We start from the raw sequence: 237,890 nt of genomic DNA, 5'->3' as shown, positions 1-237,890 counted from the left end.
CTGGTCGCAAGAGTATCTTCGAATTTATCCAGTGGAAATTTGTCACCTGCTACGAAGTCCATCTTAAGAGGCAGAGTGCCAAGCCCTAAACAAGGCTCACCGTCCAGTCTGAGAAATGTTAGATTTTCAGACAAAGATAGTGATGATGAGATTATGTATGCAAAAATCCATGTAAATGAAAACATTCAAACGGATCATTTACATAAAAATAAAACAAGTCAAGAAGCCAGAGGACGTGGCGGTTTTAAACTGGATTTCGAAGAAAACCATACAGAAGGCAAACAACTGGAGGTTCATGAAATAAAAACCTCTACACCACGATATAATAAATCAGCAGAAACTCCTTCACTCGACTTTCACACACCAAGAGGGCGCCAGGAAAACCGAAAGAGCTCACAAATGCCCCATCCTAGAGGAGGTCAGACTCCGTCTTTTGAAGAGAAAAGTCATTTCCAAACCACACAAAGTAAGAATCAGTCTGGGCATAAGCGTGAACGAATTATCATAGACATTAATATAGACCGTAAAACGCCAACAGAACAGAAATACGAACCTCGTGCACGGTCTGAACCAAAACAGACAAAAAGTACGGGAGCCAAAGTTAGAAAAAACACTACTTTTTCACCAGACGGAAGTAAGATTATTCAAAACATGGACTTAAATCTTAGTGCTAGATCAAATTCTCCTGAAAGAAAGCAGCCAGTAGTTCCAGATGGTAATAGAATAATACAAAACCTGGATTTGAGTAGTGGCGATATCGCGACAAAATTTAGATCCACGGCTTCTCAGACATCTAGTTCTGGGGCTTCCAGTCCAAGATCACCGTCTCCTGAGTCTCCATATCAAACCCCAGATATTCCAGATGGAAGAAAAATTATTAAGAATATGGAATTGAATTCCCTTGATTCCAGTTTGACATCGAAAAGTAAATCAGTCCAGACGAACGAGCGCCCAGACGGAAAGAAAATAGTACAAAACCTGGGTTTGAAATCGGAATCTGTGCAAACTATGGATATTCCAGATGGAGGAAAAATAACCCAGAATATGAATTTAACATTTACTCAAAAGAATTGTAAAAATACTTCAGTCGAAGTTCAAACATTGAATCCTCAAGCGTTACAGGAGGAACGTTTCCGATCTGTTCCTGTTCAGACAGTTTTAGATATATCTGAAGAAAATTCTCCTAATGATAGTTTTGATAATTCAAAATCTAGATCAACTGCAGTGCAAACTCAAGATCCTATTAAACCAAAAATTCCTGACGGTTCGCAGATTATAAGAAATATGGAAATCAATCAATCGGAAAAGCCGAAACATTTCACAGACAGTGCTGACGATAGAAAGAGCTTGAATAGCGGAAACTGGAGTGAATTTGTTCGTCATTTAGAATCTTATAATCCAAGTTCAAGCTCATGTTCATCTGTTTCTGTTTCGGAAGACGAACCGCCGCAAACTAAAAAAGCAGAACCAGTTATAGTTTATGACAGAAACGCGCCGTCGCCCGAAACATCGAATTTTAAAGCCGCTGTAAATCAACGCGAGAAACCCGCGGAAATACAACGGTCAAGTGACAGAAGTGCACGAAAATTTCTTGAAAGTGATGCTTTTACTAGGCATCAATTTGAATCTGTTCTCCGTGAAGAAGGATTGCTTTCAAAATATGGAACTGGTCAAAAATCCTCTACAGATTCGTCAGTGAGTGCAAAGCTGTTAGTGGACAAAGCGTTTGCAAAGACTGACAGAGCTTTCGATATAAAGGAACCAACTGTAAATACGGTAAAGCCAAGAAGTGGTAGTACTGCATTTATAAGGCAGAAAAATGAACAGTTAGGAAACAATAACCAGTATTTGAATCGATCCGGACAAAAGACAGTTTTCGCACGTCCGAATGAATATGTAGCTGGCACTGGTTTGAAATCCGCAAGCGATATGAACATGTGGCAGGAAAGTAAACAACATAGATCAGACAAAGAAAACTTGGGGTTTACTCCAATAGAAACATACAGTTTTAATCCGGAGACTTTAATGAAAACTGCTGGGAAAAGAGCATGTTCTACAAAAAAGTCAGTTGTTGAACCATTTAAAGCACATGTGAATTCCATATCTACCGCGAAAACGAACATGTCTTCTGCATATGGTACCAAGGAAAGCATATCCAAGAACTCTTTTATTCAAGGACTTGACCTAGGACCTATACCAAGATCAATATCTTCCCAAAGATATTCCTCTCTTTTGCCGAGTGCTTTTGAGACAAGTAAACCAGGACAGTATAAAACCAGTTTAAGTCGTGATTATGGGCACAGTTCCGGGTTTTCTGAAAAATCCAAACTGCAAGATGATTTTACAACATCCTCACTAGGAAGTTTCGGATTTGCATCCGTAGCAAGTTCTTCTGAACGGCCAATGTCGATGTCCGGATATCGAAGATCTTCTTATTCTCATGTCACTGGTCACAGCTCAGTGCAACCTTCTTCGGATTACCAAGACACACACAGTCATTATAGACCATATTCTGCTCCTACCACCGGAAGTAAGATATATCCAACCACCTCGACACTCTCATCCTCGTTAAAAGAAATGCGTACTAACGCACTAAGAAAAAGTGCTATGCATCAGTTCGCAGACCATAAGCGGCGTCCACCTGCAGTGAGACAATCATTGTCAAGCTCGTTTTCACCTTCGTATCAGTCCCGTTTTGATCACAAGAAAACAGTGCACCAGACATCGAAATACTCACCAAACAATTCTGCCAGCCTTTGCGAGACATACATGCAAAGGGGTCTGAATTCGAGTTACAATAATGTGACTGGCGCGTCGGTTTCAGGAAATGCATACCGGAGTGAAGGAGTCGCTGCAAGGAGTTTTTCACCTCGTAAAGTTTCTCCGAAAAGATCTAATTATTTGAACGCATTGAATGATGAATCAAACGCACGTCCTCCTTCAAGGGAAAGGTCAAGATCCAGGTCAAGATCAAGGTCACCAATACCAAGTTCTAGACATGCTTACGATACAAGATATTCTACTAGCCATCTTGTAAACAGAAATACAGTAAACGGATTATTTGCAAACCTCGACGATGATGCTATAAAGTATGATGAAACGTATGAAGATCGTGGCAATTTTGATTCAGTGGTATCTACAGGGCATCTAAACCCAAATGTAATTACCTCGAAGGGTGGTAAAGCGGTAGCAACTGACCGAGAGCCACGGGCGTTGACACGGAAACCTCCAATACCTTCAAGAATGAAAACATCAAGGTCATCCAGTAATGGAAGGTCAAGATCTAGGTCGGCAGATCGCAAAGTCAGAGAAATTACGAAACCATCAAATGAAGTTAAAAGGGAGAACGGACATGAAGCCACTGCCAAAACTTCAAAGACTAGTCCTGAATATAGAGAGAAACTGCACACGTCTGAAAAACTAGGAACAGCGCATGATAAACTTCGAGGTGATAACCCTTTTCATGGTCTAGGAACTGTAACAGTTGGTGATGTACCACCGGGTTTAGCTAACCCAGAATGTTTGTATCTTGGGCATGATACAATTCAGAAAATAATTGACGAAGCTAAACTTTAAAATGGTCTAAAATAACGCAGTTGGTCCACACTAAGAATTGATTGTATACATGTACTCCGATGGTGAAACATACATGTAAACATGAAAAAAAAATGTCTTAAAGTTAGCAGCCTATAGTTCGTTGCCAGTCGTTGCCATGTTCTTTGCAGTGCTCAGTTTCAGAAGTGTGTAAAGTTATTATTTTGATCCTTTAAGGAAAGAAATGTGGATTATTATTTTTGAAATTCAATTGAAAAATGTACTTCTTTTCCGTAACAAATTTGTATGCGAGTCTGGTTAACTATTTTTTTTTTTAAAGTTTCTGCTAAAATGATATGATTTGATATAATAAGCGTATTAATAAACTTACATTGTACTGACATTTTGACTGCCATAGCATTCCGAATTTTGTCCTTACGTCTAGATGACAAATGCAGAAATGCTAACAGGATATCAACGTTGTACTGTTGTAAAACGTACTAGGCTGTTTCAAGACAGTTTATGAATGAAATTACTAAAATGTATGACACAGCAATTCATATTTCATATGAAATAAGACGCATAATACTAATATATCAACATGATAAGTGTGTAAAAGTATATACTTGTATATAATACAATGTCACCTTGTTAAAAATAACTACCAGGATTTATAAGATGAATTATGTCATAGACAACCTTCAATGGTAGTAGAAGGAATTCATAATATGAATTGCTAGATACCAAATAAAAGGGAAAAAACACGTATTCAAGTGGATATAATATAGAAAGTGTAAAATGACAGTAATGAATGTGTGAAGCTTTGTAATAACAGTATAGTATGACGCTAAATGTAACAATTTATCAACATGTATTGGTCTGGAAATATACTTCCGCGCTTAACGATATTACATAGAGAGGTCCAGTTAATGATTATTGACTGTTAAGTGTTATAAATGTATACATTTACAGTATCACTTTTAATTAGAAAAATAACTGACGCTGTTAATGTGTGATTATTATGTATTTGTTATTTGCACGCTTATTCTTGAAACAAGTACACGCACTGGTTTTTAGCTTACCTTGGAACTTTTAGGATCGTCGGATGTCTGTCGTCAATCCATGCTCAATTCTTCTAATATTAAACCACCAAGTCAGTAGCAATCAAACTTCACAGGACTGTTTCTTCGGTGGTCTTCAATAGGATTCCTTAAAATTTGGGTCATCAATGAAGAATTCATTTGCCATGACAACAAGAAGGAAAACCTTTCAGTTTTCGAAACAAATTTATTGCAATATTCTTTTTGTGACATTTAATCATATTTCTTGAAATGATTTAAATTGTTTTAAAAGATCGTGAAGCGGGGTTATTTTATCCAGATGGCTATATGAAAAACTTTAAAAATCTCGTCCTTCAAAACCCCTAGTCCGATTTTAAAATAATTTTATACAAATGTGCTTTGGGTTTTCTCATACAAAATTCTTTCAGATCAGTTAGATTTTTTATATATATGACTATATAACAAAATTTCAGCATCACTTCCTCTGAAAACGCTTGTCTGATTTGTTTTACCTAAGCGTTCCGTCGAAGTCCTTAAAGCCATGTTGATTTGCTACATGCCTCTGAATGACTATATGAAAAACTAAAACAAAATGCTCCTCACAAACAGCTAGACCGATTTCAAACTTATGATAATATCACACCATTGGGTGAGCTTCCATAAAATCCCTTCAGATCATTAAGTTTCTTAAACAATGCACGGCAGCTAGAGCTATAAGAAGGAAACTCTTCAAATTTCATCGTCTCGTAAACTGTTTGTTGATTCTTAAATAATTTCGCATGTCCTTTTATAACTGTATATAAAGTTTTTTTCATCTTTTTTTCTGTTATGTCAAAAAGCATGGCCAGCATTTTCCTATACTGTTTATGTATAGTGGTTCTTATACGTAGATAATAAAGCAGAAACCAGTTTCAAAGTAATTCACGGATATTTTCCTTGTGTGACCCTCTGCTAAAGTTTTTCAAGTCAGTTTTTAAACTCGGGTGAACGGTCTTAGGCCATTATGCCCAAGTTGTTTAATTTGCTTTTATGGTGTGCACTAAATTGCCTGTGTGTTAATAAACTCTATGTACGTAAAATGAGATTTTGTAAGCTTTTTGCTGCATGTTTACTGATACAATAATTGGCATGTTACTTCATAATAAATGTCCTGTTAAGTATCATTGACTTACTTTTTTCCTTCGCATCAGTAACACCAGAGGTGGCGACGACTTACGAATGCATTTATGTGTTAATTGATGCGCGGATAAATGAAATAAATCAATCAGATTTCGTAACAAAATACAATTTACCAAAAGAGGCGTTTATATAAGAACAAGTTGGTAGGTTAGGTTTAAGACATTTCCCTTCCGTAGCAATGACTTTAAGAGAAATTGAAATATTATCTTACCTCAGTGTTGACTCTTTATTCACATTAGAAGAGCCTAAGACCTTTCATTACAGTGGCAATTGATAAGAAAGCATTGGCTGTATAAGAGTTTGTTAAAACTATGGTAACCACTGTAAAGAAGATATACCAACCTACGGTGAATATCGGCATATTGAGAACATACTTGAAAAGCACTGCACTTTGGCTCACTAGTATAGTAAGCCTTGCTAGACTGATGTAGAATTCTTTTTATGTAAAAAAGACGTTTCTTTCAAAAATAACTATTTTACAAAGCAATAAAAGTGTCTTGTATGACTAATAAAAGATTCGATGTGCGAGATTTTAGATACTGGTATATATTTGATAGTCTGCACCTGGGTGAGGTAATAGTCAAAACTGACAGAAAATCTCATTAGAGAGACAAATACGAAAATAAAGGTGTTGATATCTTTGTAGGTCGTGCGTCTAGACTATACCTCTCACTTGTAGGTCCGCAACCTTTTCACCTCCGAAGTGCCAATTAATGAAGACGGATGTTTTTCCTTTCCGTTTTTTAACTTTCCCTTAACTATTGATCTTTCCGGATAAAGGGTTTTAATGAATGGGCATATTGAAACTGCATATTGACATTGTGACATGGACAAATTATGCAACCAAAAGGCTTTGAGCCCATGGCCTCGTAACCTTATAATATGACACTAACGGTTTTTGGTAGCGTTCAAGTGGAAGAGCATTTTGATGCGATGCATATTCGGACATATTGTTGCGTGAGTGCTGGTAATTAATGCAAATTCCAGACTTGTTAAAATCCTATCTGTAACGGAGAAGGTGGGTAATTGATTGTAATTGCAAAATTGTGATAAATTTGTTTGGTGCATAATACTACTGTTGAAGTTTTTGGTGGTTCACAGAAATTCTTGGAGCCCGTATTCGCCAGAGGTCTTAGTCATAGGCATTCGAATTCATTTTTGTTGAATTTTATGTCTATTCGACAAAATCTAGATCATACGATGTCATTCCAGCTAAAATAACCTTATGTGACCCTGTCGGCATTACTAGCTAGTGCAGAAAACAAATATTGTTCTACAATGTGCAATTTCATTAAAGCGTTTTTTTGTCAATAAAATCTGTAAAACGACCCTTTGGAAGCATAGAATGCAACCAAGCAGAATGATAGCAGACTCGGTCTAATTGGGTCTGTTCATGAGAGATAATGAAATGTGCAACACCTGTCACGCCTGCTAGCACCCGCTTAAGCGGAACTCTATTACACATCTTATTAAATGTGCTCCATGATAGGACACTGAATCCAAAGGAAATCAGCTAATAGAATGGGTAGGACCAAGTGCTTGACTTAAATTAAATGATTTCACAGTTTTTTAGACACGTGTTGATACTTGGAGAAAAATCCTTAAGATTACTAGGTATTCTTTTGGCACTGGAGGACATGCGAGTAGAACCTTCGATATTCCGCAGCCAGGGCTGGATAGCTTCCTCGAATAAATGAAGCCTACATTTCAAGGTTGATGGGTAAGTGATTAAGTAGGCGACTTTGACCACCAGGCCAAGGAAGTCAAAGCTTTGACGTGCATCTCTCAAAAATATTTATAGAATATTTAGTGGAAATTTAACTAAATAAACTGGGTTTGTAGACCAGTCCAAGAATGTAAGCTTGCCATGGGATATTTTTAAGATTGCGCTGCAAATCAATCAGAAACTGGAATCTTGAGACTGGTTTTCAACTCTACCTGACATATCTGTATCAGACTAATAAACTCGGTAAACCATAATAAAAACTGAAAGAACATTTTAACTTGTTAATGTGTGCATTACGTTAGAAAAAAATCCTTATCCATCTATTTATTTAACATTTTGGAAATTGATATCTAATACGGTTCATTTAAAAAGGGGTTGGTGTAAGCAAATAAATAAGGAGTGTATGGCTAACCTTATGATGTCCAAATGGTGAACAAAATTACATTTCTGCTGTTTAATTTTGCAAAAAAAATATGCTTTTCTTCAAAAGAACTTTATGAGATAGTGCATGCAAGAGCTGTTATATATGGTTCTTCGTTTTGTAATTAAAGAGGATAACCTTTCTATCCGTAAAGAGGTGATTTTGCGTGCATGGTGCAACTCGTAACATTTTTGTAATGTATTTACCTTGTTTGGTCATAAACGTTTTGTACCCGGCGTTTAACTAATTCAAGACTGCTTTTTTATCGCAATCCAGAACGCCAACGAAATGAAACCTGAAACTTTATAGTCTGTAATTAAAGCGTTTTTCCTACATAGAATACACTTTTAAATGAACTCGGTAGGCGTGTTTTAATTGTGAGGTGAAATAAAATAAATACGTTTATGGTTAACCACCAATTATGCAGGGTATGTTAAAACTTTCGCCCGCCGACCATCATCAAATTTCAGCATTTTTCTTCAAGATTTTGTTTATTCATAAAGAGATGACTTTTGTAAATTTTAACCTTTGAAAATCAACACCATATGCAAAAAACAAATCCTTGTGAAAATGGGATCCGTTGCTTGCTTGTTGGGAAAATGCTACAGCAGCTTTCGGGCGCTGCTTTTGAACAGTTCTTCAATTGTTTACAATCATTAAAAATCCCGTGATTAAGCGTTTGGTTTAGAATCAAACGTTTTGTGATTTGAAACACTGATATACCATTTTATCAACTTCACTGATCAAGTTTTAACAGTAATTGTTCTTCTGTATTTTTCACGACTAGCTTTTGATGAATTAAAATTAAGTCTGTGTTTTAATGTTCGTTCCCACCCGTTACAACAAAAACAAAATAATGTGCATCAAATGTTAAAAGTATGTAAAATGTTCAGATGTGTTTTAGTTGTGTGTTTATTGTAAGTTTCAACGTATTTATAAAAGCCTATATTGCGAACACAAATGAAATTTACAAAACTTTACCATTTGTATTAGGCAATTGGACCGTGCTTTCGCCCGTTTATTCGCCATATGCAATTTCGGCATTTTTCTGTTGAACCGCGCCTTGAGAAAACCAACATAGTGGCTTTGCGACCAGCATGGATCCAGACCAGCCTGCGCATCCGCGCAGTCTGGTCAGGATCCATGTTGTTCGCTTTCAAAGTCTTTTGCAATGAGAGAAACCATTAGCGAACAGCATGTATCCTGACCAGACTGCGCGGATGCGCAGGCTGGTCTGGATCCATGCTGGTCGCAAAGCCACTCTGTTGGTTTTCTCATGGCGCGGCTCAGTTTCTGTTATGACCGAAGGATGCCGACAAGTATACGAGTTATATGCAAACGAACAGAAATTTCCGATTGCTATTACAGATCCAATACCTTAGTAAACTACTGGCATCATAATTTCTGTTATATTTGGTGTAAAGTTAAATTTTGTATTTTTTTTAATTGCTTGAAAACTATTTTTGATACCTTTCTATTAATTAAGAAATATTTTATAGCAAAAGAGTACTTTAACGCTATTAATGCACGATGGGCGGTTATACGTCGGGCGTAATAATTACACGAGGGCGCAGCCCGAGTGAAATTATTTGTACGACGTGTTACCGCCCGAGTATAAATAGTGTGTTTTATTTTGCTATAAATTATTTCTATTCTAATATGCCCTTAATCTAAAATAGTAGATAAAATATATTAGCGCTCTTTCTTGGTCGCAACAAAAAACTTTGACGTCACCGCACGTTAACGTGACGTCATTCTAGCGTAAGTGTGTTTTAACAGAGACAAGCATTTTAGAATTCATATTTAAACAGACGTATGTTGAACCGTCAATTTCACAGAAACTTGCGTAGAAAGCTTGTGCATTTTGTCATGTAATTACGTCTGCATTTATAACAAAAGCTAGATTAAAGACACGTCCGGCAATGATATATGTCGCGCCATGAGAAAACCAACATAGTGCGTTTGCGACCAGCATGGGTCCAGACCAAGCCTGCGCATCAGGATCCATGCTGTTCGCTTTCAAAGCCTATTGCAATTAGAGAAACTGTTAGCGAACAGCATGGATCCTGACCAGACTGCGCGGATTTGCAGGCTGGTCTCGATCCATTCTGGTCGCAAACGCACTATGTTGGTTTTCTCATGGCGCGGCTAATATATGCTTAGTGCTTAGACATGTTTATGATATGATATTAAAACTATAAAGAGAAGCGTTATGTAATAAGTGATATATTAATTTTGTATAAAATTTAAAATTAATGTCACGAAACTTTATACAGATGTGGTCGCTTTGAAAATCATTTAACATAATTGTAATGAAAACTAATTAAAAGATAATAGTCTTAAGTATATGCGTTATATATATTACAAAGTTGAATGAACTGCATTGCGGGGAATATCTATAAATAGTTTTAAATCGCGTATGTCGTTTCAGGTAAACATGCGTGGTCAAAGTTTTTATAACTTAGAAATGACGTAATTGTTTTAGTAGATAAAGGTAAGTTCTTAGCATTATCCATCAAGGATCCCTGAGGCCTTTCTTGACATATTATGCGACACGTTAAATGCCTCGTTTTCGTGTTGTTGTTGTTGTTGTTTTTTTTGTTTTTTTTTTCTTTTTTTTTTTTTGGCGGGGGGGGGGGGGGGAAGGGGGCTCGAAACAAGGAGTATTATAGTCTGTAAAATATGTAGAAAAGCTATATACATTGTACTGCTAGTTACTGTTAGTCACGTGGTAAAAATCTGTTACTAGTATAACAGAACGAAGATAGCTGTATTTTATAACACCTTATGGGTGTTGCACTCTCTATTACTGCTCATGAACTGACTCAGTCAAACCGAGTCTGCTATTATTTTGCTTGACTGTGTTCTATGCTTCAAACAGGACTTTCTTATTGATACATTTAGCTACCAACAGTTTAAAGGCTGTCTCCAGAAATAGTCAGCCCGTACTTTGACTCGGCGGTGATATTATTTCTGATCATTTGTGATCATGGTGTGCATTCAGCGTTATAATAAGGGGCGTTGTATTTCAAATTACCTTCCATGAACAGACTCGAACAAATCTAGTCTGCTAGTATTTGCTTGGTTGCGTTTTTTTTTGTGCTTCTAACAGATTTATTTAAATATTACTGCATTATGATTTTTAAATAATTAAGTATAACCTGCCATAGTAAAAAAAAGTGGCATTGTACAGTATATCACCTGATGTATTTTAACCCATTACCTTGCTAAATTTCTTAATTCCAATGAACTTGTCAATCTTTCAATTTGGGCAGTACCACTTATAATTCAAAGGGGTGTTCACTGAAAATTTACTGACTGAATAGCGAGCAATGCAGACCATGAGTCACGTGCAGGCTGATCTTGGTCTGCACTGGTCGCAAAGGCAGAATTAATTGCCGCCAGCAGACTAAGGGTTAAGCATTTGGCTGCAGAAAAAAAAAACGTCGAAATTTATGCATACGGAGACAATTCATAATATGACATACGGAGACAATTCATAATATGACATACCATTTATCATTAAATAGTTTTATATCTATATATGATTTATTTTTTACATTATTTACATTTACTTTTTATGCAATGGTCAAAGGCTTTATTAGATATTGGTTAATTTTATTTCCTATCGCCGTTACGTATTGAGTCAAATGTCACCAGAAAAAAAGACTGACTCAAGAATCTGCTATCTAAAGGGAAGGCGAAGATATTCACCGGGTGATGTGGTTTTTTTTATATTTATTTATTTTTCAGCCTATTTCCATTTAAAGTACTGTAAGCGTGGATCCTTTCTTTGGAGGTGCCTCTTACTGCTGGAATCATTACAGATATGCGATGTAGTGGGTAACTGTTAGTCATGTAATTTGAACAGAAACTTTCAATTAAGTACAAATATATACATGTAGCTTAATACTGCACAATATTATTTACCAACGTTTGCATTATAAAACTAAGGATCAGCGCAAAAATGCGGGAAGATTTTCACTTTATCGTATCTTCTGTGTTTTTGTAACATCAGATAAATGTTTCAACATTTTTATCTATCGGCTATCAGTATTTCTTTGTTATTCTAACATCAGCTTTTATTTCTTTAACCTCATTTCTAATTGTTTTCTTTATCCTAATCCTAATTTATCCGGGCTCGCGTGACTCGCAGATCCTTACGTGTCAATATTTCAATCCAACTGCATTAACTTTATCACTTATTTAAACATATGCATCATCGATTGCATTATGGGGGTCACTTACTTTATTTCCAATATCAGCGGATTACTTATATGGGATTTTAATCTCGTTTAGCACTGCTACTTGTGCTGTTTTTGCGATAGGTTCTACATTGTCTGGACATTGCCAAATATTTGATTATTTACACTGGCATTAGAGCCATGGATAAAATCTGTATAATTATTGAATGTTTGTTTGTGTCTAATGGGTTTAGTGCTTAATCAAGTTCTCTCCACGATTTTCTTTTTCAGAAAACCTTTGTTCATTACAACTAAATAAAATCTTTCTAAAAGGTCTAAGCATACGTTTTTATCCAAAGATAAACACTACTGAAGTAGACCAATAAGTACTAAGTCTTTTTTCTCATTACATAAACTCTAGAAATATTTGGCCAAATATTTATTACTCTAATGTATTCAAAATGTTCTCATTTTTGTACAATTTTAAAGTACAAAATACAGACATAGTAGTATTTTATGTTGCTTTTTTATGATGTTTTTAAATTATTTTTCTTTCCTTTTCTTTTTAATTTTATTCATGACATATAGTCAACTTTTCCCTAATTTACTCGTGCATATATAACATTTTCTGCTTTGTCATTTAACTACACCTACACAAGGGCACAAGGGACTTCAGTGCTGGAGATTGTGGGTTCGACCCCTGGTCGCGTCATACCAAAGCCTTGGCGTTCAGTTGTATTAAAGGGGACATTTGGCCTCTTCTCTCATACCCTAACGGCGATGGATTCCATCAGGAAGGAGGAGTCGTGAGTGATTAATGCACATGAAAGTGCAAGAACTTCAAGTACACCAAGCTTACTGTTTCTTTTGTACGAATGGAGACTCGCATGGTTCGCATGTAAACACAATTTCTGCGAAATCATTAATATTCAGTGCGGAGTAATTTTTTGCGGATTACTCGGTTGCGTAAATCCACGAAATATAAGTCCCTACGAACATACAAAGCCCCATTTCTTTCATCTTGATAAGTGGAAGTCCATCAGTTTAGATTCCAGCGAAATACATGTTCTGCGCAAAAAAAAAACGAAATTAAATGATTTCACAACTTATATGATGGTTTCGTTTCATATATATGTAGTAGCAATGTACTTTTTATGCTTGTAATTTCATTGATATTTTTGTAGATGTTCGTTGCTTAGAAATAATAAATTAAGTGCCGCTTTGAAGTATGTTCCATGTTTTTATTTCATCTTTCTTTGTCTGGTTTTCACACTTTATACGAGGGTTTTTCTTTAAATACGTAGAATGGTGCCATAACTTCAAAACTAGCCAATAGTGACTTTTTAAGTTTGTATCATTTTGAAACATAGTGTCTCTGCTAGCAATACCAGTAATACTAAACTGTCCATTAAGAAGACAAAGCTGTAGCGCCGATCTACGCATTTACTGAACAACCCTTGTATGCATGTTTCACGCTACAATATAGGTACATCTACATGTCGTATGTAAAGTCAACTAAATCTATGTTAAGAACCACTTACGTTTTTTTTAAAATAAACAATTTGCGGTTGACTTCTTTGTCTCCATTTTAAATATTTTTCATAACTTAAAGACTTTTGGTAAACGTTGCAATATCGCGGCGACAATTCAGCCAAAGCCGTGCCGCCATATATCTGGCGACTAAGGAATAATATTTTCGCTATACGATCAAATCTTATTAACTTCTTTCAAATATCATTATTTGAATATATGGTAAAATCAATCTCACACCGATAGATATATTATGTTACTGTAATAATAGAATGGTATCAAATGGCAATCTTAATAAGACATTTCTTCCTTCTTTGTGAAGATCCAGTTTTGAAATATCTATATGTTAATTTAATCAATAAAGCCGATGTAGCTTAAAAACCTTCATTAAGTGTATTAAATATTAAATTGTTGTATATATTAGTAATATACTGATGAGCAGTGGTGATATTGCAGCAATGCGCGGCTTGTTTTTAAGCAGTGACTTTCAGATTTCAGTCCATTTTTGCAAGGTAGGGCTTGACCTATTTCAAAAAACTATTACATAGTATTTTTGAGTTACCTTAACCCTTATCATGTTGGACTCGACTGATTCTGACTTTGCGACTAGTGTAGATTATGACCAGCCTGCACATCCATGTAATCTGATCATGATCTGCACTGTTCGCCATTCAGTCAGTATCTTTTTGGTAAGCACCCCTTTTAACAGTTAATAGTTTTGTCCAAACTGAAAAATGTACAAGTTCATTATAGAAGTTTAGCAGGATAAGGGTAAAAAGTAATTTCCGTAAGTTTGATCAGCTCAGAAACGCAAATGGCAAAAATAGTCACTTATACTCAAGAAGACACAGCATTACGCATGTGCAAGCATCAGTCGAAGGCATGTTGTAAGGGATGGGATGATGGGGAAATGGAAATAGTGTCCATGTTAAAACAATCCCTGTAGTTAAAACCCCGTGCGTAGAATTAGTTAATGTATTGTGCGGAGGCTATCAAAATAATCTGCCAAAGATAGACGGTTCTGAACCATCCACCATTAAACTTGAAAAGTGTCATATGGCATAAACTGTGCCGTCGTAACTCAAAACAACAAACTAGGAAACAAATGGGTTGGATGTAGAGCACGAATTTAACCTATTTAAAAAATCAGATTTGTTTCATTTCTACACGTCCCATCACAACGTGAAAATGCCTGTTTCACGACGACAAAATCACAAAGACTGTCACATATGATTGAAAATCGATCCGAAGTCAATATATCATAAAACTTAATGAGAAAAAGGATCAATTTCGTTTAAACAATTTTATTTCTTTCATCACTATAGATGGCTAGCGTATTTTGACTAAAATTTATTGAATAGGCGATTCGAGTTTCAACATTGTTTTTGTCCGACGTTATTTTTTGATCGTGTCAAACGAATACATGATAAATAAATAAATTGAATCTATCATTTTCTTTAAAACATCCTTGTCGGGTTTACATTTTTGATAAAGGAGGGTTTATTTTATACAAACAATGTTAGATATACAATCCGGACGATGGCGGCAGCGCGTGTTATAAATCATTGAATATATTTATATAATACAATATATTGTTTGGTTCATACCGCATACATAATTAGATAAACCATAAGATATATCACATCCTAATTGTCTAACAGGGAGAAAAATCTTTGTGCATGGTTATGTCCGGAATAAATGGTTATACCCGGTTTGTATGCGCGCCGGTCTCGCAAAATATACTTTTGTACACAACTTACTTATTTAAAATTATAACGTTTTATGTTTTTCTGACACAGTTTCTTTAAATGTATCAACCATGAAATTTGCATGGTTTTGATTTGTTTAGTGTTTGTTCTGCGAGGAACTACTTTTTCTGATGGTTCTGTAGGGTATTATTCAAATAAAAAGCCTATAGATTTTAAACTATTTTGGAACATTGAAGCGTTTCTTGATAACAATCTATCTTTAAGCCTGCTTATTCTTGTGCAATCATATTGATTTTTCCATAAAAACATTGACATGTCGGAAGCTATATATACTTTTTTTTTTAATGTACTAATATCATAGTTTAGTAAGATAACATATTTTCATCACGATTGAGGAAGTGAAATATCATTAAAAATTATATTGTTTTTGTAAACACATAACTTTTGAATGAAACGTCATGTCTCAAAGTCATTTAATTGTTCGGGGAGAAATATCTAGTCTGATATACCACTACCGTTCATCTATTGAGTATCCAGCGGCTGTCTGATCGCTATCTCAAACGGCGTTTAGCAAGGATAATTGTGGGTGCTAAAGGGCATGGTAAAATTTGTTGTTTATTGTTTTCTCATTAAATTTACAAAATCGTTATCATCGCAAATCGGTGTTAAGTATATGCATTATCGTATGCCATCCGGAAAAATGTGCACAATTCACATCATGATGGCTATCTTAACGCAATTTACAACAAAGGAACGATACAGAAACACTGTTTAGCCTATTACCACATTTGTTTACTTCATTAAAGCGTAAAGGCGATTTCTTTTAACAAAACAACGATTGTTTTAAACACCTTATAACAAATTTTTCCATCATGAAACACTGGCTTAAATACAGACCAAACTATGTTTTTCATTCAAAAATTCAGGATGGATGTCGCCGTCATTAAATGAGTGTTTGAATCCCGTTGAGTGCATCAGCGTTTAATCTAAACTACAGCAATTTGATTTCTGTCTGCACCTATTCTGTCGTCTGCATTTCTTCTTTCGTCTCGTCTGCATTTTTCTGTCGTCTGCAGATTGCTTAGTAAGACAGTAAAACTTCGTCATGTTTTGTAGTTTAGAACTTTTAATAATGTTCTAAATAAATTAAAAATTATCTTCGACAGGTTCTTACGGCATCGTAGGGTACCAGTTATTATTATTATTCCAACAGGTTTAGCCTTTATGTATGCATATCATATAATTGTTTTCAGATTCTTCATGGCTGTACGACCAAAAGTTTAGTTCAACCGTCGGGCCATGAATCGGCAATTCATAGCATGATGCTTTCAAAGTAATTTACAAGACATGATATCCGTAAACAAGCAAATAAAGACATGGCTTAGAGAAAAAACAAACGCATAGCATTGGACACAGAAACCACATAATTCATAAAAACAACAGATCAACAAAATGTTAATCAGAACTTGGTCTGATTAGAACAAAATATTAGTATGTCGGTTATGAAGCAGCCGAACCGGACGACATTCTTATTGAAAAACTCGTAGCTAAAACAAAGCTGAATCAAACATCGTCCGCTTTGAAAGGTGGCAGCAAAAAACAAGCAGCTGAATGTGACATCATTCCCAGTGAAAATTTGCATTTAAAACTAGCTGAATGTGACATCGTCCCCAATGAAAATTTGCATTTAAAACAAGTAGCTGAATATGACATCATCCCCAATGAAAATTTGCATTTAAAACAAGTAATTAATCAATGAAAAATTGCATTTGAAACAAGTAGCTGAATGTGATATCGTCCCTATGAAAATTTGCATTTAAAACAAGTAGCTGAATGTGACATCGTCCCCAATGAAAATTTGCCTTTAAAACAAAATAGCTGAATGTGACATCGTCCCCAATAAAAAATTGCATTTAAAACAAGTACCTGAATCTGACATCGTCCCCAATGAAAATTTGCTTTGAAAACAAGTAGCTGAACGTGATATCGTCCCTAATGAAAATTTGCATTTAAAACAAGTAGCTGAACGTGACATCGTCCCTAATGAAAATTTGCATTTGAAACAAGTAGCTGAACGTGACATCATTCCCAATGAAAATTTGCTTTGAAAACAGGTAGCTGAACGTGATATCTTCCCCAATGAAAATTTGCATTTAAAACAAGTACCTGAATGTGACACCATCCCCAATGAAAATTTGCATTTAAAACAAGTAGCTGAATGTGACATCGTCCCCAATGAAATTTTGCATTGAAAACAAGTACCTGAAGTTGTGGCTGTAACAAAAACTTGAGCCTTTCCATTAAAAAATTGCAAGTTGAACATGACATTGTCTCTGATTAAAAGTTGTAGCAAAAGCAAATTGTTTTTTCCCCAAAGAAAAGTTGCAACTGTAAACACGTAGATGAACCTGACATTGACCCTAATGAAAAGTTGCAGCTAAAATAAGAAGTTGAATCTGACAATGAAAATTTGCAGTCCCCAATAAAACTTGCAATCAAAACAACTAGCTGAATCTGACACTGTCCCTAAAGAAACACTGCAGCTAACGCATGTATAGTATGCAGTGACCATTAGAGAGATGAATGACATGGTACGGCGTCACCAAATATCTAAAGTGTAAGGTATGTAGCATAAACAATATATTAAACAGTTAGAATATATATAAAAAGCGTAGATGTTCAGATGATTTGCGCATGCGTTAGTACACTCTTGCCCTTACTCAATAATTTGAGGTTGCACTAGCCTGATCAATTAGCATATTGAGTTACCTTTCCCAGCGTCTGAACAAAGCCGAATGATATAAGTTTACTTTCTTTTATCAGGGCGAAACATCTCGGGTCGCTAACTGTTTAACACTAATTAAAATGTAATATGACTGTTACTTGAGAGGTCAGTCGTTTTAAGCTACCACCCGTAAAATAACGAAATCCTGCGGTTAAAATTGTAAACTTTAATCAAACATCAGAGACGTGGGTGTCTGAAAAGATACCATACTTTTATAATGTGTTAAATAAATTATTTTTTAAATATTTTGTTGTTTAATTTTACTTGATAAAGACTTTGTTCTAGACATCTCAAAACAATTATTATATCAAGAAAGGAGTTTTCTGATAATGTTATTTGCATTTCTTTCCATCCGCTTCATGCTCTTCTCGTGACTTCCAACGTATGCATACAGATCTTTTCCAAAAATAATATACCCCCGAAGTAGTGAGAAATAAGATGTGCACACATGTAATGCACGCCTGTAATCATTTGACAAATTTTGTTAATATGAATTTATGTTAAATGTTTAATATGTATTTATGTTAAATGTACGTATATATTCCAAGGGCATGTTATTTGTTGGAACGAACTTGTATAATGAGGGAAATGTGCCCGTAAATCTAATGCCTTAAGATGTTTCAAATAATATGTTTTGACGACAATCTGATGACAACCTTTCGGTGTCCCAAGACTTAGTATTTTTCACATTACTATCACTGGTGACATGACGGTTATTTGGATCTGACAAACACTGCTCCAGAATGTGTGAACTGTGGGCTTAGTTTATGACATTTTTTATAACGGTTAAGAGACATTTACACTGGTTAAAATGGATTTCATTTTAATGTTAGACAAGATCATTCGGGCAATTAGATAGATGGGTCAGTGGGTGAACGTACGTTGCAATATGTCGGTGAATGGTTTAATTAAACGTGTGCAACACCTTCCTCACATTGCAGTTGGACACAACATCATTTGATTCGCTTTATTTGAGCTCACACTAAAGTTGAATAAATGGTTTGAATATATTTTACTGTTGCAAATAGACAAAGTGAGTTATGGACATTTGTTTATCTTTATACAGGTACATTGTATAACCTCATGGTCCCATAGGACCAGAAAATACAAAAATAAACACCTGAGATTTTCAGTCTGCCTTATTTTTTTGTACAATTTGCATTTTTGGACAAGAAGAGAACAGTTTGCATTTTGTGTTTTTCACCATTAAAATTAAGCTCTGTTGACGGGCATAACTGGAGACCTAAATGCTCTTTCATAATTTAAAGTAATTTGAGCCGTGCCATGAGAAAACCAACATAGTGGCTTTGCGACCAGCATGGATCCAGACCAGCCTGCGCATCCACGCAGTCTGGTCAGGGCCCATGCTGTTCGCTAATGATTTCTCTAATTTTGATAGGCTTTGAAAGCGAAAGCATGGATCCTGACCAGACTGCGCGGATGCGCAGGCAGGTCTGGATCCGTGCTGGTCGCAAACCCACTATGTTGGTTTTCTCATGGCGCGGCTCATATATGTTTTCTTTATTTATATTACAATGTATTGTTGAAACTTTTATCTATAAAGACATTATTGTTTCATCTGCTAAATGAGCTGATAAAATAACTCGAGAAGCCCCATTGACTACGCTATGTGCATGTTTCCCTTTTTATTCATTGTTGTAAATGGAAAAGGGGCCATTGAAGTCTTCGAAAAAGAAACGATACCATTGTTGGTTGAGAATTTTCCTAACGCCCTTTTCGCATGTTGGAAAACAATAAAAATGTTTACTTTTGAAAACTCTGATAACCGATTGTTCATTTGGACAAAGGCACTGATATTCGTCAAACTTTAACCTTGAAAATAGCTTATTGTCTTTAATTTGACAGATTTAACACAACAAATGTTAAAGGTGGTACTCTTTAAAGACTTGGGACGAAAAGTAAAACAGCGAAACTGAAAACCGACCGTAAAATGATATTGTCAAAATATTTATGACGGGTCTTTCAAGCGTGACGTAACATTTCACGCCTTATTTGGAGATAATTCGTTTACAACGTACTGATTGATTAATTTTAATTGTTTGACTTAATCATATATATGCATTGAAAATAACAGTATATAGATCGTGCTGATATTTCTCTCAATGAATATTTGAAAACCTATCAAGATTTTTTTGCTTACACTGCATATGATAATTTGAAAACAAAAAGGTTTGGTTTACATTACAATATTTGGAAGTGTTATTAAATTTCACTCAAGTAGTTGACGTTTTGTTTTGAATTATGGGTCAAAGAAATGTCATAAAATTCAGTAGCTAAAGAATCTCACCAGTTCATTTGTAAGAGAATACAACTGTTTAAAGTTCATTTGCAGTTCTTTGATTACAAACTGTAATTTGCACAGATAGGGTTCTATATTACAGCAAATGTAGACTATTAAAAATAATCAGTTTAAGCTTTTTTTTTCGGCCCAAGATTAAGAAAAAATGATTTTTTAATTTAGCGCACATGACTAGAGTAATGTTAGAGTCCTTCTACCAAAAAAAAAATATCGTGACCAAATTATTTTGGCTTTATTCGCAAATAATGAAATATTTCTGTGAAAATTATAAATTCTTTCATGACTGCCCATTTCATACAGACAGCAATGACAGTATGAAGAGGATGAATGTGTTTCTAATTTGCTTCACTCATATAAAAGGTGGTTAGTTCATCATATTTTACGCTGTAACGCGAAACACTTGTCAGAGATTTTTTCATGGTCTGAGAGGTAGAGAGGAAAGGCATGTTTGGCGACACAACGTTATACAGTTCAAGAAAAAATTCTCGAATTTAGAGAAATTACATATTACATAATTATTACAAATGGAAAAGGGTGCTAAGAATTATAAGATAAACTGAATTACCAAATGCAGTAAAACCTGCGCCAAAGACACCCTTGTGGAAAGGTACCACGTAAAGTGTGAAGCAGGTCCCTTATATCTATTCCCATTAAGATTTGTTACATCATAAAGTAAAAAATATCCCTTTAATAAAAAAATACTTTAAATAAGCGTCTAATGATTTATACAGGTATTGAGTAGGAAAGGTCTCCTATCTTAAAATGTATAGAGTATAAATACAAACCATAGTCCAAGGTTAAAAACTACTTGTTTACTAGTTTGTAGACCAGTCTCAAAACTCAAGCGTCTGATTGGTTGTTTCCAAATTCAAATTTGAAATCGACCAATAGCAAGGCTGCATTCGAAGACTGGTCTCAAAAACCTTTAACTAAAAAAAATGTAAAAATCACTATCAACACACCTGATCGTCAGCACCATCTTGACCTTGGAATAAAGAATCAGAAACTCGTTATTCTTTAATCTACTTTCTTCATCTTTCGAGCGTTATCCGTTCCTGTCTAAATATTTATATTTTACAAATAAAAAACGCATTACTTAACCCTAGAAATAACATATTTTCAGATAACAGCTTCTGTAAATCTGCACAGGTATCTCGTGTATTTTCAATAGATACATATCAAAAATACTTCAATAATATGTTCTGTAAATGTTGAAATAGGTTGTGATATCTTCAATATACAATCATCAATTTACAGTTATGGACTTTTCAGCTGTGCAATATAATGTGATCTGCGCCAGAAAAATGTTGACCTGGGCGTTTAAGTTCACATCAGAAGTTCATAACTGTTTTATCGTAATCATGAATTTATAGCTGGCTTTTAATTGCATGCAATATCATAATTTAGTGCACACTTTCAATACCAAAATAATTATCTTGCACAATAAGGGGTTCTTCTGGCAAATCAGGATTTATTCATCTATAATTCGTATAATGCATTTGTCCGCTTTGTAAGGTTTTTGTCGGCACCGGATCTGGTTTCACTGTGTAGTATTCTCAGGTTACACTCTACCTATTGAGTTCCTTCTTTATTTCATATAAACAATGGAATCTTGAGACCTCATTTTCAGTACTTTAGAGCATTTCAATATGAAAACCATGACATGTCTTCTTATCAAAAATATTGACATGTTATGTTACATAATAACATTATGTATGTATATAGTAACTCACAAAACGTAGTATGATACAAATGACATATAGGCCAATCGGGACGGGTGCGTCTTTACAAGTTGTAAATAACGTTCTTAAAATATATCATGTTTATTTGCACATGTCACTATAATAAATAATTTACTTATAAGATGTCCCATTTTCCACATAAAAATGTCAAAACTCCTCTTTCTTCAACTGCTGTATTATTTTACTATATTGTGTACCATCTAAGCTATTTTATACAGTTGCATGTGTTAAATCACATTCCTTCTGTTGGAAATAGCTCATTTTAATAGGAAGGAAATGTGCATATAGTTCAATGAAGGATATTAAACAAGGATAATGGCTCGCTTAGCACTTGTTATGAGAGGATAGGGATGGAGCTCAAAGTGATATGGTATTGAAAAAGGGTATATGAACGTTTTATAGTTCCGCCTCGATAGCTCAATGGTAGGCTTCCCCTCTCTCATACACTCACGGCGATAGATATCATCAGGAATGAGGTGTCATATAAACCCAACGACGAGGAATAACCGAGAAGAACCGAAAAGGAACGAAGAGTATATTCTGTGTCCATAGCGCAATAAGAAATTGCCTTAAGACTATCTTAGATTCTTTGTAGTGTATTCAGTATAAAGTCATTGGTCGTATTGGTGTATTGCTCTAGCTGTAGTCGGAAAACATTTGTTGGATTTTTTTCACCCTGTTGTACACTAAAATTATGTATACAGTCAACATACCGTACAACCTCAATATTAAAGAAGTGTCCACATAGTCCCGATGCAAACTTTGTCACCATTCATTATTACCACAAAAGAAACAATCTTAATCATTCTGCCTAAAATGAATATATATACTCAGCAAAATTCCTAATCGGTCAGTTTATATTGTATTACTATTTTGTAAATAATGCATGTATTCAAACGAAATTTCACATACCGACATTTGAATAGGTACTGCAGCTAATTATTAATTTATTTTTGGCCGATTCACGGCCAAAGTAACCTCATTAGGCGTTTTGGCTAATAAAGCATATTTTGCATATGTAGGGCATGTGCACCAACATGCACGTGTTCGTTTACACTTTTGGCATTTACTGACGAAAGTCCTACTAGAAAAACACATATCATGGTGAAATTGGCACAAAAGCAACGCGATCGAGCTATCGGAATGTTGCTGGCCTGGACACATTTACGACACGTGGGTAATTTATTTTTGCAATTTCAAAAGAATTTTGATATAATTTGTTTGTAGCTGTTACTTTGGTGGTTATTTCCATTTTTAATCTTATTTCCGTTAAGGAGAACCTTCAATCGGTGGCTATCTACCATCCGAGCTCTTTTGGCGAAATTTAACCCAAGTCATTCATTGAAGTAACCGATTTGGAATTTTGTTGTAAAATTCCGTCAGCTCGGGCGCGTTGCCCTTGTGTCAATATCACCATGATATGTGTTTTTCTAGCAGGACATTCGTCAGTAATGCCGAAAGTGTTCATGAACACGTGCATTTTGGTGCACATGCCCTGCACATGCAAAATATGCTATATTGGTCAAAACACCTAATGCGGTTACGTTGGCCGCGGTTACGTTGGCCGTGGATCGGCCAAAAATAAATCAATAATTAGCTGCAGTACCTATTCAAATGCCGGTATGTGAAATGTCTTGTAAATACATGCATTATTAACAAAATAGTAATACAATATAAACTAACCGATTTGGAATTTTGTTGAGTGTACATGTAGCCAGTCCCTGAAATATTTCCAATGTTGAGATCCAAATGGCATTTGTTTCAAATACGCAAGCTTCTACGTGCTAAACTGGCTCATTTACCCAAAGTTTTACTAACTGTTAAGCTTATTTCTGGGAGAAGCGATTTGGTGCAATATTCTACTTGCGACAGATTGGTCCTTTGCGTGACATTGAGCTCTTTTTGTTCATTAAAGATGGTCGCGGCCTTATGGGGCAATATGGCTTTTGTAAGCCGGCTTTCGATTGGTCACTTTTCATACACGACCCGGCATTTTGTTTTAAATTGTTGGCATACTCTTTGCAATTGGAGGAAAAGGCTGGAAGCAAAGAATTGGAGATGTTCTGCGTTTTAGGTAGTTTTCATAGTAAAATCCTAACGCTGAGACGAGCCAGCAAAATCACGGTCACATGACTAAATAATGCAATATGATTGGCTGAAGAGGCGAAAGATCAATTTAATAGAAGCAACTTTGGAGACAGAGCCAGGAAAAAGTCATATGGGGCTTACAGCCGGAACATCAAATACATCAGAAAATAGGGTTTTCAGACGATTCCAATCGCATATATATTTCTCAGTATTTTCCAAATGGCGGGTAGAACAAAATAAGAATAAGGCGACGAAATATTACCTTTAATTTTGCGTGTTTTCCCTTCTTATGCAACGCCGAGAAGCCGTAATTTAGGAAACACTTCCGTCCATCACCGTATCTGTCAAGACCATATCTTATCATCAATATCGTCTTTGTGTAAAAGACATTCAATTTCCTAAATTGATGCGCGTTTAGGTATTTTTGCTAACGAGCTGCTTTTTATACAAATGCAATATTCTGTTGTTGAGGTATCTTATAAACAAATTGCTGCATTTGAAGCCACCAGTGTTCCGCGAATAAATTGATAACGGAAGTGTTTAGATACAAATCGAACTATTTTGTTGCATAATAGTTGGCCTCGGCGAAATGTAATTATCAAATTGTCAGTGACAGTGTTTTAAGGAAATAATTTATCATCATATGTCCTGTTTTTGAAAAGCAAAGGAAAATTAAGAAATTTTTAAGAACACTTGCACACTTTTAGTGTCATCAAGTGTAAATTTGATGTTTTATTTAATCGAAAAATCTTTTAATTGTTAATTTCCAAATATGGCTATTTCAGATTTCCCCTACTTAACGCCGTTTTCCGTTTCTAAGTTTTGTCAGAAACAGATTTTGTCTCGTCTAAATATATTCATATTTTTCAGCGGTCAGTCAGATAACTACCTGTCATATACATACAAGACTTGTCATCCGAATCCGCTAACCACCCGCGTTCTATCTCACTATTTATGACTCGTTATTATCTGCGCAGGGTACCTCATTTTTCTTCTATTAGACACCCATTGTCCGGCGCTAAATTTATGGATATGTCAATAACTGATATATTACATGTTTAAAGTATGCAATTATCGCATGTTGTCTCGATGGCATTGCTATGACCTGAGCTGGGGCGATATGACCGCGCAATTATTGGATAATATAATAAGAGGAAATCGATAGAGTTTATCTATCCCCATACGCTCTAAATAGAACCAAAGACACCATGTGGTGGCTATTTTCGCATCTTGTTGCGAATTAAATTTTCTCTCTTAATAACATACGATCCGCAAAGACGTTCATCAAAAGGCTTTCTGCCTTGAGATGTAATGAGTTTGTAGTTAAACGTTATACTTTGTACTGGACAAGCCCGGCAAAAGCAAATGTAACTTATATTATCCTTGCAACACTTGCATTTGATATGTGGTCTGATTATTTTTGTTTTTGCTTCAAAATATATCTTTCGTTTCTTATCTGTCTTTATGCCGTATTTTAACGTGTCCGAAACATTGCGGAGTGATACTAGTAATAGAAAGAGCATTGAAACTCGAGGGTAAACGATTTGTACGAGGGGGCGTAGCCCCCGAGTATAAATTGTTTACCCGAGAGTTTTAATGTTCTTTCTGTTTTGTATCATAGCCATCCATATATGGTAGTTGTAGGCGTTCCACATTGCCATATACAGCAGTTCAGTGAGTACTTAAAATCCTTGCTTTACAAATGTGTAAAGCCCAGGTAAAATAAACCAATGCTAGAGCAGAAAATCAATAAAATACACTTCTCTGTCTACTGTTCCAGACAGCTGGCATAGTTTAATTCCTATACAACAGTGCGGTAACTAGCGTGCGGGTATTAAATACCTGCACACTTTTAGTTAATGCACCCTGTACTCAGTGTATACGAATTACCTGCACCAAATTTGTTAAGAAAAAACACCGAGCTATGATACAAATTTCACTTGGGTAATGATTACATTTTACTCGGACTTTATCATAGACTGCCTGTGTAAAATCTCAAACTTTAAACTAAAATCAAAGTATTAAATCCGTATAATATTTCAATGAAACTTCAAAAAATAAATTGTTCGTAGCATCGTCTGGGACATGTGCAGTCAAAAAATTTAATTTGATTCCGAAAATAGTGCGTTATTTATTTCTAAATTCACTGTATGTTCATTGTAAACATACCTCGTTTTACCCAAGTGGAAACTGGCAGGTACTTGAAAATGCAGCTCCCTGATTGGTCAGTTAGAACCCCTGATGTCATGATACAGGTATGAATTAGAAATTTGTCCTGAACTTTACTTATTGTGATTTCCCTTTGTTATTTCTAAAATACTTTTTGTACATGAAGTGCATTTCATTTATAACCATAAAATTAGCTTGTGTACATCTTTACTCTCCAACTTTTCATTTCGTTGAAATATTTAGTCTGCGAGGAAAGTTTACTTTACGTCTTGTGCCATGTGCACTTTAGATAATTTCTTTGGAGATAAATGCACCTACGCCAATACCTGTAGATTTATTTGCACTCCCGATATTACGCGGTATCAAAGTGTACGTGAAACTCGTTCAAAGTACAAAGCGGGTCGAACTAGAAAGTGCATTTAACAAATCAATTAAGTTTTTTAGGAGACTTACTGTAGCACTGCAAGGAGCATCGAAAATGCTGTTTGAATGGACAGAACGGAACATTTTTCCAGTAAAAAAGTTAATGTTGCATCTCGTCAGAAACGTTTTATATATAAACTAAATTTACAGTCCAAAATGCTAGTACGTTTCCTTCGGTGAAGCTATACACAGCTATTGTGTTTTTCTGAAATACATTGACTCTGACGACCGGGAATATTTTAGAGGCAGCAACATTCGGTTTGCAACGTCCATTTACATACGTCGCGTCGTCATGTGGAATTCATGTATTTTACCCGACGTTTCGCATGGAAATAACGCGATGGAATGAACGGCTAGCATCAACATATGTTCAAAATGTGATTGTTAAAAATGTCTTGAAGCAAGACCGCAACATGAAAGAGAAAAATGTAAACAACACATTGTCTGATAATTAAAGCCATTAGCGTTCCAAAAAAGAGGTATGTTCACCTTGGTAATCAGTTACTTGCTCCGTTGGAATTAAAATACGGGAGATCGACAAAATCTCGCTGCTTAAGGCAGGTATCTGCTAAAGACAAATTTACTCTGATAAAAAGGCAATTTGGGAAGTTAGCAGACTGGCTGTTTAGGCAAGTGGCGGAATAATACAGGTGGCCGCTAAGGCACATTTTAACTGTAATGTCATAATTATATTATCTAAATCAAAGCCTTGAAATGTTTGATGGTTGCGGGTTTTTTGATAGATTTATTTTCTGTTTAAATGCCAGTCTATGAATATACATGAATGAGAAACAAATACAAATTTAATGTGCCTCATATCTAAGATGAACTCTGCCTGACCCAGCCTGTGATGTAACCATGAACTGGAATACATTATCATTGATAGATCTTATGTAATCTAAATGGTCAGTGTGAGTGGATACAGGTTGAATAAGAACTGCTTGTTCATTGATAATTCATACGCATTGTTCATGAATGGGACTATTTTGTGTAGCACATGAACATCCTTTGGATGTGATTCGGAATAAAATAAAGATGCTATGATTGTCAGAAATACACTTTAACCTTAGTAGCGGGATAAACCCGCAACCAAAAATAACAATTTAATTCGGTGCCAAGGATGTTGACCGTTGCCAATGAAGACATTATTCATTATCTCTTTGAAATTTCTCCAACTTTAAATTTTTTTATTATGAGCGGTATCATTTAATTCAACTTATTCCATTTCATTTAGTTATTTATGGACTTTTATTATCGTGCGAAAGGTAAATATATATCTACATTTGAATATTTGTGGTCAGTGAGCACCAATTACGATTTCTTCGTACCAAAGGGTATCGAGGTTTTCCTTAGTTCTATTCTAAAATTATTTACTTGTCACAAAACTGTGAAATTCACCATGTAATATATACTATGATGGGCACGTTATTTCGTCTTTTTTAAATTATAATATAATAATTAAGATTATCTACTGTTTTGAAGAAGAATTTCGTAAAACTCTTCTTTTAATTTTCTTCCATTTCGTAGTTTTATTTTCACATATTTGGAATATAAAAATCATTTGAAACATTCGTCATGAATGAAAGTCATGTGTAACTTCATTTTAAGTATATATATTTATATGTATTTAGGACCGAGTCAAAACTATTTTCCAAAGGTAACAGGGGCAAGTTGTCAGTGCAAAGTGTCGTCCCCGCTATATCGTGGAAATAAATACGACTGTATCTCCAAAATACCATAGAAATAACATCAATTTCTGGAAAGGCACAATAATGAAGATTTAGTTATAAAAGAAACTAGATAGTAACTGTAAAACCGTCGGTACACTGAAAACCAAACAGTGCTTCGAAACACGCTGAGACATCAGTGCTACGCATGAACTGATGCCTGTGAAAACAGTTGTTAAAACTACTTAATCCCTTATGCTAGATTGATGAAATTAGCGAAAAACAGACACAAAAAAAAGATTTTATACAATATGCATCGTAAAGTTATAATTATTGTATATTGGAGCTAGTTTGCTTTTCGAAAATAAGCTAAAAATAGAATGTAGATGAAGAGTTACAGTGGACATCAGGTCAAATCCTTAACGCTTGCGCTGAAAGAACTTGAGACATGTGGCCCTTAGAGGTGTGTCATGTACCCGTCACCTGAGAATGAATTTACATGAATATTGAATGTATCAATTCTTTCATATTAAATAATTAAAAATTATGGTTATAACACATAATGAACAACCCAAATCCTTCATAAATATTTTGCAATTATTGTGTTCATGGTGTTACAGCCTTATAATCTACGCACTTTCAGCCTGATTTATATCTCAAAACGACGTAATTGCATCAAAAACAGACCATGCCTAATTCTAATTCATTGTTTACAGTTATTTGAAAGTGCTATAAAATCTGTTGCATGCAGACAGTCTGGTGTTAGTCCGCCATTTTTAAAACCAGAAGAACAATGGCGTTTCGAGTTACGCAAGTTCATTCGACGAACTGCGGTTTCACACTACTAAATTAATCAAGAAAGTCGTCTCCGCCGTACAACAGATCGTCAGTTTTTATTTCCAGTTTCGTTATAAATTTACGTAACTAAAATTAATAGCCAATATATAATCGTTTTTAACTTTTGTCCGAAATAGCATCAATTTGAATATAATTGCAGTTCTGTAAAGCATTAATGCTTGCAGTTATTTTGAAGGTACTGTCATAATGACATTTGTTTGCAAATGACACCTGTTCTAAAAATTTATCAAAGAAAATGTTTAGTCACCAAAAATTTAAGTGTAGATGTATAAGAAGATATCTATTTTATCGTAGCGGATACGTATGCATTATGCAGGCGGTATAGATCTATATCTGTTCTGCTAAATGCAGATATCTTTTTTTACAAGTTTTGAAAGAGATCTTCAAAAATTACGAGAACTTTTGACAGCATTTTGGCTCCGTAAGATCTTGCAGGTAGTTGTGCTAATTTTCTTGAAGAAATGAAGTGCAAATTGGAGCGAACCACGAAATAGTTTGAAAATTGCCAAGCTGTGAACTGATTATCTAATCAGCGAAAAGTACGCCTAGTGTTAGGCAGGTGCCACGCGCTGTGCATTCGATTACGTTTGTGCTCTTAAAGTCGTCTGCGATACACCGTTGAATTTCAAACTGAATTTTAAGAAGAAACTTTGTTCGTTTGCGTGGGTGTTGAAGAGGGTTGTTTTCCAATCGTGCAATATACGCGTACTTCGCGACTTTGTTTTTTCAGCATACAAGAAGATTTTCGTCATAAATAAATAAATAAATAAATAAATAAATAAATTTTTTCTTCAATACATTCGACATTCAGCTTCTGTTTGCAAGCACAAAACCACCAAAAATGAAACACTGAAATTAATTTACATAATTTTGTTTGGGAGTAGAGCAACAAATCGAATGTACACTTGAGTTAATGTTCATGCGTAAAACTGAACCCATCTGCTGCATCTGTAGACATAGTTTTCACCCAATGACCTTGACACCAGAGCTCATCAGACAGTACGTATCTTTGAACTGCGAAAGTTACATTTGGCAAAATTACAAGTTTATTATACATTTTAGTGTTTCAATCAAGATTCAAATTAATGACATGTTCTTTTAATTAAATGGATTATGACTCCAGCGTAATATCACTTTAATGTTCCGACATGCTTGCTAACATGAATCTGTCGGTTGCGAAAATAAACATTTAACTGCATCCAAGTCTTTAATATTTCAATAATTTTGATTAGTTACATACATGCATCAAATTATTTCAATCCATGAGTTTGGAATATTAGACTGTAATTTGCATTGCTTAAAATGTCTAATTTTTCGTTGCTTTATAAAATTTTCTATTGCTTGATTAACGTTTTTTGTATCACGTTTTTCTTTGTCTGTACATATCTAATTGATGAAAAATATAACGTATAATTCTACTAATAGGAAGGTGGTAATTTGGACTGTCTTCAACGTTTATTTTTGTAAAAATCAAAAGATTTTGTAAAAATTTTCATCTAGAATATATTTTCCTGTATATGAGATGGGCGATTTTCCCCCAATAATATAATTTCTTCAAACTTTGGATATTGAAGGACAATCATCTAAGAAACAAAAAATATGCAATAAAAGTCATAATAAATGTCACCGGTATTGAAAAAGAGTTATCTGCCCTTGAAAACGGCATTTTCTCCAGAAGTCTTTAGAATTATTTCTTGCTACATAAAAGGGAAAGACTTGTAACGATATCCCGGTAGAAGATCGCCCAGGGGAAAAGAGAAGCTACATGAACGCCTTTTGACGTCGTAATTTTACGTCATGACGTCATAGTAAATGAGCGATTTTTAAAGTAATGTTTGCCATCGTATTCCGTTTGGCAAGAAAATCATTTAATAAGGAATATGTTTTCCAACCTTCGGACTAGGAGGATAAGAACCTCGCTTGCGCTCGGCTTTCTATTTCACACTGTCCATTGTGTTTGGAAAAAAACACTATCTTTCTCTATTAGGTATGTAAAATCTTCAGGCCTAAAAGGACAACATACCGACTTTTACCAGGACATCAAGTGCTAACGTTCAAAGATTGGCTGGCCCACTTTCGCGTAACCCCGATGCCTTTTCAGCATCGTGCACGCATATGCTGCTGGCAGAAGCTGAATTTTGATAAAAGTGCACCCACTTCACGGATGTACAAGACATGGAATGTTGCAATATGGTTCAGTAGGTTCATTTCATTTAACTATTCCGTTTCTATCCTACGATCACGGCTATTTGAATGTTGCCAGTAAACAGCCATTCGAAAGCTTCTCCAAACAAATATAGGTACCAGCACATATCTATATATTTTACCTTGCACGTAGTAACATTATTTTACTTCGTTTCAAAGCTTGATCATTTGCTTAATTTGTAATAATCGGAACGTTCTGTTCTTTACGTTCAAAAACAGGTCACCCTACTGCAACGCAGCCCAAAATGAACAAAACTTACACTCCTTAGAGACGCTTACGTTAATGCTAGCCTGCATAGATTATTGCTTTTCTTAGGCAAGTTTATACAGTGTAATTATCTACGAAGGCTAGCATTAACTTTAAATATTGTCAACTGATTAAAGATTAATATGTGTACGTGGCTGACTTTCATTTTGGGCCATGCTTGTTTCCGAAACACGAAATTGTTAACTTTTGTCAATGTTTAAAAACTTATTTCTCACAAATCAACATTGCCATTGAAATGATCTACCCGCGAATTGAAAGAAATTTTTCATATTCAGTACGCGTTGTTGACATGTAAATATCTTTTTTGTTGAAAAATAACGGCCGGATGTGCAGACCGTCATAAAATACCGCAATGTTAAATGAAAAAAATCCTTCTTCAGTGAATGTATAATAAATGGGTTCTGGGTATATTTTTTCCTGAAATGACTAGTGGTGCTTTTCACTACATCTAGCTTCATTATTGACGAAACAAATGTGCGAATGCCTGTTGTATGCAATATAAATACTTTGGGAATACATAAAACAAAAACGTAACTGCTATATATATAGTGAAAAAAACATAATATATTTCTAAATACTATAGTATATGCATTTGAAAATATATTGCAGTCTCACAGTAGAATTCGACCCGAATGTGATCCTAGTACTAAATTATTCACACTTTATGGCTCTAGAACAACTTGGAAGACGTCTTCGTTACCCTTCAAATATCAAAATAGCTGTACTAGGTTAGCAAATGCATCCACAGCAGTACATCAAGACCAAAGACAACAGTTGAGCTAAACCAAGTGTAGCAGTCCACATAAACAAATGATAACAGTAGATATAAACCAAAGGCTACAATAGAAGACATAAACCAAGGGCAACAGTAGATCTAAACCAAGGGTAACAGTACGCTTAAACAAATGGTAACCGTAGATTTAAACCAACGGCAGAAAAAGGGCAACAGTAAACATAAGCCAGCAGCTAACAACAATTCCACTGCAGTTGTATGCACCATCCGGACTAATTCTGAATAAGGAGACAGTGAAATTGATATAGATAATAAAAAACACTACATAAATAAAGTCAAATCATTTTACAACTTTGCAGCACAATTAACACATAAATCAAACTGGCAATGTCTGTTCTAATAGTCACGCAAAAACTGGTAATGTTCTTCGCAGATAAGCTCAATTTGTCATAATACTAGTGCAATAATAGGACGTGCATTTACAAGACAGACCTAGACCTATAAAGCATTGCAATTAAGTCATGCATAATTTGTTGCAAAGAATTAACTTGAATGATATTTTTTTTCTTAAATCGATCTTTAAACAAGTTTGAATTTATTTCCGTATGTGGAATATACGTACTGAATGTTCAGTTCAGTTTTACGTATGACCTTGAAAAATTAACAGAGCGATATGGCGAGACACTTGTAACGTTAGAAAATGGAACGCGTATACATTACTTCTTTGCGGTGCAACCTCAGTTGAGGAAAGGGTCCGAGGGAGTGTGGTGGCTGAGGTCGGGAAAAGCTATTACTCACTAAAATTACAACTACTGAATGAATAAACTGCGGTTTTTGGGATGCCTTTAAAGGTAAAAAGCGTCCAGTTAACAATTAAAGGGCAAAGAAGGCCTGACAATAAGTTAATTTTATATGAAAGCCATCATCAAGCCTTTCATAACGCTGAAAGAATTTTTAAAATCGGACAACTACTGCAAAAGATATGGCAGTTTGAAATTTAAGAAAATGGCTGATAATAGAGGCAGCCATTTTAGTGTGTTTATGACGTCATTTACACACTGCTGAATACTTTATTTAGCAAATACATTTGTAAACTTTTAAAAGACTACTTTTCATATTATGTTTCTTGAGTATTTACAGGAATAAGTAAATGCAGTTCAGATGTGTATCTAAAAATTTAATAAATCCGCCATTTTGTTTTTGTTGCCATGGAAACAAAATGGCCGCCCATTTGACCAAATATTGAAATGCTCATAACTTTCTCATTTTTACTCCGATTTTGAAAATTCTTTCACTTCTTTAAATGATTTAAGAAATCACAGCTGACAAAATTAACATTAGAACAAGGTTGCCTTTTTCTTTAATACTCGGTCGGAAATTACGGAACGGCGTTCCATTGATAAAACTATAAAACTAGTAAAAGGTTAACGGCCACCAATTATTTTTACATAGGCTTCCATTATAACCTTCCTACATACACCAATTTCCCGAAATCAAAACAATGTATCTACTCACAATTTGCAGTTCGTCTGGCTAAACTTGGCATTTTTCGCATAAATAGTATGACCTCCTAAAGGTAAAGGTAAAGGTATGTTTTATTTACCGTCGTTTGGTGAAACAATTAACAGAAGCTCTATACAGCTTTTCTGCGACCCTATATTAAGAACAGTTAAAACCAATTTAACTTTAATTATAATTAAGTATTTCTTTTTGGATAAAATGAAATACCACAGTACCATACTAGTTTTATAGTTTTAGCAATGGAAAAACTGACGATATGCTTGAAGAATAATTGTAGTCAACCGCCTTTTTCAGTACTAAGTATTCATAAAGCAAGATAAATATTGTCAAAATGTACCATTCCGTACTTCATGAGAATGAGTCAAGTCAGACTATTGAGTACTTTCTGAAGAAAGCCGACCAGTCAGAATGGATATAATCATTTTGAGTAGAACTAAACATGCAAATGGAATATAGGTGGTCTCTAGCCTACATTTGCATTGTTTTCCACTGTAAAGTCAGTTTTTATACAACTGTGGTATTTCATTTTATCCAAAAAAAAAAGACTTAATTATGATTAAAACCGTTAAAAAAATTAGGACCTCAAAAAATGATTTCTTAAGATTTTTTTTCCATATCGTGAAGATTGCTTAACTAGAGCTAATAATTACAACCTGTCTGCAGGTAGGTTTATAGCGGAACAAGTGTACACTTCATGAATCATCGTTTTACTATCATTAATGTTGTGGTTTTAAACCCTGCTCATCGTTATCCCTGTTTACTTCATTAATTTTATTTATATATCCCCACCGTTCTAATTTCGAGTATTTTCCCCCAGACAACATGTGACCTTGGAAATGATCTAAATCAAGTCCTTTGATCATCTTATATAAAAAGCCTCGTACCTTGAATCAACTCGCAATAAAACTTCTATAATTTTACGATGATTAAAACATGCGCGTATGCTTTTGTTTCCGCATTTTAAATTGAACGTGAACAACGGGACAGTCTGAGGTAGTGTAAGGCTGTTGCAAGTGAGCGTGTGAAAGAATGCGTCGACCGGGTGGATGCGCTTGTCGCGAAACTATGTGTGTAAAAGTACATGTTAAATTTTATATATGGGCTGAATGAGTGTGTACAAGAAACTTCATGAGTGTAACAGTACATTTTGTGTAGCGGCTGAATGAGTGTGCCATAAAAATTCATTTCATGTGTGTAACAGCACAACTTAAATTTTGTGTTAGATTGAGCAAGAGACTGTAACTATGCAACTTACAGTTTGTGTATGACTTCGAGCAAGCTGGCGAGCTGATGAATGTGTCACAAAATACTCATGAGTGTAAGAGTATAACTTACATCCAGCCAGTGAAAGAATAGATGTTGGAAGGCTTGAAAATGTACTTCCTCTTTTCATTGCAACAAATACCAGCGTTTCATATCTAAATTCAATTGAGGAATTGTTGCCCCTTTATACATTCACGCGGGTTTTTTTTTTCTCTTTTGCATTTTTATGTATAAAGGGATTTTTTATTCTGTATAATATAATGCCACTTTACCTCAGCTGTGAGTTTCCTTTGAAACACTCATTTCTCAGTTGGTAGTGCCATATAATACCTCGTTTCTTTCGCCGAAACTCTGTGTTTCGTAAATTTCATAGCAACCACCTAGTGTTTATTTGTCGGAGTAATTTTCTTTTTCATAGGTTTCTTTCATATGTGATTATGTCTTTAATCTGTTGGATAAATTTTTTGTTACTTCTTACTGAGGTTGTTTTAACAAATGAGCCGTGCCATGGGAAAACCAACATAGTGGCTTTGCGACCAGCATGGATCCAGACCAGCCTGCGCATCCGCGCAGTCTGGTCAGGATCCATGCTGTTCGCTAACAGTTTCTCCAATCCCAATAGGCTTTAAAAGCGAACAGCATGGATCCTGGCCAGACTGCGCGGATGCGCAGGCTGGTCTGGATCCATGCTGGTCGCAAAGCCACTATGTTGGTTTTCTCATGGCACGGCTCAAATTTGCTTCAATTCCTTGATTTCACCAGATGAAAATCCAGTTGTAGTGTTGCTTTTTCAAGAGTGAGTAAAATATACGGCTGTCTATTTCCAGAAATGTTTATCAAAACATATATAGCATGTTAGTTTTAAACATTTGGAGAGAGGCCTAAAATAACCAAAAAAAAATCCTTTTTATTCCCCAATAATATCGAGTTCCTCCATCTTAATGTAAGTATTACTTTTCAGCAAAGAAACTAATGACCTTTGTGTGAATCTGTGTCAAAGCTTGTCAAGCCAAAATGTATCCAGTTGAAAAGATTAAGTCAGAATACTTTCTGCTTAAAGTAAGGTGAAATTCGTCACTGATTCAGCCGACCTTCGTTTTCTGGACGAAATTTGTTTTTATGCAACTATTTTGGGTAAACTGGTCGGCCTTTTTCCTTATATAAAGTTGTTGTTACGAGAAACGTGTATACTCTTACTGGAATAAGGACATGTGCTACTGTGTACAAAGTTATGATTACAAATAAAAAATCAAATGAGCACTTCCATTTCCATAACATAAAGTAAAAAAACATATCAAAATAATCATCAAAATACCAATTTTCCCTAATACGACATCGCCTCATTATCAAATACATTTTTGTGTTTTTAGGGGTGGGAGGTAGGGGGAGGGTGTTGTTGTTGTTGTTTTTGTTGTTTTTTTTTTTTTTTTTTTGTTATAGTAAAACTGATACGATTTACTTTGACTCTTGCGCCCTACATGCATATAGTTTACGTCAACAAATATTTTACAATAAAATCTTACTTTTACTTCAAAACTAATATGATATAGCTTCAGAGACAGTATTATTGTAGCAAACAGGTGTTATTATTCATATCGAATTTTGTTTATAAATATTTTGAAATTAATATTATGTATTAAGGTTATACCCGTCGTTTTCGTCCACACTTTACACGATATAACATAAAAGCAAATAAAACAAGTATCCATAAGCGAACTGAACGCACAGTACAACTTCTCCAGAGCGGCCCTCTCTTAAGCAAAAGCCTCTCCATAACAACATCATCAAAATTTCCCTAAGCTGAAATATATTATCAAAATTACCTTTCCATAAGAAGAAGCTCTACATAACAGTCAATATTTGTATCTCCATAACAGTCAATATTTGTATCTCCATAACAGTCAATATTTGTATCTCCCAAAGGGTGTTGCTACAGAGGATGCGCTGTAGTTTTAGTGTTGCCTATTAAGTGAAAAATGTGGAATCGCGGTCCTTTTTCGGATCTAACACAAAAGCACGTGATTCACCCTATGGCAATGCTATGACGGAGAGATGAAACAGTACGAATTGAATATAATTATTACTTATTTCAACAAAACTTTCTAAATGAAATCTCAATTTATTTTTTATGACTGTTTTCGAACCTTTTTATAAATGTGTCTATCTAAGGATTTGCATTTTGGAAGCTCACATGATAAATGAAAACAATCTATTTAAATTTCCCAATTAATATTGCATTCTGTGTACGTTGCTTTTTACTTGAGAACCTGAAGGAAATATCGTTCTTGAAATGTATGAGAATGAGTTTTGCTAATCTTTTCTGCCATACTAAAAAGTCTTCCTTTCAAATCAACATTTCAAAATGAATCATATTGGAAACAATTGCAAACCATTTTTGTTTCTCATTTATTATCTCTGTCATGTTATTTTATAACATTTATTAGGTATCAACCTTACTATAAATTGCATATTTGTAGATTTTCCTGCCATACTCTTTTAACGGAAACACACACAAAAAATTAACTCTCTAAAATTGAAAACAACAAAAATACGTCTTCATTTCCTACAGCATCTAACAGTGAAGAAAAAACAACAAAAACGTCTGGATTTATGAAAGTATTGTTGAGACGAAACTATCAGTAGACGATCTATACCCAATATATTGGAACGATAGAAAGGCAGATAGGTAGCTAGCACGTGTAATCGTCTAGCCGAAACAGGTGTTCGGAATCAGCCTGTCCGGGAAATATTTTTCTGTTTAATTCTATAATATACACAGTGTACATAATTACAGAATTACATTTTCCAAAATGTTTGATGTATATTCGTTCATGACCTTGTTAGCTTGATTTGATCTAGTTTCGGGGGAAGAAAAAGTCTGCAGGCAAGCTGCCATATTCACCTTTAGAGTAGTTCCTATACTATATCATTTACGTAGACACATTGCATATAAAGTGTTTAATTTGCTCGATATTCTCGTGTGTAAATTAAAAGAACAGATCGAACAGTGGCAAATGAATCAAAAAAGCAAACAAATACTCTTGAGATAAAGTAAGTAATTATAGATCAGCAAGTGGCATGTTGTTTTTTGGGGGGAAATAAAAAAGAACATGAGATAAAACAAATGTTCTCGCCGTTTTCTTAGCTACTGAGGCTTGCGAACACATAAAATAATGTACTGTATACTTTAAAATAGCGAAACACGACCGAGCGTATTCGTAGATAATTAAAGATGTGCTATTCTCATCTTGACCACAATATTTTATTATTAGATATTGGTTTAAATGTAGAAAGCCCTCTTCGAATATATTTAACTTGGCTGAATACCACAGCTGCCTGTGTATGCATGAGCTGCAATGTCAGTAAAATGTGACATTGCATACGTCATTTGTTAAAACAAAACACTTCCTGTTTTAGTGGCAATAGATATTAATACTGTGTTCACTTAAATATTTTATTATTACATTTATTAGCATGTAGTATTTTAAAACTAGCACACAGTACTGTCTTTACATACAAGCATGTTTATATCATGTTTACACAGCAGCCGTATGGACGACGGGCCAATCTCCCCATACGACACAGAAAATGACGTCAGACGGCCTTCAACTTTTTCCGGAAGTAAATAAAATGGAAGTAAACAGGCTAAACTTGAAAACGATTGGTCTATAGTCTGGGGTCAACTCATCTAAATGTATGCGTGTGGACATTTTTTTTAAATCGGGAATCAATTTTCAGCACTTTCTAACGATTAAAAATACCTGGGCTTTAGCACGACATGTCAGCTTTTCATCTACGAAACAATATTTGAACTCTGAATAAACACAAGGGTATATGGAGATTTTCGTCAAATCGTTAAAACGGTCCTTTTTGAAGTTGTCTAAAAGTGTCAGTATATGCCTCGGATGTTAGATATTTCCGTATTTGAGAGCTTCAGAAATAGTTTCTTAATAAATGTTGATTCTACGGAAGCGTGAAAGGTCCATCAGACGCTAATATACAATTATTACCTTTTGTAGGGGTCTGTAGATGCGCCCTCGGTTGATATCGCTTTTATCAGGTCGATAAATCCACATATCGACCGAACTTAAAAGGCAACAATTGTTTTATTATTAAATCCAGCCTACTCATAAATATTAAATACAAGTATCTGCAGCCTTTGGTCATTTTTCTTGGTAAATTGTGTACGACGTCGCATTGTTTTACGTCAAGCTGTGACGTCACAGCTGTGTTTTTGGCTCCGCCTTCGTGTCAGTACGACTTTTTATCATTGATCATGTGACAACATTTAGACCAATGGAAAGAACTATAAATATAGATTTAATAATAATACGTTTAATTACGTTACAGGCGCGGAAAAGATGATTGTAGAATTTTAATCATGATTTATCTAACTAATGTAGAGTTTTCAAATGTAAGAATAAAACTTGTGTATATATGTATTCTGACAAAATATTCAGTGTTCCAATTGCCATTCTTTGTAATAGAGAAGGAAATATTTGCAAAGAAAATTTTTTAAAAAATGATGTTTTTTAATTCTATAGTACCTCCATTTCTTCTATTTTGGATGCGCAGCCGAAACAGATTTTGAAAATAGTCCCGAAAAGAGTGGCAGATGTATATATACATTCCTGTCATTCAGTCTGTATTTTCTATGCACATATTTGATCTAGATACATAATCAAATGCATTAGAGACGTGTATAGCGTACTAGTAAGTCGATTAACGCATTTTTCGCCTGTGACGACAGTTTTTTTAAGCTGCTTGGAAATATATCTCGAGTTCGTTGTTTTAGCTACTAGAACTATGAACTGTAAGTAGAAGGTGCTTTATATTGCAGAGAAAATGCGTGCAGTCACAGTGAAATGTTAGAAGAACATTTCATTTCAGGTTCGATCATATACAAATATATACAGATATAGAGCTTCGTAACCAATTACGAGATAACTACTAGCATAGTTTCCTTCAGACATGATCAAAATCCTGTTTTCCAGGATAGAAAAATTCAGTTTAAAATATCGATATGAAAATAACGATCAGATGCGAAGTTCCTATCATCCCATAACACTGAAAAATATTGTCTGGGTATATGACTGCAAAAAATCTCACTGTTCTTTTATATTGTCCATTATACCCTTATATATGTATTGAAACCCAATTTCTATTTTTTATGAACTACCAGAACACAGTCACTATTTTTATGCTTTTAATACGATTAACCTTGTGTTCCATATTTTACTACTCAGTCTGCGAATTGTTGCAATCAATTACGGAATGAAGACTCTAGTTTTTGATTCATGTTTTTATATCAATGGAAAAACAGTTGAGGAAAATCTCTCAAAAACCGATTATATTCAGTAAATCCTAATCACATAGATTTAATCGAATAAATCGCTTCCCCATCGCGTGTGTACTGAGGTAAAATGTATCTTTAAGTGATAATTCAATGAGATTAAGCTGTGATAATTCCAGATTAACGTCTTTTCAAGTTCACCGCTATTCAAATAAAGCCAACCCTGTTCCAAGAAAACTGCATTAGGAACAACGGGTAGCTACGGGCATTTTACAAGTGCGTTGATAGCAAGAAATCTCTCGTAATATCGGCGGGAGTCAATATTATAATTGGGCGTAATTTCCTACTGCTATGATAGTTTTAATCCAGTATTGTGATTTTGTTGATATATGAATGAATGAATTTTTATACTTTGTAGAGGTAAAAGTATTTTGATAACCATTCGAAGATAAATCATTTCTTAGAAGATACAAAAGAAGAATGTTTTGGGTGCATTCTTTGTCCTTTTTTTTTTCATTTTTTTTTTCATTCAACGATGTTGTTGCAAACGCTTTAAGGGGACGCATATTGCTACATTCACAGTTCATACAGCAATGCGGAAGGGGTGCATATTCAAGAAATCGATGGTGGGAAAATAAAAAACATATTCCTAAACTGATATAATACTGATGGACACCTGTAATATTCAGTATTTTGTGGATAAGGATGTGGTACTATGAATGTAATAGGAAAACAGAGGTCTTTGTGAAAGTACATTCAACACAAAATATTAAGCTTTTGTATAAGGAAAAAACAGGTTTTTTACAATAACAGTGTTCCAAATAATGTTGAAGGGATGAGATTTTCTTTCTAACACACCAGGTTTGCTTAAACATGTAAAAATTTAACGCCACGTCAGTTCAGCTCGGGATGGACGCCATATTTCTCATTGATAAAAAATGTAAACAAAAAAATCAGAGTGGGATTAGCATTGCAAGGGCATAACATGACATTCTACACAATGAATACCTTAGAACAGATATCTAAGATGCTACACAGGTCAGGCGGGTTAAATGCATAATGGCGATCACTTGAAATTCATCTTGAAAAGGTGGTTAATTTTAGTTTGTTTACATGGTTTTTAATTTTCCCACGACTTCTCGGCGATTCACTGCAAATGTATTACTGCGCCGGACGAAAGGTTACTCTAATAAACAACGGGAGACAACTTAGGTGTCAGCACGTGTACGATTTTTAAAAAAAAAACATGTCGATGATTATAATTTCTTATCAAATAATGAATCCTATTCAGATATTCGTCTTTAATATTAGAAAATTATTAATTTCTGTGGACATTTGTCAAAAAATATTACTTACATTGGACTACTTTGCGCATCAAACTGGTTTCCGCTTCAGTTGTGAGGCACTTCCGTTATACTTTTTGACAACAATAACAAAACATAAAATGAATCAATAGTCACTTATAAACCGACTGCTACTTAAATCAGTGTAAGTAAAGTTGTTGTTACAACATTATACATGTTCGTTACGTTATGAGATAAAGTTTATCTTGAACTGCATAATCCATTAATTACGTTTAGATGATATTGCATTTACAACTTATTTGACCCATTTTTTTATGTGAATGACAGCATTCTCGTGCAACTCGTGCAAACAGAATTATGAAAAGTATGGTGGAGAATTCAAGGACAAATTATAAATGACATTAAAGTGAGGATAACTGTATATTCGTCCAGTTTTGATCATTGACATGTCTGCTGTGTATTAGTAACTTTTGTGAACAAGATTAGAATGTTACTTTTGCACATATACACATTGATTGGACCTCTCAACCAAATTTCATACCTTATTTTAGGGATTTTTAAGACAATACATTTTCAAAAGTTTGTTAAATGTGTTTTGATATTTAAGTGCATTGTAGTTCATGAATACCAAGTTAAAAATTAATAATGGCAACATTTCTAGGCCCTTATTGTAAGCCACTAGACTTCTGTAACGATAAATGTTTAATGTATTAAGGGGAATATACTCTTTTAGTTTTGGAATGTGGCATTCCTTGACCACCGTATCTTTTCTTATGCACTACTTTGTAAACAAACTAAATAATGTGTATTAGCTTACATATGCGAAATGAAAAGCAATACAGTGACCATATTTCACATTCTTTCTTTAAATTAGAATCTGTAGGACATTGATAAATGTTTGGACAAGGTGAAGCACTATTAATTGTTGACTTTGAATGTACACAAGAAGTCTTATGTAATTCAACAATAACTTTCTTGTTTCAGTTTTCTCATTTTTATTTTAGTGAGCAATCCTTTGTGTACTTATAACAGTTGAAACAGTATCCATTTCATGTACCAAAACCTTGTACTTTTTTGCAGGTAAATTTTATCATACCCCACCCACCTTTTTCTAATTTCAAAGTATGCGTCCCCTTAATATAGAACGGGTAGAGCTATCTAGGGGCGCACGGAGTTTTCGTGCTCTTAGTGTCCGCAACATAAATGACCAGGATAGCTGCATGACAGAGAAAGCCAGTTGAAAAAAAATTAACTTGCTTGTTAACGTTTTGTTGTTGTTGTTGTTGTTGTTGTTGCTGCTGCTGCTGCTGCTGTTATTATTATCATTATTATTATTATTATTATTATTATTAGTATTATTATTATTATTTAGAATAGCATTTCTCTAAAGTCCCACAGATGGCGTTTCTTTGGGATAGGGATACTTGGACAACATGCAGGATGGGAGATGCGATGCGGTTAGCGGTGGGAATTCTCTTCTGTTCCCATTATTTTTGTCGTTTTCTATCATTAAAATATAATTATGCTCTGCACATTTATGCATTGTCTACAGTGTAATAGCCATGTAATGAGTTCTTGTATATGTGCGTGCATCAATAAAGTTACAAACTAAAAGGTTGTTGTTAATGTTCTTCTTCTTCTTTTTCTGTTTCTTCCTTCCTTCTTTTCCTCATCACTATTATCATCAGCATCGACATCATCACCATCTTCTTCTTCTGTTTCTTCCTCTTCTTCTTCCTTCTCTTCATCATCACCACTAACATCATCTTCTTCTTTTTCTTCTCTTCTGCTTCTCCTCCTTATTCTTCTATTTCTTCTTCCTCTTGATCTTGCTGAGGAAGATGACAGTGATGTAGTTCTGATTGATGTTGATGTTACGAATGTTTATACCAATGAGGTGGAGGACGGGGTAGGTAGGGGGAACAGTGAGAGTAGGAGAGCGGGTTGGGTCCAGGGTGGTGGGAAGGAGGGGGAGTGGGGAGGGGGAAAGTGTTCATTGGAGTAACAAACCATTGACACAAGGTTTCGCATTATTTAATTCAGTCATGTAGCCTTAAATTTTGACTCATTCTGTTGAACCACTTAAAACAGAGGTCGAAGTTGAGTGGCTTTAAGTCTGGGGTCTTTGATCAAATAATTATAAAGAAAACTTGCCTTGGTGAAGATTCTTCTATTTCACCACCCTTTTGCAGTCTGGGCTCTCAAACAAATAGAAAGGTGAATGACCGCGGTATGAGTCACAGCCCATAGTACACGTGCAATATCATACAATGTGGGCGGTAAATATGTTTGTTCTCCTAAAATGTGATAGAATTATTCATTGTAATGCTTTGGTGCCACTACCATTTGATCAGTAAGAGTTTTTAAAGCAATTATTACGATTAAATGTGTCGATAATTCATGAAATCTACGTCCCACTCATTTTGCTATTATATCCCCGCACCTTATTTGTCAAAGATAAAACCCCGTATCTCGTCTGCTGTGTCAAAATAGTCATAAATATTTCAGGAAAATTGGTCTGCCGAACTTTCCGACGAGTCATATTGGCTTTTCCTAAGGGACTACTTTTTTCAATGAACTCAGTGTAGGATTATGTCTTTTAGGAATATAAGTGAATTAATTTGAATGTTTTTGGGTGAGGGATCTCGCCATTTGTTTGACATTAAGATATTGCGTCGCAGACTCATTGATTTGGACATATGAGTAATACAGGATAGGTTTTTGAGTGGGTCGGAACTAGATTGTACTTTTAGAACAAATTAAGTGAATAAATTGTACTTTAAGAATAAATTCGAATCCGATAGCGTGGACAATGTCAATTTGTCTGGAAAATTCGCCTCGGCAATAAGAAGGTAGTCAGAAAATCTGTCTAAATGCTATACAGTGTCTCTTTTTGTTTTTGTTGAGGAGGCTTAAGTCTTGGACATTTTCTTTTATTGAGACTCCAAAAGAAGCACAGGTTATGGCATTCTGGTCACGGGTCTCTTCTTTTTCGTGAACTAAGTTTATACATGTACATAATTTATTTTAGGTCGATTGTGAAGGAAGTTCTACAACTTATATTTAGTTCTCGACACCTCATTCCAGATGGAATCCATCGCCAAGAGGGTATGAAAGAAGAGGCCAGTTTCCCTATTAATGCTGAGCGCCAAGCAAGGGAGCTACTGGTACCATTTTTCACGTCTCTGGGGATCGAACCCACGACCTCCCGCACTCGAAGCGGACGCTCTACCACTCGAGATGTGTGTGTGTTTTTTTTTAAGTTGATGCAGAACAGAACGATTGTAGGACATTTGCCCCCCAGGACATTTGCCCCCCCCCCTGAAAAAATGTACTACAGGACATTTGCCCCCCCCCCCCCCCCCCAGTTGAAATGGCAGATAGGACATTTGCCCCTCACTTCTTATTTTTAGAATGGACATTTGCCCCCCAATATTTTTGTCCTATGTGCCAGTAGATATACTGTGTTTTATGTTGTTTTATTATCAAAATTGCTCTAAAAGGCAATATTCAGTCAAAAAAAACTATTTTATTGATAAAAATTTTATGAATATGTTAATTACATTCAGGTGTTAAGGTAAATAATAGCCTATTATTGAGTTATAAAAGTGTTCATAACAATGTTATAATATTTTAATTTGTGCAATGTTTTTAACATTCAAACTTGTTAATTTGGCAATTATCTACTAGAAAGATGTAAGAAACAAAGACATTGTTATCTACAATATGATAATTATCTTCTACCAAGTTCCTAAAAAATCACTAGGGGGCAAAAATATTGGGGGGCAAATGTCCGTTTCAGAAATAAGCACTGCCGGGGGCAAATGTCCTATCTACCATTTCAACTGGGGGGGGGGGGGGGGGGGGGGGGGGCAAATGTCCAGCAGTCCACTTTTTTATTGGGGGGCAAATGTCCTGGGGGCAAATGTCCGGATCCCGAACAGAACAGGGAATCCAGTTTTTCACTTAGGACAAAGCCCTTCCGTAAAGGTCAATAGGGATCTACCTAGATGGTTCAAAGATCAATATCTGTGCGGAACATTGTTTCTTTCTCTCTTTTTTTCAGGACGCTTTGGCCGCAAAAATATCTTTGTTGTCAAGGCTGAAACAACTATAAACTTTGGCAATTACATAACTGAAATAGTTGGGCAATAAGTGCTTAATTTGAATGATAATAGATAATGCAAGAACCATTAGCGGGTTTCTCTATTCTTTTTTTTTTCTCTTGTGAAAAATGTGCGATTTTTTTTCTTACTAATTTACACTTAAAGAATTGGAAGTTAATCAAATGTGCTATTTAACACACGGCTACTGTCAATTTAATGCTGTTGAATATGCACTATTTTATCACAGGATTATATTATAATGTGTTGTTAATTTGTTAGCAATCAAATTACCCTCCCCCGGAGCTTTCGGAGCCTTTTGTTATATCGCACATACCTTATACCTTTATAACATTAAAAATTCGCACATTATTCGATGTATTGTCGCACTATGTAAAGTGACGCGCTAAATTTTGAAAATATTTTGGCGATTTTGGTACTTCTCAATTCCATTATTTTCATAATGGTTTACTAGTGTTTTCATTTTAATTTTGAACTATTAAACTTCAAAGTGTCAATAAGTAACGCAGATTTTACTATTTTTGGGAGTTAAATCTTTTTAAGGTCGCCGCGTAAAAGATTTGTATAGTGCAAGTAACAATTATGATCTTAAGAGTGATTCGGGTAGATTCATGGTATAAATTAATACGAAAAAGATTTTGGTTCACACTTTTTATGCGTAGCTAAGACAAAAAAAGTCATGTCATAGCATAATAATTTTTATGCGCAGTTTTCATAATTTTACTAGAAATAGGCATTAATGCGCGTTTAAAATGTTTTTACAAGATCAAGATTATTATTTACCAGACAGACTATTGATGAACTGATTAGCATCAGGTTCTTGGGATGCAGAGTAAGGGTGCCGCCTGAAAATTTCTCTTAGTATGTTTAAGAAAATTAAATTTTGATATGACAGTTTGTCATGTTTTGCGATCACATTTTCAGCGATTTTTATTGCAAAATTGTGTTTACCATCAATGAATTATGATAACAGCTAAATTGAACACAGAATCACGTTATTATTCTTGATAAATGGCTGAATATTTGAAAGAATGTCACCTCTATTTTTTGCTTATAATATAATAATATTGGTTTTTTTATAATATTGGCTTAAACCTTGACCTGTGCTATATGTTTATTTTTTATACATGGCCATAGAAAAGAACGACATTAGCATTCATCCTGATGACTGACCATATAATGGTTAAATAAGGTTGAATAAATTATCAATTTAATCATTAAAGTTGAATTCATGTGATGTATGCTTTGAATGTCCAGCAAGAAGCTTTAAAAATTTAATATCAGACGATATTGTGCAAAGTGCATTCCCCAGAAATCAATCTTCAGATTTTTTTTTTAAATCTTATATGTCAAATATTTCTATAAGTACTGACTCTAAAGAAATCCTTAGGTCTAAAGCATAATCCAAAAACAAAAAAAAACAAAAAAAAAACTCAAACATCTTGCTCATGTGTTTGAAGATCGGTGATATGTCTGTGGATGAAGACAGAAATTTACACAACTGTGGAGAACATACCCACGGGTACTAAACAGTGCCTGCGGTACTGACTGTGCCGACGAGGATTGAAGGCACCTCGCTTCCTGTACCGCAGGTACTTCGTCAATGTTTACAAAACGAGCGAGATCGGCGAGTGGTTTTTGTCATTTTTGTCATTTTGTTACTGCATGGAGTATTTTTTCAAAAATCGGGGAATGTAGCGGGGTGTAGATGTATCTTATCTACATATCCATGCTAAAATTTGTGGCAAATGATCAATTTCCTAGAAACGTAAGGACAAATAAGTTGAGAATGAAACGTGATTTTTTCACATCAGTGACTGTTTAGACTCGATTTCTTTTCGCTGACCCAAACGATGTCGTCTCTGCCGTCGTAAATTGTATTCATAAATGACATGTGATCTGCTAAAACATAAAATGTGTTCAGAAAATTCCGAATTTGAACGTTATGCCACTTTTGGAAAAGTGCCGCAGGCATTTTGACGATGCCGCAGTCCCTTCGAGGTGCCGCAGGCACTTTCAAAAAGTACCGGGACATAAATTTGGCCGAAACTAGACAAACAGACAAATGGAAGAACAGAGAAACAACATTTTCTTCAAGAAAACGAAAAGAAAAACGGGTGTGGAATAGTATGCAGTGGAATATAAGTCAACTGGAGTCAGGTACCCTCATATTGTCGCATTTCAGAAAGCGGTCCGCAGAATAAAAACCCTACTTTCGTTTTCACGTAAAACAACTCGAAAACAAGCGAATATTAGCATGAAAAGTGTCCTATTTTATGTAAAATTAATTCCACGAGTGGAATGATGCCCATTTGGCTCCCGATTTATGCGAAAATGCGCGAAAAATAGAAAACTTAAGATCTATTTATTAGGGACTTCTTTCGACTACACCTACACCACGGAAGCACATTTTTGACCAGATTACTGCATTATAACCTCTGCCACGAGATAGGTAGGTAGCTGTCAGGATACTTCAAGAAATTATCATGATAAAGCGAAGTTTTCTAATAAGAGTCTCAATAGTCAGAAGTTTCCTGTAAATATTATTGCGATGATTCACATTATAATCTCGATACCATTTGTGTAAGAACCCATTGTGGACAGCTGACATTTACTAGCTAGACAGTTATTACGGTATAAAATCAGAAACTATATCGATGTTTGAAATTTTCTGTAGTTATTTTAATAGCCTAACGTTTCCTGGAAATATTAAGTATATCTACAAAAAAAAAAATATTTTAAAAATGTTTTCAGAAAAAATGAGAACTTAATAAGTATAGCTCATAAACGATCAAACGGGAGAATTTTAATAGTTTTTACATGTACGTAAAAAACCTATTTTATTCCCTGCAAACAAAACTTTGAAAAAAAAAAAAAAACAAACATATCGAGCAGCATAGGGTTTTTATTCTGCGGACCGCTTTCTGAAATGCGGCAATATGAAGGTACCTGACTTCAGTTGACTTGCATTCCACTGCATACTATTCAACACCCCTTTTTCTTTTCGTTTTCTTGAAGGAAATGTTGTTTCTCTGTTCTTCCATCTGTCTAGTTTCGGCCAAATTTCTGTCCCGATACTTTCTGAAAGTGCCTGCGGCACCTCGAAGGGACTGCGGCATCGTCAAAATGCCTGCGGCACTTTTCCAAAAGTGGCATAACGTTCAAATTCGGAATTTTCTGGACACATTTTATGTTTTAGCAGATCACATGTCATTTATGAATACAATTTACGACGGCAGAGACGACATCGTTTGGGTCAGCGAAAAGAAATCGAGTTTAAACAGTCACTGATGTGAAAAAATCACGTTTCATTCTCAACTTATTTGTCCTTACGTTTCTAGGAAATTGATCATTTGCCACAAATTTTAGCATGGATATGTAGATAAGATACATCTACACCCCGCTACATTCCCCGATTTTTGAAAAAATACTCCATGCAGTAACAAAATGACAAAAATGACAAAAATCACTCGCCGATCTCGCTCGTTTTGTAAACATTGACGAAGTACCTGCGGTACAGGAAGCGAGGTGCCTTCAATCCTCGTCGGCACAGTCAGTACCGCAGGCACTGTTTAGTACCCGTGATACCGAAAGTTGCAAGCAAAAATGCTTTATATATTTATGGAAATATGACAAATTTTATCATATGTATACTTCGATCATTCTTTTGGTGTCGTTGTGACACAGCAACAGTTCAGCCCGCGATGTACAAGTTCGTGCAATCCCATTCTGTTTTGTCGTCATTTTTGGGGGGTACGAAAACGATTGGATCGAAACGACTTGATGACGAAACAGTAAGTTAAAGATACATTTCAAATACGATCAAAACTATTTTTTGTTCATTCATTGACCAATTTGATATTATTTATTATTGCCTCTTCAGTAATACTGTACATTAACTATGGACTATGATGATTTTTGACACGCGAGGTTAGAGGCTAATGGTTTAATTAACGGTCATCCGAATGTCTATACACAAAAGACCAGATAGATCAAAATTCGGAAATAATCAATTAAATTTTGATTAATAGCATTATTACTGCCTAACCTGTGTCAGAGATCTCAACGCATGACTTGTACATTTTGCTTATATATAGCATTTAACGAGCTGTTTTTAAAACAATCTTACGGCAAATTAAATTTGGACTTAGAATAAGTTAGACGAACATTGTAAGGTCAAGACATCTGCGATATTTTGATCTCTTTTAAAACTATCCGTTCTACCCGATTCGGTTACTTCAAAAGAAAATTTGACTTTAAGGTAGACTTAATTGGTTTAAAAAGATTAAAAAATCAAAAAGTCATTTGCCTGTAAATAAAATGTATGTAAGTCAGTCATTCGGCGTCCATTGGGTTTTTATGTCTGTATTGGACGAAAAGAAATAGACAACTATAGTAGGAGTGGCGATTGTTTTGCTGGGTAAACCATTTAAGTGTCTAAGTTTGTCGTTAAATACCTGGATTTGAATCAGGTCTCGATGCTGTTTTTCTTTGTCTTTCAGTCAGCATGTAGAGTATACTTTAAAAAATCTATCTATGAAAATGAACGAACTTGAATGAAAATACGTTTATGACTTTTTTTGCCAGAAACATTACGCTTGCGGTTCATTACTATATTTTTTGATAAAATGATGCGCACGAACTGTGTTTGTGTTTAATTTTTTTATTCAGTTGAGCATACTAGTTTGTACTGACCATAATGGATGGAACGACTGGGCAAAAGCATGGCATAGCCATGCAATTAGCAAAAACATTACCAATATTTTATAGCAATATAATTCGTCATCATGTCTAAAGTTCCTACTGGTGTAACGAGACGTAAAGATGCCCTCGCCAAAAGGATGAGAACACATGCTGGACTTTGAACCCGGGGCTGAATACCGTTCCGATATATTTTCTCTTTAAATTGCGAAATATGTTCGAATCCTTGACATTAACATTTTTACCTTGTCCAATTTCACTTTTGCATTATATAAGGTAAGGTGTGACCGTTTTCCGCAGTCGACCTTCGTGGGCGATTTTAATCCGGCCTGCGCCAAGACAATTGTCTGGACACCCTGTAAGATTATTTCGACATTTTCTCACTTTCTTAATCAGTTCAAGGTAAGTCTTGGTAGACATCAAATAAAAATGCCGAAATCTTAATCTACCTACAAATACTATTTCAAGGCTAGAATGCCGTTGCCGTCTTAAGTCAAATTTGACAGAAGAAACAGTTCAAGTTGACCTAACTCAGCAAATTCCATACACTAATGGTTATGTGCCAGTTTTCCGAATACGGTTGTCGCCTATTGGCATTATTCACGCAATATTTGGCAACACAAAGTATTTTTTCTATTTTTCAGGATTTTTTGTTTAAGTTTTTTTTTTCATTTCTTTACTTTTGTTTTAAAAAATGTTTTTGAAGGTCAATGATCCATGGTGTTAAGAAAAATTACATTGTTGTCTTTCAGTCAGCAGTTATTCCCTTTTTAAAGAAAAGAAATACTTATTTACACTTGCAGATTAAATCAAAATGGTAAATCTTTATTTAACCAAATTTAAAGAGAAGTGCAACAAATGAAAATGAGCCGCACCATGAGAAAACCAACATTGTGCATTTGCGACCAGCATGGATCCAGACCAGCCTGCGCATCCGAGCAGTTTGGTCAGGATCCATGCTGTTCGCTAATGGTTTCTCTAACTGCAATAAGCTTTGAAAGCGAATAGCGCGGATGAGCAGGCTGGTCTGGATCCATGCTTGTCGCAAATGCACTATGTTGGTTTTCCCATGGTGCGGCTCAAATACATTGTGTTTTAGCTTTAAGTTTGATTTTTTTTTTGCCAACCAGGACCAAATAGCTGAAAACTAAACTGTTGACAACTTTGTTTTTTTATTTGGCACTCATTTTGTTAAACTGTTTACAACTTTTATTATTATCATATTCTTTGTGTGCCTCATGTATTGGTGAAGATGCGGGATAAGTAGATTCTATATTTCTATTGATTTAGTGCCGTATTTATCAGATTCAATGATGTGCTTTTTTAGAAGCTATTTCAAAGTCGAGTCAATGGACAGCTTAAGCAGCGGATAAAGATTTTAGCAACACTTAATCCTGCTGTTTACTTGAACTTGGCAAATTTCAATACAAGATTCTATGTTTTTAGTTGATTTAGTGATTCAAAAATCTGTTTTTGTAGAATTACCCTTCGGACAGCATGACAAGCGGTTTAAAGTCTGAGCAATTCGGTCCTGACGTACGTCATCATATAATGCAAGTTGGTTAACCTTTACCCTGCTAAATTTCTAAAATGGGCTTGTCATTCAATTTGGGCATTATCACATGTTATTCAAAGGGGTGTTCACTGAAAATGTACTGACTGAATAGCGAACAATGCAGACCACGATCAGCCTGCACGGATCTTGTTCTGCACTGGTCGCAAAGGCATCACCTGCCGCCAGCAGGCTGAAGGTTAACAGAGATATTTTAAGGTTTTTAGTACAGTTTGGTCCGTGATCAACCAGTTTTATACGCTCCAAATAATGGACGACCCTCTACTAAATGCCGGCATTTTGTGGCCGGAAACTGAATAACAACCAGAAATGCCCTTAAAAGAAGTGGGGTTGCATAGCGGTCACAAAAATGAAAAGTCGCTTATATGAAGTACAGACAGATCCTGTATGAGGTCCAGATACAAACTATTTTTGGTTCAGTGGCTTCTATTTTATAACTGGAGACTGTTGAAAAACAGCCGTTACGTAAATTACAAAGAAAGGCTGGATTTGTTCAAATTTTCATATTTTATTTTTGTCATAAAGACTGGACATTAATGCCCACTCTTAAACAAAAGGAAATTGTCCATGACATCTTACATTGACTGTACATGTAACTTATTTTACAACAATAACTGCATTTACATTAATAGATAGAACAGAGTGCAGACAACAAGACACGTGTATGTATTTTCTGTTTCTATAATATAAAAGTTATATGCCTAAATCTCATATTTGAGAAAAAAATCAACAATTACTTCATAGCATCTATGAAAACGCGAATAAATCAATCTTATTACATGACATTTGATTGTGGATAAACAGGCAGTTTTATATCTAGCCATGTTTAATACATTTGATGGGAAATGTCCAAAAGAAAAGTACGTTTGGATGTACATTTAAAGATAAAGATTATATCTGTTAGTGAAATATTGCTTTGTACCGCTTCAAGATAAAAAAAAATACAAATTTGTCAACTAAGTTTTGATATGATAAAACACGAGGTTACTAAAATGTAATGACTATTACATATTCTACATCTTCAATCTGCACTCTTTTCTATCTATACGTAAGTTATAACAAAATATACAAAACATTTTTAACAACTTATCATAAATAAACCTTTGGTATAAGCTTGGCTTCACGAGTATGAAAATATTGGGCCACTGCTCTCTTTAGAGAAAGTAATAAAATGTAACGTATGTGATATAGTTCCTTTACGTAATACCAGTAACGTATAACGTGTAGCATTTCTAACATTATTCTTTCAGTAAGAAGCAAAATTGTGATATTGTACAAATGTGACATACATAATAGATTTTATTTCAGATTTCTGATAATATCTGTGTAAAAACTGGTAAAATAAAGCTCATGTACTTGTAAAATTATTACACATTACAGGATTATTTTTGACAACAAACGAAAGTAAAACCAAAATTAAATATCGAAATTATGCTTAACATTCTCATTTGCATGGCACTCGATGGAAATCAAATTACATAATAAACTAAACTAAACATATTTATAATAAAGAAAATGTATGACTTTGAAAAATACTGATTTACGGTGAAAAAAAAAAACAGTGTAATATACTGTTGGTGGACACCAAGGGGATTTCTCTGTTAAAGGAAGGCGGGAAGTAAAGAGGAAAATAATAGTAAAAAAATTTCAGGCTATTGAGTATAATTAGTAAACTGTTCTTAAAAAAGAAATATAGTGACAATCAAAATGATAAATTAGATAATATCCGTTTAGATTACTAGTAATTAAAAATTTACACTGAAACGAAAGTCTGAAGAAAAAGTTCTTCATTTGAGTTGGTCCCTATTTGTGTCCATAAACAGTATAAAAATGTCCTGTTGCTGGACCTCATACCTTGCTTACAGATATAGCTTCTAGAATGCCACCACTTAGTGCGAAAGGGTGAAACGAAAAGCGAAAGTTAGAAGCAGAAATCATTAGCAAAATAAACAGGTCATTGCACATGACTGAATGTAAATATTCTTCCTAAAAATTGTCTTTGAAAAAAAAAATGGTTTCAAAAGAAATTAAGAGGAGGTATCAAACTAAAAAAAAAATGAACATGTTAAAAAAATGTACACTCATTTTCTTACTATTGTCAAATGTGTTGAAAAACAAGTTATACTGGATATAAAACAGAAAATGTGACGATCTAGAAGAATTCAAACCCTTTTTAAATGACAGTAAATAAAAAAAAGTATTGCACAATAAGTCAAGATCCAAGGTGGATTTAAACATTCACGCATGCGCTTTATTCAAATCTTAACACACTGACAACATGTTCCCGTCATTTACCTAACATACTGTTACATCTAATAGAATGATGACGTCATAATTTAGAAGATGGCATCACGTGAGTATATACACTGAGGTATTTAATGCTGATGATTCGATTAAGTTTCAGAAAATTGAAATGCAGTTCTATTCATTTGTCATGTAATGAGAAACAAAATATCAGAATTCCAAATCATGTCTGAGTTTTAGAAAGTTAAAGTAGATTATAGAATTTTGTGTGGACAAGCTATTAAAAAAGATACCACAGCTTGTCAACCTATTCATTTTGGGGGAGAATCTGAATAAATTATATCTACAACAAGAGCAGATCTCCCCCGACAATCACAGATACCTTTACCCTATCACTGGTCCGTGTCATAAATGAGTTTGTATTTTAGTCCGATAATTTAAGTTGCCCTAGAACGATAATCATAAATTTGTAACAATCTATGTTGCTTAAAAGGTCACAAGAAAAATCTGATACAAAATAACCTATTTCGGCCTCACGGACCATCGGGTAATATTGTCAAGCGAAAAGTGATTTGAGCCGCGCCATGTGAAAACCAACATAGTGGCTTTGCGCATCCGTGCAGTCTGGTCAGGATCCATGCTGTTCGCTTTCAAAGCCTATTGCAATTAGAGAAACTGTTAGCGAACAGCATGGATCCTGACCAGACTACGCGGATGCGCAGGCTGGTCTGGATCCATGCTGGTCGCAAACCCACTATGTTGGTTTTCTCATGTCGCGGCTCATTTAAAAATGCAATAAATATCGTCATCACAGTTAACTGACGAAAACAAATACATCATTGATCGAGTTGTTGTCAATGTGTAGCTATCACTTATGCTTCTGAATTTTATTCGAAATTGGTTAAATCCATTTTCGCAACGTCCAAATGAGTATACGCCCAAAAAGAGAAAAAATTTAGTACGTAGTAAGTGGGAAAAATGTATCCCATTTTTTTTATAAACAATATGCTGACGTGTTCCGTATACTTTTCCAAAGACCATTTAACGGCTTGCACACTCGTGTGATAATAATGTTGAAATGCTTAAAAAAATAAATGCAGCAAAAAAGTGTTAAGACATGCAAAATTATTGACTGAAGATCTTTAAAGACATAACATTCGACAGCAACAAGGAATGCATGCGTAGAAAACACAGATGTGTTTTATAGCTTTAAATAACACAGGACAATTTATGACCGTGTTCCACTTTAAAGTATCTGGATAATATACTCTGTCACTTGCAGCACCAGTGGTTCTCCTGCCAAAACTCTTGGCAATCTAGTCTTTTTTCTAGACACGAAACTACACCGAGACATTCTTCATTTTGTAAATACTAAGAAAAAGAAATTACAGCTGAAATGTTCACGAACTGTCCGTCAAATGTTTCACTTCCAACTGGCACCTTTTGAGATTTGCACACCCCACATTTCTGAACATCAATTGAATTTTGTTCAGAAAATACGCCGGATCCTGTCTTTAGACCACAATAAATACACATCCTCTGAAATCACAATTCCGCTTTCAGTACTATAAATAGCACTTCTATATGCAATCTCAAATGTTCAATATGAAATTCCGCACATGCGCACTAAGCACTATCATCTGTCAACGCTTTTACGTTTTTTAGGACAATGCCTAATCACTTTTTTCACACATCTGTTATAATAACGTCTTAATTCCTTAAGTTTTAATGTAAAGAATCGTCTCCTATGCTTTCTACACCACTTTTTATAACATCGTTTTTTCCTTCTTTTTCCCTTTTCCTCGCCTTTCCTATCTTTCCGTCGTGTTTTGCAAGCCTTATTTGTACAACATTCTTTTTTCGGTTCTTCAAACGGTGGAGATGTTTTTTCACTAATTCCCGCAATAAAAAATTTAGTAAAGTTAGCACCCTTTTGTTTCTTTCTAGTCACATTACCACATCTCATGGAGCCGTCTTTATTCATTCCTAAATACCATTTTGGCATAGTGTTATTTACACGACGGTAATATCTTTCTTTATAGCCTTCATATTCATATTCATGATCGAACACACAATGGTTGGTATTGAAATTTGGCTGAAATAAAACAAAAAGATCATCTTTAACACAAATACTGGCATATATTAAATCGAAAATAAAACTACCAATAATACATTTATGCAATCACCTACACACAACACAGTGGTCTCCTCGTGCAACAAGGGTCCAAAGCCAGGGGAGGTAAACGCTGTTTCGTATTTGCAATTTCTTAGGAAAAATGAGATTAAGTTAATTTCCTCAACAAGGCGAAAAGCTTAACCGTCCAATATATTCGTAATAATTTACTCGGAAGATTATTATTATAATTGAAATGCACGGAAATTCCATGCGTACATACCGATTGATACACTACACTATGGTCGTCCATACATAGAAAAAGACCCGTAGAGCTTCCTAATATAACGTGACGTGTATTTGAAGACCGGGGATCATTCCACACCATACCACTAGGCCCACGTCCAGTATCACTCCATTTCCCCAGTGCCTGGCTACTGTCATTATTCAGTCTCACACCTGTGATATTCATTATGAGTATAGTTAGCACACCTGAAAAACAGAACAAACAAACATTAGTTAATCGGAAAAGTATTAAAATGTGTGTTAATGATGATGATGATGATGTTTGTTATTGTTGTTGTAGTTGTAAATGATGATGAAAATGGTGGTAGTCGCGATATTGTTTATTTACTATTGTAATTTTGAATTTGTTATAATGGCAGGGGCAGTGACGATGTGATTGTGGAGATGATGATAATGATGACGGTGATGATGAAATTAATTGAACAATAAAGACTCGATCTAACAATGACAATGTCGTTATATATGACCGCGATGGAAAGTGGATTTTCGTGTGGATTTTAACCTCTTACAGTATTTTATAGTGCTTGTAAATGACTAGTATAGAAAATGGAAATATTTAATCAAAATAAAAAAGTGTAGATATTCATTTAAATACCAATTTTAACCAGCATGACCGTTTTATTTAACCATTTAAAATGAATAGTGATTTGTCCCAGTGGATTTCTTTTAGCTCTTTATCTTTTTACTGCGACTGCACAGCTTAAAAAAAAATCTTCCTCAATTGAACTTGGTATGGTAAATATTAAAGTAACGACAAGTGCCAGACGACACTTATAGAAGTGAAAGACGATCAAAATATACATTGCAAAATGTAAAAATCAGCAAGGGATATATTTCAAAACCTTTGATATCAAATTTATGCTTATTTAAATCTATTTTCTCTGTGTCTTTTTATACAAGTGTTAGTGATTTTTAAGTACAAGTTTGTGTACTAGTTCTCGGACATACAATGTCTAGGTATAATATTTCAGGAAACTAAATGAGTTCAGAATAAACTGACAACGCATGCGCAAAAAAAAAAGAGGGAGAAAATGTTCGTGTGTACATAGTTAATTATGACAGGTATAAAGTTATGGTTTTTGATCAGTTTCGAGCTTTTAAAATATTTGTTGAAATGTAGAAATTCCCTCAGGCTTGCCATATCGTTACAAAGTGGTATATACTGTAACATAAATCATTTTAAAAAATCACATTTGGATGTAAAACAAAACCTGATGTAGTTGTAACGAAACGTTTATAAAAAGTTCAGATTACATTTGTGATAAAAACTTCAAATATGCATGTTTCTATTTGCTGCAATGGTGATGAAAAGAAATATCAAATCTCTTGATTTTGGGAACGCGTTCGAACAGGTGTGAACAACGTTAATCTTTCAATGCGGTATCGGTTGTCACGCGGTTGGAATAGACACACGAATCTAGGGTTCATTTCATAACTGTATAGGTCTCGAGAGCGTATGTGTTATAAATCAAATCTGCACCCCATACGCAAGCAAGACCACATTATCATGGCTATAGCTTTAACATGTTTAGATATGTTGTAAATGCACCTTTTTTTTTTATTGAAAACAAGACAGATCATTGCACACTAAATGCCGACCATAGCAATTAATTATTTCTCTTACATGCACCTACATATATAGTAGCGTTACACTTTTGCACATGTGCACTATGTACATTGTTCAAATGGTCGGGACTGAATAAAAATGCGTTTTTTTAGAGTCCCTCTACAATTCTAATGAGGGCATAAACGTAGGGAGGTAATCGCAAGGTATCCACGGCGAAATGATACGAGCGTGCGAACAAAATCGTTATATTTCTTTAAAAAAAGCAAGTCTGACTTGAACTGAATGTGAACAACAAACGCCTTTTTAAAAAAAAAGAAAATGTACACAACCTTTAAATTTCGGGTGACTATTTGGAAGACTCATTTGTTACTTTCGGTGTGACATCATTTATAATGGTTTTCCTGGATATTCATTTCACTCCGTGCATTTTTTGTAACTATATATTAAATAACAAAACCCGTCTATCATACTGGTCTTTCCGCTTTACGTAAACGTTTGGCAGATTTACGTATATTATATAACGTAAGACTGTTGAGTTAACGTAGTCTTTTCAGTGAAATGGTTTTAGTCAAAATATAAAAGCATAAAAAATCTGACAAAAAAAAAACTTGTTTGTTCGTTCCCAGTCCTTTAATTTATAGAGCTTCACCCCAGCCGTTTCGCCACAGTAGCATGTTCATTCAAAATGTAGCAAACCAATGATTGAAGCTTTTGTTAAAATGTAACAAAATATGAGAGATCAGTCAAAAATCTTTTAACCGTTTGTTACCCACAGTCCGGGCGAATAATGGGGAAAGTGTTTACCATTGAGACCCACCAACAAAATATCATTCTGTTTCACTCACCCTATTAAAATTACAAGTAAGGTAATTAAATAGGGGTCGATCAGAAGATGGTAAAATAGCGGTCTGAAGCGAACAATTAGAATGAAACTTGCTTTAATCACGTTTAAACAGGTTGAAAGAAAATACAATTTTATGTAGAGTACGCATTCACATGACAGGGGGGAAAAAAAGAAATATGAAATAGGATTACTCAAATAACTGTTTAATTTTTTTTTGTAATGTAGATGTAATACTTTTGTTTCATTGTGATTCATGTGCATAACTTGTTTGTATACGTGAAAAAATCTGAAAGCTTTCATCTTCCGCAAAGAGCGCAAAAAATGAACACTGCATTAGTGGCTGAATCATGTACAGGCATTTAACGTAAAAAAAAAAGACCGTCCCGTGTGGCACAGTAGCGCTATCGGAGACGACTCGCATTGTTATTCTCGTATTACCAACAACCAGTTCAGGTCTACCTACGCCATAAAAATATATATCGCGATCGTCTTTGGCCTTACGCTGACTCAGCCTAATTGCTTCGTGCGAATACCTAGCTACTATACAGCTCTAGCTGTTACCTACTAGAAAAAATACATACTCATAAAATCTTGATATATAGACAGAAATCATAATTTTCCAGGTCTCCTATAGGCTTTTCTAATTTACGAGAGATGTTTCGTAGCGTAGCTTTTTTCCCGTCGCTGGTACTAATGTGCGGTCATTTGGCACCGGTACAAAACGTCTATACAACTAATTCTGAATGTTAATAACTAATCGTGATTGGAAGAAGAAATATAATTCCGATTCAATTATCTGTAAATTGCAATGCTAATATTTTTGTTATGAGACCAATGTTTCATTTACTATCAAAGGTGTTTTACACGGTCTAGGACGTGTGAACAGTTGAAATGATTGCCAACTGAGTGTACTTTTTTGTGTTTTGGTAGTTAAAATGCAGGTCTTAATGCAAGCATTAAAGGGGGAAAAAAAGCTACCATACTTTTGTTGAAGTGTTAGGTTACCAGCACTGAACTGCATGCCCTCTTTATTCTTAAAGAATATATTTCTTAATTCAAAGTCTAGGTAAATTGCGCCTAAAATGATTTACAGATCAATGCAAGAAAACTACCAAAAAAAAAAAAAATGTCAATATTTATGCGTTGCCTAAATAAAACGTTGTGCTAATTTTTGCACACAATTATTCATCGTTTCTCCAAGTCCAGGAAGTACTGTGATGGTATCTGTCTACAATTTTAAACATTGCAAAGGCCTTTCTGGTCCTGTTCCAAAGATTCGTACTATTTGTTACGGGCAATATGCTTACAATTCGCTTCAACGGATAACCATCTAAGTTATTATCATGGGGCATCAATGATTACGGGACATCGTAAAACAACGAAATGAACGGCACCTCTCATTAACGAATTGTCGGTCGAATAACGGAAATATCGAAGCATGGACATGGAAAGAATAGCTAAACTTCAGATTAAGTTAACGATAATCTTTCACGTTGTCAGTAAGAATGTTAACACTAACTAGGATCTTAATTGTCTAGCTTTAATCATCTTATTGTTTATTAAGGAACAAGAAAAATATTTATGAATCAATCGAGTTAACTACGTTCCCAGCATTCTCGTGAGTAACGGGATTGTTACTCGCGTGACCTCTTTCTTTTTCCACGGCTTCGTTTGTGAAACTGTGTAAATTAATGCTGAAATAACTTCGAATTAAAAGAATGTTTACTGTTGAAATAGTTTGTAATCTAACCCTAGTTCACAAGATGTCTATCTCTTTATTTGTTAAAACAAAAATCTGCATAGATAGGTCGCTATTTAGTTTTTTTTTATTGTGGGAACTCTAAAACGGTGTAAAAAAATGAAACGTCCAAAATGTATTAAATCAAAATTCGTTGCATGCTGATTTCCAAGCGAGGTATGTTCAACCTGTTAAAGGTATTTTGTTATCTCTGAAAGCATGTAAACACTAAACAAATCTATGTCATTATAAATCACATTCTCGTCTTATGTGAACATCGGCAAAAAAAAAATACAAAAAAAAAATGCAAGTCTAATAGACTATAAAGTTTTCCCAAAGTTCTTTTTCTCAGATATACAAACTGAATTAACTTTATAATGCAAAGAGCACAACAAAAGAATTTGAAGTAGGAAAAATTTGAAAAATGTAAAGACATAGAAATATAAGGGCCATCGTAAACGTGCATGTTTTATCTTTAGATATAGACAAATACAGCTCATCTAACACGGCTGGAAGATAAATTAGAATGTTCTCTCTTCATTAAAATGCATTTTACTATCCAAATGACAATTATTCATCTCGCTTACCTAATCAAAGTGAAATATGCGCAGAATTTAAACCGGATTTGCTTCCGCGTTCTTTGGACAATTTATCCATCTCAGTATATTAAGTGCATGCATGGCCATCAAAAATGGCTCTTACTGGTGTGGGCCCGAGGAAGGAGAGCATTTACCATATGACGACATCGATTACCATTTACTGATAAAACGACGATGCGACTACTTTTTATATTTCCAAAACGTACTCGTACTAGATCCAGTCCCCTTCCACGACTACAAACTATTAAATGAAGCCTGACAAAAAAAAGGACCCAGTAGGGAACTCTGATAATCTAAGACATATATTGATAACGTGTACCGGAAATATACGACAATGATTGTGTTTTTTTTTTTTTTTTTTTTTTTGGGGGGGGGGGGGGGGGGTTTACTTTCGGGAACTTCAGGGAATATAATTAAGTTATCGTGAAATCCTGAAACTGAAGGGAGTCACAAAACAAAGCGTTTTTTAAAAAACAGTAAATAGTTCCGCCCAGTACCAACCAGGGCGATGTTTACAAAGGAATATTTAAATCTTTGTCTTAATACCTTATGTATTAATCATTTGTCAGAAAACGTTGTCAAAAAGTACGGACTTTAACAGCTATAGGGCTATCTTTTGCACTTTTGTTTCATATACATAGATCGTTAAATTCCTCTTGCATCTAAATACCATACCCTACATTTTGAAAATACCGAGATAAACGAGTTGGGTCTTCAACAGTTCACTGTCAGAAATAAGCTAATATTCGGCCCATTAATCATAATAGCATACATACTAAAGAGTGTTCAAATGAAAAACTATTGAATATTAATAAACACTATTGAAATAACATGATGTGTATTTACAGATTTTTTCCAAGGTTGTATGGTTTCAAAAGAAAATTATCAGCATAAATCAAACAAGGCGGCTGAACAATGCTAGATAACAGCACAAGTATTCAAATATATTGTCTGTCGAATCTGTCCCGGTGCCAACAAATGCGGAAGTAATTCTGACATTTTTTTTTTGCATGTCTGTTCTCTGCAGATCAACTTGTGAAATTGATTTATTTATTGATATGCATTTTATCATATCGTCATCTGTCACTCATTCATTATTACGCCATTACCACAGACGTTTCAATAATTTTACACCCCTGTACTGTACATTCACCATTTTTATACCCGCACCCTCTGTTAGAAAAATAAAATGCATTTGATTGATAAATGTTTGAAATTCCAAACACAAGTGTGTCAATATTGGGTGAAAACAACGATAAGTAAGAATGGTTTATTTTCATCAGTTTTTGCTTAAGCCGCGATAATTTATGCAAATTATACGGGCATGGTAAATGCTCCATAGCCAGCATGTTTGCTTTCCCGTTTGTAGACAAAAAACTTTAATGGTTGAAGAATGGAAAATGTTGTCTCTAAAAATTTAAGAGTTTTTTTCTACTTTATGCAAATACCTTCATCAGTTGGGTTAATGCATGGCAAGTCAGCATCCATTTTTATGTCATCGCTGTTAATTGGCAAATAACTGTGGAAACGACCCCACAAAGATACATATATTTCGGTCCTTTTAAATCATCTAGTTTTATTTATGTAACAATTGATACATTAGCTCGATTAGATGAGAAAAAAAAATGTAATAAAATATGAACCATGGTTTATTTAAGGCTATGTAATGATGACAATACGAAATTGACGTTTAATGAGCGCTGACCATGGTGTTTTATAAAAAATGGTCAATGCTGATACAAATCAGTTTTGAAGATAAAAAAGTACATTAGAAACGCGACTGCATGCTTGGTACCTGGAGCGCAATGCATTGAGATGGTGAGTGATTATAAATGATGCATGGCGTTGAACATTTTAGTACGTGATTATAATAACACGGTTATCTATTCAGACTTGCACGAAACAATTAGTACTTATTTCTAATGGTAAAACCAATTTGTAAAACCTATTTCATTCCTTTCATATTTCGTAAGTTAAAACAAGTCGTATCCTTAGAACTAAAAGCAAATTTAGATCTTGATGTTACTTGCGTAGTTGCATGAAAGGAGCATAAAACAGGTATTCTTCCTAGAAAACTCAGTAGCACTCTTTTCCAAAGAGTAGAACAGTGACAACTACAGAAACCCGAGAGAAACCATCCGAGAAAGGTTCGAACCAATGACTGCCTCATACTCGTAAAGATCTCAGAGAATAAATTCCCGGTCGGGAGAATCGAACCCTGTGCGCATATCGGCGTCATTTCTCTAGGCACTATAAGTAAGCCTGTACCAACATGCTAAGAGACATAGATATTTTATAACCAATAATTAAGGAATTGAAATATATACTTACAGAATTTCGTGGTTTCATTTACACCTCTGGTACCATTACGGTGCATCTCGAGAAACATGTTATGATCCGCCTGGAAACAGAACTTTCTCTTGCCGTCTAGCTCCCTCCAGCCGTCGGGGATAGGGTTATTCCACTGCGGGATCACGGGAGCCGGCTGGGAACCAGATAAAGTCGTGGCTGGTAAACTAGCACTTGCGGTCAAAGCGGGGCTCATTGCTTATTTAGACCACATGGATGCGACCAGTAGCCGCTTAACGAAGTTACACACGAGTCACTCATTCAACTTAGTGATTATTTCCCCACTGTATAATCCAGAATTTAATAATATTATCACACTTGTCTAGAATGACGAATAGTAACTGTATCCCGGTTCAAAATTCGAAATCAAACTTATCACTTGGATACATGTATCACTTATATGTCGTTAATTTTTCGTCGCTCTGACATTTTGTTTGATCTGTTTCACATTTCGATGTGCAAATCCAACATATCACATCATTTCACCACTATGAATGCAAAATCTACAAAATCCGGATCTATCTTAAAGATTAACAACCATGCAGCCACTCGTGGAAAAGCATCAATTGCTGTATCCTGCATCAACGAAAAACAAATATCCTTTTAACTTAATCCCCCTTTTTACTCTTTCTCTCTCTGTTCTTTTTACGTCAGAACTTCTTCAAAAAGTGTCAGAACTTCGTCAAATATTCAGATGCGCAAGGAACTTCTCCTGTAACGACAAAGGCTGTACAAGTTATAGCACAATTTTTTTTCTTCTAAAGATTTAAAAACCTATCATGTCTTAAGTACAAATTTCTATTTGAATGTTTGTATCTTAACAATGAGCTGATTGGTTTGAGCAGAGAGTTTAATTAGATACTTCTCCAGCGCAGACACCGCGTCTGCCATATGTCCAAACTGTTTGACCACGGTCCAGTGGGTTTTAATCATCTATCGGAATGTTTACAATAATCGCCTTTTGGTACCTTTAATTGATAAACAATTACTAATTTTATCACACATTTTAAAACTATGTGTGGACAGTTGGTGTTTATTTGTTTCTATCATTTTCTCATCTGTCTTAAGGATGAAATAAGTTTTTTGAGAAGACTTGTCATCTTGTAAAAAATATGTGTATCCGCGTCTTTTTCTTTAACCGCATTATTCACGACTAAGGTTGGAGGCAATACATTAATAGAATTTAATGTAATTTATTAGTATTATCTTTACGTATTATACAGCAAAGCAATATAAAATTAAGTTCCGTTTAGGAGTGATGTGGGCATGATAATGCATTTAACTAACTTTTTAATTATTTATTATATTATCTATTTTTAAATTTGCAGTCCTTCATGCAGGGATGTAGATATAAAATTCATACTGCAATAAGAACATAGCAAGTGTAGCTTCTGAGTTAAGAGCAACCAATGTTAATCTTACATAATATAAAAAGGTCAGACTTAAATGATAATAACAGTTGGCAAACTAGCAGGTACCAGATATACTTCACTGGCGTACTGGTAAAAAGGAATAAAATATACACAACTCAGATCCACAACTTTCTAAATGTAAAACAGCTGAGTTAATGTGATTTTCTGAGTGTATCGAAGAAAAATGTATCTTAGGAATGATGAACACCAGTCGTGAAAGGAAATGATATAGATCGTAATTATAATGTGTGTCTAGTGGTTGTTTGTCTGTTATTGCTCATCTACATAACTCTAAATTCACAAGAAATATGCAAATACTTACGAAATTTATTATTAAAATGTGTCTGTATTTGAGAATAGGTATGACATGCTCCATACACATTGCAAAGAAACATATTATTTATTATATATGTGTGTAAATTTAACTTGAACTGTACGAGTATATATGTACTAAATATCATACACAAAATTATACATGTTAAAATTTTGAATGTAGGCTGATATTTTCTTCTCGTGCAATCTTGCGGTGTAGCTAGATAGCCTATCTATGATAAAAGTTTAATATACTATATGTGTTTATTGTTTAAACATTTTCTAAACGTAGATAAAAATCAAGATGTTTAATGCATACGTCCGTTGTTCAGATCTGAAATGTTCGTGTAAGTTGTATTTTCCGAAGAACGTATTCACTTGTGACATATTTTACCTAAAAACATGTATAAATATAACGTGTAAAATGCATGATATACAATGACAGTACAAAAGTCACAATTGAATTTTTCTAGCGCGGACTTTTATTTTAATTTTATTTTTTTTTAATTTTATTTTGCTATATCATAAAAATAGTATTTCACTCATCGTATTATACTTAAATCAGTTATAAAAAAAACAGCCCTTAAACATAGCTCCTTCTACTTTCAAATTAAAATAATTATTTTTAAATGCACTTTCTCTTACCTTTTAAAGTTGAATCCCATACAATTTTTAAACTACATTAAATTTTCTGCTAAGTCCAGGTTTTAAATAAATGCAATTGCAAGTATTCGATTTCTTTAAAAAATGTAATTAATTTCTATTGTTATATCCAATTAATGGTAAGTAAAATTGTTACACGCTTTTCATTCTATTATCAAACTCTTAAATCCAATGCTATATAGTGTGTGTTTGCTGGTTATATTGAAGTATACGTTTAGATTTTCCCAGTCTGTTACTAGTTTAGACATGACCTCTTGCGCATGCGTACGCATTTTCTTGCTGGCTCCCAGCTTCAGCGTGAAATTAATGGAGCTTAGCCAGAAACAAATATACTAAATACACAAAAATGGCTGCTCCTGTGATCAGAAAAAACTTTTTAACTTTTAAAGGTTTTAGAACTAACTTACGACATATTCATACTGTTAAAAAGCCTCAGACAGGTTTAAATACAACTCTTCTCATTGGGACTTCATGTACTTGTTTCGTTGCATGGCAGGCGTGGCGGAAATATCGCCAAAATGACGACTTTCTGCCAAAAGTTTATGCTGCTCAAGAACCTGGAGAGGTAATTATCGACATTTCATCATATTCTTAATTTAGACATTATGCACATTTCGTTAAGATGTGAAATAAGAAAAAATTGGAATCTAGAATTTTTTCCAAATTAACAGATTAGTAAGAATTGTTGCCAATATTGTTTATTTTTTAAGATATTTATCTAAAGTAAAAACTAAAGCCAAATCAGAAATAGATCTTTATGCAGTTGGAAATGATTAGATGAATGAAATGTTCAGATACATTAAAAAATTGTACAACATTTTTTAAACAGAATTTTAACCTTGAATATCTAAATTATTGATGGTACAGGGGAGACAACTTGGATATCTTATCAAGATAATAAGAGTCAATTGTCACACCTACTGTTTACAAGCCCACTTGATTAATCTGATAATTAGATCAAAGAAACATGTAAACTGGTCATCAGTACTTTAACACATACACAATACAGTCACAAATGTGCAGATTTTTAAGCCATAATACAATCATTTACCTGCAAATGGACAAATCATTGAAGTACTATATTTTCACAGATGTTTTTGAAGGATGCTGTAAATAATTTGTTATAGGTAATAGGTAATTGAAAAACACCAGAAAGAAGGTGTAGATTTTAACATGATTATTTATGCAGCATTTTAACAGATGAATGTGGGAAAGGACAATTTTCCAAACCATGATAGTTTTGCACATGGGTGTAGGCTCTTTGCAGTGGTCTTTAGATGTGAAATAATACATATTTTTTTCTGCTTTAATTAATTGACAAACAAGTAACTTTTTTCAAGTAAATAATGTATATAGAGAATAATGTAAAGAGACAGTTTTGTTTTAAAAATAACTGACTTGTTATTTGACCAATTGAAAGCATGGAGTTATTTAAAATGAAAAGAAACATTCATTTAAAAAAAAAAAATAACTTGAATTTATTAAACAACATAATAACAGGCCTGCAAACCCTTTTCATTCATTCAAAATGTTAGCCATATGAAGCATTAAGAAGGTTTCAATTTTCAATGCTCTTAATTTTTCAAGAATTTCAAGTAACAAACTCTGAATTGAATAAAATGTAAACATTGTTAAAGCTTCTTCATTGCGCCAGCTTTCAAGAGAATATTAATGAATTACAAAATAGCTATACCACCATACAATTGTATCTGATTTGACTGTCAGTTAAACTATTTATGGGTTCCTTGAAATCATTCATAAAATTTCTAACTTGTCTGCTATATTTTGGGGTGCAATCAGAAAGGAATTTTAAAACCATTTTGATTCAGAATTTTCAAAACCTATTTACTTTTTATGATGTTTGAAGGTCATCTAATAAGGGATATATTGTTATATCAAAAACGTTTTCATATAAGTAAACAGTGTAAGAAGGTCAGGGGTTGCTTAAGTTTCAAATCTTGAAGTCTGTCTTTCAATCCCATTATATTTAAAGGAATGCATAGGATTTGTTATTAAATCTTCATCACAATGAAAGTGCTTTCCATGATTTGTGTATCAATCATTATGTATATTAGGATATAGAATTACTGGTTGAAGATAGATAAATCGATCAGTGCAGGAGGTATATATTAAAAAATCAGATTTCCGCAGATTTTCGTGTAATATGATAATCTATTATGCTTATGATTATGTACTCTACCCACCCTGTTTAAATACTGCTAACATTGAAGAAAAGTATTGACAATATCATGTGGGCTTGCAAAAAAGTTAAAGCTTCTTTTTCACAGTTGAAACAAAAAAAAAAGAGATTCTTCATTTACACCAAAGAGCTATAAAAATAAATAGATCGGCAACTTAAAAGGCGTATAGAGCAAATCTCGCCAACATCCCGTGACAACTAATGAGATCTCGTTTACCAGAAGTGGCACGTTCTCCGTGCGCCATTTTGTATGCGAAAGCAATTATTCATCGGTAAATTAATTATCACCGTATGACAACGCTTCCTTTGATGGTAAGAAACTATTTCACATTAAACTGATGTTGTTTCAGAAGCTAACATGTATTTTAAATGTAGTTTTAAAGGTACAAATTGTAACTCCATGCTCGCCGATGTTTGTTTTTACTAAGATAACGCCGATTCACACTCTGACACGAGATCACGCGAGATTGCAGCCAGTTGCCATTCTGTGTATTTTATACTTCTATGTTTACACACAGTATGACATTCACAGAATATTCTGAAATCAGTATTTTATGTGTGGGACTGCATTTTTTTATGAATTTCATAGTTATATTCTAACAAAACACTATGTAAAGAAATTGAGATCTGTATGGTTTCATTTTTACCCAAAATCCATGAACCACATGCTTTGCAGTGTTAGATAACGGCCCTTCAAGTACACCATAACAGATTGAGATTTGAATGAATATAAATGAACTTGGGTTCATCTATATTTTGTGGTTTTATGTGTATTTAGTATGCAAATAATCTATATAATATCGATATTTTCAAATTTAAATGTACATTCCATTAAAGTTAAAAGTAGTTTAATATACTAAAGGTAGTCTTTACTGCGTAAAATCTAATTTTGCAACCTTTTTTGCTGTTTTAAGTCCTATTTTTTTGGCTAATATAATTGAGCCGTGTCATGGGAAAACCAACGTAGTGGGTTTGCGACCAGCATGGATCCAGACCAGCCTGCGCATCCGCGCAGTCTGGCCAGGATCCATGCTGTTCGCTTTCAAAGCCAATTGGAATTGGAGAAACTGTTAGCGAACAGCATGGATCCTGACCAGACTGCATGGATGCGCAGGCTGGTCTTGATCCATGCCGGTCGCAAACCCACTATGTTGGTTTTCTCATGGCACGGCTCATATGTTAAGGTCTTACTTGAAGTGCCTTAATTACTATATGTGAACATTTATCAGAATGTTTTAGTAAGTTTTGTTTGAAAGAGAAATCTTACAAACTACAGAAAAATATATACATTACAATCATAACTCATTACAGAAGTCCAATTTCCATCTTGCTTAGTTATTGTTTAGAACTTAGTCTATGATGGAAAAAATGAGAGTTCATAGAGTTTCATAGTCAATATACAGAGTCTGATTAAAATTTTTAATTACTGTGGAATCATTAATATTCGTGGGTGAATAATTTTCGTTGATTTCGTGGTTGAGTCAATACACGAAATTTAATCCCAACGAACAAGTAAAATTCCCATTCATTTTATGTTTAAAAGTTGAAATCCACGAATTCATATCCCCATGAAATTGCCATTTTGACCAAAACCACGAAAATTCATGTCCACGAAATTAAATGATTCTACAGTATATGAAATGTTCAGTAACAGTTTTCATTTTAAAGTTCTACGTATATCTGCAGAAAAAGTCTCATCCAATGACCCATAGAGAGGAGCGGTTTCAACAATTTGCGTCTGTACAATGTGATGGTGTTATTTACATGACCCCTCAAGATTTTCTTGAGTCAGTCACGGAAGAAGTTCCAAGACGTAAGTATAAAATGCAACATAATGTGGTTTATGAAGAAAACTAAATGGATTAGTGATAACATCTCCAATTCTTCGAGTAAATAATTTAAAATAATTTTCATTATGTTTGTAATATAACTGCGAGTAACGCTTGATGGGAAAGCTACTCTACTGCTGACAATAACATTCCATGTTTACAACTCTTCTTGTTTCTTGCTTTTGATTTCATTGAAATAAATTTAAATTATTTTTTCAATTACATGAAAGAACAGACCCATAAATAGATATATATAGACATGCCAGCCGTTTTCATTTCTTGCAGAGAGCATGTCAGTTTTAAATACTGGTAAACATTTTGGACAAAGTTTTTTCTTGAAATATGCAGTCTGTCTCAAATAGTCTGCCTAACTTAGCTTTATAAGACATTTTTAATATATGTTATTTCGCGAACTTTGTTCCGCATTGTTTTGTTTGAACTTGACGACCTATCAGACGAGACTATTTCAGTTGTACTGAATCACAGATGGTCTGACATTTTGATGTTTTATGCGTATCAGTATCAGCCACTTGGCCTGCTTTAAATATACAGTCACAGTCTTCTCTAACATGTAGAAATTACAGTCAGCTGATGAAGGTCTGCGCCAAGAAGAACTTTCAGCTGCATGTTTTGTAACAAAATTTAACATTTCAATAAAAAAATTCCAGTATTGGTAGAGTGATTTCTTTTAGATTTTTGTGGATGATAGCAGTTTGGGTAAAATGGAGAAAAAGAGTTGTAAATTAAAGATTAGTGCAAAATATTAATCACAAATTTAACTGTAAAAATTGTTTAAAGCAAAAAAATAAGGCAAGAAGTTGCGGGCAGGTTGATGTTTAAACATGCAAGTCAACTATGGGTAACTAGTTTGGACAAAAGTTGAAGTTAGCGAACACGAGATACTTTTACAAGGATGCATCTTGTACATTGTAATATGTAGGCTGGCTGAAGATAAAACAGCATCCTGTTAAACTCATTACAATTTGTGGGGGGTCAATTTTCATGAATTTTGTGGTTTCTTCAATTCACAAAATGAAATTCCAACAAATGCATTATATTTTCATATAGTTTCTGTCTTCTTAGATTAGAAATTACAAATTTATAACCTTAAGAATTTATAACCTTTATCCTTAAAAAAAACTCCTTTTTTTGTACAGAAGCAAGAAATTTCTTGCCCACAAAATTAAATGATTTCACAGGTTAAATGATTTCACTGTTTAAATGATTTCACCGTTTTAAATAATTTCACAATTTAAATGATTTCACTGTTTGAATGATTTCCCTGTTCGTAACCATACTGTGGGTAAAAATGACCTTCAGTTTATATGATCGAAAGTTTTACGGTTCAATTTTGTTCTATCATTTGTTTTTCTTTATTGTTTTTCAATGGTGAGTAGTTTTCAGCCATGCATGTAACAGTCATGTTTAACTTTCAACAGCTATGATACAGTTCTTTTTGGAGAAAATGATAAAATGAATGATTGTGCCAAGTTTTGTTAAAAGTTGCTGATGTTGGCAAGATCAGTTTTTGATCAAAATCATAGAAGGCAGTTGTAATTTTGGTTGTTTACTATAAGTATATTAATTATTTTGCATTATCAGCTAAAAAAGTGAAGTTTAATCTTTGTTATAAATCAGTCTGAGTTTTTTTGAACAAGTGTTGTTTTTTTTTTTTTTACATTGTTTTATCTATCTAGCTCCAAGCAAACTGGATATAATTTGTGTATTTAGAAAATATCACCGCAAAATTAGATTTTACATGAGATTTTACATTTTTTTTGAAATTATACAAATAGTGACATGTACATTTGTTAATAGGGTGCATAAATGAATGGAGAAGAGTCAGTTTTTCATGGAAATTACTTAATTGACATCTGGACAGTATTAACTTACTGTAAGAAATGAAATAAAAAGATATGATTAACTGATTATTCTTCTGGATTATTGTATGATTTTGTTATTATTTCATTTAAAATATAGCAAATGTAGCCATAGTATATTATTATATTCTTAGAGAAAATTTCTGAAATAACTGGCATTTGTGTCTGTGGAAAAACAGAAAAATTTGATGCCCTCAGTCTCCCCCTCCCCGTACCCTGTCCCCACCCTCTTTCTCCACTCTTGCAGAAAAAAAGAAAAAAATGGAATCATTCCCTAATTTCAGTTTAGTTGTTAAATAAACATTGATTATTATAATTCAAAATTTTACAGAAATATCTTTATTTTAACCCAAGCTGAATAGAAAGGTTGCCGTTATCGCTTATCAGAATTATTGGTGTACTGTAATAGTCCAGATTTTGGCTGGAGTGGCACATCTTTTCTTTATTGTTTTGATATCACTTGACAGTGTTTATAAATAGATAAATGTCATGCTCAGCAAAAATGCATTCTTCTGAGTGAACATGTCATTCATTTACATAATATCTGGGTGCAACCCTGTGGGGGAAGATATGTAAATGTATAAAGATAATCTGTAATCAGCTTTCATCAGCGTTTTTGCTTAGTCCAGTAATTAGTATGTTCTACGTCTGGAAAATGCAGCTGTTTGTTACTTATTGTATATTATACACTTTCGCTTGATTATTCGACATTATTGTCTGTCGTTGTTGGAAATCACTTTTTCTCAGTTTAATTGGACTTAATTAATGAACTGACTGCAGTCTGAGTATTTAAATTAAAATTGGATGGAAGATTGTCAGTAGCATGTGTGTTCTGTAAAACATGACACAATTAATTTATCAGATTCAATCAATTAAATTGACGTGAATTATTGCAGAGCTGAAGTATTTCATATTTGATAAATTTACAAAATTTACTGGTAGTACAGAAAGACTTTGCTATAATTATCTGCCTCATTCCTTGGGGAGTGGGGGAAGTGGGGGGGGAATGTTGTAATGGCTGTCTATATAGATGACTGTGGACACAAAAAGGTAAATGTCTCAGTTGTAACTTTTGAGCAATTCAGGGAATTCCAATGAAACTTAACATGTATGTTAAAAATGATTAGAAAGTGTCACCAACAAAATTGAGGTCTTCAGGCAAGGTCTCTGATTCCTTTAAACCCTAAGCTAACCTTGTGTCAGGTGTGCAATTCTGGGGGCATGTCTCTTTTGCAAAACTGTTAAATGGTTTGTTTTTGTTTTTGCAGAAATAGTTCACACAGATAACTGCTGTTATGATTGATTTTATTATAGTGTTTTTTTATTATAAATTTTTAAATGCTGAAAGCGTCCTTTGGTCTGGAATTTGCAATTTTTTTTATATTTTTTTTTGCGAGCGTCAGTTAATTTACGTGATTCATGTTTTCTTTTCTAAGTCTTATCACTTTGTACCAAATTAATTTATTTGAAAACTGAATGATCGTCAATTTTTCATCTTTAAAACCCAAAGCTCTTACACGATACGTAAAGACGTAGGGGATTTCGAGGTCAGCATTTTACATACAAAAATGATTGACAAATTTAACTCCTTATTTGCGAAAATGTAAAGGCAAAATTCATCGACATTCCAACTTGAAATTAGGATTAACCAGTGTTATTATAAACCTAAACAAGCATTAGACTTGGACTAATCTTGATCATATAGAATGCGGAGTGTCTTTGATGTGAAGAATATTTGAATATATTTCATAGCAGTGTAGCCACATAAACTTGCGATTTTTCAAAGGACATTGGCATACGGCCAGTCGTAATCATTTCACCTGTCTGGCTGAGTAACACAGTCTCTGCATCTTTTCTCATTGACACTTTTTATTTTGCAAATTAACCCTTACCCTGCTAAATTTCTATAATGAACTTGTCCATCTTTTAATTTGGACAGTACCATTAAGTGTTAAAAGGGGTGCATACCAAAAAGATACTGACTGAATAGCAAACAGTGCAGAACATGATCAGACTGCATGGATGTGCAGGCTGATCTTGATCTGCACTGGTTGCAAAGGCAGCATAAATTGTGTCCAGCATGGTAAGGGTTAAAGTTGCATTATTATATAACTAATTGCATTTTTATGCTACGTTTTTATCCACTTGTCGCTCATGCTTGAGGTATTTTCAGAGAGCAGTCATAGTTTCAACATTTTTATTTTATTTGGGCAAAAATGTTAAGATGTTTTTGAAAAAAATAGTTGGTCGTTTTTGCAGCGTCACCATTTTACTGAGGAAGGTTGTTTTCGTTGGAAAGAAAAGAATATTAATATATAAAGCCAATAAAGGTTTTGAATCTGCTTCTTATGAAGCTCTTAGAATTTTTGCATAGGCTGCGCTAGGTAAGTGCATAGGCTGTGCTCCATAGAAAAATCCTAGCAGGGTTTGAACCTGTGATCTCAGGGTTGATATTTCATTGTAACAATTGTAACTTGATTGTTTTTGTTTTTTAGTTGAAATCTTCTTTATTCTATAAAAGCAATGATGATAAAACATTTTCAAAGAAAATTAAATTTAGGTTATCTTTCATAAGTTTTTTTGTTGTTTTATTTATAATGCATAATGGCTTTACATTACATATTTAAACTTATCTGCATATGTTTTACTTGTCATAAGTATTTTGAAAAAGAAAAAAAAGAAAAAAAAAGAAAGAAAAACATAAATATTACACGTTAATATTCACCCCCACCACCCCACCACTGCAGCCTCGCTGAAAGTATTGATTCAGCAAAGTCCACTTTTAATTTAATGTTTAATTACTTTGTCACAATATTTCTTTCTTAAGTAAGTTGTCTTCTGCCGGCCATTTTTAAAACAGAAATTACGAACAGTTATATATTTGAATATTAAATTTCTAAAGATGAGGCAATAAAAGGCTTAAATTGTATTTAAAAAAAAAATTTGTAAAGAAACAAAATACTTACTTTTAATAAATAGACACGTAATGTACTTGGTATGCGAAGTATTTAGGTAATTTTTTCAATGCCTTCTTTTAATATAAATGAAAAAAAATCATAAAAATTATCATTATAGAACAAGACCTTGAACGCTTTTCCATGTTTAACAGAATTTTATCACGATATAAGAAATGGTAATGAATTCCAGTCTGCCAATCCTCTTCCTGATAAGTATTAAATATACATCACTGGAATCCCAAATATGGAAGAGAAATAAAGTACAAATATTTAGGTTAGATGTTCTCTTTTCAGAGATTTTGGAAAATGACTGGGCGATATATACTTTGAATTTTGAAACACACTTCTGAATATAGAAGTTATGAGTGGTCAGTAAAGTTTGAAATAGAATTTATATGGGTTTTTTCTACATGTATTTGTTTTCCTTGAAAAAAGATTGGTCATCACGTAAATAGAAAGGTGAATCCCCCTGGCATGCAAGCAAAATGTACTTGATAAGGATAATTCAGTATCCGTTCTCCACCACTCTTCTTACATGCACGCTCCACCACCTCTTACTAAATTCTTTTTTCTTACAATTTCTTGTGGTATATGTAATTTTCTTAAGCCCAAGTCGTACTGAGGGATAAGACTGCTTACAATAGGTTACAACCAATTTTGACTGGGCATTGCAAGAAATCATAGAGAAATCCTGCCACAAGTCTTGGCTCTTCTTGGGTAGCTGTATACGACAGAAATTAGCTGTGCAAAGGTCATTATCAGAAACCTGCCTGCGACCAGTCAGGTCGTACCTGGATGGTATAACCTAGGCTTAACATTCATTTGAGTCTTGAGTGATCCTGCATTGTTGTGTTTGATTCTCTAAAGTTGTTCAACAGTTACACAGCCTGTCCAGCTACTGGTCCTTGACAATTGTAGGTAATCTTGGGTGATCGCGCAACAACTCCCTCAAGGTCGTGTGACCTGTCATGTTTCTATTGGTTACAAGTATCAGACTAGCTGGGAACAGGTCTTATTGTGTGACTTTGCAGAAACAACCCACAACAGAACCAGCACCACCATAGATAGCATGACTGGTATTGTCAAGGGTAATCATATCTTAAATGTGACTGTGGCATTACATGAGATATTTTGGTCATACAATACATGTATGAAATTGTGTTAAATATATTAATACAGTTTGTTTCAATAAAACTCACAAAACAATAGAAAAAGAAAATACAGTAAGTTGTGAATTGTCATCCCTTTAAGTCTTAAAACAAGCTTCAGAAATTGTTATTCAAAATACATACCTGAAAAATACTTCAATGGTTTTTAAAGTCGTTAAATTTTCCAAAAGTTCAATATCTATGATTGTATAATGTAGACATTTAAATATTGTATTAAGATAAATCCAGGGGATTCTTTTTTGATTAATGGTAACACTGATATGATAGACAGTAGTGAAAGTTAAAATACAGTGCAAGGCTACAGAAAAGAAATTAGGTTCTTAGACCCCTCCCTTTTTAAATCTATTTTATTTTGTCAAAATAGTTTTGCAGAGTAACAACAGATTTTTCAGGAATGGTAGAAATCTCAGGAAAGTTAAAATATGCTAAAATCGGTTTGGCTAGCATTCTTTTCTCATGTAGTTATTCAGCATAATATGTCTCTACATGCAATATATTGAAACATGTCATGTAGCGTATTAAAATAAATTGTAACCCGCCTGCTTTGCTCAATAAGGTTAGCGCAGATCAAGCTGGATCGGGGGGGTTGCGAGTTCGATCACCAGGTGGGCCGTATGTTCTCTGTGACGATTTGATAAAAGACGTGTCTGAAATCATTCGTCCTCCACCTCTGAATGATTCATGTGTGGAAATTGGCAGTTGCTTATGGAGAACAGGTTTGTACTGGTACAGAATCCAGGAACACTGGTTAGGTTAACTGCCTGCGGTTACATAATTGAAATACTGTTGAAAACAGCATTTAACCCAAAACAAAGTGTAGAATTAAAAAAAAAAACGTATAAAATAAAAGCACAAAGACACCTGTCACTTTTACTGAAAAATTTACAATGAAGAGGCAAGAAACAAATACTATATATTTAGCCTGGTAATGCTATCTAAGGTCTCAAATTGATTAAGGACTATTGATGTAGTTGTCAACAAGTTGGTCTTAAAGATAGTGCAGTACTCATGTTACGATGACCTCTGTCCATGTGGACTGATATGGACTACGCTGACCTGCAAATATAATTTATGAGTCAGCATGATTGTACTTACATATACAAATAATTGTGTTAATAGAACTTTCAGTTTGCAAAAAAATTGGGAAAAACGATTTTTTAGAACTTTAACAATAGAGAGAAATTTATGATGTTCATAAAAGAAATGCTTGCTGAAAGTTACTATTAAAGTGCCATTATACTTGGGACAGTTAGAGTCTTGTCCAATTTTTTTTTGAAAATAGACCTTTTTATTGCATTTTTCTAAAGCTTTAACTTAATTTAAGCAATTTCTGTTCTTTCTGTCTTCATTGGTTATTATAAATGTTGCACCCAAGGGCAATTACTCGGAAAATGTAAGGGTAAGTTGCTGTCCCTGGGATTGGACCTGTAACCTCTGTGCTGGAAGCTACTGATGGTGAGTTCCCAACATCATTAAGGTCACCACTCATTATATGAGCCGTGCCATGGGAAAACCAACATAGTGGGTGTGCGACCAGCATGGATCCAGACCAGCCTGCGCATCCGCGCAGTCTGGTCAGGCTCCATGCTGTTCGCTTTTAAAGCCTATTGGAATTGGAGAAACTGTTAGCGAACAGCATGGATCCTGACCAGACTGCGCGGATGCGCAGGCTGGTCTGGATCCATGCTGGTCGCACACCCACTATGTTGGTTTTCCCATGGCACGGCTCATATTTCCTTAGATGGATATTTTCCAAGTAAGTGAGGACTTATCTCTAAGATGACTTTAAGCTTCCAAAATAAATGGCCAATATTCAGCCTTAGCTTGTGCTTGGTTCATACTAAAGAATGTACACCTCTTGATTCAAACTTATGTACTGATTAATTATGCCCCCACATTTATGTTAGGGACTATAGCATTGGTGCTGTCTGTATGTCCATCCATCTGTTTGCACGTCCGTATGTACATCCTGAAATCTCGTGTGTCCTACTTCACCCACACTATTAGCCTGGTTTGCTTCAAACTTTCCCAGATAAATAAGCTTGATGTGCAGATGACCATGAAGGACAGAACTTTTGCTGTGACTATTTTTACCACAGTTATGGCCCTTTGATAGTTGTGCTATATAGAATATAGAGAAAAATGCAGTTTCATTATTCAGGGTATAGTGAAGAAAGTTTTTGTGTTCAACTCCTGTCTCAACTCTTTGACGGAATGGGCTCACAGTTGCTTTTTGTTTGTTTTGGGTTTAACACCGTTTTTCAACAGTTGCATAGGTGAAGAACCTTGATACGAAATTGCGCAGTACGTGGGGGCATCTGTGTCCTATGGACACAGTTCTAGTTAGAGATATATATTGTTGATTTTTAGATAAAAAAATTCCATCTGTGACAGACCTGTTCAGCAAATAAAAATTCAGTAAATCTGGGATTAGGTCCTTAAAATTCAGAAAATCTGTAATTTAGATAATAAGAATTCAGTTAATCTGTAAAATAACTTCCTTATAGAAATGTTTGTAGAAGTAATTCAAAAATGACTCAAACCAGTAAGACAGTGTGGTAAAAGTCAAGTAGTAAGGTTCAAGTCCATCCTATTCTGCGATGTTTACATTGATTGATGGAAAATTGTGGTTTTATGGCTACCAGGTAAGTTTTCTTTAGGAATAGGAACTAGACCATGGAAAATTGGTAGTACAGTCTTTTGATTTACAGTTGCTACAATGTACAGTTTCCAACTGTCGCAATGTTCAGTTTGCAACTGCTGCAATGTTCAGTTTGCAACTGCTGCAATGTACAGTTTTCAACTGTTGCAATTTTCAGTTTGCAACTGTTGCAATGTACAGTTTTCAACTGTCGCAATTTTCAGTTTGCAACTGCTGCAATGTTCACTGTGCAACATCTACAATGTACAGTATGCAACTCCTGCAAATTCCTAATACATTGTTCACTTTGCAATTGCTGCAGTGTTCAATTTACAACCTCTGCAATGTTCAGTTTACAACTGCTATAATGTTCAGTTTGAAACTACTACAATGTTAAGTTTGAAACTGCTACGATGCTCCGTTTGCAACTAATGCAATGTTCAGTTTGCAATTGCTGCAATATTCAGTTTGCAACTCTTACAATGTTCAGTTTGCAATTGCTGCAATATTCAGTTTGCAACTCTTACAATTTTCAGTTTGCAACTCCTACAATATTCAGTTTGCAACTCCTACAGTGTTCAGTTTGCAACTCTATAATGTTCAGTTTGAAACTGCTACAATGTTCAGTTTGCAACTGCTACAATGTTTAGTTTGAAACTGCTACAATGTTCAGTTTGCAACTCTACAATGTTCAGTTTGCAATTCCTACAATATTCAGTTTGCAACTCCTATAATGTTCAGTTTGAAACTGCTTCAATGTTCAGTTTGAAACTGCTACAATGTTCAGTTTGAAACTGCTACAATGTTCAGTTTGCAACTAATAACAACGTTCAGTTTGCAACTTTTACAATGTTCAGTTTGCAACTGCTGTAATGTTCAGTTTGCAACTGCTGCAGTGTTCAATTTGCAACTGATGCAATGTTCAGTTTGCAACTGCTGTAATGTTCAGTTTGAAACTCCTACAATGTTCAGTTTGAATCTGCTGTAATGTTCAGTTTGCAACTCCTACAATGTTCAATTTGCAACTGCTGTAATGTTCAGTTTGCAACTCCTACAATGTTCAGTTTGCAACTGCTGTAATGTTCAGTTTGCAACTCCTACAATGTTCAGTTTGCAACTGCTGTAATGTTCAGTTTGAAACTCTACAATGTTCAGTTTGCAACTGCTATAATGTTCAGTTTGAAACTGCTATAATGTTCAGTTTGAAACTCCTACAATGTTCAGTTTGAAACTGCTGCAGTGTTCAATTTGCAACTGCTGTAATGTTCAGTTTGCAACTCTGCAATGTTCAGTTTGCAACTCTACAATGTTCAGTTTGCAACTGCTATAATGTTCAGTTTGCAACTGCTGCAATGATCAGTTTGAAACTGCTACAATGTTCATTTTGAAACTGCTACAATGTTCAGTTTGAAACTCCTACAATTTTCAGTTTGCAACTCTGCAATGTTCAGTTTGCAACTCTACAATGTTCAGTTTGCAACTGCTATAATGTTCAGTTTGAAACTACTACAATGATCAGATTGAAACTGCTACAATGTTCAGTTTGAAACTGCTACAATGTTCAGTTTGAAACTGCTATAATGTTCAGTTTGAAACTGCTATAATGTTCAGTTTGAAACTGCTGCAGTGTTCAGTTTGCAACTGATGCAATGTTCAGTTTGCAACTCCTACAATGTTCAGTTTGCAACTCTGCAATGGTCAGTTTGCAACTCTACAATGTTCAGTTTGCAACTGCTATAATGTTCAGTTTGAAACTCCTACAATGATCAGTTTGAAACTGCTACAATGTTCAGTTTGAAACTGCTACAATGTTCAGTTTGCAAATTCTGCAATGTTCAGTTTGCAACTCTGCAATGTTCAGTTTGCAACTCTACAATGTTCAGTTTGCAACTGCTATAATATTCAGTTTGAAACTCCTACAATGATCAGTTTGAAACTGCTACAATGTTCAGTTTGGAACTCCTACAATGTTCAGTTTGCAACTGCTATAATGTTCAGTTTAAAACTGCTGCAGTGTTCAATTTGCAACTGATGCAATGTTCAGTTTGCAACTCCTACAATGTTCAGTTTGCAAATTCTGCAATGTTCAGTTTGCAACTGCTACAATGTTCAGTTTGAAACTGCTACATTGTTCAGTTCGCAACTGCTATAATGTTTAGTTTGAAACTACTACAATGTTCAGTGCAACTGCTATACAGCATTCAGTTTGCAACTGCTGCAGTGTTCAATTTGCAAATGCTTAAAATAGCTGTTATGGCTGAAATTGGGAAATTTCATGTCAACAAATGTAAATGATTCCGCAGTATTTAGAATAAATTAATTTCAAGACTAACTCCTAAATCAGGCTTTCTAGTGACATTTATGCCTTTATATAATCTTTAATGTTACAAAAAGATTTACTGTTTTATTTTGCAGTTTGTGTTAAATATAATAAGAGGATTGTCCCATTGATATTTGCTTTTCTTTGAAAATGATATAAAAAGTAGGTTTCGAGATGGCACAGAGATAAGTAAAACATATTTTGATATATGAACTGTTGTATTCTTACATTTAAGCACCCTTGAAAAACGGAAAATGTAGAATACTCCAAAACAGGTATTAAGCAAACACGGGAAAAGATCTAGAAGAGGGATAGGTAAAATATAACAGCTCATTTCACATTGGTCAAATGCTTTGAGGGAACATGGACTTAACCTTTAGCATGCTGGTGGTGAGTTATTCTGCCTTTGCGACCAGTGCAGACCAAAATTAGCCTGCACATGCACATCCGTGCAGGCTAACCAGTGCGGACCAAGATTAGCCTGCACATGCACATTCGTGCAGGCTAATCATGGTCTGCACTGTTCGCTATTTAGTCGTTAAATTTTCAGTGAAAAACCCTTTGAATAATAAATGGTATTGCCCAGATTGAATGATGGACCAGTCCATTTTAGAAATTTAGCAGGGTAAAGGTTAAAGACAAACTGAAGGGAGCTCGAGGTATACAGTAATTTCATAATAGTTTGGTACTTTGCCTATATGTCTAAATCACTTCTTGTTTTGACTATAGCTTTATTAACAACTCAAAGGATTCCATTGTAACTTTACAAAATCGTTGAGCAAGATGAGGTGTAATCTTCCCAAGAGTTAGTGTACCTCTCAGATCAATGTCACATGCTTGGACCCTTAACTCCAACCCAAAACATAACACATGTTAAGCACAAACAAGGATACTCTTGATTTGGTGGCATTCATATCTCTTACTATTGACAACCCAGTTTTTGTTCTTGTTTCTTGCGGGGGCGGGGGGTAATGGCCTTTTGAGGGGCTGAAATTGAGCCTAATTTCCCACTGCGGAAAGTATATTAATTTTCCCCATTTTTGAGGGAAAAAATACCCCCCCTCCCCCATACACGCATTTTTAGGTATTTCAACAAAAGTTAAAACTCTTACTAGATATACATAATTATGTTATCAGTACCATTTAAAACACAAGACAGGGTGCTTTCAAGTAACTTTCTTTCCAGTGTAACATATTTTTTGAAAGGTGGACATGATTTTTTGTCCTGTTTGAAACATTATAGGGTACAGTCTTCCCCTCTGAATGGGCCATGCCTCTGTTCGCCTAAAACAACAACAACAACAACACTGCATACCTTGTTTAAAATGCTTTTATTGCTAAATTAAAGTCATTTTTTAACTTTTAATAAAATGAATTATAATTTTCTCCAGAAATTCAATATTATTTTTGGATCAAAATTTAAATTTTTAAAAATTTTCGCAGCTGTAATAATAGAGGCATGGTGTCATGATTAAAACATAGAAGGTAATAAATTTTTCTGAAATTTGATGGGAGGGTAAAGTAACCTTGTAGTACACATATTTTGGACACAAATCAAGAATTTAAGCTACAAACAAACTGTTACATTGTTAGAATGTAAGAATGACCCCAAGTTTCAATTATTTTCTAATCAAATATTCAAAATGACTTACGAAAATATGGCATAAAAAGTTTCGTTAGTCTGGATAACTGTTTAAAGTGACTGTCTCAGAGTTCAGAAAAAAATATGAACATATCCGCATCAAAGGTATAATTGAAAAACAACAATGCTATTTGGTAAATAATTAGCATGGTCATCTGATAAAAAATAATTTTCTTGGAGTCAAGCAAAATAATGCTGTTGGAAATTATGCTTTTACGTTTTTAGCTCGACTATTCGAAGAATAGTCTAGCTATTCTACTCACCCTGGCGTCGGCGTCGGCGTCGGCGTCACACCTTGGTTAAGTTTTTGCATGCAAGTACATACAGTCATCAATGAAAGGCATATAGCTTTGAAACTTATTTCTTCTTTTTCTAGGTCAATTACCAACCTCTCTGGATCAAGTCCCATAACTCTGACATGTATTTTGAGCAAATTATGCCCCCTTTTGGACTTAGAAAATTTTGGTTAAAGTTTTACATGCAAGTTACTATCTCCAAAACTAATGCAGATATTGATTTGAAACTTCACATGTGTCTTCGGGGTTATAAAACTAGTTGATAGCAGCAAGTCCCATAACTCTGACTTTCATTTTTGCCAAATTATGCCCCCTTTTGGACTTAGAAAATTCTGGTTAAAGTTTTGCGTGCAAGTACATACAACTATTTCTAAAAGGCATATAGATTTGAAACTTATTTTTTCTTTTTCTACATCAATTACCAACCTCACTGGGTCAAGTCCCATAACTCTGACATGTTTTTTGAGCAAATTATGCCCTCTTTTAGACTTAGAAAATTTTGGTTAAAGTTTTACATGCAAGTTATTATCTCCAAAACTAATACAGATATTGATTTGAAACTTCACATGTGTCTTCGGGGTTATAAAACTAGTTGATAGGATCAAGTCCCATAACTCTGACCTTCATTTTGGCCAAATTATGCCCCCTTTTGGACTTAGCAAATTCTGGTTAAAGTTTTGCGTGCAAGTACATACAGCTATTACTAAAATGCATATAGATTTGAAACTTATTTTTTCTTTTTCTAGATCAATTACTAACCTCACTGGATCAAGTCCCATAACTCTGGCATGTATTTTGGGCAAATTATGCCCCCTTTTGGACTTTGAAAATTCTGGTTAAAGTTTTACATGCAAGTTTCTATCTCCAAAACTAATGCAGATATTGAATTGAAACTTCTCATGTGCCTTCGGGGTTATAAAACTAGTTGATAGCAGCAAGTCCCATAACTGATATGCATTTTGGTCAAATTATTCCCACTTTTGAACTTAAAACTCTTTTGATATTTAACTTTTTTGGGTAATATTTTCCTGCTTCTGGGTCAATATTTCGAATAGTCGAGCTTGGCTGTCTTACGGACAGCTCTTGTTAAAATTTTGTTATGTAATTGAAAAAAAATTAAACTTGTAATGAATGGGTATTTTATCTGCTGATGCAAAAATGACCATGGGCTGTTAGGGATTTTTAGCATACATGTATACTTTCTATTGAGACTGTATCTAAGCCCTCATTTTATCAAAATAGAACTGACGTAATAAATTGAAAATTTTGACCTAGTTCTTGACTATGGAACCTGATTACATGGTATATCCATGGCCTAGAAAAAAATGAGACATAGAAACCTTTTATGGTCAAGCCAATTTAAAGATTATCTAAGTTAACAATAATGTTTGGAAGAGTAATCTTGTTGCTTTATCAGTGTACAATGCCTGCTTGAGCAGTTCTATTACCGGTATCTTAAAGAATATCATCTTTATCTTGCATATCTGTAATAAGCTTAAGCCTTAACTCCTACATAATCAAGCAGGGAAAGTCATTGTCTTCTGGCGTATTATCTAACTGGTCAGCTGTTTGTCAGCTTGGTCAGGATAAACTGACCTCTGGTCACCCCCTGTTTTATGTCATCGCAGTAATACATTGACTGACCATTTTCGGAGAGTTGAAGTAGGCGAATATGTACGAATGTATACAACTGCTCTCGATACCTACACTGGAAAGTTGCTAACAGGAGAAAGATTGTCTCAAGTTTAAACTGGACGGTAATGAAAGACACGTCTCATTTATTTAGGTTTGGGTTTATTTAGGTCTCGGGCAACAATTTAAAGGTCATTGAAAATGAATAATGACCAGAGATAGTGGAGAGTGGGCATAATCAAGGGCCCTTTTCACATACTTATTAAGCACTTATAAAACGCTTTGATGTTGAAAATTTTATACTGCTTTGATTTATCTATTGTCCGTTTCACACCAAAGTTAAACTCCTATGTAATTACGGAACAATAAATTTTGACATGCAAAAGTTCAATCGCAGAAATAAATTGAACATAGAAAACCCACTAAAATTAGACATTTGCAATAAGAATTTAATTCATGATATACCCACACACTTCAATTTAAATTTAGTAGGGATAGTTAACCAAACTATTAAAAAAGAAGAAAAAATACAGAAAAAAATCTGAAATCTGCAAATTCATACTCTAATGAGATAGCTTTCTCAAAATTTCACGCCCACATACATAATCAATCAATTTTGTAGTAATTAAAAAAGTAAAGTGATTTATGAAGCATTCTGCTATGCAAAAATAATTTCTCTTACCTGAAATATTCAATGATACTGTTAAATACGATAAAATTATAAATAGTGTCCCATATAACACGTGATGAGAAATTAAGTTACACGTTAACTGACGCTTATTTTCTGAAATTGTTTGTATTTTGTGTTTGGGCACTCTTATATACTATTTCAGAATAATTTCTTTTTTTCTCATGCAAATTTGTCATCTATGCAATAATGGAATCAAAGGGATTGGCCGAGGATCTTGTGGCGCTGTTAAAAAGTACTGATTTAATGAAACTTCCAAACAGACACAATTTTGGTATTGTGGAATATTTCATGTTTTTGTAGATTCATGAACAGATTTTCAATCCCATGAGGGCAGTGAGTCTGGTATCACGCCTACTAAATGACAGAAGTACGACAAATTGATGTGATTCAGTCGTGCAGTAAGAGATTGTGATAACTGAATACTTTAATGGCTCGGATTTTCCCATCCTACCAACTCTCTAGTTTTTAGTCTCCAAGATTGTCAGGGTAATGTGGGTGCGCTGTGAATTAAGAATTTGTTCTATGCCATTTTTTGTTCCCAGACAAATAAATACAATAAAAATTTACAGTATTTTATTATGTACTATTGACGATGTATTTTAAATGCAGTTCTAGATTAAATAGACATTTTTTTTGGTCTCACAACAAGAATGCCATGTAGATCTATTTACCACATATGAAAAAAAAACAAAAAAAAAACAAAAAACAAATATTGGTAAGAAACAAAACAAAATGAAAAAAAAAGGAAGCATGGAGAACAACAAACATGGGTGTAGGGGTGAAAGTGGGCGGAGAGGTTAATACCACAAACAAGCTAGACAAGAAACAAAACAAATGAAAGAGGGTATGGACAAAAAAAGTTGAAACTTGGGACACAGCCTCAGAACGATCAGTAAAACATTTGCAGATGTTGCAGAAATATCAGAGGAAAAGGTCAGAATTTAACAAGTTTTCTTCTGCTTTTAGCAGAAACATATTGAAATTCTCAACCTTAATACAACTAAACACAGAAAATTTGAATTAAATCAATGGATCAGTTTGGAGTCTGTCTCTTGCCAACTGTTTCTTTCATTTTTAAATGAAAGTGAAATCTTGAGGAGAAATTATTCTAGGATCATAGATTATCTGCCTGACAGTTTTCTTCAATGAATTTCTTACTTTGGTAGAACATTGATCGGTTGAAGATTAGCCTTGGCAGAAAACCCACACACACACTTTGATATCTATCTCATAAATTAATATATAATTCTGTTTGTCCTTTTAAAGGTGCGCTAAGGATTTAGGAAATGCAAATATAGCACTGTTTATCATTTACATAGCAGAAATTGTTTGGTCATCAGTTTAGGAATAGGTGATAATTGAAGAGTGGACACACAATGGATTTCTGAGACATTGATTTGCATTCAAAAGAATGATTGTTAAACTTTTGTTTGTTTTATTTTGGTTATAATAAAGGTTGAAATATATGCTCAAGAGGGCTGGTAATAAAAAATGACAGATAGTTGTTCTGGCCAGAATAGCTTAGCAATACTCAGAAAAGGTCAAGGTCATATATTGAATTATTTCAATTTGGATTGTTTAATAATTTGCGGTTTAACACTGTTTTCCAGCAACTTTTCAGATTTTTTAAATCGTAATCCGCTATTCTGAATACTGATATTTAGTTGTAACTTCTTGTTCTCAGCAAGTCGCAGACCACTTCTGTATATGAATATGGTTTATTACTTAAAACGGGTTAATTGCTTAAGATGCTTTTTTCCCCTTAAATCATAAAGCAGAATGCAGGTCTGTTGTCCCCTAATCAACTAAGCTGACTGGACAAGTATGAATATCAAAGATAATTTCTTGTACTGCCTCTGTTAAACTAAATTCCTGTTTACGTTTGTATAAGAATTTATTTTGAGATTGACTCATTTTTAAGTCTATTAATTATTACAATAGCTGCGGAAGCTTGGAGAGTGAGGTGTAGCCGTTTACTGCAGTGATGAAACATTTTGTTTGGAGAGAGCAGAATTTAAGGTGCAAATTTTTTTTTTTTAAGTTTTTTTCTTTTTTCCAAAGATATGTCTTAGCATTGAAAATGCCGCATTTGTCAAATTCCTGGACCTTTGAAATTGTTACGACCTAGATACAGGTATAGTTCTAGCTATCCATATACATCTTGAAAACTTTTATTGAGCTTCTTTTAGGTGATTCAAGCATGCGCTACTTTTTGATGTGGTCACTTTTGGTAAATATAACAAAACTCTTGACGTATTGGCCATCTAATTGATTTACTTATATCAACACAGTGTTTATACAAATGATTAAATTATAGTGACCGAAACTCGTAATTCTCGCCAGTGCAGTTTTATCTACTCAAAACCGACTGATGCACCCAATCAATATAAAATCAAAAGCTCTTGAAAATCATTTGCCAAACATTCATATCGGGAAAGTAAATTTCAAATATGTAAAGAAAACTGATAATAAAAGATTTGACCACCCAAATTTAATACTGTATCAACACTTTGACCTAGGATTGTTATGTATCGTGTATTTGTGAGTCATACCCATATTATAATAGAATAGCACACTTCTGGCCAAAAAAAATGTGTTCATCGAATCTAGGCATTTTTTCTCTCGTTTTTTGAGAACATACTTGGCTGTAAAGTGTCTTTTTGGAACTGAAAGTCTCACTAACTTCAATGTTATTATGTGTGTGCAATTTCTGAAACTGAAACTACTTTATTTGCTCAAACACCTAATTTTACACATAGTATATTCACTGGCAATTTGTACATGAAATTAAAATTTTTACGATAAAATATATATGTAATGGTATCACACAATGAAAACTACATATTTGACAAAATTATTATACAGTGCAGATTACAACATTGCGTATGAAACATACGTTGATCCCACTACATAATAGTCTAAGAGAGTATACGCCGTGTTTGTTCTATATTCAGCCCATCAGTAGAGAAATAAAACCATGATTCAAAGCTTCTAAAAACCTTGTTCTTAAAACTTCTACTGAACCAGAATTTCTCACGTCTACTGGTTATGTTTGTTCCATAGTTCCAGCCCTACAGTTTAAAAACTTTCTGTGAATTTGAATCGCAAAAGTTTCAGTGGGTACGTCAGTTACAAACTGTAGTAATAGTGCAGAAATATGCAAATGAAAGTTATGCTTAATTGTAGAATGTTTTAATGGATTGTAAATTTAAAACTTTATCTGTTTTCCCATTTTTTACTTTATAGATAACTTTTTAAGTACAAGTATTAAATTATAATTTTTATGGCTAAAGTTGCAAAGTCACTTATTTCTTTGAGATAAAGGTGTGGAAAGGCAAAGAAATGTTGAACAAACATTTTAATTTACCTATATTGTTAGATAAATTAATGGGCCTACACTTGACAAATACCATGCTAACTGGACGGCTACCCGGGTGTCGAGGGTTATCAAATGATCGCATGTTTATGAGAATTATGGTATCCGCGGCTCTTCAGTGATATTTGGATGGCTGAAGTGTCCACTCATTCAGCGAGAATGGTAAGATATAGACATCAAAGAATTGTTATCGTGCCGACTTAATGTTATATTTACAGTGTTATAACGGTAATCTAACGTGACTGTGAATTCTCGAGACAAAGGGTGATACCGTATCGGGAAGTAATTCGGTTTTAGATGCTGTACTGACTGGCTGTGTCAAAAAAAAATAACGCTGGGCCCTTAAAGAATTAAAGTTAAAACAAAATAATCAAAAGGTTGATAACCCTGGCCATGTTTGCAGAAGATTTTGAATGTCAAGTATAGCTTTTAAAAGGAGGGTGTTTGCAATAATGAACTTTAGAATAAGCTGTCCGTGCTTGGTTTTTAAATGTTTGTGTTGGGTTTAATACATCATTTTAATATAATTTCAATGGTAAGTCAATGGTCAAAGTTTAACGTTTGGGCTTTGACAGTTTTAGTAACTTATGCATGGCAGGTAAGCCGTATGAAATGGACCTTATAGTCAACCATGGTTTATCCATGTAGACCATGGTTTGGCACAGGTCTTACCATCCTTTGACAGTTTTGTTGATTTAAATGTAACCATAGTCTGACCATGGTTGAATGAAGGGAAGCCGTGGTCGACCATGTTTCTTGATGTTTGAAAAGTATTAAAAGCATTGATGATCATGGTGTAACTATGGTTGGCAGAGCTTGACCATGGGTGACTTTGGTTAACCATATTCACATTTCGCCTAGGTAAGTGACAACTTTTTGCATGTAGAACATTTGTAGGTTTGTTCGCACCTTTGGTGCATTTTGTCCATGGAAAAGGTTTATAAGTGCGTTGAAGGGTATCAAACTTTGCCCGTGAGTTTGTTTATCAAAATTTTGTCGCTTCAGCTCGAAACACATGTATACTGTTTTGCACTGTATAACATACACGAGGATGCCATTATACTTCGTTTCCAAATTGTTTTTTCCTTATGTTGATAATTATTGTGTATCAGACATATACATCAGGTAGTCCTGGTTGATGAAAATATTACAAAACATGAGCAGTTCAAACAATAGCATTATTTTCAGACTGAAAGTGAAAGTAGAACTGTCAGTGTTACCAGATTCTGCTGTATTTCAAGTAAGATGCTAGCTTATCATGTTTCATTGATAAGTATATATTAGGTTGACAATTGCTGATTATGGAAAACACAAAAAAAATAGTTACCTATTCAGTGGTACCAATTTCAAAGTTTGCCAATCCCTTTAGACATTAGAATTAGTATTATAATATTACCTAAAATTATGAAATATTTTCTTATTTTGATTCAAAGTCATGTAATTACATTTTTATTAGCCTGTTAAATGGACTGAAGAAAATATGATAGAAATTTAGGTCATTTAAATGGCTTGAAATATGCTGAAGGACATGTTTATATATCATGAATAAATATTTGAATAAAATCCAATGTAAATTATGCATGTATAAGTGTAGGTTAATGTAATGGTATTACAACATGTTAGATGTTCTTATTGAGGCCAAATGAAAAATAATCTTGATTTTTTGTACCATTTACCATTCCCCATCCTCCCATCCACTCCCAATTCCAAATACTTTCCCCCCTCCACCACCACCGCTGCATAAATGCTCATTGGGGTTTTGTATTAATTGCAAAAGGCGGAAATTTATTTAAGACCCTTACTTGGAAAAAATATGTTGAAACTGAATATGAACTAGCCCAAGTTCTAGGGAATGAATTTTAACAATATACACATGACTTTAATAGTGCTGAAATATTTAAAGAAAAAATAAGGTGGTGTGTGTGAGTTGGTGAATAATATTGAAGGTTTCTTTATACGAGGGTTTACGGTAACAAAAAAATATTCTTTAAAAGAGCAGCAACAATGAGGAACATCACATAAATTCCTTGATATTTAAAGAACTGTCAGAAAAACATTCTGACTTGTTAAAGGGAGGTAATAATTTTCAGAATTTTCTTACTTTTTGCTCTTAAATGTTTTAGCAAAATTTCAGGCTAATTCATTATGCTCAGCTGTACTTGAATTACATTATGTGTGTATAAAGACTTAGTGATTTAATAAATGGATGTAATATAAATCCATTGTGCTCAAGTTGATAAGAATTGTATGTAACTTGATTTGATATTTTCATAGCAGTAATGTTCATATAGTTAGAATATTTAAATCATCAGATTGTTATTAAATATTTACCTCTGTCTTATTTTCCTGATAGACCTTTGTTAAAGGGAGGTAATATATCCTTGAATATTTACCTCTGTCTTATTTTCCTGATAGATTTTCATTAAAAGGGTGGTAATATATCCATCAGATTTGTTACAAAATATTAACCAAGTGCTGTCTTATTTTCCTGACAGATATTTATTAAAGGGAGGTAATGTAAGATATTTATTAAAGGGAGGTAATATATCAATCAGGTTTGTTATTGAATATTAACCGCTCTCTTATTTTCCTGACAGATATGAAAAATGGATCTTCTGGTATGATTTTCTCTTCTTTACTTGGTAGTTTTATTGGATTCAAGATTTACATACACTAAACGAGCTTAATTATCAGTAAAAGGCAAACTTTGGAACACATAAAAAAATGTAAGTTAAAGATAGACTTACAAGATAAAGCAGTTAACAAGTTAAAGATTAACACACAAAACTTAAAGGTAAATTTTATGACCTGATCGTACTGCAGTTTTAATTTTGATTATTCAAGAGTTTGATAAAATTATTTTAAAAGGTCTACTTCTTTTCATACTACTAATGACCTGTAGCTTAAAATAGCAGAAATTCTTGAATTCAGTCTCTATTATTTTTATACTTTCTGGTCTTATAGTTTTCTTACTTTTACTTACATTATTTGTGTTAGAAATATTGTTTTTGTACATTTGTACATATACACTTCTCTAAAAATTGATGGTGATTCAAGTTTGCACACAATTTTAAGACAAGTAAGCAAAAAAAAAAAAAAAATGCAGAAAAAACGATAGGCTTTGTTTTTCATTTTTTCATTTAAGAAGATGTTGTAACAAAAAATGAAAACAAAAAAAATTTCATTGATTTCCTGATTTTTTTTTTTAGTGTAAGTTTTTTTTTTTCTCAGCTATAAACATGTCAAGATATTTTAGGCAGAAGGCACACTAGTAGAGCAATGCGATGAAACACTTAAAAGTAGAGGCAATGATACACAGGGCTGCTTAGCTGCATCATGACCTAGGTGTTGTGGTTTTTAGTTGGTGGTTACAAAGCTCATATAGCTTAGGTTGTTAGTTTTTGTGATCGCTCGATGTCTGGCGTCTGTCTGTCTGTCGTCTGTCTGTCCGTCAACATTTAGCTTGTGTATGCGATAGAGGCTGTATTTTTCAATTGATCTACATGAAATTTTGTCAGAATGATTGCCTTAATGAAATCTAGACCAAGTTTGAAAATGGGTAATCTGGGGTCAAAAACTAGGTCACTAGATCAAATCAAAGAAAAACCTTGTGTATGCGATAGAGGCTGTATTTTTCAACTGATGTTCATGAAATTTTGTCAGAATGATAACCTTGATGAAATCTAGGCTAAGTTCAAAAATGGGTCATCTCGGGTCAAAAACTAGGCCACTAGGTCAAATCAAAGAAAAACCTTGTTTATGCAATAGAAGCTGTATTTTTCAATTGATCTTCATGAAAATTGGTCAGAATAATTGCCTTGAGGAAATTTAGGTTGAGATTGAATATGGGTCATCTGCGGTCAAAAACTAGGTCACTAGGTCAAATCAAAGAAAAACCTTGTGTATGCGATAGAGGCTGTATTTTTCAATTGGTCTTCGTGAAATTTGGTCAGAATGATTGCCTTGATGAAATCTAGGCAGAGTTCGAATGTGGGTCATCTTGGATCAAAAACAAGGTCACTAGATCAAATCAAAGAAAAACCTTGTGTATGCTATAGAGGCTGTATTATTCAATTGATTTTCATGAAATTTAGTCAGAATGATTGCCTTGAACAAATCTAGGTCGATTTTGAATATGGGTCATTAAGGAACAAAAACTAGGTCATTAGGTCAAATCAAAGAAAAACCTTGTGTATGCAATTGAAGCTGTATTTTTCAATTGATCTTCATAAAATTAAGTCAGAATGATTGCCTTGATGAAATCTAGATTGAATTCGAATATCGGTCATCTGGGGTCAAAAACTAGGTGACAAGGTCAAATCAAAGAAAAACTTTGTGTATGCAATAGAGGCTGTATTTTTCAATTGATCTTTATGAAATTAAGTCAGAATGATTGCCTTGATGTAATCTAGGTTGCAGCTGAATATGATTCATCTTGGGTCAAAAACTAGGTCACTAGGTCAAATCAAAGAAAAACTTTGTGTATGCAATAGAGGCTGTATTTTTCAATTGATCTTTATGAAATTAAGTCAGAATGATTGCCTTGATGTAATCTAGGTTGCAGCTGAATATGATTCATCTTGGGTCAAAAACTAGGTAACTAGGTCAAATCAAAGAAAAACCTTGTGTATGCGATAGAAGCTGTATTTTTCAATTGATCTTCATGAAGTTGGGTCAGAATAATTGCGTTGATGAAATCTAGGTTGAGTTCGAATATGGGTCGTCTGGGTTAAAAAGTTGGTCACTAGGTCAAATCAAAGAAAATACTTGTGTATGCTATAGAGGCTGTATTTGTTAATTGATCTTCATGAAATTTGGTCAGAATGATTGCCTTGCTGAAATCCAGGCCATGTTTGAATATGGGTCATCTGCGGTCAAAAACTGGTCACTAGGTCATGTCAAAGAAAATACTTGTTTAAACTCAAGAGACCACGTTTTGGGTCCAATCCTAATGGAAATTTGCCAGAATAGTTGTTTCCATGAAATCACTACAGGTCAAACATGTTTACACTGTTATGTTGTGTGTCTCAGGTGAGCGACCTAGGGCCATCTTGGCCCTCTTGTTTGTACTAGGTATATATTATTAGATGCATTGTGTGTTAAAATGTTTTTTTTTGTACCATCTGTTTATCATCAACTTACATGAAAGTACATGATATAATTATGTACATTGTAGTCTGTCTTCAATGGGATATATTACTCTCATGCAGCCTTCTGGAACCTTTTATGGTATAATTAAATTGCTTTTTTCTGCTGGACATTTTTAATTTCATTTCTAATTTTATTGGGATAGGTAATCTTTAATTGAAAAATGACGCTGTCAATTACATAGGTAATCTTTAAGTGATATGCAGCTCTCAAAAGTGTTTATATAATTATGATTTTTAAAAAAATCCTTAAATATATATTCATCTCGACTGTAAATGCTTTGATGTTAACAGTAAATTATATTAGATTTTTAGAATAAAATGTATCTTTAAAGCAGCTTAAATGTCATATACCGTTCTTACATGCTTTTGAAGCAATTTTACTCACAGCTGCTATACTTTATGCTTTACATAATTCTGATAATGCTTAATGTTCACAGTGTTCTACAACCCTGAAAGCAAATTAATTAATTAACATTATAATTATGTCATATTATACAACTAAACAATTCTTTTCTGTTTTGTCTTTAATGTCATATACACCAGATTAACAATCTAATTAAATGTATACTGTTTGTTCATTATTGATACAGGTTGACTTTCAATGTCATTTACACCTCTTCATTGTATCATTGGCCATCAACTTTTTGAAACTATTATACCTCGTCTAATGCCATTTCGTTGAACAACACATGCCAGGCTGTTATTTTGTATTATATAAATTTAAGGTCTTTGCACAATTGGTCCATTTCTTTCTATTACTATAACTGTTTAAAATAAAAAGATTTTGTTTAATGTCATTATGTACAAGATGTTGTGCTGATGTTCAATGTCATATAGTTACGTAATTGTACGTCTCCTTGTTGTTTTAGGTAGCAGTTTTGTAACTGTTATGTTGTTTAATGTCATTTGATGAAAGAATTCAGTATGTTTATTATACATATTTCTGTTTAAAAGTCAAAAGATATCACTACATTATATAAATAAGCAGTTTTAAAAGCATAATTCTATTTTAAAATTCATTTTGCAAAAAACATGATGCAGTGTCGATTATGTTGTACAAAGCCATACACACCATTTCTGTTTACATGAAAGTAAACTACGTAGTTCTTTATCCTTAACCATGAAATAAATCTGCATTCACTATAATTATTTTTAACTAATGTCGTGTCCATTATTTAAGTATTATTAAAATCAATTGTTTGTGTTGTTTAGTGAATATTATTCTATATGGTCATTGTAATATGCATGTCAAGACTTACATTTTTGATTTAGATGTAATGTCATATATATCTCTATAGTATTATAAGTAAGCAGATGTTCATGACATAATCTGTGTGTTCAATGTCATGTAATATAGCCATAATGCAGTCAAATTTAATGTCACATACACTACCCACTAACTGACTTTTCTCTGTGTAATACTTTGTTCTGTGTTATTTCATAAAATCAGATATATTTCAGTTTAATGTCATATACAGCAGTTCTGTATATGAGCCGTGCCATGGGAAAACCAACATAGTGGCTTTGCGACCAGCATGGATCCAGACCAGCCTGCGCATCCGCGCAGTCTGGTCAGGATCCATGCTGTTCGCTAACGGTTTCTCTAATTGCAGTCGGCTTTAAAAGCGAACAGCATGGATCCTGACCAGACTGCGCGGATGCGCAGGCTGGTCTGGATCCATGCTGGTCGCGAACCCACTATGTTGGTTTTCTCATGGCACGGCTCATATGATTATTAATTAATGTGATGTCCATGACATGTATTTATGATTAATGTCACCTCAAGAAGTTACACAACGTGGTCAGTATGCCCATTTCAAATTAATGTCATAAACACTATTCATGTTCATAACCAGCTGAAACATAAATTTGTCCAAAAGTGTCTTTTTGTTTAATAGTTATTTAATATGCAAATTTTATGCTTTAATATTGACTTTGAAGTAACCCATGCAGTACTGTATCATGAAATTAATGTCATTTTTGTACAGTCATGGATTTAATCATGTTACAAAATTGGCATTGTACTTTTTATCTTTAAAAAAAAACAACATAAAACTTACTCTGCTTGACAGCCCTGTTTTTCCTCTGAGTACCAATTATATGATGTAACTTGCCAAATATTAAAGGGGACAAAAACATGAATTTTCTAAAACATGAACAAAAGTGAAAAAAAAAATTGAAAAAGATGTTCAATAAATGTTGAGCGTAAAATTGCATACCAGTAGTCAAAAACCAGTGACAACTTATTCAGGCACAGTTATGTCTTTGTTTTTACATAAATGGGCATTACCATATATGGTAAATCAATACTTTTTAGAATAAATATCAAAATCTGATTTGAATCTTGGAACATTTTTTAAAAAATGTATATAATTCTACATTTTTATTAAAATATTTCACCATTTTATGCAAGTCATGATACTCACAGGCCATAAAATGAAAGAACAGAGATGTATGTCATAGCGGTCAAAATGGCCACACAATCATTAAAATTATAATTGATGCTTTTCAGATGGCTTTAACTTCCTTTTTTGGAGTCTGATATTGGTCTTTTTTTCATGCAAAAAGACGACTATCTTAAAAGAAGTATCTTTACTATTAATGAAATTATTGTTCTTGGAATTTCTTTTATGTGTTCTTGTGAATGGTTATAGTGTATAAAGCAAAATAGTTTGCGAAACCTCACTTTTAAATCTATTAAAATGCAGTGACTAAATTTTACATTTCAACTTGGATATTAGAATTTTTTAATTCTGTAAAAGTTATGTGAAAAAAAAAAAGTCCTTCGAGATTTTTTCTGTTTTCATGAGAGGGTGTGCTATTAATGCAATTTATATTTGAGCTTCGCCATCAGAAAACCAACATAGTGGCTTTGCGACCAGCATGGATGCGCAGTCTGGTCAGGATCCATGCTGTTCGCTTTCAAAGCCGATTGCAATCAGAGAAACTGTTAGCGAACAGCATGGATCCTGACCAGACTGCGCGGATGCGCAGGCTGGTCTGAATCCATGCTGGTCGCAAAGCCACTATGTTGGTTTTCTCATGGCACGGCTCATTTATCTTGTTTGTTTTTCATAAAACAATATGTGACAAAATAAAGAAAATTTGTAGGAAATTAAACCATAAATGTCTGTCTTACACTGTCGTTTTATTGCCAGTAATAATGCGTTTTGTCAAAACAATCAAGATACTTGTCACTGCGGGAAGACGGGCGAAAGTTGTCTGTTATATACTGATGCATTTTGAATCGGTAATTTGGTAACCTTTTTAAGTAAAAAAAGGTGAAATAAGTGTTGATACATCACGATTTTATAATTAAGATAGAAGTTTGAAGCTATATTAAAATTGTTAGCCTGACACAATAGTGACATGTGTAGAGTACAAAATGTACCTTATTTTAGCAATATGGTATATGTACAGTCAAAAATATCTATCAAGATACCTTTTGGAGAGCAAAAGTCATCTTATCCAAAGTTAAAGATCATAAGTACCAGGGGCGGCAAATTCAATTGTCTGTATTGCCCAGGTTGTCCCAAAGCTTGTACTGACAAGTGAAATTTGACCAGAATTTACTATATAACTATCATACGGACAAGTAAAAAATAGCAAATGACAAAAACGGACAAGCAAGAAAAATCAGATTTCGCCGCCCCTGAAGTACAGTAACTATTAATGTTTCAGTTGAAAAAAATAAAACTAGTTATCTTTAGGGACAAGTGACCCCTGTTGATATGTTCTCTTTGACTGAATATCGAAAAAAAATAGAATACTCTGTGAGACTGCAATAATTTTATTAAGGTAGTGGACTCCTAATGGCAGTCAGAAAATTTTGTGCGACAAAATTTATTTGTATGGCATTTTGGCATGCTTCGGATGATATCTAGGTCATACCAGCACCTTGCTTTCGTGCTTGCTAGCGAATGTTGAAATCGCATGTGGAGAATACATAATCAATCAGAAGTTTCTGATCATCAGTACGAGTCCACTACCTAACATTCTTGTATTAGATAGTCTGTTATGCACAGCAAACAAAAGTGATTGACTCCCAAACCCATCATTCCCTTTCTTCATCACCTTTGATTTATCTTTTAACATAGGTCGCAAACTATGTCGTGGGCCTTATATAATGTAGATTAAATTTGACAATCCGTGTATTGTGATTTAAGGCATTACACCAATTAGATTCTCAACCATATCAGTTTGAAAATCATAAAAAAGAATAAATAATTTAATCCTATTGCGTAAGAAAATCCTGATACTATTATTAGAATTACTCCCTTCCCATAATACCTTCAAAACAGCTGATTTTAATGGCAGCCATTTTTAAATACCACTCAAGATAGAGTGTACCCCATTCATCATTTCATAATTCATGTAAATAGAATGATTTGAATTTCTTTTTCCACTTAAAAATGTTTGATATCTAATCTTTGATCATAAGTGGTAAAAAGTATGCTGATTATATAGTTATATTGTCACTTACCTTGTAATCAATTCCAATCTGCAAAACGCTGAATTGACGTAAATTCCATTAAAAAGTGAATTGAATACCCCTTACAATATATTCACCTCTTACTTGCATTCAATGTATATATTTAGCCTTATGTACATTATCAGATCATTCCTTCATGATAGCATGAATATAGCTTTTGTCAGGGTCGTCTTCTTTACTTACTGCGAAATGATTAGCCTGGGACACCTACACGATTTGGAAAACCAGTCTCACTCAGGTTGTGAAATGTTCATTATAAAAAAGTCTGTGTTAAAGGGATAGATCAAAAAAGAAAATGATTCTGTCAGCTTGACCCACCAGAAAATTTTAAGTTAAGTCAAAGGGACAGTGTGAACATGTCAGTATCTGCTGCCTGCAGGATCTAATGTTCGAACCTGGGTTGTCAGAATTTCATCAAACTTTTTGTCAGATTGACAAATTTTGTAATTATGTCATGTTAAACAAGATTAATTTTTGGAAAGTTTGGGTGATTCTTTTCATTTTCTGACAAAGCAAGAAAAAAGGCTCAGTCTACAATAATTATCTATTAACAGCTGAAATGAGGAATTTTAACAATTTTTGTCATGTGTAATGTGCCAGCCAATGAAATCCATTGATACAAATAACCGGTACCTGTACTGCTTTTTGCACAGGTCAAGACTGGGAACAAGCAAAGTCTAATCTGACACCGCCTTGCTGCATTGTTTAAACTGCGTATGTCAACTTCTATTGCTACACCTTAACTGTTGTGAGTTCTTCTTTTAATTGGATTACATTGACTAGAAACATGGCTGCCACAATTACCATTAATTTTGATGTACCCACTTCTAAACATTTCATACATGTAGGCTAGTTTTCCAACAATAAAAGTCACTTCCCTCACATGAAACACTGGATGAAACATCGTCTAAATGTGTTGGGTTTTTTTTCTTATACTGTCATTGCCCCCCAAAAAATGATTCGTACTGAATAGCTAAATTTAGTAGAGATCTCCAGTCTGAAAACTCTATACTGGTAATCTGATTGGTTGATTCAGAGCACAGATTTGAAATTGACCAATGGCAAGGCTTCATTCTGCAAGTGGTCTCCAAACTGAAATTTTTAACCTTTGAGTCTGGATAGCCATATTTGAGATGCCCTTAGCAATGACATAAAACCAACATTGAACAAGGCAGACTACATTCAAACAAAAGAAAATTATGCGAAAGTTACATATATTGCGCCTCCATTAAAAATATTCATCGTTCAAATATGTACCTTATTTAAGAAATCTTGAGTATGTCCCTTTAAGGTAATTCATGATGTTTGAACGTATGCCAGTTTTAAAAGTGAAAGTACATCAAATTTTGGAGGGTTATCAATTGTGATAAAGGATGATAGGAGGATAGATTTTGTGAATGAAAGCCTATTTACTAAGTTCAGACAGTTAAGTAACCTCCCTTTGCCATAATCTTCATGTTATCATGCATAAGCATGGATGTTGAACATAAAAATGGGGTTTTCAGAATACTTCAACATTTAGTATTTATATACTTGCTTTGACAGATTCATAACTGTTTACCTTTTCCCTGTGATGGTTGGTAGGTAATATCTCAGGTCTTTGTCTGATTTCTATAGTGCAGTACCTTTATGAATATTACAAACATTGCTTCATTACTGCTACTTTTTTCACGCATTCTCATGAAACTTTGCAGAATTAATTTTCTTGGGTAGAAGACTGGACTTTTTTCACAAACAAAATTTATTATGCATGCTTGATATGGCATAATCCAGGTCACACAGAAAGTTGGATATTTTAATATCAAGGTGACAATGGAAATTTCAGTGCTGAACTCTCAAGGTCACAATAAAACATTTACTTCTTTTGTGGGAAATTTAAGTGATGTACTCCTTAAAGTGTTTGCAAGGCACAGCTTGACTTGTACAATTACTGTTTTACTTTTAATATATAATAGCATAGAACAGAAGTAATACTGGTACTGTGAATCCATGGGCACTGAAAAGGTCAACAATGGACTACAGTTACTTAATGCAATTGTGAGAAAAATGGCACTAAACCAATGTCATGCTGTTTTCTTGAATGCTTCAGTGTGAAAGTCACTTAACAAACATACAGATTGGTTGTTACTAAGTCATGTTTGTATGTCAAAAGTTTAATTCTTTTATGATTTCTTCCAGGTCAAGGTCACATTGCAGAACTGTTGTTCCTTCTTGACTGCTCCAGTGTCAGGTGTTCTCATAGAGAGATTGCTACTGTGTCAAGGTCATTTTGACAACAGTATGCTTCTTGCATGGTTTCTTCATGTCAAGGTCACATTTGCAAAAAGTAGTTCCAGCTTGATTACTCCAGTGTCAAGGCCTTTGTAATATATATTGACAGACTGATTGCGAATGTGTCAAAGTTAATGGCAAAAGAACTCCTTTCAAGATTCATTCAAGGTCAAGGTCACATTGCAGAAATTTATTTCTTGTAGGATTTCTCCAGTGTCAATGTCATTAAATAGAATATAATCAAAGTGTTATGGAGTTATGGCAAAAAATTACTTCTTGTATGATTTCTTCATGTTAAGGTCGCATTGCAAGATTGTAGTTCCTGTTTTGATTCCTCTAGTGTCAAGGTTACCTGAAAAAAAAGTACTTTGAGATTGATTATAACTGAAACAAGAGAATATCCCTTTCCTGATTTCTGCAGTTTCAAGGTCAAGTTGCAGAAGTATGGCAAGATCATCTTGTAAGAATATAGTTCCTGATTAAATTCTGCTCTGTCCATGTCACTGTAATTATAAGTTTTAGTTCCTACAATGTAAAGGTCACTGTAATTATAAAAGGCTTCTTCCAGTTTTAGTTGCTACAGTGTCAAGGCCACTGTAATTATAAAAGGGTTCTTACTTTTTTAGTTGCTACAGAGTGAAGGCCATAAGATGAGGATTCTTCACATTATAATTGCTGCATTGTCAAGGCCACTACATAAGGATACTATCTGTTTTAGTTGCTGTATTTGCAAGGCAGATATATATGAAGATACCTCTCATTTTAGTTCCTGCAGTGTCATTGTCACTTTATAAGAAGATACTTCCCATTACAGTTGCTGCAGTGCCTTTGTCACTTTGTAAGAAGATACTTCCCATTTTATTTGCTGCAGTGCCAAAGCAACCATATAAGAGGATACATCCCGTTTCAGTTGCTGTAGTGTCACTGTCACTTTGTAAGAGGATACTTCCCAGTATAGTTGCTGCAGTGCCATTGCCACTTTGTAGGAGGATACTTCCCAGTTTAGTTGCTGCATTGCCATTGTCACTTTGTAAGAGGATACTTCCAAGTATAGTTGCTGCAGTGTCATTGTCACTTTGTAAGAGGGTACTTCCCAGTTTAGTTGCTGCAGTGTCATTGTCACTTTGTAAGAGGATACTTCCCAGTATAGTTGCTGCAGTGCCATTGTCACTTTGTAGGAGGGTACTTTCCAGTTCAGTTGCTGCAGTGTCATTGTCACTTTGTAGGATACTTCCCAGTATAGTTGCTGCAGTGCCATTGTCACTTTGTAAGAGGATACTTCCCAGTATAGTTGCTGCAGTGCCATTGTCACTTTGAAGGAGGGTACTTCCCAGTTCAGTTGCTGTAGTGTCATTGTCACTTTGTAAGAGGGTACTTCCCAGTTTAGTTGCTGCAGTGCCATTGTCACTTTGAAAGAGGGTACTTCCCAGTTTAGTTGCTGCAGTGTCATTGTCACTTTGTAGGAGGGTACTTCCCAGTTTAGTTGCTGCAGTGTCATTGTCACTTTGTAGGATACTTCCCAGTTTAGTTGCTGCAGTGTCATTGTCACTTTGTAGGAGGGTACTTCCCAGTTTAGTTGCTGCAGTGTCATTGTTACTTTGTAGGAGGGTACTTCCCAGTTTAGTTGCTGCAGTGTCATTGTCACTTTGTAGGAGGGTACTTCCCAGTTTAGTTGCTGCAGAGCCATTGTCACTTTGAAAGAGGATACTTCCCAGTTCAGTTGCTGCAGTGTCATTGTCACTTTGTAGGAGGGTACTTCCCAGTTTAGTTGCTGCAGTGTCATTGTCACTTTGTAGGATACTTCCCAGTTTAGTTGCTGCAGTGTCATTGTCACTTTGTAGGAGGGTACTTCCCAGTTTAGTTGCTGCAGTGTCATTGTCACTTTGTAGGATACTTCCCAGTTTAGTTGCTGCAGTGTAATGTCACTTTGTAGGAGGGTACTTCCCAGTTTAGTTGCTGCAGTGTCATTGTCACTTTGTAGGAGGGTACTTCCCAGTTTAGCTGCTGTAGTGTCATTGTCACTTTGTAGGATACTTCCCAGTTTAGTTGCTTCCCAGTTTACAAAATGTAGTTGCTGCAGTGCCAGGGCCACCATATAAGTTTAGTTGCTATAGTGTCATTGTCACTTTATGTAAGAGGATACTTTGTATCTGTCTGGTTGCTGAACAAGTAAAATTGTCTTATTTAAAGTCCCAGAATGTTTTTGCCTGAATATAAAGGGCTAACAAGTAATTTTAACTGAATGTGGTCTTTATTCTCTGGTTAAAAGACACTGCAATTTCGTGTCTGGTCCATAACTCTGTCATCCATGAAGGGATTTTAATATTACTTGGCACAAATGTTCCCCATGATGAGATGACATGTCATGCGTAAAACCCGGACCCCTAGCTTAAAGGTCAAGGTCACAATTTGAGGTCAAAGATGATTGTCATGCACAACTTTCAGACCCCTACCTCAAAGGTCAAGGTCACACTTGGCAGTCAAATGTGAACATGGCATGAACAGGGTCTGTTTCCTGTCCGGTCCATAACTCTGCCATCCATGAAGAGATTTTAATATTACTTGACATAAATGTTCCCCATGATGAGACGATGTGTCATGCACAAAGCCTGGACCCCTAGCTGAAAGGTCAAGGTCACAATTTGAGGTCAAAGGTCAACAGAGCTTTTTTCCTGTCCGGTCCATAACTCTGTCATCCATGAAGGGATTTTAATATTACTTGGCATAAATGTTCCCCATAATAAGACGATGTGTCATGCACAACTTTCAGACCCCTACCTCAAAGGTCAAGGTCACACTTGGCAGTCAGATGTTAACATGGCATGAACAGGGTCTGTTTCTTGTCCGGTCCATAACTCTGTCATCCATGAAGGGATTTTAATATTACTTGGCACAAATGTGCCTCATAATAAGACGATGTGTCATGCACAACTTTGACCCCTAGCTCAAAGGTCAAGGTCACACTTGGCAGTCAAATGTTTACATGGCATGAACAGGGTCTGTTTCGTGTCCGGTCTATAACTCTGCCATCCATGAAGGTATTCTAATAATACTTGGCGCAAATGTTCCCCATGATTAGATGATGTGTCATGCGCAAAACCCTGACCCCTAGCTCAAAGGTCAAGGTCACAATTGGAGGTCAAAGGTCAATATGGTTTTTTCCTGGCCGTTTCAGAACTCTGACATCCATAAAGGAATTTTAATATTACTTGGCATAAATGTTCCCCATGATGAAGTGACATGTCATGTGCAACACCCAGAACCCTAGCTTAAAGGTCAAGGTCACACTTGGAGATCAAAGGTTAATGGGACATTTTTCCTGTCCGGTGTATAACTTTGTCATGCAAAACAGGATTTGAATATTACTTGGCACAAATGTTCACCACTATGAGAGGGAGTGTCATGCACAAGAACCTGGTCCCTAGGTCGAAGGTCAAGGTCACACTCAGATGCCAAAGGTCAGATACAAGAATGACTTTGTCTGGAAAAGTTCTTCTTCATGCATGGAGGGATTTTGATGTAACTTGACATAAATGTTCACTATCACGAGACAGATTGTTATGCGCAAGAACCAGGTCCCTAGGTCTAAGGTCAAGGTCATGCTTAGAGGTCAAATGCCAAATTCAAGAATGAGTTTGTCCGGAGCATTTCTTCTTTATGCATGGAGGGATTTTGATGTAACTTGGCACACTCTTGTTTTTTAGAGTTATTTCCTTTTGTTTTTACTATAAATAGCTTATATTGTAACTTACTTATTACAGGCAATAGGGAAAAATCGAGACCAGTTTTCTGTGGTACAACATGCATGTTACATCCAATTTTTATGTGTATTTTGACCTATCTCTACCTGGTAAAGAGTTTTGTGTGGACTTATATGGATATTTTTTTTTTTTTTTTTTTTTTTTTTTTTACTGTACATAACGTTACCTTTTTGATAATCGGCCAAATATGCTATATGAAAACAACTATAGGATTTTATATATACAAATTTTAATCCAAGTCTTTTGTTTTTAGCATACTGTATATATAGTACAATATTGTTTATACATCATTGACAGATGCTATACTGCAGTAGAGAAAATTAGGTGCCTTCCAGTAGGGGACTTTTTATTGCATGGAATTCTTCATTCACTTGTTTCAATATAGCCTCTAAGCATCTTTGTCTGTACAATTTGTTTTGTACTTTTGAAAGGTGAATGAATGAATGTCACAAAACAGTCAGTTTGTGTAAAGGCTGGTGAGAGTAGTATATTTTAAACAAGGAAGTGTACTTTGGCTGTCTGGTGGTTTGTTTCTCATTAATTGCTGTGTAATTTTAGAACCAAGTAAATAGAAAACTCTAAGAATTTTATTTTAAGTCTGTTCTTAACCTATTTTTTCGTGCACTGTTCAATTATGATAATAATGCCTAGTCCGGTAAAAAAAAAAATTGACTGCCGCAAGTAGGGAAAGTAAATATATATAAGTGGCAATCTTATTGATTCTTGCTGTTGTGGTGTTAAAAGAACAGCTTTTTAGATGAAACTACTAGGGGATGGAAGTATTTGGACACACCAGTAAGTGATAAAGCAAGCTTATATTTTGTTGCAAAAAATGAAAAAGGGTTTGCAAAGGGACTTAAGTGCGTAATTATATAGAATAGCAACCGCAAGGATTTGAAGAAGTCTTGATTTAATGCCTGTACCATGACTGAGATTGGAAGTCACAAGACAACCTCACTGTTCACAGATAACAATATTTTCAAAAATTATATTGACAAATAACTAATTTGAAAGAACATGATTAATTGCAAAAAATATCAATTTTCACGAACATTTTCCCAGGATAGTTCTTTGTTCGAAGGATTTTGTTCGGGATTGATGATCTATTTGCAAATCTTTTTTACTTACTGTCGTTCCTTGGTTGCTAGATAAAATGTGAGTTGGGCATGTTTCCTATACTTTTCTCATAGACATAACTAAGATAAAGATTTAAATCGCTCAACCTTTGATAACAGATTTAAAAACCTGTTTTATAGCGTTTGATTTAGGGATTGCGATATTTGGAAAGCGTGGAATTTCGTTGATAAAGTATATTATGAATGAAGTTGGTCGAGTGTTTTAATGAATGAACCCTAGTAACGATGACATACAGAAACATTCCGTGCACTGGCTTTTGAAATTTAAGTTATTTTTTAGACAAACTGTTATTGAGAGGTCTGCAAAATGGGTGAGATTTTTTTATGTTTTTCATTGTTCAGATGATTCCTTGCAAAAAAAAAAATAATTTGGTTAAACCGAAAGGAGATTTTTGTCTAGTTTTTAAAATAAATTGAAACGCCCCCATGTATTTCATACCCAGTTACAAATTCTCAATAAAATATACTAAACTTAACAAGAAATTATGTTTTCTGATATAATCAGCTCAGAAATGGAGTTACCCAAGGTATTGAAACCAGGTACTGAGGCCGAGGGGTGATGTAAATCTGGTGAAGTCTGATCAATAAGTTATTTACATGTTAAAATGAAACTTGGCCTTTAAGTAGCTTATGGTGAGGCTATGGTTTGGACAGCATATTTTGTCAAAGGGGCTAAGGGCAAGATCATTGTTACAAAAAATAGAAAAAAAATTGTTGTCCACCGTATGACCTCAGTTACAATATTAAGAAATGCATGGCTATTTGAAGCTTATATTGATACCAGCCATTTAGAAGCAGTTTTATTTCTTCATAATTAAATAAATGGTTTGTGGTTTAAAAAACTTGCTTTCGCATAATTTCCTTATCCCTTGTATTCAACCTATGGTAATTGATCAACAAAATGAAAATGTGAAATTGACAGATCTATTGCAAATAGAGCAGTTATATGGAAATATGTGTTTTAATCCTGAAGTGTATTTGTAATACACTAAATTTCAAAAGATAAAACACTTGAAGATTTTTGCAGAGTTTGTTATTTAACCATATATATCACATTAGATAGCAACTGATAAATTTTTGAGTAAGTCTACCGACTTACATATTATATATCTATAAAACTTGCTGACAAATATGATTTGGTCTCTGGGTCACATTTTTCTAAATTAGAAACTTAAATGTCCATAATGCCTAAAGTGTTTATCTTAAAAACAGATGAAAACAGCTTTCCAAATAGATGTTATGCATTATACTCAATAGATGGTTAAAAGAGGCACAACTTTTGATATTGCACATGAACTGTTATAGATAGAGCCATAAAGGGAGGTAATAAAAATAAGAGATTCAATAGAACATTATAGTATATTCAGCAATATTCAAACCTTTGACAAATGTTAAAGAAAGAAATTATCAGAAATAGGATTTAACAAGAAATTAATGTATTTTATTTTCATAACGATAAAATGTGGCAGCCACATTTTAAACAAACTTAAGAGCCTAGCAAAGGGTCAGCAGAATCTTAGAACCATTGCACACTGTTTTTATTTCAAATTGGGTCAGTTTAGTTGAAAATGGGTCACTAGTTGAGCTTGATGATAAATTTCAATCAGACTTGTATGAGTTATTTGTTCTATGCATGCTTATCACCATTAGGATGGACAGTTAAGGTACGTGTCACCATGGTAAATGGCTGCAAAATACCAGACTATTGTAACAAAACTGTTAACCAATTTCAATAACCTTATACTTACTATAAATACATTGAACAGCAAAACCATGTCTCATTACACCAGTATTACTTAATCTCTCATTGCAATATTATAAGGTTTAGTTGAGCCAGTGACTTAAATAGTATTTGAGGGAAACACTCATTTCCATACAGAAAATTCCATACAGTAGGTACACACCACCAAATATACTGACTAAAGATTAGAGTTCAGTTTAACCCAGCTTCCAAAATTTAATCATATTATACGTACTGTATGGCCACAGTGACTCTGTAGTGTATGGAAAAGTGACCTCCCAGTATTTGATGGCTTTTACGACTAAACATATTTTCTTTTGAAGAGTATTCTTTATAATTACAACAAGTGAGTCCAATTACCCCTATGTACATTATTTGGAGGAATTCTACAGCAGTCTTCCTGCAAATATTACTTGACATAATTATTCCTGTCTTTTTATGCCTCTAAAGGGAAGCAACGTTTTACAGTATTGTCCCACAAGGAAGATATAACACTGTCCGTCTGTATGCAAGTTGTTAAGTCCCTCTGTCCAAAATGAATCATGATTCAGCTAGAACTTTTAAAGATTTCAAGGCATTCCATTTTATAAAGGTGTGTAATGTGCAAAGGTAAGGTCTGTAGGTCAAAGGTCAAGGTCAGGGGCAAGGACACTACCCATAAATTAAATACTGAACAGGTGTGCCTAGGCAGTTGTGTTTCAAAAATGCTTTTCATCTTGTAATTTCATATTATGTCCAGTAGAAGATTGTTGTAACAAATAATGATATAGTAACCTGGTAACACTTGCAAATCTAGGTCACACTACACCTTTTTACCCTACTTCTTGGGGAATAATTTGTAGATTCGTATTTCTAATCTTTATGAAGAAAATTTTTTGTTATCAAAATAACACATAATTTTCCATATCTTCCATGTTGGCACATTAGCAGAAAGAGATTTGTGTGCAAAATAGTTGCATCTCTTTATTTTAAGAATATGCATAATGACAGTTTTGCATTGAACTTTAAGAGGAGATTGTAACATCTTTGTACTTGTGTATGGTATCTTTCTGGAACTAGGGTGTATCCCATTTTTATATTATAACATGATCTTATGGTCAATTTGAAAGATGCGCATATTAATTTTTATCATTTATAAAAGTGTGGGTGCGTAAGTTCTCACTTGATAAATAGAATTTTGATGTCTGAAAATGATTCCATTGATTAAAATAGAAACTGTTTTACATCAAAGGTATTCAGTTACTTATCTTCCCACTCAAATGTTACCAAGTGCAGGATATTGCAATTTTGACCACTAACAAGGTATATCACATACCGTAGATACCCATGTATAATGCGCACTTGTGTGTAATGCAGAAAAAAGATAGAGGCGATCAGTCAGATTTTGGTCATATGATAATTGTATTTAAAACTGATCATTTACACTTACTTCTGTTCAATAAGTACTTAAAAGATGTTAGACTTAATTTTGCTGTAGGTATTTTTAAAGCTTGATTTTTCTGTCCTGGTTGCCCATCCAAGAGTTATTTTACCGTAAGTATGAATTTGATAGACATACTTTGCTGAATTAAGGAAAGATGTAAATATGAGGCCTATAAACGTACATTAATTGTAAAAGGTTGACATCAATAAGAGATTCTTTTATCAGTTATTTATTACAAAGGAATAGTTTGAACAATTACTATTACCTCCCTTTGTCTCGCTTGGTTATACATCCAAGATAGATTGGAATTCCGAAATAAATGAATTCAGAAGCTGCATGCAGATTGTTAATTTATTCCAATGTCCTGATATCTATCATAGCAATAATTGTAAAACTAGAAATTATGTTAAAAAATGCAGTTAATATTTTGAATTAAAGGGGGGATAATTACAAAATTAAATGAATATCAACAAACATACATTTCTAATAGGGATCTAGCTCTGTGTAATGTTTTTTTCCCTTTTAAATATTAATCCCAAACAGAATATATAAAAAGTAAAAAAAATTGTGATAAAAAGTTCATAAAAAAGATTGACCAGCATAAAAAATGTTAAAGAAATTGTGCAAGTAAAGAATATGCATTATTTCAGGTTTTAAAAAGTCAATATTTTGAATGTCTTGTACAATCAGAACCATAAAGTGGGGGTAATTATTTGCTTTATGAATCCAATATATACATACTCCCCTTTTTGTTTTCAATTTTATATTTACAGTGTTCTTTAAAAAGGAACAGACACAAGAACTGAGCAAAAGAGTATTTAAAATATTACTGATAGTGTTTAAGGGTTCTACATTGGAGGGGATTCACAGTGGTTGACAGTCAGTTTTAAGAAACCACTTAAAGATTTAAAAGTTACTAAAACAATACTATTTTGTTTTTGAATTTTTCAGCTCGTATTGGACGTACAAATCTCACACCAGCAGAAGCTAACGAATGGCTCAAGAACACGCCAACAAAGAGGCGCGGGTCAAAGACACTGTTCAGATCCATGCATGATAAGGGTAAGAACCAGACTCACTGTTAACAGTGACTCAACAGTATGTCTACGTCTTACTAATATTTTTCAAACAAAGAAACAATGATTGTTTATAATACTGGTTTGAAGCTTTTTTCATTTGTTTCTTTATCTGAAGTGTTTGTTTTCCTGCAAGTGCTAATGGAGAGGTCAGTAGAATATGTTAAGCATTATTCCTTTTTGTACCTTAAAAAAAAAAAAAACAGGACACAATTTTTTGGTGGTGCCTGTTCATCAATAAACTTGTTTCTTGACTCTTTTAAATACATCATGACCTATACAAGTTACCACTATGATGGTATAGAAAGATCCCTATTTTTCTATGATTTATAACTCAAAGGCATACATGTCATACGTCCCGGATTGCCCGGGATTGTCCCGGAAATCACATACTCGTCCCGGTGTCCCGGACAGTGTTGAAATGTCCCGGAAAATTAAAAATACAGAAAACAAAAATAACCCCCCAAAAAACTAGTTTTTTGGTCTATAAATTGTTGATTTTTAGATTAATAAAACACAATAAACAGTCCCCGGTGTCACATTGTTTATTCCTAATTATCCGATAATCAGTTTCATGCCCTCGAGCGGGACACATGTTGATTAAGCCAGCTCCGATCAACACTCATATTGAACGCGCTCTGCGATCTTTTTGATGACCCAGATTAATTTACAGTCGGCTATTTAAATGACCCTGATTATGAATTGACAAAATTATGCAATCAATAACAGTTTTATGATCATTTAATATTAGGAACAATAGCCGAAAATCTCGTTGTTTTTAGCACGTAGGCGGTAAAAAATTCAAGTAGCCTTGATTGGAAGAAATGGCTGATAACGGTCAATTAAACGATAATTATTTTAAAAGGTTGTAATATTTCAAAATGTACATTGATTGTCACACATATTCTAAATTAAACTTTTGACTATTGAATGCCTTTGCCGACCGATCCATGAAAATTGACCCAACCCGAAATATTTTAGATCTATATCGATTTTATCTACAAGATTTATTTTATTCCTTTGAGGATTCCATTTTATTAATGATTAGATAAAAGTTTAAGCATAAAAATGATACCAAATAAGCTGGATTCTAAATCACGATGACCAGGTTAATTCTTCTTATGTAGCAAGTCTCCTAATTCGGTTCACCTCGGGAACGCAACCAATTCACATGCCGAACTATAGACGTGAATTACCCTATTTACCTCCCTTACAAAGCTAGACGACATTTGCAGCAAATTATTCCTAAGCGAGGGTACAATGTTTATCTCCGGAAACTGCATGTAATTTTATGATATTTATGCATGAAACAGACAAATACTAATGTCACGGTGTATGTCCCGGACAAAGGGTAAAAATCCCGGAAATTTTAACTCAGAATCCCGGAAAGGTCCTGAAAAATTATGGCATGTATGCTCAAAGGTCAAGGTCAGAGACCACTGTTAAGTTTCTCATTGCTCAGACTTGGCATTAATTATGTCTCCACCCCTTTGGGGGAGACATATTGTTTTTGCCCTGTCCTTCAGTCCCTCCATACATCCGTCCTTCTGTCCATCCGTCCGTCACACTTCATTTTCGATCAATAACAGGAGAACCATTTGACCTAGAAACTTCAAACCTTATAAGGTAGTAGGGCTTATGGAGTAGACGACCTCTAATGTTTTTGGGTTACTCTGTTAAAGGTCAAGGTCACAGGGGGCTTAACACGAAAAACCATTTCCGATCAATAACTTGAGAGCCACTTGACCCAGAATGTTGAAACTTCATAGGATGATTTCACATGCAGAGTAGATGACCTGTATTGATTTTTTGGGTCACTCTGTTAAAGGTCAAGGTCACAGGTGCCAGAACATGGAAATCCATTTCCAATCAATAAATTGAGAACCATTTCACCCAGAATGTTGAAACTTCATAGGAAGATAGGACTTACAGAGTAGATGACCCCTATTGTTTTTGGGGTCACTCCATCAAAGGTCAAGGTCACACGGCCATCTGCCTGTCACACTTCATTTTCGATCAATAACTGGAGAACCATTTGACCTAGAACCTTTAAACTTCATAGGATGATAGGGCTTAAAAATAGATGACCCCCTTCTATTTTTGTGGTTACTAGATCAAAGGTCAAGGTCACAGGGGCCTGAACATGGAAAACTGTTTCCAATCAATAACTTTACCCAGAATGTTAAAACTTCATAGGATGATTAAACATATAGAGTACATGACTCCTTTTGATTTTTGGGTCACTTGACAAAAGTTCGTCACAGGGGCCAGAACATGGATTCCAATCAGTAGCTTGAGAACCATTTGACCTAGAACCTTCAAACTTCATAGGGTGATAGGACTTATAGAGTAGATGACCCTTATCGTTTTTGGGGTCACTTGAGCAAAGGTCGAGGTCACAGGGACTTGAACATGGAAAACACTTTTCAGTCAATAACTCGAGAACTTCTTGACCAAGAATGTTGAAACGTCATAGGATGATTGGACATGCAGAGTAGATGAACCCTAATTATTAGCCCACCATCATCAGATGGTAGGCTATTCAAATCACTCTGCGTCCGTGGTCCGTCGTCCTTCTGTCCATCATTCCGTCCGTCCTTCCGTTAACAATTTCTCGTTATCGCATCTCCTCAGAAACTACCAGGAGGATTTTGACCAAACTTTGTCAGAATGATGTATTGGTACCCTAGTTGTGTCCCCCTGAAAATCAGACTGGTTCAACAAATTTTTAGTAAGTTATGGCCCTTTGTTTATTTCTATAATTTACATAGATTTATATAGGGAAAAACTTTGAAAATCTTCTTGCCCCAAACCACAGAGCCTAGGGCTTTGATATTTGGTATGAAGCATCATCTAGTGGTCTTCTACCAATATGATTCAAATTATTTCCCTGGGGTGTAATATGGCCCCGCCCCGGGGGTCACATGGTTTATATAGACTTATATAGGCTTTGATATTTTGTATGTGACATCATCTAGTGGTCTTCAACTAAGATTGTTCAAATTATCCCCCTAGGGTCAAATATGGCCCCGCCCCGGGGGTCACATGGTTTACATAGACTTATATAGGGAAAAACTTTGAAAATCTTCTTGTCCAAACCACAAAGCCTATGGCTTTGATATTTGTAATGTAGCATCGTCTAGTGGTTCTCTACCAAGTTTGTTAAAATTATCCCCCTAGGGTCAAATATGGCCCCGCCCTGGGGGTCACATGGTTCATATAGACTTATATAGGGAAAAGCTTATAAAAACTTCTTGTCAATAACCTACAACATTCAGATTTGGACCACATGTATGGTTTTGAGTGGCAAGATGAACCTTGACATGAGTTGACCTTGATTTTGACCTAGTGACCTACTTTCACATTTCTGTAGCTACAACCTTCAAATTTGGACCACATGCATAGTTTTGTGCACTGAAATAAACTTTGACCTTCACATTGACCTAGTGACCTACTTTCACATTTTTGAAGGTACATGCTTCAAATTTGGACCACATGCATAATTTCGTGTTCCGAAATGAAATTTGACCTCGATTTTGACCCAGTGACCTACTTTCACATTTCTCAAGCTACAGCCTTCAAATTTGGACCATCTGCATGGTAATTGTACCGAAACAAACTTTGACCTTTACATTGACCTAGTGACCTACTTTCACATTTTTGAAGGTACAGGCTTCAAATTTGGACCACATGCATAGTTCTGTATTCCGAAATAATATTTGACCTTGATTTTGACCTAGTGACCTACTTTCACATTTCTCAAGCTACAGCCTTCAAATTTGGACCACATGCATAGTTTTGTGTACCGAAACAAACTTTGACCTTTACATTGACCTAGTGACCTACTTTCACATTTTTGAAGGTACAGGCTTCAAATTTGGACCACATGCATAGTTTTGTATTCCGAAATAAAATTTGACCTTGATTTTGACCTAGTGACCTACTTTCACATTTCTCAAGCTACAGCCTTCAAATTTGGACCACATGCATAGTTTTGTGTACCGAAATGAACTTTGACCTTAAGATTGACCTAGTGACCTACTTTCAGATTTCTGTAGCTATAGGCTTCAAATTTAGACCACATGAATAGGATTGTGTACCGAAACAAACTTTGACCTTGATATTGACCTAGTGACCTACGTTCACATTTTTGAAGGAACAGGCTTCAAATTTGGACCACATGCATAGATTTGTGTTGTGAAGTGAAATTTGACCTTGATTTTGACCTAGTGACCTACTTTCACATTTCTCAAGCTACAGCCTTCAAATTTGGACCACTTGCATAGTTTTGTGTACCGAAATAAACTTTGACCTTAAGATTGACCTAGTGACCTACTTTCAAATTTCTCAAACTACAGTCTTCAAAATTGATGCACATGCATAGTTTTGTGTACAAAGAACTTTGTCCTTGAAATTGATCTAAAGACCTACTTTCACATTTCTCAAGTTACAGCTTTCGAATTTAGACCACATGCACAGTGTTGTGTACGGAAATGAAATTTGACCTTGAGCTAGTCAGTAAGTCTTGAAATTTGGAACACACAAAAATGACACATTGGTGGGTGCCAAGATCACTCTGTGATCTCTTGTTTTGGGGGTTGCTCTATCAAAGTTCAAGGTCACAGGGGCCAGAACATAAAAAACTGTTTCCAGTCCATAACTTGAGAACCACTAGGCCCAGAATGTTGAAACTTCATAGGAATATATGATCCCTATTGCAGCCAACCATCGATGTCTCTTGGACTTTTGCTCCTGTCCTCTATTGACTTCTTGCCTGTAACTACTATGCATTGGGGGAGACATGCGTTTTTCAACAAAAGCATCTTCTAGTTAAAGTTGCTTATAAATCTGAACCGTAATTTTGTAACTTTCAAATGATTTAAAATCATAATTGATAATGAACCTTTCAATTTATATATAAATGAAAGGAATATCTTTTAAGAAAGCATACTTCAGATTCTTCTGTTATTCTTGAGGTACTGCGCTATTTTCAAATGTGTTTTCCATGTTTTCTCGATACACAAAGAAAATGTAACCTTAAAATGCTTTTGATCAAAACCAACAAAATAGATGTTTTGGGTAGATTTTGAATGATTTATTTTTCATTTGCTTTATACCTTTTGTTATCGCTTCAATTAAGTATGTTTTGTAAATTGATAAAAGTGTTTTTGTGATCGAATCGGGCCTTAGTCTTCATCGTCTTTACATACAGCATGGAATCACCCACGTAAGTGGCTATGTAAATGATCTTCACATATTTGTGGTTTTTCGATTTGTGCTGACTTTATATATTTCATACTGTTTTGCAAGTGTTGAAGTGAATCCGTACCTACCCGGTAAATATATCGCGGTTTGAACCTTTGTGAAAAATAAAAGGCGATTTCTTATGATATAACCTTTAAACATTCATCATGGTTTCTTATTCCAAGCAATTTGAATGAGAGCCGGATTGTAAACAACCTCAGGATTTTGAAGAAAAAATTATTAGTTGTGCAGGTAAAAAAAGTGATTTCATGAATTTTAAGCAAAAGAATTTGTCAATTTGTTTGATGTATTGAAGGCTGTGTACTTGAAATACCTGTCTACAAAGGTCACCCTTGGAAAATGATTAGTTGCCTTGGTCACAGGGTTGTCACTAACCTTTAGCCTGCTGGCGGCAAGTGAATCTGCCTTTGCGACCAGTGCAGACCAAGATCAGCCTGCATGTCCGTGCGGGCTGATCATTGTCTGCACTGTTAGCTATTCAGTCAGTAAATTTTCAGTCAACACCCCTTCGAATAATAAATGGTATTGCCGAAATTGAATGATGGACCAGTCCATTTTAGAAATTTAGCAGGCTAAAGGCTAATCACATTTTCATAAAATTGTGATAAATGTACTATATGGTAAAGGTAACAGATTTTCTGTACAACTTCCACACAAGGAAATGTGTAAACTTCTGTTAACCCTTATCATGTTGGACACGATTGATTCTGCCTTTGCTACCAGTGTAGATCATGATCAGCCTGCATATCTGTGCAGTCTGATCAAGATCTGCTCTGTTTACCATTCAGTCAGTATCTTTTCGGTAAGCACCCAATTTAACAGTTAATGATACTGTCCAAACTGAAAGATGGACAAGTTCGCAGGGTAAGGGTAAAAATCAGATTGTCACAGTCTCAGTAGGTCATTGGGAGGGTATTGTTCTCACAGAACTTCCAGCCTTCACTGTGGTGAGAAGCTAAGTTGCATTCACATATAGTGTGTAGCAAAATAAAGGTTTTTTGCTCATAGTTAACAGTAGGTCAGTTTTCCTAAAATAATGTGCAGGAACTACTATAATTGCAGTCAGTTTGATATGAACTTCCATTTTACTGTTTTCGCATTGTGACCCAGTTAATCATCAGGAAGAAAAGCAGAAAGAACACAGTGCAATGACCAGATGGATACATTATGCACTACCAGACAGATAAAGCTGTTTTGGGATTTGGTTAGGTAATAGATCAAGTTGAACTGAGTAAAGAAAAGTTCCCTCTCATTCGAACTGCCCTTAAGTAGTTGAATGCTTTTATGGTCTCTGGTAGACCTTATTTTAAAATTACAATAATTGTCACCAGTGCTGACCTATGACCTGCAGTTGGAACAATGGTGAAACAAGGTTAATCATGGTCATTACAAAAATTGTTAAATCATGATCAACTATAGTCATTAAGCCGATTATTGATTAACCAATTTGCACCGGCACCACGCAGCCAGTTGACCGTGGCCACTATGTCTTTGGTCAACTGGGTTTAAATACTGTTTCATGACCAGTATAGGGAGTCCGCTGGAATTTTAGGGAACTTTTAGTTATGTCATGTCATAAATGAGAACAGCTGTCTTCTATGGCAGATTTCCTCTGTAATTATTTTGTTCTAGTCTTAAGTTATTCCACTGCTCCGGTTAAGTAATGTAAATTACTCATAAAGAACAATAGGATACCATTTCATGTTAACCAATTTGCACTCAAGAAGCATTCATTTTACCTTATACCAGCACCATTAACAGTAAGTGTTTAAGATGTTCTAATTATATACTGGTGCTTCTAACTTATTTCATTAATTAAATTATGATCAAAAAGTGATTTATATATGGAGAAATAAGCTGGTTAATTAGAGAATGGTTAATTGCGCTTGTAGAGCGAAATTACTTGGTAATTTACGCAAATTATGCAAGGTAAGGATTAGAAATTGATCTGCTTGGAAGGAAAGCCTGTGGATTTCTGGGTGCAAACAGAGTCTGAAAGTTCAATGTTTCATAATGATGCAAGCTCTTCTTTGAAGGAGGTAAAAAGGAACGCCTAGCTTTAAATGAGACTTACGTAGAAAGTACTCTTGCAGCCATTTATTATCTTTGATAAATAAAAAATGCACGCTGAGATGCATTTGTTTTACTTAAAAGCGAAACAGTTTGTTGCAGAATCGTGCTTTGGTGATCACTGAATTATAAGTGTTCTGGCCATTTTAAAAGCAATTTGTTTTAAAACGGCCACAAACAAGAAATACGAAGTTGCTAAATATCAGGCACCCGTGTACCTTCTGAGTCATTGTTATAGAATGCCACATACCCTTTTGAGAAACGTAGGTCTATTGTTTTATCTGTTCATTGGTCTACTGGTCAACCATTTGGTTTCTGATTCATAGTAAATGATTGCACTTTTTGTCTGATTATTCAAGATTGTTTTTGATATCTAAACAGGAAGAACTGGCACTTCTGTATTTTGCGGGGGGAGGTCTGTGGAAAGAAAAAAAAAGGGATGACGAATTGTTTACTATTTTGAAATAAGCACTGAAATGCCTTCAGATTTTATTAGGTAAATGATATATGAGTGATATGGATGGCAAGATATTGTCCAGGAAAAACCACAAAAAACCCACTCTTTTGGTTAAGCAATAGATGAAACTAGTCACATGTTTTAAGAGGGTGTAAAGTTTGTTTTATTTCAATTTATAGTTATGTTTTCATGACTTAATTGAAGTTGCCAATTAATTACTGCTACATTATAAGTTTTTTCTAAAAGAATTAAAAATTGAAGAAAAAAAAATTAAGTTATTAAATTTTGTAAAAGATGTAACGCGGGAAGTTACGAGTCGGAGATTTAAGCAGCATAAAATAGCTTTGGTATTCCCTTTTTGTTTGCCAAAAACATTTTTGCTTAATGTCTTTAAAAAATAGACAAAAGAAAACTAAATTAAAAAAGACATTTCATTTCAATTTTAATAAGTTACGTACACTAAATAAGCAGAAATCAGTTTTTGATAGTGTCATTTTGTATACTTGATTGTCTTGGAAAAGAAAACATGATTGAATAAGTAATTATTTGATTTCAGTCTGTTTGTTTAAAATCTTTTTCCTGATGCTACTTGTTAGAACCCAGTTTATGCAAACTGTTTGCTAATTTTTACAGGAACACACATGTTTATTCCAAAGTGCACCATCCATTGAAAAGATATTTATATAATGTGACAGTCCCCATGTCTTCATCCTTTCTCCTTAATTACAATTAACACATTCTTCACCAGATTTATCTCCCCTTAAGGCTTCATTGCATATCCCAGGATTATTGTTAAATGTGTGAAAAATAACTATTACACAAGAAGTATTAAGAATTTACAAAGATATGTTTAATTTATCTTTGTTTTTAATCAACACATTTCCTAATAATATTGATAAATAGGTTTTTATGACGGCAGAAAAAGAATTATCCCCCCTTGTAATGGGATTAATGAGGGATAATCCATTAGATAATCACTTTTTATAGAGATTAAGTCCATTAAAAAAGATGCCATCATTTTTAAGGATGAGTAATCTGGAATTAATAGCCTCTGCATAATCTATGATAAAGATACACATCTAAAGTTTCTAATTTAATTAAAAAAAGTTTATCTATGGTATAAATTTTTGTCTATAAAATTTGAAGTGTTAAGATTTCTCATTTTTTGTACATAATGCATAAGTCATTATTTAGCTGTTTTAGAGGTGTTTAAAGACGAGACTTACTTGGCTTAGATCAGCACACTCTCCCCCTTCCTACCAAAAAAAAAAAGAAAATGATATTACGTAATCAGCTCTACCTAAAGTAATAAAATAATTAAACATGTTACATTGTATGAGTTAGGAGACCATCTCACCTTAATTCTTTAACCTGGAATAAATATAAAAACATTAGGTGATTTTTATGGCCACTTTCCTTATGCTGACCAAAATTTGCAAAAAAAGTCACATTTTGCCATTGTCACTCATAGTATAATCAACTGTCAAATGGCCAAAGAGTTAGCAAACAGTATGAAAACAACTGTCCGCTATTGATGAAATAACTAACTATACAGAATGATGCTTTTATTACTCCGATTAGTTATTGTTACACAGTAAGGCGCGTGTCTGTAATGGGTGGCGTGTGTCTTTAATGACCCATTACGACAGATGTGGCTGAAGATGGTTACCTTAATGGAGATATTTGTAAAAGGTTCAGTATTTTTTGTGCTGTTTAATAATATAGTATAGTTTTGTTCTGTCATAATTTACTGTCCTCAAGTGTGACTGACTCAGGTAATGATGGCATCTGGCCGATCTGCAGTCCAAACTGGTATAATGATCGAATAACAGATTTTCTGCAGTCATTTGACTACAGATTATTGAGATGGAAGCCAATACATAAAGACTTCACTCTGACTGTAAAGGGGGCCTGTGTTTAGCTGAATAGATTTCTGAGTTTGGTCAATCGGCAGGCAACTCTGTTTCACATGTTAAGGCCATATCACATAATCACACCAAATCGAAACAGAACCAAAGGTATTTTTATTATGCTATGCTTCTACACATTTCACCTGCATTTTGATCAAATATGTTAATATTTGAAAAAAAAGAAAAACATAAATATGAAGCACCTTAGCGGATTCAGAAACAAAAAAGGGGTTGGTTCACACTTCACATCAGTGTTAATGTGAGTTTTACAAATTATTTAATCCCATGGTAAATCAAATAAACCATGTGTAGTCAACAATCTACTTCACTTCCAACGTATTTTTTAACACAACTCTGTAAAGCAGTGTATTACGAAATACCTTGGTGAAAATCATAACAAATCTTGATTGACCTTGACTTTCTGAACCTTAGTTAATTACTGGCACTTGTAACAACTTTTCCTACCTGTTGATTAGTTATTAAATTAAAGATTTACTCCTGCAGTAAAATGGTAACAAAAGTCTGATTTGCTAATTAAGTCTACCATGATTAATTCTGCCAGAAACCTGTAAGATAGATCAAATACTGTAAATCTGGAATAAAGTGAGCAAAACTATGTTTTTATGTTTATTAAAAAGATAAATACAGGTTTTGATGTAAGTGACCTAGAACTATGTATATGGCTTATTAGTGGGATATGAAATTGAAATTGATTCCGGAGATGCCATATAATTCCATTTTTAAATGCCTAAGAAAGGGACGTTACTTTGGCATTAATTTAATTAGAGCCAAAGAAATAAAATATATTTTTTGTGCGAAAAAATGTTTATTAAAGTCTTAAAAAAATAAACATATTTTTTGTGTAGTGGAATATACAATAAGTAGTTGGCTTGTTATGTATGTGTTTTTGTACTGGTAAGGAGTATTTGCAGTAAAAAAGAAAAGAACTCACTGTCAATAAATTCATACTTCAGTCAACTAATTTCAACAAATTTTGACTGGACTTTACATGAAAAAGTTTGGAACCACCATTCCCCCCCCGCCTTTTTCATGGGAAGAATGGAATTGATACCTCAGATATTGACAGATGTATATCTCCAATAAATGAGAGCAGACACCTTTTGTTAAATTTTGATGTTTCTGAAGCATCCATAAATAATTGTCATAGCGCGTGTCACATCCACAGGAGGTTGACATTTACCCACTTTGCGAGGCTGATAAAGTGAATGATGCGTCAGCCTCGGGCTAGGAATCGAGCCCTTCTTCTTTGAAAATAAGAGGTCCTTGTTCATTCATCTTTGATGGACAGTTAAAAAAGCAGATCATTTGATGTCTAGAAATTTGACTTAAGAAAGCCATTTTAAAGTAGCAGTGCAGTGTAGCATTTGATTAAACGGAAAGATCAGTTTGATTGAAAAAACTATTATTCTCTTATAATTGATTAGAAATTGAACGACCCTTTATATTTTCAACCTGACTGCACATTTGTAACAGTAGAATGTGTGATCCGAGTGCCCAGGTCAGCAGTAGTATATTAAACAAAAGCCCTTTAAAGCCCTGAATATCGGAGTGTCTTTAACATACCAGAAGCTGAGTTTGTCTGTGATTAAAGAATGATGTTATTCAGTTGCCTATGAGGGAACATTAACAATGCAATGCAACCTTTCTGTTCTAAAACGACCTTTCTGAATTGACCTTCTAAATCAACCTTTCCAAACGGACCGTTTTAAAATGAACCTTTCCAAATCGCACACTAATGCAAATTCCGGAGAAAACTGAAAGGTGCAACGAAGGTAAATATTCTCAGTGGCGATTTGACAGAAGTCCATTATCTTGGATCTGTTCGGTCCCTGAGCAAGGCAAATATTTTCAGTGACGATTTGACAGAAGTCCCTTATCTCGGATCTATTTGGTCTCTGAGCAAGGCAAATATTCTCAGTGACGATTTGACAGAAGTCCTTTATGTCGGATCTATTTGGTTTCTGAGCAAGGCAAATATTCTCAGTGACGATTTGACAGAAGTCCCTCATTTTGGATTTCTTTGGTCCTTGAGCAAGAAAAATATTCTCAGTGACAATTTGACAGAAGTCCCTTATCTTGGATCTATTTGGTCTCTGAGCAAGACAAATATTCTCAGTGATGATTTGACAGAAGTCCCCATCTTAGATCTATTTGTTCTCTGATTCTCGGTGATTATATGACAGAAGTCCCTTATTGAGTCGGCTAAACGATGTAATCGTTTTGACGAGTCCTTGCTATCCAGCGATTCTCTAAGTCTAAATGGACCAAATAACACAGTGAAGCGATGTAGTTCCATTAGATTTCTCAAACTTCAAACAGTTCACTGCAAGAATGAAATTAAGTTGCGTGAATTCCCTTTGCTATGACCAATATACGATGTAATCTGTCATATTTATGACTTGTAATTGTGCAATACTCGAATGTAACTCATTAAGCATAAATGTGCATTTTATGAATTGCGCAGGCTTACAAAGCTTGCGTAACATCCAGCGAAAGACAAAAAATAGTTCCACAGGGCTCCAGATAAGATGCGTATTAGCGTAAATTACGTATAGAAATAATGCAAATACGCATGTCTAATAATTTCTAAACGTATATAAAATTACAGAAATGCACACAATGCTTTTTTAAAAACAAAATCTGAATCATCTGGATGCGTTAGGTAACATAGCCGATCCCGATCAGCCTTAATTCTCCCACATTGAACGTATACACGCATCGTATGATTTCTATAAACTTTGCGTGGGTTTCTACACACACACATGAATTTTGCAGTCAGTAAACGGATAAATTATCGGAAGAAGAAGCTCTTACTGGTTTGTTTAGTTACTACAGATATTAAAAATGATTTTAATTCTTATTTTTCGAGAAATAAACAAATCGGCGAAACATTAAATTGTATTTTCTTGTAGTTTTTGAAATCGAAAGTAGATCGTCTATGTTTGGCGAAATGAAACAACTTTTTTATGAAAAGATTTAAATAAGAGGTAATTTAACCGTAAACTTCAATGTCAGATACTGCCAATTGCTGCTAAATGTCTTCGTATCATCACAATTTGTAAAATATATTGTTCAAACTGGAGAAAAGTGTAATCGTATCCGGATATAATATTTTGGGTAAATATTGAGCTGTGTTATGAAATTTTAAGAAAAAAAACTAAAAACAAACTGAAACTGGTAGACTATACTGTCAGTACAACAATCATTAGCCGACTCAGGCCATTCAGGCCTTTGATCTCAGATCTTTGAGGTCTCTGAGCAAGGCAAATATTCTCAGTGACGATTTGACAAAATTCCTCTATTTCAATACTTTGTGGTCCCAGAGCAAGGCAGATTTTCTCAGTTTTCAGTGACGATTTGAGTGAAGTCCCTACCTTGGAACTTGTGGTCACTGACTGATGCAAATGTTCTCAGTGACGATTTGACAGCAGTTCTCTACCTCAGAACTATATGTAGTCCTGGAGCAAGGCAGATATTTTAGTGATGATTATATGATTGTCTACTCTGTATGTGGAAGTTGTCAGTTACTTGTGTAGAATGCAGTATCTTTGAACACCCAACACAGACAAGGATAATTGACTGCTGATACACAAACCACAAGTACAAATTCTTGGAAACTTTCATTCAGTTGTACTTGGAATACTTCAACATGTGGTATTACATTCACAGACCATAAAAATGCAGATTGCATGCTGGGTTATCATAATGCATGCATGATTCTTGTTGGTTTTTAGCTGTTCTTACATTGAATAATCAGAATATTTCATATAAATTTATGCCAAGTTTGATTTGTATTTCAAGATAAAATAGAATCTGATACGTTATGCTTTATCTGAAAGTGAATTGTCTATTCTGTTTCAAGAACAAAGATAGCCATTAGGTGCAAAGTTATACACAACAGAATTATTGCTGATTAACGATATATTAGTATATGAAAACCACCTTAAATTGAAGGCAGTGATGCAGATAAACCTTGTTCAAAATACCACCCATTGTTGACTGAAATGTTGCGGTGCTAGCAGTACCAGATAATAATATGTGCTTGAATAAAAGACCACTTTTGAGTGAGGGTATTAAGTTAAAGCTGATACATAGTAAGCTGTATGTAAAGACGGACCTTTGATTGAAGGCAATGAATTATAGCTGATACATAGTAAGCTGTATGTAAAGACGGACCTTTGATTGAAAGCAATGAATTATAGCTGATACATAGTATAAGCTGTATGTTAAGACGGACCTTTGATTGAAGGCAATGAATTAAAGCTGATACATAGTAAGCTGTATGTAAAGACGGACCTTTGATTGAAGGCAATGAATTATAGCTGATACATAGTAAGCTGTATGTTAAGACGGACCTTTGATTGAAGGCAATGAATTATAGCTGATACATTCATAGTAAGCTGTATGTTAAGACGGACCTTTGATTGAAGACAATGAATTAAAGCTGATACAATCATAGTAAGCTGTATGTAAAGACGGACCTTTGATTGAAGGCAATGAATTAAAGCTGATACATAGTAAGCTGTATGTAAAGACGGACCTTTTATTGAAGGCAATGAATTAAAGCTGATACATAGTAAGCTGTATGTAAAGACGGACCTTTGATTGAAGGCAATAAATTAAAGCTGATACAATCATAGTAAGCTGTATGTAAAGACGGACCTTTGATTGAAGGCAATGAATTAAAGCTGATACATAGTAAGCTGAATGTAAAGACGGACCTTTGATTGAAGGCAATGAATTATAGCTGATACATAGTAAGCTGTATGTAAAGACGGACCTTTGATTGAAGGCAATGAATTAAAGCTGATACATAGTAAGCTGTATGTAAAGACGGACCTTTGATTGAAGGCAATGAATTATAGCTGATACATAGTAAGCTGTATGTAAAGACGGACCTTTGATTGAAGGCAATGAATTATAGCTGATACATCACAATTAGACTAGCCACTAGACTGATAATAAATATATTTCAACATTTTCCCTTTTTTTTGATAAACTCAATTTCATAGAGACAAAAGCCAGTCTATTTTAGAGATTTTCACAGAGGAATGATGTTGAAATTATCATATTGAACATAGGATATAGACTGGCTCAGTTCACTACATTTAATCATAAAACTGTAAAAAGATATATCATAGTCTAGGAGCTAGTCTACATCACAATGAACCAGTATTTTAAGGCTGACCCTTGGTGAAGGCAGTGAATTTTAGCTAATATATAAAGACAGGTCTTGATTGAAGGCTTAGACTTACATAGTCTATTGAAGGCAGTGAAGTATAATGTAACATTTACCCTGCTAAATTTCTAATAGAATGGTCCGTCATTCAATTTGGGCAGTACCACATACTATCCAAAGGGGTGTTCACTGAAAATTTATTTACTGAGTTGGCAACAGCCTACAGACTATGATCAGCCTGAGATCTTTGTCTGCACTGGTCGCAAAAGCAGAATAAATTGCTGCAAGCAGGCTAAAGGTTAAGCAACATTCTTTTTGTTGGTCACTCGGAGGACCTGCACTGTCTTTAGGCAAAGTGTAGTTATACAGTTGATCCTCATTCGCTCTAACTGGACCTGATCAGCAAAATTTGTGCGAGTTATCTGTAGAATAAGCCATCGAACAAAATGCACTAAGTAGTGATTTTGATGGGACCTGATGCTGACTTCAAGCAAAGAGTGGTGTTCAAATTATCTGAGTTCGATGGAACGAAGTTTGACTGTATTTCTTAATGTAAAGTGCTCCTAGGAAAGCAGTCAACTGTACAGTTTTAACTTAGTAGATACTTTAACCTTTAGCCTGCTTAATTTCTAAAATGGACTGGTCAGTCATTCAATTTGGGCAATACCATTTATTATTCGAAGGGGAGTTCACTGAAAATTTACTGACTGTCTAGCGAACAGTGCAGACCATGATCAGCCTGCATGGACGTGTAGGCTGATCTTGGTCTGCACTGGTCACAAAGGCAAAACCAATTGCCACGAGCAGGCTAAAGGTTAAAGTTAAATAAAAACAAAAGTAAACAAAATAGTTTTGCCTCTAAGTTTTATGTTTTGTATACTTTCAGGTCTGATCTCGTATACAGAGTATCTCTTCTTGCTGTGTGTTCTAACAAGTAAGTAGTAAAATGAAGATATAACAAGTATTTTCTGTCAGAGTTAAACCCCAGTCACACATATGGCGCAGATAGCTAGTTTAGCCATGGATAGAAACGTAGTGATCCGTATCGATCCGTACCTTAAAGTAGTAACCCGTATCAATTCGTATCAATCCGTACGGCTCAGGTACGGATCGATACGGATTACTACGTTCCTATCTGTAGCTAAACATAGCTATCCGCGCTGTATGTGTGACTGTGGTATTAGTCAGGTGATTCAGAACCTCTTGCATGTTTCAGGACTGGTTCAGGTGTCTGAATTGCTTGAAGGAACAACCATGTGATTAGAAAACCTTAGACTCGGTAGAACATAAGTCAGACCAAGCTAAATATATACACAATGTCATAATTAGTCTTGATATGTTACACAGTGATATTGATGTACCTTATTTTTGGGACAGTAGGCTGTGATGCATGTATCCACATCATACTGGTTGTCTAATGCATTTAAAGCATTTATCACCTTTGCTAGTCGATCAGTTTTTGAGTTCATAAACATTTTAGACTTTGGAATAATTTAATTTCATGGACAAAAAGTTTCATGGTTCTTCCCAAAAACAGTGAATGTGGGATTTAATTTCGGGGATAATGTAGTAACTAGGAAATCCATGAAATTCAGTCTTCCTGGAATGTTAATAGTTCTGCAGTATATATTTACGCCCCGCTTCGAAGAAGGAGGGGTATATTGTTTTGCAGATGTCGGTCGGTCTGTCTGTCTGGTCGGAATGTAGACCAATCCATTTCCGGATGATAACTCGAGAACGCTTGGGCCTAGGATCATGAAAGTTAATAGGAAGGTTGCTCATCACCAGCAGATGACCCCTATTGATTTTGAGATCTGTATGTCAAAGGTCAAGGTCACAGTGACCCCGAACAGTAAAATGGTTTCCGGATGATAACTCAAGAATGCTTGATCCTAGGAACAGTATGTCAGTATGTTAAAGATCAAGGTCACAGTGACCCGACACAATTATACGGTTTCCGGATGGTAACTCAAGATTGCTTGGGCCTAGGGTCGTGAAAGTTGATAGGGAGGTTGGTCATCACCAGCAGATGACCCCTATTGATTTTGAGATCAGTAGGTCAAAAGTCAAAGTCACAGCGACCAGGAACAGTAAAACGGTTTCCGGGTGATAACTCAAGAACATTTGGGCCTAGGATCATAAAAACTGATGAGATTGGTCATGACCAGCAGATGATCCCTATTGATTTTGAGATCATTAGGTCAAAGTTCAAGGTCACATTGGTCAGGAACAGTTAAACAGTTTCTGGACGATAACTAGAGAACTCTTGTGCCAAGGGTCATGAAAGATGATAGAGAGGTTTGTCATGACCAGCAGATGACCCCTATTGATTTAGAGGTCTGTAGGTCAAAGGTCAAGGTTACTGTGACCCGGAACATTTAAACCGTTTCCAGACAATTACATGAGAATGCTTGGGCCTAGGATCATGAAACTTGATAGGGAGGTTGGTCATGACCAGTAGATGACCCCTATAGATTTTGAGGTCAGTAGGCCAAAGATCAAGGTCACATTGACCCGGAACAGTTAAACCCTTTCCGTACGATACCTTGAGAACGCTTGGGCATAGGATCACAAAACTTAATATGGAAGTTGATCATGACCAGCAGTTGACCCCTGTTGATTTTGAGGTCAGTAGGTCAAAGGTCAAGGTCACATTGAACCAGAACGGTAGAACTTTTGTTTACTGTGAGCAAATAATTTCTGTTCCATGTGCAGTTACTGAATGCATCAAGGGGGGCATTTCGTGTTCAACGAACTCTTGTTTTATTAAATATTGTGACAAGAACTGATGGCGAATTCAAAACAGTTGCTATATAATTTTAAGCAGCATTACTGATAAGAGCATGTCTACAAATGAGCCGCACCATGAGAAAACCAACATAGTGCATTTACAACCAGCATGGATCCAGACCAGCCTGCGCATTCACAGTTAGCTGTTCGCTAACGGTTTCTCTAATTGCAGGGGTCCTGAAATATTTTCAGAGTCTACTTGTCCATGGACAAGTTGGGCCCACAAATCCACTTGTCCGTACCAAAGAAGAACTTGTCCGCACTTTTTAGTTTAAAAAGGAAAGGATCAGCATTATCATTACTAAATAAACAAATAATACAAACATACACTTCTGTTGACTTCTATTTTGACTTATATAAAGTTTTTATGTTATGACTTAAGAACCATCCATTTGAAAATATGTTATAACTAGCAAGCTATGTGACTAGAACATCCACTTGAAAATATGTTATGACTAGCAAGCTAAGTGACTAGAACATCCACTTGAAAATATGTTATGACTAGCAAGTTTAGTGAGTAGAGAATAATTAAGAACACTTGAACACATGCCATTGACAAAAATAATCTCAGTATGCCTAGAATTTCTACCCTGGTCCCATAACATTCACTGAATACTGCACTGGTCTTTCAGGGGTCCTGAAATAAGCTGTCAGAGTTGTTAAATGTCAAAACAATCGACTCCAAAAATTAAGCCGCAAATTTTGGCTACTAAACGATTTTCTGAAAATCAAAAATGAAAGTAGATAACGGGAATCCCCAGACTGGCACTCATTTTCAACTTCACGGTATAATTTTCCAATAATGATCATTAAATGTAGTAAATCAGTCCACATGTATGGCTGCATACAACTTTGTTTTGATAATTTAAGGGTCATAAATGATCACAAACAGATTAGATATTGCCTTTAGGCATGCGGAAATCACAGATGACGCCGATTAGTTTCGTTTTCATAAAATGTTTACCACGGAAAGTTTACTTGTCCCCGGACAAGCCAGCTTCTAAAAACTGCTTGTCCAGACCGAGGAATCCACAAATCGGACAACTCGGACAGCTTATTTCAGGACCCCTGAATTGCAGTAGGCTTTGAAAGTGAACAGCATGGATCCTGACCAGACTGCGCGGATGCGCAGGCTGGTCTGGATCCATGCTGGTCGCAAATGCACTACGTTGGTTTTCTCATGGAGCAGCTCAAATAGGAGAGATCGCCCTGACGTCACGCATCAACACCTGTTTATCTGGTGGTAGGCAAAACAACGTGTTTTTAAATCGTTTGTGTATAGGATCGGAATTTTCAATTTTTAATAACTTTTTCGTTCATTTATGGATTTTAAAAATTCAAAAAGTTTGAATTGCTTACGATTTTCATATTTTTATATTCAAATATATTTTGAAAATGAATAACCGTTTTAAATGACATATGATTTTCATAGCGGCGTAGCGATGCTCCAACTTTTAGAAAAAAACACTGTAAGTTAAGCGTTCATAATTAAACCATTTTATATCAAAATAATAATTAAAAGTTATCAATAAATTGCTTGTTTAATATCCTTTCCATTGACCAAAAAATTATTGATATCATTTGTGTTTTAATAAAGTTTAAGCCGTTAGAAAAACATCACTGTTAACAAAAAAAACATTGACGCTCGGCGTCTGCCCACCCGATCCATGTCTTATCAGTTCTAAAAATAGAATATACAACGGATTTGTATACAAACACGATCTCTCCTATTTCTATCAACATGAATGTGGCTTTTGTCTGTTAAATTGCAAAATAATTCAAAGTGAACATGAATTATTCGGCGAGGAATGGGTTTTCGTGCATTCAGTCTAATCCTTTTTATTCAGTGATAAATTGTGGTTTTCAGGGAAGATTTGTTTTATGAATGAAAAATGCACCTTCAGTTTGTCTATGTCTAGATTTTTGGACACATTCATCCAAAGTAATGGAAATGTCCTTTATTCAGACATTTATTATAATCTTGTTGAGATTGAAATCCATTTATCAGTATTCTGTTTTCTGAGAGTTCTTTATTTTTTAAAGTACATAAAAAGTCGAGGAACTGTAAGAAAATTTGTAAAATGCAGTCATTTCAAGAAGATGAAGTGCACTGCACAAGTTTGAATTATGTTTGAATTATCTCCCTTTTTGTACTTAAATTTTCAAATTTTTGCAATTACTTTGCAGCATTTGAAGGAATTGGAAGAATGTTATCTTAATGTTATCTTAATGATAGAGAGACAGATGTAGTAGTGCAGAATGCAAGAACCATAATCCTTGCACAAGTTTTTGCAGCATTATATTTTCTGTTTCTGCAAACAGTTTACCTTAAAAAGCATGATTCAGGCTTATTTTGGGTAAATATTTAAATTTGTTGGAGGGATTGAAACTTGCAGCTAATGTAAATCTCTTTTAAACAGGAACTATATCTCTGTCAAGATTTTGCATTATCATATATATTTATATTATATATAACAATGGTATATTATGATATTATTATAACAAGCATTTGTTTATGTATAGGGCGGCTTGACATATAAAGTATGTGCTCTTCACCACTGTACCTATGAGTCGTGCAACATCAAGTTGTAATAATGAAATGAATGAACTGGCACGCAGAAAAGTGCCATTCAAATATTCCACATGAAAATGCAAACACAACCAGCCGTGTCCAACTGTATAAAAACAGTTTTGTTAATTTCGACTAGATACTGAAACGTAAAACTATTATCACTTCCAAATGTTATGTATCAACACATCCTGACATGTACAACATCAGCCCGACGAACTCCCCGGAAACACTACCAGATAAATTCCCTTTCGAAGAATTAATATATACAACAATGGTATATTATGATATTATTATAACAAGCATGTGCCAAACAATTTGGAAATAGTTCTTGTTTGTATGGCAATATTTACTGAGTTGTTGGCCTTCCACATTTTTCTATACAGACATTCACTATTTGAGCCGTGCCATGAGAAAACCAACATAGTGCGTTTTGAGACCAGCATGGATCCAGACCAGCCTGCGCATCCATGCAGTCTGGTCAGGATCCATGCTGTTCGCTTTCAAAGCCTATTGCAATTGGAGAAACCATTAGCGAACAGCATGGATCCTGACCAGACCGCATGGATGCACAGGCTGGTTTGGATCCATGCTGGTCGCAAACGCACTATGTTGGTTTTCTCATGGTGCGGCTCATTTAAATCTTCTCTTTCATGCAAGTCCAATTGGTTCAGATTTACCCATAATATTATAACTGTTCCTACTTGAAGGGTTTCATTGTACCCCCCGACAACAAAGTTGTAAGGGGTTGGTATACTGGTTGCAGGTTGTCTGTCTGTCCGTCTGTCTGTCTGTAGACACAGTCTTGTGCGCACCATCTCTCCTCAACCCCTTGACACAATTTAATGAAACTTCACACAAGTGATTATTAACAACAGTAGTTGTGCATGGGACATGTTAGGTTCTTTCAGAAAAAAAATTGCAGATTTACGGGACTTTCTTTTTTGTTACTATACTATATACATAGACACAATCTTGTGCGCACCATCTCTCTTCATCCCCTTGACACAATTTAATGAAACTTCACACAAGTGATCAGTAACAACAGTAATATGCATGGGACATGTAAGGTTCATTCAGAAAAAAAATTGCAGAGTTACGGGACTTTGTTTTTTGTTAGCTTACCTGTCACATAGTGACAGGGTGAGCTTTTGTGATCGCCCTTCGTCCGTCGTCCGTCCGTCATCCGTCCATAATTTCTTGTCTGCACGATAGTAGTTTATGATTTTATTTTAACCAAACTTGCACACAACTTGTATCCCCATAAGATCTTGGTTCCTTTCTTGAACTGGCCAGATGCCATTATGGGTTCCAGAGTTATGGCCCCTGAAAGGGCCAAAATTAGCTATTTTGACCTTGTCTGCACAATAACAGCTTCATTTATGATTTGATTTTTACTAAACTTGCACACAACTTGTATCACCATAAGATCTTGGTTCCTTTCTTGAACTGGCCAGATTCCTTTATGGGTTCTAGAGTTATGGCCCCTGAAAGGGCCAAAATTAGCTATTTTGACCTTGTCTGCACAATAACAGCTTCATTTATGATCTGAATTTAATCAAACTTGCACAAAACTTGTGTCACCATAAGATCTCGGGTCCTTTTTTGAACGGTCCAGATCCCTTAATGGGTTTCAGAGTTATGGCCCCTGAAAGGGCCAGAATTAGCTATTTTGACCTTGTCTGCACAACAGCAGCTTCATTTATGATTTTATTTTAATCAAACTTGCACAAAACTTGTATCAGCACAAGATCTTGGTTCCTTTTTTGAACTGGCCAGATTCCATTATGGGTTGCAGAGTTATGGCCCCTGATAAGGCCAGAATAAGTTATTTTGACCTTGTCTGCACAATAGCAGCTTCATTTATGATTTGAATTTAATCAGACTTGCACAAAACTTGTGTCACCAAAAGATCTTGGTTCCTTTCTTGAACCGACCAGATCCCATAATTTGGGTTAGAGTTATGGCACCTGAAAGGGCCAGAATTAGCCATTTTGACCTTGTCTGCACAATAGCAGCTTTATTTATGATTTGATTTTAACCAAACTTGCGCCATAAGATCTCGGTTTCTTTTTGTATGCCTGAAGGGATGTATAATGTTATCGCCTTGGTGTCCGTCTGTCTGTTGGTCAGCAATCCATTCCGCTCTGTAACTCTTGAATCCCTTGAAGGATTTCAAAGAAACCTGTCACAAATGTTCACCTCATCGAAATGATGTGCAGAGCGCATGTTTTGGATGGCCCACTTCAAGGTCAAGGGTCACACTTAGGGGTCAAAGGTCATATGACTTTGTTTTGTGTGTATATTGCTCTGTATTTGCGATGCATTGCAGTGCTCTTGTTTTTATTTGGCAGATCCTTCTTTTGTTCACTTACAATAGTTTTTTTTTAATTACTTCCCTTTTATGTTACTATAAATAGCTTTAGTAACTTTTTTATTATTAGCCATAGGGAAAAACCAAGACCACTTTTCTGTGGTACAACATGGATGTTACCTCCAATGTTTAGGTTTAATTTTGACACCTCTGCTCGAGTTAGCCAGAAGCAACAAAGAGTAAGTTAATACACAGGGACCAGTTGTCATGCTCGAGCGATCGAGTTATCGATGCTCGACCCAGCCATGGTAATTTCAGATAGAAAATAGAAGGAAATTGCAGAGTTATGGGACTTTGTTTTTTGTAACTAGACTATATTACATAGACACAATCTTGTGCGCATCATCTCTCCTCATCCCCTTGACACAATTTAATAAAACTTCACACAAGTAATCAGTAACAACAATAGTTGTGCATGGGGCATGTTAGGTTCTTTCAACAACAAAAATTGAAGAGTTATGGGACATTTGTTTCTTGTTAACATTCTATGTACATACAGTCTGCATATGCAATCTCGTGCGCACATAATCTTCTGAACCCTTGCACACAATTAGATAAAACTTCACACAAGTGATCAGTACCAACCCTAGTTGTGCATGGTGCATGTTACGTTCTTTTAGATAAATATTCTGCATAGTTATGGGACTTTGTTTTTTGTTACTATACTGTATACATACAGTCTATATACATACAGTCCACATAATTATGCAATCTTGTGTGCGTTAAATTGCAATGTACTGTGTCAGTGCATGGGTGGGGTACATTCATCGCCTTTAGTAATAGCTCTAGTTTATTTTGCTCTTTATCATACTGTATGTCTCGTAAAGTTTTGGTTACACACATTATTAATTTTGATGAGATATAATATTCGTATTTCTATGTTTGTCAAATATATTTGAATTGATCTATTTTGAATATATCATTTGCATTGATAGCACCTATTAGTATGTTGTGGAAAGGTTTAAGTCTTAATAATTCATCTGTATAGCATAACATGAATGTTTGTGGAATCTTGGTATATCAGAAATGGCATGTTATTAATTCTGCATACACACTATGGAGAGAAAAAAAAATACCACCCATGTAAAAATACTAAAACAACCCCCTGTGTTTATTAACCTAATATAATTGAATTTTATGGAAAATTGGGATGTATTTTCCAGATATAACTCCCAGAAATATGGTATTGAAGCTTACATTAGTCGGTTGGTGCGGTTAACCAACATGTTTTTTGAGAAGGAAGATTTTTCCACTGGGAAAACAGGGTTGAATGATCACACAGTATTGTGGTAAAAAAATATATATAATATGTCAGAATAGCTCATTTTCATCTGTTACCATTTCTTCTTATATAGATGTTCATTCATTTAAGTTAAGGAAGAGGTCCAGCTGGCTTGTGGAAGGTCAGTGATTCAACCCGGGTACCTGCTTATGACTAAATGAATACCTGGAAAGGTACCTATGGGTCTTCTTTAACTTTAAGTCTGCTAAATCTTTAAAATGGACTTGTCCATCATTCAATTTGGGTAGTACCATTTATTATTCAAAGGGGTGTTCACTGAATAGCGAACAGTGCAGACCATGATCCGTGCAAGCTGATCTTGGTCTGCACTGGTTGCAGAGGCAGAATCCTTGCCACCAACAGGCTAAAGGTTAACTAAATTTGGTATTTTGTTAAAAGAAAGTGAAATACTCCTAGATTGAAATTCAAGAAACTGTTCATACAATCAAAAAGGCTTATCAGAAGTCTGGTACTATCCATTTTTTCTGTTATATCACTTCTTGACAGATTTTGCTATAAATCATTTAAGTTTTTGCAGTATCTTGCACAAGGAGATCAGAGATCTTGGTGGGTTGGCTGTTAAAGAGCACAAATTGATGCCAGAATTTCAATAAATCAAACTTACAACAGATAAAAATAATTTAATATAACCCAGTCGGCAAGCAAAAACAAATGAGATGAAAGATCCAGTCTGGCTTCTGTCAAATTGATTTCGTCCTTATGTAAAACATAATTTTTTGTTTTTTCATTGCTGAAAATAATATTTAATTTGATAATGTTGAAGGTTAAATGCTGTAATAAACATATATCTTTTTGATATAATTCATATGTGAAGTCATCCATTATAGGGCCTGTAGAAGTGAACAGTTACAGTGCTGCTGTAGGTTCAAGCCTTATGGTCTTCAACCTTCAAGAGAGAAAGCTCTTTATATAGCTGGAACATTTGAACTCATTTGCTACTTTATATTATTCACGTAACTGCTTGAAAAAACAAGAGCTGTTGGAGGACAGCAACGCTCGACTATTCAACAGCCTTGTTAACTGAATGAATACAAAAGTCGAAAAAAGGGTATAATTTTGTAAATATGGGAAACAGGGTTATGGAACCTGCATAGTGTTTATCAACTCATGACAGTGGACAAGTGTGTGAAGTTTCAATCCATTCCCATTAGTGGATACTGAGATACCAGCTTACATACAAAAACTTAACCAAAAACTCCCAAGTCAAAAAAGGGGCATAATTTTGAAAAAATTCAAAGTAGAGTTATGGGACCTGCTTAGTGCATGTCAGATCATGACAGTGAACAGTGTGTGAAGTTTCAATCCATTCCCATTAATGGGTACTGAGATAACAGCTTACATACAAAAACTTAACCAAAAATTTCTAAGTCAAAAAAGGGACATAATTCTGTAAAAAAGCAAAATAGAGTTATGGAACCTTTGCAGTGTAAGTCAGTTTATCACAGTGAATAAGTATGTGAAGTTTAAAACCATTCCCACAAGTGGTAACTGAGATACCAGCTTACATACAAAAACTAAACCAAATCGGTATGCCGACGCACGGGCGAGTCCAATAGCTCGACTATTAAAAGGAATAGTCAAGCTAACTAGTAGTGGTATGATATTTAATGTATGTAGTTGTCCTGACCCCATCAGTGGGGTTGAAACCCACAACCAAAATTACCTTTAAAACATTACAGTCATACTGTAAAGAGCATATTTTGGTAGAGCAAAAAGGTTGTCAATAGTTGCATATTGTTGTAAATGTTTAAACTGAAAATGAAACAAGTGGCCATTCGAGCCAGGTGGTTCATGTTCACAGATGGCCGTAAGTCACAGGTTTGACTGTAATGCTGTTGCATAAAGTTGAATGTGGGTGCAGGTCATTAGAGAAATTATCATGATATGATGTTATACATCAAAGAAAATCACCTATAGATCAACCATTATAGTCATCTCGCTGCTGCATTTTGCTATTCATTATTTTGGAGCCTCTTGCAGTGGTTTTGTTTATTTCAGTAGCAATTCTCCTCAATATTTTGAGGAAATTAATGAAGATGGGAACTTAACAAATTGACCAGGTCCAATAAAAATCTAAACAGACCACCTTACTGATGGTTTGTAAACATGAATCAATTTGCTAATGAATTTTAATACCGTAAACTGGTGCAGTGCTGTTGTTAATAAAATTGATATCTGGGAGGTACCAGTGCTGCAAATTTTACATGTCATTGACTACATTGTAGCTGCTGTGGAGAAAGAAGCACACAGTTTTGTTTGCTAAGAAAAGTCAAATCAAAAAGAAGTATCTGCCATTACAAGTAATGACCCTGTTGAAAATTTCAAGAACAGTTGATGACTTGTTTATGAACATAACGTTCATGAACCATTTTTGTTAACCAGGTTTTCAACGAAAACGTTGAAAACCTGAGTTATTAGATTGGGGTAGATGTCGGTCGGGCGGTCGGGCGTGCGGGCGGCAGCGGTGGCGGCGGCGGCGGCGTCAAACTGGTGTTTCCGGTCAATAACTTTTGTTTCGGTAAAGATATTTCAATAAAACTTGGTATGTATGTAGCTTATATCAAGACAAAGGCTGGGATTGATTTTGGGGTTTCTGGGGTCAAGGTCAAGGTCACTGTTACTTAAAATAGAAAAAGGGTTTCCGGTCAATAACTTTTGTTTCAGTAAAGATATTTGAATAAAACTTGGTATGTATGTAGCTTATATCAAGACAAAGGCTGGGATTGATTTTGGGGTTTCTGGGGTCAAGGTCAAGGTCACTGTTACTTAAAATAGAAAAAGGGTTTCCGGTCAATAACTTTTGTTTCAGTTAAGATATTTGAATAAAACTTGGTATGTATGTAGCTTATATCAAGACAAAGGCTGGGATTGATTTTGGGGTTTCTGGGGTCAAGGTCAAGGTCACTGTTACTTAAAATAGAAAAAGGGTTTCCGGTCAATAACTTAACTTAGGAATGAGCTATCATGATGAAACTTGGTGTATAGAAAACTTATATAAAGTTGTAGCTTGGGATTGATTTTGGGGTTTCTGGGATCAAGGTCAAGGTCATTGTTACTAAAAATAGGGTTAGTGTTAGGGTTAGGGTTAGCATATCTTCTACATGCATGGAGGGATTTTGATAAAGTTGGCACAATTGTTCACCATCATGAGACGGAGTGTCATGCGCAAGAACCAGGTCCCTAGGTCTAAGGTCAAGGTCACACTTAGAGGTCAAAGGATACAAGAATGAAAACTTTGTCCGGAGCATATCTTCTTCATGCATAGAGGGATTTTGATGTAACTTGGCACAATTATACACCATCATGAGACGAAGTGTCTTGCGCAGTTCCCTTCTTTAGAATAACTTCCCTTTGTTGTTACTATAAATAGCTTATATTGTAACTTTTTCATTACTAGACGTAGGGAAAAATCGAGACCACTTTTCTGTAGTACAACATGCATGTTACATCCAATTTTGAGGTGTATTTTGACCAATCTCTACCTGGTAAGGATTTCTGTGTGGACTTACAATTTTTTTTTTTTTTTTTTTTTTTTTTTTTTTTTTTTTTTTTTTTTTAAGATTAACTTCCCTTAGTTGTTACTATAAATAACTTATATTGTAACTTTTTTATAATTGACCGTAGGGAAAAACCAAGACCACTTTTCTGTGGTACAACATAGTTGTTACTTTCTAATTTTAGGTGTATTTTAAGGTATCTCTACCTGGTAAGGAGTTTTTTTGTGGACTTAGAAAAACAAAAGAATTACAATGATTACTAAACAACCACAAAATTAAAATTACATCTGCAAATACAGGTGCTAGAGTAAAGAAATTTGCTGTGACGGGTGTATATTGTGACATTCTGGCACTCTTGTTTATTCTTATGAAAAGTGTTGAAAACCTGGTTTCGTGGCATTGCCGCGTTTCTTGTTCTGAAGATTTGTTGAATTCATCAAAATAAAGTTCTTGAAAAATTGTTCTTAACACAATGTTCATGAACAAATTTTAGGAACAATTAATTTATGAACAATTATATGGACATAACATTTATTGAACAAGTTTTATTAACAGGTTAATTTTCCCTTGCCTTTTTCAAAGAAAAAAAAGGGGGACATAGAAATAGGCTACGTCCTTCCTTCCGTCCTTCCATCCTTCTGTCCGTCACACTTTGTGTCCTGTCCATGACTCTGCCATCCATGAAGGAATTTTAAAATAACCTGGCATCTTAATGTTCCCCATAGTGAGACAATCTGTGCGCAAATCCCAGATCCCTAGCTCCAAGGTTAAGGTCACACATAGAGGTCAAAGGTTAACAGGGTCTGCTTCTTGTCCAGTCCATAACCCTGCCATTCAGGAAGGGATTTTGAAATTACTTGGCATAAATGTTCCCCATAATGAGATGACATGTCATGTGCAAAGCCCAGACCCCTAACTGTAAGGTCAAGGTCACACTTAGAGGTCAAAGGTTAACTGGGTCTGTTTCTTTTCCGGTCCATAACTCTGCCATTCATGAAGGGATTTTAAAATTACTTCATACAACAACCTGAAACACAATCTCCCAACACTTTTGTCATATTTTGTCAGTTCAGAGTGGCACGGAGTTATTACAAAAGCTTCAAACAAAATTCTGGAGCTTCAAACTTACTCCAGTATACGGTATATTTGTTTTAGTTATTAAAATTGATTTAGACATCTTACATGTAATAATAGAGTCATTGACCTCTGGTCAAATTCTTACAGCTTGAGATAAAATGCAGGGCTTATATCATGCAAGTTGTTAATTTTGCTTTATAGCCTGCCATCTATCAAATAATTGAGAGCTATTAAATTCTCATGGCATAAATGGATTAAAGACAGTGTTTCAAAAACTTTGCCCCACCATTTTTACCTCTTTATGTTAATTCCCTTACATTGTCTTAGATCTAGAATAAAACCACACCACTATCAAAGAGGAACTTTCAGGGCTTTACATTATTGCCTATGATTTCTTCCAAAGTTTTAATTAATCCTTATGGTTTAGAAAAAAAAAAGAAAACAGACAATCTTTTTTATATCATATATCAACCATTTAGATATATTTAAGCTGTAGCAGCTTGTCTGTTATCAAGTGCTAATAGCAAGATTGAATAAAGATGGAATAAAGACAGTCTGTAAAAATGCTGCAGGGTTGGCTTGATAATGTATCGTCATTTATGTCATAACCTACCCCTGAAGATTTATGGTAACTCTATCGGTTGACGTCAAATCCGACATCGGTTAACTCCACCACGTTAAAATTAATCTGTTTGAGAAACGTGACAAGGAACAGAACTAAGATTGTCAAGTGCGAAATCACTACGTTCCAGTATAACACGCGACTTTTACCTGAAATAAGGGGGGTTATTCAGTGTTTGTGGTCGTTCTTCTGTTTAAATTACCGAATTTTCCGATGATAAACTCATTGACACCTTGGCGGAATCATAAAGTAACGCAGGATTCGTACCTACACAGCAGATACCGATTGATTTTGCTCTTTTGTCAAATCATAAAAGTACAATGCGTCAAAGTGAGTTACACACCATATTCTCAAAACACAGGCCTAGATTTAAAGTTGATGGGGAGATGTGTACGTAATGAACAGATGATATGATTTTATCCAGCATGTAAGGTATCCAACGAACAGTCCCGGTGATTCAAGAACATTCTATTCATGTAAGTTGTAATTAAGCAAACCTATTATTTTATATATGTTAATGGTCCTCTCTGAAGTAAAAGTTCTGAATAACTCAGAACGCTTTTTAAAGGACGATTTGAATGAACAGTGCACCCTATTTTTTATCATTTCAGGTCAGTGCCCTGAACATAAATTTTCATGTTTAGTACACCTTGCCAAGGACAGAATTTGTAGTGAGGTTGGTTAATGACCCACAATGACTCATTGATTTTGTTATTCAAATCAAGTAATGACAAACATAAAATCGGTTTTCCATATCTCAAAACTCTAGAGACCTAATCGTAAATTATAGTTTTGTTGCATGACAGCGACCATTTGATTTTACATTATCAAATCAAGTTACATATAGCCAGGAACAAGTTAAAAGTTCCCTTGTCAAAACCACCTAGGCTTGAAAATGTAGGTTGTACAAAATCTCCTCTACCTTTTCAGATTTTGGGTTTATAATTCCCCCCTAGTGATTTATATAACTTATATAGAACAAAATAAAACTTTTCCAAACCACACTAGGTCTGTTGCATATTTGAATACATCATCTATGCCTTACTAAATTATTAAATTATTTGGGTCACAATATCTGTGTACATTAATGTTAATCATAAGGGAAATTAAAATTCTCCCCGCAAAGATAGGTTTGGGATTTGTAAATACATCATTTCAGTGGGTTTTGATCCCAAGTTTGTACAATTAATAACCCATCCGTCGGTCAAATAATGGTCCCCCCACGAAATGGATTGACTTATCCGGGAAAAACTTAGAAAACTTCATGTCCCAAAAATATTTAAATGACACCTGAAGTCTGGCTGGCAAATGAACCGCCGAGCACTGATTTGCCACGCCTAATTATCTGTACCCGACTTATCAAATTTGGACAATGCAAGTTGACTGAACACTTTACTTGATTATTCAAGTGAACTAATTTCCTTTTTGGCAGGTGACAGGCTTCAAATTGGACCACATTAGTACTTTTCGTCCATATTTGACCGATTTTGTTGACTTACTTTCACATTTCAACAATCGCTTCAATTTAACACAACAATTTTGGTACTGCAAATAACGACTGAATACCGGCAAATTTCGAAGACCAGGCTTCAAATCTTGGACCATTGATAGTTTTTGGTAGCTTTAAATGGTTTGATTGTTATGACAAGTACCTAATTCACTTCCAATAGTAATAGATTAGTTCTGTTCTACCCGAAAGAAATACCGGAATTTAGATCAAGTGCTATTCAATTCTAACCACCTCTACAATATGACCACTCACATTTTTATACCTATGAAAAGGGGCTTATTTGACTCTTGACAGTATTGAATTGGAACTTCAAAGTGGTCGTGGAATGTACGAATCCAATCCGTTTCGGATGTAACTCAAGACGTTAGGCCTAGGATCATAAATGATAGGGATGTGTTAATGAGTAATTCGTACCATGCAGATGCACCACGGATTGATGTTGACGGTCTGTTGTCAAAGGTCAAGGCACAGATGACCTGAATAGTAAAACGGTTTCCGGATGATAACTCAAGAACACTTGGCCTAGGACATGAAAGTTGATGGGGAGTTGGTAATGACCAGCAGATGACCCCTATTGATTTTGAGGTCAGTATGTTAAAGGTCAAGGTCACAGTGACCCTGAACAGTAAACGGTTTCCGGGTGATAACTCAAGAACACTTGGGCCTAGGATCATGAAAGCTGATAGGGAGGTTGGTAATGACCAGCAGATGACCCCTATTGATTTTGAGGTCAGTATGTTAAAGGTCAAGGTCACAGTGACCCTGAACAGTAAAAACGGTTTCTGGATGATAACTCAAGAACGCTTGGGCCTAGGATCATGAAAGTTGATAGGGAGGTTGGTAATGACCAGCAGATGACCCCTATTGATTTTGAGGTCAGTATGTCAAAGGTCAAGGTCACAGTGACCCTGAACAGTAAAACGGTTTCCGGATGATAACTCAAGAACACTTGGGCCTAGGATCATGAAAGTTGATAGGGAGGTTGGTAATGACCAGCAGATGACCCCTATTGATTTTGAGGTCAGTATGTCAAAGGTCAAGGTCACAGTGACCAGGAACAGTAAAATGGTTTCCAGGCAATAACTCAAGAACGCTTGGGCCTAGGATCAGGAAAATTGATAGTTAGGTTGGCCATGACCAGCAGATGACCCCTATTGATTTTGAGGTCATTAGGTCAAAGGTCAAGGTTACATTGGCCAGGAACAGTTAAATGGTTTCTGATCTTCTTGTCCAAAACCATAGGGCCTAGGGCTTTGATATTTGGTATGTAGCAAAATCTAGTGGTCCTCTACCAAGATTGTTCAGATTATTTCCCTGGGGTCAAATATGGCCCCACCCCTAGGGTCACATGGTTTATATAGACTTATATAGGAAAAAAACTTTGAAAAACCTTTTGTCCAAAACCACAGGGCCTAGGGCTTTGATATTTGTATATGACATCATCTAAGTGGTCCTCTACTAAGATTTTTCAAATTATTCCCTAGGGTCAAATATGGCTCTGCCCTGGGGTCACGTGGTTTACATATGCTTATATAGGGAAAAACTTTGAAAATCTTCTTGTCCCAAACCACAAAGACTATGGCTTTGGTAATTTGTAATGTAGCATCATTTAGTGGTTCTCTACCAAGTTTGTTCAAGTTATCCCTCTCGGGTCAAATATGGCCCCGCCCCAGAGGTCATATGGTTCATATAGACTTATACAGGGAAAAACTTAGAATCTTCATGTCCATAACTTACATCATTCAAATTTGGACCACATGTATAGTTTTGAGTGGCAAGATGAACCTTGACATGAGTTGACCTTGATCTTGACCTATTGTCCTACTTTCACATTTCTGTACCTACAGCCTTCAAATTTGGATCACATGCATAGGTTTGTGTACTGAAACAAACTTTGACCTTGTTATTGACATAGTGACCTACTTTCTCATTTTTGGAGGTACAGGCTTCAAATTTGGACCACATGCAAAGTCTTTTGTTCCAAAATAAAATTTGACCTTGATTTTGACCTAGTGACCTACTTTCACATTTCTCAAGCTACAGCCTTCAGATTTGAACCACAAGCGTAGTTTTGTGTACTGAAATGGACTTTGATCTTGAGATTGACCTAGTGACCTACTTTTACATTTCTGAAGGTACAGGCTTCAAATTTTGGACCACTTGCATAGTTTTGTGTTCCGAAATGGAATTTGACTTTGATTTTGACCTAGTGACCTACTTTCACATTTCTCAAGCTAGAGCCTCCAAATTTGAAGCACATGCCTAGTTCTGTCTACCGAAATGAACTTTACCTTGAAATTGATCTAGTGACCTACTTTCACATTTCTAAAGCCACCGCTTTCAATTTTGGACCACATACACATTGTTTTATACCTAAATGAAATTTGACCTTGATTTTGACCTTGAGCTAGTATTGAAATTTGGAACATTCAAAAATGGCTCAGTGGATGACGCCAAGATCAATCTGTAATCTCTTGTTAGGTTAATAGGTTAAAGGTCAAGGTCAGATTAAACCAGAATGGTAGAACTTTTGTTTACAGTGAGCATATAATTTCTGTTCCTTGTGCAATTACTGAATGCATCAAGGGGGGCATTTCGTGTTCGACGAGCTCTTGTTTACTGAGATTCTGGTCTCGAAGGACAGATGCATCCTATATATGGGGATAGAAAAACACCAAACATTTCCCCCGACTCAAAAATTAAGAAAATCGATCTTTGTTTACACCGTGTAGATCTACCTTTATGTTGAAGAGAATTCAAGGGGAGTAAATACCAATGACTCGGGCATAGCTAATAGCCGGTATCAGGACCCGGCGTCTTAAATTACTTCTGTATAAAATGTAAAATTTAGAGCTCACGTAAAATCTTAAGATATCATAAATAAATGCTGTTTTTCATTAAAATATATTTTACAATGCGTTTCTGTAACTAATCATTAAGTTTTTAACAAGACCTGTGTAAAACTTTCCCGGCGTGTTTTCACACATTTTGCATTAAAATACTTAAAACTCCATTTCAGGTAGCCGGAAATCGATTATCTAGTCTTCAAACATAATTTTGATAGTTGTCTATAATCCTCTTGTTCACCGAGGAATTCACACCCGAGGCATTCCTTATCTTACACCTACTGTCACAATCTACGAATGATTAACCGTTTTATCATACCTGGAGGCAATTGTAAACATGTGCATGTAAGATTTTAGACTGAGCCAATATGATCATAGTCGCTGATCCGTAATGTTCAAAACAATTTGCAAACCAATCTTAAAATTACATCATTTTACCGCCATGTGCCAAAGTGTACTTTCATTTTCACTGGCGTCAGTATTCATGGAGTGATCAGAGGATGCGGCAGTTTAGTGCTTACACAGAGTTTATGCTTTTCAATTCATATACTTGCACAACATGCAAAAACATCGACAATGATATAGCAAAAGCTGGCGAGTTCATAGAAACTATAGCGAATTTCAGACAAACATAAATTCGGATAAGTGATAAGTGGATTTAAGCATTTTTCCAGAATTCTGCTGATATTTTTTCACTGCGTCCTATACATGAGTGCGACCTATAATCGGCTGATTACGGTAGTTTAGATCATGAAATTTATTTTCTGAAAATTGTCTAAAAACTTCTGAAACATGTCTTAACATAATTATGCTGAAACATTGTCTGAATGGAGGGTTGTTGTCTGAATAATGACTGAGCATGATTTCTATGTTCTGAAAACTGTCTGAATGTAGAATTACATCTGAAATTTTCAGATTTTAGCATCTTGTGTCGGCAGTCCTGCGTTTTAAGGTAATTATGTGTGTGAAATGTTGAAAATTAAGAAAACACATGTCAATCAAGGTCTTGATAGAAAGTGAAATCAAGTATTCAGTAATTGTGTTAATTGCAGTGCAGTAATTGAAGAACCACCTGTGAACTAAAGTTGAGACTGCTTTTTTGATGCATCAGAATTCCATGTGCGGTAATTACTGATCAGCAGATATTGTTTATTTGGACTCTTATCCGTTATAAGCAATCAGTTGCTGTAAATTGCTGGTAAAATGTACAGTACAGTACAGTTTTTTTGTAGAAACTAAAATACCAAATCATGATTTATCCAAGATGGACAGAAATAATCTGTTCCAAAGCTATTTGTGGTTAAGTACATTGATTGTTTCTTATTATCATAATAAATGTGTCAATTTCAACATGGTATTAATGCTCCTTAACCCCCCCCCCCCCCCCCCCCCCCAAACACACACACACACACACTCTTACACTTGGGGACACATATTGTTTTTGCCCTGTCGGTGACCTTCTGTCCTTCACACTTATTTCCAGTCAATAACTGGAGAACCATTCAAACTTCATAGGGTGGTAGGGCTTATGGTGTAGACAAACTCTTTGTTTTGGGGTCACTCCATCAAAGATCAAGGTCACAGGGGCCTGAACATGGAAAACCATTTTCTATCAATAATTTGAAAACAATTTGACCCAGAATGTTGAAACTTCATAGGATGATTGCGGACTTGCTGAGTAGATGACCCCTATTGATTTTGGGATCACTCTATTAAAGGTCAAGGTCACAGGGACCAGAACATGGAAACCCATTTCCGATCAATAACTTGAGAACCATTTGACCCAGAACCTTCAAACTTTTAGTGTTTGGTATTTTAGACCTGAGCTTTTCTGGAGGAAAATTTAGCATGTTAAATGAAATCGGACTGATAATGGTGGTCATAATAGTTGATTAGTGGGGTGATCACATTTCTGGGTAAGCAACCATTGGATTTTAGAACAAAGTTTTCGGTTCTTTGATAAATGTTTTATTTGCGGGATGGTCTTAATTTTGGGGTGGTCGTAAATAGAGATTCTACTGTATTTTGAAAATTTCAAAAGTTAAGTCATTAGTCTAAGAATGGTGTATATTATCAATGGTATTATCTTATAGAGAAATGAAGGAAAAGCCTTATTACAGAAAAGGTGGATCAAATAATAAGTTGGAATTATATTGTGATGTAACCAAGGCCACCACTTAAATTTGAAGTAATTTGTGCAACAATATGCAGGATGTGCATATTAAATTTTATTGTCTTCTCATAATGAAATTATACCTTAAATGCTGCAGTGCATTAACTTAATGAATTTATGATAGAAATTTAATGGGTGTGAAATTAATTGCTAATAAAAAGCATAATATTTGCATAGAAATGAAAATACAATGGAAGATAAAACAAAATATAACAATGATATAGAGTAAAAGAAAATCATGCGGTTTCTGTTTCAAGAAAGAAAATGTATCTTTTGTATTTGTTTGAAGTTATTATATTTGTGACATAAAAGTTAAATATGTCTTGATTAAAACACTTTGTAAGTGACGTTTAACAGACATGAACAACAAGAACTTGTTTCATTTTAAAGGTTACAGAAGTGTTTTATCCTATAAATTTGTTTTTTCCTCCAAAATTTAAGGTTCATGTGAGGAGCTCCTATCTAGAAAGCTTCTCCAATAGTTTCTAAACAATTTGGTATAAATGTTACAATGAAGAATTTTGTAAACGAGAATTAACTAAACACCACTCATAGTTTAAAGTTCCATAAGACTTTCAATTTTATTAGCTCCACTATTCGGAGAATAGGGGGGCTATACTACTCGCCCCGGCGTCGGCGTCGGCGTGACCCTTCTTGGTTAAAGTTTTTTGGTAACCTTTGTTTTTCTGTCATATCTTTGTTACTAATGCTTATATCTTACTGTAACTTCACATAAACATTGTCCAGTATACAAACAATGTATGTGTATGGGCTGAGCCTAAATTTAATTGGATATTGCTTATCAGTCAACTTCTTGGTAACTTTTAAGAAAATGGAAATGTGAAAAAAAAGAAAAATAGAACAAGCAATTGTATTGATTTTGAAATTATGATGGACTTAAGCGTTTCTGAGCTATATAACATAAAGTAGAATATATACATGATTTTAGCTAAAATTGCTCGATCTTTTAGTCTCAAGTATTCATTTTTTGTCTACATCTTGCAAGCCCCGAAATGATTTTGATGTTTCACACATGTTGCTGTCTGAGGCACTCCTAAAATGGGCATACTGTGCATCTGTGAAGGGTATTTTTCCAAATTCGCTCAAATCATTAAATTTCAATTTTTGAACATCATCATTAGAGTAGTTAGTGTCCGAGGCCTGGGGGGCCCGTCAGCCACACAGCCGTTTATTACGTGAGCCTAATAACACGCCCTTCTGCATGGGTGAAGTCGAGTGCAAACATTTATTCAAAGAACACCATTGGTGTAAGTGGCCATTAGTTACAATAATGACTTTTGGTGGTCATCTTTCTCAAGTGTTGGGACAGATAATTTGAAATACGGGCATGAAAAGAAGTGAAAAATAGTGGAATTTTAGCCACATTAAAAGTTGAAAGGCATTCATTATTCTATTAATCTACAAGTTTACCCAGTTGAAGATAAAAATTTAGCCTGGTCAAAATGAGGGTTTTTAAAATATTTGAGGTTTTAGGGGTATGATTACTTTCGATTTTTAATTACAGGGTACAGCGTGTTTATAAAAATGACTGATGAAATTGTGCAGTAAATAGGGTGCAGCTACTCTTGGCAAACTTTGACATTCCTCTGGACATGTCAAAGCATTGTAAACCCTATGTCAAAGGTTACTGATAAGGCAGACTCATGTTTGTAAATATTGTGGGCAGCAGGGTTTGTTTGGAGATTTTATCCCATCCTTTTCGCTTTTATTTTCAGAATTAACACAGTGTACATTTGGAAAGGGTACAAAAAGAATTGATTTATATTAAATGATCGCACAAAAATTATATGATATATTAGGATGATATTCCTGCACTACAAGATGGAAACAGATGAGTGAAATAAGAGAAATATGAGGAATTCTCAAGTATTTCAGTACAGTTTCATAGCAGTGAAATACAGTATTGATAACATACTTACAAGCATAGATTGTGCCACTCTTTGAGATATTTGACATCGGGGAAATGTACCTAAAGTCTTGAAATGTGTCCATGAATTTGAATATGACTCTATTCTATCTATACTTTTCCTCAACTTATTCATCAATGCATTTTCTCTTAGAGCAATACCCCCTCAAGTATGAGAGTTTATCTTGTCAACTGCAATATCAAAGATATATAATACTCATAAATGTTGAATCTTTCTTAAAGACTATGCAAAAACATTACTTCCCAGCCACAAAAGTAGTAGGAGCTTCAAAAAAGGCCTCTGCTTCAAATACACTTCTGATGTACTTTAAAGGTACTTCCAATCACATAGACCTGCTTCGCATTCAGTCCCGGAGACTTCAATTGTACTTGTCTCATACTTCCCCTGAAGTCTCTGGGGCCTTAATTGTGCTCCACTTTTGAGCATGGGACTTCAAGGAAGTACTAGGGGACTTCAATGATACTTTAGAATCTTTAACAAACAATAATTGAGGATTCAAGTGGGACTTCAAATATACTTTCTTAACTTTGAAAAATACCTGCATCTAAGGAACTTAAAATGTACTTCTGTGACTTTCTATTTTTAAAGTGATTCCTTCATTTTATGTGCAGTAGTGGTTTTTTATACTATGAAAGTGCTAAACTTTGTATATTTGTAATAAACAAAGTTGTACAGATATTTTGTCTTGCTAATCTTAAAGCCCCAGTGCCACATTGTGTAAATTTTACAGTTGATTTCAACTGGATTCTTTTCGCACTAAAAATAGTATCTACATATTCTAGCTCATGCTTTTTGACACTATCCATACCCTCCTTAATTTTTGTTATATCATTGAAAAAAATACCATTTACCTAATACTCAAAACACATATATGTAAATTACACAAGAATAGAATAATTCCATGTAAATGAGTCAGCTTTGTCCATTAGGGTTGACATCTGACAATTTCAGCCGCACTTTGTGTAAAGTGTAATAGTCCCTTTCTCAGTTTTTGCTAGAAAACAAGTTGTTTATTTCCAATACCAAGTTTGACAATTCTGATGTCACACATATCCATAAGATATCAGCAGTGGCGGGGTACAGCTTACCATACTTGTACCATTTTAACCCTTGCACCGGTAGCATGGAGTTGGCCTACTGAAGCGGTTTTCATCTAGGGGTGAACTTGTCTGTTTCTTTCAATAGTTGTTCAAAATTTATAATGATATTTTTGTGAGTCAGTTAGAGACTAGATGCCATAGAAGAAGTTGACCATGTATTTTCTGCAGATTAGTATAAGAATATTTAAACTGGAAATGAGTTAGTTAAGTACATAGGTACCATGGGGGACAAGTCTACTGGCAAGGACTGTACATAACCATTTATAGGAGGTACCAGGAACTGGCAACGGAAAGCATACATAAAATAGATCCAAAAAATTTCTGTAAGGACCGGAGCAAAGGTGGACACAGACCTTAAGGTTTGACTCTTGGTGCGTCTAGTTCATGGAGTCCAAACTACAATAACTGTCAAGTCAGTCACGGTTTTCATATTTTATTTTCTGCTCTGATCTTTTATTTACACAAGTCTTTAAGCATGTACTATTAATTTCAAATTTCAAGCGCCAAAGGCGTGATACAACCTCATGACCTCCAAGCTACTCGCAGCAGTTACCTTCCCTGGCGTTCATTAGTTACTGTATCGCAAGGGGAAGTAATCGCCGCAGAGGTTGGCACGACCTCTTGATTGACAGTCAAGCGCCTAACCACTTCAAACTTTGACCAAGGTCTGTTTGAAAAACTTAACCTGGAGATATGTTGATTTTAAAAAACTTAACCGAAAAACTTAACTAACACGCGTTAACGCAGACAATGAGTGACAACCCCCTGCGAAATGTGACCATGTTCAACCATGGTTCAGCATAGCCATTCCAGGTTTGACCATGGTTGGACCAGAAATTTTGACATGGTTGACTATGGTCAAACAATGGTTGAAAAAAAGGCCACCATGGTCAACTGATGTAGACCATGGTTGAGATATGACTGACCATGGTCAACTTTGTTACCATGGTGAAAAATTACAACCATGGTTAAAAACAAACTGACACAGACATTATGTATGTAAACCTTGGTTGGAAAGGATACAGACCATGGTCAGAAACAAAGATTTTTTACGCACTTAAAACAAGCAGAAAATATATCTGGCATGAACTTCTCATAAAATTTATACTGAACAGAATTTCTAAAGATCCACCTGCTTTGAGATAATTTTTATTGTAATAACTGAATGTGCAGATTTAAGCATGATCATATAAATGTGTAGCATACAAAAGCGTTAAAATTTTATCTCATGAACTGTACATATGTATCTTGTGCCCCAAAGGCTGATTTGGGCCTGTGCTGTCATAGATACTGCTAGGACCCTTTTTTATGAGTAATCGCGTAATCCACTTTTTTTCGCTGAAGGACAGACGGAATTTCTGTTATCATAGCAACCAATAATTTTAGTCCGACTGAAAAAATAAAATGATGTGCATAATCTACATATCGTCCTGTAACTACACACCAAGTTTCATGAACCTAGCTTATATACTTTTTGAGTAATCGCATAATCCACTTCTTTTTCGCTGATGGACAGATGGACAGACAGAGGGTAAACCTATAGTTTCTTCCGGTTTCACAGTAGGGGACTAATTATAACCATATATATTGTCCGGTTATTTTCTGAAATACACTAATCAATACTAATTTGCTAGAGTACTCTTTTTAATGAAAAGTATTTTATTGGTCTAACCACTGGATAGGGGGGCATTTGTGTGGACTGTTTGTACTTTACTCAAACACACTTCTGCCTAGAATGTTCGGCATACATACAACATATACAGCATAGCTATATAGAAAAGTTTATCCATGATCTCAGACACATGAATTGTTTTCAGACATTCAGTTGATACAACTTTAAATATATGTCTGCCACTTGATCTAAGGATGTAACAGTCATCAGGTATTTCATATACTTTCACGACAGCAAACACTTTCTTTTCTTTGTTAACAACAAAAAACTTGACTGAAACTACTTCACCTGAATGACAAACCACAAAATAACAAGTTCTTTTTTTCATTCGCTGATATGCCTGACTGAAGTACTTTTGTCCATTAATTTCAACACGAAAACACTTTTTTAAATCCAATGCAGAAGTTGAGTTTGTTGACTGCAGAAGACCTTCACAGCATTCATCTGGTGAGACTGGTAAGAGTCTTCCTGCAACTTTACAAGACACCATTTCTTTTGCTGTTGACCACTTGCTTCTACACTTAAGCATCCTGTTCAAAAAGTGTTTGCATTTGTAGCTAGACTCCACTGAACCTGAAACAGATTAGGATCAGACAATCAGTAAAACCGAATGATGCTCCCTGAAGCATGTGCTTGTCGCGATATTGTCACTAACCAAGAAAGGGAGACAACTACATGTAGAATTATATTTCTTGAAAAGGCATTTCCAGTTCTCTGTGTTTGTACTCTCCTCCCTCAATAAAGCCTTACTGCAACCTAGATTTCATCTAGACAAATATTCTAATAAAGTATCATGAAGATCAAATAAAAAATGCAAGCTCTATTGCATACACAAGGTTTTTTTATCATTTGATGTGTTGACCTAGTAAGCAGTCTTTTTACCTCAGATGATGCATATTAAAACTCCAACTAGATTTCATCAAGACAATCATTCTGACTAAATTTCATAAAAGTCCAATGTAAAATATAGCCTTTATTGAATACACAATATTTCTCTAGATTTCACCTGGTGACCTAGTTTTTGATCACAGATGATCCTTATTTGAACTTGGCTTAGATTTCGTCTGACCAAGTTACATGAAGATTCAGTGACAAATGCAGTCTATAGCTTGCACAAGGTTAAGTGTGGACAAAAGATAGACAGCTCAGGTAAACCAATAACAAAAAGCATTTATTTTACACATTTTCCTAAGTTTTTAGTGGTAAAACAGGCAGATTTCGGTATTTCAAGTGGATTTCAGTTCATTTTCAGTAATTACAACCGAATTAGACTTACTTCTGTTATGATTTGCCTGCATATGTGTCTCAAATCACTGCCTTGAAGACAGATTCCTGCTACAGATGAGACAGTCAAACTTTGAAGCTTTGCCTTTTATCTGCACATTGGTGGCCATGACTGCTGAAATACAAACATTCTCTTCATTTTACATTTACACATGGAGAAAAGAATTTTAAACAAGTCACTGTGCATAATCTCCATATTGCCATCAATTCACATACTAATTTTCATTAACCAGGTAGCACTTTATCTTCTTGAGTTATCAAAGGATCCATCTGTTAGAGCCATATTTTGACTATTTCCGTTACCATAGCAATCACATTCACAAACATTCTGACCATGTTTCATAAAGATTGGAGTAAAAAATGCAACCTCTAGAGCGTAAACAAAGATTTTCTATGATTTGCCCCTGTGACCTAGTTTTTAACCGCACTTGAGATTTCATCAAGGCAAACATTCTGACCAAGTTTCATAAAGATTCACTCAAAAAATGCAACCTCTAGACTGTAAACAAGGCAAAATAGAGCAAATTTTATAAAATCAAGAGCATTAACTCTGGCCCTATTATAAGTCCAGTTGTGTTTACACAGGACTTACCTGTGTATTGAAGTGACATGTTCATATATAAATAAAAAAAGACAGTGGTCAAGTTTGAAGCTTTCTTGTAATTTTAACAATAAATTTTTAAGGAAAGTACTACTCGTCTGTACACTGAACTGACATCCTGTCGACCTAAACATACACAGATATGAAACAGGCCAGTCCAATAACATTACAAAGAGTCTCGTTTTAATTTTTCGCTCGCGAGAACTACGCGAAATTTGAAGTACCTGATACAGCGCCATTTCATTTTCCTCGGCTATGAATCGGTTTATCATTGATAACAACATAATATTTATTTCAAAAAGTGAAAAAATGGATTAATTCTCATAAAATATGCAATATCCTATCGGATTTACATTTTTAAGAATGCTTATATTGGATTTACCTCCAGATCTAATTAGATTCAGCGGACATAGCAAAAGGGTCAGTCATAAACGGTCATATAAGGTAGGATTTAATATTTCATTAAACACTGTCATAATTTTGGCCAGTGTGCTTTTTTTGAAAAGAAGACATATTTTATCATACAATGGAATAAGAATTGCATTCACGATGTTTATTGGACAAGAAATCGAGTTTTGCATATTGTTCTTATCACCCGTGATAACGTTTTTTCGGAGAACAAGATCTTGTTTCTGCAGTGAGCTCTACCGCAACTTTGCCTTCGTGGTGTATCTGTGTATATTTAGGTCTTTGTTTGAACTAATAACAAGTAAGAAATACTGGCTGGGGTATTCGAGGCAAACCAGGATTTGTTTCCACATTTTCCAATAAATTACAAATTGGAAATGTCACTTAAAAGTGGGGAGGAATGTAGTAGTTCTCTTGTCAGGTAGCCATGGTAATTGATAGAGTTGACACAGTAAGCCAAGGGTCCGAGGTTAGAAATTATCCTGATCGAGGCTACATATTTTCCTCCTCAAAACAGTGTTTATTTCCAAATCCTCACTTTACGACTTTGATTTTTGTTTCACAAATTAGCACTTACAAGAGCCGTTCGGCCGTTAAATTCTCATGTAAATTTTCAACTGGTTGAATGTTTCTCGCTGAGCACTTTTCCTGGATGTTTTTTTCCTATCCGAAAATCAGTGCACTTGTCATGAAATGTTATTAATGCTAGATCGTTTAAGGGGAAATGGCGTAGCAATACTACAATTTTTACCAATTGCTAGCTGAACACCAAAACTGTCACATAGACACTTATAGACAACGTAAATTGGTGTTAAAGCTTAGTTGAAAGGCATGTCGATGTTGACTTCGGATAGCTTTGGTCGCTCACATCCTCACAAAAACGAAATTCGTGCATTGCTGAAATATATCGCTGCTTCTGGTGTGCATATTATTATATTGAAAAATATATTTTTGAAAGCATAACCAGTGAACATCAATAACATCTCGTCTCGGCTATTTAGAAAGACCGCGAATCATAATATCTATGATGTAAGCGGCTGTTCCGGAAACGGCTGATTTTAAACGCGGCAGAAATGGCAGACGATTTAATGTATTTCTTAATCCAGTGGGAGGATCGCTTTATGTCCGTCATCGACATAAATCACATCGTCAGACCAGTAAAGAACAAGTTTGCCTACAAGGAGGGAGAGATCATTAGGGCGCAGTTTGGCAAGAAAAACAGCTACGAAGCTGTCATCTGTGAAATACATCGTAAGTATAGATCTGTCAAAAAAGTTGGAACCACGTTTGTACAATAGATCTACAGGTGTATTTCTATATGAAATTTGACGTGATAAATGCGCCCCCGCCCCATCCCCAAGAAATATTCTGTTACTGCCCTTGCTGCCAGGGCTTTTTTTCACTGAGAGGGGAAGGGGCCCAGGCCCTTGATTTTGGGGAAAATAGGCTACGTGTTTTGGTAAAAGGGGAATAAAAAACTTGAGGTAAAGACCAATTTAGGGGAAAACTGCACAATTCTAAAGAAATTTTCTGAGGGGAAGGCACCTGTAAAAGGCCCCTGCTGTAGAAGGAAAAAAAGCCCTGGCTGCTATTTTACACATGTTGAATTACCAGGTTGGCTTGAGTACCGTAATTATCATGAATGTGCTTTAATTGGTATCAAGTCAACTCGTCCCCGATTTGGTCATTTCGTCTCCCAAAATTGGTCATTTCGTCCCCCACATCAAAAAATTTGGTCAACTCGTCCCCATTTTGGTCAACTCGTCCCCCTTTTGGTCAATTCGTCCCCCTTTTTGGTAATTTTGTCCCCATTAATATTTTAGGCATTTTTGCTTTTTTATGATATTTTTGACTTTGAAAACTTGTATTTAAAATCATCGTGAGTTTTGAAGGAGTTATTTTGGAAATAGTTAACTTTAAATAATTAGGTTTTATAAAATAATAAAAAAATATACTGAAAATATAAGACAATTAACTGAAATAAAATATAAAAAAATGCAATGTCCTTAGTATTAAAAATATAATATAATAGAAGATCTAATTAACTTTTTAAAAATCATACTAAGAAAAGAGAGAGCAATAACCCTTACCCCTTGTCATAATAAAAGAAAGTTTTAATTAGAAATACAATGAAGAATAATTAAACAATTAATATCTGTCACATATGTTTTACTAAAAATAATCAACATGCTTTATATTCATTTATGTCATTAAAATAAAAAAGAAATACTTCAAAAGTAGGGAGACTGTGGTTTCTAAAAAAAAAGTAGAATGAGCATATACCTGCATACGAAAGGTGTTAAGGTTATTAACCACATTAAAAGGCGTTGATCGGGCTGACTGGAAGGTGTAAATGGTATTTAATTGCATGAGAAGTTGTTGATTGACCGAATGAAATGTGTGAAAATTTTCCACAAGTAGAATTAAATGTGTTAGTAGTTGATTGGAGTGAGGAAATTATTTGCTATAAAAAAAGTTTAATAAAAAGTTTAATCTTATTCAAGAGTTTGAAAATAAGCAGCATCAAATACGGACATTTAAACAGCAATCATGTTGTCCAATATAGCAGAAACAAATAGAAAAAAAACCAGAAAATCCTCCTTTTTAAATCGATCATTTGTAAAGCAAAAAGTTCTTAAAACAAACGAAAACTTACGTATATTTTTAGCATAAAATATACTAATTTCAAAGAAAAAACCGACTTAATTTATCATACTTTGATTTTTTTTCAAAGTACATTTTAAAAAGGGGGGACGAAATGACCAATTTGAAATCGCCGAGGGGGACGAAATGACCAAATTGGGGACGAGTTGACTGGGGGACGAGTTGACTAGGGGACGAGTTGACTGTAAATCCTTTAATTCCAGTATGACTGTTAATCCAAGTAAGTTTTCATTTTAAATTTCATATTTTAAAACATAAACGTTTGTAACCAAAGGAAATTTTCTTGTGTTTCATCTGTGGATACACAAGTTCTTTAACTCTAGACTATATATATAGAGCCGGAGCTAGAGTTACGGTCTAGCCACTGCCTTTTAATAAAACCACTACACTGGTACACCAATTGCGAAAAAGACTAGATCTACCATTGCCGGTTTGATTTTTGTAGAGTATGCTGGACCAGGCAGTAATGTACATCACGATCCATCTTTACTGAATGAAAAGCATGTGTGCTGTCAAAATGAACTGTGCCATATTGTCTGTATACAGTGTAATTGTACAGACAGGAATTTACTATGTATTTATTTAACGAACAAGTGGAAAAAAACTAAGAATTAAGTCCAAATCCGGTTCAGGCAGCTGCATATGGTTGGCCATCGCCATCAAAATTAATTCATTCAGCCACGGTAAAAATATTTATGCTCCGGCATAAATACGATTTTAGCCACCGCATAAATATTTAACCCCTGGCATAAATATGATTTAATCTGCGGTTAAATTATTTTAGCTCCGGTATTAAACTACCGAGCATAAAATATTTAGTATTGAATGACATTGGCCGATAATTAATTTAGCCGCGGTGTAAATATTTAAGCTCCAGCATAAATGTGATTTGACCCGCGGTTAAAATATTTAGGTCCGGCAAAAGTTTAAACTGCAAAATATTCAGTGGCAAAGCGGTGTGTGAGGGTATTCGTCACTCCTGTGACAGAGCTCTAGTTTTATTTGTGACTGATTTATGCCCCTTTTTTAACGTAGAAGTTTTTATTTTCTTTGCGAGTTCATATCTCCAATACTATTGCAGATATTCGGTTGAAATTTCAAACATGTCTCCGGGTTAATACACAGTAACATACCATCAAGGCTTATAACTCTGTAAGGCATTTTCTAGAATTATCCCCCTTTTTGAACTCAGAAAATTTTAACATTTTGTATGTAAAGATTTTAGTTTTGACAAGTATTTGTGGAATTATTCTCTGTTTTCAACTTTTAAAATTAACATTGAAAGCTTATATTATACTATCCAGCACTGAGAATAGTTGAGCGCGCTGTCTTCGGACAGCTCTTGTTGAGGGTAGTTATACCCATGTGTGCCTATAAGAGCTGTAGCGAGTACTCTGGCATCCAAGAGTCTGTCTTGAAAAATGAGCACAAATATTGGTAACCACAGAGAATCAGATCGTTATATCACAATAGTTTTGAAGATTGCTTTTAAAGTTACAAATGTAGTAAGTTTTCGATTAAACACATACACCACTGCCTGAAAAATATACATTTCATTCTGTCGATTCTGTGTATGCATCAACAAGAAAAAGAAAAAACATTACCTTACGTAAAACTGGTATAGACGCGTACATGGGCTTACTGAATTACCATTAGACTCTAGTTTGATATAGATTACAGTTTGAAATATTGTTTGTCAGTTTAAGTTGGGCTTATATTCATAAAAGTAACAGGGTGAATCGAGGTTTGATTTGTGAATGTAAGCCTGGACTCGTGGGTCAGATCTGATCATCACATGCCTAGCAATCCACAGTCCTAGACTGCCCCTAGTATTTTGGAAATACCAGTTTAGTACCATCTTCATGTTGTAAGACTTAGTAATATTTGACCCTACTGTACCCATGATGGTGATATTAAATGGGGTTGCCTAAATGGGGCTTGAAACAAACAAAAAAGTGAGAAAAAGAGTAGTAATATGGGGTGATTTTTCATCTAATGGTGATTTTCATTGAATAAGGGTTATTACTTGTCATATTTCAGTTACTATTGTTGAAGACAGTAAGGCTGGACATCTTCTCGTGAAGCCAAGACCAGAAAGTATTACCGCATGGAAACTGACAGTGTTAAAAAAGGTATTATCTAGGTTTATATACAGGGTTTTGTTGTGTACTTCTGGATATGTACTACCCTGTCTGTACTGTATGTTCAATGTCTGAGCTAGGTACATGGCAAAATTAAGTTTGTCAGACTATATATAATACTGGTAGTTATTATGCTACACTTCAAAGAAGGTGTATATATTGCTTTGCACATGTTGATTGTTAGACCAAATGGTCTCCGATAAAGAAAAACTAGAAAACGCTTGCGCCTAGGTTCCTCAAACTTGGTAGGCAGTAGAGCTGCAACGATTCACTTAAAGCTCGATTCGATTCGATTCATTGTTTACTTATTGCTGCTATTTGATATTTAAAGGATGTTTAATCAGTGCAATATATATGAAAAACTAGGATAGTAATTCATCAAGAACAAACTTTTAATTTAAACTTCCTGTTGACATATTTTAAATAACAAAAAAAAAACATCACAAATTCATATATACTACAGAAGCTTGTCTTGCCGACTTAAAATAAAATTCATCTTACTATCTGTTGATAAAATTTATCATAACGATTTGTCGGACATCGATGGAGTGTTTTCTTTTATATGCTGCATAAGATTGGTCGTACTGCCAGACATGGTGTAACTTACATACGCGTAAACACATTTTACATGTGGCTTTTAGTTCTGATCCCCCGTGGAAACTAAAATGTTCCCACACCCTTGATTTGATTTTCTTCGGAGTGTCTTTCAGTATGGGAGACGCCATGTTACTTGTATAGTCTAGTAAGAATGCAGTTCTATTATTGATTGGATGCCACATTTACTACTGACCAATCGTATGCCACGTAACAAAAGTCGACATGTGTAGAATGCCGATACAACGGGGCATTTGCGGCATGCATAATTAAAATGCGAATCGAATCGAACTTGGAGGTGTCTGTATCGAATCGAATCGGCGAGTTTAAAACCAGTTTTTTGATGCATCGGAGCGAATCGTTGCACCTCTAGTAGGCAGGTTGCCGTTGGTCATGGCCCGTATTGTTTTTGAGGCCAAAGGTCAAGGTCACAATGTTTGTCATGACCGGTAGATGTAGATGACCCCTATTGTTTTTGAGGTCACCAGGTCGAGGTCACAGTGACTTGAACAATAAAACAGTTACCAATCAAAAACTAGAGAATGCTTTGGTCTAAGCATATCAAACTTGGTAGGCAGGTTGGTCATGATGTTAGATGAACCCTATAGTTGTTGAAATCAACAGGTCAAAGTCTGAGGTCACCAGGTCAAAGTCACATTGACTGATCAGTTAATTGGTTTCCGGTTAATAACGGTGGGTGTTGTGGGATACTCTATGATCAGGGTTGCCACCTACCTTGAAAAATCAGGGAAATTTGTTTTTCAAGATCAGTGAATTGGTAGAGAATTTTGAAAATTGGTAAGTCAGTGAAAAATGAAAATTTCAGGAAAGGTGGGAGGGGGATGATTTTCTTGAATCTGACAGATACAAAATCCGGTGACTGTTGCAGTCTCTAGGCAATATAAGTAAGTGTTGACTATATGTAAATGTCTCTCGAACTTAGTAGACAGGTTGGTCATTACCAGTAGATGATCCCTATTGTTTTTGAGGTCACAAGGTCAAAAGTCAAGGTCAGTGATTTTGAACAGTAAAACCGTTTTGATCCACCAATAACCAGGGAATGCTTGGTCCTAGGTTCCTCAAACTTGGTAGGCAGGTTGGTCATGACCAGTAGATGAGCCCTATTGTTTTTGAGATCACTAGGTCAAGGTCACTGACATTGAACGTTAAAACACTAAACGCTTGGGCCTAGGTCTCTAAAACTCTATAAGCAGGTTGGTCATGAGCAGTAGAGGGGAGCATATGTTTATTAAACGTTTCTTGTTTTGCATTATTTTGGAAAGATTGCATTACAAATCTGTCTTACGAATGCTGGTGTGCAAGAAAAAGTATCTTTGTTCAGATCAGATTATAGTATTCATTACCTCAGGTATTACTTCTGTACAGGAGAAAATTTTGTATGTGTCCCGGGATGAGTACATTAAGTATGTATACATGCATTGTACTGATTAAAGTTTTTCTTCTGTTTAGGGATTTTGACGAACTTCAAGATCAGGTTAGGCGCTTAAAGAAGAGGGTTCGAGAACTCGAAAGGTTCCAAGATTCTGCGAAATCCAGCAATAAAGCATCTAATCTGCCTGAAGGACCAATCCTGTCCAGCCATTCAGAAAGTCCTAGTAGCCCTTCACAGAAACCGTGTGAGGAGTATAATGGCTATACAGAACCACAACTGAAGGATATGATTTGTCATGAGGACAGCCTTTTTGAGTGCTGTAAAAAACTTCTGGCTCTGTTTTCCACTGACTACATTACTACCCATAGTGTAACTGGTAGGAGAGCAAACACCAGCACAGAGCCCAAACCCAAATTTGATCCAAGATTGTATGCTTGCTTAAGCAAAGTGTTAAAAGAAAGGTTTCCTGGCACTAAAGACACAGAAATAACATTGAAGGTGCGAGCTGTTCAAAAGAAATACAAAAAAGCTAATCAGTAAAATGAAGGTTTTACGGAATAAATTTTTGATTGTTTAATATTGTTCCTAGTATAGATTTTTATTCCTCAAAGCAGCCTTTATTATTAATGGTGAAGGTGCATTAAGTGTTATAAATACTTGTTCATCTGTGGGTATCAGAAATTATGGTATGTGTTTTGGTCAAGATGGATTGAAATTTCTTTCAAAGGTTGGAAACCTAATTTTGGAGGCATTTTCTGCTGCAAAGCTCTGAAGCCTTTGTATTTAGTGCTCATATACAGTGATCAGTAGTTGTCTGTGTTCTAATAATTATATTCAAATAGCATGTCCATTAACCATGGTTGAACCAAGTTCATTAACCATACTCTCACCATGTTTATTCATGGTTAACCATGTTCATAGACCATGTCCTAATCATAGTTTGACCATGGTTCTCATTTAACCATGTTCATAGACCATATCTTAATCATGGTTGAACCATTGTCAACCATGGTCGGCAATTTGTTATTTTGTTAAACCATGATAAACCAAGGTCATACAACCATAGGTTGACCATGGTTGGCAATGGTCCATTTCGCAGGGGAGACTTTTGTGATTTACCTAGCCTGTTTTTAGCTCACCTGAATTGCTCAGGTGAGTTATTGTGATTGCTCGATGTCTGTCTGTCTGTTGTCTGTCAACATTTAGCTTGTTAGTCAGGTTTGTCTGGTACATGCTCAATAACAGCTTCAAGGGGCTTAAAATTACCTCGATAGTACTTTAAAGGTACTTCAGATGGGACTTTATCCATGCTTCTTGATATACTTAAAAGATACTTCTTTACATGAAGCACATTTGAGGCACATAATGCCACTTATTTAAGATGGAACTTTAAATGTACTTTAGTGGGTGAGACTTCAGTTGTGCTTCCTTGAACGAAGCGTATTTGAGGCGTAATTTCCATATTTTTTACAGCTGGGACTTCAGTTGTGCTTCATTAGAAGCTTCAAAGATACTTCCCTGACGAAGCACATTTGATGCATAATTAGCATATTTTAGACGGGCCTTCAAGTGTACTTCTTCCTATTGATTGCTAATACATAGTTATCGCCGTCAAACTGAAGTACATTTAAAGCGCCAACTTCAGTAACGCTAACTTGGTACTCCAGAGGGGAGCTTTATTTATACTTCTTATGTACATCAAATGTACTGATTTTGCGGGTGGGTTTGCATAATTATGTTAAGATATTAAAGGTAGTCCATCTGTAATGGCTTCAGAAGTTTCTGTAACTGTAGAATTAACAAAACTACAGGAAAATTGGCATTTTTTTTTAATGTAATTAAGTGATTGCTCTGTTTTTCATATCTACTGGTAGGAAACTCAATATATACTTGACCTGTGTTAGGACATAATACCCTAAAGAAAAAGTCTCTTTAAATATTTAGATTGAAGATAAGTCTTCGGAGAAATCTCACCAGTCAAATTATAAAACAGTAACTAGCAGTTTTTGACGTCCATCTCATTACAGATGCAGAATTATAACAAGTGGCGCCCTCCAGGGGCAGCAGGTGACAATATGATCACACTGCGCGTGTTGTTCGGTGATTGAGAATCCTTATAGTTTATTTTCCGCCATTTCAGACTGATCACCTATTGTGACTCGCCTCTTGTTATTTATACAGCTCTTTGATGTTTTATTTGTACAAAATTCATTGCTCGTAAAATTTATGTTTTAATGCGAAAGAAGCTGGACAATCATGTTTTAACCCTAATTTGATACATTTATTTTCGAGTTTCAATTGGTGAATATAATTTGACAGGTTCGATTTGTAGATTGTGTTTTATTGTTATAGGGTATTTGATACGGGGCAGTTGGTTTTATTTGGACACTTGAGTTCGTATTTTTTATTCGGACCAAACATTTTTATACGATGTTAACCAGCAAGTTTGCGTATTGATTACAGGATTTTATTTCTGGTCAATAATGAGACTTGATTCGGCATGAAATGTAGGTGTTTAATAAATTGGCGGCCACCTGTTGATCCACTTAAAATATAATATATGGATGAAACTTGTCATCACTGTATGAAATCATAATAAAATCTTATCCTGTTAGACTGGGGCCCTAGCTGGGTTGTTCTAAAGACTGTAATATACTGCCTTGCTGGATGCTGCCATCTTTAAAAGGGTTACTAGTTCTAACTTAGTCTTGTCAGCCAATTCTAAGGTCTTGTCAGCCTGGTGCCTGAATGAGGTATCTTGTCTTGGGTGAATTTAAGCAGTCCTTTTTATGCTCACTTCTACAGGTAGGCATTCTTCTACAGGTAGACTCTGTCCTTATATGACTGAAAAATTGTTAGAAATCACTTAGGTCAAACACAAACACTGTAGTCATGAACACATACATCATAATCGCATCATGTGATAGGATCACATAAAACTTTCAAATCTCTGCTACTAACTCTCATTTTGAAAACAAAATGAAAGTGAGAGAATGTTGGGTAAGGGCAATATTACCAGTTTATAGGTTTCTCTGATTTTTCAGGCAACTTAGGATTTACTATTGCGTTTAATCAGTGTTTTGAATCTGTTCACTGTATTCATTAAAATAAATTAACAATACATACAGAATAATGAGAATTTTTGCATTTTTTGCTCCCTGTCTCAATAAATAAAAGTCTAAAAATCTAAACTTAAGAAAAAATGAGTTTTTAATGTTCCTTTGTTTCTTGAAAAATATATATTTTTGTCTGCAAGGAAATTTTGCAGATGGTCTCATTTGCATAATTAGCAGAGAAAAGTGTTTTCTGTAAAAAAAATCTTTCTTTTTTTATGATACCTGAAGTAAAAAAAAAAGAAAAAGGAAAAAAAGGAATTTAATTACAAAATGGAATGTAGGCATGCCCTTAGAATAAAAAATGTTGTACATCCATTATTTCTTAGGTTGTTTGCTCTTCACATTTGCTTCATGGCCCCTAAAGGGTTTACTCAGGTCAGCAGCTGTCCCCAGATTGCCCTGAGGGCTCTCGATTCCCCTGTCAAATAAGGACATATGGACAAATAAAAGTCGAGGACCCGTTTTTGCCAATGTATTGGTATGTCATTGACTCGTAGAAATGCCATTAAGATATGGGTAGTCGCAGTTCCTATTGTACAGTGGACGATTGCTTGTAAACATGCAAATTAAGGTGGGCAGTATAATTAACATGTATCCAGTGTGTTTGTGGTCCAATCTAATTTAAAATCTGGCAACTTGATAGTTTAATTTTCATTTAGAAACGGGTCACCGTCATTTTTGACCATCTGTTCTTGGACTTGATGCTCCCGCTATTTTACGCTGTCATTCACTGCAAATAAATATTGTAACATCTTAAAGATTTTAATTCGGCAATGTTTGATGTCAGTTTCAACAGTTAGGTGTTTCAGTTATTTTACACGCTGATCGAAATATTAAAATGTTTCTTTTAATTGAGGACCTTTTACACTCAGTTGTTTTTTGTTAATAGTATTTCTGTTACAATGCAACCATCCCAGTGTGAATTACTCTGGAAAAATGAAAATGTGTAAAATTGTTGTACACAGGTTGTTGCTTAGAGAGAGATTCATTTAAGAAGAGTCAATAAAATGAGAAAGAAAAATATATATAATAGATGATATTGTAATTTTAAGGAGGTTTTTGCTTTTCAGAGGTGCTATTAAGGGGTTTTACTGTATTTCAGTAATATTTCTGTTTTTACTGACAAGTTGAAAATATTATTTGTCCTTGAAAAATCCTGGAGAAGTCCATGAACCATGTTATCACAGGTACTTACATACTGGCTTCTTCGAGGAACCATTGCCATTTTTAAAGTCAGGTTGATGGTTTCAAAATGTCTTTTAGACAACGCTTATGAGTTATGGCCAGAATGATGAACAGTGCATCTGTGAATAAGTACAGCTTTTCAAATATGCCTCTTTGTTTTTCGTTATGGTGTATAAAGTTATATGACTCTTTGGTTCAAAACTATTAAACTATGATAAAATTTCGAAAAGGAAACTGAAATTGTCATAAAGAACAAATGAATATCATATCCACCTATCTCACATTCCATCAATGAGCGATAGAAAATTCAGGATGAAAACTTGGGAAATTGTTTGTTAAATAAAATATGTATCAGATGCTAATAAGAATATTATGAAGACATTATTGCAAAGTTTCAATTTTCCGATGGTAATCGCAAACATTTTTCATCCTTTTTATTTGGTGTTGTGGTTAGAAATAATGGAGTAGAGAGCAAATAGTTTTCCATACGATTTTAGATACAGTTAATATAATACTTATGCTTCATCTTGAATGATCTTTTAAATAGTGTCAAAAAACAAACATTTAAGGGCATTGTGTACAAAATGAGATGGAGAATGCTTTCGATATATGAGAAGTAGTTGGTATAGGGAAATCACATGGGTGAGTTTATATGTGATCTCAATCTAGTAGTCCTGGGTGTGTGTCATATTATAAAAAATTTTGAATGACAAATGTTCAGATAAATCGGACGTCAGCCCAGTGGTAGAGCACTTGCTTCAAATGCTTGAGGTTGTGGGTTCACATCCTGGCCGCATCATACCAAGGACAATAAAAATGTACAAGGAGCTTCCTTGCCTGGTGCTCAACATTTAGCAGGTCTAAAATGGATTGGTCTTTCATTCAATTTGAGCAGTACCATTTATTATTTGAAGAAGTGTTCCCTGAAATTGTACTGACTGACAGTGCAGACCATGAGGTGTCTCAAAGGCAGGATCACTTGCTGCCAGCAGGCTAAAGGTTAAGAGGATAGTTCTGGGACTGGTCAGCCTGGTGTCAGTAAAATATGACTGGGTGGGGCATCATGTATTGTGTCTATGTTGTCCTATTTCAGTGAGGCAGCACTATAATGTTGGGCAAAGTGCTCGCTGCTACAAGTAGACATTCTAATTCAGACTGAAAAATTACTGAAAAAGACAATAAAACTGAACGCACAATTTTAAAGTACAAATTATATGTTAGTGTAATAGCCACACTTCCTTTTAAGATATTTTGTTACCTGTTTACGTCATAGCTGTGTGTTGAAGTTCAAGATGTACACATCATATTTCTCTGAAATTTAGAATGTACTTTCATAAGTATGCTGATTAAAAAAAATTCCACACTGATTCAGAGGGTTCCAGGAAGAATTAATCATAGATTGGGTATTTTTCATGTCCATAGATTGGGTATTTTTCGTGTCCATCATAGATTGGGTATTTTTCAGGTAACTTTTATTTCATGTTTCATATTTACATTATTTAGAATTTGTACTGCCTAGTTGTCTATACTTCTGGTGTTATATGATTCTTAATGTTCACGAATGTTTTGAATTTGGGCATGGACTTCTATCAAGTTTGTTTAAATGTTTCACTTTGGTCCCTTTTAGGGGCCTCTAGAGCTAAAACTAGAAAAACGTTATAAAAACTTCTTCTCATGAACCATGAACACTTGATGGTTCTTCATCAAACTTAGTCTATAGCATCATTATATGGTCCTCACCCAAGTTTGTTCAAATGTTCAGAAGACACCCTTGCCTGATATAATGTTCAGAAGACACCCTTGTCTGATATAATGTTCAGAAGACACCCTTGCCTGATATGATGTTCAGAAGACACCCTTGCTTGATATAATGTTCAGAAGACACCCTTGCCTGATATAATGTTCAGAAGACACCCTTGTTATGATGTTCAGAAGACACCCTTGCCTGATATAAAGTTTAGAAGACACCTTTTCCTAATAAAATGTTCAGAAGACACTCTTGCCTAATATTATGTTCAGAAGACACCCTTGCCCGATATAATGTTCTGAGGACACATTTGCCTGATATGATGTTCAGAAGACACCCTTGCCTGATATGATGTTCAGAAGACACCGCTGCCTGATACGATGTTCAGAAGACACCCTTGCCTAATATAATGTTCAGAAAACACCTTTGCCTGATATAATGTTCAGAAGACATCCTTGCCTAATATAATGTTCAGAAGACACCCTTGCCTGATATAATGTTCTGAGGGAGCACCCTTGCCTGATATAATGTTCAGAAGACACCCTTGCCTGATACATATTCTGAGGGAGCACCCTTGTCTGATATGATTTTCAGAAGACACCCTTGCCTGATATGATGTTTAGACCACACCCTTGCCTGATATGATGTTCAGAAGACACCCTTGCCTAATATAATGTTCAGAAAACACCTTTGCCTGATATAATGTTCAGAAGACATCCTTGCCTAATATAATGTTCAGAAGACACCCTTGCCTGATATAATGTTCTGAGGGAGCACCCTTGCCTGATATAATGTTCAGAAGACACCCTTGCCTGATACATATTCTGAGGGAGCACCCTTGTCTGATATGATTTTCAGAAGACACCCTTGCCTGATATGATGTTTAGACCACACCCTTGCCTGATATGATGTTCAGAAGACACCCTTGCCTGATATGATGTTAAGAAGACACCACTGCCTGATACAATGTTCACAGGACACCCTTGCATAATATAATATTCAGACACCCTTGCCTGATATAATGCTCAGAAAAGCCATTGCCTGATATAATGTTCAGAAGACACCCTTGTCTGATATAATGTTCAGAAGACACCCTTGCCTTATATAATGCTCAGAAGACACCATTGCCTGATATGTTCAGAAGACACCATTGCATAATATGATGTTCAGAAGACACCCTTGTCTGATATGTTCAGAAGACACTATTGCCTGATATAATGTTGGTAGACAGCCTTGCCTGATATAATGTTCAGAAGACACTCTTGCCTGATATAATATTCAGAAAGACACCATTGCCTGTTGTAATGTTCAGAAGACACCATTGCCTGATATAATGTCTGTTAGACACCCTTTCCTGATATAATGTTGGAGGACACCTTGTCTGATATAATGTTTGTTAGAGACCCTTGCCTGATATAATATTCGGAAGAGCACCCTGGGTGTCTTATCCACCAATGAAAGCTGGAAAGTCACCATATGACCTGAATGGTATTGATGTGGCATGAAAACCAACAAAAACAAATAGGTTTGTGGAATCTAAGCTGGTTTTTAGCTCACCTGAGCAATGCTCAGGTGAGTTTTTCTGATCACTCGATGTCCGGCGTCTGTCTGTCTGTCCGTCCGTCAACATTTCGCTTGTGTATGCGATAGAGGTTGTATTTTTCAACTGATCTTCATGAAGTTTGGTCAGAATGATTACCTTGATGAAATCTAGGCCGAGTTCGAAAATGGGTCATCTGGGGTCAAAAACTAGGTCACTAGGTCAAATCAAAGAAAAACTTTGTGTATGCGATAGGGCTGTATTTTTCAATTAATCTTCATGAATTTTGGTCAGAATGATTACCCTGATGAAATCTAGGCAGAGTTTGAAAATGGGTCATCTTGGTTCAAAAACTAGGTCACTAGGTCAAATCAAAGAAAAACTTTGTGTATGCGATAAATGCTGTATTTTTGAAGTAATCTTCATGAATTTTGGTCAGAATGATAACCTTGATGAAATCTAGGCCGAGTTCGAAAATGGGTCATCTGGGATCAAAAACTAGGTCACTAGGTCAAATTAAAGAAAAACCTTGTGTATGCAATAGAGGCTGTATTTTTCAGTTGATCTGTATGAAATTTGGTCAGAATTATTGCCTTGATAAAATCTTGGTCAAGTTTGAATATGGGTCATCTTGGGTCAAAATTAGGTCACTAGGTCAAATCAAAGAAAAACCTTGTGTATGCAATAGAGGCTGTATTTTTCAATTAATATCATGAATTTTGGTCAGAATGATTACCCTGATGAAATCTAGGCAGAGTTCGGAAATGGGTCATCTTGGGTCAAAAACTAGGTCACTAGGTCAAATCAAAGAAAAACTTTGTGTGTGGATAGATGCTGTATTTTTCAAGTAATCTTCATGAATTTTGGTCAGAATGATAACCTTGATGAAATCTAGGCCGAGTTCGAAAATGGGTCATCTGGGGTCAAAAACTAGGTCACTAGGTCAAATCAAAGAAAAACCTTGTGTATGCAATAGAGGCTGTATTTTTCAATTGATCTTTATGAAATTTGGTCAGAATTATTGCCTTGATAAAATCTAGTTAGAGTTAGGTTATTGTTCATCTGTGGTCAAAAGCTAGGTCACTAGGTCAAATCAAAGAAAAACCTTGTGTATGCAATAGAGGCTGTATTTTTCAATTGATCTTTATGAAATTTGGTCAGAGTGATTTCCTTGATAAAATCTAGGTCAAGTTTGAATATGGGTCATCTGGGGTCAAAAACTTGGTCACTAGGTCAAATAAAAGAAATACTTGTGTTTGCTCCAATTTTAATGATACTTGGTCAGAACATTTTTTCCATGCAATCACTAGGTCTATTTTAATGATACTTGGTCAGAACATTTTTTCCATGCAATCACTAGGTCTATGTTTACACTGTTATGGTGTATTATGGTGTGTTTCTCAGGTGAGCGACCTAGGGCCATCTTGGCCCTCTTGTTTTTGTGGTCTTTTATCATTGAAGACTGTCTTGCAATGTGTTTATCGTTGAGATGAGTTTTAAATGGAAGCAAAATTTTTATCTTGCAGAAAGACATTTTTCATTTTTCTTTGGGTTCTGATGTTGATTTACCATAGGTGGGAAATGAGTGTTTAAAGATTTACTTTTTATTTATAGATTATAAGTGAATTATATGCCAATAGGTCAGGCTATTAAATGATATTCTAATTTTATTGAGGAAAGACAGGACTACATATTTCTTGTTCAGAAAGTTCAGAAGTTTATGAAATAGTGCAAGTAATCTGTTATTTATTGGTTTCTGTGGATCTTGCACCACAGTGTGCTGAAGTCTGGAATGGCCAATTTCTGTCATATCGTTTTATTGTTGCTTTGTGTCAAAAAATAAAACTACATGTTTTTTTAGCTCACTTCTGTATTGCAAAATGTAAGAAAGTTGTCTGTATACCAATAGCTTTAAACTGGTGCATAGATTCATATCTAAGATTTGAAAAGTAAAATTTCAAAAAATATGGTCTAGCCTTATTTGATTGATGTAAATAAATTTCTTTCAGAGATATTAAAGAGGTATTTTGATTTGTCTCATGCCTGCTGTTTTATCAGGACTTTCTTTGGAATGCCTAAAGATCTTGTATTTAGGGCATGAGAAAGGGTCACGAGATGACTAGACTGCATGATATTGCATATATTTAATTTTTTGTGCATGTTGTTCAGTACTGTAATAATAGTGCTATGTATTAGAAACAATGTTTCACTGACTTTTTGCCATTCTCCAAGTTGGCAGTTTCAGAGAATAGTTGAGTACTAAATAGTGCAAAATGGGTACAAGCTGTGATGTCCTCATTATTCTATCAGTGTCAACTTAGTCGATTGTCTCCCGTGTTTATACTAAGTTTCAAGTGAAGTTGCAAATAAAATATCATCATATTAAAAAAAGAATTTTGAACTGTAAATGCCAGTGGTTTTATAGGGTTTTTTATGCCCCCAACCCCCCCACCACCGCTTCAAAGAAGGATGGGTATATTGTTTTGCAGATGTCGGTCGGTATGTAGACCAATCCGTTTCTGGATGATAACTCAAGAACGCTTAGGCCTAGGATCATGAAAGTTGATAGGTTTGTTGGTCATAACCAGCAGGTGACCCCTATTGATTTAGAAATCAGTAGGTCAAAGGTCAAGGTCACAGTGACCCAAACAGTTAAACAGTTTCCGGATGATAACTCAAGAACTCTTGGGCCTAGGATCATGAGTTAATAGGGAGGTTGTTCATGACCAGCAGATGACCTCTATTGATTTTGAGGTCAGTAGGTCAAGGTCACAGTGACCAAGAACAGTTAAACAGTTTCCAGATGATAACTCAAGAACCTTTGGTCCTAGGATCATGAGTTAATAGGGAGGTTGATCATGACCAGCAGATGAGCTCTACTGATTTTGAGATAAGTTGGCCAAAGGTCAAGGACACAGTGACCCGGAACAGTAAAACGTTTCCAGACGATAACTTGAGAATGCTTGGGCCTAGGATCACGAAACTTAATATGGAGGTTGATCATAACCAGCAGATGATCCCTATTGATTTTGAGGTCAAAGGTCAAAGTCACAGTGACCTGGAACAGTTAAAATGTGTCTGGATGATAACTTGATAATGCTAAATTGGGCCTATAAGATCACGAAATTTAATAAAGAGATTTATCATGACAAGCAGATGACCCCGATTGATTTTGAGATCAGTAGGTCAATGGTCAAGGCCACTTTGACCAAGAACAGTAGAACTTGTGTGCACAGTGACCAAATAATTTCTGTTCCTTATGCAGTTACTGAATGCAGCAAGGGGGGCATTTCGTGTTCTACGAGCTCTGGTTTTACTTAGATTAGATAATTCTTAAAATTCTGTTGTCTTTTACTAAATAGATATTGAAGTGTCATACATTGTTATGGAGTCCTTTTGCGGTAATAAATTATTTATTCTGAACATACATTAAAAATTAGTTCAAGTTGATTTTTATATATGAACAGGGGCATCATGGTGACCCAGAGGATTTTGTATACGAAATTTAATTGAATGAATATAAAACAACAAATTTCATATCCAAAAGTACTGCTAAACTCTTAACTTATGACAATGTCGTATTTTAAGAAAGTTGGAAATTCCGTTTCTGATAAGAAATCTAGGACACTTTAATCTTCAGTACGAATAAGGATGATATCTTTAGTACTGAGGCAATAGTCATTCAGATTTTCTTACCCAATAAAAGTTAAGATGCAGTTAAATGGGTTTACATGTTTACCTTTTCTGAATGGAATTCATTATTCATTCATAACTTTTTGTTTGATGTAATCTGGGAAAGGTGAACACAAATATTGTAAATAGAAACTGATGTCATTGTATTTTAATTTTGTAACATTTTTGCATAAGCAGGAGAAGTAGGTTAATAAATGTAATTGTATATTGAGGTTTTGGGGTCTCAGGGGTCAAATGGTTAAGATTACTGACTCAGAATCACTTGCCCCTCCAGACAGTTGGTTCTAAACCTCACTTAAGGTGTAAAATTCATTCTTGTTCAGAAAGTCATCCATCTGGCATACGAAAGGTCAACAATTCTTTCCAGGTTCCTGGCTGCACCTGAAATGCTTTTAACCCTTACCCTGCTAAGTTTCTATAATAAACTTGTCCATCTTTCAGTTTGGACTGTACCATTAAAAGGGGTGCTGACATAAAAGACACTTGACTGTATGGCGAACAGTGCAGATCGTGATCAGACTGCACGGATGTGCAGGCTGATCATGATCTACACTGGTCGCAAAGGCAGAATCAATTGTGTCCAGCATGGTAAGGGTTGATGTCATTCACAATCAAAAGCCTGTAAGGCCAGAGTTTTTTTATTTTTCGTTTTACGGGAGCGCCGGTCCTAAATATTGCAAAAGTGGAATAAAATTAAAATTCATTTTCCCGAGTTTTATTTTGATTTTTTCCGCCGGTCGGCTGTTTACAGCCCCAAAGAAAATAAAATTAGTGTATTCACCTGGACGTAATTTCACAGGAAGGGAGTTTAACGCGTGCAAAATATCGTGTTTTGCCGCACATTTATCGGCATTAACAGGGTGTAAAATTCCACTCGCCTGCTCGCATTGGCGAGTTAAGTCTGAGTAGGACGAGTGGACCTCGCTGTGAACTCGGACGATCGGGCGAGTGGTTTTTTTACGTCCTTACTTTACCAAAATTCAGAAATTACATCTACAAAACGTCAACAAACTTTGAGATGGTTCAGTCGCTACCCGGATTGACTGGAATTTACCCGCGAATCGTAAAGATATCAAAACGTCATGCCGGTAATTTTCCATTCCACAAGCACGTGTGACCTTAGTATCGTAACATCTAATTTACATCGACACTTACACAAAAACCGTGCGTAGTGCATTCATTATTTAATATTTTCGCTTCAAGTTTTCAACACCCCTTGAGAAATAATACTTTTTGATTTCTATAATGATTTTAATAAGATATCGACAGAAATGTAGGCAAAATTCTATAAAAACGGTCGAATTTTCATATAATCATTTGTAAAAATTCAAACAGCGCGATCTTAGTTACTTATTTCTTTCTAAAAGTAAATAATGATGAATACTATGGGCTTAAAATTCAGACTTTTGACCAGAAAGTACAAAAAACAGAATAAAAAAATCTTAAATAATGAAAAAGCGGCTGCGATTACAATACATGGAGTAAGACGATTTTTGGCAAACAGATTTCTGTTAGTGCGGCAGAATAGGTTACGTGACCTCGTGAACGTAAGTAGAAATGCTATTTTAAAATAAAGCAATGTGATGTCACTGCGGGTTTTAATAAGTTTTAAATGAATCTTTGTACATGTATTTTTTGACCAACAATTTAAAAGTTTTTCTTGTCAAACAATAATGTAAATTCCTCGAGGGCAAATAGGTCACAGAGGTAGGATATCCACTATAGTAACTGTCGTTTGAGACATTTACCTTTTATACGGGATATAGCACATTCGCTTTTGATAACAAATTAAAGAAGAAATTTTTTATTGATTTCTATTTCTCAGCAATTTTAAGAACCGATGTGGTACGATCAGACAGTGATACATGCACATGGCGCGAAAACATGACGTAATGCCATGACAATCTCGAGCAAAAATACCACTTTGATCTCCGCTTCAGATATCAAGATACTGACACACTTCTTTTAGCTCTTAGAGGGGGTGTAAATTGATCATGAAAACAAGGTCAACATTACTTAGTTTATCACTGAAAAATTCCCGATAATCTTTAACGTTTTTTTCTCTTTCTACACGGGTGGATGGACGATGATTGTGCCCAAAAATTTTTTTAGACACTTTTCAAATATATATTTTTCGGGAAATAATACTATTGTACATAATACTCATTTCATAAAAGTGACAATATTAAAAGTATTAAATTGTCTAAAGATTGTCTTACTCACATTTTGTTTTCAATAGATTCAACTTACAAGTTTGCCATAGAAAGGTAATACAATATCAAAGGTGCTTTGACATTAATTTTATTCAAAACATTAATTAGTTGTTTGCAGAACAAATAAATGTTTGTAACAGCAGATTTTTTTTCACATTTTTATTTCAATGGTGACCCCTCACACTTTACACAGGCTTGGGACTGTCTGGCATAAAGCAGCTGGTAGTGTTGACAAATCTCAGACAGATGGTCCATTTCTTTTGTAACTTCAATAGAATTCATAAGTGTATAAAGAATAATAAAGAATACTTTTTATTGGAGACAATATTTTGACAAAAAGTGATGCAACATCAGTACTTGAACTAAGTGTAGTATAAAAAGTTGCAAATTACAGAGGCAACTTCAGTACTTGAACTAAGTGTATTATAAAAAGGTGCAAATGAGTTAAATGAGGTAAATTTTCAGATTACTTTTTGCTAGATTATCTTTCGTTTTTCATCACTGAAAAAAAATCTTGCCCTCTGCACTGTGACTGTTATTCAAAGTTATTAAATACCTATTTTGCTGATAAAATCCAGTATATTATGAGCTGGCATAAACTGTAAAGTTAGCTCATAAAGATGATATTGGTAAAAGATACAATCAATAAGTAAATATTATGTATAAAAAGCAGAGGTTACACAGCAGAAGATGCAAGCAAACCAAACCACCAAAACTACTATTCTACTAAGCCACTTTATACCAGACGTGTTTAGTCTCTACTTGCTGTCACTGAAATTTACTGTGGCTGTTGTAACAGATAAAATAATTTTTGTCTTCCACTTAAATTAAGTAAAACAAGCTTTCTGAATTTTAAAGACTTGCCAGTGTGAGTTACAGTGCCTGAAGCAGTTTATTCACAAGTATGCATGAAACTTTTATTCAATGTTCATCCTGTATAAATGGCTTTTATAGTCTTAAAACATAACAATACATCACAATATTAAATACTGGACACAAACACAAGTAAACAAAACTTGAAACGAAAGTTCATCAAAATAAAAAAAATCTTAAAAAATTCTATTTTATTTTTATTTTTTTCCGAGATGCTGACTTTCAAGCTTTTTATTTTTATTTTTATTCCCTCCTCCCCCTGCTCATTTTTCAAAAATCTCCCGTAAAACGAAAGATAAAAAAACTCTGGCCTAAGTCACCAAATGACCGAAAAATGTATGCAACCTACTTGAAATCCAACAAAAATATTTTTTAAAAATAAAAGATTTTCGTACCTGTAGCTTCTTTTCCATGGCCTAGCATGTTAAGTTCTGACTTGGAGTCACTTGCTCTTCTCTGTGGGTTCCAAATCTTGTTTGAGTCCTGGCTCACAGTTGAGGAAAATATGCTCTAGGTGCCTATTAGAAGGTGTTGTTAACAGAACGTATACTGTAATGTACCTGAATTTAATAATTATCCTGTACAAATTAATAATAAAACAATAAAAGATGTTTTTACTATTAAAATGATGAATAAGTTATTCTCATAATGTGTTATAAACATACAAAAACTGGCACGCACTTTTATGAGATTATAAACAAATAAATGTAATGCTGTTGAAAGCAAAATTAATTACTTTAAAGTCCTATTTTAAGATTGTAAGAATTTGCAATTTGTAATTATTTTTGTGCATAAAACTGGCAAAAATAATCCTCATTCAGTGCAGACTAGTGAACTCGGCATTAAACTCGATGATTTCTAGGTTTTTGTAGTGTAAAATTTGAGAACAAAACGTATATAATACGTCAGTAACATTTCAATGGAAATGTTCTAAGCAATTAGTAATGTTTGAAGCTCGTCCGCTTAGCTCAGTAGGTAGAGCGTTGGTCTACGGATTGCGGGGTTGTGAGTTCGATCCTCGGGCGGGGTATATGTTCTTCGTGACTATTTGATAAACAACATTGTGTCTGAAATCATTCATCCTCCACCTCTGATTCATGTGGGGAAGTTGGCAGTTACTTGCAGAGAACAGGTTTGTACTGGTACAGAATCCAGGAACACTGGTGTAAGGTTAACTGTCGGCCGTTTCATAACTGAATTACTGTTGAAAAACGGCGTTAAACCCAAAACAAACAAACAAACAAAAGTAATGTTTGATAAATTGTATGCAGAGTTCTGCCAAGGTTTTCAGCATGGCCCATCTACCCAGAAAACATGGAACCATTCTGAATTTTTTGGGTTTATGCAAATTTTACATTTAAAAAACTCAGTTTACATAAATTGGACTGGGGGAGGGTGGGGGGGGGGGTGTCGGATCACTCTGTGATTCTGTGGTTGTTGTTAAATGTTTAGCGGCATCTTTCGTTGAATCATTTTTTGTTTGATTTATCATTGTTAATAACCAAAGTGTGGTTCATTTTTTTAGGGGCAGGAGGACCAAATCAGTAATGCAAAGTCGCTTTTCGTTTCGATGCGGTCACCATTTTGACACAATGACAGTGCGATTATCACAATGTGTTATTTTTTCAAGTCCATCGCAGTGATGTTCCCAGGAGGTTAGATCTCTGTTTAAAGTGGAAGACCCGCACACTAGCGATTTCTGTGCGCCATTAGTTTAAGTGCAATTATAAGTTTTATTTATAAAACTAGTATCAGTTGTAACCCTCCCCTAGCTGAAGATCAAGGTCACACTTTGAGGTAAAAGGCCAACCTGTGTCTGTGTGAGAAATTAGGGTGTTGGGGGAAGGGTTGAAACTAGATTTGTAGAGAAACTTTTTGAAAGTTGATTCTTTCAGGATAGTGTGTTACTTCCATCCAATCAAAGGCACAGGTACTGAAACAGCAGTGTTCAAACCTGCAATCTCCTTGTTCCGTGACCAATGTCAGTATCCCATTCCCTTTTATTTGTAATGGGTTTTAGGGCTTATCAGCTATTCATTGAAGTGTTTCTTCAGTTATGACAAAACAAAAATAAAACAAAATTGCTATATCTTCTATTTTCAGAGCCCCAGTCTGGTTTCCGCATTGCCTTCAATATGTTTGATACTGATGGGAACCAAATTGTGGACAGAAAGGAGTTTTTGGTTGTAAGTTCTTTTAAAATAAATTTTCAATTTTTTTTTTAAATCTTTCTCTAGTATATGTGTTTTTTTAGTCTGTAGTTTGTTTTTTATTGTAAAAATGTGCAATTTGTTTTAAAAGCTTAACTCATTTTAAATGTGAAATATTTGAAAAATGTGATGAATATTTTTTTTTTTTGATTAATCATCGTTAATTCTAAATATTTCTTGATGCTGTGTTTAAAGTGTTGCTATTCTTTAATTTTATATAAATATATAATAAATTGTATAATCTATTCTTCCCCTTTTCTAAAAATTTATTCTGCATGTATACTTTCTACATTTTCTCATTATCTAAGGGAAAGAACCAATTACTATTTTAATACTTCTTATACCTAGAGTTACCTCCCAGTTACTATTAATACTGACAATTCTCATGTTGCATTAATGGTTGATTATATATTATTTATTGCAGGTTTTAAAGTACATGGCTTGATACAATACTTAGTCCATATTAGAAATATTTCCATTGACTAATAATAAAGAATTTTATATTTTGAATAACTAGACTGCTGACTCCAGTTTTACAATATTTTATTTTTTTAATTCTTTTGAGTCTAAGGTTTTAAAACTGAGTTTGGAGAATAAAAACGTTACCCTCTGTTTTGCTAATTTTTATATGCGAGTGAAACTAGAGGTATTGTTTACCTTTGACAATCTGGATATGCGGTGTAGTACTAATCAGAAAATCACATTAAAAGCTATACATTATGCTGAAGGGGGCGTATTTTCTTATGACGTTGGTGTCTGTCCGTCTGTTAGCAATTTTGTGTCTGCTCTGTAACTCTTGAAGGATTTCAAAGACACTTGGAACCCCTTGAAGGATTTCAAAGAAACTTGATACAGATGTTCACCTCATTGAGACGACTTGCAGAGCGCATGTTTTGGATGGCTCGCTTCAAGGTCAAGGTCACACTTAGGGGTCAAAGGTCATATGACATTGTTTCGTGTCCGTTCTGTAACTCTTGAACTGCTTGAAGGATTTTAAAGAAACTTGGCACAAATGTTCACCACAGTAAGACAATGTGCAAAGAGCATGTTTTGGAGGTCTCGCTTCAAGGTCAAGATCACACTTAGGTGTCAAAGGTCATACCTTCGGGCGTACATTGCTCTGCATTGCACAGCTCTTGTTAACCTGGTAAAGAAAAATGACCTTACATTTCTGCTTCTGAATGATATATGTTTTCCCAAGCTTTGGCTACTGATTCCAGGCTGTACCTCTGGTAGGGAAAGCCCTGTCTTAGGCAAGCAAACATCTAAGATCCTTATGATCCAGACCAAACTGAATAACCAGACAGATCATCCTACTGGTCTTGGAGTTATGGCCCTTGAATAATTCAGATTTGGGAGAATTGACAGTGTCCACTGGGATTTATTATGTCTTTATCCAATGGTTACAAGACTTGCACGGAATGTTCATGGGTATAATGGTTGGGCCAAGTTTGAGAACCAGTAGGGTTGTCCCAATTGCTCTGGAGTTAGATTACTGAATTACTCAGAATTGCAAAAATTGCTATGTGTCCGCTCAGTTCCTTTAGCAGTTCTTATCCAGTGGTCACCAAGCATTATATCATGCCCAAGTTCAGTAACAAGCAGAGTTGTCACAGTAGTTCTTGAGTTACAGCCCTTGAATTACTCAAAGGCTGAATTCTTAGATTTGTCTCCAAACTCAGTTTTCTATCTGTGAAGCCTGGACTACTTACTTATATTTAGTTCAAAGTAAGAATGCAGAAATGGATTTAGACCTACAACTTGCATCATAATTTTTCTAAAGTTTAGGCATTAGTTAAGGAGTGGTGCAGATTTGTATTTTCATTTTCAGATCTTTGGGCACAAATTTTGCTGCTTATTTTAGTTAAATGTATTTTTTAAGTGTATATATATCTTCAAATAGAAGTATTCTAACTGTTCATTTTTCAGTTAAGTTGTAGATAAAACAATAAACTTGGTTTCAAGGGGTTCATTTAGCTATCCAATACAAAATGTGAGAACTATTTGACCACATTTTCTTGAAATAGATAAAGAATGGACAGAGTATTGTTTTTATTGTCTATACTTTGCTAAGATTATTTTCAGAACTTGTACAAGAATTTCTGTTAATTTCTAACAATGTTGTTATTCACTTGCAAAATGGCTGAATTTATCTGTTTTATCAAAAACACATTTTTGCTATACGTTTCAAAAAGTCATGGAATTCAATTTCAAACAAAGTTTTGGTATTTTTACATTTTTCACTGAGAAAAAAAGGGAAATTACAGAATGTCAACAAACACAATGGAAACATATAAAAACATGACATTTGATTGAAATATGACTGTTCTTATTTAAAAGTAGATGGTATTATAAGACAAGGCTACAACTACTGTGGGCTAGTACTTTGAAAAAAAAACAAGATTTTTTTTTTTCATTTTTAGCTCATCTGATTTTTTGAAAAAAAATGATGAGTTATTGTCATCACTTGAGCAGTTGTCGGCGTCGGCATCGGCGTCTGCGTCGGCGTTGCCTGGTTAAGTTTTATGTTTAGGTCAGCTTTTCTCCTAAACTATCAAAGCTATTGCTTTGAAACTTGGAATACTTGTTCACCATCATAAGCTGACCCTGTATAGCAAGAAACATAACTCCATCTTGCTTTTTGCAAGATTTATGGCCCCTTTTGTACTTAGAAAATATCAGATTTCTTGGTTAAGTTTTATGTTTAGGTCAACTTTTCTCCTAAACTATCAAAGCTTTTGCTTTGAAACTTGGAATACTTGTTCACCATCATAAGCAGACCCTGTACATCAAGAAAAATAACTCCATCTTGCTTTTTGCAAGAATTATTGCCCCTTTTGGACTTAGAAAATCATTTTTCTTGGTTAAGTTTTATGTTTAGGTCAGCTTTTATCCTAAACTATCAAAGCTATTCCTTTAAAACTTGCAACACTTGTTCACCATCATAAGCTGACCCTGTACAGCAAGAAACATAACTCCATCCTGCTTTTTGCAAGATTTATGGCCCCTTTTGGACTTAGAAAATATCAGATTTCTTGGTTAAGTTTTTATGTTTAGGTCAACTTTTTCTCTTAAACTATCAAAGCTATTGCTTTAAAACTTGCAACTCTTGTTCACCATCATAAGCTGACCCTGTACAGCAAGCAACATAACTCCATCCTGCTTTTTGCAATAATTATTGCCCCTTTTGGACTTAGAAAAATCATTTTCTTGGTTGAATATTATGTTTAAGTCAACTTTTCTCATAAACTATCAAAGCTATTGCTTTAAAACTTGCAACAGTTTTTCACCATCATAAGTGGACACTGTACATCAAGAAACATAACTCTATCCTGCTTTTTGCAAGAGTGATGGCCCTTTTTAGACTAAGAAAATCATGGGTAGGACAATATTTCTATTATACAAAAAAAATCAGATGAGCGTCAGCACCCGCAAGGCGGTGCTCTTGTTACATTTGGCAATCAATGCAGAATTTCTTGTACAAGTTAAAAGTTTCAATTTGAAATGCATTGCTGTTTCCTTCAGCCCTTATTATTTATTTATTGCCTATTTAGATAGTATCAGTGGTGAGTTCAGTAGTCATGTTAGTTAGATGGTACATTATGCTGCATATTGTCTTTGTTCATGTTGTGAAGCTCACTTGAGAAAGTTTGAAAGTCAGTCTCAAACTGTGATTGGCTGTTTTTAAGCATGACTTTAAAATTGGCCAATGGTTGAACATCACTCTCAAGCTCTAGCATCTGATTGGTTGTTCTGAGTGTAATTTTGAAATTGGCCAATAGTTGAAGGTCAGTGTCAAGCTCTGTATCTGATTGGCTATTTTTGGGGACAGGTTTGAAATTGGCCAATGGTAACATTTCATTATGAGACTGGTCTTTAGTTTGAAAGCCAAGATCCAATGTTATAAAGCTGAAATAGGAGACCATTCCAGAAACCACAGTATCTAATTGGTTGTTGTGTAGCATAAATTCAAAATGATATGGCCACATTCTTAGACTGGTGTCCAAAGTCAGCGTTCCTATCCAGTATCATATATTTTTGATACCAAATTGAACAGATATTTTGCACATTTCTTTTATTTAAGACATACCTGTGAATATTTTTAATTAGATCATTTCTTTTCAGTTCTTTTAATTTCACATGTTGTTAAAGGTAGAGAGATAGCAATTTAGTTTTATACATTTTTTTAAGGTTTTAGTTGTATATTACCAAAACCACAGAAATACTTGGTAAAAGAACAACATCTTTTCCAGCAATATACCTGTCCAAAGCATGTTTACAGTACTTTCCCTTTTGACTGGAAACTTAAAAAGTTTCAAAGTTTGTCCCCCTTTAAAAAAATGCCATTTATAGTGAAATAAAACTGAACAATTGGTGAAAACTTCATTTAACCTAGTTATGTAAATTTTCATCACTTGGACATTATTGCAAATGCATCAAAATGAAAATATGTAACAGCTCTTTGAAAATGTTGATGTTTTAAATTCAATTTTCATGTAAAACAACTATTTCTTTCTTTGATTTGGTGTTTGAGTATTTTTTCAAAATATGGAGCTAACCATTAATATGCCATTCATGCATACTGTTTAAACTTGGTCAGAGGATTTAAGACTTTCCTAAACAAAGGGAAATATTACATGGTAAGGTAATTTTGTATATACCTTACTACTGTTTCCTTTTAAGGTACAAATACAATAATTTTTTGACACTCCAGTGGGCTTTTGTGATGCATTTTGTATGAAATTGTAATGTTCAAATTTTCTCACTCATCAAAATCTATTGGAATGTATGCGTATCCGCCTATTTTTGTACAGTTTTAGTTCAGACAAATTACCCATCTGATTTCTGCAGTTATAGACAGTCACACATTTTCACAGCATTAGATTTTAATCTTAGGGGCACCATGTCTTGCCAGTGTAGACTGGATTCCAATTTTAGTAAGCTTACTGCACTGCATAAGTTTTGCTAAAAAATCAGCTTCTTCCATTTAACACTGGGCACTCATTAGTAATTTCATAGGAGGCTGCCGTTTAACAAATTACCATGTGTCAGAAAGTTATTCCACTATGTGTCATTATATTCCTTACTATAAATAATAAAAAATTGTAGAGGGCATATGCCAGCAATCTGAAGTATGCACAATAACCGATTATTGGAGCACTACGTGCCGTGCCAGTATTTGGAAGTTAACGTTTAGATATATAACTAACAACTCTAAGAAATGGGAATGGCACTCCTAAAATTATATCAGCGCTAGCGCTACACGCCTTTGCAGTTCCATCAGTGTGTATGTTGGAGGTCTGTTGCTAAGCATAAAGGCAAGGGTTATCAGATTGTGTCTTGTTCAAGATACGTGAAATAATAAATTTTTTTTTTCGTGACAATTTTTTTTCCACTGACACAAAAACTTACACTAACAAGAACTCTGTTGGAGAAAAAAGCATAAAATCACACAATTTAAGGTACTGAAATTGACTGTTTGTTAATTTATTCTGATACAGAAATTATTAGTGAGAAAATTTGAACAAAATATGTAATGAATGTATTTGGAATGAATTTTGAGCATAACATGTATGATAAAGATTTTGTTTTCAGCATAACTTAGAGCATAACTTAGAGCATAACTTAATGTGAATGATTTAGATCATGTTTGAGATAAAAGGGTCTTGACAGTGATGATTTGTTTCACTTTTAGGGGATAGGGGTAGGGCTGTCATCGATAGAAACGATGTCGATGTATCAACAATATTTTTTAGTTGATCGATTATCGATTCCCATTTTTAAAAATCGATATTATACACAGAGAAAAAAACTATTCAGATAAACACTCAGACCCTCTAAAACAACTTTTCTGCCTGCAAAAATGCGCCCTAAGTAATGGAAGTTGTCAATAAAGGTCATGTCTAAACTTGTACCGTAGCAGTCTTTTCCAACTAGTCGGCACTACCTGTCTGACAGCCCTAGATAGGGTAGTCCCTTTCAAATGGGCGAAATACAGCACAAACAGAAAGGATGATGATACTTTGAAAGGCTAAACAAAGCAATAATCAGAGCTTTTAGCTCAGCAGACCTTTACAAGGTGAATTATTGTGATCTCTCACCATCTGTTGTCTGTCAGTCTGGCATCAGTCAGTCAACATATCTTCAGACATTACATCTCTTCTGAAACTATTAGTAGGAAATTGTTGAATCTTAGCCTTGATGTTCCTTGGATGATCCTCTTCCAAAAGTATTCAAATGGTGAAACATGGTTTAACACATATAGGACCCTAGACCTAAATACAGAAAAAACTGCAAGCAGGATCTCCCAAACTGCAGGTCTGATTTTGAAATAATTCTGTAAAATGCTTCTTGGGTGATCATTTTCCAAAACAGGTAAGATTTTAGTGATTTATCAAAAACAATTTTTCTCTGTATGTACATAGAAATTAATTTCACACAAATGATCCTTGGGTGACCCTCTATCTAGAGTTTCCAGATTATTCCAATTCATCAAAAAACATGGCTGCTTGAGGGTGTGGTCACTTTACCCTATAAACAATTATAATGGTCCAGCTTAAAAATTTTCTTATTAGAAACTGCTGGCTTGATTTTGAAAAGAAGTTCTCACAAATGATCCTTGGGTTACTCTCAAGAATGTTCAAATTACTCAGATTCTTAAAAAAAACTTGCAGGGAGAGCTAGAAATAGAAAATCTTTAAACAACATCCCATAAAATGGTCCAATTTTAAGATATCTTCACACAAATGTTCCTTCTGTGACCTTCTTCTAAGATGATTTGTAAAAACTTTGCAGCTTAAGGGACATTTTTCCCCAAGTAAATACAGTCACTGCAGGAAATTTAAATAATAATGTTGTTCCAAATCTGAAAGAATTTCACAGATAGGTTTTTGGCCCCTCTACCAAGGTTTTTTGTCCCTCTACCAATAATTCATCAAAAAAATTGGCAACTTAGTTCCCCTTTATATAATTATGTAGTTTCAAATGAAAAACTTCGAAAATCTCTGTATCTGCAAGTTAAGATTTCATACATTTTTGGCAGAAACTCTGGTGAGGGGCCCCCGTGGGCTAGTGGTCAAGGTCACTGACTTCAAATTTCTTGGCCCTTCACAGATGTGGGTTCCAGCCATATTAAGGGAATAGCATTGTTCATGCAAAAAATCCATCCAGCTGGCTTAGGGAAAGTCTGCGGTTCTAACCAGGGGTCCTCCCATGATGAAATAATGCCTGGATGGGGCATCTTGGGTCTCCACCACCATGTAAAGCTGGGAGTCACCATATGACCTATAATTATATTGGTGTAATGCTAAACCCAACTCCCCCAAAAAGCAAAATAATTCTGGCGAGTGATACAGGGTTGTCATTACCCTTTTGCATTCTTTATAGTGAAAGATTTTTCACCTGCAAACATCACTGTCAAGTATTATAAAGGGGTCATTTTTACAAAGATGTAGGAAAAATATTAGATTTTGGACTTTGACAACATTATTTCAAATATATTCTGCAGCCAGCACCAGTCTCTGCTTCATTGTGGAATATCATTCAATGGCAATGTTGATATTATTTTCAGTAAATATCTTTTTAAACACTTTCATATTCTATATAACCTCAGATAAGCTTTTTTATGTTGCAGTATATGAATTTGTTTTCTTCGATTAATACTGTTGTGATTGTCTTGTGAGTGTTTTAAATAGCAGATAACATTATTTTGTAATTGGATTGTAGCTAGCAGATTTTGCAGTTAGCATGGAATTATTATATTTATGTCCTCTTGCAAAGAAGATGGTGACCAGGGGAAAATCATTTTACTCATGTGCATTGCTCAGTCTGTCTATCAACTGGTAGGTCATTCAGTTTGCAGCCAATAACTAATATGCTTGGGCCTGTGGCTGCCAAACTTCATAGAATGATTGTTTGCAATCAGTAGTTAACCTTACTAGGTCAAAGGGCAAGGTCAAGATGATTCATGTCTCAAAATAGTTTCTCCAACAGTAACAGGAACAACTGTTTAATGTCAAAGAATCATTTCCTGTGTTCAAAATATGACCCCAACAGTAACAGGAACAACTGTTTAATGTCAAAGAATCATTTCCTGTGTTCAAAATATGACCCCATTTGTTTTTCTGCGGGGTCGGGGGAGGTGTGTGGGGGGAGGGGGGTTGTGGGCATCATGTGGGCCATGTATGTTTCACAAAATTGTTTTTATACGCCCGTCTCTGAAAGAGAGGGGCGTATTATGTGAACACCCACGGTAGGCGGGCAGGCAGGGGGCGTCCAAAGCATGTCCGCTCTTTAAGTCGGATAGTTTTCATCAGATCTTTACCTAACTTGATGACAATGTGTGTGGGCATAATATCTCGGTCAAGTTCAATAACCAGCCAAATCGCCCCAGGCACTCCTGGATTATGGCCCTTGAATTACTAAAAAAAAACAGCATTTTCATCCAGTCTTCACCAAACTTGCTGACAATGTTTGTGGGCTTAATATCTCGGCCAAGTTCGATAACTAGCCATTTGGATTATGGATAACTAGGCATTTTTGGATTATGGCCCTTGAATTACTCGAAAAACTGCAAATTTAGCCTTGTCCGCTCTCTAAGTCGAACAGTTTTCATCCGATCTTCACCAAACTTGCTGACAATGTTTGCGGGCATAATATCTCGACCAAGTTCGATAACCAGCCAAATCGCCCCAGGCACTCTTGGATTATGCCCCTTGTATTAGGCCAAGTTTGATGACGGGCGTATTTTGTGACAGTCTGAACTCTTGTTTAAGTATGATTGCATATAATTTCTTATACGATTTTAGATTTTGTCTGGTTGAAAAATATCATGATTTTCACCTGGTTATGAAGTAAGACATGCAAAATTCCAAGTACAATTAAACTGGCCATAGTGGCCACAGGTGTCATGCAATCACTTGCTGTAGGTAGCCATTCTGCTAATTTCCCAAAGTGAAATTTAATGTTCTAGTTTAAACTGGTCTTAAACAACCACCTGTTTTAAGCAACCAGATCATGGCATTCCCTTGGCTGGCTGCTTAATGCAGTGTAATCAAAATCTTTGAGAGTACTAGCCTCTGGATATGAACTGGCAGAGGTAGAGGGAGTGTGTGTTATGTTGAAGTAATGCATTTCCCTTACCTTCCCTGTATCAAAGCGATTTTTGGGGGTATTAATCACTACTTGTGTTAGCTCTAGTTTGTTTTAGTTTGTTTCAGACAAAGATATAATGATTTCTAATTCAGATAAAATTTGTTAGTTGTCATGACTAACGGCCATAAACAACAATTTGAATATGACAGTTTTCATGTCTGTGTGGAAGATACTTTTTGTTTGTCCCCTACCAGTGTAACACAGGAGGGGACTTAGGGTTAGCCCCCTGTCTGTTTGTCCATCAGTCCAGCTGTCACATAAAGTGGGATCCTGTGAGAATTATAAAGGTACAAGATATTTTTAATGAGACTTGCTACATAGAAAGATGGAAACATGGAGGGTATGCAAATCCTTTTGTTATATTGCTGTTCTAGAAATTTTAGTTGTTATAGCAACAGATCGAATGGTTACATTCTGCTTACACATTTTTTCATGAAACTTGCAACATTTATAAATGGAAGTATGTAAAACATAAATATCCTTTCATTTTGTTGCTAATGCAAAAAATTTAGTTGTTATGCCAGGCAACAAATAGCCCAAAAATATTGTATGGCATACATATATATAAAACTGACCAAGATAAGTCTCAGACAACTACTGGTAGGGGACGTTTTATTTCTAGGCAATAGTCTTCAGATGTTATCATTATTTTATGTCATCTATGAACAGCTTTTTAGTTTTATTGGGAATGCTCTAAATTGATGCTTATATATCAATATTGTATTTTCATGCACATTTTTAATATGCAATCTAGTGTAGGCAGTGTAAGCTGTATTTATCCAACTTCTGCTCTGTAACATTTTCTAGTGATATGAACTGAAATCATTGTATTTATGGCGCATTTCAGTACTAAAATTTATTTTCTGTTCGTTTGGCATTTTGAACTCATTTTGCTTAACTTCTAGCAGGATTGCCTCATTACTGACATTTGGTGTCCTTAACTCAAACTCATTTAATGATCTGAAACCTGAAGAAACATTCTGTGGTCCACTGCCTCAAATTTACACCAATTATGCTTCTGCAGACATGATGAAATTTTAGTAGCCTTTAAGCCCACACATTAACTATTGCGATCGTGCTATGTGCGATGTCCATCCAACATTATACATCAATTTTAGAAGCTATAGTTTCAGATGAACTGCAACACTGATTTCTACCAAATTTGCTATGAAAAGTTTATTCAAATCATGACCCTGGTGTCTATTTTCTTGCTCTGCCAAAGAGGCTTATCAGCATTATTGATTAGTAGATAACCCTGTCATTTTGGGGGTCAGTAGGTCAAATGTAGGGCTGTCATCGATAGAAACGATATCGATGTATCAACGATATTTTTTTGTCGATCAATTATCGATTCCCATTTTCAAAAATCGATATTTTACAGAGAGAAAAAAACTACCCAAATAAACACTCAGACCCTAAAAAACAACTAAAGTTCACAAAGTTGTAAATTTGGATAAATGCAAAAAAGGAGTATAAAGGAAATAAAAATGAAAGATGTTATTAATTTTTATGTATTTCTTTTATTTCATAAATACAAATACAACACAATCAAACAGAAATATGGAAAGTAGGCAATAAAACTTGAAATAGCATTTACAGGAAGGTATATTGTATGCATATGAACAAATAGGTCGTTAATCTAACTTAATAATCAATATATCGATGTATCGTCGATATTTGTCTTCTGATATATCGGTATCGTCGATACGCCTAAGACCCAATCAATGACAGCCCTAGTCAAATGTCAAGGTCATAGTGCCCTAGAGACTGGGAATTGTTTCTGAAACCCATTGACTACTACTTCCAACTTCCATAAAATAATTTCATTTAGTTAGTAGATGACCCCTGTTGTTTTGGGGGTAAGTAGGTCAATATCACAATGATCTTGAGAATAAAAAATGTTTGCAATCAATAGCTTAAAGGAGACTTTGACCTACGGTTGTCAAATTTTGTAGGATAATTGCTTGTAGTCAGTAGACAGACAGCAGTGAAAGGTCACGATCACATTGACCTAAAGACTGAAAACTGTTTCAGATCAATTTCTGGAAAGCACTTGGCTTATATGGCCTTGAAATTCCATAGGATGAATGCCTATAGTCATTAGATGACTCCAGTTGATTTATAGGTCAAGGTCACAGCATACGAAATTACATACCCAGTTGCTACTATCAGACCATCACAGGGGATAAAAGTGTTTTACAAATAGGTATTGTTTCGAAATTTGATATGCTTTCCTTTGCTTAAGCTTATATATATAGGTGGCCCTCTATCAAATTTGAAATAGGGGTCAAAAGAAAATTTTGAAAAGATGTCATACATGACATTGTATCATTGGCATAGCAATGGCCTCTAACTGCAATTTGAGTCCCTTGAGCTAGATAGTGGTCTGCCACAGGGTTCAGTGTTATAACATGAAATTAAAAAACTGCTTAAGTGCATTTTTCTTCTCAGGTGATTGACACATACCAATTTGGGCCTTCTTTAAACTTTGGATTTAAATTTCTTCAAAAAGATGCATGATGTTATAGTATATAATTGTACCCCCCGACAACAAAGTTGTAAGGGGGGGTATACTGGTTTCAGGTTGTCCGTCTGTCTGTCTGTCTGTCCGTCTGTCCGTAGACGCAATCTTGTGCGCACCATCTCTCCTTATCCCCTTGACAGAATTTAATGAAACTTCACACAAGTGATCAGTACCAACAGTAGTTGTGCATGGGGCATGTTAGGTTCTTTTAGAAAAAAAATGCAGAGTTATGGGACTTTGTTTTTTTGTTACTATACTATATACATAGACACAATCTTGTGCGCACCATCTCTCCTCATCCCCTTGACACAATTTAATGAAACTTCACACAAGTGATCAGTACCAACAGTAGTTGTGCATGGGGCATGTTAGGTTCTTTCAGAAAAAACATTTGCAGAGTTATGGGACTTTGTTTTTTTGTTCCTATACTTTATACATAGACACAATCTTGTACGCACCATCTCTCCTCATCCCCTTGACACAATTTAATGAAAATTCACACAAGCTATCAGTAACAACAGTAGTTGTGCATGGGGCGTGTTAGGTTCTTTCAGCGACAAAAGTTGCAGAGTTATGGGACTTTGTTTCTTGATAACATACTATGTACATACAGTCTGCATATGCAATCTTGTGCGTGCCTAATCTACCAAACCCTTACACACAATTTAATGAAACTTCACACAAGTGATCAGTACCAACCCTAGTTGTGCATGGTGCATGTTACATTCTTTTAGATAAATATTCTGCATAGTTATGGGACTTTGTTTTTTGTTACTCTACTGTATACATACAGTCTATATACATACAGTCCACATAATTATGCAACCTTGTGTGCGTCAAATTGCAATGTACTGTGTCAGTGCATGCGGGGGGTACATTCATCACCTTTAGTGATAGCTCTAGATTTATTAGTCCCCTACTGGTTGAAAACCAGTTTCGGGGACTATAGGAATGCGCTTTTCCATCCGTCATTCTGTCCGTCCGCAATTTCGTGTCCGGTCCATAACTCTGTCATCCCTGAAGGGATTTTAATATTACTTGGCACAAATGTTCCCCATGATGAGACGACGTGTCCTGCGCAAAACACGGACCCCTAGCTTAAAGGTCAAGGTCACAATTTGAAGTAGGAGAATTTGAAGGTCAACAGGGCTTTTTTCCTGTCCGGTCCATAACTCTGCCATCCATGAAATGATTTTAATATTACTTGGCACAAATATACCTCATAATAAGATAATATGTCTTGCACAACTTTCAGACCCCTACCTCAAAGGTCAAGGTCACACTTGGCAGTCAAATGTTAACATGGCATGAACAGGGTCTGTTTTGTGTCCGATCCATAACTCTGTCATCCTTGAAGGGATTTTAATATTACTTGGCACAAATGTTCCCCATGATGAGACGACATGTCATGCACGAAACTCGGACCCCTAGCTGAAAGGTCAAGGTCATAATTTGAGGTCAAAGGTCAACAGAGCTTTTTTCCTGTCCGGTCCATAACTTTTGTCATCCATGAAGGGATTTTAATATTACTTGGCACAAATGTACCTCATAATAAGATGATGTGTCTTGCAAAACTTTCAGACCCCTAGCTCAAAGGTCAAGGTCACACTAGGCAGTCAAATGTTAACATGGCATGAACAGGGTCTGTTTCGTGTCCGGTCCATAACTCTGCCATCCATGAAGGTATTTTAATATTACTTGGCACAAATGTTCCCATGATGAGATGATGTGTCATGCGCAAAACCCTGACCCATAGCTCAAAGGTCAAGGTCACAATTGGAGGTCAAAGGTCAATAGTGTTTTTTTCCTGTCCGGTCCAGAAATCTGACATCCATCAAGGGATTTTAATATTACTTGGCATAAATGTTCCCCATGATGAAACGACATGCCATGTGCAACACCCAGAACCCTAGCTTAAAGGTCAAGGTCACACTTGGAGATCAAAGGTTAATGGGACATTTTTCCTGTCTGGTGTATAACTTTGTCATGCAAAACAGGATTTGAATATTACTTGACACAAATGTTCATCACTATGAGAGGGAGTGTCATGCACAAGAACCTGGTCCCTAGGTCGAAGGTCAAGGTCACACTCAGATGCCAAAGGTCAGATACAAGAATGACTTTGTTTGGAAAACTTCTTCTTCATGCATGGAGGGATTTTGATGTAACTTGACATAAATGTTCACTATCGTGAGACAGATTGTTGTGCGCAAGTACCAGGTCCCTAGGTCTAAGGTCAAGGTCATGCTTAGAGGTCAAATGCCAAATTCAAGAATGACTTTGTCCGGAGCATTTCTTCTTTATGCATGGAGGGATTTTGATGTAACTTGACACAAATATTCACCACCATGAGGCACTCTTGTTTTTTTAGAGTTATTTCCCTTTGTTGTTACTATAAATAGCTTATATTGTAACTTACTTATTACAGGCCATAGGGAAAAATCGAGACCAGTTTTCTGTGGTACAACATGCATGTTACATCCAATTTTTAGGTGTATTTGACCTATTTCTACCTGGTAAAGATCTTTGTGTGGACTTATATGGATTTTTTTTTTTTTTTTTTTTTTACTATAAATAATGTTACCTTTTTGATAATCAGCCAAATATGCTATATGAAAACAACAATAGGGTTTTATATATACAAATTTTAATCCAAGTCTTTTGTTTATAGCATACTGTATATATAGTACAATACTGTTCATACATCATTGACAGATATCAGTTCATTATGCTAAACTGCAGTAGAGAAAATTAGGTGCCTTCCTGTAGGGGACTTCGTATTGCATGGCAATACTTCATTCACTTGTTTGTCATGAGCTATTCATTAACTTTAGATTGATCAGTTTATTTGCCCTATTATTTTGAATTTACCTGTAAATTCAGTGATTGCAAATGTAAAAAATTGTGGCTGTCATACCAAGTTCAGCTTCAAGTGTTAAGTGTATTGATTTGCCGTTTCTTTCAGTTGGAATCATTCTTCACTCTTCCTCCACACGAGCGCAAGTTTGTGCCGCGAGAAAAAAAGCACTTGCAGGCATTACTAGATGTAGGTGGTGCAACGTTGAGTAGTTCATATGACAGAAGTGGTTCCGCATGTCATTATTATATTGTTACCTGCAATGCACTCTGGGGAAAATGGTGATGTCTTCAGTCGTAAAAAAAGGGAGAAAAGTTTACTTCTGTTTTTCTCCCTTTGGTGAGAATGTTTTTATAATTACAAAAATGAAAAACTGTTTTGTGCAGTAATTGATTTTAATGCCATAATGATAAACATTTAATAAGACAAGAATATGATTTTATTCGTCCAATCAGGATCTTAAGAAATTTTCATTTGGATAAAAGGGGAACAACTCTTGTAAATTTCCTTATTGTCGTGTGCCTTGTTAAATGCTAATGACTTTTTATTCATTGACAAGAATAAACAAAAGAAAAATCACCAGTATGGGGCAGGGCTCCAGAAATTTTGATAACTCAATCGGTCCGAAACGAAAATCCTGAGTCATCGGCGCTACCCCACCCACCGCATTCCCAATATTACATATTTTGTAAAACGTGATAGGGTAAAGAAATAAGCATGTCATGCATTAAAACTGAGTTACCAGTCACCGCGCGTTACCATACAATGAAGACAGTTATTCAGTGTTATGTGTGATCGTTACTTTGTTTAAATTTCAATGTTTTTCCGAGATAATACGAGGCATTGACACCGTGTGCATAACTAGTCTAAAAGCCAACGCACGTGACTTCGATACCGTATACACGGCAGATTCTTTGTGATGTTTCCTCATTCTTTGACGGAATTCTATAAAATACAATGCGTCAAAGTGAGTTACACGACACATATTCTCTGCTAAACAGCCTCAGTATTTAAAGAATACTCTACCGCGGACCGAATGTGTACGTTATTTGAACGCTGAGATCGAATTTCCCGCATGTATAGTACCAAAACGTCACGCGGGTTTGCCACGGATATTTCATTTCACTTACGTTGTACTTCAGTAAGCAACTACATTTTATAAAGTTAAATGTTCTCTTCTGATGTAAACAAAATTTCATTTTGAAACGTTTTTTAAAAGACCGATTTGATAAACAGTGCCACTCCGGTTTTCTTTATCATTCGTGGTTACCAGTCCTTTTTTTTCTTTTTTGTACAGTCGGGTTGCAAAGACGATTTTCTGCATTTGTTTCAACTGGAGCCCCAACAAATGAATCATGTAATTTTTTCAAATCAAGTAATTATAAAAATTATTTTTATCGGTTTTCCGTGTGATGTCTCATTAGATCAAAGACCTATAATGTACAATTATAGCTCTTTGATTAAATGCAGCGACCATTTGTTTGTTACCGTGATCAAACATAGCCTTTTGAAATAAACCATCCGTCGGATTCTAAATAAAAGAAGTGGATCCCCGTCGAAATGATTTGGATCCAGTCAGAAACGTTAGGAAACCAGTCAAAAATGTTTAATACACAGCAGTCGGCTGTCTGCAAACATTAAAGGATGTGCTGCGCGAGCACTGATTGCGTCACGCGCTAATTACGGACCGATTATCAAAGTGGCAATCAGACCGATTGACACGTTTATTGATTATCTGAAGGTGCGACCAACAATTTCCTACTTGGCTGGTGATCGTGTATTGAGATATCAGACCATAATTTATACTTTTCTCCATTTTTACGGGACCGATTTTTTTCGTTTTTTCACTTCATGAATCGGTCTGAAAAGTCAAAAATCGGTCCAAAACCGACAAACCGGCAAATTTCCGAAGCCCTGGTATGGGGAAAGGGCTTATTTGCTGATCTTGAAATCAGGGGAGGTAAAAACTTATGGTGATTTTAAAAAACAGCAAAACTGTTTTCACAGGTCCAAGGAAATATGTTTTGGCAAATTCTCTTTAGTCATTTGGAAAAAATAATGTAATCTCCTGAAAGAAAATTATCTGATTTTCAGTTTATCGGTTTTCACTTTTGAAAATAGCACAATGATTTGAAGACAGTCACCATTTTCTTACAGAGGTAGCAGAAGCACGCTATAATGTATTCATCGTATATTTAGATATCCCTGCAGAAACATAGCTGCTTGCTTATAACTGCACTATATATTGCTTATTACATAACCATTTTCTTGCTGAAACTAACAACGAATTTAACATGCTAACTTACACGATATTGTACGATATTGTGAAATATGACATGACTAGAGAAGGATCTAGATGTTTGAATGCTGAAATGGAGTATCTGGTGTAGAAAAACAGAGACAGATACAGTAGTTTTGTAATGTTTTTAATGTATATTTTTGTTTCAGGAATGTTACTGTAAAGTAAGAAATATATGTGAGGGATTTGATTCACTTATTTTGGTTTTTAATTATTTTGTGAAAATTAACCCTCAGAAAAACTCAAAATTTAATTATTTTTATAAAAAAGAAATTGCTGCTTTTATAATATGAACAACTAACATAAAGCCTTGTGACCATCAACATTTTTTTTAATTTCACCAAATTTGATCATGCAAATATAGCTGATAATACAGTTATTAGTTTTAGAAATTTGATTTTACAAAGTAAATAAAACTTCTACTGTAATACCAGTACTCAAAATTAACATAAACTATAATGCGTTAACCGCCAACCGTTTAAACAAACGCATGCCACTAGTCGGAACAAATTGAATTATTTTGAAGAATTGACCAGCACTTGATAAACAACAAAAATTACCTGAAATATTAGGTGATTTTACTCAAATTTACTTTAAAATTTCCTCGGTGATTTTTCTTGGTTTTTAAGAAAAATTCCCAGAGCATCAACCTATGCGAAATGCTTCTCCTTGCAAACCATTTGCAGCAATCCCTGGCTTGAGTATGTTATGTAGCACTTCTCGGGTTTCCATATTTTCAGCTTTTTTAAGGAGTTAGCTAGTATAGCTGGATAAAAATGGGTCTGCGGTTCCTTGCTAGTGTAAGATGGGTGTTCCTATATAGGGATGTACCTTTTGCTAAAACACTAACTTTGCTGACGTACTTCATGGTATACGTATTTATTGGAAATGTTATTTATAAAAGTAATGTTAAGAAAGTCTGTCATATATAAAATCTTTGGAACATTCATAATATTAAAATATTCATATTGATGTTGTATTTAACAGTTAAATATATATATGTTTCTGTTGTCTGTAATTTTAATCAGAATACTAAAATACTAAGTATTATAATTATAGGAAATAATCGTGATAATGTAAGTCTCGAGTCAGACATTGCAATGCTAATATTCGATATATGGGCCCATAGAAATTTGTTAGGGTGATTGTTAGGCCATTTGCAGATTTTGGGTTTTCATTAAAAACTACACATTAATTACACATGTTAAAGGTTAAGAAATTCAAAGGTCAAGGTCATTTTTAGATAAAATAAAAACTGTTCCCCATCAAGAAATTGAGAAGTTTTGTCTTTTGCCATCCAGAAGATTATTTCATTGTAGGTCAAGGTCACAGTGACCTTAAAACTGAAAGAAATTTTAGATGAATCGCTGACCTAAGATGATTGCCAATATTGGATAGATGACCTTCATTGTTTTAGTGATAATCAGGTCAAAGGTCAGGCAGCTACAACATCATTGATATTGAAAAATGCATAACCAGTTACCTCTAAGCTTTTAAGGATTGGTGGTAGGGGTGGGGGCTTTGTGTCTTACAAACAGCTCTTGTATAAAATTATTGAATATATTTGCAGCATGAATTGATTTGAATTGACTTTGCGGAGAATCAAAGGCATGATGTTAAAGATTGTTAAATTATTGAGAGAAAAAAAAGTTACCAATGGAAAATTGAGTTCTGTGTTTTAGATAGTGTTTCTTTATGAAGCAGTAATCTTAAGCATGCTGTAAGAGAAAAATACATGGTTTAGTAAGGTATGCTGATGAAAAAAAGCATGACATTTGCATTGGCTGCATTATAAAATAACCAGAACCTTAGTTGATCTTGAGTAAGAACATGGAATCTTTATGAGCAATGGTATATATAAACAACTGTCTGGCTTCAAGCTGCGTGCAAACCAGAGCTTTCAAGATTTTTTCGCACTGTTTTTGAAGTTTTCAGCTTTAGAGAACAGCCTTCATGAATAAAAGTAATGCAAAGTAATGAAAAATGTGTGTTTATCATTATTAATATAATTAACAGGCTTTTATTTGCATTTCAGTTTTAAGATTATTGAAGTTTTGACATGAATATCACATGCACCAAGAAAATTTTCCCCTTAGCATGGAGTTAGTGTTTTCTAAGCAACAAATCAAATAAGGGCTGAATAAATTTGTTCCCTTAAAAAATTTTTTAATGCATTAATTATGGTGAATTTATGTACAGCAAGAAATATTTTTTATTACTATTGTGTAAGGTATAATTAAAGTTACTCTGTCGGATATAATAAAAAGTCGTGAAGTTACTTAAATATGAAATGAATAGATACGTCCACTCCGTGTGTTTGAAGTTCAGTGCAGATGCTGAAGACATTTGGTTAGGTTGCAGCTTTTTTTATGTGCACATTTTTTAAGCCTTTAGAAAAATGTTTTTATAAAATCATAAGAAATTCACATCCAAATTGGATCCTTCAGTATTACTGAGAATTAAAAAATGCATAGTACAAACTAAATCTCAATAATATGATTTTCAGATGAAAAACAAAATGTTATTCGGAATAAAGCGTTAGTGTTCTTCCGAAAGATTTACCTCTTAGAAGTACAAGTAGCTATATACCAATGCTAGCCCTTATTTTGTTTGTTGCTTGCCTGTTTCTTCTACCTTCTGACCAGGTTTTGAATGTTTTGCTAATTTTCTTTACTAATACTCTTGCAGCTAGAGGGTGTGTTTAGTAAACAGAGGGACTCTAGCACAAAGAAACGCTCCGACAAAACAGAAGACACCGCAGAAAAAGTAGGTCACATGATTCTTTATATGTACTAAAACATGTTGACGGTCTGGGGTATTTAGGTCAGAACACTCAGAGAGCAAAACATTACTGATTCTGTATTTTATATCTTCATAAGACCAGAAAAATGTTTTTAGCTCACCTGTCACAAAGTGACAAGGTGAGCTTTTGTGATCGCGCGGTGTCCGTCGTCCGTGCGTGCGTCCGTAAACTTTTCCATGTGACATCTCTAGAGGTCACATTTTTCATGGGATCTTTATGAAAATGGGTCAGAATGTTCATCTTGGTAAATTCTAGGTCAAGTTCGAAACTGGCTTACGTGCCGTCAAAAACTAGGTCAGTAGGTCTAAAAATAGAAAAACCTTGTGACCTCTCTAGAGGCCATAATATTCAATGGATCTTCATGAAAATTGGTCAGAATGTTCACCTTGATGATATCTAGGTCAAGTTCGAAACTGGGTCACGTGGGATCAAAAACTAGGTCATTAGGTCTAAAAATAGAAAAACCTTGTGACCTCTCTAGAGGCCATAATTTTCAATGGATCTTCATGAAAATTGGTCAGAATGTTCACCTTGATGATATCTAGGTCAAGTTCGAAACTGGGTCACGTGGGGTTAAAAACTAGGTCAGTAGATCTAAAAATAGAAAAACCTTGTGACCTCTCTAGAGGCCATATTTTTCATGAGATCTTCATGAATAGTGGTCAGAATGTTCACCTTGATGATATCTAGGTCAAGTTTGAAACTGGGTCATGTGGGGTCAAAAACTAGGTCAGTAGGTCTAAAAATAGAAAAACCTTGTGACCTCTCTAGAGGCCATATTTCTCAATGGATCTTCATGAAAATTGGTCAGAATGTTCACCTTGATGATATCTAGGTAAAGTTCGAAACTGGGTCACGTGCGGTCAAAAACTAGGTCAGTAGGTCTAAAAATAGAAAAACCTTGTGACCTCTCTAGAGGCCATATTTTTCAATGGATCTTCATGAAAATTAGTCAGAATGTTTACCTTGATGATATCTAAGTCAAGTTCGAAACTGGATCACGTGGGGTTAAAAACTAGGTTAGTAGATCTAAAAATAGAAAAACCTTGTGACCTCTCTAGAGGCCATATTTTTCATGAGATCTTCATGAATATTAGTCAGAATGTTCACCTTGATGATATCTAGGTCAAGTTTGAAACTGGGTCAGGTGGGGTCAAAAACTAGGTCAGTAGGTCTAAAAATAGAAAAACCTTGTGACCTCTCTAGAGGCCATATTTCTCAATGGATCTTCATGAAAATTGGTGGGAATGTTCAGCTTGATGATATCTAGGTCAGGTTCGTAACTGGGTCACGTGCGGTCAAAAAATAGGTCAGTTGGTCGAAAAATAGAAAACCTTGTGACCTCTCTAGAGGCCATATTTTTCACGGGATCTTCATGAAAATTGGTGAGAATGTTGACCTTGATGATATCTAGGTCAAGTTTAAAAGTGGGTCACGTGCCTTCAAAAACTAGGTCATTAGGTCAAATAATAGAAAAACCTTGTGACCTCTCTAGAGGCCATATTTTTCAATGGATCTTCATGAAAATTGGTCAGAATTTTTTATCTTGATGATATCTAGGTCACATGTGCTCAAAAACTAGGTCACTATGTCAAATAATAGAAATAACGACGTCATACTCAGTTCAACACTGGGTCATGTGGGGATAGGTGAGCGATTCAGGACCATCATGGTCCTCTTGTTTGTATTTAAGATGAACTTTGTAAATTTTAGTTTTAAGAACTAGAAAATGACGTACATTTAAGGCGCACACATATCAAAAATACCTTATAATTTAAAATAAGTTGTTGTTGTTTCAGTTCAGATGGTTAGTAAAATATTTTTTAAATTGACTATATGGAAATGGAGAGCTGTCCTACTTGCCCCAGCTACGCACCATGGTTAAACTTTTTTATGCACTTTCACTTTATCTCTGTTATTACTTAATGGCTTTGATTCGTCAAATGACAAAAGGGCCATAACTCTCATTCTTCATATATTATGTGTCCTTGTTACTCAGAATTTCAGGTTAAAGTTTGGATGCAGTTTCACGCTATCTCTATTATTAGTATGTGGATTTGATTCAAATTTGAAATAGATGTTCCACATCAACAACCTAATTACATGACACATGATCCAACATTTCATAATGCCCAATTTTTATCCACATCAGGGGGAGGGGGGTATTAATCACTCCAGTGATAGCTCTAGTTTCCACAGATGCCCTAATTCATTATCAAGCATGAAAATAGTCGAGCGCAACTTCTCCTACAAAAGCTCTTGTTATCGTTGATCATTAGGCTCACATAATTTAAGATGAGGGACCCATAATGACAGTTGTAGAAATCTTCATATTTAAATATTCTCTGTTTGAGATGTCTGCATTCTCTGTTTGTTGTGGAAAATCGTGTGCTTAAATTTAGCTAAGTTATAGAACAAATAATGCAGAAATAATGTATGAGAATCCGTTATTACACAGAAAGTCCTGATTATCATGATGGGTGCTTCACCTTAATTTTATCGAGAACGATGTATTTACTAATCACAACCTGAATTTCAAATTCTGCTTCTTGAAAGTATTTTCTTCTTTACTTATAAATCTATATTCTAGAACTTTATATATAGAACTTTTTCCATCATGACTTATGTATAAAGCTTTTTTAACCAACTTTCATGATATAATTCTTATTTCTGTATCTTTGGATCGCTACTATAAAAGGACAATTATTGTTAGCTATACAAATATAAAATATTTGGACCTAAGTATTTTATGGAAAAAAGATCTACAATGTTGATTTAAAAGAGTTTAACAAAGTCTTTAGTTACCTCCCCTGATGTGAATTTTCATTTTTGAAATTTTGTACTTCATAGAATAAATTCTTTTTTCTTAACAATTTGTATAATACCAGATTGATAAAAAAATAAAGAATTCTTCGAAATAAGATGCCGTATTTAGAAAATAAAATTTTGCCTTTTATAACATATTCTCAGATTAACATTTATCTAGCTTTAAGAGAACACTGAAGTTCTTTTTCAAAAAAACTTTTTTTTGCAATGCCTGCTGTATCTCTTACCGTTCATGATTCTTATCTAGGTGATGCAGGAATTGAATAATGTGGACTTGTATTTGAGATATATCATTATTTTGTAATTTGGACATTGTTCTTTTTGACCCGCCCTAACTTAGCTCAGTAGGGAGAAAGCTGATCTACGGATCATCCATGACGATATGATAAAAGACTCTGTGTATGAAATCGTATGTCCTTCACCACTGATTTATGTAGGGAAGTTGGCTGTTATATGCAGAGAACACGTTTGCACAAGTACAGAATCAAAGAATATTGGTTAGGTTAACTGCGCACTGTTACATAACAGAAATACTGTTGAAAAATGGCGTTTTACCCAAATGAAACAAACTGTTCTACTTGAAACTTTTGCAATTACAGTTTAAGATCAATATGTCAAACTCACTAGTCTTGTATTCCAACAGTCTGGAAGAAATTTCCAAGTTCCATCAAGATTCCTTCTTAGTGAATGTATTTTCAAATCTTTTAAGTAAATTCGACCAACTGCCACTTTGGGTAAGTTGAATTGAACTTCAAGTTTCCTTCTCAAGCCGATTTCCTGCGCATTTCCATCTCCATGTGTCAAAGTAAAAATATGTTGTGTACATAATGGCATCATTATGCCTTGCAAATGTAGATAAGTTTCAAATCTCAAAATATAGATATAGTGTATTTTTTGGCTGTTTCTAATTTAAACATTCTCGAAATGTTTATAAAATGTTTATTTTGGTTATATCAAAATTAAACATTCAGTGACTTCAAATTTTGAGATATAGAGTTTGAACTGTAATTTAGATGAACATGTTTTCTAGCATTTTCAAAGCTGAGGCTGTAGGGCCATATTTTGTCAGGCACACAATTATGAACATGATCAGAATTTATTTTCAGAAAGAAGTTGAGAATTTTGTTTATATGATTTTATCTCTTTTCCAGAAGTACAATTTGTACCACCAGAAAGTCTTGGTTAGACATTTTTATCACCTCTGTGTGGATTTTCACTAAATTCTATCTTTTAACAAAAAATACAATATGGTCATAGGTGTTCAAAAGCACTGTATATTTTACTGTATAGAGAACTTGTAGAACATGTATCCAGATGCTTCTATATATATCAGACTCTTAGAATAGTGTTTTGTCAGCCTTTTCAAATATTTGTGTCATTTTAAAATGTCCTTCTGTAAACACAGTTACAATGTAACATTCTGCTGTGTATTGGATATTGTTAATGTTAGGAGTCCATCTATACCTCAGTGGTCAGTGCATTGGTTTCACATGCAGCAGGTTGTGGGGTCAAACCATACTTAAGGCTGGACTTCTCATATTAAAATGTCAACAGTGTCTGTGATCACAGTCCTGTGTAGGTGCTTTTTAGCTCCATAGAGCAAGCAGTGCTCATACTGAGCTTTTAGAATCATTGAATGTGAATTTCTCATTCATCCTTCACAGTTTCTTTAAAGTATATATCCTCCTAAACCACAAAGTCAGTTCCTGGCAAACTGTGTTCAAACTTCACAGGAGTGGTCATATTTCAAATTCCATTAAATCTAGGTCATCCATGCAATATTCTGCTTAATTGATATGGCAGTGAAAAGGAAAATCTTAAAAGATCATCTAAGAAATACCAGGCCCAATTTCAAATTAATTTCACAGCAATGTTCCTTGGATGATCATCTACAGGTTCCTTAAAGTTATTTTGATTTGTTAAAAAAGCATGGTTGCCAGGGGTCCAGGCTAGGTTTTTCTAAATGGCTATTCTCCTCTAAAATTGCTGGCCCGTCTTTGAAATAATTTCATACAAATATTCTTTGGGTTACCTCCTAACAAATTAATTTCTTCAAATCATTCTGCTGTGTTTAAAAAGATGCCACATTGTGACATGGATGTTTTAAACTTATTTGGGGCTATAGTTGAAACTTTGAGAACTATTTTGTCAGAAACTGCTGTCTTGATTTCAAAATAATTTTACAAAAAAATTCCTTTTACTCTTTACCAAAGTTGTTAGAGCCATCTGTGCAACTTGGTAGAGTGAGCTAGGGCCATCATGTACCTGTTATTTAATGTTAAAGGGCCAGGGGAAGTTTCTGGAATTGGAGCATCTTCTTACATTGCTCTGTCTTCAGTAACCTAAAATGACTAATATTCTTCTAGAGGAGTCGCCCATATGGGCAACCTGTTGCTGACTATAAATAAACTTAAAGAAAAACAAAGTTAATAATACCTTGAAAAGATTTTTGATCTATTACTTGAAGGTAGCTTTGGACTCAAATTTTCTCACAGATGACCTTGCAAAGGGGCATTTATTCATGCACTAGGAAAATTCAAACACATTTCTTATGCCTTTGACTTGCTCTCTGCACTCTGCCTTTGATAAGTCAGATATTTTCTGAAAAGGAAGATATTCATTCTCCTTTCCTTAATGCCTAAGTATCATTAGAAATTATCACAAAGCACATTTTATCAATGCAGTGTTTGGTCTAGCACAGTTTTACATGATGTTGCTTTGCCCTCATCTGTGTAGTTCTGTAAAATTCATAGGTAATAATATCAATATTAGGAGTTGTTGCCTCGGATTATGACTTTTTAGCTCCCTTGAAGTTTGTTCAGGGTGAGCTATAAGTACAGGTGAATGGTTTGGCATCCATAGTTCATCATCCTGCATCAACATTTTTACTTAAATATCTTCTCCTTGTAAACTACTGGTTGGAATTACACCAGATTTGGTCTTTACCATTCTGGCATGAACCTCTCTTGAATAAGTTCAAATTCTTTGTCTTAACCCCTTTCAGAGACTGCCAGAGCAAAAAATACAAAAAGTTTTTAACAGATTTTCCTCAGCAAACGTTTGATGGGTCTTCACCAAGCTTAATCTGTAGTACCAATGGTCTAACCTCTTTCAAGATTGTTCACAAGAACCCATTACTGAATTTTAGGACCATCCATGGAAAAAACAGAAAAACATTGAATAACTTTTAACAAACTTGTTAATGAATGTTACAACAAGTTGGTCACAAGGTAACGTCAAAAGGTCAAGGTCCTCCTCTGGAAAGTGACTTGGGCCCATTTGGGCATCTTCTAATACAGTACTTATATTGGGACGTTGTTTTCTGTGAAATCAGTGTATTAGATTTCTTCATTTTGTTTGATAATTAAATTTGATGGTAAAAAGAGAATAGCTTTAAACTGAAATGCCTGGAAATGATATGGTGCTAGACATAAATGTATGCATCTTGGCAATCGGACATTTATTGTGTGAGCGTTTGTTGCCTTGCAGAGACAAGTGTGTGTAACTAACTGACATTTCCAGTAGAAAAAAAGTTTGCACTTGTAAACAATTTTAAGCCATGTCAGTCTTTCTTATTCTGATGGTTTAATACAAGACTGCAAATGGGTGCAATACAATTTTGTCGGTTAATGAATAAGTACTGTCTAGACAATAAATTAAGTTAAACACTGGTTTAGACACTGTTGTAAGCTTATTTAGATACTCTGATATTGCATCTTGCCAATGCTGACACAAAGTTCTGGCAAAATTTCTTCTGAAATTACGTACAACTTTGGTGGTCTGCCAACATTCAAGGAGACTGTTTCCACTAAAGGAGAAATTTATTGATATTAAGGAGGTGTTTTGTTTTGTAAAAATAGATGTACTTGTATTTTTGTCGTTATAAGATCAGGGAATAATTTTCTATTTTATCATCATTTATAACTCTTCTTTTCTATATCTTGACAAGAATTAGCATCAGTTCAATGGTTTCGTCTGCAAAAGAATTTTGAACCTTCCATTGATATTTATGGCAAATGTCTATATAGTATTCCATTCTTCCTCATCAAAGGAAAATGTTTAGATGGTTAAGATTAATAAATTTTGTGTAAAATTTGCTATGTTTTGGGTGAATAACTGGGGAAATGTGCTCATATTTAAGGATCTAAAAAGTAAAACAGCTCTCAAAATTCTTATAAGAATAAAATGTAAACTCTCCCTAATCTTCTGATTTGTTATATGAGCCGCACCATCAACATAGTGCATTTGCGACCAGCATGGATCCAGACCAGCCTGCGCATCTGTGCAGTCTGGTCAGGATCCATGCAGTTCGCTTACGGATTCTCCAATTGCAATAGGCTTTGAAAGCGAACAGCATGGATCCTGACCAGACTGCGCGGTCTTGATCCTTGCTGGTCGCAAATGCACTATGTTGGTTTTCTCGTGTCTTGGCTCATGTACAATTTACTTAAAAAGTGTTCTAGGTGTTTGATAATTCGATCAGGGTGGTACTATAGATTGGATAATTTTCACTTCACATTTATTTTGTGATTTGATAGACATAAGACTAGAATTCCTCTTTGGTAATACTTCTGGATATAATGCAACTAGTCATTCACGTGTGTTCTAAATTCACAATTCACTTTCTTTTGCAAATATTAGCAAAATTAAAACCATCACAAATTTCACTAAATCTGCTGTACTTGATTTCATAAGTAAATGTCCGGTTATAATTCTGTTGTTTATTATTTCTGTGTGTTAAGTTTTCAATGATGATATCTCTTCTTAATTCATTGTTATAGTTTCCTGACATAATGCTTACAGTTCATATTTATTATAAATTGATGGAACTGTTATCAACATTGTAGGCAGTCGAGCCGATTCAGGACACCACATTGCTGTTACATTTCTTTGGAAGGAGAGGAAATGATGTGCTGAAATATGAAGATTTTCACAAGTAAGTGTTTGTTTGCAAATATATAAAACAGTCAAAAGTTGATCAAGGTCACAGTGCTTGAGTTACCAAATAATTCAAGCATCTAAACATCCAGTAGTAAATACTCTTGGTTTCTTGAATTCAAAGGGATCAAACATTTTGCTTTGAGATAACCGAAATCTGACTTAAAAGTGAGTTTTTGCACAGACAATGTTCTCGTAACAGGACTGTTAAAATCTTGACATTTACAGTACTTATTACTTAATACTATTTTAGCAGTCTGGGAATGTAATAATAGGAGAAAAATCATGTTGTAATTGGTCTCTCTGGCATCGGTGAGACGTTACTGCACACAAAAAAATGTGTATAATTATTATCCTTACACTATTATGAGACTTAAGGCAACAGATGTATATAAAATACATCTTTTTACAGGTTCATGACAAATCTTCAGAGTGAGGTGATTGAGCTGGAATTTCTTGAGTTTTCTAAGGGTATGCTGACAATCTCAGAGGAAGACTTTGCAAATATACTTCTGCGTTACACAAACCTTGACAAGCTTGAGATTGGAGAATGTCTTGAAAGGGTGAAGCAAAGGATGCCAGAAGAAAAGGTTTTAATATTTTTAGCTCAACTATTCATAGAATAGTAGAGCTATTGGACTCGCCCATGCGTCCGCGTCCGCGTCCCGATTTGGTTAAGTTTTTGTATGTAAGCTGGTATCTCAGCAACCACTTGTGGGAATGGATTGAAACTTCACACACTTATTCACTGTGATAAAATGACTTACATTGCACAGGTTACATAACTCTATTTTGCTTTTTTACAAAATTTTGCCCCTTTTTTGACTTAGAAATTTTTGGTTAAGGTTTTGTATGTAAGCTGGTATCTCAGTAACCACTTGTGGGAATAGATTGAAACTTCACACACTTATTTACTGTGATAAACTGACTTACACTGCACAGGTTCCATAACTCTATTTTGCTTTTTTACAAAGTTATGCCCCTTTTTCGACTTAGAATTTTTTGGTCAAGTTTTTGTATGTAAGCTGGTATCTCAGTACTCACCAATTGGAATGGATTGTAACTTCAGACACTTGTTCACTGTCATAATCTGACATGCACAAAGCAGGTCCCGTTAACTTTATTTTGCTTTTTTACAAAATTATGCCCCTTTTTCAACATAGAAATTTTTGGTTAAGTTTTTGTATGTAAGCTGGTATCTCAGTATCCACTAATGGGAAAGGATTGAAACTTTACACACTTGTTCACTGTCATGATATGACATGCAGTGCAAAGGGTCAATAACTCAACTTCGCATTTTACAAAATTATGCCCCTTTTTCAACTTAGGAGTTTTGGGTTAAATTCTTATATGTAAGTTGGTATCTCAGTACCCACTAATGGGAATGGATTGAAACTTCACACACTTGTCCACTGTCATGAGCTGAAAAGCACTATGCAGCTTCTATAACCCTATTTTGCTTTTTTACTAAATTATGCCCCTTTTTCGACTTTCGTATTCATTCAATCGACAAGGCTGTTGAATAGTTGAGCGTTGCTGTCCTCCGACAGCTCTTGTTATATAAATTGTTATTATTCATTTGGTCTAATTGAATATGGTGGATTCATTTGCCATACTATAAGCATGACCATTGTGACATGTGCATGAGGCGGTCGTGTTGTTGTTATTCATGTGATACAAATCCTTAACATGCATTTACAAATATTAAATGTTACATAAGCAGAAGTCAATAACTAAGTCATGAATCATGATTTCTTCAAAATTGCCAGACTTTTCTTAAATTTAGAGATTGTTTATTAAAATCTGTGTCATCTTTATTCTTGCCAAAAGTAAGAATGTCTTTGGTTGAAGTGTTATGATATCACAAGACCAGTAACCATTCAGTTATTTCAGAACTTGGAAGTCTCCCAAAAGTACATTGGGTAGACTGCAATGTTGGAAATTTTGTGTGACAACACATCAGCATTTTCAATTACGTCATTGTTGCCTATGAAAGCATTTTGTAATGTAATAACCAGCTCAGTCTTTTGTAATTGGAGATCTTGTTCAATATATTCATCATTTAGCAATGTCTCGACTGTAATTGATATTCCTTTCCGATGATCAGATGTCTGTAAAATTGAATAAAACTATCCAAATATGGTTTCATGAGCAATAGTCATGCTTCAGTTAGTGCAGAAGACCATGCAGGCTGATCATGGCCTGCACTGTTCGCTATTCAGTCAGTAAATTTTCATTGAACACCCCTTTGAATAATAAATGGTATTGCCCAAATTGAATGATGGACCAGTTCATTTGGAAATTTAGCAGGCTAAAGGTTAAGTTATCTCCACAGCTTCTACGTCTTACAGTAGAACTTACTTTGGAGGACTTGATTTGTTATGTTGCAAAACTGAATGGTTAAAGCCCTTTAAAGCAAGCCAACAATATAAATAGTGAAAATTGTCTTCATCTGTAATATAATCTTTTGATTTTATTTCAGGGAATAACTTTCGAGGAGTTTAGACAGTTCAGTCAGTTTATGAATAGTTTAGATGACTTTGCAATTGCGATGAATATGTACACATATGCCCAGCAACCTGTCTCAAAAGGTAAGTATACCAAATTGATTAAATTAGCAGGTCTGGTTTGGAGACATCTGTAATGGTGCCTTTTTTATAGCCCTGAAGGGAGGCATATAATTATCGTTAATAGTAAAGATTATATTGGAAAAACTGAAGCCTGTCTAACAGAAAGCTGAAGGAAAAAGTATACGTTGACGGTATGGTCAGTCAGAGTCTTGTGAGCTCTTTCAAAAGTATATAATAATAGAAATGAATTCTTATAAAATTTTACAAACAAACATAAATTGATATTCTTACATATTCTCAGTTCAGCTAAACAGATAATGTCCTATTTTATTCAAAGAATTTCTGTTAGTTATAAATGAGAATGATTGTTCCAGTGTACATGTGCAATATGTCAGTAAAATTTGAAGTTTTTTTTATCAGGTTTTCTGTTTTAGTTAGATTTTTGAATTTTTTTTCCTATCTTTATCTTTTGAATTACAGAGGAGTTCCAGAGAGCGGTTAAGATCTGTACAGGGACGGAGCTTGGTTCTCACATTGTTAGTACTGTGTTTAACATGTTTGATGTGGATGGAGATGGACATCTCAGTTATAAGGAATTCATTTCCATTATGAAAGACAGGAAGCATAGAGGCTCAAGGGTAGGTATAGAATTTTGTAAAATGACAGTAAAACTAAAGTTCTCTTTAATATCGCATTCTTAGAGGGTGTCTTGTTTTAGTATCAGACAGTTTGCATTTATGCATTCAACTACTTTGCGGCATATGCATATTGCATACAAAGAATCTCAAACTGAAAATATATTTTCTGCAGATAAAGTTTTTCTTTGTGAATGCGATTTTCTTTTAGAAATGATTTATAGCAGAATCATGTTTTAATATATTTAACCACAACAAAGTTGTTATACGCTGGGGGAATAATTTTCATGAGAGCATAGCCTTAATAAATTATTCATCACAGTGTGTAACTGATTCTGAGTGTTTAATTATATTACAACTTGGTTCTTCTATATTCATTGTCCCATGTATGGTACAAAAAAGCAGGTAAAAGTGAAGTCAGTCTGACCGTGTTTTGATAATATTAAAGCATGGCGAGGGTTACCCTTCCAGCAGAATAATTAAGAATTAAGTAGGTGTCTAATGAACAATATTGTGCATCCAGTAATTAGTTCAGTGTGCCAATTTAGTGTAAAACCATTCTATTCTATTGATTTGGTTTTCTATTGATTTGGTTGTGAAATGTCTTATATATAAAATAATAGATCAAATGTGGTATTAATCCCTCCCAAAGCTTGTATAGTGTCAAATATATGTGTGATGTCAATATTGCTGTGTTTTAATGAAAATAGACTTGTTTTTATTCAATATTATTGATTGTAATTTTAGCTAATTGGGGTAAGTGTCATGCTGGCATGCCATAAACCATTTTAATTACCTTCATTTCTCAATAACTGGCTGTTCCAAGACAGTGTCCCATTGTTCCAAGACCGAGTCCTTATTTGCAACCCACTGCTTGTTTAGTCATATTTTGGGGTGTGAGTTTTGTTATATGTTTATGATTTTCTCCGACATTGACTGAAAAAGAGGCATTTCCTTCAGAATTTACCGTGTTGATAGATGTTTCAAGTGAATTGTCTGCTAATCGTGTGCACCTTCCAAAAATAAAATCATCCAATTTTGGGCCAGGCTTTCTTGCATACTGGCTGAACTGAACTGAAGTTTACATTGTCTACAATTAACAGAAACTTCTTTTCTGAAACTGCAGGTCAGAATTACACTAGTCTTGGTCTGTAGCATCATTGTAAGGTCCTCTCTCAAGTTTGCTCAAATGGCCCTGCTTGGCAGCTTTTAGGGGTGCAATACCTAAAAAAATAATCTAAACAACTTCTGCTAATGAACCAGTTGATTAGTCACCAAAGTTAGTCTGTAGCTCAAGTGTCAAGTGGTTCTGTTTAATAGCTTTTACAGTCTGCCCAAACTAAGAATTGAAGAATCTTTAGAAGACTTCTTTTAATAATCATCACCAGAGTTGGTCTGTAGCGTGATAGCATCCTTGTGAGGTTCTCTCTCAGTTTAGAGCTAAAAACAGAAAACAATGACTTTTCATGAACCATTTGATGAATGGTCACCAAACTTGGTCATTAACAACTTTGTAAGGTCATTCTCGAGTTATACAAATGGTCCCCTACTACATTTGTTTAAATCATGCCCTTGGGGTCAAAATTGACTTTGCCCATGGGGTTCACTGTTTTTGCATAGACTTACATAGGAAAAGTTTTTAAATTCTTGTTTAAAAGTGTGTTAGCCTGTACTGAGATATTTGGCGTGTAGCATTGTGTAGTGGTCCCCTAACAGTTTTGTTTAAATCATGCCCTTTGGTTCAAAATTGGCCACTCCTTTTACATAGACTTGTATATTAAGAAAAACTTTAAAATCCTTCTTGTCAAAAACGTCAAGACACTGGGTTTAGATATTTTGCATGTAAGCCTTTTGCAGTGGTCTTCCACCTAGATTTTTCAAATTGTGCCTCTGGGGTCAATATTGGCCCTATGCGGAGGTCACTTTCTTTTGTAAGAAAAATGTTGAATCCTCAAGCCCGGGAACTTAGATTTTAGGCATGGAGCATCGTGTAGTGGGCCTCTAGCCAGCTTGTCCAATTTATGCCTTTTGGGTAAAGATTGACCCTGCCCATGGATCACTTGTTTATTTAAGAAAAATCTTCTTGTCTGAAGCTGTGGACATAGAGCTTAGATATTTGGCATGAAGCATTGTGTAGTGGACCTTTACCAAGTTAGTTCAGATCATGTCCCTGGTGTCAAAATTGGCCCAGGTCATAGGGGTCAGACTTAGAAAAAAACATAGAAAATCTTCTTGACTAAATTATTAAGGCCTTGGGCTTAGATATTTGGCATGTAGCATTGTGTAGTGGTCCTCTAGCAACTTTGTCAGAACATGCCCCTTTGGTCAAAATAGGGCCCACCCTAGGGTTCACTTGTTTTACATAGACTTAAGTAGGAAAAACTTCGATAATGCAATGCTGTGATAATCATATGTTGCATTCTGCTACACCCTAGAATGCTTACAGTCATTAACAATCACCTTTCATATATCATATAAAAGCTGTGAAATGAACTATAAGTGGCATGTACCCATTTGAGTCTGGTGAATGATATAGGGCCATCATGGCCCTCTAGTGTTCTGTTATTTGTGGGTATACAAGTGCATTGTTACTGCCCCAATAACCTTAGAGTCAGACATTCCTGACTGCATCTACAACCAGTAAAACATAATGATGTGAAGATTTGATGGTATTGGTTTTGTTGATTTTTTCCTGCAGTTCTACTTTAAAAACCAGTGTTGGAAATACAAGAATTTAGTCAAAAATAAAACAGGACCATCCATATCTATGTTTGTTTGTTTCGTTGGGTTTAATGTTTAAAGGATCAAACTTTATTCTGTGATGAAAACTAGTTCTACTTTTGAACACTATTTAACTTTAAAATACATGTACTACTTTACATTAGTTCTAGTTGCAAGTTTTAGATGCCTGTTCTGAAAACAAAACCATAATTGAGCCGTGCCATGAGAAAATCAACATAGTGGGTTTGCGACCAGCATGGATCCAGACCAGCCTGCGCATCCGCACAGTCTGGTCAGGCTCCATGCTGTTTGCTTTTAAAGCCTATTGGAATTGGAGAAACTGTTAGCGAACAGCATGGAGCCTGACCAGACTGCGCGGATGTGCAGGCTGGTCTGGATCCATCCTGGTCGCAAACCCACTATGTTGATTTTCTCATGGCACGGCTCGTATGTATTATGGAGTTATGATGGCCATCTGTTACAGTAGCTACAGCTTTCAAACTTTACATGATGACTTAGCACCACTAGCCAGCCAAACATTGGAGGACTAATGACCTTTGTTGCAGGATGCATAACCATTGTAAATCACTAGGCCTGCACGAGTTGTCCCAGGAAAATCTTATCTCCCATGCAGTTACTAAGTAGTTGATTTTTGGGTCAGTGGCTCAGAGGTCAAGGTTTTGAGGAACCTGTTTAACTTTCTTCAAAGTTTCTTGATATTTTATCTTAGAATCCCTCATCCTCATCCTGCACTCCCTTTCGCATCCCTCCACCCTCCCCCACCCCAAAGTTAATTATTGTTTTTAAATGTCATCTTTTTTACAGACCTGTCCTATTTTGCTTGCCAATGGCCATGTTATGCCCAGTTAGGCAGAGCTCTCAATGCTCTTTTTTTCCAGCCCTAAATCAGCATACACAACAGTTCGGATGCTTTTAAAACTTCAGTGAAAAATGAAGTTGTTTTAATTTTCGGAAACTTCAAAAGCTTGTCAAAGTTATGATATTTGCAGTTGGTTTTTCAGTCCCACAACCAGCACATACCAATGAACTGAACTGCTTTCAGAGCTTGACATGTGAAAAATGAAGTTAGTTTGGTTTTTGAGAAACATCCAAAGCATGTGTGGTAAATGTAAAAAAAAAAGTATAATAATTGCTGAGGTTGTGTACAAAATGGAGTTATTGTAATTAATGAAAAACTTTAAATCTTTTGAATTGTCATAGTCTTTGCAGTTTATTTTTAGTCCCACAGTCAGCACACACCAAGAACCTGGAATGCTTCAAAGCTTGTTTGAAATGTAATAATAATGATATTTCTGTATGTTTTTCAGTCCCACAATCAGCACACACCAAGAAGTTGGGATGCTTTCAAAGCTTGTGTGAAAAATGAAATGAGATCCTACTGATAACCGGCAGTAAAAATTACATCATCATTACCTAGAATGTAGCCTGGATGAGAAATCATGTGATAGTGTCCTAGGATCAACTCTTCTTCCAAGCCAGCTGATCCAGGAACACAAACCTAGAGAACTCTACTGCTTGAAATATTTAACCACTAGCAAGATCATAACTGGATAAACTTTTTATTAGTTATTTATTCTGTATCCAACAAAGTGACTTAAGAGTAGTTATGCCTGTTTATAAGACTAGAAATGATGCTGAATATTAATCAAGTTTTATCCGGTTCATAACGTGAAAATTTGGTGGGTTGGCGTACGATAATGAAAGCATTTGTAATCGAAAGCTCAGACCTGTAATTTTCAATGCATGTTTGCTAATTTATTTCAAAGTCAAATATGAAATTCAAAAATTATGGTACTAGTTCATTTTAATAAAATTCATTTAATGCATGTGAAATTGTCGGCTTATCACTTTAATCATGGCAAATATTTCTGGTCATTACTTAATCCGACCTATAGAATCTTTCATTTGCACGTAAATTGATATCGGCACGGGTGTGTATTTACAGTAGAGGTCTTCATACATCAAAATTCTCATTGGAATACACATCTTTACACGCATATTGTTTTGTCTTGATGTTTTTCTAAATTAGAATTAAAGAAAAGCTGAAGGTTTCCTTAAGATATTTTTTATAGTAGCATAAAAATTTCAATTCATCAAATACCTACATTTTCATTTGTAATTTCCTAGATTATTTCTGAAGTGAAAAACGGGAAAATCCATTCTAGCATTGCAAGAATAAAGTACGACAAATTTCGTTCATTCTTAAGGTCAGAAAGTTCTTTGATCAATTGTAAGAAATATATACTATTTTTGAATATTTGTATACAATGTTTTATGGGTTCATACATAGCTGGAATTGGTTTGGAATGTTGAGTATATGAGTTCAGAAGCTATTTTAAGATCGTGGAAGAGTTTGAGCCGTAGTGTAAAATAAAGTTTTATCAGCTACTTTTCTTTTAAGCAATGGGAAATTGTCAAATATGGAAACTTCTAGCAAGAGTAATTTTGATATTAGCCATTTTATAAGTCAAAATTCAGACTAGATGCATTGTGATATTGGCTTTGCTGTAATTCACTGTTAAGTGATAGGCAGTGTAATTTTATTTCGTGGTCTTCCTTAATCCGATCCTATAAGAATCTTTCACTGGTTGCAGGTAAAGGTTGGAATATCCGGCACAAGGGTGACTGTTTAGGCAGTAATGAGGCTTCTGTCGAGTTACCATCTAAACAGTTACCCGAGTGCCGGATATTCCCATCTTTACCCACTGCCAGTGATTGATTATTTTTCTTGCATGTCTTATTCTTGAATTTGTAGAAGATGTAAAGAAAAACGAAGGTTTTTCTTTAAGACGCTATTTTGTTATAGTAGCATAAAAATTTACGCATTCATTCATAAATTATAACATGTGTGTCATTTTACACCCCTGAGTTTTTCTAGCACCAGAAAAGCACGGGAAAATCCTTACCGGCATGCAAGAATAAACGAGGAAACAGCACAGAATTTCTTTCATTCTTAAGGTCAGATTAAGTTCTTTAAGATGCTATAATTGTAAAGAACGTATATACTATTATCATAATGGTACGTAATATTAGTGTATGAAAAACAGTCATATCATGGGACAAATACATAGCTGAGAATCTATGTTGGACAAGTTGATATGAGTCTCAATAATGATTTTCAGCCAGATACAGTGCCAGAAATGTTTGGTGTGTACCGTACAGTGTAAAAATAAAAGTTTTATTCCAGGCCTACTTTTCTTTGTAAGAAAAATGAAATGGAGTTCAGAAGTTTGGAACCTTTCTATAAAGTCAGTCAGATTTCTGATAACTTAACCTGTGATAAGGTTTACAAGAAGATCATTGTGTATGGTATCTATTGATGTTGATTTTCATGAAAAATCAGTGATACTATGACTGCCAGATTGCCATAAATTCTTTTTTACAGTAAAGATTTACTCATACAACACAGATTTTGCCTTTTTTTGCATCATAGTGATACTGATATTACATTCATCATTTCAGAAATAATTTATAGCTAAAGAGTGTTTTAACACTTTATGCATGATGGGCAGTTATTATAATAATTTCAGGAGGGCTGTGCCCTTGTGAAATTATTTGTACGACGTATTACCGCCCGAGTGTATAAACTAGTGTTAAAACATGGTTTTGCAATAAATTATTTTGATTCCAATATGCCCTTAATCTAAAACAGTAGATAAAATATAGTAGCCCTCTTTCTTGGTCGCAACAAAAAACACTGACGTCACCGCACATTAATGTGATGTCATTCTAGGTAAGAATGTTTTAACAGAGAAAAGCATATTAGAATGTTATATATGATGTCTTCTATTCCAGCACAGATTTTTACGCCACTGGATGATACAATTTCCCGTATTTTTTATTTTTGAATATTACAGCTGATTCTTACTTCATCTGAACAAAAAAACATGAAAGATTCTTCAGCTTTGTTTATACCTGGTATTTTAAATGTCTGTCTGTAGTTTTAAGCACATTTGTTGCTAATATAGGTGTATGCTTGACTGGAAATCATCATATCACATCCCTTTCTATCATGTTGAAAGGACATTTCTTTGTTACATTGTAAATTAGCTACTGTAAAATAATTCATTTTCGTTAGCATAAAATTTCGTGGACAAAATGATTATTTCATTATTTTGTGGAATTCAAATTTATATAATTAAAATTAATTGTACTTTCATGTCATCACTGGGCATTAAATGGTCATTATTTTTGTGGATTGACATACTAAATTTGTAAGTACAAATTTCATGAGAACCAGTCCCTCAAATATAGTTGCTGTTAATAATGTGGGCATGAATCTAAAAGTAACCATTTAAGAGTAACTGCCTTTTAGGTTTGTCCAGGAGAAGGTATTGAAATAAGTTATTTATGTAAAATACTGTTCAGGTTTGTGTCTCATGTAAACTTTTTCGACATTTGTGAGATTCTTTTCTGGCAGGTAAACAAATATCAGATACCAGTACCATAAATCATGGGCATTTTATTTGTGCTTGCACTAGGCAGATTTATTGTTATGATTGATTATGTATGAGTTGTCTTTTGTTACAGTTTATACTTTATACTACGAAAATTAGTCCCAAGGGAATACTAATGATTTCACAGTAATGTTTTATAGATACAGTTTAACCTCAGTAAATGGCACCTATAAGAGCGGGCGTTTTCATACTAATATTTTCTTTTTCATTTTGACAAACACATGATCTGATCAACCAATTAAAGTCTTTGACACCAATGATATGATTCAGACCTGATAACGGTATTATTAGGTAACTTTTAAAGTTCAGTACAGTAATTTCCTATACATAATGATAGTATCTGTGTAAAATCTAGTTGTGTTGTATGTAACACATAAATTTAATTGTTTAAAATTTTTACCATAACAAGTTTAATAAATGTGACAGAAATGTTCAAACATCTGAATTTTGACACTTTAAAATAACCTTTTCCCTAAATTTGTAGTAATGACACTTGGCTTAAATATGACATATACTACAACAATAAAAATCTCTGCAAACTTTCAGCAAAGTAGATTTATTACAAAGAAAGTCAAAGATATTTGGATTTTTAGCTCAATCTGGGTCAGGTGGAGTCAAAAACTAGGTCACCAGGTCAAATCAAAGGTAAAACTTGTTTACACTCTAGAGACCTAATTTTAAGTTTGAATCTCATGCGAATTGATCAGAATGTTTGTCTTGATGACCTCTAGGTCAGGTTCAAATCTGGGTCATGTGGGGTCAAAAACTAGGTCACCAGGTCAAATCAAAGGAAAAGCTTGTTAACACTCTAGAGGTCACATTTATGACTGTATCTTCATGAAACTTGGTCAGAATATTAATCTTGATGATCTTTAGGTCAGGTTGGAATCTAGGTCATGTGGGGTCAAAAACTAGGTCACCGCTAGAATAACACTCATATAAAACTCTAGAAGTCACATTTTCTACTTGATCTTCATAAAACTTTGTCAAAATGTTTGTCTCTATGAAACCAAGGCCAACTTAGATTCTAACTTATCAGGGGTTAGAATTAGGTCAGATGAGCGATACAGGGCCTTCAAGGCCCTCTTGTTTTAGATTTAAAGTCTTAAGTCTAAATTTCAGACTTGAAACATTGATGAAAATGTGCCCTGTCTTACTGAAATAGAGTATGAAATGATACATATACAAATTCATAAAAAGGTCTCTAATGTTAATTTTACTTTCATACATTGTTTAAAAATTTCCATAACACTTACATACTTTATTTTACCCTCTTACAATTAATTGTTTCAGTTTTCGGACATACTGTGTAGTCATGTTATTTCTGTTTAATGTATGTTGTTAGTGTAAAAGTTTTCTTTATTTATTGTTGACTGTTATTAATATCCTAAAAAATATTATGTACATATACATATCTTTTTCATATTGCTTTTTATCCTTTTCAGACCCTGACTTGAATGTCTATGGTCTTATTAAATATTTTTTAAAACAGAACTGTTTTTTGTGTCATGTTATATCTGCCTTACAAACTCCATGCAAGATATAATGCAAAATGTAGCTTAAAGCTATGAAAGATGTGTTCAACAGATATTGGCTATTGGTTGTTAGTGTAAGGTATGTCCAAAGTATGACAGAAAGAAAGTACCGGTATCTTCCAATAAAACATTTGGTCAGATTATATTATGGCCCAGTTAGGCCCGAATTATTTACAATTACATGCCCTTTGTTTAAATCACCGAGACCTCTGGGTTGTTGTTGTTTGAGAAAGCCATCCAGCTGGCGTGGAGAAGCTTGGTGGTTCTACCCAGGGACTTGCTTGTGCCTTAAGTAATGTCCAGAGGGGAACCTTGGGGTATTCTCCAAACATTCAAACTGAAAAGTAGTCATATAGCCTAAGTTGTGTTGTTAGGACTTTAAATCCAACAAAACAAAGTCACTGTAAACTCGTAATTCCTTCCCTCCTGCAGATAATATTTATGCCGCCAACTCTTAGAGGAAGAGGAGGTATATATATTGTATTGCTCATTGTTGATTGGTAGGTAGATCATTTGGTTTCTGATCAATAACTAGATAAACCTTAGTCTCACAATAGTGGAACTTCATAGCATAATTGACTGTGGTTAGTAGGTTACTGTATTATTGGACCCTGTCAGGTTTTCTGTCCGTCCATCTGTCTGTCTGTCCATAGACACAATCTTGTGTGCACCAACTCTCCTCATCCCCTTGACACAATTCAATGAAACTTCACACAAGTGATCAGTAACAACAGTAGTTGTACATGGTGCATGCTAGGTTCTTTCAAAATTTTTTTAGAGTTACGGGACTTTGTTTTTTATTACTATACTATATACATAGGCTGCATATGCAATTTTATGCGCGTCTAATCTCCCGAACCCATGCGCACAATTTAATGAAACTTGACACAAGTGATCAGTAGTAACCTTAGTTGTGCATGGTGCATGTAAGGTTCTTTCAGAAAAAAATTCTGCACAGTTATGGGACTTTGTTTTTTGTTACTATACTATATACATACAGCCCAGTCCACATAATTATGCAATCTTATGAGCGTCAAATTGCTATGTACTGTGTCAGTGCGTGGGGGGGGGGGGTACATTCATCACCATCAGTATAGCTCTACTTATGTTGGGGGTCAAAACTCAAGGTCAACATCGCTTCTAACGGAAAACTGCTTCCACTCAATAACTAAAGAATGCTTTTACTTGCAGTCATCAAACTTCATAGGATGTGGTCAGTAGATGACTGCTGTTATATTGGGGGTCGTAGTAACCCTGAGACTGAAAATGGTTTCTGCCCAAAACAAAAGAACGGTTTCTTCAAGCTTCACGAATGTCTGTTACAGTAGATTATCATTTTTGGGGTCAGTACGTCGAAAGTCAATGCCACAGTGACCTCGAGACTGAGAATGGATGCTGCCCAGTAGCTTGAGAACCATTGGGCCTACTGTCGTCAAACTTTTTTTACCTGTGATCAGAAGATGACCTGTATTGTATATGGGGTCAGTAGGTCAAAGGTCAAGGTCGAGTGATCTCAAAATAGAAATTGATTTACGTTCAATAACTTTAGAATGCTTTGGTCTACAGATGTCAAACTTCATTTAATGATTGCCTGTTACCAGTAGATGATCCCTATTGTTTTTGTGGTCAGTAGGTCATAGTTCAAGTTCACAGTAACCTTGAGACTAAAATCGGTTCCTGCTCAATAACTGGAGAACCCCTATCATGTTGTGGGTCAGTAATAGATCAAGGTGATCTCGGGAGTGAAAATGAGACAGGCAATCGTGGGGCACACGTGTTTTCATTGACCACCTTGAAGTTTGTTTTCGAGTAATTTATGTTTGAGCAAGATGCACTTAAGTTTGTTCTTAATGATCCTCACCTTGTGACAGTGGTACTCGGTTGCCCGATTAAGGGCCATCGCGGCCATCTTGATTCATAAGAGTGTAATATATCATATTGAAATGAGGAAAAGCCAAAGTCTTGATTATTCGCTTCAGGTTGATAAGACAGCCAATCAATCAGAATGGATGTAAGACTCAAATTTTACCCAGAATGTCCCTCGTACTTTCATCTCACATGCGAAATGGTATTGTAAAAAGAATATCTCCCATACTTTACGCTCACACCTATTTCCAGCATAAAAAACCGTAAAAACGGCAACTTTATGACAACTAATCATAACTTCAACCAGCAATTATTATCCCCTACTTAGGACCCAAATTGGTGCAGTGGATAGACCACTTGCTTTAAACTGGATCACTACATAAAATGGATGCACAGGCTGTGGTTAGAATTCTGCATGGCACTTCATAAAGGTTGTTAATTTTTATTCACATTTTTTGTTTGTGTTTCACTTTTATAACTATATACTAAGTTGAGAATATTTATGTAATGCAGATTTTTTCAATAAGGTGTCAAATGCTTTCGTTTACTGTTGGATCGACGTGAACTTTCTTGTGTACATGTAAAAACTACATTTCTTTCTCTCTTCAGTTTCATGCAGATTTATTTCACAGAGGCCAGACACCATGTATTGCTTTTTCCATCATCATAAGTATACATACATTAAATAGGGAAATGGCGCGAAAAGAAAATGGTAGTGGCATAATGTCAGATTCAAAAAGTTCTCCAATTTTCTTTTGCTCTGTGGAGATATTGTCCTGAATTTCATTGCATTTTTGCAGAAATCGCATGAACGAACTATGCTTGACATTTATGTAGCATTTTCATCATGAAACAAGAACATTACAGAATCTGTCATTGACACTGGGTCATACAGCAGCACACTGCATAATGTAAGGTATTTTCGATCTGATTTTACAGTGTGTTTGTTTGACTGAAACTAATTGTCTTGCATCAAGCATGATCCCCAATTTTCATTTGATTTTTATTCAGCACTGACAATATTCGTCGAGAAAATGTAAGTTACAGATATTGAAAATGGGGCCCGGTGTGTGCTGCAGCTATTGCAAGATACTCAATTTTATATAGAATAGATTTTAAGAAGAGCAGATATTTAGTATGTTTATGCCTTATAGCTATTTGCAGTGTATCTCAATGATCTTTGGTCAAAGACAACGGTTTCATGTCTTAATTTCCTGAAAGAAATAATCAGAGTTTTGGGGAAATATTTAAGTAATATCTCGCTAGTTTGGCTTTATGTTGAAATATGCATGATCTTGCAAAAACGTCCTATCCTATGAATGAAGTAAAACAGAATATGGGTAGTCCTAGCCGAAAATTATATAACGTATTAGTACTCTTAACTTCTCATTGCTTCGGAACGGAATATGCATCTGAGGCATTCTTTTTACCTCTGAACCTTTGATAAGTATAGGATTTTACGTATAAATTGACAAAATAGACAGGTAATGGCCGAACGTTTCTCCTATTTTTCGTCTATAGCTGACAGTGTCTAAAACGCAATTTTGCTTCTGACAAATCTCTTGAGCAGTAGTTTATTGCCTGGTTGCGTCCATCACCGTCGGGATGACGGCACTTTCGTAAAGCTACTCGCTGCGTTTGGGCGATGGACACTATTTTATATGCTCTACTTCAGCGTCACACTCGAGCAATGATTATTCCAATTTCGCTCATTTAACTAAGTGTCAGTCAATTCTGAACGTTTGAATTGTTATCCTTAGTTTAAGGTAAGGTGTGAACAATGTTTAGGGCAGGAAAAAATTCCTAGACAATAAACGTCATCACCTAAGCAGAATCGAACCCGGGTCGCTAGATTTGTAGGCGACAACGCTAACCACTCGGCCACTGAGCCCATTCTATTCATAGATTTCGCCTGGTCAAAACTTCCGATATATATAGCTAAACTTTTGAGTAATTATCCAGTTGTGAAAGCTTCAATATATAAAGTACAGGCGAGAATCCCCTAATTAGGACCCAAATTGGTGTAGTGGATAGATCACTTGCTTTAAACGGGATCATTACATCAAATGGATGCACAGGCTGTGGTTCGAATTCTGTATGGAACTTCATAAAATCTGTTAATTTTTATTCACTTTTTTTTGTTTGTGTTTCACTTTTATAACTATATACTAAGTTGAGAATATTTATGTAATGCAGATTTTTTCAATAAGATGCCAAATGCTTTCGTTTACTGTTGGATCGACGTGAACTTTCTTGTGTACATCTATTTACAGTGTATCTCAATGTTCTTTGGCGATGTTTCAATACATGATATCAAGCACTTCTTTTCGTGGTCAAAGACAACGGTTTCATGTCTTAATTTCCTGAAAGAAATAAGCAGAGTTTTGGGGAAATATTTAAGTAATATCTTGCTAGTTTGGCTTTATGTTGAAATATGCATTATCTTGCAAAAACGTCCTATCCTATGAATGAAGTAAAACAGAATATGGGTAGTACTAGCCGAAAATTATATAACGTATTTGTACTCTTAACTTCTCATTGCTTTGGAACGGAATTGGCATCTGAAGCATTCTTGTTACCTCTGAACCTTTGATGAGTATAGGATTTTACGTATAAATTGACAAAATAGACAGGTAATGGCCGAACGTTTCTCCTATTTTTCGTCTATAGTTGACAGTGTCTAAAACGCAATTTTGCTTCAGACAAATCACTTGAGCAGTAGTTTATTGCCTGGTTGCGTCCATCACCGTCGGGATGACGGCACTTTCGTAAAGCTACTCGCTGCGTTTGAGCGATGGACACTATTTTATATGCTCTACTTCAGCGTCACACTCGAGCAATGATTATTCCAATTTCGCTCATTTAACTAAGTGTGAGTCAATTCTGAACGTTTGAATTGCTATCCTTAGCTTAAGGTAAGGTGTGAACAATGTTGAGGGGAGGAAAAAAATCGTAGACAAAAAACGTCATTACCTAAGCAGAATCGAACCCGGGTCGCTAGATTTGTAGGCGACAACGCTAACCACTCGGCCACGGAGCCCATTCTATTTATAGATTTCGCCTGCTCAAAATTTCCGATATATATAGCTAAACTTTTGAATAATTAATCCAATTGCGAAAGCTTCAATATATACAAGACAGGCGAGAATCCCCTACTTAGGACCCAAATTGGTGTAGTGGGTAGATCACTTGCTTTAAACGGGATCATTACATCAAATGGATGCACAGGCTGTGGTTCGAATCCTGTATGGAACTTCATAAAATCTGTTAATTTTTATTCACATTTTTTGTTTGTTTGTGTTTCACTTTTATAACTATATACTAATATGAGAATATTTATGTAATGCAGATTTTTTCAATAAGATGCTAAAGGCTTTCGTTTACTGTTGGATCGACGTGAACTTTCTTGTGTACATGTAATAACTACATTTCTTTCCCTCTTCAGTTTCATGCAGATTTATTTCACTGAGGCAGGACACCATTAATTGATTTTTCCTTCATCAAAAGTATACATACATTAAATAGGGAAATGGCGCGAAAAGAAAATGGTAGACGCATAATGTCAGATTCAAAAAGTTCTCCAATTTTCTTTGGCTCTTTGAAGCTGTTGTCCTGAATTTCATTGCATTTTTGCTGAAATTGCATGAAAGAACTATGCTTGACATTTATGTAGCATTTTCATTATGAAACAATAACATTACAGAATTTGTCATTGACACTGGGTCATACAGCAGCACACTGTACAATTTGGGGTATTTTCGATCTGATTTTACAGTGTGTTTGTTTCACTGAAAAAAATTGTCTTACATCAAGCATGATCCCCACTTTTCTTTTGATTTTTGTTCAGCACGGACGACATTGAAAATGGGGCCCGGTGTGTGCTGCAGCTATTGCCAGATGCTCAATTTTATATAGAATAGATTTTAAGAAGAGCAGATATTTAGTATGTTTATGCCTTATAGCTATTTGCAGAGTATCTCAATGATCTTTGGCGATGTTTCAATACATGATATCAAGCACTTCTTTTCGTGGTCAGACAACGGTTTCATGTCTTAATTTCCTGAAAGAAATAAGCAGAGTTTCGGGTAAATATTTAAGTAATATCTCGCTAGTTTGGCTTTATGTTGAAATATGCATGATCGTGCAAAAAATGTCCTATCCTAAGAATGAAGTAAAACAGAATATGGGGAGTCCTAGCCGAAAATTATATAACGTTTTAGTACTCTTAACTTCTCATTGCTTCGGAATGGGATTGACATCTGAGGTCTGAACCTTTGATGAGTATAGGATTTTACGTATACATTGACAAAATAGACAGGTAATGGCCGAACGTTTCTCCTATTTTTCGTCTATAGTTGACAATGTCTAAAACGCAATTTTGCTTCAGACAAATCACTTGAGCAGTAGTTTATTGCCTGGTTGCGTCCATCACCGTCGGGATGACGGCACTTTCGTAAAGCTACTCGCTGCGTTTGAGCGATGGATACTATTTTATAAGCTCTACTTCAGCGTCACACTCGAGCAATGATTATTCCAATTTCGCCCATTTAAATAAGTGTGAGTCAGTTCTGACCGTTTGAATTGATATCCTTAGCTTAAGGTAAGGTGTAAACAATGTTTAGGGCAGGGAAAATAAACCTAGACAACAAACGTCATCACCTAAGCAGAATCGAACCCGGGTCGCTAGATTTGTAGGCGACAACGCTAACCACTCGGCCATGGAGCCCGTTCTATTTATAGATTTTGCCTGCTCAAAATTTCCATTATATATAGCTAAACTTTTGAGTAATTATCCAATTGTGAAAGCTTCAATATATAAAGGACAGGTGATAATCCCCTACTTAGGACCCTAATTGGTGTAGTGGATAGACCATTTGCATTAAACGGGATCATTACATTAAATGGATGCACAGGCTGTGGTTCGAATCCTGTATGGAACTTCATAAAATCTGTTAATTTTTATTCACATTGTTTTCTTTGTGTTTCACTTTTATAACTATATACTAAGTAGAGAATATTTATGTAATGCAGATTTTTTCAATAAGATGCCAAATGCTTTCGTTTACTGTTGGATCGACGTGAACTTTCATGTGTACTTCTATTTACAGCGTATCTCAATGATCTTTGGCGATGTTTCAATACATGATATCAAGCACTTCTTTTCGTGGTCAAAGACAACGGTTTCATTTCTTAATTTCCTGAAAGAAATAAGCAGAGATTTGGGGAAATATTTAATTAATATCACGCTAGAGTGACATTATGTTGAAATGTGCATGATCTTGCAAAAACGTCATTTCCTATAAATAAAGTAAAACAGAATATGGGTAGTCTTGGCCGAAAATTATATAACGTTTCAGTGATCTTAACTTCTCATTGCTTCGGAACGGAATTTGTATGAGGCATTCTTCTTACCTCTGAACCTTTGATGAGTATAGGATTTCACGTATAAATTGACAAAATAGACAGGTAAGGGCCGAACGTTCCTCCTATTTTTCGTTTATAGTTGACAGTGTCTAAAACGCAATTTTGCTTCAGACAAATCACTTGAGCAGTAGTTTATTGCTTGGTTGCGTCCATCACCGTCGGGATGACGGCACTTTCGTAAAGCTACTCGCTGCGTTTGAGCGATGGTCACTATTTTATAAGCTCTAATTCAGCGTCACAGTCGAGCAATGATTATTCCAATTTCGATCATTTAATAAAGTGTGAGTCAATTCTGAACGTTTGAATTGATATCCTTAGCTTAAGGTAAGGTGTGAACAATGTTTAGGGAAGGAAAAAAAACCTAGACAAAAAACGTCATCACCTAAGCAGAATCGAACCCGGGTCGCTAGATTTGTAGGCGACAACGCTAACCACTCGGCCACGGAGCCCATTCTATTTATAGATTTCGCCTGGTCAAAATTTCCGATATATATAGCTAAACTTTTGAGTAATTAATCCAATTGTGAAAGCTTCAATATATAAAGGACAGGCAAGAATCCTCTTCTTAGGATCCAAATTGGTGTAGTGGATAGACCACTTGCTTTAAACGGGATCATTACATTAAATGGGTGCACAGGCTGTGGTTCGAATTGTGTATGGAAATTCATAAAATCTGTTAATTTTTATTCACACTGTTTTCTTTGTGTTTCACTTTTATAAGTATATACTAAGTTCAGAATATTTACGTAATGCAGATTTTTTCAGTCAGATGCCAAATGCTTTCGTTTACTGTTGGATCGACGTGAACTTTCTTGTGTACATGTAATAACTACATTTCTTTCCCTTATCAGTTTCATGCAGCTTTATTTCACTGAGGCCAGACACCATTAATTGCTTTTTCCTTCATCATAAGTATACATTCATTAAATAGGGAAATGGCGCAAAAAGAAAATGGTAGTCGCATAATGTCAGATTCAAAAAGTTCTCCAATTTTCTTTTGCTCTGTGGAGCTATTGACTTGAATTTCATTGCATTTTTCCAGAAATCGCATGAACGAACTATGTTTGACATTTATGTAGCATTTTCATCATGAAACAATAACATAACAGAATCTGTCATTGACACTGGATCATACAGCAGCACACTGTATAATTTGGGGTATTTTCGATCTGATTTTACAGTGTGTTTGTTTGACTGAAACTAATTGTCTTGCATCAAGCATGATCCCCACTTTTCTTTTGATTTTTATTCAGCACTGACAATATTCGTCAAGAAAATGTAAGGTACAGCTATTGAAAATGGGACCCGGTGTGTGCTGCAGCCATTGCAAGATACTCAATTTTATATAGACTAGATTTTAAGAAGAGCAGATATTTAGTATGTTTATGCCTTATAGCAATTTGCAGTCTATCTCAATGATCTTTTGTCAAAGACAACGGTTTCATGTCTTAATTTCCTGAAAGAAGTAAGCAGAGTTTTGGCGAAATATTTAAGTAATATCTCGCTAGTTTGGCTTTATGTTGAAATATGCATGATCGTGCAAGAAACGTCCTATCCTATGAATGAAGTAAAACAGAATATGGGTAGTCCTAGCCGAAAATTATATAACGTATTTGTACTCTTAACTTCTCATTGCGGCGGAACGGAATTGGCATCTGAGGCATTCTTGTTACCTCTGAACCTTTGATGAGTATAGGATTTTACGTATAAATTGACAAAATAGACAGGTAATTGCCGAACGTTTCTCCTATTTTTTGTCTATAGTTGACAGTGTCTAAAACGCAATTTTGCTTCAGACAAATCACTTGAGCAGTAGTTTATTGCCTGGTTGCGTCTATCACCGTCGGGATGACGGCACTTTCGTAAAGCTACTCGCTGCGTTTGAGCGATGGACACTATTTTATATGCTCTACTTCAGCGTCACAGTCGAGCAATGATTATTCCAATTTCGCTCATTTAACTAAGTGTGAGTCAATTCTGAACGTTTGAATTGCTATCCTTAGCTTAAGGTAAGGTGTGAACAATGTTTAGGGCAGGAAAAAAATCCTAGACAAAAAACGTCATTACCTAAGCAGAATCGAACCCGGGTCGCTAGATTTGTAGGCGACAACGCTAACCACTCGGCCACGGAGCCCATTCTATTTATAGATTTCGCCTGCTCAAAATTTCCGATATATATAGCTAAACTTTTGAATAATTAATCCAATTGCGAAAGCTTCAATATATACAAGACAGGCGAGAATCCACTACTTAGGACCCAAATTGGTGTAGTGGATAGATCACTTGCTTTAAACGGGATCATTACATCAAATGGATGCACAGGCTGTGGTTCGAATCCTGTATGGAACTTCATAAAGTCTGTTAATTTTTATTCACATTTTTTGTTTGTTTGTGTTTCACTTTTATAACTATATACTAAGTTGAGAATATTTATGTAATGCAGATTTTTTTCAATAAGATGCCAAATGCTTTCGTTTACTGTTGGATCGACTTGAACTTTCTTGTGTACATGTAATAACTACATTTCTTTCTCTCTTCAGTTTCATGCAGCCTTATTTCACTGACGCTAGACACCATTAATTGATTTTTCCTTCATCATAAGTATACATACATTAAATAGGGAAATGGCGCGAAAAGAAAATGGTAGACGCATAATGTCAGATTCAAAAAGTTCTCCAATTTTCTTTGGCTCTTTGAAGCTATTGTCCTGAATTTCATTGCATTTTTGCTGAAATTGCATGAAAGAACTATGCTTGACATTTATGTAGCATTTTCATTATGAAACAATACCATTACAGAATTTGTCATTGACACTGGATCATACAGCAGCACACTGTATAATTTGAGGTATTTTCGATCTGATTTTACAGTGTGTTTGTTTCACTGAAAAAAAAATGTCTTACATCAAGCATGATCCCCACTTTTCTTTTGATTTTTGTTCAGCACTGACGACATTGAAAATGGGGCCCGGTGTGTGCTGCAGCTATTGCCAGATACTCAATTTTATATAGAATAGATTTTAAGAAGAGCAGATATTTAGTATGTTTATGCCTTATAGCTATTTGCAGAGTATCTCAATGATCTTTGGCGATGTTTCAATACATGATATCAAGCACTTCTTTTCGTGGTCAGACAACGGTTTCATGTCTTAATTTCCTGAAAGAAATAAGCAGAGTTTCGGGTAAATATTTAAGTAATATCTCGCTAGTTTGGCTTTATGTTGAAATATGCATGATCGTGCAAAAAATGTCCTATCCTAAGAATGAAGTAAAACAGAATATGGGGAGTCCTAGCCGAAAATTATATAACGTTTTAGTACTCTTAACTTCTCATTGCTTCGGAACGGAATTGGCATCTGAAGCATTCTTGTTACCTCTGAACCTTTGATGAGTATAGGATTTTACGTATAAATTGACAAAATAGACAGGTAATGGCCGAACGTTTCTCCTATTTTTCGTCTATAGTTGACAATGTCTAAAACGCAATTTTGCTTCAGACAAATCACTTGAGCAGTAGTTTATTGCCTGGTTGCGTCCATCACCGTCGGGATGACGGCACTTTCGTAAAGCTACTCGCTGCGTTTGAGCAATGGATACTATTTTATAAGCTCTACTTCAGCGTCACACTCGAGCAATGATTATTCCAATTTCGCCCATTTAAATAAGTGTGAGTCAATTCTGACCGTTTGAATTGATATCCTTAGCTTAAGGTAAGGTGTGAACAATATTTAGGGCAGGGAAAATAAACCTAGACAACAAACGTCATCACCTAAGCAGAATCGAACCCGGGTCGCTAGATTGTAGGCGACAACGCTAACCACTCGGCCATGGAGCCCGTTCTATTTATAGATTTCGCCTGCTCAAAATTTCCATTATATATAGCTAAACTTTTGAGTAATTATCCAATTGTGAAAGCTTCAATATATAAAGGACAGGTGATAATCCCCTACTTAGGACCCAAATTGTAGTGTAGTGGATAGACCATTTGCATTAAACGGGATCATTACATTAAATGGATGCACAGGCTGTGGTTCGAATCCTGTATGGAACTTCATAAAAATCTGTTAATTTTTATTCACATTGTTTTCTTTGTGTTTCACTTTTATAACTATATACTAAGTTGAGAATATTTATGTAATGCAGATTTTTTCAATAAGATGCCAAATGCTTTCGTTTACTGTTGGATCGACGTGAACTTTCATGTGTACATCTATTTACAGTGTATCTCAATGATCTTTGGCGATGTTTCAATACATGATATCAAGCACTTCTTTTCGTGGTCAAAGACAACGGATTCATGTCTTAATTTCCTGAAAGAAATAAGCAGAGATTTGGGGAAATATTTAAGTAATATCACGCTAGAGTGACTTTATGTTGAAATATGCATGATCTTGCAAAAACGTCCTTTCCTATAAATAAAGTAAAACAGAATATGGGTAGTCGTAGCCGAAAATTATATAACGTTTCAGTGATCATAACTTCTCATTGCTTCGGAACGGAATTTGTATGAAGCATTCTTGTTACATCTGAACCTTTGATGAGTATAGAATTTTACGTACAAATTGACAAAATAGACAGGTAATGGCCGAATGTTCCTCCTATTTTTCGTCTATAGTTGACAGTGTCTAAAACGCAATTTTGCTTCAGACAAATCACTTGAGCAGTAGTTTATTGCTTGGTTGCGTCTATCACCGTCGGGATGACGGCACTTTCGTAAAGCTACTCGCTGCGTTTGAGCGATGGACACTATTTTATAAGCTCTACTTCAGCGTCACAGTCGAGCAATGATTATTCCAATTTCGCTCATTTAACTAAGTGTGAGTCAATTCTGAACGTTTGAATTGATATCCTTAGCTTAAGGTAAGGTGTGAACAATGTTTAGGGCAGGATAAAAATCCTAGACAATAAACGTCATCACCTAAGCAGAATCGAACCCGGGTCGCTATATTTGTAGGCGACAACGCTAACCACTCGGCCACGGAGCCCATTCTATTTATAGATTTCGCCTGGTAAAAAATTCCGATATATATAGCTAAACTTTTGAGTAATTAATCCAGTTGTGAAAGCTTCAATATATAAAGGACAGGCGAGAATCCCCTACTTAGGACCCAAATTGGTGTAGTGGATAAACCATTTTCATTAAACGGGATCATTACATTAAATGGGTGCACAGGCTTTGGTTCGAATCCTGTATGGAACTTCATAAAATCTGTTAATTTTTATTCACATTTTTTGTTTGTTTGTGTTTCACTTTTATAACTATATACTAAGTTGAGAATATTTATGTAATGCAGATTTTTTCAATAAGATGCCAAATGCTTTCGTTTACTGTTGGATCGACGTGAACTTTCATGTGTACATCTATTTACAGTGTATCTCAATGATCTTTGGCGATGTTTCAATACATGATATCAAGCACTTCTTTTCGTGGTCAAAGACAACGGATTCATGTCTTAATTTCCTGAAAGAAATAAGCAGAGATTTGGGGAAATATTTAAGTAATATCACGCTAGAGTGACTTTATGTTGAAATATGCATGATCTTGCAAAAACGTCCTTTCCTATAAATAAAGTAAAACAGAATATGGGTAGTCGTAGCCGAAAATTATATAACGTTTCAGTGATCTTAACTTCTCATTGCTTCGGAACGGAATTTGTATGAAGCATTCTTGTTACCTCTGAACCTTTGATGAGTATAGGATTTTACGTACAAATTGACAAAATAGACAGGTAATGGCCGAACGTTTCTCCTATTTTTCGTCTATAGTTGACAGTGTCTAAAACGCAATTTTGCTTCAGACAAATCACTTGAGCAGTAGTTTATTGCTTGGTTGCGCCCATCACCGTCGGGATGACGGCACTTTCGTAAAGCTACTCGCTGCGTGTGAGCGATGGTCACTATTTTATAAGCTCTACTTCAGCGTCACAGTCGAGCAATGATTATTCCAATTTCGCTCATTTAAAGAACAGAACAGAACAGAAGTTTATTCAGTAATTTGTACATACAGTACCTCATTACATGATATACATTGACATATAAGATATGATCATGTGGCAAAGTTGTTGAAAATTTAAATCTAAACTTTAAATGGAGAACGGATCGTAACAAGCCGTAACGGGCAGGTCTTTTTACCCCAAGACACCCCAGAACCCCAAAACACAGCAACCACCATGACACCCAGCATCAAAATAATCACTTGTTTGATACTGTAATTAGGTAACTATATAACAATGATAACTCAAGGGGAACAACCCAAAACTACTTAACTGTAAATAAAGATGTAGCAGTTGTTTCCCTTTCAATTGTTGCGACAAACCCAAAAATGTAAACTGGGACGTCCCGGGCAAAAAGACCCGCGAATCGTAACGGTCTTAAAATAAAGATGATGATGTTGCGAAGGAACACAAAAAACGTTACAATAACAACATCAGTGGTTACTATTCAATATTGATATAGTTACATAAACTATCTGGAAGAATGAACTATGTATAATTCACTATGACAAAAAAATAACTAGTTGTTAGTCCTGCTGGTATTAATGTTTCCATGCAGTTATAATTGTCAATGCTTTTATGCAATGTGGGATGAGCACAGATAATAATTTCATATACAAAATATATGAAACAATCATAACAACACTACAAATAGAGCTGCTTTTAAGAAAAGGGAATGCCTCCCCCAACTGCCTAATCATCTAAATTGCAAGTTAAGCCTTTATATACATATCACTCACAACAATTAACGGGCCCAAACTCCGCTTTGGCTCATTATCGAACTTGTCAGAGGTCTTACAGTCAAACACATTTTGTACAAATTTGGCGAAGATCATGTTGGAAATGTTCAACTTGGAGTGCGGACAACAGCAAAAAGAGCTGATTTTTCGGTAATTCAAGGGCCGTAACTCCAACTTGGCCCTTTATGGTCAAACACATTTTGTTCAAGTTTGGTGAAAATCGGATAAGAAATGTTTGGCTTAAATTGCGGACAAGAGCAACAAGGCCGACTTTTCGGTAAATCAATGGCCGTTACTCCAAAGTAACTCCAATATGCCTGGACCGGTTTAGCTAATTATCGAACATGGCCGAGGTCTTATGGTCACACATATTTTTTCAAGTTTAGTGAAGATCGATTGAGAAATGCTTGACTTAAAGTGCGGACAATCTTTGTGACAGACAGACACACACACACGACCGGAGTAAATCAATATGTCTCCCACACCACTGTGTGGTGGGAGACATAATGAACATGTTGCCTTATTATCTAAGTAACATAGTATTCCTTTTATCGCTTGCCAATCTGATATATCTACATAACCCTAACTGAACCGATTTTTTAGTACACTGCAATAGTTCGACAAATTTATGCATATTTGGTCTTTCATAGTAGTACCTTTGTATACATTTGCTACGATATTCATTATAAAAGTTACATTTCAAGATAAAATGAAACTCGTCCTCAATATTGTGGACATTACAGAGTTGACAAGTTCTTTGATTTCTCTCCAATCTATCTCTACCATATCTTCCAGTTTCTATGCGCAAACTATGTGCAGATACCCTAATACGGGTTAAATATTGCCTAGTTTTTTTTACAAACAATTTTTTCTAGATAACTTTCCATACCAAATACAGGTTTAATATACATATACAAAGTATTTAATACATTGTTGTTTGCAATATCAGAAAACCACTTTTGCTTAAAACAATCTATAGCCCTTTCTTTAAATGTTAGTAAAAACACATTTGACTGATAAGCAAGTGGGTTATTCCATATATCTGAAAAACCATATTCTTCAAGCAAACATTTTACTTTGGAAACCCAATTTTTAACACCTTTCTTACATTCATTTAAAGCATTGTCATACACTACATTTAGTAAAATATTGTTTGTATGCAATAATTTAAACCAGTACTTGATTATTTGAACATATCTATTTATGTATAAAGGGTATCTTCCCAATTCGCCATAAACTGCCGCATTACTGGTACTAAGTTTAACACCCAAAGTAGATTTACAGAATTTTAAGTGGATCCTTTCTAGATCCTTACTTTTGGTAAATCCCCAAACAGGACAAGCATAATTTAAAATAGACCCAACAAATGAGTCAAACAATTGCAATACAACATGTGGTGATAATTCGTACTTATTTATATTATATGACAAAACATTCATAGCCTTTAAGGCTTTCCCACAGACGTACTGGTTATTAAGTACAAAAGAACCTGTATAGTTAAAAACAACACCTAAATAATTGAAGTCATCAACAACTTCAATTTGTTCATTATTATAAAACCAAGTTTCATGGGGATAGATATTACCCCTTTTGCGAAAAACAACTATTTTGGTCTTTGTAGTATTGACTTCAAGTCCCCATAATTGACAGTATTCATATAAACTATTAAGACTAGTTTGCAAATCTTCTTGGGAATGGCCCAATATTACCATGTCATCCGCAAATAATAGTAAAATAACACAAATTTCATATAAAGATAATCCAGAATTTATATCGTTCTGTAAATACAGTTCCAAATCTTCTAAAAATAGAGCAAACAGAGCTGGAGAGTTATTTTGACCTTGACGTAAGCCCACTGATATGTTAAAAAAAATCAGATAAACTATTACAATGTCTTACACAAGATTTGACAACATGGTACATGGCTTTAAAAATCCTCAGCAGTTTGCCATCAATGCCTAATTTGAGAAGTTTATACCACAGACCATTACGGTAAACTGAATCAAATGCCTTTTTCAGGTCAATAAATGCACAAGGTAACCTTAATTTTTGTGACAAAACATGTTCAACTATACTATGTAAGACAAAAGTCGCATCTACTGTACTACAGCCTTTGCGGAAACCAAACTGGGCGTCTGACAAAATATTGTACCTATCAAACCATCTCTCCACTCTATGCGTCAATATACTAGTAAATAATTTACCAAAATTACTTAGTAGGGTTATGCCCCTGTAATTGTCTGGAGCTCTGACATCTCCTTTTTTGTATATCGGTACAATATAACCATATGACCATGATTCGGGAAAATGTCCCAAATCTAGAACTATATTAAACATATCTGTTAAATGGCCAACTAATATGTCAATAGAAACAATAAAATATTCGTTCAGTAAATTATCACTAGGACATGATGCCTTATTTCTGTTTAGGCGTTTTACAGCATCTCTTACTTCAACAGAGGTAATAGGAATGTTTAACTCATCAAAAATAGGGTCATTTACATTACAATCATCTTTAGAATTAAAATCTTCTGCTTCATTGACTACAGTTGTCCTTATATCATCAAACATTTTAGAAAAATACTCATGAAATTCATTTACTTTTATATCAGCACCAGACACTGAAGTTTTCTTTTTGAAATGTTTCCAAAAGTCCTTAGGTTTACTTTTCTTTAGTTCGGCCAACTCCTTAGATTTTTGGATTTTGTGTGCTCGTTTCTTAAATTTAATAATACATTTGTATTCCTTTTTTGCATTACATAAACTATTTCTATCTTCCTGTGATTTATTTTTGATTAAAAACAAACAGTGCCTGTTTGTATTTGCGTTTAGCCGTGGTACAGTCGGCATCAAACCAGGAGTTATTGAAAAATTGATTTCGTTTAGCATTATTACAACGTTTAAAAAGTGGATCTGCTACTTCACAAATAACTTTTGAAAAATTCAAAATCAAATTGTCTACATCCACAGTGTCATGTACAACAGTGTCATATACAATTCTATTAAATGTTGATAAATTCCCTATTAGGCCACGCCTAAATTCATCTTTGTGATCCTCAGACCATTTTATATTATACATATTGTCTACATCACTAGTCACATCACTATTTTGCATGTAAGCTTTACAATTTAATGTAAACAATATTGGTGCATGATCACTGAATTCGTTAAATTGACCGATTTCAAACGAGTCAATTATATTGAAAATACCGTTCATTCAATATAGATAATCTATTGTACTACTACACTGTCTATTGTAGTAAGTGAAAAAACCATTATTATAATCATTGTGTAGCCGACCGTTAGCTAATCGCATTGAGGTAGTTTTACATAAATCTAACAATTTAACTCCCCTTCCATTACACACCTTATCATATGAGGCCCGTAATAATGGTACATCTGGAAGATAATCAACTGAGTCTAAGTCAGAAATTTGCCGGTCACAAGCAACAAAATCAGATCTGGTGCCCACACGAGCATTCCAGTCTCCAGCCACCAGTACGGTACCTAAATTTCCAAAATGAAAAATGTCATTTGCAACAATTTCAAATAAATCTTCGTTAATTATGCTTGAAGCTGGTGACTCATCACCCCACATGTACACCCCCCCCCCCCCTAGAAAAACATCATTTTGAATCTCAAAGAAGTGTTTATCAAATTTTAGCCAGATGATGGTATCAAAATGATTCCTTACAATGGTTATTCCAGATTTTATGGTATTTCGAATAAATAAAACAACCCCTCCACTATTTCTTTTGGCCCTTCTATGTTTAAATTTCCTATAGAAATTGAAGCAAGTAAAATCATTCAACTCAATATTTGAATTAGAGTCCGTCCATGATTCTAACATAAAAATGACATCATTTTTAGCAATCTTATCCACAAATTCAGGGTCACAAAGTTTTGTTTGGGTCAATCCGTTGCAATTCCAAACACAAATTTTAGGTCCATTCTCCGAAAAATCCTACAGATTATCTCTAATTGGTTTGCCTTCGATGAACAGTGTATCGTACGAAAATCCAGGCATCTTTATTGTCTTTGAGGGCTTCCTTCAATTTTGGTATCAAACGACGCCGTTTTGCTACAACTTCCGGCGGGAATTGTTCATGAACAAAGTGTAATTTCTTATCTAGATTTTTGCGGTAACTCTTAACTAGCTCTTTATCTTTGAAGTACGCAAACTTACACACAATTTTTCTGTTAATTAACTTGTTAGGATCATCGTTTTGATGGCCCATCCTATGTGCGCGCTCGATTTTAATACTTTTGACTATATCTTCGGCCATTTTGAATTTCTCTTTCAGGTGCACACCTATGAGGCTCTCAGTTGCGTCTGGTCTCTCGTCCTTTTGTTCAGTAACACCGCCAAAAATTAAGTTGTTCCTCATTGACTGTGACTGCATGTACAACATTTCTTCCTTTAGTTTCGAATTTTCGTGCAAAAGCTTATCAATCTCGTGCTCTTTTCCAGACAGATCCATCTGAATGTTTTCGACTTTATCATCTAACTTGTTAAATTTACTTTCACTAGTTTTCTCTACATTTTTAAATAAGTGTGAGTCAATTCTGAACGTTTGAATTGATATCCTTAGCTTAAGGTAAGGTGTGAACAACGTTTAGGGCAGGAGAAAAAACCTAGACAATAAACGTCATCACCTAAGCAGAATCGAACCCGGGTCTCTAGATTTGTAGGCGACAACGCTAACCACTCGGCCACGGAGCCCATTCTATTTATAGATTTCGCCTGTTCAAAATTTCCGATATATATAGCTAAACTTTTGAGTAATTATCCAATTGTGAAAGCTTCAATATATATAAAGGACTGGCGATAATCCCCTAATTAGGACCCAAATTGGTGTAGTGGATAGACCACTTGCTTTAAACGGGATGCACAGGCTGTGGTTTGAAACCTGTATGGAACTTCATAAAATCTGTTAATTTTTATTCACATTTTTTTGTTTGTGTTTCACTTTTATAACTATATACTAAGTTGAGAATATTTATGTAATGCAGATTTTTCCTGTAAGATGTCAAATGCTTTCGTTTACTGTTGGATCGACGTGAACTTTCTTGTGTACATGTAACAACTACATTTCTTTCCCTCTTCAGTTTCATGCAGATTTATTTCACTGAGGCTAGACGCAATTAATTGCTTTATCCTTCATCATAAGTATACATACATTAAATAGGGAAATGGCGCGAAAAGAAAATGGTAGACGCATAATGTCAGATTCAAAAAGTTCTCCAATTTTCTTTGGCTTTGTGGAGCTATGGTCCTGAATTTCATTGCATTCTTTCCTGAAATTGCATGAACGAACTATGCTTGACATTTATGTAGCATTTTCATAAAGAAACAATAAAATTACAGAATTTTTCATTGACACTGGGTCATACAGCAGCACACTGTATAATTTGGGGTATTTTCGATCTGATTTTACAGTGTGTTTGTTTGACTGAAACTAATAGACTTGCATCAAGCATGATCCCCACTTTTCTTTTGATTTTATTCAGCACTGGCAATATTCGTCAAGAAAATGTAAGTTACAGCTATTGAAAATGGGGCCCGGTGTGTGCTGCAGCTATTGCAAGATACTCAATTTTATATAGACTAGATTTTAAGAAGAGCAGATATTTAGTATGTTTATGCCTTATAGCAATTTGCAGTCTATCTCAATGATCTTTTGTCAAAGACAACGGTTTCATGTCTTAATTTCCTGAAAGAAGTAAGCAGAGTTTTGGCGAAATATTTAAGTAATATCTCTCTAGTTTGGCTTTATGTTGAAATATGCATGATGTTGCAAAAACGTCCTTTCTTATGAATGAAGTTAAACAGAATATGGGTAGTCCTAGCCGAAAATTATATAACGTATTTGTACTCTTAACTTTTCATTGCTTCGGAACGGAATTGGCATCTGAGGCATTCTTGTTACCTCTGAACCTTTGATGAGTATAGGATTTTACGTATTAATTGACAAAATAGACAGGTAATGGCCGAACGTTTCTCCTATTTTTCGTCTATAGTTGACAGTGTCTAAAACGCAATTTTGCTTCAGACAAATCACTTGAGCAGTAGTTTATTGCTTGGTTGCGTCCATCACCGTCGGGATGACGGCACTTTCGTAAAGCTACTCGCTGCGTTTGAGCGATGGACACTATTTTATAAGCTCTACTTCAGCGTCACAGTCGAGCAATGATTATTCCAATTTCGCTCATTTAACTAAGTGTGAGTCAATTCTGAACGTTTGAATTGATATCCTTAGCTTAAGGTAAGGTGTGAACAATGTTTAGGGCAGGAAAAAAATCCTAGACAAAAAACGTCATTACCTAAGCAGAATCGAACCCGGATCGCTAGATTTGTAGGCGACAACGCTAACTACTCGGCCACGGAGCCCATTCTATTTATAGATTTCGCCTGGTCAAAATTTCCGATATATATAGCTAAACTTTTGAGTAATTAATCCAATTGTGAAAGCTTCAATATATAAAGGACAGGCGAGAATCCCCTACTTAGGACCCAAAATGGTGTAGTGGATAGACCATTTGCATGCCGTTATTAAACGGGATCATTACATTAAATGGGTGCACAGGCTGTGGTTCGAATCCTGTATGGAACTTCATAAAATTTGTTAATTTTTATTCACATTTTTTGTTTGTTTGTGTTTCACTTTTATAACTATATACTAAGGTGAGAATATTTATGTAATGCAGATTTTTTCAATAAGATGCCAAATGCTTTCGTTTACTGTTGGATCGAATTGAACTTTCTTGTGTACATGTAATAACTACATTTCTTTCCCTCTTCAGTTTCATGCAGATTTATTTCACTGAGGCTAGACACCATTAATTGATTTTTCCTTCATCATAAGTATACATACATTAAATAGGGAAATGGCGCGAAAAGAAAATGGTAGACGCATAATGTCAGATTCAAAAAGTTCTCCAATTTTCTTTGGCTCTTTGGAGCTATTGTCCTGAATTTCATTGCATTTTTGCTGAAATTGCATGAAAGAACTATGCTTAACATTTATGTAGCCTTTTCATTATGAAACAATAACATTACAGAATTTGTCATTGACACTGGATCATACAACAGCACACTGTATAATTTGGGGCATTTTCGATCTGATTTTACAGTGTGTTTGTTTCACTGAAAAAAATTGTCTTACATCAAGCATGATCCCCACTTTTCTTTTGATTTTTGTTCAGCACTGACGACATTGAAAATGGGGCCAGGTGTGAGCTGCAGCTATTGCTAGATACTCAGTTTTATATAGAACAGATTTTAAGAAGAGCAGATATTTAGTATGTTTATGCCTTATAGCTATTTGCAGTGTATCTCAATGAACTTTGGCGATGTTTCAATACATGATATCAAGCACTTCTTTTCGTGGTCAAAGACAACGGTTTCATGTCTTAATTTCCTGAAAGAAGTAAGCAGAGTTTTGGGTAAATATTTAAGTAATATCTCGCTAGTTTGGCTTTATGTTGAAATATGCATGATCGTGAAAGAAACGTCCTATCCTAAGAATGAAGTAAAACAGAATATGGGGAGTCCTAGCCGAAAATTATATAACGTATTAGTACTCTTAACTTTTCATTGCTTCGGAACGGAATTGGCATCTGAAGCATTCTTGTTACCTCTGAACCTTTGATGAGTATAGGATTTTACGTATAAATTGACAAAATAGATAGGTAAGGGCCGAACGTTTCTCCTATTTTTCGTCTATAGTTGACAATGTCTAAAACGCAGTTTTGCTTCAGACAAATCACTTGAGCAGTAGTTTATTGCTTGGTTGCGTCCAACACCGTCGGGATGACGGCACTTTCGTAAAGCTACTCGCTGCGTTTGAGCGATGGATACTATTTTATAAGCTCTACTTCAGCGTCACACTCGAGCAATGATTATTCCAATTTCGCTCATTTAAATAAGTGTGAGTTAACTCTGAACGTTTGAATTGATATCCTGAAGGAAAAGAATCTCGGGAAAAAAAAACGTAATCACCACAGCAGAATCGAACCCATGTCTCTTGATTTGTAGGCGAGAACGCTGATACTCGGCTACGGAACCATTCTGTTTATAGATTTCGCTTGGTCAAAATTTTCAATATATATAGCTTAATTTTTCAATAACTATCCAATAGTCAAAGTTTCAATATAAACAGGACAGCGGATAATCCCCTACTCAGTTGGTGCAGTGGATAGACCACTAGCTTTAAATTGGATTATTACCAGGCTGTGAGGTTCGAATCCTGCATGTTGTTATAAAATTTTG

At 35.0% G+C, this 237,890-nt stretch overlaps 4 protein-coding genes across 12 annotated transcripts; 2 read left to right on the top strand and 2 right to left on the bottom strand.

The window, feature by feature from the left end:
- Positions 1 to 52,869: 52,869 nt before the first annotated feature.
- Positions 52,870 to 98,985, bottom strand: LOC123557623 (fibroblast growth factor 18-like). Of its 4 annotated transcripts, none has more exons than XM_045349213.2 (4): positions 98,795 to 98,985; positions 64,124 to 64,853; positions 57,022 to 57,230; positions 52,870 to 56,720 (listed from the first exon to the last, which is right to left on the bottom strand). In XM_045349213.2, exons 2-4 carry the CDS (start codon positions 64,335 to 64,337, stop codon positions 56,262 to 56,264), a joined length of 882 nt encoding a protein of 293 aa, XP_045205148.2. In that variant the 5' UTR covers positions 64,338 to 64,853; positions 98,795 to 98,985; the 3' UTR covers positions 52,870 to 56,261. The 4 variants fall into 4 exon arrangements, with proteins under 4 accessions (XP_045205148.2, XP_045205150.2, XP_045205149.2 ...); XM_045349215.2 differs by lacking the exon at positions 98,795 to 98,985 and adding an exon at positions 76,687 to 76,826; XM_045349214.2 differs by lacking the exon at positions 98,795 to 98,985 and adding an exon at positions 75,404 to 75,526.
- On the top strand, positions 66,821 to 211,208 carry LOC123557621 (calcium uptake protein 3, mitochondrial-like). 6 transcript variants are annotated; one of them, XM_053543954.1, is made up of 14 exons: positions 66,821 to 67,093; positions 70,415 to 70,541; positions 91,759 to 91,779; positions 110,087 to 110,197; positions 126,000 to 126,047; positions 176,151 to 176,233; positions 190,900 to 190,980; positions 195,779 to 195,856; positions 199,871 to 199,900; positions 203,567 to 203,655; positions 204,070 to 204,247; positions 206,140 to 206,248; positions 206,708 to 206,865; positions 210,912 to 211,208. In XM_053543954.1, exons 1-14 carry the CDS (start codon positions 66,875 to 66,877, stop codon positions 210,984 to 210,986), a joined length of 1,407 nt encoding a protein of 468 aa, XP_053399929.1. In that variant the 5' UTR covers positions 66,821 to 66,874; the 3' UTR covers positions 210,987 to 211,208. The 6 variants fall into 6 exon arrangements, with proteins under 6 accessions (XP_053399929.1, XP_053399932.1, XP_053399931.1 ...); XM_053543957.1 differs by lacking the exon at positions 190,900 to 190,980 and having other exon boundaries at positions 66,822 to 67,093; XM_053543956.1 differs by lacking the exon at positions 199,871 to 199,900 and having other exon boundaries at positions 66,822 to 67,093.
- LOC128557140 (uncharacterized) lies at positions 149,343 to 152,098 on the bottom strand. Its single transcript, XM_053543968.1, has 2 exons — positions 151,872 to 152,098; positions 149,343 to 151,168 (listed from the first exon to the last, which is right to left on the bottom strand). Exons 1-2 carry the CDS (start codon positions 151,891 to 151,893, stop codon positions 150,654 to 150,656), a joined length of 537 nt encoding a protein of 178 aa, XP_053399943.1. The 5' UTR covers positions 151,894 to 152,098; the 3' UTR covers positions 149,343 to 150,653.
- LOC128557141 (uncharacterized) lies at positions 153,754 to 157,821 on the top strand. The gene is made up of 2 exons (XM_053543969.1): positions 153,754 to 154,139; positions 157,593 to 157,821. The coding sequence occupies exons 1-2, from the start codon at positions 153,962 to 153,964 to the stop codon at positions 157,766 to 157,768; spliced, it is 354 nt and encodes a 117-aa protein (XP_053399944.1). The 5' UTR covers positions 153,754 to 153,961; the 3' UTR covers positions 157,769 to 157,821.
- Positions 211,209 to 237,890: the final 26,682 nt, after the last annotated feature.

The sequence above is a fragment of the Mercenaria mercenaria genome, chromosome 5 (assembly GCF_021730395.1).
Source record: "Mercenaria mercenaria strain notata chromosome 5, MADL_Memer_1, whole genome shotgun sequence".
Taxonomy (NCBI): domain Eukaryota; kingdom Metazoa; phylum Mollusca; class Bivalvia; order Venerida; family Veneridae; genus Mercenaria; species Mercenaria mercenaria.
The sequence above is the reverse complement of the archived record's forward strand: the minus strand, read 5'-3'. Positions and strand labels throughout refer to the sequence as shown.

Coding starts and splice junctions, on each gene's coding strand:
- LOC128557141 (XM_053543969.1), top strand. CDS start 153,962: ATGGCAGACGATTTAATGTATTTCTTAATCCAGTGGGAGGATCGCTTT. Junction 154,140..157,592: donor TGTCATCTGTGAAATACATC/GTAAGTATAGAT, acceptor GTCATATTTCAG/TTACTATTGTTGAAGACAGT.
- LOC123557623 (XM_045349213.2), bottom strand. CDS start 64,337: ATGAGCCCCGCTTTGACCGCAAGTGCTAGTTTACCAGCCACGACTTTA. Junction 57,231..64,123: donor AAATGAAACCACGAAATTCT/GTAAGTATATAT, acceptor TCTGTTTTTCAG/GTGTGCTAACTATACTCATA. Junction 56,721..57,021: donor ATAGTGTAGTGTATCAATCG/GTATGTACGCAT, acceptor GTTTTATTTCAG/CCAAATTTCAATACCAACCA.
- LOC123557621 (XM_053543954.1), top strand. CDS start 66,875: ATGGCTGCTCCTGTGATCAGAAAAAACTTTTTAACTTTTAAAGGTTTT. Junction 70,542..91,758: donor CACGGAAGAAGTTCCAAGAC/GTAAGTATAAAA, acceptor TTTTCCTGACAG/ATATGAAAAATGGATCTTCT. Junction 206,866..210,911: donor GGAAGCATAGAGGCTCAAGG/GTAGGTATAGAA, acceptor TATGTTTTTCAG/TCCCACAATCAGCACACACC.
- LOC128557140 (XM_053543968.1), bottom strand. CDS start 151,893: ATGCAGGCAAATCATAACAGAA. Junction 151,169..151,871: donor GCAGGCAAATCATAACAGAA/GTAAGTCTAATT, acceptor AATCTGTTTCAG/GTTCAGTGGAGTCTAGCTAC.